The sequence below is a fragment of the Mobula hypostoma genome, chromosome 6 (genome assembly GCF_963921235.1).
Source record: "Mobula hypostoma chromosome 6, sMobHyp1.1, whole genome shotgun sequence".
NCBI classification, from domain to species: domain Eukaryota; kingdom Metazoa; phylum Chordata; class Chondrichthyes; order Myliobatiformes; family Myliobatidae; genus Mobula; species Mobula hypostoma.
Genome location: NC_086102.1, coordinates 189,823,299 through 190,111,656, shown reverse-complemented (window position 1 = coordinate 190,111,656; position 288,358 = coordinate 189,823,299). Strand labels below are relative to the sequence as shown.

The window sequence follows — 288,358 nt, the reverse complement described above, 5'->3', positions numbered from 1 at the left end:
CTTGATAATTATTGCTTATTTATTATTTTTATTTCTTTCTTTTTGTATTTGCACTCTGTTGTCTTTGGCACACAGGTTTGGTTGAACACTCAGTTGGAGTGGTCTTTCATTGATTCTATTATGGATTTATTAAGTATGCCCGCAAGAAAATGAATCTCAGGGTTGTATAGGATGAGAGGCATTGATCGTGTGGATAGTCAGAGGCTTTTCCCCAGGGCTGAAATGGCTAGCATGAGAGGGCACAGTTTTAAGGTGCTTGGAAGTAGGTACAGAGGAGATATCAGGGGTAAGTTTTTTTACTCAGAGTGGTGAGTGTGTGGAATGGGCTGCCGGCAACGGTGGTGGAGGCAGATACGATAGGGTCTTATAAGAGATTCCTGGACAGGTACATGGAGTTGGGAAAATAGAGGGCTATGGGTAATCCTAGGTAATTTCTAAAGTAGATACATGTTCGGTACAGCATTGTAGGCCAAAGGGCCTGTATTGCGCTCTGTGTTTCTGTATGGTGACATTTATGTACTTTGATAATAAGAATACTTCGTACTTTGGTTCATATGCTGAGACTTTGCAGTAAATACACAGTACTTTGATTTATGTAAATTAACGAGAGAATGGATTTTTAATTTAATTATGGATGTGATCCGTAATGACATCTATAATGAAATAAAAATCCATGCATAGTTTACTTATCTACACTTTGTTCAATTAAAACAACTGACCCATTTATCTCCCCTCCTGAACATTTCTGTTTATGTAGTTCCTGTTGTGAAGTCTTGCAGCATCTGCACAATCTCTTCTGTCAAATCATTTGTACTGTTTCTATCACTTGCAATATTGGGAGAAACCACCATTACCTCAAACGTTGTTGTAACGCACATATTGTCATTTTTCCAGTCAGATTTCATTCGTCTCTTTCAATGTTAGCAGTAAGATTCAGTGAATAGTGGAATCATATCAATATATTTTTTGTTCTCCTACTTCAATGAGCATGCCCAAAGCAAATTACATTTATTTCCTGGTGTTCATAAGCTCTTATTTTACCTCTTGCCTTGAGAAAAGTCTTCAAAGCAATTGCTTTTCAAGTGGTATGGGGATTCTTGAAAGATTACGACAAGGTCGATTAATGCAAGTCTTCCTTTTAAGAGTTACAAGTAGAATTAAACCAATAGAAGTCAGATATTCTTGTGTGTTAGTGTGCTGGCAGGTATCAATTTGAACCAGAGTGGATGGAAATATTCAGGCAGGGAGGTCTGTCAGTACTTGATTATGGACCAAAACAGCAGAGAAGATTAATGAGCATCATAAACAGAAAATGTTGCTAGAACTCAAGGGATTGAGTTATGGACAGAGGTTGAGCAAGCTGTGACTTTTTTCATTGGAGTGTAGCAGATTGGGGGATGGTCTTATTGATTGGTTTAAAATCATGAGGGCCATAGAGTGTGGGATTGTCCTCAGCTTTTTCCTAGGGTTGGGAATCAATAGAGGGCATAGATTTTGAAATGAGAGGAGAGGGATTTAATAGGAACCTGAGGGGCAACTTTTTTACCCATGGCAAGGGTTCCCAAACTGGGGTCCATGGACTCTTGGTGATTGGTAACGTCCATGGCATAATAATGACTCAGAACCCCTGACCTAGGGAGAGGTCAGTCTATGGAAAGAGATCCCAAAAGAAATGGTTGAGTCACGTGTATTAACAACAATTAAAAGGTACTTGGACAGGTACGTGAACAGGAAAGCTTCTGCACAGAGATTCCCAACCTTTTTTATGACATGGACCACAGGTTAGGAACCCCTCATTTAGAGGGATATGGGTCAAATGCAGGCAAATGGCACTGCTTAGAAGGAAATCTTGGTAGGCGCAGATCAGTTGGGCTGAAGGAACAGTTTGGAGATTTAGAGATGGTGCCACTGAACCATGGTGATTTTCTGCAGGCTACGCACAAAATTTCCAAATATACCCTCTTTTGAACTACTCTCATTACAACCTGCAGCATGTAATTTCCCTATCAGCAACATACTTCTGAACCAACTTAATGAATTACAGATTTCACGATCTTCTGAAGGAATCGGCAGACTTATCTCTTGAGCAAGCAGGCATGGCACCTTTAGTTGGATGAAGGTTCCTTGTGACAGCTGGAAGTGAGGTGGTGGCAGGGGGGGTCGGTCTCCAAGCCAGACAGAAACGTCGAGTGATTAGACTACCTCTACCTTTATTAGCAGGTGTGCAGTTGCTGGAGAACAAGACTGAAAACCTAAGGGCACGATGGTTGTGTAGTGCTCTGTGTTTTATTGAGACGTGGCTTGCTCTGAGCACTCCAGATAGAGCGATCAGACCCAAAGGCTTCTTGATGCACAGGATGGACCAAACTGCTGATTCAGAAAAGGCAAAAGCTGGAGGTGTGTGTTTCATGACAAACTCTCGGTGGTGTTTTGATGTGGCAGTTTTGCTGTATTTATATTCTCCCGACCTTGAACACATAACATTGAATAAGAACATAAGAAATAGGGGCAGGTGTAGGCCATCTGGCCCATTGAGCCTGCCCCGCCATTCAATAAGATCATGGCTGATCTGTCCGTAAACTCAGCTCCATCTACCTGCCTTTTCCCCATAACCCTTAATTCCCCTACTATGTAAAAAATCTATCTAACTATCTAACATATCTTAAATATATTTAGTGAAGAAGCCTCAACTGCTTCCCTGGGCAGAAAATTCCACAGATTCACTATTCTCTGGGAAAAACAGTTTCTTCTCATCTCCTCCCTAAATTTTCTCCATTGGTAGGTTCTAGTCTCACCTACCAATGGAAACAACGTTCCTACTTCTATCTTATCTATCCCTTTCAAAATTTTCTGTATTTCTATAAGATCCCCTCTCATTCTTCTGAATTCCAGAGAGTATAGCCCCAGGTAACTCAATCTCTCCTCATGTTAACCCCTTCATCTCTGGAATCAACCTGGTGAATCTCCTCTGCGCTGCCTCCAAAGCCAGTATATCCTTCCTCAAGTACAGAGACCAGAACTGCACACAGTACTCCAGGTGCAGCCTCACCAGTACCCTGTATAGTTGCAGCATGACCTCCCTGCTCTTGAATTCAATCCCTCTGGTAATGAAGCCAATATTCCATTTGCCTTCTTAATAATCTGTTGTACCTGCAAGCCAACTTTTTGCGATTCATGAACAAGCACTCCCAAGTCCCTCTGCACAACAGCATGTTGCAATCTTTCATCATTTAAATAATAATCTGCTCTTCTATTAATCCTTCCAAAGTGGATGATCTTGCATTTACCAGTGTTGTATTCCATCTGCCAGACCTTGGCGCACTCACTTAACCTATCTATATCCCTCTGCAGACTCTCCACATCCTCTGCGCAGTTTGCTTTTCCACTCAGTTTAGTGTCATCAGCAAATCTTGCTACGCTACACTCAGTCCCCTCTTCCGTATCATCAATGTAAATGGTAAACATCTGCAGACCCAGCACCGACCCCTGCGGCACCCCACTCACCACTGACTGCCAACCGGAGAAACACCCATTTATACCAACTCTCTGCCTTCTATTGGTTAACCAATCCACTATCCATGCCAATACACTTCCTCCGACTCCATGCATCCGTATCTTATTTATAAGTCTCTTGTGCGGCACCTTATCGAAAGCCTTCTGGAAATCCAAGTATACGACATCCATCTGTACCCCTCTATCCACTGCACTCATTATGTCCTCAAAAAACTCCAGTAAGTTTGTCAAACAGGACCTGCCCTTTCTGAATCCATACTGCGTCTGTCTAGTGGAACCACTCCTTTCTAAATGTTTCACTATTTCTTCCTTAATAACAGCTTCAAGCATTTTCCCGACCAGATGTTAAGCTAACTGGCCTATAGTTGCCCGTCTTTTGCCTACATCCTTTTTAAAAAAGTGGTGTGACATTTGCTGTCTTCCAATCCGCCGGGATCTGCTCAGAGTCCAGAGAATTTTGGTAAATGATTACCAACACGTCTACTATAACCTCCGCCCATTCCCTCAGCACCCTGTGATGCATCCCATCAGGACCAGGGGACTTATCTACCTTCAGGCCCTCTAGTTTGCTCATCACTATCTCTTTAGTGACAGTGATTTTATTGAGGTCTTCACATCCCATTTCATCCATAACATTACTCTTTGGCAAATTAGATGTGTCCTGCACCGTGAAGACCGACACAAAATTGTCGTTCAAGGCCTCAGCCATTTCCTTATCACCCAATATCAATTTCCCCTTCTCGTCTTCCAAGGGACCAATGTTGACTTTAGCCACCCTCTTCTGCTTTATATATTTATAAAAACTTTCGCTATCTGTTTTTATATTTTGTGCTAATTTACTTTCACACTCTATCTTCCCTTTCCTTATATCTTGTTTAGTTGTCCTTTGTTGCTGTCTGTTCTGTTTACCTAAGGAGTTCTGTTTTGTGATCCTGACCGGAGTTTACTTACCACCATTGGCTGACTATAATCACACGCTTGAGCTACTGTGTGATGCCATCATCAAACAAGAAACAGTCCACCCAGGTGCATTTCATATTATAGTCAGGGACTTCTGTCAGGCTTTGAAGAAAATTCTGCCCTATTACCATCAGCATATAACCTGTAGCACCAGAACTCCCAACGCACTAAACCATTGTTATACTAAGATGAGAAATACCTACCATTCCATGCTCAGACTGCATTTTGGTAAATCGGATCACTTGGTCGTCCTTCTCCTACCTGCTTACACAGAGAGGCTAAAGAGAAAGGCACCAGATTTCAGGGCAACAAAGAAGAGATCATGGGAGGCGGAGGAACGGCTATGAGATTGCTTCAAGTTGGTTGAATGGGCCATGTTCAAGTATTCATCAGTGGATCTGAATGAATACACAATTGTCACAAGCTTTATTAAAACAGTTGTAGACAAGTGCGCCCCAGAAAATCATTCAGAGTCTTCCCCAACCATGGTGAAACACATCAACTCCTGCCAGAGAAATAACTTGGATCCGCTCCAATTTACCTACTGGAATGGCAGGTCCACAGCAGATGCCATCTCATTGGCTCTTTACTCCATCCTGGATCATCTGGACAGCAAAGATGCAATCATCAATATGCTTTTTATCGACTACAGCTCAGCATTCAGTTCTATCATCACCTCAAAGCTAATCAATTAGCTTCAGGACCTTGGCCTCAATGCCTCCTTGTACAATTGGATCCTTGATTTCCTCACTTGCAGACCCCAGTCAGTTCAGATTGGCAACAACCTCTCCTTCACGATCTCCAACAGCACAAGTGCTTCACAAGGCTGTGTCCTACAACCCTGCTCTACTCGCTTTAAACTTATGACTGTGTGGCTAGGCACAGCATCAATGCCATATTTCAGTTTGCCGACAATATCACTATCGTAGGACAAATAAAAGGTGGTGATGAATCAGCATACGGGAGGGAGGGGGATTGAAAATCTGGCTGAGTGGTGCCACAACAACCTCTTACTCAAAGTCAGCAAGACCAAGAAGCTGATTATTGACTTCAGGAGGAGGAAAACGGTTGTCCATGAGCCAGTCTTCATCGAAGGATCAGAGGTGGAGAGTGTCAGTAACTATAAATTCCATGGCGTTATCATTTTCCACATATTGACTGGGACTCCCACATTGTGAAAGGGCTAGATGGCTTGGAGTTTGTCAAATGTGTTTAGGAAAGTTTTCTAAATCAATATATTGATTTATCAATATATTTAAAATGTCCTTAGCCATGGGTGCTGAGCCGGAGGATCGGAGGGTAGTTCATGTTGTTCCATTGTTTAAAAAAGGCTCCAAAAGTAAACCAGGTAATTACAGGCCGGTGAGCCTGACATCAGTAGTAGGTAAATTATTGGAAGGTGTTCTGAGAGATAGGATATACAAGTATTTGGACAGCCAAGGATCCTACGAGAGAGGATGCAATACTTGATTTCCTATTAGGGAACCAGACAGGTCAGGTGACAGAAGTATGTGCAGGCAAATATTTTGGGTCCAGTGACCATAATGTCATTAGTTTCAAGTTAATTATGGATAAGGATAGGTCTGGTCCTCGAGTTGAGGTTCTAAATTGGAGAAGGGCCAATTTTGTGGAAATGAGAAAGGATCTAGGAAACATAGAAACATAGAAAATAGGTGCAGGAGTAGGCCATTCGGCCCTTCGAGCCTGCACCGCCATTTATTATGATCATGGCTGATCATCCAACTCAGAACCCAGCCTTCCCTCCATACCCCCTGACCCCTGTAGCCACAAGGGCCATATCTAACTTCCTTTTAAACATAGCTAATGAACTGGCCTCAACAGTTTGCTGTGGCAGAGAATTCCACAGATTCACCACTCTCTGTGTGAAGAAGTTTTTCCTAACCTCGGTCCTAAAAGGCTTCCCCTCTATCCTCAAACTGTGACCCCTCGTTCTAGACCTCCCCAACATCGGGAACAATCTTCCCGCATCTAGCCTGTCCAATCCCTTTAGGATCTTATACGTTTCAATCAGATCCCCCCTCAATCTTCTAAATTCCAACGAGTACAAGCCCAGTTCATCCAGTCTTTCTTCATATGAAAGACCTGCCATCCCAGGAATCAATCTGGTGAACCTTCTTTGTACTCCCTCTATGGCAAAGATGTCTTTCCTCAGATTAGGGGACCAAAACTGCACACAATACTCCAGGTGTGGTCTCACCAAGGCCTTGTACAACTGCAGTAGTACCTCCCTGCTCCTGTACTCGAATCCTCTCGCTATAAATGCCAGCATACCGTTCGCCTTTTTCACCGCCTGCTGTACCTGCATGCCCACTTTCAATGACTGGTGTATAATGACACCCAGGTCTCGTTGCACCTCCCCTTTTCCTAATCGGCCACCATTCAGATAATAATGTTTTCCTATTTTTGCCACCAAAGTGGATAACTTCACATTTATCCACATTAAATTGCATCTGCCATGAGTTTGCCCACTCACCCAACCTATCCAAGTCACCCTGCATCCTCTTAGCATCCTCCTCACTGCTAACACTGCCACCCAGCTTCGTGTCATCCGCAAACTTGGAGATGCTGCATTTAATTCCCTCATCCAAGTCATTAATATATATTGTAAACAACTGGGGTCCCAGCACTGAGCCTTGCGGTACCCCACTAGTCACCGCCTGCCATTCTGAAAAGGTCCCGTTTATTCCCACTCTTTGCTTCCTGTCTGCTAACCAATTCTCCACCCACACCAATACCTTACCCCCAATACCGTGTGCTTTAAGTTTGCACACTAATCTCCTGTGTGGGACCTTGTCAAAAGCCTTTTGAAAATCCAAATATACCACATCCACTGGTTCTCCCCTATCCACTCTACTAGTTACATCCTCAAAAAATTCTATGAGATTCGTCAGACATGATTTTCCTTTCACAAATCCATGCTGACTTTGTCCGATCATTTCACCGCTTTCCAAATGTGCTGTTATCACATCCTTGATAACTGACTCCAGCAGTTTCCCCACCACCGACGTTAGGCTAACCGGCCTATAATTCCCCGGTTTCTCTCTCCCTCCTTTTTTAAAAAGTGGGGTTACATTAGCCACCCTCCAATCCTCAGGAACTAGTCCAGAATCTAACGAGTTTTGAAAAATTATCACTAATGCATCCACTATTTCTTGGGCCACTTCCTTAAGCACTCTGGGATGCAGACCATCTGGCCCTGGGGATTTATCTGCCTTCAATCCCTTCAATTTACCTAACACCACTTCCCTACTAACATGTATTTCGCTCAGTTCCTCCATCTCACTGGACCCTCTGTCCCTTACTATTTCTGGAAGATTATTTATGTCCTCCTTAGTGAAGATAGAACCAAAGTAATTATTCAATTGGTCTGCCATGTCCTTGCTCCCCATTATCAATTCCCCTGTTTCTGTTTGCAGGGGACCTACATTTGTCTTTATCAGTCTTTTCCTTTTTACATATCTATAAAAGCTTTTACAGTCCGTTTTTATGTTCTCTGCCAGTTTTCTCTCATAATCTTTTTTCCCCTTCCTAATTAAGCCCTTTGTCCTCCTCTGCTGAACTCTGAATTTCTCCCAGTCCTCAGGTGAGCCACTTCACTCTTTCCCCTTTCACCCTAAAGCCATGTCCTCTCGTATTTATCTCTCCTAATCTAAGTGGAAAGAGCCTACTCACATTTACTCTGTCTATACCCTCATAATTTTGTAAACCTCTATCAAATCCCCCCTCATTCTTTTACGCTGCGAGGAATAAAGTCCTAACTTGTTCAATCTTTCCTTGTAACTCAACTCCTGAAGACCCGGCAACATCCTAGTAAATCTTCTCTGCACTCCTTCAAACTTATTGATATCCTTCCTAAAGCTAGGTGACCAAAACTGCACACAATACTCCAAATTTGGCCTCACCAATGTCTTGTACAACCTCACCATAACATCCCAACTCCTATACTCAATACTTTGAAAGGGTGAAGAGTGGATTGGGATAAGTTTTCTGCCAAGGATGAGTTCAGAAAGTGGAAGACCTTCAAAGGTGAAGTTTTGAGAGTGCAGAGTTTGCATGTTCCTGCCAGGATTAAAGGCAAAATTAACAGGCATAGGGAAGCTTGGTTTTCAAGGGATATTGGCAATCTGGTTAAGAAAAAGAGAGGGGTATATAGCAGGTATAGGCAACAAAGAACAAATGAGGTACTTGAAGAGATTAGAAAATGTAAGAAAATACTAAAGAAGGAAATCAGGAAGGCAAAAAGAAGACATGAGGTTGCTTTGGCAGATAATATGAAGGTAAACCCAAAGGGTTTCTACAAGTATATTAAGAGCAGAAGGATAGTAAGGGACAAAATTGGTCCCCTAGAACATCAGAGTGGTTGTCTATGTGTGGAGCCTCACGAGGTGGGGGACATCTTAAATAATTTTTTTGCATCAGTATTTACGCAGAAAACCGGCATATTGTATATGGAAGGAAGGGAAACAATCAGTAGTGTCATGAGACATATAGAGATTAAAGAGGAGGAGGTGCTTGCTGCCTTACAGCGAATAAAGGTAGATAAATTCCCCGGGCCTGACATGATATTTCCTCGGACCTTGAGGGAGACTAGTGTAGAAATTGCAGGGGCCCTGGCAGAAATATTTAAAATGTCCTTAGCCGTGGGTATGGTGCCAGAGGATTGGAGGGTAGCTCATGTTGTTCCGTTGTTTAAAAAAGGCTCCAAAAGTAAGCCAGGTAATTTCAGGCCGGTGAGCCTGACATCAGTAGTAGGTAAATTATTAGAAGGTGTTCTGAGAGATCGGATATACAAGTATTTGGACAGCCAAGGGCTTATAAGGATAGTCAGCATGGCTTTGCGTGGTAGATTATGTTTAACGAATCTTGTAGAGTTTTTCAAGGAGGTTACCAAGAAAGCAGATGAAGAAAAAGCTGTGGATGTTGTCTACATGGACTTTAGTAAGGCCTTTGACAAGGTCCCACATGGGAGGTTAGTTCAGAAGGTTCAGACACTACGAATACATGGAGAGGTTGTAAACTGGATTCGAAATTGGCTGTGTGGGAGAAGACAGAGAGTGGTAGTAGATAATTGCTTCTCAGACTGGAGGCCTGTGACAAGTGGTGTGCCTCAGGGATCTGTGCTGGGACCATTGTTGTTTGTTGTCTATATCAATGATCTAGATAATAATGTGGTAAATTGGATCAGCAAGTTTGCTGATGACACTAAGATTGGAGGTGTTGTGGACTGCGAGGAAAGCTTTCAAAGCTTGCAGAGGGATCTGGACCAACTGGAAAAATGGGCCAGAAAATTGCAGATGGAATTTAATGCAGACAAGTGTGAGGTGTTACATTTTGGACAGACAAATCAAGATAGGACATGCACAGTAAATGGTAGGGCACTGAGGAGTGCAGAGGAACAAAAGGATCTGGGAGTTCAGATACATAATTCCCTGAAAGTGGTGTCACAGGTAGAGAGGGTTGTAAAGAAGGCTTTTGGCATCCTGGCATTCATAAATCAAAGTATTGAGTATAGGAGTTGGGATGTTATGGTGAGGTTGTACAAGACATTGGTGAGGCCAAATTTGGAGTATTGTGTGCAGTTTTGGTCACCTAGCTTTAGGAAGGATATCAGTAAGTTTGAAGGAGTGCAGAGAAGATTTACTAGGATGTTGCCGGGTCTTCAGGAGTTGAGTTACAAGGAGAGATTGAACAAGTTAGGACTTTATTCCTCGCAGCGTAAAAGAATGAGAGGGGATTTGATAGAGGTTTACAAAATTATGAGGGTATAGACAGAGTAAATGTGAGTAGGCTCTTTCCACTTAGATTAGGAGAGATAAATACGAGAGGACATGGCTTTAGGGTGAAAGGGGAAAGGTTTAGGGGGATTTTCTTCACTCAGAGTGGTGGGATTGTGGAACGAGCTGCCATCTGACGTAAATGCGGGCTCACTCTTGGGTTTTAAGAATAAATTGGATAGATACATGGATGGGAGAGGTCTGGAGGGTTATGGACTGGGTGCAGGTCAGTGGGACTAGCGGAATAAAGTTTCAGTACAGACTAGAAGGGCCGAATGGCCTGTTTTCTGTTCTCTAGTTCTATGGTTCAGAGGATCTGTTCTGGGTCCAGCACACAAGTACAATTATAAAGAAAGCATGACAGTGCCTCTACTTCTTTAAGAGTTTGCAAAGATTTGATATGACATTTAAAGCTCTGACAAACCTCTGTAGATGTGTAGTAGGGAGTATATTGACTGGATGAGAAAGAAACCAGAGATCCGTAAGCCAGTCCTTGTTGGAGGATCTGAAGTGGAGAGGGTCAGCAACTTTAAATTCCTCAGTGTTATCATTTCAGACCACCTGTCCTGGGCCCAGCACGTAAGTGCAATTACAAAGAAAGCACTGATGCTGCCTGGCCTGCTGAGTTCCTCCAGCATTTTGTGTGTGTTGCAGCTACTTCCTTAGGAGTTTGCAGAGACATCTAAAACTTTGACATTCTTCTATAGGTGACTGGTGGACAGTATATTGACTGGCTGCATCACAACCTGATATGGAAACACCAAAGTCTTTGAAGAGAAAATACTACAAAAAGTAGTGAATGTGGCCCAGTTCATCACAGGTAAAGCCCTCACTACCTCTACTATTGTGATGAGGCCACGCTCAGGTAGGAAGAGCAGCACCTTCTATTTTGTCTGGGTAGCCTCCAACCTGATGACATGAATATCTATTTCTCAAACTTCCGATAATAGCCCCTCCTCTCCTTCACCATTCCCCATTCTCATTTCTCTCCATCACCTCCCTCTGGTGCTCTTCCCCCTTCCCCTTCCTCCATGGCCTTCTGTCCTCTCCTATCAGATTCCTCCTTCTCCAGCCCTGTATCTTTCCCCAATCAACTTCCCAACTGTTTATTTCACCACTCCCCTCTCCCAGTTTCACTTACTACCTAGTTTGTGGAATTTCTTCCTCTCCTCCCTCATCTTCTTACTCTGACTTCTCATCTTTTCTCTCCAGTCTTGATGAAGGGACTCGTCCTGAATGATTTCCATGGATGCTGCCTGGCCTGCTGAGTTCCTCCAGCATTTTGTGTGTGTTGCTCTGGATTTCCAGCATCTGCAGAATCTCTTGTGTTTATTCATTTCCATAGATGCTGTCTGGCCTGCTGAGTTCCTCCAGCATTTTGTGTGTGTTGCTTGGATTTCCAACATCTGCAGATTTTTTTCTTGTTTGTGATTTGCCTCTCGGGTCCCAAAGCTTGTTCCCACTTTGCAGATTTCAGCACATATGATCGAAGCTGATAATCCAATCCAGCACTGAGACTTGATTCAAGCCAGCACTGAGAGCGTGATGCAAAGTTACAAAGTGGAACCAGAGTAGAAACTTAATGAAAATTGCAGTTCAGCTGGTATTTTCCTTGCTTTCAAAGCAGAAAGATATGATGTTGTCATTTTAGAGGGTTTGAATGTGTTATCTGTGCTGACACTTCAGTGCAGCATTGAGGAATTGTTGCAATGAGGTTTTGTCTTTGAGGAGATCTTCAGTCAATTCTTCATCAGCTCTTATTAAAGGATATCAGAGGGTTTATGTCACCATTTCAAAAACTTAATAATTTTCTCCCCAGTGTGCTAGCTAATCTGACAGCTCTCTGGTTAAGTCAGTTTCTCCTGTATCCTGTACTGAATTTTTCAGTGACCATCATGTGATTACAGATCTCGGTTTTGACTTTTAGTACAAGCAGAACATCTTTTTGTTTAGCCTAACAAATATTTTCATAATTTATTCATCAGAACATTCTTCATGAATTCTGTCCTGCTTAAGTCCCATGCCATAAGGTACACTTTATCGTTAAATATTCAGCCTACTCTTTAGAAATTATGGAAAGTTTAGCTGCTTAGATTTCATCATTAATTCTCCTCACAAAAAATTCAAATGTTAAATTTTTAATCAGTTCACATAAAGCACATACGCAGAGCCACTTTCTAATGAACAGCTGCCTTTTCATCAGACTTAAGTACGTTGCACAGATGATGCTGCTTCATTTGAAAAGCCTACGCCCACTGGTATTTGATTAGCAATCTTTGTGAAAGGAAAATTGGGATAGTTGGAGAAAACTACGCAGTTGCTCTGATATTATTGTACATCTTGAACTGAAAATACAATCTCGGTTTGCCAAAGCAAAGAAAGTAGATAATGCACGACAGGCAAGTGCCAGGCTCTCACATTAAAAGCCTGGGTAACAAGTAATCAGAATCAACGTTATGGATCTGAGAATCTGGGAATTCTGGAGTGATACCAAGTCGATAGTGTAACATAACAGAGTGTAACAGAAAAGGTTCTGAGAATTTATTACTTAGCTTTGAAGTTGCTCAGTGACTTCAATAATCCAAGTGAGATGACATATTAAATAGTAAATTACTATTGTAAGATGAATGTTAGATGTACTTGGTTTGTTGCAATCTGCCTGCACATTGAGCCTAATAAATTGCATGATATTGATTTGCTATGAGGTACAATATTGTTGCTATTGGTCATGGGTCTTTTGATGAAACCTTCAGTAGTTTTCACATCTTCTGGCCTTTAAGGTGAACCAGACCTACCTTTAAATGTCATGTCAACATTTTGAAAACATGGTGAACTTTTAACTTTTCAAGATGAGCATCATTGCTGCAGACAAGTAGGAGTTCAACAGGGCATTAAAGACTGCAAATTTATTGTGTTGAGTGACTGGGTAATGTTACTAACTTTGTAGATGTAATGTGAAACTAATTAAAACAGAATTAATATGCGTTAATGCTCAGCTGTTTCACTTAATTGCACTAGACATTAGACATTACAGTCATCAGAGTGAAATGGAAACAGTCGGTGATCAGGAAGTTTCATATTTGATTGAGGTGGGAACAGTCTGTGATCAGGAAGTTTCATGTTTGAATGAAATGTACTCGTTGGAATTTAGAAGATTGAGGGGGGATCTGATTGAAACGTATAAGATCCTAAAGGGATTGGACAGGCTAGATGCAGGAAGGTTGTTCCCAATATTGGGGAAGTCCAGAATGAGGGGCCACAGTTTGAGGATAGAGGGGAAGTCTTTTAGGACCGAGATTAGGAAAAACTTCTTCACATAGAGAGTGGTGAATCTGTGGAATTCTCTGCCACAGGAAACGGTTGAGGCCAGTTCATTAGCTATATTTAAGAGGGAGTTAGATATGGCCCTTGTGGCTACGGGGGTCAGGGGGTATGGAGGGAAGGCTGGGGCGGGGTTCTGAGTTGGATGATCAGCCATGATCATAATAAATGGCGGTGCAGGCTCGAAGGGCCGAATGGCCTACTCCTGCACCTATTTTCTATGTTTCTAAATGGAAACAGTCTGTGATCAGGAAGTTCCATGTTTGATTGAGATGGAAACAGTCCGTGATCAGGAAGTTTCACGTTTGGATGAGATGGGAACAGTCTGTGTTCAGGAAGTTTCAAGTTTCTATCTTGCCTGTGAAATTCTGCACGGTAGAGACTAGTACAATACATTGCTTTCTTGATTTTTCAGTGGCCTTTGACATTATCAACCACAATATAAAAATTCTGCTCCGTTGTCAGGTTAAATAAAATTTATTTTTGCCAAATTCCAGTTTATATATTGCTTTTGTCAATGTGATCAATAGCCCTTTACCAGCGGAATAGAAACTGTCCTAGAGCCTGGTGGTTTGTGCTTTCAGGATTTTGTATCTTCTGTCTGATTGAGTGAGAAAAGGGAGGATATTTGGTGTTAGTGGGGTCTTGGATTATTTTGGTTGCTCTATTGAGGTGTGGAGAAGTGCAGAGGGACTTCATGGAGGGAAAGTTGGTTTCCACCATGTGTTGAGCTGTGTTGACAATTCTGCTGTTCGTTGTGGTCAATGAGCAGGGCAGTCGTCATACAAAACCGTGATGCTTCTGAATAGGGCGATTTCTATGGTGCATTGGAGATGGTCAGGGAAATGTAAAATATTAGTGTTCTGAGGAATTAGAGGTGCTGGTGAGCTTTCCTGTCATGATTTTATATAGTCGGACCAGGACAACCTGCCAGTGATGTTCACTCCTTGCTAGGAACGTAAAGCTCTCAACCCTCCCAGCCTCAGCACTGCCGATGTAAAAACGAGCATGTGCACTGATCCTTACTGAAGCTAATAAGCAAGTCCTTTGTATCGCTGACACTGAGGAAAGATGGTTGTCATGACACCATGTTATTCGTCCCTGTTCTTCAATTCATCATTATTTGAGATATGAACCACGATGGTGGTATTATCTGCAAACTTGTAACAAAACTTATCCACACAAATATGAGTGTACAGCAAGTAGAGTAGGGGTTGAAGATGAAGCCTTGTGGGGCAGCAATGTTGTGGCAGAGTTACTGCTCCCTATCCCATTGACTGTGGCCAGTTAGTCAGGCGTTTCATTATCCAGAAGCTCTAGAGGTGTGTGTAGGACCAGGGAGATGGCATCCACTGTACACTTGTTTGGTGGTAGGGGCACTAGACACTAGAATACTACAGCACAGTACAGGCCCTTCAGCCCGTGATGTTGTGCTGACCCATATATTTCTTTAAAAAAAAGCACTCAACCCACACTACCCTGCAACCCTCTATTTTTCTTTCATCCATGTGCCTGTCCAAGAGGCTCTTAATACCCCTAATGTTTTAGCCTCAACCACCATCCCTGGCAAGCCATTCCAGGCACCCACAACCCTCTGTGTAAAAAAAACTTACCCCTGATGTCTCCCCTAAACTTTCCTCCCTTAACTTTGTACATATGCCCTCTGGTGTTTGCTATTCGTGCCCTGGGAAACAGGTACTGGCTATCCACCCTATCTATGCTTCTCATAATCTTGTGGACCTCTATCAAGTCCCCTCGCATCCTTCTACGCTCCAGAGACAAAAGTCCCAGCTATGCTAACCTTGCCTTATAAGACTTGTTTTCCAATCCAGGCAACATCCTGGTAAATCTCCTCTGCACCCTCTCCATAGCTTCCACATCCTTCCTATAATGAGGTGACCAGAACTGAACACAATACTCTAAGTGTGGTCTCACCAGAGATTTGTAGAGTTGCAACATGACCTCTCCGCTCTTGAACTCAATCGCCCTATTAATGAAGCCTAGCATCCCATAGGCCGCCTTAACTATCCTATCAACCTGTGCAGTGACCTTGAGGGATGGATGGATTTGAAACCCAAGGTCCTTCTGTTCATCCATACTCTTAAGTAACCGACCATTAACCCTGTACTCAGCCTTCTGGTTTGTCCTTTCAAAATGCATCACCTCACATTTATCAGGATTGAACTCCATCTGCCACTTTTCTGCCCAACTCTGCATCCTGTCTATATCCGCTGTAACCTTTGACAACCTATATCTCCATCCACAACTCCTCCAGTCTTCGTGTCATCTACAAACTTACTCACCCATCCTTCCACCTCTTCATCCAGGTCATTTATAGAAATCACAAAGAGCAGGGGTCCGAGAACATTGCAGTCGGTTGAGGTTATCTGCAAGGCTGCATTTAATGCATGCCATGACCAGTGCAATGCATGTACTCTGGTGTCAAACATTTCTACTCCGAAGAAAAGATTCCAATTGTCTACCCTGTCTGTGCCTTGCATGATTTTATAAACTTCCATCAGGTCTCCTCAGCCTTGTTGGTTCTCCGGAGAAAACAATCTATGTTTGTCCAAACTCTCCTTCCTGCTCATATCTCCAGTCCAGCCTACATCCCGGCAAATCTCTTCTGTCCCCCTTCCAATGCTTCCACATTCTTTCTGTGATGAGGGATCAAAATGCAGCCTAACCTACATTTTGTGTTGGTGCAACATGACTTCCTTACTCATTCATACTCTCTGCCACCAAATGAAACTCAGTCCCTCTGCATATCAATGTTGTTAAGCTTCCTTCCACTAATTGTGTGGTTTCCCCTTGCATTCACCTGTCCAAAGTGCACACTTCACATTTGCTCAGATTAAACTCCATCTGCTATTTCTCTACTCATCAGTGTCTAATGTATATCTTGTTGTATCTTTTGAGAATTCTCTTCACTGTCCAATACTTCACCAGTCTTACTGTCATCCACAAACTTACTAACCTATTAATTTACATTTTCATCTAAGTTATTTGTATAACAACACAACAAAGATTCCTGAACTGATCACAGACTTTCAGGCAGAGTAACTCCATCTATCACTACCCTCTGTCATCGATTCCGAAATTGACATTGAACTCTTGGACACTACCTCACTTTTTTAATATACAGTATTTCTGTTTTTGCACATTTAAAAAAATCTATTCAGTATATGTATACTGTAATCAATTTACTTATTTAATATTTTTTTTCACTTCTATATTATGTATTGCATTGAACTTCTGCTGCTAAGTTTACAAGTTTCATGTCACATGCTAGTGATAATAAATCTGATTCTGATAACTCGTAGACCACATTTTTACCACTGTTGGGTGGGCTGTATCATCACAGTCTTTTTACCTTTGCAGTTGCATAACTCTATCCAGAATGTTTCAACACCTTCTGACTCTGTCATCTCTTTCTAATGACGCGACTTCAATTTTTACCAACAGAGCCACACTACTCCCTTTGTCTTTCTGACCATCCGGTAGGTTGTCCTCCCTCAATAGTATCTAAAGTTGTGTAATTATGATTGAGGGGAAGAGCCACAGGTGTAATCTGCACTGGCTGAGCATTTCCTTTCCTCCTCCTGACAGTCACACAGTTACCTGTCTCCTGAAATCTAGGGGTAACTACCTCCCTGCAGCTCTTGTCTATCACCTCCTCATTCTCCCGTATGAATCGAATGTCATCAAGCTGCAGCTCTAGTTTCTTAATGCGTTCTCTCAGGAGCTACAGCTCGGTGCGTCTGTTGCAGATGTGTTTATTAGGGAGACTGGAGGTCTCTCGGACTTCCCACATCCCACAGACAGAACAGAACACTGCCTCTAGAGCCTTTCTCTTTCATCTACCATGCTCTAACAGATGAGGAATGAACAAAAAAGGACAGAGAGAGAGAGAGAGAGACTGAGAGAGACTGACTGTGTGTGTGTGTGAGAGAGAGACAGACTGACTGTGTGTGTGTGTGTGAGAGAGAGACAGACTGACTGTGTGTGTGAGAGAGAGACAGAGACTGACTGTGTGTGTGTGTGTGTGTGTGAGAGAGACAGACTGACTGTGTGTGTGTGTGTGTGTGTGTGAGAGAGAGAGAGACAGACTGACTGTGTGTGTGTGAGAGAGAGACAGAGACTGACTGTGTGTGTGTGAGAGAGAGAGACAGAGACTGACTGTGTGTGTGTGTGTTAGAGAGAGGCTGAGAGACTGACTGTGTGTGTGTGTGAGAGAGAGACAGACAGAGACTGACTGTGTGTGTGTGAGAGACAGAGACTGACTGTGTGTGTGTGTGAGAGAGAGAGAGAGACTGACTCTGTGTGTGTGTGTGAGAGAGAGACAGAGACTGACTGTGTGTGTGTGAGAGAGAGACAGAGACTGACTGTGTGTGTGTGTGAGAGAGGCTGAGAGACTGACTGTGTGTGTGTGTGAGAGAGACAGACAGAGACTGACTGTGTGTGTGTGAGAGAGAGACAGAGACTGACTGTGTGTGTGTGTGTGTGTGTGTGAGTGAGAGACTGACTGTGTGTGTGTGTGAGAGAGAGAGAGAGAGACTGACTGTGTGTGTGTGAGAGAGAGACAGAGACTGACTGTGTGTGTGTGTGTGTGTGTGAGTGAGAGACTGACTGTGTGTGTGTGTGAGAGAGAGAGAGAGAGAGACTGACTGTGTGTGTGTGAGAGAGAGACAGAGACTGACTGTGTGTGTGTGTGAGAGAGACTGAGAGACTGACTGTGTGTGTGTGTGAGAGAGAGAGACAGAGACTGACCGTGTGTGTGTGTGTGTGTGTGTGTGTGTGTGTGAGAGAGAGAGACTGTGAGAAACTACCATGAAGCTCTGCTTCTAAGCCTTGAACTAACCCGGCTCTAAAATCTGCAGACCTATCATTGCAAACCCCATATTGTCAATACCATCCGCACCAGAAACTGGAAAAGGAAATGTGATTATGTACGATCGTGAAAGATACTTAACATGCCAAATGAGGCAGAAGGTGACAATTTGTGCGCAAATTTAACTTGTATGCTACTAGCAAAAGATGTGTGCACTTGCACTCACTTAAAGGGTTATTGACCAGGACCATTGCTCTCCATACCCCTACCATCTATGTCACTCAGGGACTTGAGCCATAATATATTTTTTTTACTTTTGCACTCTCTCACTTCTATCCACCCACTAACTTTGTGTTGTCAGTTTGGTTTTTCAACATTCTGTGTCAATGCAAATGGTAAGAAGAACAAAGCCTTCATCCTCTGTCCTCTTCTCCTGCTCCTGGTTTGCCCATTCAGCCAGCATGAGCTTGGCTCTCTCTATTCCAAGGCAATTTGAATTTCTGTTTCATCTCCTGTCACCTTCCTTCCCTTGTCCTTGTTACAGAGAGAACCATTTATAAATAATACAAAATGTCTCTTGTAGGATGGGTGGTGGAGGGCAGTAACATAATAAGTACATTTTTATTTATGGAGCAACTTCACTGGGTGCTCCACACACTCCAACAAAATACCAATTAAATACGTTGGTCCTGTTATATTCTGTCCCGGGTGTTTGTTGCTTGCTTTCAATCACAACAGAAATGCCCAAAATGTCGACTGTTTATTCTCTTCCATAAATGCTGCCTAAATTGCGAAGTTCCTCCAGCATTTTATGTGTGTTGCTTTAGATATCCTCCAAGAGGTCCACATCCTTGCCATGGGGTTTGTAGGCTTGCGCGCCTCAATGACTTGGAGAGCTCTGCTGGCTGGACTCAGGCTTTCATGCTTTGGCTCTTGGTCAGGTTATCCATACCAAACAGGTCAAAGGGCAGAGGCCGGACTAAAAGTGGTCCTGCAGGTTCAAGGGTTTCAGCTCTGGATCAACAAGCCTGACTGGTAAAGTAAAATTGTTATGAACACAGAATTAAAGAATCTTTCTGCATCTGAGTGTGACAGTATTCCTGAGTCTCCAGCTGGGACTTGCGTGACTGACAGTGGTGAAAACCAAGAGGAAGCTACTGACACGATGAAGGAGGCTCTGATTGCCACCAGAGATGGTGGACCAGGTCAGCAGCATAATGGGTAACAAAGAGAGAGCTCTAATATGATATGATAAAACATGATTTGAGTACAAATTAATACTCAATGTTTTTATCCAACTTCAGCAACGTGAATACAGTACAATGACTTTGTTCTTGTGTGAACTTGTATCTGAGGTGCCCAGATTGTCCCTGTATTCATTGGTGGTGGGGCTCAATGTGCAAAAGCTTAAGACAAAAGTTGAAGCCTTTGCCATCAACTTTAGACAAATATCAAATGATGCAATGTATCTCTGCATCCTCTGGTGTTCCTAGCCATCATGGATGCCAATCTTTAACGAATCGATGTCAAGAAGCAGCTGCGTGCACTTTATAAGGGGGCACAGCTGTTGGACTTGCGCTTTAAAACTAACACCTACTCTGGAATACAACGTCAGTATCTGCACGTCAAGGGCTGTGCCTCATTATCTTCTGTTGCAAAAATGTAAAACAAGTCCAGTCCAAATAAGCACTATCCAATGTGCTTACTTTTCATCATTAGCAATGTGTTTGTGGTGAAATCTACACAGCTGCCAATGTTCAGTTTAGATCTTGCCTGGACCAATAGGTTCCAGTTTTCGTTTTGTTTGTGGTCCAGACATGGACCAAAGAGATCAATTTGAGTTGAATGAGAATTATCAACAGTTGGGAAACCAATGCCAAGGACAGGAAACCCTGGTGAGCCGTCATCCGAGAAGGGACAGCAACTTTCGAAGCCAACAGATTTGCAGAATTAGAAGAAAAGAGAAAAAAATAGAAAGAGAGGCAGCAACAACCAAAGCCTGATCTGCCATCTGGAACTACCTGTCCGAAATGTGGAAGAACCTTCAAAGCCAAGATTGGACTGATAAGCCACTTGAGAGCCCATAAGTAGATCAACAGAACGAAGACCATCATCCTCGACCTCGAGGGGTAGCCACGACGATGACAACCACCTTGACCAGGTGAAACATCAAGGACCCCTGTTAAATCTGAAGTTAATGAACATCATAGTTATGCAGCAAAACATAACTAACGTTCAGGCAAAGGCTGACAAGGAATAAGTTTGAACTGTGCTGTACACATGACAGTCATTGTCCATTTTCAATAGTGGAAAGTCTGATTCTCTACTTTTACATCCAATTGCATTAGCTTGGATTCCCTCACCATTAACATCCTGGGAGCAGCCAGAGCTGGGTACTATTCAGCAGAAACTCTATTGGACCATCCATGTTTATTAGTTATACGAACAGTTTGGAGGCTGGGTATGCAGCTGTATCACCACGTGACATCGTAAAGCAGGGGTTCCCAAGCTGGGTTTGACTGATCCCTTGGTTAACGGTAGGTGTCCATGGCATAAAAAGGTTGGAAACCCCTGCCCTAAGTCCTTTCCTCCCTCTATAAGGTACAAGTCATGATTATGATGGAAAATTTCTCGTGATCTGGAAAAATGCAGTTCCGAGCCTTATGAAGCTCCACAATATCTAGGATAAAGTTAAGTAATTCTATTGATGCTCTCTTCACTCCCCTAAACATTCATTGTTTTCCACCTTCCCAACGATGCTGAGGGAGATCCCTCACCTCCCCACTACCCTAAACATTCATTCGTCCCCACATTCCCAATGACATTGAGGGAGATCCCTCCCTAATAAATAAAACACTTCAATGTAGCGGTTCACAGTCAGTTCCTCAAATAATTAAACACAGATGATAAATTCTGGCCTTGCCAGGGACACCCATATTCTATGAAATTGCTTAAATAAAAGATACTGAAGTGAATTTTTCTACAGAAGTGTTTTTCCATTGTCTTCTGGACAGAGTCTTTACAAGACGGGTGACCCCAGCCAGTATCAATACTCTTCAGAAGTTGTCTGCCTGGTGTCAGTGGTTGCATAACTGGATTTGTGATGTGCACCAGCTGCTCCCGTGGCTTCATGTGACCCTGACTGGTGGGGGGGTGGGGGCGAGGGAGAGGTCAAGCAGCTGTGACACCTTGCCCAAGGGTGACCTGAAGCCTACTGGAGAGAGGAATGTCTTACACCTCCTGTGGTAGAGGCATATCTGCACCCCACCACAAAATTGCTGAAATTAGGATTTCAAATCATACCGGCATCTGGGGAACTTAAACCCAAGAAATTAAATCTGGTTTTAAAAAGAAGTTTTAGAAATTTAATAAAAATGCAGTTTGCTTAAAATCCCATTACTACTGTTCTTCAGGGTTGACTTGAGCACAACATGCAGCCTACAGAAATTGTGGTGACCTCTTATACACTTTGAAATCGCCCAGCCCACCATTTGTTTGTGATGAGCAAAAAATACCACGCCTGATAACCACCATCCATGACTTCGTGAAACACACATACAAAATTATTTAAACATTCCATTGGAGTTATTGCTGTTCTATTTGAAGTCAAATCATTCTAAATTGCATGAAATCAATCACTTCCATTAACACGCAAACACGAGGAAATCTGCAGATGCTGGAATTTCAAGCAACTCTCATAAAGATTGCTGGTGAACACAGCAGGTCAGGTAGCATCTAAAGGAAGAGGTACAGTCAACGATCTCTTACGATCTCTTCTTTCAGTTGGTCCTGATGAAGGGTCTTGGCCTGAAACGTCGACTGTACCTCTTCCTAGAGATGCTGCCTGGCCTGCTGCGTTCACCAGCAACTTTTATGTGTGTTACTTCCATTAACACTATAAATAGAAATAGAAATGTTAAAAATACTCAGCAGCTCAAGCAGGGTTTATAGAGAGAGAGAGAGAACTAGAGCTAACATTTCAGAATCATAATCAGGTTTAATATCTCTGACATATATTGTGAAATTTGTTGCCTTTGTGGCAGGAGTACAATACAATACATAATAATAGAAAAATGTGAATTAGAGTAAGTATATATATTAAGTAAATTTAATAAGTACTACAAAATAGAAATAAAAAAACTTAGTGAGGTAGTGTTCATGAGTTCAATGTCCATTCAGAAGTCAGATGGTAGAGGGGAAGAAGCCGTTTCTGAATTATTGGGTGTGTGCCTTCAGGCTTCTGTACCTCCTTCCTGATGGTAGCAATGAGAACAAGGCATGGCCTGGGTGCTGGGGGTCCTTAATGATGAATGCTGCCTTTTAGAGGCTTTGCTCCTTGAAGACGTTCTGGATACTACGAAGGCTAGTGCCCACGATGGAGTGGACTCCGTTTCTGCAACTCTCTGCAGTTCCTTTTGATTCTGTGCAAATATCCCCCCCCCAGACCAGATAGTGATGCAACAGGTGAGAAGGCTCTGCACAGTACATCTGTAGAAACATGCAAGTGTCTTTGCTGACATACTAAATCTGCTCAAACTCGTAATTAAATACAGCATTATCGTGCCTTCTTTGTAGCATTTCCAATACCTTCTGTCTTCATTTTTTGGGTTAGATTTTCACATTTGAATCTTTGCTTCTCTGTTTTTGAAGACTTCATGGATGGAGTGGTGAAGCATTAATAGCCCAGATCTTCCACTCAAAAACTGACAGCTCCAAGCTTCTGTTTGGCTGCTCTTTCCTTTGAGAGTAGCTGCTCTCTGACATTACAGCTGAGTCTACAGGGAACACAAACTTCCAAGCACTTCCACTGTAGGACAATTCGAATCAGTACCTTGTAATTTCCTGTCTGTTTTATTTAATTGACAATTTGAAAACTTTAAAATTGTATATTATTATCCTTCAGTATTTTAAATTTTAAGATTTTTTAAAACATGCTTATTTTAAAATTTTGAATGTCAGGGATAATCACAAATATTTTTTGTTAGTTATGCCAAGTGCATAATTTAAGCAGCTGCTAAGTTAACTCTGAGGCCAGGGCCTGATGACATTGTTACGTATTGAAATAGTAAAGTCTGTTAATGTAGTCTGACACCTGTCAAGTACGGTGATGATGTCATCAGTCTGAGACAGAACACGTGATGTGAGGGAACATGGAAGCGGGAATGAGAAATAAAGACATGTTCAGAGCTTTGAGTCATGATATATGCAGTAATATAGGTTGCAAATATGTTACAGTGGCTACGCTATAGAGATTTAAAGCAAATTTAACATTAGTTGATGGGAATGGAGGAATCCAGGATCCAACACTTCCAATGTTTTACGGAGCCAGCTACATTAGGTCTGAGATGGACACAGTGGCTCAACTCATTTGAAAGTTATGCTGATGGTAAAGGGCTGATATTGGACGATAATGCAACAGATAATACGAAACAGAGACAGAGAGCACTACTCTTGCACCTTGCAGGACCAGATGTGCAATGACGCATGGCAAAAAGACAGAGGGGAAAAGAAAATCTACTAATACAAATGAAAGGAAATGCTACAGATGTGGAAACACGGATCACCTGGGTAGAGACCCAAAGTGGACAGAAGTGCAGAAAATGCACTGAAAAGGACCACTTTGCAAAAATATGCAGGACAAAGGGTTAAAGACACAAGAAGTGAACAATGTTGGGGATGAACAGAGGAATTTGTATGTGTTGTTAATGAGACAGAGTCATCTGAAAAAATTACTTTTGGTGTAGGGGGTGTAAATCTGTGCATGTTAGTAGGTTCAGGAGCCAGAAGTAATATACTGGGTTAAAATGTGTGGGAAAACTGAAGGCAGAGAAGATAAAGTGCCATTCATATATTCCTAAGCAGAAGAGAAAGCCAAACCCATATTCATCCAGCACATCACTGGGGGCTAGGCGGGGTGTTTGAATGTGAAATGAGTATTGGTAACAGTTGGGCTTGGGCAGTACTCATACAAAAACAAAATGAAGAAACAGTACCTGTCTGCTATGTGAGCGGCAGTCTCATAGACGGTGAATGAAAATACTCACAAACAGAACAAGAAGCATTAGCACTAGTATGGGCCTGTGAAAATTTTCATCCTTATTCGTCTGGAAGAAAATGTGACCTGATCACAGATCACAAACATTTGGAGATGATTTACAGCCCAAGATCTAAACCACGTGCACGCATAGAGTGGTGGGTCTTAATATTGCGACCATATGACTACAGAATCATACACACGCCAGGAAAACAGAACATTGCAGACTCAATATCGAGACTATGGGGGAGACTGCTCAAAAAGAGAGGGACAAGCATGATCCCGAGGAATAGGTCAGCTTCATAGCCTAAGCCCCTGACAACACGAGAGGTGGACAGAGCCTCAGACACAGATCCAGAACTGCAGGAGGTGCCAAAAGCCATCATGAACAGACACTTTGAAGGACACAGTTTGGGAATAGTTGGTACATAAGAACATCTCAGAATCAAGACTCTGTGGCCTGGTATGGATAAAGCAGCTGAGAAACTGCAAAACTTGTTACGGCTATCAAACTGTATCTAGACCCAACCCTCCAGAGCCACTAAAGAACTGTGATAAGACTGCTGAACGGATCCTGACCCAGATCTGGGCCGTACCCTCCAAGTATCCTGACCTGCCTCTCTATTTTTTTGCACTACCTTACTTCCCATTTTTCTATTTTCTATTTATGATTTATAATTTAAGTTTTTAATATTTACTAATTTTAACTATTTTTAATATCTTTAATATTTAATATTTGTAATCCAGGGAGTGGAAAGTGCAGAATCAAATATCGCTGTGATGATTGTACGTTCTAGTACCAATTGTTTGGCGACAATAAAGTATAAAAACTGACACCATTACTGGATCATCCTTGACAGGAGTTGGCCGTTGATTTGCTTGGACCATTAACAACAAACCATCCATTCTAGTAGTAGATTACTACAGCCAATTTTATGAATATGACAGTTTGACCTCTACAACTGCAGAAAGTTGTTGAGTGTCTGAAGAAATTTTCAGTAGACATGGACTGCCTGTATCTATCAAATCAGATAATGGACCTCTATACAGATCCGAACAGTTCAAGGAGTATTGTGAGAGTAATGGAATCAAACACCTGTAAACAACTCCAAAGTGGACTTGGGCAAACGGTGAAGTGGATCACCAAAATGCATCACTGATAAAAAGGATTAGGATTGCTCAAGCAGAAGGACTTGACTGGAAATATGATCTGAGAAGGTATGTGACTGTACAGATGTGTGGAACATGCCACTACAGGGGAAATCCTGCCGAACTTCTCGACAACCACAAAATGAGGGGGAAGTTACCAGACGTCAAGGAGATACACACAGCAGAACTGGGAGTATGAGATCGGGATGCAGAACATAAAGGAAACTACTAGCTGTATGCTGAGGATCAAAGAGCAGCACAAAAGTCTACTGTAAAAGTTGGGGACGCTGCTTATTCATGGAAGAAAAAGTGGACAAATTCACCCCACTTTTCAACACAACACCACACAGGGTGGTAAGGAGAACGGGGAATTAAGTGGTAGCTGAATCTCCAGCAGGAGTGCAGTATTCAAGGAACAGCACACACGTAAAAAAGTTCAATACAAGAGAGCCTTCTGACAAACAGGAGGAAATTCAAGGATTTGACAATGAGGTACGGGGACAGGAGGACAATATGACGGACAGTTATAGAAACCATAGAAACTACAGCACAGAAACAGGCCTTTTGGGCCTTCTTGGCTGTGCCGAACCATTTTCTGCCTAGTCCCACTGACCTGCACATGGACCATATCCCTCCATACACCTCCCATCCATGTATCTGTCCAATTTATTCTTAAATGTTAAAAAAGAACCCGCATTTACCACCTCATCTGGCAGCTCATTCCATACTCCCACCACTCTCTGTGTGAAGAAGCCCCCACTAATGTTCCCTTTAAACTTTTCCCCCCTCACCCTTAACCCATGTCTTCCTTTTTTTCTCCCCTTGCCTCAGTAGAAAAAGCCTGCATGCATTCACTCTATCTATATCCATCATAATTTTATATACTTCTATCAAATCTCCCCTCATTCTTCTACGCTCCAGGGAATAAAGTCCCAACCTATTCAACCTTTCTCTGTAACTGAGTTTCTCAAGTCCTGGCAACATCCTTGTAAACCTTCTCTGCACTCTTTCAACCTTATTTATAACCTTCCTGTAATTTGGTGACCAAAATTGAACACAATACTCCAGATTGGGCCTCACCAATGCCTTATACAACCTCATCATAACATTCCAGCTCTTATACTCAATACTTTGATTAATAAAGGCCAATGTACCAAAAGCTCTCTTTACGACCCTATCTTCCTGTGACGCCACTTTTAGGGAATTTTGTATCTGTATTCCCAGATCCCTCTGTTCCACTGCACTCCTCAGTGCCTTACCGTTAACCCTGTATGTTCTACATTGGTTTGTCCTTCCAACGTGCAATACCTCACACTTGTCAGTATTAAACTCCATCTGCCATTTTTCAGCCCATTTTTCCAGCTGGTCCAAGTCCCTCTGCAGGCTCTGAAAACCTTCCTCACTGTCTACTACACCTCCAATCTTTGTATCATCAGCAAACTTGCTGATCCAATTTACCACATTATCATCTAGATCATTGATATAGATGACAAATAACAATGGACCCAGCACTGATCCCTGTGGCACACCACTAGTCACAGGCCTCCACTCAGAGAAGCAATTCTCTACCACCACTCTCTGACTTCTTCCATCGAGCCAATGTCTAATCCAATTTACCACCTCTCCATGTATACCTAGCGACTGAATTTTCCTCACTAACCTCCCATGCGGGACCTTGTCAAAGGCCTTACTGAAGTCCATGTAGACAATATCCACTGCCTTCCTTTCATCCACTTTCCTAGTAACCTCCTCGAAAAACTCCAACAGATTGTTCAAACATGACCTACCACGTACAAAGCCATGTTGACTCTCTCTAATAAATCCCTGTCTATCCAAATGCTTGTAGATTCTGTCTCTTAGTACTCCCTCCAATAACTTACCTACTACCGACGTTAAACTTACTGGCCTATAATTTCCCGGATTACTTTTCAATCCTTTTTTAAACAACGGAACAACATGAGCCACTCTCCAATCCTCTGGCACCTCACCTGTAGACAGCGATATTTTAAATATTTCAGCCAGGGCCCCTGCAATTTCAACACTAGTCTCCTTCATGGTCCGAGGGAACACCCTGTCAGGTCCCGGGGATTTATCCACTTTAATTTTCCTCGACAGCAAGCACCTCCTCCTTTTCGATCTATACGGTTTCCATGATCTCACTACTTGTTTCCCTGAATTTCATAGACTTCATGCCAGTTTCCTTAGTAAATACAGACGCAAAAAACCTATTTAAGATCTCCCCCATTTCCTTTGGTTCCGCACAAAGCCGACCACTCTGATCTTCAAGAGGACCAATTTTATCCCTTGCAATCCTTTTGCTCTTAATATACCTGTAAAAGTTCTTTGGATTATCCTTCACTTTGACTGCCAAGGCAACCTTATGTCTTTTAGCCCTGTTGATTTCTTTCTTAAGTATTTTCTTGCACTTCTTATACTCAAGCACCTTATTCACTCCCTGCTTCCTATACATGTCATACAACTCCCTCTTCTTCTTTATCAGAGTTGCAATATCCCTAGGGAACCAAGGTTCCTTATTCCTATTCACCTTGCCTTTAATCCTGACAGGAACATACAAATTCTGCACTCTCAAAATTTCTGCTTTGAAGGCTTCCCTCCTACCAATCACACCCATGCCAGAGAACAACCTGTCCCAATCCACGCTTTTTAGAACCTTTCTCATTTCTTCAAATTTGGCCTTCTTCCAGTTAAGAACCTCAACCCTAGGACCCGATCTATCCTTGTCCATGATCAAGTTGAAACTAATGGTGTTATGATCACTGGAACCAAAGTGCTCCCCTACACAGACTTCTGTCACTTGTCCTAACTCGTTTCCTAACAGGAGATCCAATATTGCATCCCCTCTAGTTGGTCCCTCTATATATTGACTTAGAAAACTTTCCTGAACACATTTTACAAACTCTAAACCATCTAGACCCCTAACAGTATGGGAGACCCAATCAATATATGGAAAATTAAAATCCCCTACCACCACAACTTTATGTTTCCTGCAGTTGCCTGCTATCTCTCTGCAGATTTGCATTTCCAATTCTCTTTGACTATTGGGTGGTCTATAATACAATCCCACTAATGTGGCCATACCTTTCCTGTTTCTCAGCTCCACCCATAAGGACTCAGTAGACAAGCCCTCTAATCTGTCCTGCCTGAGCACTGCTGTAATATTTTCCCTAACAAGCAATGCCACTCCCCCACCTTTCATTCCTCTGCCTCGATCACATCTGAAACATCGGAACCCTGGAATATTAAGCTGCCAGTCCTGAAGGTAAGCTGAAGGTTCCCAGTGAGCAAAAGCCATCACCAGACATTGAAAGCAAAGAGAAACCGGTAGAGAGACCTCAAAGGGTTAGAAAACAACTTCTGAAGTTTAAGAAGTTAGTATTGAAGTAGAGCTTTAAGTTGAGGGTTTCAAAACAATGAAAACTATTGTAAATTGAAAATGAGGTTTTCAGTTCCAGACATATCATTAAGTTGATATAGAAAATGTGTTAGCTATAGTCAGAGAATATATGTTGTATTGAAATGGTTAAATCTGTGAGTTAAATGTGTGCTAAAACATTGAAGTTCATTTCTCAGGAAAGGAGTGATGTCCTGTATTGAATCCGTAAGGTCAGTTAATATAGTTTGACACTTGTCTAATTAAGTACCAAGATAGGCTGCTTATGTTCATAAAGGTCTTGCACTGTGGCACAGATCAGCCAGGTGCTGGCTTCCAAGTGGAAGTCAGTACATAGGGACCCATTTCATCTGAAGGCTAAAAGTACTGGGGAAGATTCTTACTGTCTGATAGCACAGAGGAGAAGCAAAGCTATATATTTTCTACAACTGCAAATTATTCACTTTTACAAAAATCAATAAACACAAACTGGTATGATTTCCAAAACAATTAACTAAAATATTAAGATCAGTTAAAAATCAATGCAGTGGGTACGAATATTAGACAGCTCTGGTTCCGCCAAGCCTAATGAGCAAAGAACACCTATTCAAGCCATTGATACTTGACGTTGAATAAACTTTGACAGAGTCATGCAGCACACACAAAATGCTGGTGGAACACAGCAGGCCAGGCAGCACCTATTGGAAGAGGTACAGTCGACGTTTCCGGCTGATAATGAAGGGTCTTGGCCTGAAACATCGACTATACCTCTTCCAATAGATGCTGCCTGGCCTGCTGCATTCACCAGCATTTTGTGTGTGTTGCTTGAATTTCCAGCATCTGCAGATTTCCTCGTGTTTGCGAAACTTTGCAGTGTGACTATTAATCACTAAATCCCGTGAGGCTATAATAATCATAAACACATTAAGTTTCAGGTAAACCTCTGATTAAGGTAAATGCTGAGTAAAAATGTACCTGAAATAAACTGTATCATTACAATTTTTAATGGAGCTATGACAAGCCAATAGGTTGTGTCAATGAAAAACTGCCATTCAGGGAAGATTAAGTACAGTTGAGATAATGAACAGGTGTCCTTCAAGTAATATAATGGTGCTGTTCAAGGCTTACATGTTCTAGTTGCACAATTAAATAAGTTGTCTGAATCTTTGCTTGGGAAGAAACACTTAAGCAGTTTCATAGCTCTATGTCTCTCCAGAGACCTGGGCATATAAGCTAGTGTAGTATTTCAGTGCACTCACGATGGAATGCTTTAGCATTGACAATGATATTGTGTCTCAGACAGGCATACAGGAACACACTCAAAGCCAGTGCACTGTTTCCCCTGTAATATAAACATTTTCATACTTTGAAAATATGCAGATTTATGGCTATCCATCAACTACACTGGGGAAAAACCAGATCATCTGCTACATTTTCACATTACAGAAGCTGGTATCTGGCTTTTGCTGATGATTTTCTGTTGCATAGAAATAATTACACTTTGAAACAGTTCACTCTAAAGTCCTTTGGAAACCTCGGTCCGGAAGGGACTCTACTCTCAGGTCCAGTTTATCTGAATATTAGAAACATAGAGGTAGGAACAGGAGGAGGACTGTCTGGACTTTGGAATCTACTCTGCCATTTATCGTGACCTTAGATGGACTTCTATCTCAGCACCATCTTTCTGCACCATCTCCATATCCAATAATTCATTTAATATACAGAGATCTACTCGTATCTGAATTCAATTAACTCAACAACTGAACTTTTTTACTTACCCTTTTGCACAAAGAATACAAAAGATTCACCTTTCTCTGAGTAAAGGAATTTTGTCACCATTTCCGACAGACAACCTGCCTCTTATTCCAAGACACTGATCTTACTTCTAGATTTTCAGTCAGAGGACAGATTCTCCTTGAATCCAGCCTGTCACAAGCAGTTACATAACACTTTTGTAAATTCCACCTAATGTCCTCTAAATTCCAGAAAATACAGGTTTTATTGCACCATTTCTCTAGGAAACTTCTCATGCCAGCAAATAGGGTTAGTAAATCTTTACTGCATGTTCTTCATGGCAAGTATATCTTCAATAAGAAGACCAAAGCTGTACAAAATATTCCAGGTGTTGTCTTACCCTGGCCACATACAAATGTCGTAAGAATTCCTTTCTCCATTTTAGTTCTTAAATGAAGTGACCAGGACAACTTGGAGATTATTTTTACATGTTTAGAATTAATATCATTGTCGCAGTAGAAGTGATCAAATGAAACATATGTTTAGATTATAAGGATGATGGTTGTTCATCTATCGTTGACGTCACTGAGAACCTCGGCACCAGATGGTGTCGAGACTAGCGCGTGATTTGGACTTAAGTGAGGGAGAGTTGTGCAGCGTCAGCCTCACTCTCTCTTCCCAATTCCCATCTGGATCCAGTGGCAAGACAGAGTCAAGACGGCTGGAGATGGGACTAGGAGCAGTGGATGACCAGGACATCTTCTGTGTCTCGTCCTGCTCTACATGTTCCACGACGCTTGCAGAGACCGCCTTCTTGACCGTTGGACCTTCCATTGGTCTCATCCGCTCAATCCGCCGGAGTTTGTCTTCACATGCTGGGATAGACAACTCCCTATCTCACCGAGGGTTTGAGACCCGTCGGCTACCCTCACCTGGTTTAGCCGGATTGTCGAAGCCGTTGCCCGGGGTGTGGCCGCTGTCGTATGCAAACAGCTACGGGGAGCCACAGGTGAGAGCTGAGTGCCAGGTGGGCACCAAAGGTGGACTAACCGCCCTGAAAAGGACGCAACATGTTCCCCCACCAGAGGTGCTACCCCTCCCTGACACCCCATACATCTCGTAAGGATGATAACAAAGAGGTGTCTCCCAAAATGGTAAACAGTGGGCATGATGGAAACAAACTTTTATTTCTTACAAACTATTGTGTTTTCATCCACATGCTGCTTCCATCTGCCCCTGAGAAGTTTACCTGAATCTTTTTTTCAAAGTTAAACTTATAATCAAAGTTCAAATATGTCACCATACACAAACCAAAGATTCATTTTCTTGAGAGTATTCATAGTAAGTATAAAGAAGACCTAAGTTAATGGAGAAGATCCTGAGAGGCAGGATTTATGAACATTTGGAGAGGTATAATATGATTGGGAATAGTCAGGATGACTTTGTCAAAGGCAGGTCATGCCTGACGAAACTGATTGAATATTTTGAGGACGTGACAAAACTCGTTGATGAAGGTAGAACAGTAGATGAAGTGTATATGGATTTCAGCAAGGCATTTGATAAGGTACCCCATGCCTGGCTTATTGAAAAAGTAAGGAGGCATGAGATCCAAGGGGACCTTGCTTTGTGGATCCAGAACTGGCTTGCTCACAGAAGACAAAGAGTGGTTGTAGAAGGGTCATATTCTGTATGGAGGTCAGTGACCAGTGGTGTGCCTCAGGGATCTGTTCTGGGACACCTACTCTTCATGATTTTTATAAATGACCTGGATGAGGAAGTGGAGGGATGGGTTAGTAAGTTTGCTGATTACACAAAGGCTGGAGGTGTTGTGGATAGTGTGGAAGGCTACCAAAGGTTACAGCGGGACATTGATAGGATGCAAAACTGGGCTGAGAAGTGGCAGATGGAGTTCAACCCAGATAAGTGTGAAGTGGTTCATTCTGGTAGGTCAAATATGATGGCAGAATATAGTATTAATGGTAAGACTCTTGGCAGTGCGGAGGATCAGAGGGATCTTGAGGTCCGAGTCCATAGGACGCTCAAAGCAGCTGTGCAGGTTGACTCTGTAGTTAAGAAGACATAAGGTGCATTGGCCCTCATCAATTGTGGGATTGAGATTAGGAGCGGAGAGGTAATGCTGCAGCTATATAGGACCCTGGTCAGACCCCACTTGGAGTACTGTGCTCAGTTCTGGTCGCCTCACTACAGGAAGGAAAGGGTGCAGAGGAGATTTACAAGGATGTTGCCTGGATTGGGGAGCATGCCTTATGAGAATAGATCAAGTGAACTCTGCCATGAGAATAGGTCCAGTGAACTCAGCCTTTTCTCCTTGAAGTGATGGAGGATGAGAGGTGACCTGATAGAGGTGTATAAGATGATAAGAGGCATTGATCGTGTGGATAGTCAGATGGTTTTTCAGCCCATCAAGTCCGCTCTGCCATTCAATCATGGGCTGATCAAATTCTTCCAGTCATCCCCACTCCCTTACTTTCACCCCATACCCTTTGATTCCCTGGCTAATCAAGAACATAGCTATCTCTTCCCTTAAATGCACCCAATGACTTGGCCTCCACAGCCGCTCGTGGCAACAAATTCCACAGATTTACCACTCTCTGACTAAAGAAATTTCTTTGCATTTCAGTTCTAAAAGGACGTCCTTCAATCCTGAGGTCGTTCCCTCTTGTCCTAGACTCCCCTACCATGGGAAATAACTTTGCCATATCTGATGTGTTCAGGCCTTTTAACATTCAGAATGTTTCAATGAGATCCCCCCTCATTCTCCTGAACTCCAGGGAATACAGCCCAAGAGCTGCCAGACGTTCCTCATACGGTAACCCTTTCATTCCTGGAATCATTCTTGTAAATCTTCTCTGAACCCTCTCCAATAGCAGTACATCCTTTCTAAAATAAGGAGCCCAAAACTGCACACAATACTCCAAGTGTGGTCTCAATAGTGCCTTATAGAGCTTCAACATCCTCAATATCACATTTCTGCTCTTATATTCTACATCTCTAGAAATGAATGCCAACATTGCACCCCAATGCCGCCTTCACAACCAATTCAACCTGGCAGTTAACCTTTAGGGTATCCTGCACAAGGACTCCGAAGTCCCTTTGCATCTCTGCATTTTGAATTCTTTCCCCATTTAAATAATAGTCTGCCCGTTTATTTTTCCACCAAAGTGCATGACCATACACTTTCCAACATTTTATTTCATTTACCACTTCTTTGCCCATTCCTCTAAACTATTTAAGTCTCTCTGCAGGCTCTGTATTTCCTCAACACTGCCTGTTGTCCACCTAACTTTGTATCATTGGCAAATTTAGCCCAAATCCATTAATACCGTAGTTCAAATTTCAAATTGAACTCAGTCATATTGTGATCACTGCCTCCTTTGGGTTGTTTTACCTTAAGCTCCCGAATAATCTCCAGTTCATCTTGTACTGGAAGAATTGGATCACCCCATGACTGAATGGCAGAGCAGACTCGCTGGGCTGAGTGGCTTACTTCTGCTCCTGTGTCTTATGGTCTTATCACATAACACCCAATCCAGTATTGCTGAGCCCCTGGTAGTCTCAACAACAAACTACTCTTTAAAAACAACCCATCTCATATGCATTCAACAAATCACTGCCTGGAGATCCATTTCCAACCTAATCTTCTGAATTGACTTGCATGTTGAAATCTCCCATGACTATCATAACATTGCCCTTTTGACACACCTTTTCTGTTTCCTGTTGTAATCCATCCCAGCTACTGTTGGGAGGCCTGTATATAACTGCCATTAGGGGCCTTTGACTCTTACAGTTTCTTAACTCAACCCACAAGGATTCAACATCTTCTGATCCTATGTCATATTTTTCTACTGATTTGATGCCATTCTTTACCAGCAGAGCCACACCACCCCCTCTGCCTACCTTCCTATCCCTCCGATACAACGTGTAACCTTGGACATTCCTCCTCCTCATTTCTGTTCTAAAAAGGTATCTCTCTATTCTGAGGCCGTGCCCTCTGGTTCTTAATTTACCATTTAGGAACCATCCACTTCACTTCCACTCTGTATAGGCTTTTCAATAATAGAACCATAGAAACTACAGCAGAGAAACAGGCCCTTTGGCCCTTCTTGGCTGTGCCGAACCATTTTTCTGCCTAGTCCCACTGACCTGCACACAGACCATATCCCTCCATACACCTCCCATCTATGTATCTGTCCAATTTATTCTTAAATGTTAAAAAAGAGCCCGCATTTACCACCTCGTCTGGCAGCTCATTCCATACTCCCACCACTCTCTGTGTGAAGAAGCCCCCCCTAATATTCCCTTTAAACATTTCCCCCCTCACCCTTAACCCATGTCCTCTGGTTTTTTTTCTCCCCTTGCCTCAGTGGAAAAAGCCTGCTTGCATTCACTCTATTTATACCCATCATAATTTTATATACCTCTATCAAATCTCCCCTCATTCTTCTACGCTCCAGCGAATAAAGTCCTAACCTATTCAACCTTTCTCTGTAACTGAGTTTCTCAAGTCCCAGCAACATCCTTGTAAACCTTCTCTGCACTCTTTCAACCTTATTTATATCCTTCCTGTAATTTGGTGACCAAAACTGAACGCAATACTCCAGATTCGGCCTCACCAATGCCTTATACAACCTCATGATAACATTCCAGCTCTTATACTCAATACTTTGATTAATAAAGGCCAATGTACCAAAAGCTCTCTTTACAACCCTATCTACCTGTGACGCCACTTTTAGGGAATTTTGTATCTGTATTCCCAGATCCCTCTGTTCCACTGCACTCCTCAGTGCCTTACCATTAACCCTGTATGTTCTATGTTGGTTTGTCCTTCCAACGTGCAATACCTCACACTTGTCAGTATTAAACTCCATCTGCCATTTTTCAGCTCATTTTTCCAGCTGGTCCAAGTCCCTCTGCAGGCTCTGAAAACCTTCCTCACTGTCTACTACACTTCCAATCTTTGTGTCATCAGCAAATTTGCTGATCCAATTTACCACATTATCATCCAGATCATTGATATAGATGACAAATAACAATGGACCCAGCACTGATCCCTGTGGCACACCACTAGTCACAGGCCTCTACTCAAAGAAGCACATCTCTACTACCACTCTTTGGCTTCTTCCATCGAGCCAATGTTTAATCCAATTTACCACCTCTCCATGTATACCTAGCGACTGAATTTTCTTAACTAACCTCCCATGCGGGACCTTGTCAAAGGCCTTGCTGAAGTCCATGTAGACAATATCCGCTGCCTTCCCTTCATCCACTTTCCTGGTAACCTCCTCGAAAAACTCCAATAGATTGGTCAAACATGACCTACCGTGCACAAAGCCATGTTGACTCTCTCTAATAAGTCCCTGTCTATCCATATGCTTGTAGATTCTGTCTCTTAGTACTCCCTCCAATAACTTACCTACTACCGACGTTAAACTTACTGGCCTATAATTTCCAGGATTACTTTTCGATCTTTTTCTAAACAACGGAACAACATGAGCCACTCTCCAATCCTCCGGCACCTCACCTGTAGACAGCGACATTTTAAATATTTCTGCCAGGGCCCCCGCAATTTCAATACTAGTCTCAATGAGATACCCCTTCAGCCTTCTAAATTCCAGAGAGTACAGGCCCAGAGACATCAAAAGCTCCTTTTCATTCCTGGAATCAGTCTGGTGGACCTCCTCTGGACATACTGCAGTTCCAGCACGTCCTTCTTAGATAGGGGCCTAAATGCTTTGAGCTGTTGGTCATGGCTAGAATCAAATCCTGCCTCAGTAAGGATTTGGACCCACTGTAATTTGCCTATCACTGTTATAGGTCTACGGCAGTTGCAATCTTAATGGCTCTTCATGCTCCTTGAGATCACCTGGACAATACAAACACCCATGCCAAGATGCAGTTTATTGACAATGGCTCACCATTTAACACTATCATTCCTACAGTTCAGATCGAGAAGCTACAGAACCTGGGCCTCTGTACTTCCCTCTGCAATTTGATCCTCAATTTCCTGACCAGAAGACTTCAATCTGTGCGAATTGAAAATAAAATCTCCTCCTCACTGACGATCAACATTGGTGCACCTCAGGGATATGTGATTAGCCCACTGCTCTACTCGGCTGGTGAAGCTGCAATGCACCTGGAGGACTGTGTGCAGTTCTGGTCTCCTTACTTGAGGAAGGATTTCCTGGCTTTGGAGGTCGTGCAGAGGAGGTTCACCAGGTTGATTCCAGAGCTGAGGGGGTTAGACTTTGAGGAGAGATTGAGTCTCCTGGGACTGTACTCGCTGGAATTCAGAAGAATGAGAGGAAGTCTTATAGAAACATATAAAATTATGAAAGGGATAAGATGAGTTAGAGGCAGGAAAGTTGTTTCCACTGGTAGGTGAGACTAGAACTAGGGGACATAGGATCAAGATTTAGTGGGGGGGGCGGGGTGTGGATTTAGGACGGAGATGAGGAGGAACTGCTTTTCCCAGAGAGTGGTGAATCTGTGGAATCCTCTGCCCAATGAAGCAATGGAGGCTACCTCAGTAAATATATTTAAGAGAAGGTTGGATAGATTTTTGTATAGCAGGGGAACTAAGGGTTATGGGGAAAAGACAGGTTGGTGGAGATGAGTCGATGGCTAGATCAGCCATGATCTTATTGAATGGCAGAACAGAGCAGACTCGAAGGGCCAGATGAGCTACTCCTTCTCCTATTTCTTTTGTTCTTATGTTCTTATTTCTGGTTTGCACTACTGTTCTTAATTTAACTAATATATATATATATATTGTAATTTATTTATTTATTTTCTATATTCTTCATGTATTGCATTGTACTGCTGCCGCTACATTAACACACTTCACGACATACGCTGGTGATATTAAACCTGATTCTGAACTGCTCACAATACTTCAAGTGTGGTCTGGTCAATGCCTTTATAAAGCCTCAACATTACATCCTTGCTCTTAGATTCTAGTTCGCTTGAAATGGATGCTAACATTGCATTTGCCTTCTTTACCACTGACTCAATCTGCAAGTTAACTTTCAGGGAATCCTACACAAGGACTCCCAAGTCCCTTTGCACCTCAGACTTTCAAATTTTCTCCCCATTTAGAAAATACTCTACACCTTAATTCCTTCTACCAAAATGCATGACCATACCACATACTGTATCCCATTTGCCACTTCTTTGTCCATTCTCCTAATCTGTCTAAGTCTTTCTGTAGCCTTTGTGTTACCTCAAAACTTCCTGCTCCTCTGCCTATTTAGTATTGTCCTCAAACAATTCTGTCATCGAAATCATTAACATATAATGTGAGAAGAAGCGTTCCCTATATGTCCCCTGTGGAACACCACTAGTCACCAGCAGCCAACCAGAATGGGCCACCTTTATTCACACATTTTGCCTCCTGCCAGTCAGACAATCTTCTATCCATGCTAGTATCTTTCCTATAATACCACGGGCACTTATCTTGCTAGGAGGGCTCACACCAACAGTCCTATCACTCTGGTTCATACTCCACTGCTGAATTAGTTTGATGCCAGGGAATTTAAAGTTGCTGTTGCTCTCCACTTCCAATTCCCTGATCAGGACCTGCTCATGGACCTCTGCTTTTCTCCTCCTGAAGTCAGCAATCAGCTCCTATGTCTTGCTGACATTGAGTAAGAGGTGGTTGTGACATCATTCAGTGAGATTTTCAATCTCTGTCCTATATGCTTATTTGTCCTCAGCATTGATTTGGCCAACGGCAAGTGGTGTCATCAGCAAACTTAAATATGGCATTGGAGCTATGCTTAGCCACACAGTCTGTGAGTAGAACATGGGGTTAAGCACACAGCCTTGTGGTGCAGCTGTGATAATGGTGACTATGGAGGAGATGTGCATTGGTTACTTGTGCAGCAATATACCGTATCAAGTTAAACATTCTGTTTTGCAATTTCTTAATTTCACTCCTCCTTCTGACCCTTGAATGTCTAAAACCTCCTCTGGTCTCCACCTGTCCCTTGGGATCTGTCAGTTCTAGTCTTTTGTGCATCCCCAGTTTTAATACCCCGCTTATTGGGTGCCATGGTAGCGTAGTGATTGGTGTGACACAATTACAGCTTAGGCCAATCCACTATTCTGAGTTCAATTCCAGCACCCTTCTGTAAAGACTCTGTACCTCTTCCCCGTGGAATGCTTGGGTATTCTCTGGTTGCTCCAATTTCCTCCCACAGTCCAAGATGTACCCAGTAGGTTAATTAGTCATTGTGAATTGTCCTGTATTAGGGTAGAGTCAGGGGTTGCTGGGGTGTCATAGCTCAAAGGGATAGAAGGGCCTACTCCATACTGTATGAAAGTGCAGATTGTTATTAATGATTATGATATAGTTGGGATCACAGAGACATGGCTCCAGGGTGACCAGGGATGGGAGCTCAACGTTCAGGGATATTCAATATTCAGGAGGGATAGACACGAAGGAAGGGGAGGTGGGGTGGCGTTGCTGGTTAAAAAAGAGATTAACGCAATAGAAAGGAAGGACATAAGCCGGGAAGATGTGGAATCGATATGGGTAGAGCTGCGTAACACTAAGGGGCAGAAGACGCTGGTGGGAGTTGTGTACAGGCCACCTAACAGTAGTAGTGAGGTCGGAGATGGTATTAAACAGGAAATTAGAAATGTGTGCAATAAAGGAACAGCAGTTATAATGGGTGACTTCAATCTACATGTAGACTGGGTGAACCAAATTGGTAAAGGTGCTGAGGAAGAGGATTTCTTGGAATGTATGCGGGATGGTTTTTTGAACCAACATGTCGAGGAACCGACTAGAGAGCAGGCTATTCTGGACTGGGTTTTGAGCAATGAGGAAGGGTTAATTAGCGATCTTGTCGTGAGAGGCCCCTTGGGTAAGAGTGACCATAATATGGTGGAATTCTTCATTAACATGGAGAGTGACGTAGTTAATTCAGAAACAAAGGTTCTGAACTTAAAGAGGGGTAACTTTGAAGGTATGAGACATGAATTAGCTAAGATAGACTGGCAAATGACACTTCAAGGATTGACGGTGGATATGCAATGGCAGGCATTTAAAGGTTGCATGGATGAACTACAACAATTGTTCATCCCAGTTTGGCAAAAGAATAAATCAAGGAAGGTAGTGCACCCGTGGCTGACAAGAGAAATTAGGGATAGTATCAATTCCAAAGAAGTAGCATACAAATTAGCCAGAGAAAGTGGCTCACCTGAGGACTGGGAGAAATTCAGAGTTCAGCAGAGGAGGACAAAGGGCTTAATTAGGAAGGGGAAAAAAGATTATGAGAGAAAACTGGCAGAGAACATAAAAACGGACTGTAAAAGCTTTTATAGATATGTAAAAAGGAAAAGACTGATAAAGACAAATGTAGGTCCCCTGCAAACAGAAACAGGTGAATTGATTATGGGGAGCAAGGACATGGCAGACCAATTGAATAATTACTTTGGTTCTGTCTTCACTAAGGAGGACATAAATAATCTTCCAGAAATAGTAAGGGACAGAGGGTCCAGTGAGATGGAGGAACTGAGCGAAATACATGTTAGTAGGGAAGTGGTGTTAGGTAAATTGAAGGGATTGAAGGCAGATAAATCCCCAGGGCCAGATGGTCTGCATCCCAGAGTGCTTAAGGAAGTGGCCCAAGAAATAGTGGATGCATTAGTGATAATTTTTCAAAACTCGTTAGATTCTGGACTAGTTCCTGAGGATTGGAGGGTGGCTAATGTAACCCCACTTTTTAAAAAAGGAGGGAGAGAGAAACCGGGGAATTATAGGCCGGTTAGCCTAACGTCAGTGGTGGGGAAACTGCTGGAGTCAGTTATCAAGGATGTGATAACAGCACATTTGGAAAGCGGTGAAATGATCGGACAAAGTCAGCATGGATTTGTGAAAGGAAAATCATGTCTGACGAATCTCATAGAATTTTTTGAGGATGTAACTAGTAGAGTGGATAGGGGAGAACCAGTGGATGTGGTATATTTGGATTTTCAAAAGGCTTTTGACAAGGTCCCACATAGGAGATTAGTGTGCAAACTTAAAGCACACGGTATTGGGGGTAAGGTATTGGTGTGGGTGGAGAATTGGTTAGCAGACAGGAAGCAAAGAGTGGGAATAAACGGGACCTTTTCAGAATGGCAGGCGGTGACTAGTGGGGTACCGCAAGGCTCAGTGCTGGGACCCCAGTTGTTTACAATATATATTAATGACTTGGATGAGGGAATTAAATGCAGCATCTCCAAGTTTGCGGATGACACGAAGCTGGGTGGCAGTGTTAGCAGTGAGGAGGATGCTAAGAGGATGCAGGGTGACTTGGATAGGTTGGGTGAGTGGGCAAACTCATGGCAGATGCAATTTAATGTGGATAAATGTGAAGTTATCCACTTTGGTGGCAAAAATAGGAAAACAGATTATTATCTGAATGGTGGCCGATTAGGAAAAGGGGAGGTGCAACGAGACCTGGGTGTCATTATACACCAGTCATTGAAAGTGGGCATGCAGGTACAGCAGGCGGTGAAAAAGGCGAACGGTATGCTGGCATTTATAGCGAGAGGATTCGAGTACAGGAGCAGGGAGGTACTACTGCAGTTGTACAAGGCCTTGGTGAGACCACACCTGGAGTATTGTGTGCAGTTTTGGTCCCCTAATCTGAGGAAAGACATCTTTGCCATAGAGGGAGTACAAAGAAGGTTCACCAGATTGATTCCTGGGATGGCAGGTCTTTCATATGAAGAAAGACTGGATGAACTGGGCTTGTACTCGTTGGAATTTAGAAGATTGAGGGGGGATCTGATTGAAACGTATAAGATCCTAAAGGGATTGGACAGGCTAGATGCAGGAAGATTGTTCCCGATGTTGGGGAGGTCTAGAACGAGGGGTCACAGTTTGAGGATAGAGGGGAAGCCTTGTAGGACCGAGGTTAGGAAAAACTTCTTCACACAGAGAGTGGTGAATCTGTGGAATTCTCTGCCACAGCAAACTGTTGAGGCCAGTTCATTAGCTATGTTTAAAAGGAAGTTAGATATGGCCCTTGTGGCTACAGGGGTCAGGGGGTATGGAGGGAAGGCTGGGTTCTGAGTTGGATGATCAGCCATGATCATAATAAATGGCGGTGCAGGCTCGAAGGGCCGAATGGCCTACTCCTGCACCTATTTTCTATGTTTCTATGTTTCTATGTATCAGTAAATAAAATAAATAAATAAATAATGGACTTAACGTTGCCGTGATTTACCATCTCTAAATCTTTCCCTCTTCCTTTTACGTATTTTTCACCAAACGTTAGGTTATCTATCCCGAAATTTCTTTTAGCTTAGCATTAAGGACTTGTTAAATTACTTTGAGTTATTTCACTATCCTGAAGATTCTGTATAAACATATTAGACAAGATGTAGTTGTAACAGGTTAGTTACGGTAATCTCTCTACTTGTTATTTCCTTCACTCATATCTACTTGGTGCCTCTGAGCTTTGTCTGATCCATTTGTTGCTTTTTTAAAACTATTTTTGGTAGTTCAGTCTCTGCTAAATGATGTACATGAGCTCTATATGACAGTCTTCAAAATTCAAAGTAAATCTATTAACAAAATACATATATGTCACCATATACAACGCTGAGATCCATTTTCTCATAAATCCAATAATCATAATAGAATCATTGAAAGACCACACCAAAGTGTATAACCAATGTGCAAAAGACAACAAACTGCAAATAAAAAAAGAAAGAATAATAGTAAAGAGAGCAACTAAATATGCAATAAATAGTTACCTCACAGGTAGATAGGGTAGTTAAGAAAGCTTATGAGGTGTTAGCTCTCATAAGTCGAGGGATAGAGTTTAAGAGTCGTGATGTAATGATGCAGCTCTATAAAACTCTGGTTAGGCCACACTTGGAGTACTGTGTCCAGTTCTGGTCACCTCACTATAGGAAGGATGTGGAAGCATTGGAAAGGGTACAGAGGAGATTTACCAGGATGCTGCCTGGTTTAGAAAGTGTGCATTATGATCAGAGATTAAGGGAGCTAGGGCTTTACTCTTTGGAGAGAAAGAGGATGAGAGGAGACATGATAGAGGTGTACAAGATAATAAGAGGAATAGATAGAGTGGATAGCCACCGCCTCTTCCCCAGGGCACCACTGCTCAATACAAGAGGACATGGCTCTAAGGTAAGGGGTGGGAAGTTCAAGGGGGATATTAGAGGAAGGTTTTTTACTCAGAGTGGTTGGTGCGTGGAATGCACTGCCTGAGTCAGTGGTGGAGGCAGATACACTAGTGAAGTTTAAGAGACTACTAGACAGGTATATGGAGGAATTTAAGGTGGGGGTTATATGGGAGGCAGGGTTTGTGGGCTGAAGGGCCTGTACTGTGCTGTACTATTCTATATTTCTATATGAAGAACATGAGATAAAGAGTCCTTGAAAGTGAGTCCATTGTTTGTGGGAACAGTTCAGTGATGGAGCAAGTGAAGTTGAGTGAAATTATTCCCTTTAGTTCAAGAGCCTGATGCTGAGGGGTAATAACTGTTCCTGAACCTGGTGGTGTGAGTCCTGAGGCTCCTGTACCACCTTCTTGATGACAGCAGTGAGAAGAGAGCGTGTCCTGTGTGGTGGGGATCCTTGATGATAGATGCTGATTTCCTGTGAAAATGCTCCATGTAGATGCGCTCAATGGTGGGGAGGTCTTTACCCATGATGGACTGGGTCATATCCACTAATTTTGTAGGATTTTCCATTCAGGGGCATTGGTGTTTCCATACCAGGCTGTGATGTAACCAATCAATGTACTCTCCACCACATATGTATCGAAGTCTGTCCAAGTTTTAGTTGTCATGCTGAAACTTGGCAGATTTCTAAGTTAGTAGAGGCACTGCCATGCTGTCTTTGTAATGGCAGTTACATCTGGGCCCAGGACAGGTTCTCTGAAATAATAACACTGAGGAATTTAAAGTTGCTGACCCTCTCCACCTCTGATCCCCTGATGGGGACTGGCTCATGGACCTCTGGTTCCTCCTCCTGAAGTCCTTTATTTGCTTACATTGAGTAAGGTTAACCTCCAGGTTGAGTTGGTGGTGAAGAAGGCGAATGCAATGTTGGCATTCATTTCTAGAGGAATAGAGTGTAGGAGCAGGGATGTGACGTTGAGGCTCTATAAGGCGCTGGTGAGACCTCACTTGGAGTACTGTGGGCAGTTTTGGTCTCCTTATTTAAGAAAGGATGTGCTGATGTTGGAGAGGATACAGAGAAGATTCACTAGAATTATTCCGGGAGTGAGAGGGTTAACATATGAGGAACGTTTGTCCGCTCTTGGACTGTATTCCTTGGAGTTTAGAAGAATGAGAGGAAACCTCATAGAAACATTTCGAATGTTGAGAGGCATGGACAGAGTGGATGTGGCAAAGTTGTTTCCCATGATGGGGGAGTCTAGTACAAGAGGGCATGACTTAAGGATTGAAGGGTGCCCATTCAGAACAGAGTTGCGAAGAAATTTTTTTAGCCAGAGGGTGGTGAATCTATGGAATTTGTTGCCGCGGGCAGCAGTGGAGGCCAAGTCATTGAGTGTATTTAAGGCGGAGTTTGATAGGTATCTGAGTAGTCAGGGCATCAAAGTTTATGGTGAGAAGGTGGGGGAGTGGGACTAAATAGGACATTGGATCAGCTCATGATAAAATGGCGGAGCAGACTCGATGGGCCGAATGGCCGACTTCTGCTCCTTGGTCTTATGGTCTTATTGTGGCTGCACACAACCAGATTGTCATTCTTCCTCCTATATGCTGATTCATCCACGCCTTTGATTTGGCCAGTGATTGTGGTGTTGTCAGCAAACTTAAATACGGCTTTGGAACTGTGCTTGGCCACACAGTCACAAGTGTCAAGTGAGCAGAGTGAGGGGCTAAGCACACATCCTTGTGGTGTACCTGAACTGATGGAGATTGTGGAGGAGATGCTGTTGCCAATCCAAACTATTTGGGGTCTGCAAGTGAGGAAATCAAGGATCCAGTTGCACAAGGAGCTATTGAGGCCAAGGTCTTGAAGTTTATGATTAGTTTTGAGAGGATAATGTGTTGAATGCCAGACTGTAGACGATGAAGAGCAGTATGATGTATGCATCTCTCCATCTGGGGTTGATAAACCAAGGTTGAACGGCGAGCCGCTGAAGGAGCATCTGCTGTCGACATCTTGCTCCAGTAGGCAAATTGGAGCAGAGAAAAGTTGCTTCTCAGACTGGAGTTGATGTGTTTCTTAACCTACCTCTGAAAACACTTCATCACTGCGGATATAAGTACTACTGGATGACAGTCATTGAGGTAAGTTATCATATTCTTCTCAGGCACCGGTATAATTGAAGGTTGCTTAAAGCATGTGGGTAACTCAGACTACTGAAGTAAGATATACATAACATAGCACATAGAAATTTATAGCACATTACAGGCCCTTTGGCCTACAATATTGTGCTGATCATGTAACCTACTCTAGATTGCCTGGAATTTCCCTAGTGCATAACCCTCTATTTTTCTAAGCTCACACACCAATCTAAGAGGCTCTTAAAAGACCTTATTGTATCCGCCTCTACCACCGTTGCTGGCAGTGCATTCCATGCACCCACCTCTCTGTGTGAGAAAAACATACCCCTGACATCCCCTTGGTACCTATTTCCATGTACCTTGTGTTAGCCATTTCAGCCCTGGGAAAAAGCCTCTGACGATCCACACGATCAATGCCTCTCATCATCTTATACACCTCTATCAGGTCACCTCTCATCCTCCGTTGATTCAAGCAGAAAAGGCTGAGTTCACTCAACCTATTCTCATAAGGTACACCCACCAATCTAGGCAACATCCTTGTAAATCTCCTCTGCACCCTTTCTATAGAATCCACATCCTTCCTGTAGTGAGGTGACCAGAACTGAACACAGTACTCCAAGTGGGGTTTGACCAAGGTCTGAAACAGCTGTAACATTACCTCATGGCTCTTGAACTCAATTCCATGGTTGATGAACGCCAACACATCATACACTTTCTTAGTATTACTGGAATCTTTCAACTTCTCAGTATTCAATTCTCTAGTTTACCAACAGTGCCATTGATTATAGGACTTGTTCTCTACTAATTGCTGTTTGATTGTAAGCTCAGTTTGTCCCTGCAGCACTTTTTTTGAAAACTAAGGCAGCATACATGGCAACATATATTCAAAATAAAATCTATATGATGTACCCTATGGTACCCGCCCCATTTAGAACGTTAGATAAACTCCATGTCATAATTAATGAAAATATGATGCATGCCTTAGACCACTTAGCTTTGGAATATTCAAGAGATAAATCTGTCGTCTGATGTACAGCAGCTCCTTGGATTGGTTCCAAAACAACAGTGTAATGTGCACCTTACAGCAATGCCTAGCTGTCGTGATTATAAGGGAGCAGGCAATAATTTCAACTGTTGCAATAATTTCAAGCAGTTCATAGAATCAACAGATTATACCATAGAAGCTGAATATTTTGCCAGTTTGAACTTGGGGCTATGTAGTCTAATTTAATTATCCCCCTAATTCCTACAGCATTTCGAATTATTTTTCAAATCTAAACTGTTGTTTGGCAAAACTGACAGGAGGTTTAGAAGTAAAACTATAAATTACAGAAATAGCATGAGTAAAAGGAAACAGACCTAATGTTTCAGGTCACCAGAACACTGATTCTCCTTCCACAGATGCCGCCTGACCTGCAGAGTATCTCCGGCATTTTCTGTTCGAATTAAACTCAACAAGAGAAAGTCTGCAGATGCTGGAAATCCAGAGTAGCTCACAGAAAATGCTGGAGGATCTCAGCAGGTCAGGCAGCTTCTATGGAAATGAATAAACACAAGATATTCTGCAGATGCTGGAAATCCAGAGTAATACATGCACAATGCAAGAGGAACACAGCAGGACAGGCAGCATCTATGAAAATGAATAAACTGTTGATGTCTTGGACTGAGACCCTTCTTCAGGACCTAAGAAGGGTCTCGGCTTGAAACATCAACTGTTTATTCATTTCCATAGATGCCGCTTGACCTGCAGAATATTTGCAGTATTTTCTGTTTTTATTTAACCTTTTCTTTTTGGCTACCCTCCATCTCGTGCTATTTGTTTGTTATCACCTCAACTATCTAACATTAAAGAGTTCATTAGAGCAAAGGTATGTCATGGAGATCTCACATGTTGTGTTTACATGAGTCACAGAGACATACATAGAGTATGGAATCACTGAGTTCATGTTGACTATTGCGAATCGATTTACACTAATCCCTCCGTTGTTCAAGGTCGACCATGGGTGTTGCGTCCCAGCTCTATATGTGATATGTAAACCAGCAAGCAAGCCGGACCAGTACGAAATGGAGAGCAGGCTGATGCCCATGCAGCTGCCTTTCCCTCTCCTTACAGTTGATGAACCTAAAGGAATGGCAGAGACTGATATTTGGCATCAGTGGCGTTGCAGGAGTTGCCCGCTGGTGTTGAACTTAACGTAGGGACTCCTGCTCTGGATTTTCCCCTGAGGTTTACTCCCGGCCTTCTCCATGAGTGGGTATAGCCACAAGTCAGCACAGGTTTGAGATCAGAGTTTTCCTCCTCCTAGGTGAGCTGCCAACTATGGCTGACAAGCTTCATCTGCCAGGTACGTGGACCTCAGAACAACAGAGGGCTATGGGTAATCCTAGGTAATTTCTAAGGTAAGGACATGTTCATAGAAACATAGAAACATAGAAAATAGGTGCAGGAGTAGGCCATTCGGCCCTTCGAGCCTGCACCGCCATTTATTATGATCATGGCTGATCATCCAACTCAGAACCCAGCCTTCCCTCCATACCCCCTGACCCCTGTAGCCACAAGGGCCATATCTAACTTCCTTTTAAACATAGCTAATGAACTGCCCTCAACAGTTTGCTGTGGCAGAGAATTCCACAGATTCACCACTCTCTGTGTGAAGAAGTTTTTCCTAACCTCGGTCCTAAAAGGCTTCCCCTCTATCCTCAAACTGTGACCCCTCGTTCTAGACCTCCCCAACATCGGGAACAATCTTCCCGCATCTAGCCTGTCCAATCCCTTTAGGATCTTATACGTTTCAATCAGATCCCCCCTCAATCTTCTAAATTCCAACGAGTACAAGCCCAGTTCATCCAGTCTTTCTTCATATGAAAGACCTGCCATCCCAGGAATCAATCTGGTGAACCTTCTTTGTACTCCCTCTATGGCAAGGATGTCTTTCCTCAGATTAGGGGACCAAAACTGCACACAATACTCCAGGTGTGGTCTCACCAAGGCCTTGTACAACTGCAGTAGTACCTCCCTGCTCCTGTACTCGAATCCTCTCGCTATAAATGCCAGCATACCGTTCGCCTTTTTCACCGCCTGCTGTACCTGCATGCCCACTTTCAATGACTGGTGTATAATGACACCCAGGTCTCGTTGCACCTCCCCTTTTCCTAATCGGCCACCATTCAGATAATAATCTGTTTTCCTATTTCGTCAGAGCTTTGTGGGCCAAAGGGCCTGTATTGTACTGTAGGTTTTCTGTTTCTATGTTTCTACGAAAGTGATTGGTTTTAAGGCGACAGTAACCTGCCTTTTCCCCTTCTCCTGTCAGTAGAAACAGTTCAGCTGGGCTCCGTAGCTAAGTCACACGCGAATGCCAGGATGGACTTGGTTGTCAGAGGCTATTTGAGACGCACACCATTGGGAGCATTCAACAGGCAGTGGGAGTTTATCCTCATTACCACCCCCAGCTATACAACTTTTAAAGAATTCATCCCACTTTATTCTCTCCTCATTCTTATCAACCCTGCCCAGATTCTGCTTCTCATTTATGTACCAGGAACCAACCAGCCTCTCAGCCATGTTCCAACAACAATGAGGACCTTTTACACATCAGCAAAGTTCTTGAGTTCCTGCCATGAATGCAATAATAGTGTTTATACGCAGATTTTACCTGGAATATTCATACAGTTAAATTATTCCATGAGTTCCTTTTCAAAATATGACTGATGCTATTATCTGCCTTCATCAGCATCTAGTTTAATATCATTGGTGAATGTCATAAAATTTGTTGTCTTTGCAGCTGTAGTACATTGCAATACATAATAACAGAAAAAACATGAATTACAGTAAATATATATATATAGAATGGTTAAATTAAAAAAAAGTGCAAAATGGGAAATAAAGAGAAGCTGCTCATGAATCATTGAGGTTTCTGTCCCACCTTCCTCATACTGATTGTGATCGTCGTATTTCTGATTGTCATTTTTCTCCATACCAAATCAATGAAGAAATAAGTGTTTTGCAAAGCTTTGAAATATTTGATCTCTTCTGCAGCTCCAAGAGGCCACAGACATGACTTTTATATGGAAGTAAATTCTGTTGATTGCAAATGCCAAAAGAAATGTGATTTGTATTTTTATCATATCACTTCCATTCCATTTCAAAGAACTGACCAAGCGATAAGTAACTGGAGCCTTGGAATCTTCCAGAAATGGTGACAAAAAATCAGCACCAGTGTGGTGGTAAAGTTCTAGGCGAGGCTCTCAAAAATTTCACTATTTACTGTTACACAAAATGTATAGAAGTGTAAACTTAAAAAAAACAATGTTGATCCCAGAAATAAATAGATCATTCAAGGTTAAGGAATAATTTGAATTAACCTCATGATTAGCTTGGCTGTGTATCTCTGTTTAAGAATATAATTAATTAGCTCAAAACAATAAATCTAATTGTTTTAAAACTTCTGAAATTTAGAAATCTTAAACTATTTAAAACCATGTTCTGTACTGCAGCAATAGTTTATAACAATTTGAAATTATTTACTTTCAAAGTAATAATTTCCAAATAATATTTTGATAAGATTGGAGTGAAGAAATTTCACTGTTTTTGCAAAAGTTACACTTCAATTTCTGAATTCCAGCTACAAGTTTCGCAGTTTGAAAATACAGATACATCAATAATTAATAGACTGCTCCTTTGCAGATGTTTCTTAATCCGGTCTGGCAACAGTGGGTGTGGTAGTGGGGATAAGCTCCCACTACTGATTAAATGCTCCCAGTGACGTGTGTCTCAAATAGCCTCTGACAACCAAGTACAGCTTGGTTGTAAGAGAATTCAGGGATCTTCTGGGGGAGGTACGACCTGTACAAAAAGGACAGGTTACACCTGAAGGCAGGTTTAATAGAGCTGTTAGGGAGGGCCTAAACTAATTTGACAGGGGGATTGGAACCAGAGTGATAGGGCTGAGAAAGGGGAAAACAAAAATAAATCTAAGATAGCATGCGACAGAGCTGATAGAAAGGACAGGCAGGAGATGAGGCACAATCACAGCCGGTGGGATGAGTTACAGGGCAATAGAGACATGGTGCAGTTAAAACGGAAAGCAACAAATACTGGACTGAAAGTATTATATTTGAATGCATGCAGCATAAGAAATAAAATGGATGATCTTGAAATTCAGCTACAAGTATGACATTGTGGCCATCTCCGAAACATGGCTAAAGGATGGCTGCCATTGGGAGCTGAATGTCCAAGGATATATGGTGTGTTGGAAAGATAGGTTAGTAGGCAGACGGGCTGGTGTGGCCCTGTGTATAAGAAATAATATCAAATTATTAGAAAGGGATGACATAGGATCGGAGGGTGCAGAGTCTCTATGGGTTAAGTTAAGAAATGGCAAGGGTAAAAGGACCCAGTTGGCAGTTGTATACAAGCCTCCAAACAGCAGCCAGGATGTGGATTACAAATTACAGCAGGAGATAGAAAAGGCGTGTCAGAAGGGCAATGTCATGATAATAGTTGGGATTTTAACATAGAACCACAGAACACTACAGCACAGAAAACAGGCCATTCAGTCCTTCTAGTCTGTGCCAAAACATTATTCTACTAGTCCCATTGACCTGCATCCAGTCCATAACCCTCCAGACCTCTCCCATCCATGTACCTATCCAATTTATTCTTAAAGCTTAAGAGTGAGCCCACATTTACCACATCAGATGGCAGCTCGTTCCACACTCCTACCACTCTCTGAGTGAAGAAGTTCCCTCTAAAATTCTCCCTAAACCTTTCCCCTTTCACCCTAAAACCATGTCCTCTTGTATTTATCTCTCCTAATCTAGGTGGAAAGAGCCTATTCACATTTACTCTGTCTATACGCTCATAATTTTGTAAACCTCTATCCAATCTCCCCTCGTTCTTCTACGTTCCAAGGGATGAAGTCCAAACCTGTTCAATCTTTCCCTGTAACTCAACTCCTGAAGACCCGGCAACATCCTCGTAAATCTTCTCTGTACTCTTTCAATCTTATCCTTCCTGTAGTTAGGTGACCAGAACTGCACACAATACTGCAAATTTGGCCTCACCAATGTCTTATACAACTTCGCTATAATATCCCAGCTCCTATACTCAATACTTTGATTTATGAATGCCAGGATGCCAAAAGCCTTCTTTACAACCCTGTCTACTTGTGACGCCACTTTCAGGGAATTATGTATCTGCACTCCTCAGTGCCCTACCATATACTGTGTATGTCCGACCTTGATGTGTCCTTCCAAAATGCAACACCTCACACTTGTCTGCATTAAGTTCCATCTGCCATTTTCCGACCCACTTTTCCAGTTGGTCCAGATCCCTCGGCAAGCTTTGAAAGCCTTCCTCGCTGTCCACAACACCTCCAATTTTAGTGTCATCAGCAAACTTGCTGACCCAATTTACCACATTATTATCTAGATCATTGATGAAACTCGATTGGAAAAACCAGGCCAGTATGATCGAGTTCACTTTGAAATTTGAGAATGAGAAACTAAATTCCAATGTGTCGGTATTTCAGTGGAATAAAGGAAATTTATGGAAATGGCCAAGATTGACTGGAAAGAAACACTAGCAGGAAGGACAGCAGAGCAGCAATGGCTGGAGTTTCGGCAAAAAATGAGGGAAGTGCAAGACAGATATACTACAAATAAGAAAATTTTGAATGGAAGAAGGACACTACCGTGGCTGACAAGTGAAGTCAGAGCCAGAGCAAAAGCAAAAGAGAGGGCAAACAAGGAAGCTAAAGGTAGTGGCAAGATAGAGGATTGAGAAGCTTTTAAAAACTTGTAGAAGGAAACTAACACAGTCACTAGGAAGGACAAGATGAATTATGAAAGGAAGCTAGCGACTAATATCAAAGAAGATACTAAAAGCTTTTCTAAGTATATAAAGGGTAAAAGAGAGTTGAAGGTAGATATAGGACCAATAGAAAATGATGCTGGAGATATTGTAATGAGAGACGCAGAGATGACAGAGGAACTGAATGCGTATTTGGCGTCAGTCTTCACAGTGAAAGACATTTGCAGTATACCGAACATTCAGGGGTGCCAGGGAAGTGAAGTGAGTGCAGTGAAAATTACGATTGAGAAGGTGCTCAGAAAGCTTAATGGTCTGAGGATGGATAAATCTCCTGGACCTGATGGAATGCACCCTCAGGTTCTGAAGGAAGTAGCTGGAGAGATCGCAGAGGTTTTAACAATGATATTTCGAGAATCGATAGGTTCTGGCACTGTACCAGATGACTGGAAAATTGCAAATGTTACTCCGCTATTTAAGAAGGGTGGGAAGCAGTAGAAAGGAAACTATAGACCTGTTAACCTGACATCAGTGGTTGGAAAGTTGTTGGAATCGATTGTTAGGGATGGGATTATGAAGTACGTGGAGGCACATGACAAAATAGGCCAAAGCCAGCATGGATTGCTTAACAGAAAATCCTGCCTGACAAACCTACTGTAAATTTTTTGAGGGAATTATAAGCAGGGTAGACAAAGGAGATGCAGTAGATGGGCTGTACATGGATTTTCAGAAGGTCTTTGACAAGGTGCCACACATGAGGCTGCTTAGCAGGGTAAGAGCCCATGGAATTACAGGGGAGTTACTAGCATAGGTGGAGCATTGGCTGGTCGGCAGAAAACAGAGAGTGGGAATAAAGGGATCCTATTCTGGCTGGCTGCCGGTTACCAGTGGAGTTCCACAGGGGTCGGTGTTGGGACCGCTGCTTTTTACGATGTATGTCAATGATTTGGACTATGGAATTAATGGATTTGTGGCTAAATTTGCCGATGACATAAAGATAGGTGGAGGAGTGGGTAGTGTTGAGGAACCAGAGAGCCTGCAGAGTGACTTTGATAGTTTAGGGGAATGGGCGAAGAAGTGGCAAATGAAATACAATGTTGGAAAGTGTATGATCATGCACTTTGGTGGAAGAAATAAATGGGCAGACTATTATCTAGATGGGGAGAGAATTCAAAATGCAGAGATGCAAAGGGACTTGGGAGCCCTTGTGCAGGATGCCCTAAAGGTTAACCTCCAAATTGAGTCGGTGGTGAAGAAGGCAAATGCAATGTTGGCATTCATTTCTAGAGGTATAGAATATAAGAGCAGAGTGGTGGTAGAGGGGAACTGTTTTGGTCTTTCCTTCTCCCTGGGCTTTCTGTCCCATGAACCTCTCATACCCCTTTTGCCAATCACCTGTCCAGCTCTTGGCTCCATCCCTCCCCCTCCTGTCTTCTCCTATCATTTTGGATATCCCCCTCCCCCTCCCACTTTCAAATCTCTTACTAGCTCTTTCTTCAGTTAGTCCTGACGAAGGGTCTCGGTCTGAAACGTCGACTGTACCTCTTCCTAGAGATGCTACCTGGCCTGCTGCATTCACCAGCAACTTTGATGTGTGTTGCTTGAATTTCCAGCATCTGCAGAATTCCTCGTGTCATGAGAATGATTCCTGGAATGAAAGTGTTACTGTATGAGAAACGTCTGGCAGCTCTTGGGCTGTATTCCCTGGAGTTCAGGAGAATGAGGGGGAATCTCATAGAAACATTCTGAATGTTAGAAGGCCTGAACAGGTTAGAGTTGGCAAAGTTATTTCCCATGATGGGGGATTCTAGGACAAGAGGGCATGACTTCAGGATTGAAGGACGTCCTTTTAAAATTGAGATGTAGAGAAATTACTTTAGTCAGAGGGTGGTAAATCTCTGGAATTTGTTGCCACGAGTGGCTGTGGAGGCCAAGTCATTGGGTGCATTTAAGGCAGAGATAGATAGGTTCTTGATAAGCCAGGGCATCAAAGGGTGTGGGGTGAAAGCAGGGGAGTGGGGATGACTGGAAGAATTGGATCAGCCCATGATTGAATGGCGGAGCAGACTCGATGGGCTGAATGGCCTACTTCTGATTCTATACCTTATGGTCTTATCATCTTACAGCTACTAGTCCCCATGTCTGGCTTAGCCCAGTGGAACCATTTCTACTGACAGGAGAAGGGGCAAAGACGGTTTACTGGCTCCTTAAAATAAGTCACTTTCAGTAGATGGGGCTCGTTAACCATGGTTATCCACTCATCTTGGAGAAGAAAAACTCTGATCTCAAACCTCCGCTGCATTGGGCCTATACCCACTCATGGAGAAAGCTTCAGGATAAACCCGGAGGGAAAATCCAGAGCTGCAGTACCTAGAGCAGTCCTATGTTGAGTTCAGTGCTGACTGGCAACTCCTGCAACGCTGCTAGTGCCAAACTATATCGGTTTCTGTCATTCCTTTGGATTCATCAGCTGTGTGGAGAGAGAGAACCTGCTACATCGGCAACAGCTGCTCTCCATATCGTACTGCCCAGGTTACATATCATGTAGACTCTCCATATCCTACCGCCCTGGTTACATATCACATAGACTCTCCATATCCTACTTCATTAACAATTGTAATACAAAAGTTATGAAAGTATGTTCTAGCAAAAGCAACAGATTTCATTTGAATATGATTTGGTTTCTCAGTTTCTAGAAAAAAAATCACATCCTTATTTCCATCTGAAATTTTTTAAAATGCATGTATCAGTTTAATATGTATTCATGACATCAAATCCAACAATTCTTACTGTTTTCCGATATTGATCCTTCAAACAGTCCCATGACATAATCTGTATAATTTGTTCTTATTCCTCTATCAAATCAAATAAACAACTCTCCTTTGAATTTCTTGAGCTGATTTTGGAGAAGCAACTTGCTATTCGACAAGATTGCTCACTGAAGATTGGGAATTATTTACATGTAGAATATCTGTTTATTCTATTACATTAGGAAATGCTCATTTTACTGATACTTTCAGGGAAGATTTTCAAGTACAGTTCCACTTTCAGAGCCTACTGACTCTCACAGCTATCTGGACTATTCCTCTTCTCACCCTGTCTCTTGCAAAAATGCCATCCCCTTCTTGCAATTCCTCTGTCTCCGCCACATCTGCTCTCAGGATAAGGCTTTTCATTCCAGGACGAGGGAGATGTCCTTTTTTAAAGAAAGGAGCTTCCTTTCCTCCACCATCAACTCTGCTCTCAAATGCATCTCCCCCATTTCACGCACATCTGCTCTCACGCCATCCTCCCGCCACCCCACTAGGAATAGGGTTCCCCTGGTCCTCACCTACCACCCCATCAGCCTCCGGGTCCAACATATTATTCTCCGTAACTTCCGCCACCTCCAACAGGATCCCACACTAAGCATATCTTTCCCTCCCCCCCGCCTGCTTTCCACAGAGATCGCTCCCTACGTGACTCCCTTGTCCATTCGTCCCCCCCCCCATCCCTCCCCACTGATCTCCCTCCTGGCACTTATCCTTGTAAGTGGAACAAGTGCTACACATGCCCTTACACTTCCTCCCTTACCACCATTCAGGGCCCCAAACAGTCCTTCCAGGTGAGGCAACACTTCACCTGTGAGTCGGTTGGGGTGATATACTGCGTCCGGTGTTCCCGATGTGGCCTTTTATATATTGGCGAGACCCGACGTAGACTGGGAGACCGCTTTGCTGAACACCTACGCTCTGTCCGCCTTATATTCCATCTGGGTAGCCTCCAACCTGATGGCATGAACATCGACTTCTCTAACTAATGCCCTACCTCCCTCTCATACCCCATCCATTATTTATTTATATACACACATTCTTTCTCTCACTCTCCTTTTTCTCCCTCTGTCCCTCTGAATATACCCCTTGCCCATCTTCTGGGTTCCCCCCCCCCTTGTCTTTCTCCCCGGAACTCCTGTCCCATGATCCTCTCGTACCCCCTTTGCGAATCACCTGTCCAGCTCTTGGCTCCATCCCTCCCCCTCCTGTCTTCTCCTATCATTTTGGATCTCCCCCTCCCCCTCCCACTTTTAAATCTCTTACTAGCTCTTCCTTCAGTTAGTCCTGATGAAGGGTCTCAGCCTGAAACATCGACTGTACCTCTTCCTAGAGATGCTGCCTGGCCTGCTGCGTTCACCAGCAACTTTTATGTGTGTTGCTTGAATTTCCAGCATCTGCAGAATTCCTGTTGTTTCCACTTTCAGTGACAGATTTTGGTGTAAATATTTAATTTCATTGGGCCTTTGCCCCACTATACTGAGATGTAAAGCTCACTTTGTATGACGTAGACAATCAAAACTCACAGTACATTTATTATCAAACTATACTGATGTTATATGACCTTGAGATCCATCTCCTTATGGGCAGCCAAAAGACAAAGAAACCCAAAAGGACCCATTTTAAAAAAAAAGCCCATCAAACATTCTATGTGCTGAGAGGAAAAAAAAGAACAAATTGTGCAAACAATAAAAGTAAGCAAGCAGCATTCAGAATAAAAGTGATCCTTAGAGATGAAGTCTGGAGCAGGCCACAGCCTGCGCCTCAGCCTCAGTTCAGCGTTGCTCCCAGTAAATGTCACAGTGCCCTCAGACACGGAGCCAGGAGCAGTCCATAGCCTCAAACCTCAGATCAGCGTAGAACTGAGTAAATGTCGTGGAGCAGCAGGCAGCGGTCATGATCATTCTTGGAAAATTTTACTATAGAAGTGGTTTGCTATTATCTTCTGAGTGTGTCTTTACAAGATTGGTGACCCTAGCCATTATCGATACTCATAGGAGATTGTCTGCCTGGTATCAGTGGTCACATAACCAGGGATTGTGATGTGCACCAGCTGCTCATATGACCATCCATCACCTGCTCCTATGACTTCACATGACTCTGATTGGGAGGCTACACCTTGGCCAAGGGTGACCTGCAGGTTAGTGGAGGGAAGGAGCGCCTTACGCCTCCTTCGGTAGAGATGTACCTCCACCCCACCACCCTTTCACATGATGCCTGCAATGATACTGCAGGAGTATTTGTAAACAAAGGGATATGACTCACAATGCAGGTCAAGAAGGGGAAAGACTTCTGCTAGAATCTGCTATAAATGTGGAAATAAAGCAGTGTGAATCCTGTCTGAAAAGGCATTGAAGAGAAGTTGGTGGGGCTGCAGAAGATGAGTTAAAGTGCATATTTTTGCCTTGAACAGGGACTTAGTTGGTTAGGTATTGTGAATCATCTGGAATATTTTGCTTATTAATACATATCCGAGCACTAGACATAGATACTACTAGATATAGATAACCCAATGAGTGTTCATTTCTCTGCAGTGTTTAATGGTGGAAAAAGAATGTGAGGAGGAGGAAAAAGGTACCATTATTTTTTTCTCTAGGTGTGTTGTGCACTCGTGTATTTGGTGTCTAAGAAAGAAACGATGTTGAAACTGGCCTTAATACTTCTGAAAGGAGAGAGACAAGACCTTCAATGTTTTTAATGAGCCATTTTCCAGAATGCAAGTGAAATCTTTATATTTGGCATTTTAGATCTTCTAATATGGAGAAGAGATGGTTGTTTATAAATGTGGATTGTTGGAAACAGTGCCTCAGTTTGTATTTCAGTTCTGCCTTCGATGTCAACATAAATATACAGATGCTTTGAAGGCACAATTAGAGTTAGTTTTATAATCCACCGGAAGCAAAAGAAGCAGTGGGATTAGAAGTAATTAGCATGAACAACCTTGCCTGATTTTTGGGCTGCTTTCATTAAAAAGAGATTAAGAAGTGATTTAATAACAGCATTTAAATTTATGAAGAGAAATGACAAGAGATAGTGTTTGCACTTATTGGTCAAACACAGTTATACTTTGCAAAGGATGCTAAAGCCAAAGGAGATGTTCTAGTATGGATCCCCAAAGATAAAATCTGCTGTGCAGAATGAACAAAAATAATTAAAACTGAAACAAAAAGTGGGGATTGAGAGTGTATTGGTAGAAAGGTTTAAAATTAGAAAGGGAGGTAACAGATATTTAATGACGTTCTCCCAAGGGTCATTGTGTGGATTTACACAGAAAGAGATTTTCACACAAGAGGGGAACACTTACAATATACTTTCAGGGGTGAAAACAGAAAATGTCTCTAGGATTGTTTCTCTGGTAGAGAGGTCGAAGGACATGTGCATTCTAACAATGACTACCACCACTACCTAAACTCACACCATGATAGCTGTCTGTATTCAGATTCTGGTTAGACAACCAGCTGAAAGAAAAGGGTTCAGAGCACTGAGGTAGAGAAAGGGAAGTTCAAGCAAGGACTGTTTGGGTTCTCCGACCTGTTTCTGCATCGTAATTTATGTCTCATTCTGCAAACTTCTCTGCAGCTTCTGCTTTGACTAACAACAAAATCCAAATCGTATTTAGATTAGATTATGAGGACACTCAGTCCTCGTTTATTGTCATTTAGAAATGCATACATTAAGAAATGATACAATGTTCCTCCAGAGTGATATCACAAAAAAAAGGACCAAGCCACAGACTAACACTGATAAGACCACATAATTATAACATATAGTTACAGCATTGCAAAACAATACCATAATTTGATAAAGAGCAGACCATGGGCACGGTAAAAAAAAAGGTCTCAAAGTTCCGATCGACTTCCGATAGTCCCCGATAACAGGCGGCAAAAGAGAGAAACTCTCCCTGCCATAAACCTCCAGGCACCGACAACTGTCAATACATTGGAAGCACCTGACCACAGCCGACTCTGAGTCCATCCGAAAACTTCGAGCCTCCGACAAGCCCCTCCGATACAGCCTCCCAAGCACCATCCTCTGCTGAGCGCTTCAACCCTGCCCCGGCCGCCGAGTAACAAGCAAAGCCGAGGACTCGGGGCCTTCCCCTCCGGAGATTCTGGATCACACAGTAGCAGTGGAAACAAAGAAGGCATTTCAGAAGTTTCTCCAGATGTAGAGGCTGAGGAAGAGCTTCACTCCAAGTGAGGTAAGGTTGGGTAAGTTCCTTTAATAAATCTAATTACCTTAGGAGTAGGTAATGGAGGCAGCAGTTAGGGCAGTCGAGTGCTCCGTTTGCAGTATGTGGGAAGTCAGGGCGAGCACAATCATCCCTGCTAACTACATCTGCAAAAGGTGCATCCAGCTGCAACTCCTGACAAACCGAGTTAGGGAACTGGAGCTGGATGAACTTCGGATCATTCGTGAGGCAGAAATAAACAGGAGTTACAGGGAGATAATCACCCCTAAAAGTCATGAGGCAGGTAGCTGGGTGACTGTCAGGAGAGGGAAGGGGAATAGACAGAAAGAGCAGAGCACCCCTGTGGCCCTTCCCATCAATAATAAGTATACTGTTTTGGATACTGTTGATGGGGACGACCTACCAGGGACAAGTTGCAGTGGTCACGTCTCTGGCACCGAGCTGGGACCCTCAGCTCAGAAGGGAAGGAGGGAAAAGAGGAGAGCAGTAGTGATAGGGGATTCGATAGTTAGGGGGCCAGATAAGAGGTTCTGTGGAAGAGATCGAGAATCCCGGATGGTCTGTTGCCTCCCTGAATCCCGGATGGTCTGTTGCCTCCCTGGGGCCAAGGTCTGCGATATCTCGGATCAAGTTCTCGGTGTTCTCAAAAGGGAGGGTGAGCAGCCGGATGTCGTGGTCCATGTAGGGACCAATGACGTGGGTAGGAAGAGTGAGGAGGTCCTGAAAGGTGAGTTCAGGGAGTTAGGCATCAAGTTAAAGGACAGGACCTCCAGGATAGTAATCTCAGAATTGCTACCAGTGCCACTTGCAGGCGGGTTTAGAAATAGTAAGATAGCGCAGATCAACACGTGGCTGAAGACATGGTGCAGGAGGGAGGGCTTCATATTTATAGATAATTGGGCAGTTTTCCAGGGAAGGTGGGACCTGTTCCGGCGGGGCGGTTTACATCTGAACTGGAGGGGGACAAATATTCTTGCAGGTAGGTTTGCTAGAGAGGGTCCGGTGGATTTAAACAAGATACAAGGGGGGAGGGGAACCAAAATGTAGGAACAGATGTAGGGGAGAAGGAATAAAAAGAAAATAGTAAATTTGTTTGCACCTTCAGTGATAAACAGAGAGTAAGAGGTGGAAAATTTCTTAAATGCATTTATCTTAATGCTAGGACCATTGTAAGAAAGGTGGATGAGCTTAAAGCATGGATTGGTACCTGGAAGTATGATGTGGTAGCTATTAGTGAAACATGGTTACAGAAGGAGTGTGATTGTCAACTAAATATCCCAGGATTTTATTGCATCAGGTGTGATAGAATCAGAGGGACAAGAGGGGGAGGTGTTGCATTGCTTGTTAGAGAAAATATTACAGCGGTGCTCTGGCAGGATAGATTAGAGGGCTCATCTAGGGAGGCTATTTGGGTGGATTTCAGGAATGGGAAAGGGGTAGTAACACTTCTGGGGGTGTATTATAGACCACCAAATGGGGAGCAAGAATTGGAGGAGCAAATTTGTAAGGAGATGACAGAAATTTGTAGTAAGCACAAGGTTGTGATTTTGGGAGGTTTTAATTTTCCACACATAGACTGGGAGCGCATACTGTAAAAGGGCTGGATGGTTTGGAGTTTGTAAAATGTGTGCAGGATAGTTTTTTGCAGCAATACACAGAGGTATCAACAAGAGAAGGGGCAGTGTTGCATCTCCTGTTAGGGAATCAGATAGGGCAGGTGACGGAGGTATGTGTTGGAGAGCACTTCGGGTCCAGTGATCACAATACCATTAGTTTCAATATAATCATGGAGAAGGATAGGTCTGGACCCAGGGTTAAGATTTTTGATTAGAGAAAGGCTAACTTTGAGGAGATGCGCAAGGATTTAGAAGGAATGGATTGGGACAATTTGTTTTATGGGAAGAATGTAATAGAGAAATGGAGGTCATTTAAAGGTGAAATTTTGAGGGTACAGAATCTTTATGTTCCTGTTAGGTTGAAAGGAAAGTTAAAAGTTTGAGAGAGCCATGGTTTTCAAGGGATATTGGAAACTTGGTTCGGAAAAAGAGAGATATCTACAATAAATATAGACAGCATGGAGTGAATGAGGTGCTCGAGGAATATAAAGAATGTAAAAAGAATCTTAAGAAAGAAATTCAAAAAGCTAAAAGAAGATATGAGATTCCTTTGGCAAGTAAGGTGAAAATAAATCCCAAGGGTTTCTACAGTTATACTAATAGCAAAAGGATAGTGAGGGATAAAATTGGTCCCTTAGAGGATCAGAGTGGACAGCTATGTGTTGAGCCAAAAGAGAAGGGGGAGACTCTGAACAATTTCTTTTCTTCGGTATTCACTAAGGAGAAGGATATTGAATTGTGTAAGATAAGGGAAACAGCGAGGGAAGTTATGGAAACTATGATGATTAAAGAGGAAGTACTGGAACTTTTAAGGAATATAACCGTATAACCATATAACCATATAACAATTACAGCATGGAAGCAGGCCATCTCGGCCCTTCTAGTCCATGCCGAACTCTTACTCTCACCTAGTCCCACTGACCTGCACTCAGCCCATAACCCTCCAATCCCTTCCTGTCCATATAGCTATCCAATTTAACTTTAAACGACAACATCGAACCTGCCTCAACCACTTCTGCTGGAAGCTCATTCCACACAGCTACCACTCTCTGAGTAAAGAAGTTCCCCCTCATGTTAACCCTAAACTTTTGCCCTTTAACTCTCAACTCATGTCCTCTTGTTCGAATCTCTCCCATTCTCAATGGAAAAAGCCTATCCACATCAACTCTATCAATCCCCCTCATAATTTTAAACGCCTCTATCAAGTCCCCCGCAACCTTCTATGCTCGAAAGAATAAAGTCTTAACTTGTTCAACCTTTCTCTGTAACTTAGGAAATGAAACCCAGGCAACATTCTAGTAAATCTTCTCTGTACTCTCTCTGTTTTGTTGACATCTTTCATATAATTCGGTGACCAGAACTATACACAATACTCCAAATTTGGCCTTACCAATGCCTTATACAATTTCAACATTACATCCCAACTCCTATACTCAACGCTCTGATTTATAAAGGCCAGCATACCAAAAGCTTTCTTCACCACCCTATGCACATGAGATTCCACCTTCAGGGAACTATGCACCATTATTCCTAGATCCCTCTGTTCTACAGCATTCTTCAATGCCCTACCATTTACCATGCATGTCCTGTTTTGATTAGTCCTACCAAAATGTAGCACCTCACATTTTTCAACATTCAATTCCATCTGCCATCTTTCAGCCACTCTTCTAACTGGCCTAAATCTCTCTGCAGGCTTTGAAAACCTACTTCATTATCCACAACTCCATCTATCTTAGTATCATCTGCATACTTACTAATCTAAATTACCACCCCATATCCAGATCATTAATATATATGACAAACAACATTGGACCCAGTACAGATCCCTGAGGCACACCACTACACACCGTCCTCCAATCTGACACACAGTTATCCACCACCACTCTCTGGCGTCTCCCATCCAGCCACTGCTGAATCCATTTTACTACTTCAATATTAATGCCTAACGATTGAACCTTCCTAACTAACCTTCCATGCGGAACCTTGTCAAAGGCCTTATTGAAGTCTATATAGGCAACATCCACTGCTTTACCCTCATCAACTTTCCTAATAACATCTTGAAAAAAATTCAATAACGTTTGTCAAACATGACCTTCCACGCACAAGTCCACGTTGACTGTTCCTAATCAGACCCTGTCTATCCAGATAATTATATATACCATCTCTAAGAATACTTCCCATCAATTTACCCACCACTGATGTCAAACTCACAGGCCGATAATTGCTAGGTATACTCTTAGAACCCTTTTTAAACAATAGAACCACATGAGCAATACGCCAATCCTCCGGCACCATCCCCGTTTCTAATGACATTTGAAATATTTCTGTCAGAGCCCCTGTTATTTCCACACTAACTTCCCTCAAGGTCCTAGGGAATATCTTGTCCGGACCCGGAGACTTATCCACTTTTATATTCCTTAAAAGCACCAGTACTACTTCTTCTTTAATCGTCATACTTTCCATAACTACCCTTCTTGTTTCCTTTACCTTACACAATTCAATATCCTTCTCCTTAGTGAATACCGAAGAAAAGAAATTGTTCAAAATCTCCCCCACCTCTTGGCTTCGCACATAGCTGTCCACTCTGATTCTCTAAGGGACCAATTTTATCCCTCGCTATCCTTTTGCTGTTAATGTAACTGTAGAAAGCCTTTGGATTTATTTTCACCTTACTTGCTAAAGCTGCCTCGTATCTTCTTTTAGCTTTTCTAATTTCTTTCTTAGGATTCTTTTCACATTCTTCATATTCCTCGAGCACCTCATTAACTCCAAGCTGCCTATATTTATTGTAGATCCCTCTCTTTTTCCGAACCAAGTTTCCTATATCCCTTGAAAACCATGGCTCTCTCAAACTTTTAACCTTTCCTTTCAACCTAACAGGAACATAAAGATCTTGTACCCTCAAAACTTCACCTTTAAATGACCTCCATTTCTCTATTACATCCTTCCCATAAAACAAATTGTCCCAATTGTCCCAATCCACTCTTTCTAAATCCTCTCGCATCTCCTCAAGGTTAGCCTTTCTCTAATCAAAAATCTCAACCCTGTGTCCAGTCCTCTCCTTTTCCATAATTATATAGAAACTAATGGTATTGTGATCACTGGACCCGAAGTGCTCCCCAACACGTACCTCCGTCACCTGCCCTATCTCATTCCCTAACAGGAGATCCAACACTGCCCTTTCTCTAGTTGTTATCTCTATGTATTGCTACAAAAAACTACCTTGCACACATTTGACAAACTCCAAACCATCCAGCCCTTTTACAGAATGTGTGTAACGGCGTGCCTCAGGGATCAATGTTGTTTGTCATATATATTAATGATCTGGATGATGGGGTGGTAAATTGGATTAGTACGTATGCAGATGATACTAAAATGGGTGGCATTGTGAATAATGAAGTAGCTCTTTTACCCCTTTAAAAGTGGATAAGTCTCCAGGTCCTGACAGGATATTCCCTAGGACCCTGAGGGAAGTTAGTGTGGAAATAGCAGGGGATATGACAGAAATATTTCAAATGTCATTAGAAACGGGGATGGTGCCGGAGGATTGGCGTATTGCTCATGTTGTTCCATTGTTTAAAAAGGGTTCTAGGAGTATACCTAGCAATTATCGGCCTGTGAGTTTGACGTCAGTGGTGGGTAAATTGATGGAAAGTATTGTTAGGGATGGTATATATAATTATCTGGATAGACAGGGTCTGATTAGGAACAGTCAACATGGATTTGTGCGTGGAAGGTCATGTTTGACAAATCTTATTGAATTTTTTGAAGAGGTTACGAGGAAAGTTGACGAGGGTAAAGTGGTGGATGTTGTCCATATGGACTTCAGTAAGGCCGTTGACAAAGTTCCACATGGAAGGTTAGTTAGGAAGGTTCAATTGTTAGGCATTAATATCGAAGTAGTAAAATGGATTCAGCAGTGGCTGGATGGGAGATGCCAGAGAGTAGTGGTGGATAACTGTTTGTCAGATTGGAGGCCGGTGACTAGTAGTGTGCCTCAGGGATCTGTACTGGGTCCAATGTTGTTTGTCATTTACATTAATGATCTGGATGACGGGGTGGTAAATTGGATGAGTAGGTATGCAGATGATACTAAGATAGGTGGAGTTGTGGATAATGAAGTGATTTTCAAAGCTTGCAGAGAGATTTAGGCCTGTTAGAAGAGTGGGCTGAAAGATGGCAGATGGAGTTGAATGCTGATAAATGTGAGGTGCTACATTTTGGTAGGACTAATCAAAATAGGACATACATGGTAAGTGGTAGGGCATTGAAGAATGCAGTAGAACAGAGGGATCTAGGAATAATGGTGCATAGTTCCCTGAAGGTGGAATCTCATCTGGATAGGGTGGTGAAGAAAGCTTTTGGTATGCTGGCCTTTATAAATCAGAGCATTGAGTATAGGAGTTGGGATGTAATGTTGAAATTGTACAAGGCATTGGTGAGGCCAAATTTGGAGTATTGTGTACAGTTTTGGTCACCGAATTATAGGAAAGATGTCAACAAAATAGAGAGAGTACAGAGAAGATTTACTAGAATGTTACCTGGGTTTCATCACCTAAGTTACAGAGAAAGGTTGAACAAGTTGGGTCTTTATTCTTTGGCACGTAGAAGGTTGAGTGGGGACTTGATACAGGCTTTTAAAATTATGAGGGGGATAGATAGAGTTAACGTGGATAGGCTTTTTCCATTGAGAGTGGGGGAGATTCAGACAAGAGGACATGAGTTGAGAGTTAAAGGGCAAAAGTTTAGGGGTAACATGAGGGGGAACTTCTTTACTCAGAGAATGGTAGCTGTGTGGAATGAGCTTCCAGCAGAAGTGGTTGAGGCAGGTTCGATGTTGTTGTTTAAAGTTAAATTGAATAGATATATGGACAGGAAAGGAATGGAGGGTTATGGGCTGAGTGCAGGTCGGTGGGATTAGGTGAGAGTAAGAGTTCGGCATGGACTAGAAGGGCCGAGATGGCCTGTTTCTGTGCTGTAATTGTTATATGGTTATATGTTTCTCCGTGCTCTCACGTCTGTCTCCATCGAATCAGGATTGTGCACGGCACCCTACTTGACAGATAACAGATATCAATTCACCAGAGTGGCCGCTGCACGTTGCGTCGTGCTGCCATCGTCGTCTCCTCCTCCTGTTATTTTGGTTAATAACAGCATAATGATATACTTATTATTTACTTAATTACAGATTATAGTATCAATTCCAAAGAAGAAGCATACAAATTAGCCAGAGAAAGTGGCTCACCTGAGGACTGGGAGAAATTCAGAGTTCAGCAGAGGAGGACAAAGGGCTTAATTAGGAAGGGGAAAAAAAGATTATGAGAGAAAACTGGCAGGGAACATAAAAACGGACTGGAAAAGCTTTTATAGATATGTAAAAAGGAAAAGACTGGTAAAGACAAATGTAGGTCCCCTACAGACAGAAACAGGTGAATTGATTATGGGGAGCAAGGACATGGCAGACCAATTGAATAATTACTTTGGTTCTGTCTGCACAAAGAGGACATAAATAATCTTCCAGAAATAGTAAGGGACAGAGGGTCCAGTGAGATGGAGGAACTGAGCGAAATACATGTTAGTAGGGAAGTGGCGTTAGGTAAATTGAAGGGATTGAAGGCAGATAAATCCCCAGGGCCAGATGGTCTGCATCCTAGAGTGCTTAAGGAAGTAGCCCAAGAAATAGTGGATGCATTAGTGATAATTTTTCAAAACTCGTTAGATTCTGGACTAGTTCCTGAGGATTGGAGGGTGGCTAATGTAACCCCACTTTTTAAAAAAGGAGGGAGAGAAACTGGGGAATTATAGACCGGTTAGCCTAACGTCGGTGGTGGGGAAACTGCTGGAGTCAGTTATCAAGGATGTGATAACAGCACATTTGGAAAGCGGTGAAATGATCGGACAAAGTCAGCATGGATTTGTGAAAGGAAAATCATGTCTGACGAATCTCATAGAATTTTTTGAGGATGTAACTAGTAGAGTGGATAGGGGAGAACCAGTGGATGCAGTATATTTGGATTTTCAAAAGGCTTTTGACAAGGTCCCACACAGGAGATTAGTGTGCAAACTTAAAGCACACGGTATTGGGGGTAAGGTATTGGTGTGGGTGGAGAATTGGTTAGCAGACAGGAAGCAAAGAGTGGGAATAAACGGGACCTTTTCAGAATGGCAGGCAGTGACTAGTGGGGTACCGCAAGGCTCAGTGCTGGGACCCCAGTTGTTTACAATATATATTAATGACTTGGATGAGGGAATTAAATGCAGCATCTCCAAGTTTGCGGATAACACGAAGCTGGGTGGCAGTGTTTGCAGTGAGGAGGATGCTAAGAGGATGCAGGTTGACTTGGATAGGTTGGGTGAGTGGGCAAATTCATGGCAGATGCAATTTAATGTGGATAAATGTGAAGTTATCCACTTTGGTGGCAAAAATAGGAAAACAGATTATTATCTGAATGGTGGCCGATTAGGAAAAGGGGAGGTGCAACGAGACCTAGGTGTCATTATACACCAGTCATTGAAAGTGGGCATGCAGGTACAGCAGGCGGTGAAAAAGGCGAATGGTATGTTGGCATACATAGCAAGAGGATTCGAGTACAGGAGCAGGGAGGTACTACTGCAGTTGTACAAGGCCTTGGTGAGACCACACCTGGAGTATTGTGTGCGGTTTTGGTCCCCTAATCTGAGGAAAGACATCTTTGCCATAGAGGGAGTACAAAGAAGGTTCACCAGATTGATTCCTGGGATGGCAGGACTTTCATATGAAGAAAGACTGGATGAACTGGGCTTGTACTCATTGGAATTTAGAAGATTGAGGGGGGATCTGATTGAAACGTATAAGATCCTAAAGGGATTGGACAGGCTAGATGCAGGAAGATTGTTCCCGATGTTGGGGAAGTCCAGAACGAGGGGCCACAGTTTGAGGATAGAGGGGAAGCCTTTTAGGACCGAGATTAGGAAAAACTTCTTCACACAGAGAGTGGTGAATCTGTGGAATTCTCTGCCACAGGAAACGGTTGAGGCCAGTTCATTGGCTATATTTAAGAGGGAGTTAGATATGGCCCTTGTGGCTACGGGGGTCAGGGGGTATGGAGGGAAGGCTGGTGCAGGGTTCTGAGTTGGATGATCAGCCATGATCATAATAAATGGCGGTGCAGGCTTGAAGGGCCGAATGGCCTACTCCTGCACCTATTTTCTATGTTTCTATGTTTCTATATGGAGAAGCATGGTAGTGCAAGGCACATGCTTTACAGTACCAGCACCCCAGTTCAATTCCCATCGCTGTCTGTAAGGAGTTTGTTCGTTCTCCCCGTGATTGCTGGGCTTCCTCCCACAGTCCAAAGATGTACCGCTGGGTTGGTTAATTGGTCATTATAAATTGTGCCATGATTAGGCTGAGGTTAAATCAAATATTACTGGGTGGTGCCACCTGTGAGGGCCTATTCTGTGCTGTATCTCAATAAATAAATAAATAAAAAGCTTTAGTAAATATTTTCTGATATAAATACTGAAATTACTGGTAATTTAATGTTACATTTGTGATCACAGATTTGAAGTGATGTAAATATTTGCATTGAAGTCAAGACGTTTATATCTTTAACTGTTCCACTTTGAACTTTTTTCCTACCGCCCCTGAGCTATCTACTACAGTTCATTGAGGCTTGAAATAGCTTACTACAGTGAGTATATAACTTAAGTACTATGCCTGATGCATTATGCAACTCCACTGCCCTCTAGTAACAATAGGATGAATTTCTTTTCTAGAATCTTTCTACATTCAGCATTTGTTCCTACATGTTCAAACCTTTCTCAAAAACCCTTGGGGGAAAAGGAAGTGGTACTCAATGATTGAGTATTAACAATGGGAGTGCTGAAAGAAACATCAATCAATGGAATAATGCTGATTGGTAGAGCAGAGGACTGTAATTGCTGTCATTGTGAAAGGATATACATGCAACAAACTAATACTGCTGTTTGAAGAAGAAACTGTAATTGGAGAAACAGTAAGTGGTTGACAATATCCAAATTCTATTCTCATTCATACCAGATCCATAGTATTCAGTCTCTAGATCACCTCCAATTGTTGATGTGCTGTTTGTGCCTAGACTGGTGGGAAGGAATTGTTTTTCTGTTCACCAGAGTTACACGATCATTCTGTCTCCTTCGTCATCTTAGTGCTGGCCCTTCATTGACCTGACTGCTTCCTTGGTGTTTCTCCACCAGACTGCCTGTTTGTTGGCCTGCCCACTTCCTCCATCAGCCATACTCTATTCATAGCACAGTTGGCCAAGTTTATGCATTGTCTTCATTACACTCTGAGTCTGCCCCTTTGTCAGGCCAGCTGCACCCTCTGAAATGTCAGTTATTACTGATTACCAGTTGGTACTGATAATAGCATGCCAGATCACCAGTAGCCTGTTCTAGTCCAACTACATAGATGCTACAGTTAGGCAAACTCATCATGGCCTCTACTTCCTCGGAAAGATAAAGAAATATGCCACATTTTGTCAACCCTTATCAAATTTTATGGATGTACCATATAAATGCTCTGTGCATGACTGACCATAACCATAAGACATAGTTACAGAATTAGGCCATTATGCCCATTGAGTCTGTTCCACAATTCAATCATGGCTGATCTTTCTTCCCCTCCTCAGCCCCACTCCCCAGCCTTCTCAACCTTTGAGGTAGTGGCCAGCCAAGACCATACAACATGAGCAGAATTAGGCCATCTGGCCCATTGAGTCTGCTCCACCATTCAATCATGGCTGATCCTTTTTCTCCTCCTTCTCAACCCCAGTTCCCGGCCTTCTCCCCCATAACCCATGATGTCATGTCCAATCAAGAAACTATCAATCTCTGCCTTAAACACACCCAACAACCTGGCCTCTACAGCTGCATGTGGCAACAAATTCCACAAATTCACCACCCTTTGGTAAAAGAAATTTCTCCGCACATCTGGTTTGAAAGGGCGCCCCTCTATCCTGAGGCTGTGTCCTCTTGTCCTAGACTTCCCCACCATGGGAAAGATCCTTTCCACATCTACTCTATCTCGGCCTTTCAACATTCGAAAAGTTTCAATCCTTCTGAATTCTGAATACAGACCTAGAGCCATCAAACATTCCTTGTATGATAAACCTTTCATTCCTGGAATCATCCTTGTAAACCTCCTATGGACACTTTCCAATGCCAGCACATCTTTTCCTAGATGAGGAGCCCAAAATTGTTCACAATACTCAAGATGGGGCCTCATCCGTGTTTATAAAGCCTCAGCATCACATCACTGCTCTTGTATTCTAGACCTCTTGAAATGAATGCTAACATGGCATTTGCCTTCCTCACCACTGACTCGACCTGCAAATTAACCTTCAGGGTGTTCTGCACAAGGACTCCTAAGTCCCCCTCCATCACAGATTCCTGGATTTTCTCCCCATTTAGAAGATAGTCTGGACATTTATTTTTGCTATCCATGCATTTTCCAATATTGTTTTTCATTTGCCACTTTCTTGCCCATTTTCCTAATCTGTCTAAGTCCTTTTGCATTCTGTTTCCTCAACACTACCTGCCCCTCCACCAATATTCGTATCATCTGAAAACTTGGCAACAAAGCCACCTATTCCATCATTGAAATCATTTATATACAGCATAAGAAGTTGTTGTCCCAACACCGACCCCTGCGGAACACCAATATTCATTGGCAGCCAACCAGAAAAGGATCCTTTTTATTCTCACTCACTGCCTCCCACCAATCAGCCAATGCTCTAACCATGTTAGTAACTTTCCTGTAATATTATGGGCTCTTAACTTGGTAAGCAGCCTCATGTATGGTATCTTGTCAAAGGCCTTCTGAAAGTCCAAATATACAACATCCACTGCAACCTCTTTATCTATCCTAATTCCACAGGTTCACCAGGCAAGATTATCCCTGAAGGAAACCATGCTGACTTTGTACTATCTTGTTCTGTGTCAACAAGTACTCCATCACCTCATCCTTAACAATTGACTCTAACATCTTCCCAACCACTGAGGTCAGGCTAACTGGTCTATAGTTTCCTTTCTGCTGCCTTCCTCCTTTATATCAAGAACCTATCAATCTCCACATTACATATGCTCAACGACTTGGCCTTCTCAGCTCCCTGTGGTAATAAGTTCCACAAATTCACCACCCTCTGGCTAAAGAAATTTCTTTGCATCCTTGTTTTAAATGGATACATCTCTATCCTGAGGCTGTGCCCTCTTGTCCTAGACTCCCCTACCATGGGAACCATCCTTTCCATATCTACTCAAGGCCTTTCAATATTCAAAAGGTTTCAGTGAGATCCTCACTCACCCTTCTAAATTCTAGTGAGTATAGGCCCACAGCTATCAAATGTTCCTCATGTGATAACCCTTTAATTCCCAGAATCATACTTGGGAACCTCCTCTCCAATGCCTACACATCTTTTCTTAGGTAAGCAGTCCAGAACTGTTTACAATACTCAAGGTGAGGCCTCACCAGTGCCTTATAAAGCCTCAGCATCACATCCCTGCTCTTATATTCTAGACCTCTTGTAATGAATGCTAACATGGCATTTGCCTTCCTCACCACCACTCTACCTGAAGGTTAACCTTTAGGGTGATTTGCAGATGGATTCCCAAGGCCTTTACATCTCAGACTTTTGGATTTTCTTCCCACTTAGGAAATAGTCCGCACATTTATTTCTACCACCAAAGTGCATGACATGCATTTTCCAACATCGCATTTCATTTGCCACTTTCTTGCTCATTCTCCTAATCTGCCGAAGTCCTTCGTTTCCTTCTTGTTTTCTCTACACTACCTATCCCTCCACCAATCTTTGTGTTATCTGCAAACTTGGCAACAAATTCATCTATTCCATCATCTAAATCATTGATGTACAGTATAAAAAGAAGTGGTCCCAATTCCAACCCTTGCAGAACACCACCCTGTCACTGGCAGCCAACCAGAAAAGGATCCTTTTATTGCCACTTGCTGCTTCCTACCAATCAGGCAATGCTCTAACCTTGTCAGTAACTTTCCTGTAATACCAAGGGTTCTTAACTTGGCGAGCAGCCTCATGTGTGGCACCTCATCAAAAGCCTTCTGAAAATCCAAATATACAACATCCACTGCATCTCCTTTATCGATCCTACTTGTAATCTCCTCAAAGAATTCTATTAGGACCGCTAGAAACTGCAGAGAGTTGAGGACACAGCTCAGCACTTCAAGGAAACTAACCTCTCCTCAATGGATTCTGTCTAATTTTTGCTGCCTCAATAAAGCAGCCAACATAATCAGAGACACCTCACACCCAGGATATTCTCTCACTTTCCCTCTCCCATGGAGTTGTAGATACAAGCATGTAATACTAGGCTCCAGCTGTATCATTGCTCCGTTGTTAGAAGAGTTTTGAATAGTACCCTAGTATTCCTGGGTTTGCAAAATAGTTCTTCCAAATAATTAATTCCTGAGTGTAGCTGCTGCAGTTAGCAAAGCAGGTTGGCAGTATATTTTTCATACGATAATTTTTAGGGATGGCTAATAGATGAATGTTGCTTTACACATCAGGCAAAAGTCCTGAAGAAGAGTCCAAATGAAGTGCCTTAGCCTGAAAATTTGACTATAGTATCTATAGGTACTGCCTGACTTGGTGATTTCCTCCATCATTGTGTGTGATTTACTCTGAGTTTTCAGCATATGCTGAGTCTCTTGTGCCTAGGAAAACTCTCTGCTACTTCAGAGCATTACAGCTGCATTATCAGTTGGGATCTCAATCCAATTATGGTGTCTGATATTGCAACATTTTCATTGTGCTGTATTATGTTCACAGCCTGGATTACATGCCTGAATCTTAGAGAAAGGGGTTAAACTCACAAATGACTAATGTATATTTGCCCAAAACTTAACATCAAAGGCATTAGAGGGCTTGTCTACTGAGTCCTTATGGGTGGAGCTGAGAAACAGGAAAGGTATGGCCACATTAGTGGGATTGTATTACAGACCACCCAATAGTCAACGAGACTTGGAAGAGCAAATCTGCAGAGAGATAGCAGGCAACTGCAGGAAACATAAAGTTGTGGTGGTAGGGGATTTTAATTTTCCATACGTTGATTGGGACTCCCATACCGTTAGGGGTCTAGATGGTTTAGAGTTTGTAAAATGTGTTCAGGAAAGTTTTCTAAATCAATATATAGAGGGACCAACTAGAGGGGATGCAATATTGGATCTCCTGTTAGGAAACGAATTAGGACAAGTGACAGAAGTCTGTGTAGGGGAGCACTTTGGTTCCAGTGATCATAACACCATTAGTTTCAATTTGATCATGGACAAGGATAGATCTGGTCCTAGGGCTGAGGTTCTGAACTGGAAGAAGGCCAGATTTGAAGAAATGAGAAAGGATCTAAAAAGTGTGGATTGGGACAGGTTGTTCTCTGGCAAAGATGTGATTGGTAGGTGGGAAGCCTTCAAAGGGGAAATTTTGAGAGCGCAGAGTTTGTATGTTCCTGTCAGGATTAAAGGCAAATTGAATAGGAATAAGGAACCTTGGTTCTCAAGGGATATTGCAACTCTGATAAAGAAGAAGAGGGAGTTGTATGAAATGTATAGGAAACAGGGGGTAAATCAGGTGCTTGAGGAGTATAAGAAGTGCAAGAAAATACTTAAGAAAGAAATCAGGAGGGCTAAAAGAAGACATGAGGTTGCCTTGGCAGTCAAAGTGAAGGATAATCCAAAGAGCTTTTACAAGTATATTAAGAGCAAAAGGATTGTAAGGGATAAAATTGGTCCTCTTGAAGATCAGAGTGGTCGGCTTTGTGCGGAACCAAAGGAAATGGGGGAGATCTTAAATAGGTTTTTTGCGTCTGTATTTACTAAGGAAGCTGGCATGAAATCTATGGAATTGAGGGAATCAAGTAGTGAGACCATGGAAACTGTACAAATTGAAAAGGAGGAGGTGCTTGCTGTCTTGAGGAAAATTAAAATGGATAAATCCCCGGGACCTGACAGAGTGTTCCCTCGGACCTTGAAGGAGACTAGTGTTGAAATTGCGGGGGCCCTGGCAGAAATATTTAAAATGTCGCTGTCTACGGGTGAAGTGCCGGAGGATAGAGAGTGGCTCATGTTGTTCCATTGTTTAAAAAAGGATCGAAAAGTAATCCGGGAAATTATAGGCCGGTGAATTTAACGTCAGTAGTAGGTAAGTTATTGGAGGGAATACTAAGAGACAGAATCTACAAGCATTTGGATAGACAGGGGCTTATTAGGGAGAGTCAACATGGCTTTGTGCGTGGTAGGTCATGTTTGACCAATCTGTTGGAGTTTTTCGAGGAGGTTACCAGGAAAGTGGATGAAGGGAAGGCAGTGGATATTGTCTACATGGACTTCAGTAAGGCCTTTGACAAGGTCCCGCATGGGAGGTTAGTTAGGAAAATTCATTCGCTAGGTATACATGGAGAGGTGGTAAATTGGATTAGACATTGGCTCGATGGAAGAAGCCAGAGAGTGGTGGTAGAGAATTGCTTCTCTGAGTGGAGGCCTGTGACTAGTGGTATGCCACAGGGATCAGTGCTGGGTCCATTGTTATTTGTCATCTAAATCAATGATCTGGATGATAATGTGGTAAATTGGATCAGCAAGTTTGCTGATGATACAAAGATTGGAGGTGTAGTAGACAGTGAGGAAGGTTTTCAGAGCCTGCAGAAGGACTTGGACCAGCTGGAAAAATGGGCTGAAAAATGGCAGATGGAGTTTAATACTGACATGTGTGAGGTATTGCACGTTGGAAAGACAAACCAAGGTAGAACATACAGGGTTAATGGTAAGGCACTGAGGAGTGCAGTGGAACAGAGGGATCTGGGAATACAGATACAAAATTCCCTAAAAGTGTCGTCACAGGTAGATAGGGTCGTAAAGAGAGCTTTTGGTACATTGGCCTTTATTAATCGAAGTATTGAGTATAAGAGCTGGAATGTTATCATGAGATTGTATAAGGCATTGGTGAGGCCGAATCTGGAGTATTGTGTTCAGTTTTGGTCACCAAATTACAGGAAGGATATAAATAAGGTTGAAAGAGTGCAGAGAAGGTTTACAAGGATGTTGCCGGGACTTGAGAAACTCAGTTACAGAGAAAGGTTGAATAGGTTAGGACTTTATTCCCTGGAGCGTAGAAGAATGAGGGGAGATTTGATAGAGGTATATAAAATTATGATGGGTATAGATAGAGTGAATGCAAGCAGGCTTTTTCCACTGAGGCAAAGGGAGAAAAAAACCAGAGGACATGGGTTAAGGGTGAGGGGGGTAAAGTTTAACAGGAATATTAGTGGGGGCTTCTTCACACAGAGAGTGGTGGGAGTATGGAATGAGCTGCCAGACGAGGTGGTAAATGCGGGTTCTTTTTTAACATTTAAGAATAAATTGGACAGATACATGGATGGGAGGTGTATGGAGGGATATGGTCCGTGTGCAGGTCAGTGGGACTAGGCAGAAAATGGTTCGGCACAGCCAAGAAAGGCCAAAGGGCCTGTTTCTGTGCTGTAGTTTCTATGGTTCTATGCATCTATCTATCACTCTCCCATTGTCTGTACTGAGAAAGGAAATATGCCCATGTACAAATATTTCTGATTTTACGTGGTATTATGATTACATATTGGTAAATTTCCCACTTTCCACAATGGAAAATACTGGAAATTATTTTATTATCTTTGATGTCCTGTTTCATAATGGGAGATCAAATCTCCAGGGATTTGCTTTTGTGCTGCATCATTAACGTAACACAATGAGTTTTCCACTTTTATCATTTGTGATGCATTATTACCATTTATATTAAAAATATCAATAATGTGCTCAAGCTTTGAAAACATATCGGCTGGTTCAAGAAAGCAGCTCATCACCACCTTCTCAAGGGCAACTAGGGGTGGGCAATAAATGCTGGCTTAGCTGGTAATGCCCACATCCCATAATTGAATAAATAAAAAAACGAAATGGGTGTGTGTAAATTTTAGGACAATTGCCCACAGCCTATGGTGAGGCTGAAGGTACCTTCAATTTTGTCTCATGAAAAAGGAAACATAAAACGAGAAGAATCTAGGAGTGAAGGGATAATATAGTGGGCATTGTGCATATGGGGTTTGGCCAGGACCAGGAGTCAGGGGTCAATTCTGGGACACAAAGAAGTCACAGGAGATACGGTGGAGGAAAATTGGACTGGAAAGAGTTGGTCAAAATAAGGGATTAAGAATCTTTGAAAATCATTCAACATAAGCCTTGTGAATGGCAAATCTTCAGTGTTTTGTGTTTTCACTTGTTGTTTATTCATAGTTGAGTTGAACAGATCCCTCCAAGTGGATGGATCGGGGAAAATGGAGGGCAGGCGGAAAGTTGCTCAGCCTAAGATCACACATGTTCTTGTTGAAAGAGCAGATTTCCGAAGTTGTATAGCCAACTTTTGCTCTTCGTGTCTCTTTAAAAGTGTAAATTCAGTTACATGCAACATTTAAGTCCAGAATTCTACTGCTCAGAGAAAAAGAGTAATGGAGGCCTATAAATCAGTTTAGTTTATTCTGGAACCAATTAAGCATGTAACTTGGAGGCAAAGGAAGGCTGAGGAAGCTCATTGTGACTACTAAAAATACAAAATGGATGGTTGTTCTGCAGAACACATCAAAATAACATCACTTACCATAACAAGTAAATAACATAGTTTTATAACTAACACAAATAAATCGTGTTATTTACCAAAAGTTCAATGAATGCAAAGAAAACATCTCTTCCTGTTATTCTGAGTCTTGACCAACACTGGGGCTCACTGATTCTTTTGTAAGTAACAACCAGCAGTTTGCTTTGCTCACCTTTGACATGAGACTCTGAGATTTCATGGGGTCCGGAGTCAATGGTGAGGGCGCCCAGGTCTCTCTTTTTGTGGAAAATCGATGGAAATCGATTTCCTGGAGTTCTTTGAAAAATAATGTCTATTAAAGGGGAAATATCTGGCTATGTCACACTTTGACTTTCAGAGGCATTTCAAGTTGCAGAAAATAAAAAGCTCACAATGTAGCAGGTAATAGACTGATATGAACAGAGAGTGATTGGCTAAGACAAAAGGCCAGTAAAAATGTAAATCACAAACACGAGACAGTCTGCAGATACTGGAAATTCAAAGCAGCTCAGTAAAGATGCTGGAGGAACACACAGAAAGTGAGTTAGCATCTATGGAAAAGAGTAAATGGTTGACGTTTCCGGTTGAGTTCCTTCTTCAGGACTGAGAAGGAAGAGAAAGATGCCTGACCTGCTTATTGCTTCCCCATGAGTCCCACTCTACTCTCCTATCAGTCTTTAACCTTTCCCCACCCTCCTGGCTTTACCTATCACCTTCCAGTTCGCCTTTTTTCCCTTCCCCCACCTTCTGATTCAGGCATCTTCCCTTCCTTCTCAATCTCAAAGGGTCTCAGCTCAAAATGTCAAATGATTACTCATTGAGTTGTGTGGGTTGCAATAAAAAACGTAGATAGATTGATGAAGGAACTGACAAATGGAACATTATGTAGAAAAAATGTGAACTAGACCATTATGGCAGGAAAAAAAAGTAGGTATCTAAATGATGAGAAATTGAAGAACTCTTCGTGCAACTTCTTTGATAACGATGCAGCACACGCAGCATTCAATGTGACTATGGCAAAATTTAGGTTTGGGACTGGCATGATATGAATGTTGCATTTAAGTGTCAATTTCAGCCATCTCCGAGACTAGGTCAAATCATCTCCCATTAATGAACATCAATCATATCATCAATAAAAGTCACCAATATCCAAAAAATTCTGATCTGAAAACTAAAAAAAATCTAAACCAGTTAACTTGGCATTCCTGTTCTGGCCACTTGAAAGATGTTCTCAGTCATTGATTCTTGATTTTGATCCCTAATCCTCAAGTTTTTCCATTCTCAAGTAGCTGCACAACACTTTATTTATGGATTTCCAGGAAGTCTTCCAGATGTTAACAAATCTTCTTTCTTCTGTCAATGGACTTTTAATTGCAACTACTCCACCCACAGACCCCACTCCTAACATTCTCAGTCTTCTTCTCCATGGAAAGTGTCTGAAATTTTCCCATCTTCCATGCACCCTTTCAAAAGCATACGTATTTTTACTGAAGGGCTATGTCCAGAGCTTTCCACGATGCTGTTATTCAAAAGAGATTACTATGGCTTCATTTCTCTCCAAAGAAATAAAAGAACATTTATATCTATCTCTTTACTGAGAAAATCTATACAATAAATAACATGCCCACAAATTGAAAACATTTTACATTCAGATTACACTGAAAGTTACAAGAAACTAGTACTATAAACTATTTTTCCTAAATAGTGTGCTAGCAGAATTATACATGATATTTTACGTTGGATGACAACCAGCAATCATTTCAATTTGTACTTTAATTCTGATTTTTAGGTAAAGTCTTAATATTGAAACTTGAATTTGCAAAGTAGCATTTAATCAAGTAAAACCATATTTCTACAATTTTCTACACAAAATTATTAAAATTTAGCACATTTAACTGATTGCTTTATTAGTGCAGGCTTTATAAACCTGCAAAATAGACTTTCTAGCATTTAAGTACAACACTTCAACCAGAAATAACAGGACTGCAGATAATTCTTTGAAAACAGCCACACTGTACATCAATAAATTTTCTTGATTTTGGTAGAGAAATGGAACTGCAGATTTGTCTGCAATAATTTCCTGAGAATCACATAATACAGGTGTAGGTAAGCATTGAAGCACCATGATAAAAAGATATGGAAATGTCAATGACTAATTCAAGAAGGGTGCAGCTGCAATCTTTATGAAACAACAAAATGCTGGTTCTGGAATTAAACATCATGGAAAATTCTTATTTATTCCAAGTCAACTTAACAGATACTTTTAACAGTGATCAGAGATATATTCACTTTGAAACTTCAGAGTACTAAAAGTACAGAAAGCCGAACCAGTCTTTAAAAGGCAACAGCCTATGTAGTGTATCCACTGTTTAATCAGATACTTCAAACTATTGTAGCAATACTGTTCTTTGAACTGCATTTGATGTTTTTTTTTGTTGAATTTTCCTTGAATACTCATCGATTTTACTCCTTTTTAGGTTAAATGCATACACAAGACCAAAATGGGTCTGAATACCTTTCAAAATGATTTTCCCTTTGCTTCTAGTGTCAGCATTACTTATTGAATATGCTCTACTGTAGTGACAGTTCTTAAGTCCTGACATAGAAAAGTGACCGAAGAAGCTATAAACAGAGTTATTGTTCAGAGACAAGTTTATCCTTGGATTCACAAAATTAAGTTCAATTGTCAAGTTGCATCTGAAGACTCGATACATTCAGTAAGGCAGACAGACTGTATTGATAGGTGAGTTTTCCCACAATATTCTTTAGTGATAAAAAACCGATTCTGCATTTTTTTAAAAATTCAGATGTTTCCAACATATGATGCATTTGAATGTAGAGCCTTCGATGATTTGAAACTTTGTGGCTGAGACATTTGAGGAGGCACCAACAAAAATCAGATTCGTCAGAACTTCAGAAGATTGAGCACAAAAGCACTCTGTCAATTTATCTTCAGCTGGGGACAGAAATAAAAAAGAAATTCTCATCAGTTGAATTTATTTTCTTTAACTTTCCTTCCAATTTCTCATCCAATTTCATATTGTATCAATAAATTTCATGCCACTTTGAAGAACCAAATATTTTACAATTGAAGATGTTCAATCATCAGCTCAAACGTGCATTTTCAGCTTATGGTCAATCATAAGCAAGAAGACCCTTTGAAATGATCCTTGGACAAAATAATCAGCATAGTCAGCTGTGTAAGTATTAATTAGATCAGTATAAATTACAAATAAGAACTGTTTTGTATTGATGGGCTGTTGTGTATTGATGGCAGGGCCATTTTGTAAAGACGATGGTTTGCTACTGCATGTGCAGCAGCATGTGACAGATTTGCGAGCCTGGACTCATCACTGAGCTCTCTAACCTACCGAGTAGGGGACCAAAAACATCTGGAATCTCACAATGTCCAACAAAGGTGAATGCTTAATCTCACAATTAGAACATCATGGCTCATGCACTTTATTTGTCTCCCTGCACCGCACTTTCTCTGTAACTGGAATATTATCTTCTGCATTCTTTGTTTTTACCACCTCATTGAACTTACGGATTGGATATGCATGTTTGCAGAAAAACAGTATCAAGCATCAGAGATCCCACCACCCAGGATATGCTCACTTCTCGCTCTTGGCATCAGTAAGAAAGGTACAGGAGCCTCAGGACTCACACCACCCGGTTCAGGAATAGTTATTACCCTCAAAAATCAGGCTCTTGAACCAATGGGGATGATTTCACTCAACTTCCCTTGCCCCATCATTGAAGCATTCCCACAACCAATGGACTCACTTTCAAAGACTCCTCATCTCATGTTCTTGATATTTATTGCTTATTTGTTCATAATAATAATTCTTCTTTTGCACACGGGCTGATGCCCAACTTGGTGCGGTCGTTCATTGATTCTGTTATGGGTATTATCCTATTATGGATTTACTGAGCATAAGACATAGGAGCAGAATTAGGCCATTCAGCCCATTGAGTCTGCCCTGCTATTTCATCATGGCTGATCCTGGATTCCACTCAACCTCATATATCTGCCTTCTTGCCATATCCGTTGATGCCCTGACTGATCAGGAAACTATCAATTTCCGCCTTAAATATTCTCACGGACTTGGCCTCTACCGCAGCCTGTGGCAGAGTATTCCACAGATTCACCAATCTCTGGCTAAAAAAAAACCTCTTACCTCTGTTCTAAAGGGTCGTCCCTCAATTCTGAAGCTAAGCCCTCATAGGAAACATCCTCTCCACATCCACCACACCTAGCCCTTTCAAAATTCGATAGGTTTCAACGAGATCCCCCACATTGTTCTAAATTCCAGTGAGTACAGGCCCAAAGTTGCCAAATGCTCATGTTAACCTGTTCATTTCCAGAATCATCGTTGTGAACCTCCTCTGGACTCTCTCCAGTAACAATACATCCTTTCTGAGATAAGGGGCCCAGAGACAATACTCCAAGTGCGGCCTGACTAGTGTATTATAAAGCCTCTGCATTATCTCCTTGCTTCTATGTTTTATTCCCCTTGAAATAAATGTCAACATTGCATTTGCTTTCTTTACCACAGACTCAATCTATACATTATACTAACCTTCTCGGAGAATTGCACAAGGACTCCCAAGTCTGATGTTTGAACCTTCTCACCATTTAGATAATAATCTGCACTTATTGTTCCTCCTAACAAAAGGCATTAACATACATTTCCCAACACTATATTCCATCTGCCCTTTCTTCCAATTTGTCTAAGTCCTGCTGCAATCGCATTGCTACCTCAGTACCTCCACCTATCTTCATATCATCCGCAAACTTTGCCACAAAGCCATCAATTCCATTATCCAATTCATTGAAAAACAATGTGAAAAGTAGCAGTCTGAATATTGACCCCTGCGGTACACCACTAGACACTGGCAGCCAACCCGAAAAGGTCACTTGCTGCCTCCTGCCTGTCAGCCATTCCTCTATCCATGCCAGTATCTTTCCTGTAATGCCACAGGGTTTTATCTTGTTAAGTAGCCTCATGTGTGGCACCGGATCATATGCTTTCAGAAAATCCAAGTAAATGACATCCACTACCTCACCCTGCTTGTTACTTCCTTGAAGAGCTCTTAACAGATTTGTCAGGCAAGATTTCCCTTTTCAGAAACCACGCTGAATTCGACTTACTTTATCATTAGTCTCCAAGTACCTCAAAACCTCATCCTTAATAATAGACTCCAACACATTCACAACTACTGAGGTTAGGCATACTGGTCTATAATTTTCTTACTTTTTCCTTCCTCCCTTCAAGAGTGTAGTGACATTTGGAATCTTCCAGATCTTCGGGACCATGCCAGTATCAAGTGATTCTTGAAAGATCATGACCAATGCATCTGTTATCTCTTCAACATCTTCTTTCAGTACTCTGAGATGTAGTCCATTTGGTCCAGGAGACTTATCCACCTTAAGACCTTTGAGTTTGCCCAGCACTTTTTCCTTTGTAATAGCAATGGCACTCACTCCTGCTCCCTGACACTCGCGACCTCTGGCACACTGTAGGTACAGAGGGGACGCTAGGGGTAAGTTTTTTTTTTACGCAGAGAGTGGTGAGTGCGTGGAATGGGCTGCCGACGACAGTGGTGGAGGCGGACACAATAGGAGTCTCTTAAGAGACTCCTGGATAGGTACATAGAGCTTGGAAAAATAGAGCGCTATAAGTAACCCTAGGTAATTTCTAAAGTAAGTACATGTTTGGCACAGCATTGCGGGCCCGTTTTGTGCTGTAGGTTTTCTATTTCTATGTTTCTACAAGGTATATCCTTTGACTTTAAGCTGCCAATTATGGCCCTCTATCAGCCACGACTCAGTGATGCCCACAATGTCATACCAACCAATCACTAATTGTACAAGTTTGCCCACCTTATTCTGAATGCTATGCGCATTTAAATACAGCACCTTCAGTTCTGCACTCTTCATCCTTTTGAATTTTGCTCTTTGCTCTGTCTGCATTTGTACACAATCATTAGCTTGTCCTTCCTTACATTTGTGTTACACTCATCATCTACTTGTAAACCTGCTGGCTCATCCTCAGCTCTATCATCCTGGTTCCCATTTCCCTTCCATATTATGCCCACATGAAAATGAATCTGAGGGTTATATAGGGTGACGTATCTGAACATTGATAATAAATTTACTTTGAATGATTTGTTAAGAATAGATGCTACATGAACAGAAGTTTTTCCACTGAATCTTGGTACCTTGGTACATGTGACGATAACAATCCTACTGTCAATTTATTGCAGATGGAGCTTCAACTTAAGAGCGATTCCCATTCACTTCAATGGGATCAGTGATCCACTTTAAAAGATAAGCACTTCGATTATATTGTTTTCAGTCTCCCTATTTATCCTTTTAACAGTACTTTTTCATTATTAATACTGTTATTCTTTAAACATTTGTATATTTATTTTAATTCATTTAATGGTTTATAAATGTCTCTTTCTTCTCCATGGATTGTCACCTTGTCGTGGTGGAGAAGCTTGTGTGGTCCTGTGATCCCGAGAGTGATGCCGTATGGAGCTATGCTCCTGGTAGGGTCACCCATGGCGGTAAGGTCGAGGGTGAGGTCCCTGACAAAGAACAATCCAACCAAGACCTCAACGGTGGAATAGGTAGACGAAGTTACTTCGAACTCAACGGCTGTGAAGGCGGATGAAGGCTGCAACAAATCTATCAGCTCCAATCGTCGTGGTTTCCATGCCATTGGAATGAGTTGGTTGATTTGTGAAGTATCGTGTGCTTCTTGGAGTGCAACATCAAGTACACGTTAAACAAATACATGCACAGCCGTCTTCACTCTGTGGGTCACTTCTTCAGAACGAAGACCATCATCCTCGACCTCGAGGGATAGGCACGACGAAATGTCTCTTTATCACACACCTTGGAGCCACTACCTCAGTTATTTTTGAACCACACAGCTACAGGAGCAAAGGGTAAGTTAAATGAAATACAACTGGTCTTAAAATCTGACAAGTTCTATTTTGCAGTTCTTGTGATCAATTTGAGTACCTCAATCCCACGGATTGCAACAATGTCAAAATGATTGTGCCATCAATACAGTACAAACAATAACCTTAAAAAATGTTTCCAATAAACCAAGGTGCAGACCCAAGTCCAAGGACCACACTGTCGAGTATTAGCAGGGTCAAAAAAATAGAAGAGACAACAGGGAAAATCAAAATATAAATAAGGTATGTGAGGCTCAGCTGGTAATATAGTAATTCCAACTCTGATTCCAACTCTGGTATCCTCAAGGAGACAAAACTGAAAATTTGATTCTGACAGTGAAAATACTGGAGAGAGTTACGGTGGGCAGGATAAGTGTACTATGTCAATAAACTAGTTTGGATTGTTTTGATTCGTTATTTATCTGTCTTGTTGGGTGCAATATTTCACTGAATCTATTATGGTTCTTGGATTAAATAAGTATGCCTACAAGAAAACAAATCTCAGGGTTGTATATAGTTTCATATACAGCATGTACTTTAATAATACACTTTGAAATTTGATTTATGTGGAGAAGGCCAAAAGAGTAAGTAAAAGGCATCATCTACAAAGACTGTTACCCTTTCGTGTCAGGTTGTTTAGGTCTGTGATGTTGATAGCATCCACAGCATTTTGGAGCAGGAGGGACAGCAGCCAGATGTCTTGGTTCGTATTGGTACCAATGACACAGGAAGGAAAAGCAAAGAGGTCCTGAAAAAAGAATTTTGAGAGCCAGGCAGAAAGCAGAAAAGCAGGACTGCTCAGGTAGTAACTTCTGGACTGCTGCTGTGCCACACGCCAGTGAGGATAGAAACAGGATGATTTGGCAGACTAATGTGTGGCTGAGAAACTGTTGGAGGGGGCAGTACTTTAGGTTCTTGGATCACTGTGATCTCTTCTGATGGGAGGTATAACCTGTTCAAAAGTGACGGGTTGCTTCTGAACCCTAGGGGGACCAATATTCTCGCAGGCAGGTTTGTTACAGCTGTTGAGGAGGTTTTAAACTAATTTGGCAGGGAGGTGGGAACACCTAGATACAAGGGGAAGGGAACCAGAGTGTAGGAACAGATGTAGGGGAAAAGGAAGAAAAAGAAAACAGTAAAGTTGTTTGCACCGTTAGTGATAAACGGAGATTAAGAGGTGGAAAATTTCTTAAATGCATTTATCTTAATGCTAGGACCATTGTAAGAAAGGTGGATGAGCTTAAAGCATGGATTGATACCTGGAAGTATGCTATTAGTGAAACATGGTTGCAGGAGGGGTGTGATTGGAAACCAAATATTCCTGGATTTCGTTGCTTCAGGTGTGATAGAATTGGAGGGACAAGAGGGGGAGGTGTTGCTTGCTTGTCAGAGAAAATATTACAGTGGTGCTTTGGCAGGATAGATTCGAGGGCATATCTAGGGAGGCTATTTGGGTGGAATTGAGGAATGGGAAAGGTGTAGTAACACTTATAGGAGTGTATTATAGACCACCTAATCGGGAGCGAGAATTGGAGGAGCAAATTTGTAAGGAGATAGCAGATATTTGTAGTAAGCACAATGTTGTGATTGTGGGAGATATTAATTTTCCACACATAGACTGGAAAGCCCATTCTGTAAAAGGACTGGATGGATTGGAGTTTGTAAAATATGTGCAGGATAGTTTTTTGCAGCAATACATTGAGGTACCAACTAAAGAAGGGGCAGTGTTGGATCTCCTGTTAGGGAATGAGATAGGTCAGGTGATGGAGGTACGTGTTGGGGGGCACTTCGGGTCCAGTGATCACAATGCCATTAGATTCAATATAATTTTGGAGAAGGATAGGTCTGGGCCCAAGGTTGAGATTTTTGATTGGAGAAAGGCTAACTTTGAGGAGATGCGAAAGGATTTAGAAGGAGTGAATTGGGACAATTTGTTTTATGGGAAGGATGTAATAGAGAAATGGAGGTCATTTAAAGGTGAAAATTTGAGCGTACAGAATCTTTATGTTCCTGTTAGGTTGAAAGGAAAGGTTAAAAGTTTGAGGAAGCCATGGTTTTCAAGGCATATTGGAAACTTGGTTTGGAAAAAGCGAGATATCTACCATAATTATAGGCAGCATGGAGTAAATAAGATGCTCGAGGAATATAAAGAATGTAAAAAGAATCTTAAAGAAATTAGAAAAGCTAAAAGAAGATACGAGGTTGCTATGGCAAGTAAGGTGAAAATAAATCCAAAGGGTTTCTGCAGTTATATTAATAGCAAAAGGATAGTGAAGGATAAAATTGGTCCCTTAGAGAATCAGAGTGGACAGTTATGTGTGGAACCAAAAGAGATGGGGGAGATTTTGAACAATTTCTTTTTTTCGGTATTTGGTAAGGAGAAGGATATTGAATTGTATAAGGTAAGGGAAACAGGTAGGGAAGTTATGGAAACTATGATTAAAGAAGAGGAAGTACTAGCACTTTTAAGGAATATAAAAGTGGATAAGTCTCTGGGTCCTGACAGGATATTCCCTAGGACATTGAGGGAAGTTAGTGTAGAAATAGCAGGGGCTCCGACAGAAATATTTCAAATGTCATTTGAAATGGGGATGGTGCCGGAGGATTGGCGTATTACTCATGTTGTTCCATTATTTAAAAAGGGTTCTAAGAGTATACCTAGCAATTATCGGCCTGTGAGTTTGACGTCAGTGGTGGGCAAATTGATGGAAAGTATTCTTAGAGATGGTACATATAATTATCTGGATAGACAGGGTCTGATTAGGAACAGTCAACATGGATTTGTGCGTGGAAGGTCACGTTTGACAAATCTTATTGAATTTTTTGAAGAGGTTACTAGGAAAGTTGATGAGGGTAAAGCGGTGGATGTTGTCTATATGGACTTCAGTAAGGCCTTTGACAAGGTTCCACATGGAAGGTTAGTTAGGAAGGTTCAATCGTTAGGTATTAATATCGAAGTAGTAAAATGGATTCAGCAGTGGCTGGATGGGAGACACCAGAGAGTAGTGGTGGATAACTGTTTGTAAGGTTGGAGGCTGGTGACTAATGTTGTGCCTCAGGGATCTGTACTGGGTCCAATGTTGTTTGTCATATACATTAATGATCTGGACGATGGGGTGGTAAATTGGATTAGTAAGTATGCAGATGATACTAAGATAGGTGGCGTTGTGGATAATGAAGTAAGTTTTCAAAGCTTGCAGAGAGATTTAGGCCAGTTAGAAGAGTGGGCTGAAAGATGGCAGATGGAGTTTAATGCTGATAAATGTGAGGTGCTACATTTTGGTAGGACTAATCAAAATAGGACATACATGGTAAGTGGAAGGCCTTGAAGAATGCAGTAGAACAGAGGGATCTAGGAATAATGGTGCATATTTCCCTGAAGGTGGAACCTCATGTGGATAGGGTGGTGAAGAAAGCTTTTGGTATGCTGGCCTTTATTAATCAGAACATTGAGTATAGGAGTTGGGATGTAATGTTAAAATTGTACAAGGCATTTGTAAGGCCAAATTTGGAGTATTGTGTACGTTCTGGTCACCAAATTATAGGAAAGATGTCAACAAAATAGAGAGAGTACAGAGAAGATTTACAAGAATGTTACCTGGGTTTCAGCACCTAAGTTACAGAGAAATGTTGAACAAGTTGGGTCTTTATTCTTTGGAGTGTAGAAGGTTGAGAAGGGACTTGGTAGAGTTATTTAAGATTATGAAGGAGGTAGACAGAGTTGAGGTGGATAGGCTTTTTCCATTGAGAGTGGGGGAGATTCAAATAAGAGGACACGAGTTGAGAGTTAGGGGGCAAAAGTTTAGGGGTAACATGAGGGGGAACTTCTTTACTCAGAAGGTGGTAGCTGTGTGGAACGAGCTTCCAGCAGAAATGGTAGAGGCAGGTTCGATATTGTCATTTAAAGTAAAATTGGATAGCTATATGGACAGGAAAGGAATGGAGGGTTATGGGCTGAGTGCAGGTAGGTGGGACTAGGTGAGAGTATGCGTTTGGCAGGGATTAGAAGGGCCGAGATGGCCTGGTTCCGTGCCGTAATTGTTATATGGTTATAAGGAGTGAAGAGAATCACTATAGGACGGATGGTAAATAGGCAAAGATAGCAAGCAGTCAGACTGTCAGGAAGATCAGGCAGATAATAGGACAAAATTGCAACCAGCAGGTTGAGTACCAGTACATTAGGGATGCAGAATCAAAAGGGTTAGCAAATACAGTACTCAAAGTGTTATATCTCAATGCATGGAGTATAAGAAATAAGGTGGATGATCTCGTTGCACTATTACAGATGGTCAGTTATTATGTTGAGACCATCACTGAATTGTGGCTGAAGTTGTAGTTGTGAGCTGAATGTCAAAGACTACATGATATATCGGAGGGATAGGAAGGTAGGCAGAGGGGGTGGCGTGGCTCTGTTGGTAAGGAATAGCTTCAAATCAGTAGAAAGGTGTGACATAGGATCAGAAGATCTTGAATCCTTGTGGGATGAGTTAAGAAACTACAGGGGTAAAAGGACCCTGATGGCAGTTACATACAGGCCAATAGTAGCTGGGATGTGGACTACAGATTACAATGGGAATTAGAAAAGGTTTGTCAAAAGGGCAAAGTTATGATAGTCATGGGAAATTTCAACATGCAGGTTGATTGGGGAAATCTTGTTGGTAATGGAACTCAAGACAGTGAGTTTGTTGAATGCCCACGAGATGGCTTTTTAGAGCAGTTTATTGTTGAGCCTACTAGGGTAAACGCTATACTGGATTGGGTGTTATGTTATGAACTGGAGGTAATTGAGGAGCTCATGGCAAAAGAACCCTTAGGAGACAGTGATCACAATATGATTGAGTTCAATTTGAAATTTGATTGGGAGAAAGTAAAGTCTGATACAGCAATATTTCAATGGAGTGAGGGAAATTATAGTGGTCTAAGAGAGGAGTTGGCCAAAGTAAATTGGAACGAGATGCTGGCAGGGATGTCAGCAGAGCAGCAAAGGTGTGAGTTTCTGGGAAAATTCAGGAAGGTGCAGAATAGATGTATTGTATTCCAAAAAAAAAATACTCAAATGGCAAAATAGTACAACCATGGCTGAAGGGAAGTCAAAGTTAAGAGCAAAAGGAGAGGGCGTACAACAAAGCAAAAATTAGCAAGAAGATAGAGGACTGGGAAGCTTTTAAAAACCTACAGACAGCAACTAAAACAATCATTAGGAGGGAAAAGATGAAATATGAAAGCAAGCTGGCAAATATTATGAAGTGAATAGCAAGAGCTTTTTAAAATATGTAGATGAGATTGGATATAGGAACACTAGAAAATGAGGCTGGAGAAATAATAGCAGGGGACAAGGAGATGGCAGATGAACTGAATGAGTATTTTGCATCAGTCTTCACTGTAGAATACATTAGCACTGTGCTAGATGTTGAAGGGTGTAAGGGAAGAAGAGAAGTGAGTGCAGTTACTACTACAAATCAGAAGGTGCTCAAAAGCTGAAAGACCTATAGGTACTTAAGTCAGCTGGACAAGATGAACTGCACACTAGGATTCTGAAAAGGAAGAAGGCAGCAGAAAGGAAATTATGGACCAGTTAGCCTGACCTCAGTGAAGATGGGAAGATGTTGAAGTCAATTGTTAAGGATGAGGTTATGGAGTAATTGGTGACAAGGCGAGATAGGACAAAGTCAGCATGGTTTCATAGAAACACAGAAAACCTACAATGCTGTGCCGAACATGTACTTACCTTAGAAATTACCTAGGGTTACCCACAGCCCTCAATTTTTCAAAGCTCCATGCACCTATACAGGAGTCTCTTAGAAGACCCTATCATATCCACCTCCACCACCGTCGCTGGCAGCCCATTCCACGCACTCACTACTCTCTGCGTAAAAAACTTACCCTTGTCTTTTCCTCTGATCCTACTTTCACGCACCTTAAAACTATGTCCTCTCATGTTAGACATTTCAGCCCTGGGAAAAAGCCTCTAACTATCCGCACGATCAATGCCTCTCATCATCTTATACACCTCTATCAGGTCACCTCTCATCCTCCGTCACTCTAAGGAGAAAAGGCCTAGTTCACTCAACCTATTGTCAAAAGGCATGCTCCCCAATCCAGACAACATCCTTGAATATCTCCTCTGCACCCTCTCTATGCTTTCCACATCCTTCCTGTAGTGAGGTGATCAGAAATGAGCACAGTACTCCAAGTGGGGTCTGACCAGGGTCCTATATAGCTGTAATATTACCTCTTGGCTCTTAAACTCAATCCCACGGTTGGTGAAGGCCAATGCACCGTATGCTTTCTTAACCACAGAGTCAACCTGCACAGCAGCTTTGAGTGTCCTACGGACTCGAACACCAAGATCCCCCTGATCCATTACACTGCTAAGAGTCTTACTATTAATATGATATTCTGCCATCATATTTGACCGACCAAAATGAACCACCTCACACTTATCTGGGTTGTACTCCATCTGCCACTTCTCAGCCCAGTTTTGCATCCTATCGATGTCCTGCTGTAATCTCTGGTAGCCCTCCACACTATCCATAACACCCCTAACCATTGTGTCATCAGCAAATCTACTAACCCATCCCTCCACTTCCTCGTCCAGGTCATTCATGAAAATCACGAAGAGTAGGGGTCCCAGAACAGATCCCTGAGGCACACCACTCGTCACCAATCTCCATACAGAGTATGATCCGTCTACAACCACCTTTGCCTTCTGTGGGCAGGCCAATTCTGGATCCACAAAGCAAGGTCCCCATGGATCTCATGCCTCCTTACTTTCTCAATAAGCCTTGTATGGGGTACTTTATCAAAAGCCTTGCTGAAATCCATATACACTACATCTACTGCCCTAACTTCATCAACGTGTTTAGTCACATCCTCAAAAAATTCAGTCAGGCTCGTAAGGCATGACCTGCCTTTGACAAAGCCATGCTGACTATTCCTAATCATATTATACCTCTCCAAATTTTCGTAAGTCCTGCCTCTCAAGAGCTTTTCCATCAATTTACCAACCACTGAACTAAGACACACTGGTCTATAATTTTCTGGGCTACCTCCTCTCCCTTTCTTTAATAAGGCTGGAGAATGGGATTGAGAGGGAAATTGGATCAGCCATGATGAAATGGTGGAGCAGACAAGATGGGCTGAATGGTCTACCTTATTTTCTTTTGTTTTGTGCTTTACATCACTATTAGCCTACTTTCTTCCTTTTCCTTTGCTGTTTATTTGTGAAATATTGAATTGACTGTCATTCAATTTCATGTTACATTGTAATAACAGTTATGGAAATGACAAATAGAATAAAAACTGAAACCAAAACTTTTAAGATTTATTTCCAGTATATATCAGCAAAAGTATAAGTTAAATTCAATTAACTGAAAGGTGCAGTGGTTGTAACCTGCAAGGTCCTATTCAGTCATTTAGTTTGGGATTCAATTTAAATTTTGGGATCTAATTAAATTCCAATGCTCTTGAATGGAAAATCCTACAAAAAATAGTGGATATAGCCCCGTCTATCACAGGTAAAGCTCTCCTCGCCACTAAGAACATTTACACCAAGTGTTGTTGCAGGAAAACAGCATCTATCATCAGGCACCTCCACCACCCATCTCAGTGTCCCTCCTCACTGCTGCCATCAGGAGTCTCCGGTCCCAAACCACCAAGTTCAGGAACAGTTCTTCACTCAACTTCACTTATTGAAATGCTCCCACAACCTATGGACTCACTCTGAAAGGACTCTTCATCTCATATTCTCAATATTCTTTATTTATTATTACTCTTTTTCTATTCGCACAATTTGTTGTCTTTCATACTTTGGTTGAATGCCCAATTTGGTGCAGTTTTTCACTGATTCTGTTATGGTTATTATTTTATTATGAATTTATTCTGCAAGAAAATGAATCTCAGGGTTGTACATGGTGGCATATATGTACTGTGATAATAAATTTACTTTTAACTTTTAAATTCATATTAGCTAAGATTCAATGCTTAGGGAGATAGATGGGGTTGCTTTGCTGCTTTGTCCTAGACAGTGTTTAGCTTCTTAATTGCTGTTGGACCTTTGGATAAGTGGCAAGTATTCCATTACATTCCTGACATGGCTTTGGGAATATCTGGAGATGAGCCACTGACTGATTTCACGGTTAATGGTAAGGGTCCAAGGCATAAAAAAGGTTGGAACCCCAGGGCTAGGTGAATGTATGGCTGAAGAGCTGGTGCAGGCGGCAGGGATTCAAGTGTTTGGATCATTATGATTTCTTCTGGGTAGAGGTGACCTGTACAATGGGGACGGGCCAAAAGTGAACCAGAGGGAGACCAATATCCAGAGCAAAGTCAGTGAAACAACTGGCACGAAGCAGTGTGTGAGTCAACCAATCAGAAGAGCCATGTTTATATAGCACAAGGGCAGAAAGGAGCACTGCTTCAAACTGTATCTGTTTCAAAGTATGTAACTTAATAGGTAAGGTGTACGAAATGATGGTGTGGGTTGCCTCTAGGGACTGGAATATTGTGGCTGTTAAAGAACCGTGTCTTTAGGTGTGGCAGAGGAACAGACAAGAGCAAAGGGGGTGCTTTTGTTAAGTATGGACATGATAGCAGTCCCTTGAGGGGAATAGTCAGCACGGTTTGCGTGTAGGAGCTGAATCTTTTGGAGTTACTTGAAGAGGTAATGAAGAGGATAGATAAAAGCGAGCAGTGGATGTTGTCTATATGGATTTTAGTAATGCTTTTGACAAAGTCCGACACCGCAGGCTAATTTGGAAGATTAGGTCTCATGGGATTCAGGGGCAGCTAGTAGGATGAATTCAGAATTGGTTCAATGATTGGAAGCATAGGATGTTGGATGAAGGTCGATTCTTGGCGCCAGTTAGGGAGAAAGGTTGAGGAATGGCAAATGGATTTCAACTTACAGTGGCTAAGTGTGAGGACACACATTCTGGATCATCAACCCACAGTAGAACAAATACCGTTAACGGCAGATCACCGAGTCTAACAGAGGGACTGGGATTACAAGCGCACAGTTCACTGAAAGTGGCCACACAACTAGACAGGGTGGTGAAGAAGGCATTTAGCACGCTGGCCTTCATTGTCAGGGCATCATGTTTAAAAGAAGGCTCATTTTGCTGCCATTATATATCATTGGTGAGGCTGTACTTAGAGTATTGGCACAGTTTTGGTCACTCTGTTACAGGAAAGGCATCGTGGAACTGGAGAGGGTGCAGAAGATGTTTCTGAGAATACTGCCTAGGCTGCAGGTCCTGAGCTGTTGGGATAAGTGAGCCTTGCTGGACCTTTATTCATTGAAGTTTGAGAGACGTTCTCAAAGAAGTTTATAAAATCTGAGGGCTATGGATTTGGTGGACAGTTATTATCTTTTCCCTAGGCTTGGAGAATCCAAAAGGAGGGGGCATGGTGGCATAATGGTTAGCACAACATTTTATAGTTCAGGCAACCCAGGTTCAATGCCCACTGCTGTCTGTAAGAAATCTGTATGTTTTCCCTGGAGCCATGTGGGTTTCCTCTGGCCATCCAAAGATGTACCATTGGTAGGTTAGTTGTAAATTGTCGCATGATTAGTCTGGGATTAAATCAGGGCGGTGTAGCTCAAAGGCCTATTCCACATTGTATCTCAATCAATAAACAAATAGATAGATACTAAATAAAGAGAGGAGAGATTTAAGGGGCACCTGAGAGGTAACCTCTTTACAGAGAGGGTAGCGAGGACCTGGGATGAGCTGCCAGAAGAAGTGGTTGATGCGAAGATAATTCAAGCATTTAAGAGGCATTTGAGTGGGTACACGGAGAGGAAGTGCTTCGAGTTGTGGGCCGAATGGGATTAGCTAGGAGGGTGCTGTGGTTACCGTGAATCCATTGGGTCAATGGCCCGTCTCTATGCTATTTTGTTCCATCACTCTATAAAGATTTATTAAACTCTGTGATTTCCAAGTCAAAGGTGGATGAGACTAATCTACCCTGCACATCCTTCATGGTTATACAATGCTAGTGTTTGATTTTAATAAATTGATCTAATTACAAATCTTACAAATAGTAAATTCAGACGGTACAATTTTATAGCTATACCTCAGGAACAACAATTAGTTCCTTCCTCTTGAGAAACACCATGCATAGGAATCAAACTCTCACACTGTTCATTATCTTCTGGAGTTCTGAAAAGAAATTACAATTATTACTTATTTCCTGTGACATAGTCTGAGAAATGATATAAATCATGTTTGTTGAAAATATTACTGAAAAAAATTTCTCTTGTACGTTACAACAAAAAAGTGTTGAAATGCAAATGTTTGGTTCAGTTATGCACAGAGAAAATAAATTCAAGCTTTAATTTCAATGACATATCAAATATTAAATACCATTGTAAATATTTGTATGGTTTTAATTAAAATGAATTCTGGAAATGGCAGGTAATCCTTGATCTAATACATGAATTAATTATCGCATCTCTTTTCACAGTTGCAGTCTGTCCCGCTGAATGTCCCCAGCATCTGCAAAACGCAGTTTTCCCTGCCTGGTGTTAAGGTTAATGATGAATATTCATTTACGAAGATGATTCAAGAAATATTATTAGATGAAATAATTAAGAATATATATTCTATTAAACACCCTCAGAATGTCTAAATAACATAAGGGAAAACAAGATATTTATTAGAATCTTCTAATTAACCTATTAGACTTGTTTAGAGATAATATCTCTCTATTTGGTTTTAACAGACTTTGTTTTTGTGATATACTCATTAAGAAGAGGTTGTCTAAAATTTTGTGGCTGACCCTTCACTATGTTGCCTGTGATCAAGAGAACTGAGGCAACTCAACAACATATTTCAGTTTCGCTTTTTAATGATTACAATTGTTGCCAATTCCCTCTCTGTTCAGCGTTGAACAATTGCTGATGTAGGCTTCCAATGCACTTGGAGTGTTCTAACATTTTTTATGCCCCAGTCTTGTGAGTGTCAATAAACTATTTGATTACAGAGTACAACCGCCAAACCCATTTACTCAACATAACACAAGCATATGCTGTTTAAATGTCACCGTACAGCAACTGAAAATAAGAAGCCATTGGTGGCCAGCTAGTACTCTCTATTTCAGGTCAATTGCAGTTGTGGCTTCAGATTAATCATTTAGGGTTGCCAACTCTTATTGGATTTATTCCTAGAGTTTAACCCATTTATCTGCCTTCCTGCATCAACTCTGACACAGTTGCATCATTCCTAATTGTTAAATGAGAATTAAGTGGATAAATAAAGTCAAAATGAAATGAAAGATTTTTGTTAGCTTGGAATGTTTGCAATATTGGTTCAGAGTCGGATATTCAATAGCTCCAGGACATTCCAAGAAAGTTGGCAACAAGGAATGAAATCTGAGGCTTTAGGTGTTTGCGGAATTGTGCTACACGCGATGATCTTAAACATGTTGAGGAGCTGGATAAATATTGTTTTAATTCTTTAATGCTTTAATCTAAATATAATCACATTGTAAAAACCACTTTGTCATCCTTCCAAGAACTTGTTGAAAGAGAAACTAACATTTCCAGGAGGGATTTTGTTTTAAAGTATGGTCAAAATCATACTGGAAGTCATCCAGATGTATTTGCTCAGGTGGTAAAGTGATGTAGCTAAGGTAGCTGCTGTACCTCAGTGTTCAGAGACCTGGGTTCAAACCCAGCCTTCGATACTCTTTGGTGTTTCATGTTCTCCCTGTGACAACATGAGTTTCCTCTGGCTGCTCCAGTTTCTTCCTATGTCCAAAGAAGTCCAGATGGGTAAATTAACTTACAATTGTAAATTATTGATTGTGTGGAGGAACATTGTAGGGTCTGGACGGAATTGATGAGAAGGTGGACAGAATAAAAAATGGGAATAATGTAGAGTAGGAAAAAAGTAATGATGGAAATAATGTAAATACATTGTTGAGTGTCAGCTTGGACTGGAGTGTGAGCTTGAAGGGTCTTTGTACATAAAACTGCAAAAGATACAGCCTTCAAATACTCCGGCAAGCCTTAAAATAATTGCTGTGGTCTCTTTTGTGATAGGAGAAGGTCTCCATTTAACGTGGGTTGGTATTAGAGTGGCTGAGCCTTCCATTGCCCCCTGTGTTGTTGTCATCTGCCTGCCTGGACTACTTACTGTACTTTTGACCATACAATCATTTGACAGAACGAACTTACCTACTTACTTCAAGTGCCCTAAAAAAATGAGCTCAAGTTATCACAATCAAATGCAACTGATCATTAATTATTGTCTAGGTTCGTGTTTGACTGCGTTTAAAAGCAAGTAATCAGAGCTGACACAAAGTTTTCAAAAAGTCCATACAGTTAACTTCACTGGCCCTCCTACGTGTCGAGGCAATTATGAATTACTACAGTGTCCCATCATTTCCATTGTATCATAACTTCCCCTACTGAACATGTAACACAGTCAGCCTCACCATTTTGTACAGCACAGCATGTCAAATTCTAAAGGTATAAGAGTAAAAACATTTCTCCAACCTTCTTGCTCTCCTCTAGGGTTAATATAAATTTCAAGTTATTTAAGTGTCCCCAAATTCTTGTAAAAGCTTTGTCTTTAATCATGTTTACTAAAAGCTTATTCAATATTTAAATCATTAATGGTATAAAAAAAAATGTCTGAACAGAAAAGGTGATTCAACTGCACAACCTGACACTTCTGGCTCAACATTGCTGGAAGCAAGATCAAATTTTAAATTGGTACCAGCTGTACACATAATCATCAAAGCAGACGATACCTCTGAATCCAATGTTTCCTGCATATAAATGCAAATATCCGCCTAAGGCCAACCATTACTGGATCCCAGTTATTATAATGGCATAAAAGTGTTGCAATGAAAAAAGAGAGGAACACTGGAATGGACCCTGCGAATAATAACCATGAAAATTCCATCTGGAAATTAAAAATAAAAATTAGAATTAATAAAAGATGGCAATTATTTATCCAAGTTTAATTTATACAACCAAAATAATAACTTATGAAATAATGCATTTTTTTCATCATCTATTAACTCTTAAGTTGACTTGTTTTTCACAAAGATTTCTTTTAAATGGAATATTAGCTGCATGTACATACTTTAATTTATGTAAAGTTATCTATATAAATGCCATAAGATTGAGACTTGGCTGCATGTATGCAGGAATGTGGAAGTCCCAAACTTGCTGATATCTCTGCTGCTGTCCAGCAGAATAAGCATACACTTGCTGACATTGCGCTGGCGAATCTACTTATTGTTTCTGCAAAAGAATAGCCCCAGGGTAGCACGGCAGCATAGTGGTTAGGCAATGCTTTACAGTAACTGTTGCTGCTCGTAAGGAGTTTGTACTTTTTTACCGTGAACACATGGGTTTCCTCCGGGTGCTCCAGTTTCCTCTGACAGGCCAAAGGTGTACCGGTTGGTAGGTTAATTGATCATTATAAAATGTCCCATGATCAGGTTGGCATTAAATTGGGAGAATGATGGGCAGTGTGGTTTGAAGGGCTGGAAGGGCCTATTCCACGCTGGATCTCAATGAATAAATCGCTGTTTCCATACCGGATGCAGCGATTCACATACACAGTCAGGATAGATCTGTAGCGTCTCTCAAAAGCAGAGGTGGAGGAGTATGCCTCATGATCAACTCTTCTTGGTGCACAAATATATCAGTGCTGTCCCAGTTCTGCTCACCAGACCTGGAATATCTAGCAGTTAAGTGCCATTCCTTTTACCTACCACGGGAGTTCTCTGGACATTTCACCTCAGGCCAATGTCAATCAGGCTTTAGATGATCTGAGCAATGGGATCAACATGCATGAAACAGCGCACCCTAACGCCTTCACCATCGTTTTGGGAATTTTAAACAGGCCAGGCTGGAAAAAAATCACTAAGCAATTACCATCAACAGATCACTTGCAATACTAGAGGAAACAACACACTAGACCATTGCCACACCACCATCAAGAATGCCTACTATGTTCCCAAAGTGTTCCCTCACTTCGGGAAGTCTGATCACCTGGCTGTACTTCTACTCCCTGAGTATAAGCAGAGACTGAACACTGAAGCACCAGTAGTGAGGACCAAGAAGGTGTGGACAAGGGAAGCACAGGAGCACTTACAGGACTGCTTTGAATCAGTGGACTGGACAGTATTCAGGGATTCATCTTCGAACCTGGATGATGCTGTAATTGTTACCGACTTCATTTAAACCTGTGCTGATGTGTGTGTGTGTGCCTCCAAAGACTTACTGTACATTCCCAAACAACAAGCCATGGATGAACCAGGAGGTACATCGTCTGCTGAAGGCTAGATTTGTGGCATTCAAGTCTGGCGACCCAGGCCTGAACCAAAAAACCAGGTATGATTTACAGAGGAGACAATTTTGAACGAGGTTGGAGGCGACATCGGATGCACAACAACTCTGGCAGGGCTTGCAAGACATTACTTCCTACAAAGCGAAACCCAATAGCATGAATGGCAGCGATGCTTCACTACCAGATGAACAATGCCTTCTATGTATGCTTTGAAAGGGAGAATATAACTACAGCTGTGAAGATCCCTGCTGCACCTGATGACCCTGTGATCTCTGTCTCAGAGGCCGATGGTAGGCTGTCTTTAAAGACAGTGAACCCTCGCAAAGCGGAAGGTCCTGATGGAGTACCTGGTAAGGCTCTGAAAACCTATGCCAACCAACTGGCAGGAGTATTCAAGGACATTTTCAACCTCTCACTGTAATGGGTGGAAGTTCCCATTTGCTTCAAAAAGGAAAAAATTATCCCAGTGCCTAAGAAGAATAACGTGGGCTGCATTAACGACTATCACCCGGTAGCACTCACATCAACAGTGAGGAAATGCTTTGAGAGGTTGGTCATGACTAAACTGAACTCCTGCATCAGTAAGGACCTGGACCCAATGCAATTTGCCTTTTGCCACAATAGGTCAACAGCAGATGCAATCCCAATGGCTCTTCACACAGCCTTAAACCACCTGAACAACACAAACACCTATTTCAAGATGCTGTTCATCGTCTACAGCTCAGCATTTACTACCATCATTCCCACAATTCTGATCGAGAAGTTACAGAACCTGGGCCTCCGTACCTCCCTCTGCAATTGGATCATTGACTTCCTAACCTGAAGACCACAATCTGTGCGGATTGGTGATAACATATCCTCTTCGCTGATGATCAACACTGGCGCACCTCAAAGTTGTGTGCTTAGCCCACTGCTCTACTCTCTATATACCCATGACTATGTGGCTAGGCATAGCTCAAATGCATCTATAAATTTGCTGGTGATACAACCATTGTTGGTGGAATCTCAGGTGGTGATGAGAGGGTGTACAGGAGCGAGATATGCCAACTAGTGGAGTGGTGCCACAGCAACAACCTGGCACTCAATGTCAGGAAGACAAAAGAGCTGATTGTGGACTTCAGGAAGGGTAAGACGAAGGAACACTTACCAATCCTCAGATGGATCAAAAGTGGAGAGAGTGAGCAGTTTCAAGTTCCTGGGTGTCAAGATCTCTGAGGATCTAACCTGGTCCCAACATATCAATGCAGTTATAAAGAAGCAAGACAGTGGTTATACTTCTTTAGGAGTTTGAAGAGATTTGGTATGTCAACAAGTACATTCAAAAACTTCTACATATGTACCATGGAGAGCATTCTGACAGGCTGCATCATTATGACTTTAAACTAGAATGGTTGGGGGGTGGGAATCAAATTAAAGCGGCTAGGTGTGAGGAGGTTAGTTCACAACAGAGGGATGGGAACCAGTGCAGAGAGACAGAGGGGTGTAAAGTGAGCGTAGAAGCAAAAAGTACAAAGGGGAAAAGTAAAAGTGGCAGGCCGACAAATCCAGGGCAAGCATTAAAAAGGGCTAAGAGAGTTGTAAAAGAGTGCCTGAAGGCTTTATGTGTCAATGCAAGGAGCATTCGTAATAAGGTGGATGAATTGAAAGTGCAGATTGTTATTAATGATTATGATATAGTTGGGATCACAGAGACATGGCTCCAGGGTGACCAGGGATGGGAGCTCAACGTTCAGGGATATTCAATATTCAGGAGGGATAGACACGAAGGAAGGGGAGGTGGGGTGGCGTTGCTGGTTAAAAAAGAGATTAACGCAATAGAAAGGAAGGACATAAGCCGGGAAGATGTGGAATCGATATGGGTAGAGCTGCGTAACACTAAGGGGCAGAAGACGCTGGTGGGAGTTGTGTACAGGCCACCTAACAGTAGTAGTGAGGTCGGAGATGGTATTAAACAGGAAATTAGAAATGTGTGCAATAAAGGAACAGCAGTTATAATGGGTGACTTCAATCTACATGTAGACTGGGTGAACCAAATTGGTAAAGGTGCTGAGGAAGAGGATTTCTTGGAATGTATGCGGGATGGTTTTTTGAACCAACATGTCGAGGAACCGACTAGAGAGCAGGCTATTCTGGACTGGGTTTTGAGCAATGAGGAAGGGTTAATTAGCGATCTTGTCGTGAGAGGCCCCTTGGGTAAGAGTGACCATAATATGGTGGAATTCTTCATTAACATGGAGAGTGACGTAGTTAATTCAGAAACAAAGGTTCTGAACTTAAAGAGGGGTAACTTTGAAGGTATGAGACATGAATTAGCTAAGATAGACTGGCAAATGACACTTCAAGGATTGACGGTGGATATGCAATGGCAGGCATTTAAAGGTTGCATGGATGAACTACAACAATTGTTCATCCCAGTTTGGCAAAAGAATAAATCAAGGAAGGTAGTGCACCCGTGGCTGACAAGAGAAATTAGGGATAGTATCAATTCCAAAGAAGTAGCATACAAATTAGCCAGAGAAAGTGGCTCACCTGAGGACTGGGAGAAATTCAGAGTTCAGCAGAGGAGGACAAAGGGCTTAATTAGGAAGGGGAAAAAAGATTATGAGAGAAAACTGGCAGAGAACATAAAAACGGACTGTAAAAGCTTTTATAGATATGTAAAAAGGAAAAGACTGATAAAGACAAATGTAGGTCCCCTGCAAACAGAAACAGGTGAATTGATTATGGGGAGCAAGGACATGGCAGACCAATTGAATAATTACTTTGGTTCTGTCTTCACTAAGGAGGACATAAATAATCTTCCAGAAATAGTAAGGGACAGAGGGTCCAGTGAGATGGAGGAACTGAGCGAAATACATGTTAGTAGGGAAGTGGTGTTAGGTAAATTGAAGGGATTGAAGGCAGATAAATCCCCAGGGCCAGATGGTCTGCATCCCAGAGTGCTTAAGGAAGTGGCCCAAGAAATAGTGGATGCATTAGTGATAATTTTTCAAAACTCGTTAGATTCTGGACTAGTTCCTGAGGATTGGAGGGTGGCTAATGTAACCCCACTTTTTAAAAAAGGAGGGAGAGAGAAACCGGGGAATTATAGGCCGGTTAGCCTAACGTCAGTGGTGGGGAAACTGCTGGAGTCAGTTATCAAGGATGTGATAACAGCACATTTGGAAAGCGGTGAAATGATCGGACAAAGTCAGCATGGATTTGTGAAAGGAAAATCATGTCTGACGAATCTCATAGAATTTTTTGAGGATGTAACTAGTAGAGTGGATAGGGGAGAACCAGTGGATGTGGTATATTTGGATTTTCAAAAGGCTTTTGACAAGGTCCCACATAGGAGATTAGTGTGCAAACTTAAAGCACACGGTATTGGGGGTAAGGTATTGGTGTGGGTGGAGAATTGGTTAGCAGACAGGAAGCAAAGAGTGGGAATAAACGGGACCTTTTCAGAATGGCAGGCGGTGACTAGTGGGGTACCGCAAGGCTCAGTGCTGGGACCCCAGTTGTTTACAATATATATTAATGACTTGGATGAGGGAATTAAATGCAGCATCTCCAAGTTTGCGGATGACACGAAGCTGGGTGGCAGTGTTAGCAGTGAGGAGGATGCTAAGAGGATGCAGGGTGACTTGGATAGGTTGGGTGAGTGGGCAAACTCATGGCAGATGCAATTTAATGTGGATAAATGTGAAGTTATCCACTTTGGTGGCAAAAATAGGAAAACAGATTATTATCTGAATGGTGGCCGATTAGGAAAAGGGGAGGTGCAACGAGACCTGGGTGTCATTATACACCAGTCATTGAAAGTGGGCATGCAGGTACAGCAGGCGGTGAAAAAGGCGAACGGTATGCTGGCATTTATAGCGAGAGGATTCGAGTACAGGAGCAGGGAGGTACTACTGCAGTTGTACAAGGCCTTGGTGAGACCACACCTGGAGTATTGTGTGCAGTTTTGGTCCCCTAATCTGAGGAAAGACATCTTTGCCATAGAGGGAGTACAAAGAAGGTTCACCAGATTGATTCCTGGGATGGCAGGTCTTTCATATGAAGAAAGACTGGATGAACTGGGCTTGTACTCGTTGGAATTTAGAAGATTGAGGGGGGATCTGATTGAAACGTATAAGATCCTAAAGGGATTGGACAGGCTAGATGCAGGAAGATTGTTCCCGATGTTGGGGAGGTCTAGAACGAGGGGTCACAGTTTGAGGATAGAGGGGAAGCCTTTTAGGACCGAGGTTAGGAAAAACTTCTTCACACAGAGAGTGGTGAATCTGTGGAATTCTCTGCCACAGCAAACTGTTGAGGCCAGTTCATTAGCTATGTTTAAAAGGAAGTTAGATATGGCCCTTGTGGCTACAGGGGTCAGGGGGTATGGAGGGAAGGCTGGGTTCTGAGTTGGATGATCAGCCATGATCATAATAAATGGCGGTGCAGGCTCGAAGGGCCGAATGGCCTACTCCTGCACCTATTTTCTATGTTTCTATGTTTCTATATTATCTGGTATGGGGGTGGGGGCTACTGCACAGGACCGAAAGAAGCTGCAGAGGGTTGTAAATTTAGTCAGCTCCATCTCTTGGGAACTAGCCTACAAAGTACCCAGGATATCTTCAACGAGTGGTATCTCAGAAAGGCAGCGTCCATTATTAAAGACCTCCAGCACCCAGGGCAAGCCCTTTTCTCACTGTTACCATCAGGTAGGAGGTACAGAAGCCTGAAGACACACACTCAGTGATTCAGGAACAGCTTCTTCCCCTCTGCCATCCAGTTCCTAAATGGACATTGAACCCTTGGACACTACCTCACTTTCTTAAAATACATAGCATTTCTGTTTTCTGGCATGACTTTTTAATCTATTTAATATACGTATACTGTATAAAGTGTACTGACTGAATAAGATTTACTTATTTATTATTACTTTTTCTTCTATATTACGTATTGCATTGAACTGTTTTTGCTAAGTTAACAAATTTCATGTCATATGCTGGTGATAATAAACACAGTTCTGATTGATTCTGAAATAAAAATCTGCAAGAATCTTTATTTCAATGGATGTTGAATAAGGTGTGTTAATTACATTCAATTATTTGAGTTTGCAGTAATACTTGAATCATTTTAAAGTGCTTTAATTTCAGGTTACTTTTATTCTAAAATGATGTTTTTAATAGTTGTAAAACTTTAGTAACTATTTATTTTCTTTAAATTTCCTTCTGAAAATCTGACCATTAGGAGGGTGGTGGTGGTGATGGGGGGGGGGGTGGTGTGGGGAGAAGCATTTCCAAGTGGTTAAGATTTACTTAACAATTTCCTAGAAACTCCCTTTCCTGATCCCTAAAAAAATCTGATTCTGTTGGGCTTTGCAACATCTCACAGATTGGGTGCAGGACACTTTTAGACCATAAGACACAGGAGCAGAATTAGGCCATCTGGCCCACAGAGTCTGCTCTGCCATTCAATCATGGCTGATCATTTTCTTCCATCTCCTCAACCCCAGTTCACGACCTTCTCCCAGTAACCTTTGATGCCGTATCCAGTCAAGACCTATCAATCTTTGCCTTAAATACATACAATGACTTGGCCTCCCCAGCTGGATGTGGCAACAGATTCCACAAATGCACCACCCTTTGGCTAAAGAAATTCCTCCGCATCTCTGTTTTGAACAGACACCCTCTATCCTGAGGCCGTGACCTCTTGTCCTAGACTTTCCCACCATGGGAAACATCCTTTCCACATCTACTCTGCTAGGCCTTTCAACATTCAAAAGGTTTCAATGAGATTCCCCCCATTCTTCAGAATTCCAGCAAGTACAAGCCAGGAGTCATCAAACGTTCCTCGTATGACAACCCTTTCAGTCCTGGAATCATCCTTGTGAACCTCCTCTGGACTCTCTCCAATGCCAGCACATCTTTTCTAAGATGAGGGGCCCAAAACTGTTCACAATACTCAAGATGAGGCCTCATTAGTGCCTCATAAAGCCTCAGCATCACATCCCTGCTCTTGTATTCTAGATCTCTTGAAATGAATGCTAACATGGCATTTGCCTTCGTCACCACCAATTCAATCTGCAAGTTAACCTTCAGGGTGTTCTACACAAGGACTCCCAAGTCCCTCTGCATCTCAGATTCCTGGATTTTCTCCCCACTTAGAAAATAGTCTGCACATTTATTTCTACTATCAAAGTATATGACCATGCATTTTCCAACACTATATTTCATTTGCCACTTTCTTGCCCGTTCTCCTAATCTGTCTAAGACCTTCTGCATCCTACCTGTTTCCTCAATACTACCTGCCCCTCCACCAATCTTAGTATCATCTGCAAACCTGGCAACAAAGCCATCTATTCCATCATCAAAATCATTTATATACAGCATAAAAAGTGGTCCCAACACTGACCCCTGCGGAACAGAAAGTCACTAGCAGCCAACCGAAAAAGGCCAATGCTCTAACCATGTTAGTAACTTTCTTGTAATACCATGGGCTCGTAACTTGGTAAGCAGCTTCATGTGTGGCAGCTTGTCAAAGGCCTTCTGAAAGTCCAAATATACAACATCCACTGCATCTCCTGTATCTATCCTACTTGTAATCTCCTCAAAGAATTCCAACAGGTTCATCAGGTAGGATTTTGCCTGAAAGAAACCATGTTGACTTCTTGTCCTGTGTCAACAAGTACTCCATCACCTCATCCTTAACAATTGACTCTAACACCTTCCCAGCCAATGAGGTCAGGCTAACTGGTCTATAATTTCCTTTCTGCTATCTTCCTCCTTTCTTAAAGAGTGAAATTTTTTCAGTCCTCTGGTGCCATGCCAGAGTCCAATGATTTTTTGAAAGATCATTTCTAATCCTACTACAATCTCTAATGCTACCTCTTTCAGAACCCTAGGGTGCAGTTCTGGTCTGGGTGATTTATGTACCTTCAGGTCTTTCAGCTTTTTCAGCACCTTCTCTCTCTCATGATGGCGCCGGTAACTGGCGACTCTGCACATGCTCTCACGAGCAAACTGCCCTCTACACTATCCTATACCCGAGAAACCCTTCTAAACCTCCAATCTGCGACATCTAGCAAGATCAACAAAACCCTGGCAAAGCTACTTCCCAGCTGGGGACTAAAGCGCCAGAATTGCTTCTTAAACTCTGGACTGCACCTGGACCTGACCAGTGAGGCCTGGTCCGAGGCCCACCACATTCCCGGAGACCCGAGGCCTGCTACCATGCCGGAGAGCTTGAAGACAAGGCCCATTCCGACCAGCACCTCTCCGGAGCAGACGACCACACAGAAGTGACGACGGAGACCTCAAGGTGCCCCAGACGCTTCCACGGAGCGACCACCGTAAAGCCCCATTGGTGGCCATCCACAGCTGCCGGAAGTGAGGCCTCCGCCGCCCACATCAGAAATCGAGCCCGAGGCTTGGCTGGAGCGGAGGCTTCCACAACTGTGACTCAGCTCACGGACTTGTTTCAGCCAGGAGCCCGGCCCTCCAGGATTAAGTGTTGACTTTGGGGCCCGACCCAATTGACAGCCCGGGCCTCCGGCAGCTGTAAGTGGCAGTGGAGCCTCCCCCATTACTCTGCCCGACCGGAGTGCCTGACGATGCGACCCGCCGCTCGATACCCGCGGGACGCGTCCACCAACCTCAAAGAGCTGACAACAACACACTGCATCGATGGAGACCTGGAAAGATGCACTATTTACTGAGGAAGTGTGGGAAAAGAGCTGGGCTGCTGGTCAGATTGAAGCTGAGGGGCTTCAGGGTCCCTATGCCCACCATCCTACTAGCTAATGTGCAAGCCATAGAGAACAAGGTGGATGATCTTAAAGGGAGACTCACCTACTGCAGGGAGATGCAGAACTGCTGTGCATTCTGTTTCACCGAGACCTGGCTCTCCTCTGCCACCCCCGACTGTGCCATCCGACCAGAGGGATTTTCGATCCATCGGATGGACCACACGGCGTCTTCGGGCAAGACGAGGGGAGGTGGTGTCTGCCTACTGATCAACACTGGGTGGTGCTCGGACACAGTGGCACTGACAAGCTCCTGCAGCCCGGACCTGGAACACCTGTCGGTGAAGTGTCGTCCCTACTATCTGCTACGGGAATTCACCTCGGTCATACTGACAGCGGTCTACATTCCCCCCAGGCGGACGTGGAGTGTGCTCTGAACATACTGTATGCCAACATCAGTGAACTTGAGACCAGGTATCCGGAGGCTTTGCTCATTGCAGCCAGGGACTTTAACCAGGCCAACTTTAGAAAGGCACTGCCAAAGTTATACCAACATGTCTCCTGCCCCACTAGAGGCCCAAATATACTTGACCACTGCTACACAGCAGTCAAGGATGCCTACCATTCCGTCCCACGACCTCACTTCGGAAAATTGGACCATCAGGCCGTACTCCTCCCCCCGGCTTACAAACAGAAACTGAAGCGGGAGGTCACGGTGTCAAAAGTAGTGTCGCGTTGGACAGAGGAAACGGATGAGGTCCTCCGTGACTGCTTTGAATCGGTGGACTGGTTAGTATTCAAGGATTCGGCAGCTAACTTCGATGAGTATGCCTCAGCTGTCACGGACTTTATTTGGAAATGCACAGAGGACTGTGTGTCTCGCAAGACGATCCGGGTATTCCCTAACCAGAAACCTTGGATGAATTGTGAGGTCAAATCCCTTTTAAAGGCGAGAGCTGCAGCTTTTAGGTCCGGGGATACCAGTCGCTACATGGAATCCAGGCGTGAACTCTGGAACACACATCAAAGTTGCTGGTGAACGCAGCAGGCCAGGCAGCATCTCTAGGAAGAGGTACAGCTGACGTTTCAGGCCAAGACCCTTCGTCAAGTCCTGACAAAGGGTCTCGGCCTGAAACGTCGACTGTACCTCTTTGCTAGAGATGCTGCCTGGCCTGCTGCATTCACCAGCAACTTTGATGTGTGTTGCTTGAATTTCCAGCATCTGAAGAATTCCTGTAGTGAACTCTGGAAAGCCATTAAGGGCGCCAAGAGGCAATATCGAGCCAAATTGGAAGCCCAGGCTAACCAGAGGGATGCCAGTAGACTATGGCAGGGTCTAAATGAGATCACTGGGAGCAAAGAAAAGGCTGGGAATATCAATAACTGTGGCGCTTCTCTTCCTGATGAGCTTAACGTATTCTACGCAAGATTCGAACAGAAGAGGAGCGTCCCGCTCCCTCCGGATGAACCAGACCTGGTGGCATCGAGATTCACCGTCACCGAGGAGGACGTTAGAAGGGCCTTCCTGAAGATAAATCCAAGGAAGGTGACGGGCCCAGATGGCGTCCCGGGATGGGTTCTCCAGGCCTGTGTAAGCGAGCTAGCTGGAGTGTTTGCTGACATCTCCAACTGCTCCTTGCTTCAGTCTAAGATCCCCTCGTGGGTTTTAAGAAGGCAACGATAATCCCAGTGCCGCCAAAGGGCAAGGTGGCATGCCTGAATGACTATCGACCTGTGGCTCTGACATCAATTGCTATGAAGTGCTTCGAGCGATTGGTTACGGCACAGATCAACCACAGCCTACTGGTCAACCTCGGCGCTTTGCAATTCGCTACTGGAGCAACAGGTCAACGGCAGGTGCCATCTCTCTGGCCCTACATTCCTCCTTAGAACACCTGGAGAATAAAAATGCATACGTAAGGTTCCTTTTCATTGACTACAGCTCTGCCGTTAATACCATCATTCCAAACAAACTGATTCCTAAGCTCCGGAACCTGGGCCTTAGCACTCAGATCTGCAGCTGGATCTTCAACTTCCTCACAGACAGGACCCAGGCAGTAAAAATAGGGGACAAGCTCTCCTCTACAATCACTCTGAGCACCGGTGCCCCACAAGGCTGTGTACTCAGCCCTCTGCTGTACTCACTGTACACCCATGATTGTGTAGCCAAGTTTCTATCGAACTCAATATATGCGTTTGCTGATGATACAATTGTAGGCCGTATCTCGGGTGATGATGAGTTTGAGTACAGAGAGGAAATTAAGAACCTGGTGGCATGGTGCCAATAACCTAGCCCTCAACGTCAACAAGACGAAGGAATTGGTAGTTGACTTCAGAAGGAGTAGCGAACCACATGACCCAATTTACATCAGTGGTGCGCAAGTGGAACAGGTCAAAAGCTTTAAGTTCCTTGGGGTCAATATCACAAATGACCTGACTTGGTCCAACCAAGCAGAGTACACTGCCAAGAAGGCCCACCAGCGCCTTTACTTCCTGAGAAAGCTAAAGAAATTTGGCCTGTCCCCTAAAACCCTCACTAATTTTTATAGATGCACCGTAGAAAGCATTCTTCTAGGGTGCATCACAACCTGGTATGGAAGTTGTCCTGTCCAAGACCAGAAAAAGCTGCAGAAGATCGTGAACACGGCGCAGCACATCACACAAACCAATCTTCTGTCCTTGGACTCACTTTACACTGCATGCTGCCAGGGTATTCAAGGACACGACCCACCCAGCCAACACACTTTTCGTCCCTCTTCCCTCCGGGAGAAGGTTCAGAAGCTTGAAGAGTTGTACGGCCAGATTTGGGAACAGCTTCTTTCCAACTGTGATAAGACTGCTGAATGGATCCTGACCCGGATCTGGGCCGTACCCTCCAAATATCTGGACCTGCCTCTCGGTTTTTTTGCACTACCTTACTTTCCATTTTTCTATTTTCTATTTATGATTTATAATTTAAATTTTTAATATTTACTATCAATTTGTAATCCAGGGAGCAGGAAGCGCAGAATCAAATATCACTGTGATGATTGTATGTTCTAGTATCAATTGTTTGGCGACAATAAAGTAAAGTAACAGTAACTGCACCCACTTCTCTTCCTTCACACAGTACAACATCAGGCATACTGCTAGTGTCTTCCACAGTAAAGACTGACACAAAATACTCATTTAGTTCATCAGCCATCTCCTTGTCCCTTGTTATTTTTCCTCTTGCCTCATTTTCTAGCAGTCCTATATCCACTCTCATTTCGCTATCCTTTCTGACTCTGCATCTCTAATGATTTGATATTCAGCCTGTTGGCTGCAGCTAAGTTCCATCACCTGCCTGCCCTTCCTGACAATCCGACTGCACACTATCTTTACTTTTTTACCATCCGTCTTTTCCTGAGACCCTTTTAGACAGCAAGAAGAGTCGCTGGGTAAATGTGATACAACTAGGCACCCAGTGTTATGGAGCAGTATCTGAAACTGCTTTGTTGAATTTGTAGGGCTTGGTTTAGAAAGATGAGTTATTTCTCAGAACTATCAAATTCTAACGATTAATTACTTCCAAGTATTTAAATTCAATTTTGTCTTTAAAAAAATGGTAGAACATAGAACAGCACAATACAGTAACAGGACCTTTGATCCACAATGTTGTGCTGAACTAATTAATCTGGTAATCAAATGGCCAACTAATCTAATTTCCTCTGCCTACACAATGCTTATATCCTTCCATTTTCCTTACATCCATGTGCCTATCTAACCTTCTCTTAAAATTCCGATGTATCTACCTCTACCACCATCCCAGACAGCAGATTCCACGCACCCAACACTCTATGTAAAGAAAAACAACTATCCCTTCACACCTCTTTTGAAATTTCCCCTCCCCCACACATTAAATGTACGCCCTCTAGAATAAGATACCGTCTGCTCTAGCTATGCCTCTCATAATCTTATAAACCTCTATCAGATCTCCTCTCAGCCTCCTCTGCTCCAGAGAAAACAACCAAGCTTGTTCAAGTGACGAAGGGTCTCGGCCTGAAACGTCGACTGCACCTCTTCCTACAGATGCTGCTTGGCCTGCTGCGTTCACCAGCAACTTTGATGTGTGTTGCTTGAATTTCCAGCATCTGCAGAATTCCTGTTGTTCAAGCTTGTTCAACTTTTCTTTATAGCGCATTACCTCTAATTCAAGTAGCATCCTGATAAATATCTTCTGCATCCTCTCTATTGCCTCAGCATCCTTTCTATCATTATAGGGGTGACCAGAACTGTATGCACTACTTCAGATGCAGCTTTTATTAAGCTACAACAGAACCTCCTGTCATTTGAACTCAGTGCCTGGATAATAAAGCCAAGCATGCCATAAGCCTTCCTAACCACTGTATCGACCTGTGTAGCCACTCTCACTTGGACCCCAAGCTCATCAACATTAAGGGTCTTGCCATTTTCATTTCATTCTTTTTGTTTCAATGTTTATAGTTTTAATTCAGAGAATGAATGCTTGGCATTAAGACAGAATGGAAACTAAAACTTCTCCTTCCTAAAGTTTAAAGAGAGGACACTCCTGCTCACCCAATAATGAAAAACAAAACAATACCTATTTACTGATAAACGGAGAATGGTGATGTGCAGGCTACGTCTGATCAACATACTATATGGAAACTAGTTCTATTCTTTTGGAAGGTGAGTGTCTGCGTGTCGATGAAAAGTGGGAGAAAAAGCAGAAGGTACTAGTACAAGGAGAAGAGAAGCTATTCCAATCGAAGCTTTGGCTATGGAACCAGGTAAGTACGGTCTCATTCAGTTGAACAATATCACTAAATTAAGTCTGGCCATTACCTGACTTCCTTCATTATTTATTTGTTATTATTTTTTGATTCCTTCATGAACTGATACTTCTCCATAGTTTAATATTACCACTGGAAAACCAAACTGAACGTGCTCCAGTAGAGCAGTCTACTAGTTAGAAACATTATATTTGATATTTCCTTTATAATTTATATTGCTTAAAAGAATTTTTTTGAATTGAAATGTACTTACTTTATTTAGAGATGCAATAGGCTTTTCCAGCCCAGCGAGCCACACTACCCAGCAACCGACTGATTTAACCCTAGCCCAGTCACTTGACAGTTTATAATGACCAATTAACCTACTAATCGGTACATCGTAAACACGAGAGGTTCTGCAGATGGCTGGAAATCCAGAGCAACACACACAAAATGCTGAAGCAACTCAGCAGGTCAGGAAATAAACGGTCAACGTTTTGGGCAGAGACCCTTCTGCAGAACTGGAAAGGAAGTTACGCCAGCATAACTGGTAAGTTATTGGACTGTGCAAACCAATCAAAGCACCTGGGGGATGCTGGAATTAAACTCCAAACTCCACTGCCCAGAGCTATAAAAGTGTTGCACTGACTGCTATGCTACAGTGGCAGCCCTATTCTTTAACCTCTTCTACAAAGTGACAAGCATTCCTTTAAAAAATAATATAACCGCTTATCTTTCTTGCCTTACCTAAACATGCTATTTATAACATGTCAATTAGGACCATCAATACTCATGGGTTACAGGAACTCCTGAAACTTCACTGGTCATGTTTATCCAAATTGGAACTGAACTGTTTAGAACTAATAATTTAATAGGCATCCGTTAGTCTCATGAGACCATGGATTTGCGCCTTGGAAGGTTTCCAGGGCGCAGGCCTGGACCAGGTTGTATGGAAGACCAGCAGTTGCCCATGCTGCAAATCTCCCCCCTCCACCGATGTTGTCCAAGGGAAGGGCATTAGGACCCACGCAGCTTGGCACCGGTGTCGTCGCAGAGCAATGTGTGGTTAAGTGCCTTGCTCTAATAGTTTAGAACCATTGGGCCATTTATCTCAATGGATAGTAATCCAATTTCCACTTTAATGTTAGATCAGAAGAGATTTTACAGTGTTATAAATCTCCTACAAAGGATCTTAACAAGACTGCAACTCTGATGATTCTATCAGAACTCTGTGTTAAAATGAAGCTGTCCTTGCTGCAAATTTATAAAGAAATCTTTTCCAGAAACAAAAGTTGGGAATAAGGAGATGCTCAGCCAGCAGCAGACCAGCTTCAAGTTCATTCTCTTTTCTCAGTCCATTTGCCTCCGCCGCATCTGTATCTGTTCCCAGGATATGGCTTTCCCTCAGAGAGGTCCTCTTTTTCCAAAGAACAGGCTTTCCCAAGCTCCATCACTGACAATGCCCTCAGCCTCTTCTCCATTTCCCAGATACCTGTGCTCGCCCCATCGTTCCACTGCCTTAACAGGGAAAGAGTTCCTCTTGACTTCACCTACCACTCCATGAGCCTCTGCATCCTACACATCATTCTCCACAAATTCCACCGTTTTCACTCAGATCCTACCACCAAATACATCTTTACCTTACCCCTCTGCTTTCCAACAGACAATGCTCCTTTCATGATTCCCTTGTCTATTCATCCCTCTGCACTAAACTCCCTCCGGGCACCTCCTCGCTCACATCCCAAACAGACCTTTCAGGTGAAACAACACTTCCCCACTGGGGCTCCACAGGGGACTGTCTTGTCTCCCTTTCTCTTCACCATTTACACCTCCGACTTCAACTTCTGCACAGAGTCTTGTCACCTTCAGAAGTTTTCGGATGACTCTGCCATAGTTGGATGCATCAGCAAGGGAGATGAGGTTGAGTACAGGGCTACGAGGAAACTTTGTCACATGGTGTGAGCAGAATTATCTGCAGCTTAATGTGAAAAAGACTAAGGAGCTGGTGGTAGACCTGAGGAGAGCCAAGGTACCGGTGACCCCTGTTTCCATCCAGGGGGTCAGTGTGGACATAGTGGAGGATTACAAATACCTGGGAATACGAATTGACAATAAACTGGACTGGTCAAAGAACACTGAGGCTGTCTACAAGAAGGGTCAGAGCCGTCTCTATTTCCTGAGGAGACTGAGGTCCTTTAACATCTGCTCTGAGTTACACAGATCTGTGCCCCAAATGAACAAACTACCAAGAAGTGAGCAATTTCTTTACAACAAATATTTGCTGATATCCAGCATCAAACATAGCCTAACAACAATTCAGCAGATTATGAAAATATACATGATGACTTGTTTTCTAGCCACTGTACTGTAAATGTTTTGATAGGATTCTGGTATTGATCATGCATTGAAAACAGAATGAATTACCTTTCTCATATAGATGTCTGCTATCATGGAAAGTGGTATTGTGAGGCTTAGTGCAAGTGTACCAATTAGCGATGATGTAAGAAAACAGCCCCTGAAAAATAAAATTCATTTTAAATATAAAAATTATAAATTTGCACAGGTTAAATTATATTCTTGTTTAACCCTAAAAGTCAGAATTACACTTTAACTTACAATGCTCCCTGACCTCCATATAATAAAATACTTATTCTAAAGTTATGGTGTACATAGATTTAACAACACATAATGAAATTAGATGACAAATCAATTGGTTTGTATTTGTCTGGCATTTCATAAGATATTAATGTTGGCAAAGACATCATTTTCATTTAAAATATTGTTAACAGAAGTTTATACACTAGAACATTGGGTTTTAATTTAGTGTTTTGAATAAAGTGATTTACAACAATGTAGCATGCCCAAAGTACTGTACTGAAGTATTAGTCATATTATGTGTATGTTGGCTTGACCTTACAAATTATTACACCTCAACTATCAGACTCTTGAACCAAAGGGGATAGCTTCACAACCTATGGACTCACTTTCCAGGACACTTGGTCTCATGTTTTTGATACTTACAGCTTATTTATTCATTATTATTATTATTATTATTTCTTTCTTTTTGTATTGACACAGTTTGTTGCCTTTTGCATCTGGTTGAACACTCACGTTGGTGTGGTCTTTCATTGACTCTATTATGGTTATTATTCTATTATAGATTTATTGAGGATGCCCACAAGAAAATGATTCTCAGGGTTGTATATGGTGACATATATGTACTTTGATAATAAATTTACTCTGAAGTTTGAAATGTCTCCTGAAGCAAGAGTACTATCCATTTAACCAGACCAACAGGATAATGATCAGCAGATATCACAGAGAGCTGGTTTCCGAAAGGCACAAAGCTTCACTTCAAGTTGCCATTACATCAGTGGTTTCTTTCCATGCCTTTTAAGCCCATAAGACATAGGAAGAGAATCTGCTCTGCCATTCCATCATGGCTGATCCTGGATCCCACTCACCTCATAGACCTGCCTTCTCACCATATCCTTTGATGCCCTGACCAAACAGGAAACAATCAACTTCCGCCTTAAATATACACATGGACTCGGCCTCCACCGCAGTGTGTGGCAGAGCATTCCACAGATTTACTACTCTCAGGCTAAAGGAAAACTTCTTCTTTCCTCTATTCTAAAGGGTTGCCCCTCACCTTGTGGCACATTGGGCAGCAACCTTGTTTTTTTTTCAGAATTTGTCTGTTTTTTTATGAAGCCAAATTGCTAGCTCAATGCTCAACCCTCAACCCAGAAGAGCTGGAAAGGATGCAAGAAGCCGGCCAGATTCGAACCCAGGACCATTTGCCTCAAATTCCAGTGCAGGTGCTACTACACCACCGGCTGGCTACCATTACAGAAGCTGAAGAAGGTGTTTATGAGGAATTGAGAAGGGTTGGGAAAATCTTGTAGCAGAGAGTAAGTCCAGAAATAAATCTGGCTGTAGCTTTTTCTTTGTGAATTTTTGGATGATGAGGCACTGAGTATAATTTAGGCTGAGATAGGTAGACTTTTGGATCACAGAGGAACCAAAAAGTATGGGGAACAGGTAGAAGATGGAATTGAAACCGCGGATCTTATCAATCATGATCTGTTGAATGGCAAAACTTCTTCAGTCTTTTCAGTAAACAAATAATTTCCAGGTTTTCTATTAATTAGGTTAAAAGGGTGAAGCAGCAACATGCAAGAATTCATTAGAACTTTAGTGTTTAAGGGACATTGCAAACATGACATATAATACTAATGAATACTAGTATATAATACTAATGATAGGCCATGTACAATGGACAAATGCCCTCGAAGCTCCCTTTTTAAATAACCACCGCTGACCTGCGAGAAATCCCTCTTGGTAAAGCTCTGTTGATGCCGCTGATAGGCCACGTATTATCAGTAAGACGAAAGAGCTGATTGTGGACTTCATAAGGGTAAGATAAAGGAACACATACCAATCCTCATAGAGGGATCAGAAGTGGAGAGAGTGAGCAGTTTCAAGTTCCTGGGTGTCAAGATCTCTGAGGATCTAACCTACTCCCAACATATCGATACAGTTAAAAAGAAGGCAAGACAGCGGCTATACTTCATTAGGAGTTTGAAGAGATTTGGTATGTAACAAATACACTTAAAAACTTCTATAGACGTACCTTGAAGACCATTCTGACAGGCTGCATCATTGACTGGTATGGGGGTGGGGGTTACTGCACAGAACTAAAAGAAGCTGCAGAGGGTTATAAATTTAGTCAGCTCCATCTTGGGTACTAGCCTACAAAGTACCCAGGACATCTTTAGGGAGCGGTGTCTCAGAAAGGCAGCGTCCATTATTAAAGACCTCCAGCACCCAGGGCCTGCCCTTTTCTCACTGTTACCATCAGGTAGGAGATACAGAAGCCTGAAGGCACACACTCAGTGATTCAGGAACAGCTTCTTCCCCTCTGCCATCTGATTCCTAAATGGACATTGAATCCTTGAACACTACTTCACCTTTTTAATATATATATATATTATTTCTGTTTTTTGCACAATTTTTAAACTATTCAATATATATATATATATATATATATACTGTAATTGATTTACTTATTATTATTTTATATTTTTTCTTCTTTATTATATATTGCATTGAAATGCTGCTGCCAAGTTAACATTTCATGACACATGCCAATGTGTCAATGATTTAGACTATGGGATTAATGGATTTGTGGCTAAATTTGCCGATGATAAAAAGATATGTGCTGGAGTAGGTAGTGTTGAGGAAACTTGAGAGCCTGCAGAGAGACTTAGATAGTTTAGGAGAATGAGCAAAAGAGTGGCAAATAAAATACAATGTTGGAAAGTGTATAGTTATGCACTTTGGTGGAAGAAATAAACAGGCAGGCTATTATTTGGATGGGGAGAAAGTTCAAAATGCAGAGAAGCAAGGGGACTTGGGAGTCTTGTGCGGGATACACTGAAGGTTAACCTCCAGGTCGAATTGGTGGTGAAGAAGGCAAATGCAATGTTGGCATTCATTACTAGAGGTATAGAGTATAACAGCAGGATTATGATGTTGAGGCTCTATAAGGCAATCGTGAGATCACACTTGGAGTATTGTGTGCGGTTTTGGGCTCCTTATTTTAGAAAGGATATGCTGACATTGGAGAGGGTTCAGAAAAGATTCACTAGAATGATTCCAGGAATGAAAGGGTTACCGTATGAGGAACGTCTGGCAGCTCTTGGGCTGTATTCCCTGGAGTTCAGTATAATGAGGGGGGATCTCATAGAAATATTCTGAATGTTATAAGGCCAGAACAGATTAGATATGGCAAAATTATTTCCCATGGTAGGGGAATCCAGGACAAAAGGGCACAACTTCAGGATTGTAGGACGTCCATTTAGAACAGATATGTGGAGAAATTATTTTAGTCAGAGGGTGGTAAATCTGTGGAATTTGTTGCCACGAGCGGCTGTGGAGGTCAAGTCACTGGTTGCATTTAAGGCAGAGAAAGATAGGTTCCTGATTAGCCAGGGTATCAAAGGGTATGGGGGGAAGGCAAGGGAGTGGGGATGACTAGAAGAATTGGATCAACCCATGACTCAATGGTGGAGCAGACTTGATTGGCCGAATGGCCTACTCCTGCTCCTATATTTTTATGGTCTTTATGGTCTAATGTATAAGATGACGAGAGGCATTGATCGTGTAGATAGCCATTTCAGACCCATGAAAAAGCCTCTGGCTAGCACGAGAGGGCACAGTTTTTAAGGTGCTTGGACGTAGCTACAGAGGAGATGTCAGGGGTAATTTTTTTTTAACGCAGAGAGTGGAGAGTACGTGGAATGTTTGGTACAGCTTTGTGGGCCAAAGGGCCTGTATTGTGCTGTAGGTTTTCTATGTTTCTATCTCTATAATGGATTCTGGAGTTAGAAGAAAGGAAAATAGCAAGAATAGTGCTATGCTCCTGTATTCAATACTGAACACAGATTAATGATAATAATCATCACAGCAAAGATGTATGCAGTAACACATCCATCCACCTTGATGGGTGTATTAAACCAGTCCTTCAACCACACTCCAGCATACATACCAATTTAATTTGCAGATATACGCATTTGTCTTTTCTGTGCAATTCCTCATAGCCCTATTTGTTAATTCACCAATAACAATTAAACTTATCTTAATGCCTCTTTTTCAGTCACTTTCAACAACAGCTTACTATCCTTCTATTCACTATTTGTCAATATGTTCATTCATGGATGTTGTCTATCTTTCTCCTTGCAAGGAAAGAAAATAAAGAACAGAAGAGAATGGCAGATAACCGGATGTGGTTCTCCAACTATCACACATTTGACGTGCAGAAGAGGGAAGCTGCAAATATACAAGGTTTTGTGGTGCTCAGTCACAGGAGGTGGCAGCCTGAATGCAAGGCTTTTTCAACCATCAAGCACTTCATTTGGACTGCTAAGGCAGGCTGGATTTTCTCCTAGTAACTCTTACACAAAGTGAGCACAGTCGGTTTGGGAAAAACATTTAAAAGTTTAACTCAGAAGGTCTTGGACTCTCCCAAAGTCAACTCTATATAGGTTCTAAATCTTTGCTCCTGATAATAAACAGGGCCATTGTGAAGAGTATGGTATGTATTCCCAAGTGTCTTGCTACACTGTGTTGCTGGTAGAGAAACTGACGGGAGTCTGCCAAACATGTACTTACTTCAGAAATTACCTAGGGTTACCCATTGCCCTCTATTTTTCTAAGCTCCATGTACCTATCCAGGAGTCTCTTAAAAGACCCTATCGTATCCGCCTCCATCACCATTGCCGGTAGCCTATTCCACGTACTCACCTCTCTGCATAAAAAAAACTTAACCCTGACATCTCCTCTGTACCTACTTCCAAACACCTTAAAACTGTGCCTCCTTGTGTAAGCCATTTCAGCCCTGGGAAAAAGCCTCTGACTATCCACACGATCAATGCCTCTCATAATCTTATATACCTCTATCAGGTCACCTCTCAACCTCCGCTGCTCCAAGGAGAAAAGGTTGAGTTCACTCAACCTATTCTCATAAGGCATGCCCCCAATCCAGGCAATATCTTTGTAAATCTCCTCTACACCCTTTCTATAGTTTCCACATCCCTCCTGTAGTGAGGTAACCAGAACTGAGCACAGTACTCCAAGTGTGGTCTGACCAGGGTCCTATATTGCTGCAACATTACCTCTCGGCTCCTAAACTCAATCCCACAGTTGATGAAGGCCAATGGACTGAATGCCTTCTTAACCACACAGTCGACCTATGCAGCAGCTTTGAGTGTCCTATGGACTCGGACCCCAAGATCCCTCTGATCCTCCACACTGTCAAGAGTCTTACCATTAATACTATATTCTGCCATCCTATTTAACCTACCAAAATGAACCACCTCACAGTTTTCTGGGTTGAACTCCATCTGCCACTTCTCAGCCCAGTTGCTAAGATTCTCCTTTAAGAATTTCAAAAAAATAATCTACTTGGAAAGGGTCTAAACTATTGATCATCTACCCTAATAAGCCCTTGTGTATTAATTTTATTTACTTGACAGAGCTCCTGTGAAGCATCAAAATACACTCAGTGACCACTTTGTTTGGCACCACCTATATGTAATAAAGTGGCTACTGAGACTATCTTCATGGTCTTCTGCTACTGTAGCCCATCCACTTCAAGGTTCAACATGTTATGCATTCGCAGATGCTCTGTTGCACAACATTATTGTAATGCATGGTTACTTGAGTTACTGTCATCTCCCTGTCAGCATCAGCCAGTCTAGCCAATCTCCTCCAACCTCTCTCATAACAAGGTGTTTTTGCCCACAGAACTGCTGCTCCAGATATTTTTTTCCTTTTGCACCATTCTCTGTAAATTCCAGCGACCGATGTGCATGAAAATCCCAAAAGATCAGCAGTTTCTGCAATACTGAAACCACCACATTTGGTACTAACAATCATTCCACGGTCAAAGTGACTACATCACATTTCTTCCCTGTTCTGATGTTTGGTCTAAACAGCAACTGAATTCCTTGACCATGTCTGCATGTTTTTATGCATTGAGTTACTACTACGTCGACTCAGGCCTAGGGGGCCGGTGGACTCTCCACTTCTCCCTCTCCTTCATCAGTGTGTTCAGTTCATCTACATTAGCCACGCCGCTGTCTTCTAGGAGCGTGTTGACCATAGTCTTGGGAGGGCGCCCAGAGTTCATTCTCCCGTGCTTGGGCTCCCATATGATGACTAGGCTGGCAGGTAGCTCGGGGTGGCGTAGACAGTGCCCCGCTAGTTGCAGTCTTCCCGCCTCAATTGTAGTGGTCAGCATCGGTAGGTTGTTATAGAGCTCAAAGTTCGTCATGTCCTGTTGCCAACTCACGTCAAGAGGCATCTGGAGCATTCGTGTATAGCAACCATCTAGAGACTTTCGCATCGTCTTGATGAGTATCCACGTCTCGGGTCCGTACGTGAGAATGGACTTTCTGATTGCTATGAAAATCCTCTTTTTAAGCCCTCTGGTCAGGTTCGACTTCCAGATTTCCTTCATGTCATTCATAGCCCTCCACGCCAGCGCCTTCCGTATCTTTATGTCCTTCTCCAAACTCATCATTCTTGACCCGAGGTACTTGTAGTCAAAGACTTTCTTAATGGTATCATTCTTTATGGTCCTGAGAGTACCTTCGTCGCAGTTAAACACCATGTACTTTGTCTTTTTAGCGTTTAGGTGAAGTCCAACTTTATTGCACTCAATTTCCACCTTTGTCAGTAGCTGCTGTGCTTCCTCCATCTGGTCAGAGAGCAGGACTATGTCATCTGCAAAATCGAGATCTGTGAGTGTAACTGGTCTGACCCTTTTGGTTTGTCCTGGTTTTATGGTAAAACCAAGCTTGTCATGATCTTTGGGAGCTTGACGGAGCATAATCAAGGACGATTATAAAGATGTAGGGTGCCAGAGTGTCTCCTTGCAGCACACCAGCCAGGAGCTCGAACACTGCTGTTTCTCCATCTGGTGATACAACTTTCGCCATGGTTTTGGTATAGCTGGACTCTGTTGCTCTCAGTAGATGGTCTGGCACTCCGTAAGCTTTCAGGATCTTCAGCATTTTACCTTGGTGAATGGAGTCAAAAGCTTTGCGAAAATCGATGTAAGTAAGCACGGCTGGTAGGTTGTACTTCTTGACTTCCTCAATGATCCTACAGAGACCAAGTATTTGCACTACTGTTGTGAGCTTCTGCCGAAAACCATTCTGATTGAATCTTAGCTTATGGTCAATGGTGGTGCGAATCCTGTTCAAGATCATCCGATTGTATAACTTTGCTAAGATGCAGGTCAAGCTGATACCGTGGTAGTTACCTGTCTTTGTGAGGGATCCAGACTTGGGGACTGGGATAATGTTTGAGAGTGACCACTGTTCTGGTTTGTCGCCTTTCATCAGTGCCGTATTACATATGTTCAGCAAGATGTCATCCAGGTCGCAGTTCTTCAGGACACCTGGCGATATCCCATCTGGTCCAGTGCTCCTGCCCTGTTTGAGTGCATATTTGGCCGCCTTCAGTTCCTCAATGGTGAATGGGCCGTCATCAATGTCAACTTGCGTTAGTATCGTGGGTATGTCCTCTTCTTCTTCCGTGATCGTTGTAGGGCTTCCCAGCAGGTTCTTAAAGTGGGTAAACCATGTCAGGACATGGTCCTCTGCTGTTTTACCGCTTATTTGACCTGATGGGGACTTCTTCCGACTACTGATCTCATTGACTAGGCGCCATGCTTCTCCATGCTGCTTGTCTTCATTAGCAGCCTCTATCTCTCTAATCCTCTCAGCTAGTTCCTCTTCCTTCAGTTAGTCGTAGGTGGCAAAGAGATTCTTCTTTGCTGTCTTGAACTTGTCTCTTCCACACTTCTTGCTGCAACAACGTCAGAATGTTTCGAGATCTGACTCTTCTTGATTCGCTTCACAGTAGGCAAGCTCTTTGTTGCATCTGTGTGCGTCTATGAGCCATTGATAAAGGTTGGTGGCAGTCTCTTCCTCCCCCCCTTTCCATTGGGCCGAAGTGATTTCTCACCTCCACTGTGTACTGGGCTTGAAGAATAGGTTGTGAAGAGAATGCCTTCCAGCCTGCCTTCTCCTTGGGACCTGTGGCTTTGGGTTGCCGCAGGCTCAGTCTCACTTGCATTGACACTACTCTGTGATCAGAACTGATCAAGTTGAAGGTGCCGTAGGCTTCTGTGTTGATCACACAATTACGCCATTTTGTTCTTACAAGGATGTAATCGAGCTGTTTCCTGTAGTTGGAGGCTCTGTTTTCATATGTCCACAGTTTACCAGCTCGCTTCTTGAATTGTGTGTTGGCGGCAATGAGACTGTGTTCCTTGAGTTGCTGCTGCATAATTAGCTGATTAGAAATTTCCATAGATGAACAGGTATACAGTTGTATCTAATGAAGTGGCCAGCGAAATGTTGCTCTAATTATTCCTAAATACACAGATAAGGAAGAGAAGAAAGGAATGGGAGCAGCATCACTACTACTGGAGAGAGCAGACGTTTTGTAATAATCTAGGTCTAATTATACTGCTTAGAATTAAGAAACAAAGGTGATTTTATCCTTAAACTGATAACTAATGGGAAGGATTCTGAGCAGCAAATTTCCAGGGACTTTATAAAACTACAGATTGGCTTCTTTGCAGATAAAATTAACATTATAGCCTGCTTTGGTAAGTAAGCAGCCATTTGGCTTTTGTGGCTGGCTGGCTGCAAGACTGAACAATTAATGAAGCCTGTACTTTATCCTTGCCTGTACTCTACGGGTGAAGAGTTTAGCATCTTGTGATTTGCAACCCTTTGGTGATTCCTGATCTCCAGTGGAACTGCATCTTTACGTTGTTGTTTATCATAGACCTCAGCTAAAAGAAACACAATATCACTGACACATTGGGTAATCCGATTAGATAAAGAGCTCTAAATCTGTGGTATCTATAGAATTTTCAAACTAATCTATTATGTTTACACCTTACAACATGACACACATGATGTTTTTAAAAGCCATCCTGGAAGCCGCTGTGAGGTTGAGACATCTGTGCCAGATGTCCTTGTCAATGTTCCAGACCTTCATCTTGTATTTCAAATTCATACTAAAAAGCTCTAACTGATCAACTAAAATTGATATCTACCTCTCTGATGATACTGATTACACACGGACTAAAACACCAGTCGAGATATGGAAATTCCTAGGGTAGAGCTTCCAGATGCACTGTCACTTTCTCAAACTTGTAAACCCATGTAGCAGCTATTTAAAATTCAGGTCAGGACTTCTGAGAGAGAAGAAAAAGCTATAAAATAAAGAACAAAGATAAAGTTCCTGAAGTAATAGCATACTTTGAAGCTTTACCTGAACAGCTCAATTACCACTCGTTAACTAGAGGAATGCCATAGAGATTTGGGTAGTTGCACAAAGACTCAGGCCACATAGAAGAAGCTAGAGTTTATGATGAGACGCTGGGAGGCAAAATGGAAAAATGGAATGATAATGAAGCTGATCAATTAAAATGCTAAACAGTTGATTGCTACAGCCATTGCATTGCCGAGACATTTATGCAAGTGCAAATCGTAGAGCTTTAGCAGAACAACCAAGACTCCATAATGAGAATTACTTTAACCTCTTGCTATATACATTTACCTGCCAGTAATACAATAATATCTTTGCTGACCTATCTGGAATACTGAATGCTCACCAGATGTAATCTGTTGAAATGGTAGAGAGAATTGCTTGTAGCAGCACTGCCAGCACAGCCTTATCTTGGAAACCAAATAGATCTCATTTATGTTTCATCAACACTGCTGACCTGTACCACTGGTGGCAGCTGTGTAACAGGGAAAGGGGATATAATCTTAAATGTGCTGTCCAGAGGGATAGTCTGATGCATATGAAGGCAAACACAATTTGGAGACCAACAAGCAAGGTTCCACATGCCTGTGATCAAATTAAAGTACTTTGGATCTGTCTTCACTAGGGAAGATACAAGCAATCTCCCAGATGTATGGATGGGCCAAGGACATAGGGTAACAGAGGAACTGAAACAGATTGACATTAGGAAGGAAACGGTGATGAGTAGACTGATGGGACTGAAGGCTAACAGATCCCCAGGTCCAGATGGTCTGCATCCTAGGGTATTAAAGGAGGTGGCTCTGGAAATTGCAGATGCATTGGTGATCATTTTCCAATGTTCCTTAGATTCAGGATCAGTTCCTGAGGATTGGTGAATGGCTAATGTTATCCCACTTTTTAAGAAAGGAGGGAGGGAGAAAACAGAGAACTATCGCCCTGTCAGCCTAACATCAGTAGTGGGGAAGATGATGTTTAATAATGATGTCCATTATTAAAGATGAAATAGCGGCATATCTTGATAGCAGTGATAGGATTGGGCCGAGCCAGCATGGATTTACCAAGGGCAAATCATGCTTGACTAATCTATTGGAGTTTTTCGAGGATGTAACCAGGAAGGTAGATGCGGGAGATCCAGTGGATGTGGTGTACCTTGACTTTCAGAAGGCATTTGATAAGGTACCACATAGGAGATTGGTGGGTAAAATCAGAGCTCATGGCATTGGGGGTAGGGTATTGACATGGATAGAAAACTGGTTGGCAGATAGAAAGCAAAGGGTAGCAGTGAATGGGTGTTTCTCGGAATGGCAGGTGGTGACTAGTGGGGTGCCACAGGGCTCGGTATTGGGACCACAGCTGTTTATGATTTATGTCAATGAGGAAGACATTGTGAATAACATCAGCAAGTTTGCTGATGATACTAAGCTGGGTGGCAGTGTGACATGTGATGAGGATGTTAGGAGAATTCAAGGTGACTTGGATAGGCTGGGTGAGTGGGCAGAAACTTGGCAGATGGCGTTTAATGTGAATAAGTGTGAGGTGTGCTCACTTTGGGAGCAAGAACAGGAAGGCAGATTATTATCTGAACGGTGTAGAGTTAGGTAAGGGAGAAATACAAAGAGATCTAGGAGTACTTGTTCATCAGTCTCTGAAGGTGAATGAGCAAGTGCAGCAGGCAGTGAAGAAGGCTAATGGAATGTTGGCCTTTATTACAAAGGGAATGGAGTAGAAGAGCAAGGAAATCCTTTTGCATTTGTACAGGGCCCTGGTGAGACCACACCTGGAGTATTGTGTGCAGTTTTGGTCTCCAGGGTTAAGGAAGGACATCCTGGCTGTGGAGGAGGTGCAGCGTAGATTCACTAGGTTAATTCCTGGGATGTCCGGACTGTCCTACGCAGAGAGGTTAAGGAGACTGGGCTTGTACACTCTGGAATTAAGGAGATTGACGGGAGGATCTGATTGAGACATATAAGATTATTAAGGGATTGGACAAGATAGAGGCAAGAAATATGTTCCAGATGCTGGGAGAGTCCAGTACCAGAGGGCATGGTTTAAGAATAAGGGGTAGGTCATTTAGGACAGAGTTGAGGAGGAACTTCTTCTCCCAGAGAGTTGTGGAGGTGTGGAACGCTCTGCCTCAGAAGGCAGTGGAGGCCAATTCTCCGGATGCTTTCAAGAAGGAGCTAGATAGGTATCTTATGGATAGGGGAATCAAGGGTTATGGGGACAAGGCAGGAACCGGGTATTGATAGTAGATGATCAGCCATGATCTCAGAATGGTAGTGCAGGCTCGAAGGGCCGAATGATCTACTTCTGCACCTATTGTCTATTGTCTATAAAGATCTCTCTGACATATCGTTGCAATGAATTACAGGATTATGGTAGAGATATCACCAGATACATGTAGCTAAACATTAATTGCTGACTTTCCATACAAAAGTAATTGTAATTCCCAAATTTTGAAAGTGACTAAAAACTTCAAAAAAATTATGTCCATTATTACCAACTGCATTATAAATAATAACCATCTTTGGAAATAAAGAATTATAAAACTATTGTACGGGTTTACTTCATTCATATTTATTGAATTAAGGGTGAAAGGCAAAAGGGGAACATGTGGAGAAACTTCTTCACTCAGAGAGTCGTGTGAGTATGGAACAAGCTGCCAGCGCAAGTGGTGCATGCGAGCTCGCTTTCAACATTTAGGAGAAGTTTAGATAGGCAATGGATGATAGGGCTATGGAGGGCTATAGAACCGGTGCGGGTTAATGGGAATGGGCACTTAAATGGTTTCGCTGGATTCAATGGGCAGAATGGCCTGATTCTGTGCTCGATTCTATGACTGTGATGTGGAATACTAGGAAACACTTGATAACGTTAATAGAATTTCCTTATCATTTTCCTTCAAGTGAACATGTCTTAACAATTCAAAAATAAGCTGTAACAAAAATCATACCATAACCAGAGAAATTCTGACAAAACTGTTCCTATAAGGCCATTAATAAGGATGTACATCCATACAGTTCTGGTTGGAAATTCAAATGCCTCAAATCCTGTATAATGAAGAAGGAAAAACCCAGGCCACAGTAGCAGGAGATTGAAGAGTCCAACAAACCCTGTATAGAAAAAAGGCAGAATAAAGAAAAAGTTAAATTCAGAACAACTATTTCTAGGTTAGAAACATTAACAAATGCTAAAGTCTGAAGATACTTATTCTTTTTCTTACCTACGATTTTATATATCTAGCTTTAAATTAAGTAATCCCAGATTTTCAGCAATGAGCTGCATCCAAAGGTTCAAATTTAGCAAAACAGATCAAAGATAATTTTGATTCTGCCTTGATTTAAAAAAAAGTTTTCAAAAGAGCAAGAAAATTAGGGTGATGTATGAAATTATGATGTTAGCCTTGTTACATTTTCTATTCAAGCATGGCACCATAATGGATACCTGAGTTCACCAATTTTAATACCATAACTCATTTACAGGTCTCCCCCGCCATCCGAAGGTAGAGCGTTCCTATCAAATGGTTCATAAGCCAGAATATCATAAAGTGAAGAAGCAATTACCATTTATTTATATGGGAAAATTTTGTGAGCTTTCGCAGGCCCAAAAAATAACCTAAAAAATCATGCCAAATAACACATAAAACCTAAAATAACAGTAACATATAGTAAAAGCAGGAATGATATGATAAATACACAGCCCATATAAAGTAGAAATACTTTTCCACAATCATTACTGAACTGTTCTCCGGAGCGAAAATGTCACGCAAGCGCCTTCGGCAAAAACACGGAGATTGGTCAGTACGACAATGTGGTCATCACTGAATCATAGTTGAAAGAAGGCCATATTTAGGAGCTTAACATCAAGGGATATACTTTCCATCAAAAGGAAAGGCACGAAGGCATAGAAAGGGGTGACATTGGTTCACAGAATGCTGAATCTTTGTGGGTGAAGTTAAGAAACTGCAAGGGTAAAAAAATCATTATGGGAAACATATCTAGGCCTCCAAATAGTAGCCAAGATGTGGGGTTGAGTTTGCAAAGGGAGCTGGAAAGGGCATGTAATAAAGGTAATGTCACAATTGTAATGGGGGACTTCAATATACAGGGGAATTGGGAAAATCAGGTTGGTGTCGGATTGCAGGAGAGGGAATTTGTTAAGTGCCTACAAGATGGCTTTTTACAGCAGATTGTGCTTGCACCAACTAGGGAAAAGGCCATCTTAGATTGGGTGCTGTGTAATAACACAGATCTTATTAGGGAGTAAAGGAGCACTTTGGGGGCAGTGATCATAATTGATTGAATTCGTACTGCAATTTGTGAGGGAAAGGGACAAGTCACATGTATCAGTTCTGCAAAGGAATAAAGGGAATTACAGAGGCATGAGAGAGGAGCTTGCCCAGGTGGATTGAAGGAGGATACTGGTGAGGACGACGGCACAGCAGAGATGGCTGAAGTTTCTAGGAATAGTTCACAAGGCGCAGGATAGGTATGTCCCACAGAAGAAGCTGTTCTCGAATGGCAGGGGTAGGCAATCGTGGCTGACAAAGGAAGTTAGGGAGCGCATAAAAGGAAGGAAAGGGCATATAAGGTAGCTCTTTTCCTAGAAGCTGTATGGCCTGCTGAGTTCCTCCAGCATTTTTTTGTGTGTTGCTTGGATTTCTAGCATCTGCAGATTTTCTCTTGTTTGGGATGAACTTAATGAGTCCTTTGCATCAGCCTTCCATAAGCAGTATGCCAGAGGTCTGTAAATGTCAGGGAGCAGGAGTGAGTGACATTTCTATTACAAAAGAAAAAGTGCTAGGCAAACTCAAAGGTCTTAAGGTGGATAAGACACCTGGACCACATGGATTACATCCTAGAGTCCTGAGAGAGGTTACTGAAGAGATAATGGATGCATTGGTTATGATCTTTCAAGAATCACTTGGATCTGGCATGGTCCCGGAAGGCTGGAAAATTGCAAATATCACTCCACTCTTTAAGAAGCGAGGAAGGCAAAAGAAAGATAATTATAGGCTAGTTAGCCTGACCTCAGTGGTTGGGAAAGTGTTGGAGTCCTTTATAAAGGATGAGGTTCTGGGATACTTAGACACTAATGATAAAATAAGTCAAAGTCAACATGGTTTCTGTGAAGGGAAATCCTGTTTGACAAATCTGTTAGAGTTCTTCGACGAAGTAACAAGCAGGGTGGACAAAGGAGAGGAAGAGGATGTCACTTACTTGGATTTTCTGAAGGCAATTGATAAGGTGCCACATGAGGCTGCTTAACAAGATAACGTCCTATAGCATTACAGGAAAGATACTGGCATACTGGCATGGAGAGAGGAATGGCTGACAGCCAGGAGGCAGCGAGTGGGAATAATGGAGGCCTTTTCTGGCTGGCTGCCAGTGACTAGTGGTGTTCCTCAGGGGTTAGCACTGGGACTGCAACTTTTCACATTGTTTGTCAATGATTTAGATAATAGAATTGATGGCTCTGTGGCAAAGTTTGCAGATGATACGAAGATAAGTGGAGGGGTAGGTAGTGCTGCAGAAGAAATGCAATTGCAGCAGGACGGTCAAATTGGAAGAATGGGCATAAAAAGTGGCAGATGGAATACAGTGTTGGGAAATGTATGATAATGGATTTTGGTAAAAAGAACAATAGTGTAAACTATTATCTAAATGGGGAGAAAATTCAAATATCAGAGAAGCAGAGGGACTTGGGAGTCCTCTTGCAAGACTCCCAGAAAATTTACAGGTTGTGTCTGAGGTAAAGAAGGCAAATGCAATATTGGCATTATTCCAAGGGGAATAGAATATAAAAGCAAGGAGATAACACTTCATAAGACACTAAGACACTAGTCAGGCCATACCTGGGGTATTGTCAACAGTTTTGGGCCCCATTTCTCAGAAAGGATGTGTTGTCATTGGAGAGAGTCCAGAGGAAGTTGAGAAGGATGATTCTGGGAATTTAAGAGACTACTAGACAGGTATATGGAGGAATTTAAGGTGGGGGGTTATATGGGAGGCAGGGTTTGAGGGTCGGCACAACATTGTGGGCTGAAGGGCCTGTAATGTGCTGTACTATTCTATGTTCTAATGAAGGGGTTAACATATGAGAAGTGTTTGGCAGCTTTGGAACTATACTCACTGGAATTTAGAAGAATGCGGGGGGGGTGGGGGGTGGGGGAGTCTCATTGAAAGCTACCAAATAGAACATAGAACATAACCTAGAACATAGAATAGTATAGCACAGTACAGGCACCTTCGGCCCACATTTGCCTCCACCATTGATCCAGGCAGTGTATTCCACGCACCAACCACTCTCTGAGTAAAAAACCTCCCTCTAATATCCCCCTTGAACTTTCCACCCCTTACCTTAAAGCCATGTCCCCTTGTATTGAGCAGTGGTGCCCTGGGGAAGAGGTGCTGGCTACCCACTCTATCTATTACTCTTAATATCTTGTATACCTCTATCATGTCTCCTCTCATCCTCCTTCTCTCCAAAGAGTAAAGCCCTAGCTCCCTTAATCTCTGATCATAATCCATACTCTCTAAACCAGGCAGCATCCTGGTAAATCTCCTCTGTACCCTTTCCAATGCTTCCACATCCTTCCTACGGTGAGGCGACCAGAACTGGATACAGTACTCCAAGTAGCCTAACCAGAGTTTTATAGAGCTGCATCATTACCTCACGACTCTTAAACTCTATCCCTCGACTTATGAAAGCTAACACCCCATAAGCTTTCTTAACTACCCTTAACTAAATGTTTAAAGGACTAATACGGTGAATTTGGAGAGGATGTTTTCTATGCTGGGGGTATCCAGATTGGGGTGTATGGGGTGTCAGGGAGGGGTAGCACCTCTGGTGGGGGAACATGTCATGTCCTTTTCAGGGCGGTTAGTCCACCTTTGGTCCCCACCTGGCACTCAGCTCTCACCTGTGGCTCCCCGTAGCTGTTTGCATACGACAGCAGCCACACCCCGGGCAACAGCTTCGACAAGTCAGCTAAACCAGGTGAGGGTAGCCGACGGGTCTCAAACCCTCGGTGAGATGGGGAGTTGTCTATCCCAGCATGTGAAGACAGAATCCGGCGGATTGAGCGGATGAGACCAATGGTAGGTCCAACGGTCAAGAAGGTGGTCTCTGCAAACGTCGTGGAATGTGTAGAGCAGGACGAGACACAGAAGATGTCCTGGTCATCCACTGCTCCTAGTCCCATCTCCAGCCGTCTTGACTCTGTCTTGCCACTGGATCCAGATGGGAATTGGGAAGAGAGAGTGAGGCTGACGCTGTGCAACTCTCCCTCACTTAAATCCAAATCACGCGCTAGTCTCGACACCATCTGGTGCCGAGGTTCTCATTGACGTCGACGATGGACAAACAACAATCCAGATCTAGACAACATTGCCTCAAGAATGAGGGGCAACCTTTTAGAACAGTGGTAAGGAGGAATTTTTTTTTGGCCAGAGAGTAGTGAATTTGTGGAATGCTCTACCACAGACTCCAGCGATGATAGAATAACAGAACAGACTCAATGGGCCGAATAGCCTAATTCTTCTCTTATGTCCTAAGGTCGAATACTACGTTGATATGCAAACAATACACTCATGGATCTTATTGCCAAACTGGTGATCAGAGAACTGTTTCAAATTAACTTCTGTTAAATCGTAGCAACTTCACAGAATGTAACTTTATACAAAAATGTCACGATAGTGATAATAATCAAAGTTTGCAGAAAATTAGTGAAACATGGAAGATAAAATAAGTTTCAAATAAATATCTAAATACAAATATCAATCCAAATGCAAAAGATAAAGTCTAAACAGCACACACAAAATGTTGGAGGAACTCAGCAGGCCGGGCAGCATCAATGAAAAAGAGTAAACAGTTGACATTTTGGGATGAGACCCTTCATCACGACTGGGAAAAAGAGATGAGAAGTCTAAGGAGGAGGTACACGGTTGCAGGTGATAGGTGAAACCGGCAGAGGGGGAGGAATATAGTGAAGAGCTGGGAAGTTGATGGGTGGAAGAGATAAAGGGCTGGAGAAGGGGGAATCTGATAGGACAGTGTAGAAGACCATGGAAGAAAGGGAAGGGGGAGGAGCACCAGAGGGAGGTGATAGGCAGAAATAATGTGAGAAAGTCTAATATAGTCTAAAGCTGATTACTGGTTGTGTCAAAAGAAAAAGCATTTCATTCAAATTCATATGTAGCCAGTATTGGAAAATCAATGTTGATACAAACTTGCATGAAAAGATTCAGTGAAGCATGTTATTGCTTTTACTGTCAAAACTTCATATATAACAAGAAAATATCACTGAAAATACTAGTTTAATGCGTTTTAGATTAAGACAAAAATGTACATTGGGGAAATAAGGTGCTGGGAAAAAGTTATCTAACTGGCTTTGATAAAATTCTTTCATTTGCAAGTACCACATAGTAAACGGACTTGTCCCAACAAAGAAATTTAATTTTGTACACACAAACGCCAGAGAGATAATTTTGGTCAAATAAAGCAAGTGATTTATATTTGAAATCAAAGTATTTGAAATTGCTGGTATAGAAGTGGTATCCTTATAAACAACGTGAAGGAGGCCTTGCATATTTTGAGAGAGATTTCCACTGCTTTTCTACTGAATAGGAAGCAAAATTATGCAAATTTAAAATGAATACGCACAGGTACTTCAATCACACTTCACTTCATTGTATTCAGCGCACAAGGCTGACAAGTAACAGATAACCCAACCAAATTTGTCTACAGATATATCCAAGTTAAAATTTAATCTCTTAATGTTGCTAATTGTTTAATTTTATCTGTTCTACTAGGCATTTATTCATGTCAAATATGTAATTTGGAATTCCAATTTAAGAGAATGTGATTTTTGGCCTGATTTATTATAGAGTAAAACAAGAACTTTTATTATTCTATAATTGATACTACTCTGAGTATCTCTCAGTTGGTGATACTACATTAATTATCCCAAAAATTACAATGAAACCATAACAGTTTTATTTTCCACTACAGTCTAACATATAATAAGCATTCAAGACATTTGACAATTCAGACTACCAATAAACAGCAATAACACTATTCAGAAAAGCATCAGATTCAAACAATTTAGTATTTTTAATAACACTTCAGTTAACGTCTTAAGACATACAAGGAACAATTTCTATTAAGAAAACAAACTACAGAAAACTCCAACAGCACTAACAAAAAATACAACAAGACAATATTAAAATGGTGACTTTAATCTCCTCCTATTCATTTTAATCCCAAGAATGACTTTACGATTTCCCCTGCGAGTTTAAAGTTCAGAGTACACTTATTATTAGATTAGATTCAACTTTATTGTCATTGTGCCGAGTACAGATACAAAGCCAATGAAATGCAATTAGCATCTGACCAGCACAGTGGCGTAGTGATTAGCAGAATGCTTTACACTACCAGCAACCTGAGTTCAATTCCCACCGTTGTCTGTAAGGAGTTTGTACGTTCTCTCCATGACTGCGTGAGTTTCCTCCAGGTGCTCTGTTGTTCTCCCACTGTCCAAAGGTGTACCAGTTAGTTAAGTGGTTGTTGTAAGTTGTCCAGTGCATTATTAGGCTAGGTTAAATCAGTGGTTGCTCAGTGATGCAGCTGAAAGGGCGGTAAAGGTCCGTTTCATGCAGTATTTCAAATAAATAAATAAAATCTGTCCTCATCTCAGCCAAGAATGACTGACCCGTTGCTTTGAGACCGTGACCCCTAAATTGAGCTACACTACCATGGGATCTGTCATCCCTGCATCTATTCTGTCCCAAAAGAAACCCACATTTTTCAAAAAGATTAACTTGCCTTTTTTTAAAACTCCAGATTATGGGCCTGGTCTTCCTAACCTTTTGTCATATGACAATCTTCCCATATCAGAAATCAAACTGGTTAACTTCTGTTGCACATCCTTGATGGCAACAATTTTGTTCCTGTGTAACAAAGTGTTTCGCGGGGCTTGGTGCATTAGTGGCGACCAATGGATTCGCAGAGAGAGAGCGCTTCTCACAGCACAGAGAGAAGAGTTTAAAAAAGCAGCGTTTTGCGGGTCTCAGTGCATCAGCAGCGGACCATTCCATTTACAATTCATTAGCAGGAACGAGTAAAATTAAAGCAGGGTCAAATCAGAGTGGCCATTGTGTGAGTGGACCAATGTAGGAGTGGGAACTTGAGGCTTTGGCTCAAGGGGCTTTGGCAAGGAGGCACAGGGCAGTAGCAAGATTTTGTAGTGGTTGAATAAGAAGTCATTAAATTACCATTATTAAATAAGTAGGGATGATTCAGGATCAGGTGATGTGCTGTAGCTGCATGAGGAATTCAGACTCAAAGTTGATGACCTGGAATCTGAGCTTCAAACACTGCAGCATATCAGAGAGGGGGAGAGTTACCTGGATTCCCTGTTTCAGGAGGGAGTCACACCCATTAGATTAGCTGCCTCAAATTCGGCCTGTGGTCAGGGACAAGAGGGTGTGACTGCGAGTGAGGCAGGTAGTGGGAGCCAAGAGACAGTGCTGGAGGAGCCTCAGCCCTTGAGCTCGTCCAACAGGTCTGAGATTCTTGTTCCCTGTGTGGATGAGAGTGGGGCCTATAAGAAGGATGAGCAACCTAACTGTGGCACTGTAGTTCAGGGAGCCATTCAAGACGGGGGAAAGAAGAGAAATGTAGTGGTAATTCAGCATAATATAGTCGGGGGAATAGACAGAGTTCTCTGTCGCGAGGATAGAGCGTACCAAAGGCTGTGTTGCCTGCCTGGTGCCCGGGTTCGGGATATCTTATCTGACCTGCAGAGGAATTTGCAGTGAAAGATCCAGTTGTCATGGTGCATGTGGGTACCCATTACATGGGTAGAACGAGGAAAGAGGTTCTGCTGAAGGAATTTCAGCAACTGGGGACTAAATAAAAAAGCAGAACCAAAAAGGTGGTAATGTCTGGATTAATAACCGAGCCACGTGCAATTTGGCATAGGGTCAAGATTAGAGAGTTAAATGCGTAGCTCAAGGATTGGTGTGGGAGAAGTGGGTTTGAATTCTTGGGAAACTGGCACCAGTATTGGGGAAGGAGGGAGCTGTACCAATGTGACGGGCTCCACCTGAACCGTGATGGGACCTGGATCTGAGCGAATTGCATAATTAGGGCTTCGGATAGGGCTTTAAACTAAATAGTAGAAGGGTGAGTTCAACAGATTGGAGAAGTATGGATAAAGTAAAAGAGAAAAGTGTGGATAAAGAAAAAGTTAAAGCATAAGATAAAAAAGAGAAAAGTAAGAGTGGAGTGAAGAAAAGTCAAGTGCAAAAGAGAAAAATATTACAAGATTTTAAAAACACAATGAATTTAAGGGCACTTTATCTGAATGCCCGTAGCATTTGAAACAAGGTCAGTGAACTTGTGGCACAAATCAGTACAAAGGGGTTTGATTTAGTGCCCATTACAGAGATGTGGTTGCAGGATGGAGGGGATTGGGAATTAAACATCCAAGCTTATCAGGCATTAAGGAAAGGCAGGAAAGTAAGGGTAGGGTAAAGATGAGATCAGGGCGATAATGAAAGATGATATAAGATCTAAGGAGCAGAATGTTGAATCCATCTGGGTAGAGATTAGGAATAGTAACGGGAAAACAAGAGCCCCTCAGGGCTGTGTACTAAATCCCCTCCTTTACTCCCTGTATGTCAATGACTGTGTTGCCACTCACAGCTCTAATCTGCTAATTAAATTTGCTGACGACTTTACACTGATTGGCCTCATCTCAAATAATAACGAGGTGGCCTACAGGTTCATCTCTCTGACGCAGTGGTGTCAAGAAAACAACCTCTCCCTCAATGTCGCAAAAACAAAGGAGCTGGTTGTGGTTTACAGGAGACGGGCTAACCCCATTTGGCATCAATAAATCTGGGGTTGAGAGGGTAAACAGCTTTAAGTTCCTGGGCATCCACATCACCGAGGACCTCACGTGGTCTGTACACACCAGCTGTGCGGTGAAAAAGGAACAACAGCGCCTCGTTCGCCTCAGACGGTTGAGGAAGTTTGGTTTGAGCCCCCAAGTCCTAAGAACTTGCGGCAGGGGCACAATTGAGAGCATCCTGACTGGCCAGCAACCCCTGATTTACCCTTAGTCTAATCATGGGACAATTTACAATGACCAATTAACCTACTAACTGGTACGTCTTTTGACTGTGGGAGGAAACTGGAGCACCTGGAGAAAAACTCACATGTTCACAGAGAGAATGTACAAACTCCTTACAGGCAAACGCAGGAACCGAACCCAGGTTGCTGGTTCTGTGTGAAGTGTTGTGCTGACCACAATATTACCATGCTGCCACATGTGATAAATAAATGAATCTGAATCTGACTGTACCTAGAGACTTGAACTCTGGGGATTAAAAACAAATGAAGCCAATTTTGCTGCAGCTGCAGCATTAACACTTCAGTGTAGTGACGAGTGATGAATTTCTACACAAACTATCGTTGCCTTGCGTAAGCACAAATGTAAAAAATAAATAGACCAAAGAGCTAAACTGTGGCCCAGGGAGTAAAAGCACTAAATTATGTTGAAGTAATTAGTGACTTAAAATAATAATTCAGTAAATAGTACTTCAGTTACTCACCACTGCAACAGTATGGTCAATATTTTAAATACATAATGAAGCTATTACAATAAATTGATCACACTGAATCTGAATGTTTTTCAAGAAACACAGTCTAATGCTAGGGCAGGTTAAATCTTCATTCACATACTGACTTGTGATTTGAAATGGTACAAAATATCACAATGCACGTTAATTAAATAGTTATTTTAATCCCCTAAAGAATTGAATTATTCAAACTATTTCAGTAGACCAAAAGACCATAAGATATAGGAGCAGATATAGGCCTTTCGGCCCATTGAGTCTGCTATGCCATTCAATCACGTGCTGATCCAATTCTTCAAGTCATCCCCGTTCCCCTGCCTTCTCCTCATACCCTCTGATGCCCTGGAATCTATCTCTGCCTTAAATGCACCCAACAACTTGGCCTCCACAGCCAATCGTGGCAACAAATTCCACAGAGTGACCCCCTCTAACTAAAGTAATTTCTCCGCATCTCTGTTCTAAATGGACGTCCTTCAATCCTGAAGTTGTGCCTTCTTGTCCTAGAATCCCCTACCATGGGAAATAACTTTGCCATATCTAATCTGTTCAAGCCTTTTAACATTCAGAATGTTTCTATGAGATTCCCCCACATTCTCCTGAACTCCAGGGAATACAGCCCAAGAGCTGCCAGACGTTCCTCATATGGTAACCCTTTCATTCCTGGAATCATTCTTGTGAATCTTTTTTGAACCATCTCCAATGTCAGTATATCCTTTCTAAAATAAGGAGCCCAAAACTGCACACAATACTCCAAGTGTGATCTCACAAATGCCTTATGAGACATCACATCTCTGCTTTTATATTCTATACCTCTAGAAATGAATGCCAACACTGCATTTGCCTTCTCCACCACCGACTCAACCTGGAGGTTAACCAAGTCCCTTCGCATCTCTGCATTTTGAGTTCTCGCCCCATCTAAATAATAGTCTGCCTGTTTATTTCTTCTACCAATGTGCAAACACTTTCCAACACTGTATTTAATTTGCCTCTTCTTTGCCCATTCCCCTAAACTCTCTAAGTCTCTCTGTTTCCTCAACACCTCAACACTACCCACTCCTCAACCTATCTTTGTATCACCGGCAAATTTAGCCACAAATCCATTAATCCCATAGTCCAAATCATTGACATACATTGTAAAAAGCAGCGGCCCCAACACCGACCACTGTGGAACTCCACTGGTAACCGGCAGCCAGTCAGAATAGGATCCCTTTATTCCCACTCTTTGTTTTCTGCCGACCAGCCAATGCTCTACCTATGGTAGTAACTCCCCTGTAATTCCATGGGAACTTATCTTGCTAAGCAGCTTCATGTGCGGCACCTTGTCAAAAGCCTTCTGAAAATCCAAGTACACCACATCTACTGCATCTCCTTTGTCTACCCTGCTTGTAATTTCCTCAAAAAATTGCAGCAGGTTAGTCAGGCAGGATTTTGCTTTCAGGAACTCATGCTGGTTTTGGCCGATCTTGTCAAGTGCCTCCAGGTACTCAGTAATCTCATCCCTAACAATTGATTCCAACAACTTCCCAACCACTGATGTCAGGGTAACAGGCCTATAGTTTCCTTTCTCCTGCCTCCCACCCTTCTTAAATAGCGAAGTAACATTTGCAATTTTCCAGTCATCCGGTACAATGCCAGAACTATCGATTTTTGGAAGATCATTGTTAATGCTTCCACAATCTCTCCAACTTCCTTCAGAACCCGAGGGTGTATCCATCAACTCCAGGAGATTTATCCACCCTCAGACCATTAAGCTTCCTGAGCACCTTCTCAGTCATATTTTTCACTGCACAAACTTCACTTCCCTGACACTCTTGAATGTCCGGTATACTGCAGATGTCTTTCACTGTGAAGACTGATGCAAAATATGCATTCAGTTCCCCTGCCAGCTCTGTGTCTCTCACTACAATATCTCCAGCATCATTTGCTTTTGGTCCTATATTTACCTTCAACTCTCTTTTACCCTTTATATACTAAAAACAAGCTTTTATATTTTTTTATATTAGTCACCAGTTTCCTTTCGTAATTCATCTTTTCCTTCCTAATGACCTTTTTAGTTTCCTTCTGCAAGTTTTTAAAAGCTTCCCTATCTTCCCACTAGCTTTGGCTTCCTTGTATGCCCTCTCTTTTGATTTTACCTTGGCTCTAACTTCACTTGTCAGCCACGGTAGTGTCCTTCTTCCATTTGAAAATTTCCTCTTATTTGGAATATATCTGTCTTGCACTTCCCTCATTTTTCGCAGAAACTCCAGCCATTGCTGCTCTGCTGTCCTTCTTGCTAGTGTCTCTTTCAAGTCAATCTTGGCCAATTCCCCTCTTACGCCACTAATTTCCTTTACACTGAAATACCGACACATTGGAATTTAATTTCCCCTTCTCAAATTTCAAAGTGAACTCGATCATATTGTGATCACTGTTCCCTAAGGATTCCTTAACCTTAAGCTTTTTTTATCACCTCTGGATCATTGCACAACACCCAATCCAGTACAGCCGATTCCCTAGTGGGCTCAACAACAAGCTGCTCTAAAAAGCCATCTCTTAGACATTCTACAAATTCTCCCTTTTGAGGTCCAGTGCTGACCTGGTTTTCCCAATCCATTTTCCTGTTAAAATCCCCAACAATTATCATGACATTGCCCTTTTGACACCCCTTTTCTATCTCCTGCTGTAATTTGTAATCTACATCCTGGCTGCTGTTTGGATGCCTGTATACAACTGCCATTAGGGTCCTTTTACCCTTGTCATTTCTTAACTCAACCCATAGAGACTCTACACCTTCTGATCCTATGTCATCCCTTTCTAATGATTTAATATTATTTTTCATACACAGGGCCACACCACCCCCTTTGCCTACTAACCTATCTTTCCAATACACCGTATATCCTTGGACATTCAGCTCCCAATGGCAGCCATCCTTTAGCCAAGTTTCAGAGATGGCTACAACGTCACACTTGCCAATCTGTAGCTTAAGTTCAAGATCGTCCATTTTATTTCTTATGCTGCATGCATTCAAGTAACATTTTCAGTCCAGTATTTGTTGCTTTCTGTTTTAACTGCACCATACCTCTATTGCCCTGTAACTCATCCCACTGGCTGTGATTATGCCTCATCTCCTGGCTGTCCTTTCTATCATCTCTGTTGCACGCTACCTTTCGATTTATTTCTGTTTTTCCCTTCCTCAGCCCTATCACCCTCGTTCCCATCCCCCCCGCCAAATTAGTTTAAGCCCTCCTGAATAACTCTATTAAACCTGCCTGCTAGGATATTGGACCCCTTTGGGCTCAGGTGTAAGCTGTCCATTTTGTACAGGTTGTAAACCACCCCGCCCCCCATAAAAGGCCACAATGACTCATGAACCCTACACTGGTCTCTCAGCCACGCATTAACATGCCTAATCATGCTATTCTTCCGCTTGTCGGCAATAGCATAGGCAGCAATCTTCAGATTACTACCCTGGAGGTCCTGCTTTTCAGCTTCCTACCCAACTCACTGAATTCTCTCCTTAGGACCTCCTCCCTTTTTCTACGTGTACCAAGACTTCTGGCTGTTCACCCTCTCCCTTCAAAATACCCTGTATGTTATAAATTTTTGGTTTATTAAGTTTGCCATTAGAAAATCTAATTCAAATGGGTAAACACAGATTGTACTAACCAGCAATAAATTAAATCACTTAAGAAACAACCATAGTTGATCTTATTATTTAAGAGAATTATACAGTAAGCTGTTTGATTCTCAGCCTTACCAAAAAACATTGGAATGTCGAGTTTGTCTTCTCGATCAACTTTTCTTTTAATCATGACAATATAGACGGCATATAGCACTGCTCCTGTTAATGACCACAATGAGCCTGTAATAAAATAAGATGTAAATATTATAGAGAATAATAGACAAAATTTGAGTTTTAAACAGAAACTCTTCATTCTAGTCATGTTTACTTTGTACATAATTTTGTTATTAACTGTATTCTCATATCAGAGACCACTTTCCTACCAACTCTCAGTGTGATAATATATCCCTATCCTCCAACCTTTTTTCTGGCCAATTGAATTTTAGATTATTGTTGACACTGAGGGCTTGTGATAACTGACAGTCTGGATGGGTCAGAGTTGAGAATGGATTGGGGGCAGTGGGGGTGGCGGGAGCGAAATTCTGGTTTTAAGATTAGTTTGAATGGGATTGGTGATAATTAAGATTCTCCACGTTTTATTTTTAAATCATCCTTCACTCATTTCTCAAACTCCCCAAACTTCAAACCCACTACTAGCACGGCAATCCTCAAAATCACACACCATTTGTTTAGAGCAGTGCTTTGCAACCTGGGGTCCACAGACCCCTTGTTCAATGATATTGGTCCAAGACCTGGAGAAGGTTGGGAACCCCAGTTTAGAGTCTTTACTTTTCTATGGGAAATATTGTTATTGAGAATTTTATCTTCTACTGGCCTTCATACTCTTGCAGTTGCCTTTATTTCCATCTAAAACACGAGTTTCATTTTTTCTCTTATACTTCTGTATCCAATTTAAAAATGTTATTAAAATCACTCTTGCCCTGAGGAAAACTTACCATAAAATTACTAATTAATCCTACCTCACTGTACATAACCAAATCTAATATAGTTTGTTCCAGGTTTACTATTCTGACATACTGTATTCCGAATGTGCTCCATGAATTCGTGCTCAAGACTGGTTTAATCAGTTTAGTTGATAAAAAAAAAACATAAAATTAAGTTACAAAGATTGAAGTCCCTTTTGTGCAAGCTCCCATTATTTCTTCATTTGTACTCTGTCCTATAGTGTAGCTGTTGACAGGATATCGATTGACACTCGTGTGCTCTTTTTCTTGGCTGTTTTCATCTCCACCCAAACTGATTCTCACTATTGATCTTCTGAGGAAATATGATTTCTCACTTCTGTACTAATCTAACTCACCATTAACACCCTTTTTCCTTCAGGTTATTCCTCAAAAATAGCCTAGAATATTCAGTACCTAACCCAAGTCACATTTCAAATACCCTCTTTAACAGCAATCAGATCACCCCCGTTTACTTCTACATCTTCTTAAATATGTATCCTATGGACAAATACTTAATGAACTTTAAGTGACACATACAAAACACAAGCATATGAAACCAAGCAAAATTATTCTTTAACTAAGTCAGCACAGCTACTATATATCCAATTGAATTGCTGTTTTTGCCCTGCATTAACAGTTTCTTAATACTGTAAAGCTGGAAATGTTGAGCAATCACTATGCAGGCTTGGATTCAGCCAACAGCAACCTACATGAAGACATTAATAACATCCATCTTTGGGCTGAGAAAAATATCTGGTCATATTTCTGACGAGTTGGGTAAGGAACACCCTGCTTTACTGGAAGGTCCAACTGCTTCTCTGCTACCTCAATACATTATGAGTGCCAAGTACCACACTATCAAAATGACTGGGTCACTACTGACTAAGATCTAGCATCAACTATCTTATCAAAAAGATGGCAGAGGCAAGGGGCCCTGTGACAAAGAATTCATAGTTAACTCCTGAGTCTTTATTCTTGAGTCCAATTCTAGTCAGGTTAATGAAGTACTCACAATGTGCCTGGATAGCTCCAGATACAACCATACCCAATAAGCAAGGCAAGTGCACGTCACCCATCTGGTAAGCACGGCTTCCTTCAGACTCTATACAGTTTCTACTATTACCAGTGTACCACAGGGAATCTTAAATACACTGCTGCATAAACATTCTGGTAATGTTCACCAAGTCCTATCATTTCTACTTCCAAAAGGGAGAGAGCAGCAGTTATTACTACAGAGATTCCCTATAAGATCTGAAATGGGTACACATTAATTATCTTACTGAGTTAATATCTGGAAGCCTCTAACCAAAACCACTGTGCCTCTTCCATCAGCACATGATGTACATCAACTGAAAGAGAAATTCTTTACCTCTGTCAAAGCAGATAGGAAACAGTAGAAATGAATACTGCCTTGTATTTTGAGAATAAGCTTTTTGTTTAATAAAAACTAAATTCTCTCAGTGAATAATGCATCATTTTCTGTGGGACTATTACTCAATATCTAAGTGCTATGCATCAGAGGTTCAAGAGTAATTCATATTTATACAGCACCCTTAGGGAGCAAAACTGTCGCAAGCTATTTCACAGGAGTAATAGTGAACAAAGATTTCCAACTGTGGATGCCAGGAAAGTTGGCCAAAAGCATCAGAGCAGCAAATTTTATTAAGAGTCTAAAAGGGGCTTAACAAAACAAAGAAGTTTAGACTGGGGTTAGAAAACAAGTCAGAATCAGAATCAGGCTTATTATCACTGACTTAAATGATGTAAAATTTGTTCTCTTTGGCAGCAGTGTTGTGAAAAGACAAGTTTTAAAACGTTTAAAAATGACATAAGACCATAACAATAGGAGAAGTAGGCCATTCGGCCCATCGAGTCTGCTCTGCCATTCAATCATGGGCTGATCCAATTCTTCCAGTCATCTCCACTCCCCTGCCTTCTCCCCATACCCTTTGATGTCCTGGAATCTATCTCTGCCTTAAATGCACCCAATGACTTGGCCTCCACAGCTGCTCATTGCAACAAATTCCACAGATTTACCACACTCTGACTAAAGTAATTTCTCCGCATATCTGTTCTAATGGACGTCCTTCAATCATGAAGTCATGCCCTCTTGTCCTGGACTCCCCTACCATGGGAAATAACCTTGCCATATCTAATCTGTTCAGGCCTTTTAACATTGGAATGTTTCTATGGGATCCGCCCTCATTCTCCTGAATTCCAGGGAATACAGCCCAAGAGCTGCCAGATGTTCCTCATATGGTAACCCTTTCATTCCTGGAATCAGTCTTGTGTCGCTTCTCTGAACTCTCTTCAATGTCAGTATACCCCTTCTAAAATAGGGAGCCCAAAACTGCACACAATACTCCAAGTGTGATCTCACTAGCGCCTTATAGAGTCTCAACATCATATCCCTGATCTTATATTCTATACCTCTAGAAATGAATGCCAACATTGCATTTGCCTTCTTCACCACCGACTCAATTTGGAGGTTAACCTTTAGGGTATCCTGCACAAGGACTCCCAAGTCCCTTTGCATCTCTGCATTTTGAATTCTCTCCCCATCTAAATAATAGTCTTCCCATTTATTTCTTCCACCAAAGTACATGATCATACACTTTCCAACATTGTATTTCATTTGCCACTTCTTTGCTTATTCCCCTAAACTATCTAAGTCTCTCTGCAGGCTCTCTGTTTCCTCAACACTACCCGCTCCTCCACCTATCTTTGTATCATCGGCAAATTTAGCCACAAATCCCTTAAGACCGTAGTCCAAATCATTGACATACATCGTGAAAAGCAGCATGTTCCTAAACCAGGAGCCAATACAAGTCAGCTAGTATGAAACTTGGAATGAGACAGCACATAGATAACAGAGGTTTGAATGACATCAAGCTTATGGAGAGCAGAGCGAGGGTGTTGGGCAGAAATGTTTAGAACAGGGGCTCCCAACCTTTTTTATGCCATGGACCCATACCATTAAGCAAGGGCTCCGTGGACCCCAGGTTGGGAACCCCTGGTTTAGAATAATCAAGTTTATAGCTGAAAAGCATAAGTGACAATGTCAGCAGCAGCTGAGTCTAAGCAGTGAAGAATCAGACAATGCTTTGAAAGGTGAAATAGGCAGATATAGCAAAGGCTGATATAAGTACTCACCTGAGGTGAAATATCTTAAAAAGATTGCCAACTTCAGATGTTTGCAAGAATCAGAAGGTTGCATAGGAGCAGAATTATTGTCTGGGGAGTAGAGGTGATAGGTGTTGGAAAAAATAGCACTGGCCTTCCTTGTATAAATTGGAAGAAACTTCTGTGTACTTGTCACTAAATGTCAGTCAAGTGTAACATTTTAGGCACAGTGACATATTCAAAATAGGGAAGTGGTAAAGTAGAGAAAGGTGTCATTACACATTGTTACTGAGTGATAAAATTCATTGAAAGTGGTGTCACAGATAGATAGGGTTGCAAAGGATGCTTTTGGCACATTGGCCTTCTTAAATCGAATTATTGAGTACAGTTTTGTTTAAGTTGTATAAGATATTGGTGAGGTCTAATTTATTGTGTGCAGTTTTGGTCACCTAGCTACAGTAAAGATGTAAATAAGGTTGAAAGAGCACAGAGAAAATTTACAAGGATGTTGCTGGGTCTAGAAGGCCTGAGTTATAAGGAGAGATCGAATAGGTTAGGACTTGATTCCTTAGAGTGTAGAAAATTGAGAAGAGATTTGATATACAAAATTATGAGGGGTATAGATAGGGTGAAAGGAAGCAGGATTTTTCCACTGAGATTGGGTGGGATTACAACTAGAAATCAAGGGTTTAGGCTAAAAGGTGAAAAGTTTAAGGAGAACATAAGGGGGAAACCTCTTCATTCAGAGGGTTGTGAGAGTGTGAAATGAGTTGCCAACGCAAGTGGTGTATGTGAGTTTGATTTCAACGTTTAAGAGAAGTTTGGATAGGTACGTGGATGGTAAGGATATGGAAGGCAGGCCGAAGGGAGTAAGCAGTTTAAATGGTTTCAACTCAGACTAGATGGCCCAGAGGTCTGTTTCTGTGCTGTACTTTTCTGTGACTGACTCTAAATGTGTGCAGCAGTGTGGTGGCAATGCACAAGAATAAATCCTAGATGGGGGGCCAGAGGCAATGGTTCTGGCATCTAAAACTATAGATCAGAACCGTTAACTGACAAACTATCATTAGATATGCCCAAGGTTAGGTTGTAAAATCTTTTAGAACTTTGTACCAAACCTGAAGTGAAACTACTTAATTTTAGAAATAACAAACCATTAAGTGTTCTGACTCAAGCAAATGTTAAATTACCTTTATGGGTAGATTTGTAATTTTACAAATTGACACAGGCAGAGATATTGTAAATTGAACAAACAAATTCTATTATAGATATACAATTTAATTTTACATTTAAAACTATATTTTTACAGCTAATAACCAAACTAAACATGCACATTCTAAAACATCTTGAGGTTGAAAGAGCTAACAAATAAAAATTGTCTATGCACAGCAGCTTCTATTTTCCATTATTTAAAACAAACAGTATACTAGCTTTTAAACTTGAGAATCAGAATTCAATAATGCTGTTATCCAATGACTGACAGAAACCCTTCGATTGAACAGTATGCGATGTTTCTGATTAAACAGTCTATAAAAGAAGATCTAGAAAAGATGGTTAGAAAGTACAGTAAGAGAGCAAAGTTAAAGATTAAAAAATCTCATTATCCTTGTATTTGGACAGGATTTTTGTCATTTTAATGACTGAATGTGTTTCAGATTTTGTGTATTTTTAGACAAAAATTCTGCCAGCTCCTCTGATGATAGCTTCAGCAAATGTACTTTTTCGAGAAAAGAAACAAATGGATAAAATAAATCTGGTCATTTTTAGAGTCAGAGTTTTACTGCAGGAAAATAGGCCGTTCGGCACAACTTGACTATACACACCCAATATTTATAACTGACTTGAGAGCTGTGCAATTCTACTTTTAATACCTCCTCCTTGATTTAGTTAACTTGTTTATAACTTATTTCCTTGTACGTTTTTATTCTTAATGACTCATTGTGCCAATCCACCATTCCATTTGCCTTCTTCTTCAGATGTTTTTTTAAAAAACTATTTTAAAAAATCTTAATTATCAGTGGAAGGAAAATTAGCAGCAGGACAATTAAGTAAAAAACAACTGACTATTCTAAATTATGTATAATAGTTTTGATGAAATAGAAATGAAAATATAGCAGGTAAATAATATTCATTATTTGAAGAGCATTTCTACACAATAGCCTGAGATCATGTTCCTACATAGAAAAAGATAAAGATCAGAAAAATCCGGTAATGGTAAAATATTTTACAGCTTCAAAGTAAGAAATGGACACTTATGCAGATTTATGGTGCCACAGAGAGGAAGTTTTCATAAATCAAAGTTTCGAATACAGGAGTTGGGATGTCACGTTAAATTTGTTTAAGAGATTAGTGAAATCTAATTTGGAGTATTGTGTGCAGTTTAGGTCACCTACCTATAGGAACTATATCAATAAGATTAAGAGTACAGAGAAAATTTACAAGGATGTTGCCAGGACTCGAGGTCCTAAGTTATAGGGAAAGGTTCAATAGATTAGGACTTTACTCCCTGGAGAGTTGGAGAATTGATAGAAGTACACAAAATTATGAGGGGCATAGATAGGGCAAATTCAAGCAGGCTTTTCCTCTGAGGTTCCGTGAGAGTAGAATTAGGGGTCATGGTTTAAGGTGAAAGGTGAAATGTTTAAGGGGAATACGAGGAGGAACTTCCTCATTCAGAGGATGGTGTGAGTATGGAACAAGACTCCAGGGCAAGTGATGGATGCAGATTCAATTTCAGCGTTTAAGTTTGGACATGTACATGAATGGGGTGGGCAGGGGGCAGCTATTATCCAGATGCAGATCGATGGGAATAAGGAGGATAAAAGTTTGACACAGACTAGAATGGCCAAAGACCCTGGTTCTGTGCTGTAGTGCTCTATGATTGTACGTCTCTGTGTATCTTATTGTCGTACTTTCATCTTATACAATCTGACCTCCAGCATTAGAAGCAGGTACGAATAGGTCAGTTGATCTGATCAATTTGAAAGGTTGGATATTCCTTGATCCGCATTAGCAGGCAGCATGCAGAGTCAGCAAGTCCTAACGCACATACTATGTTGTATTAGCACAGATGATCAGGAACACCAAATAATATTTAGGCAGAACAGGAAACAGGTCTGAAGAGCTCTGGACTTGTGTATCTTTTGAGTCATGGAGAAACTCCATATTTTATTAATCTTTTGCCTTGAGATAATGATAGTGTTGAACTGATCCTGCAAACTTACCTAGGGATGTAATACACTCTCCTAGGATGGATGAAGTTATGTCCCACCTTGCTGTCATGTGGGCATTAAGGAAAGAAGAACCATGTTGTTAGAAATGTGACAAATACTGTTGCAAGGTGGTATTATTATGGACCAACATCTTGAGGAAGCAGCTCCTTCATGCAAAGTATCACTAAAGTTAAGTGAAATCACTTGATTCTGTCATTATCACACTGAATTTATTGATCAGTGCCTTTACAAGCACACTACAAACATAAAATATTCAAGCTTTAGGCATTCTGTTGAAACGCAGACTGCAGCTTCAAATAACCTGAGTCAACAAGGCTAAATATTATTCAGTATCAACCTACATTCATAAAAATGAAAGGGCAAAAATATAGAAACAACATGTACAAAAGGAGAATTCTCTGATGAAGCATCTACTGCAGAAATTAAGTTTTATAGCTGATTACAATCAAGTAGTTACAGGCTTAATTTATAGTTGGTCTAATCATATTTTGGCATATTCATGATGAAATCATACAATTAGTGCCAATCATTTCTTGATTAGCAAAAGAACAGTTCGGATGCACTAGCATACAAATTCAGTAATACTGTATCTAGGTGAGCTACCATAACCTTGAAAATTTAAAACATTAAATCGTTTCCACTAGACCACTGAGCATTCCAGGCAGTGTACAAGTGATTCGGACATTTATGACGCTAAGTATAACATAAATTGAAATTACTGGTAGTCATTGCACACCAAAAAGATATTGCAATTGTGAATTAAGATTGTAAAGAACAACAATGTAGCCATGATGCGACTGATAATTTCAAAAATATGCCATCTTGAAAGTGCAAATATACTTTGTGCCATTAAACACAAAAAAGACAGAAAATCTGGTGACAAGCATGATCTTAAAACTGGGATGCAGTAAGCATGAATGGGACCCTGTATGACCTAAGGGGCAGTGTTGGGCAGGAATGGGACATTGCACGTCCGAAAGGTCTGGGTTAGGCATGAATGAGACACTGCATGTCTGAAAGGACTGGAATAGGCATGAATGGGACCCTGCATGTCCGAAAGGACTGGGTTAGGCATGAATGGGACACTGAATGTCTGAAAGCACTGGGTTAGGCATGAATTGGACACTGAATGTCTGAAAGGACAGTGTTGGGCATGAATGGGACCCTGCATGTCTGAAAGGACTGGGTTAGGCATGAATGGGACTTTGCACGCCTTAAAGATCTGGGTTAGGCATGAATCCTATGGCCATTGTGAATACAATATTCTGCCACCGCCATTTCTCTGGGTAACCCTAATAATATACACCTATGCTCATTGATATGGGTTTCAACCATGAGTCCCACTTGGCTGACATACACTACTCCATGTGCACAGGGAGTCCTGGAAGCATTAGCTGACCTGAGACCCAGATCCTCTGATCTGCATAAGTTGTGATTTGAGCTTCCTTACAGGTTTGTGAATGGTATTAATTCAGCGATCCTTCCAGAAACTATGGTAATATAGGGAAGACAGGTGGTAGTGATGGGTTCCTCCTTGTTGTTAGATTTCCTGGTTTTTCCATTTGGGTTACCCAGAAAAATTGGTGGCACCATAACATTGCATTATATGCCCATAGGATTGACTTCTTCGGCACAAGACTACTATGCTGTGCCAACGGCTTTTGGGACTGCCTGATAGAGGAAGCCATTGAAATAAAACCAGAGGAAAAGAATTTTAACAAGGTCAAAGGTCTCGCTCTAAGTAAGAACTGGACTTCGATTGTAAGCAGAGTGGGAGGGCAGAAACCTGATTGGATGAAGACTACCCAATCAGGAGGGATGGGCTACAGGAATATAGATACCACCAGGCTAGACATGCCTAGAAATGATCCCTGATGAAGATGGCAGAGTTTATCATTGAAATGTTGGTTATAATCGATACCTGTACCCGGCTGGAAGCCAGAGAAGAGTTTATTCAAAAAGGAAGGGTTAGACATGAATGGGACACTGCATGACAGAAAAAATAAGGTTACGCAGAATGTTTGGTGTTACATTTCAATGAGCTGACAAGCAATTTCATTTTTAGTGGCTGCCAGTTACCACAGGGTTCAATTCTCTCTCACCTTCTAACCCTGTCTGCCCATATACAATTGTATGAGACATGTAATTAGTCACCATCATTATGTGCTATGTTGTATGACATGGGCGTTCATGGTCTTCCATCCGTCCCTAATCTGTGGTGGATCACTGCTTCTGGGGACGACAGCTCCGCCCACAGTGCTGCTCCCATTCCTGTCTTTATCCATGACCATGATTACTCTTCGCAATTTTTTCTACAGAAGTGATCTGCGATTGCCTTCTTCTGAGCAGTGTCTTTACAAGATGGGTGATCCCAGCCATCAACAGTCTTCAGAGCTTGTTTGCCTGGCATCAATGGTCACACGATCAGGACTTGTGATATCCACCAGCTGCTCATATGACCATCCACACAGGTTCCCACAGGTTCCTGTGACTCTGACTGGGGGGTTAAGCAGGTGCTACACCTTGCCCAATGGTGACCTGCAGGCGAGTGTAGGGAAAGAGCTCCTTACATCTCCTTTGGTAAAGGTGCATCTCTAAACTGCCACTCAAAAATTAATAATTGATATAAATGTATTTCAATCACATTAATTTGTAAATAGATAAAAATTGGAGGTATTATCTAACAAGTCTAACACTTTCAATAACTGACATTAGCTGTGGCAAAAACACTTTCACCAGCTGTTTAGAGCAAAATAATTCTGACAACTAATCAGATAATTTCAATATTCTCTATCAGTGTTCAAATAAGTCCTGATTAGATAACTTACAAGTTTCAAAATGATGTACACAAAGTATTTTTATAGCTCATAAAATGCAGCTTGTTTAATTAACTTAATTGCAGTTTTGTATGTCTGATTTGATTATAACAGCTTTGGCTTGATTATTTTACATCAGTGGAAGCTGATTATTTGCAAAAGAGTGAGAGGTGAGAGTTCTTTTCTACACACAAGTAAAAATGAAAATGGCAGCATACTCAACACAACAAATCAAGGGTAGAAGGAGATGACTTCTCCAATTTTAGTTATACTGTTAAAGAATCAAAGCAAATTAAGAAAACTCTCAAAACAAAGTGGATTTTATAGCAAGATGCAAGAATAAAATTTATGATGGAGTAAGCACCTCTTTTGTAGTGAACGATGAGAAAATACAGAACAGTAAAATAATTGGAGTTTTTTGTCCATTGCCTTATTTTTGCTTTGAAGACTCAGCACATCTTTAGCAGAAAAGATCTTAACGCTTTGCAAGGAGTCCCAAACTAACAGTGTGTTACCTAAGACATGCCCTCTTCTCATTGCTATCATCAGATTTCTGAATGGACATTTAACCCATGAACACTGTCTCAATAGTTTTATATATATACATACCTGCACATATACACATACAGTATATACTTACTGTAATGTACAGTTTTTATTAGGTATTGCAATGCACTGCTGCCGTATAACGGCAAATTTCTGTTATGATTCTGATTCCATAGGAAGAACTACGACATTTAGGCTGGGGGATCATTAAATAGTCAAGATGAGAAATGTACTCAAAGTGACTAACAGAATGCTGACTTTTTCCCTAAGGATTAGTACACGAATATAGAAAAATTTTGCTGGAGTCATGCCAAGTTCTAGGTAGACCACATCCAGAGCACTTGAGAAAATCTGACTGTCATACATCTGAGGCCCCCATCCAGAGCACCTTGAGCAAACTTGAGCCCCATACATTGTGGAAGGGTATTATTTTCTGGAAATTAGTTTCGTATTGATTTGGTTTTTATGTAATAAATTATGACTGGTTAGACAAGCTAGAATTTATCTCATGGAAATTTACAAGTCAAGGTAATACATTTTATTATCAAATATTAATGACTGCCAATGGGCAAACTACTTCTGCTGGATGGAAAGTCTAGGATCAGGAGGTAAAGGCTAATAACTGCTCCAAAACAATCAGAAATAAAGACAGGAATCAATCCCATGCACAATGGGAAACAGAAATTTTGATCACTAATCTGGAAGTTTATACCTGGTCATTTGTTAATTTAAAGATTGAAACGACTCTTTAAAAAAATATCTGTATTAGTAAGTTAGTGTTGGCGCGTGGCCAAGTGGTTAAGGCATTCGTCTAGTGATTTGAAGGTCGCTAGTTTGAGCCTTGGCTGAGGAAGCGTGCGTGTCCTTAAGCAAGGCACCTAACCACACATTGCTCTGCGATGATACCGGTGCCAAGCTGTATGGGTCCTAATGCCCTTCCCTTGGACAACATCGGTGGCGTGGAGAGGGGAGACTTGCAGCATGGGCAAGCTGGTCTTCCATATAACCTTGCCCAGGCCTGTGCCCTGGAAACTTTTCAAGGCGCAAGTCCATGGTCTCATGAGACTAACGGATGCCTAAGAAGATTAGTAAGTTAAGTACAGAAGTTAGCATATGGAGCTAGATCAAAGATTAGCCATGATCTCAATGAAGATACTTGAGGGACTTAATAGTCTTCCTGCTCTAGTTGTCAGCTTAGATCAAATGTGCAGTCACTAAGTTCTAAATGAGACCTAAAATGCATTAGAACCCAAATTGTTTTGGATTTGAACATTGGTGAAGATATTATTCAATAGATTATGGTTATGTTGACAGAAATACAAGTCAGTTTCCATACTTCATCTTTCCAACTGGGCTTTCACCAAAGATCTATTGCTAATAACTCACACATATTATTATGTCAGGTCAACAGGACACATTCAAAGTGCTGTGAATAACCAAGGGAACTTTCGTTCAACTTACTTTTGTTTCATTAATTTGCAATTTATGTCACGGTAGTTCAAGACATAGAACCGAAAATTCATTTTCAACTGAGTGATTTGCCTGACCATCAGCTGCTTCAACATTTCCACAATTCCAAGACAAACTTGCAGAACTTGACAACCTACAAAATCAGAGGCCTTCACTCCTAAAATCCGTTAAATCTTGAAAAACCATCCACCAAGAGTAGAAATTTGTAAACAGAATTGAAATGGAATTGAAATAGCTCATAGCTCTTAGAGTTCAGGATTAGTTAGTTTTCATGTTAGTCTCATTTTCCCCATATAATCGTGAAAATAGTCCACTGGAACAGGCTACACACATAAAACTTGCTGGTGAACACAGCAGGCCAGGCAGCATCTGTAGGAAGAGGTGCAGTCGACTTTTCAGGCCGAGACCCTTTGTCAGGACTAACTGAAGGAAGAGTGAGTAAGGGATTTGAAAGCTGGAGGGGGAGGGGGAGATCCAAAATGATAGGAGAAGACAGGAAGGGGAGGGACAGAGCCAAGAGCTGGACAGGTGATAGGCAAAAGGGGATACGAGAGGATCATGGGACAGGAGGTCCGGGAAGAAAGACAAAGGAGGGGGGGACCCAGAGGATGGGCAAGAGGTATATTAAAAGGGACAGAGGGAGAAAAAGGAGAGTGAGAGAAAGAATGTGTGTATAAAAATAAGTAACAGATGGGGTACGAGGGGGAGGTGGGGCATTAGCGGAAGTTAGAGAATTCGATGTTCATGTCATCAGGTTGGAGGCTACCCAGACGGAATATAAGGTGTTGTTCCTCCAACCTGAGTGTGGCTTCATTTTTACAGTAGACGAGGCCGTGGATAGACATGTCAGAATGGGAATGGGATGTGGAATTAAAATTTGTGGCCACTGGGAGATCCTGCTTTCACTGGCAGACAGAGCGTAGATGTTCAGCAAAGCGGTCTCCCAGTCTGCGTCGGGTCTCACCATTATATAAAAGGCCACATCGGGAGCACCGGACGCAGTATATCACCCCAGTCGACTCACAGGTGAAGTGTTGCCTCACCTGGAAGGACTGTTTGGGGCCCTGAATGGTGGTAAGGGAGGAAGTGTAAGGGCATGTGTAGCACTTGTTCCGCTTACACGGATAAGTGCCAGGAGGGAGATCAGTGGGGAGGGATGGGGGGGACGAATGGACAAGGGAGTTGCGTAGGGAGCGATCCCTGCGGAATGCAGAGAGAGAGAGGGGGAGGGAAAGATGTGCTTAGTGGTGGGATCCCGTTGGAGGTGGCAGAAGTTACGGAGAATAACATGTTGGACCCGGAGGCTGGTGGGGTGGTAGGTGAGGACCAGGGGAACCCTATTCCTAGTGGGGTGGCGGGAGGATGGAGTGAGAGCAGATGTGCGTGAAATGGGGGAGATGCGTTTAAGAGCAGAGTTGATAGTGGAGGAAGGGAAGCCCCTTTCTTTAAAAAAGGAAGACATCTCCCTTGTCCTAGAATGAAAAGCCTCATCCTGAGAGCAGATGCGGCGGAGACGGAGGAATTGCGAGAAGGGGATGGCGTTTTTGCAAGAGACAGGGTGAGAAGAGGAATAGTCCAGATAGCTGTGAGAGTCAGTAGGATTATAGTAGACATCAGTGGATAAGCTGTCTCCAGAGACAGAGACAGAAAGATCTAGAAAGGGGAGGGAGGTGTCGGAAATGGACCAGGTAAACTTGAGGGCAGGGTGAAAGTTGGAGGCAAAGTCAACGAGTTCTGCATGCGTGCAGGAAGCAGCGCCAATGCAGTCGTCGATGTAGCGAAGGAAAAGTGGGGGACAGATACCAGAATAGGCACGGAACATAGATTGTTCCACAAACCCAACAAAAAGGCAGGCATAGCTAGGACCCATACGGGTGCCCATAGCTACACCTATAGTTTGGAGGAAGTGGGAGGAGCCAAAGGAGAAATTATTAAGAGTAAGGACTAATTTCGCTAGACGGAGCAGAGTGGTGGTAGAGGGGAACTGATTAGGTCTGGAATCCAAAAAGAAGCGTAGAGCTTTGAGACCATCCTGATGGGGGAATGGAAGTATATAGGGACTGGAACAGGCTGTTACTTTTAAGATTTTGGTTATAGATACAGATGACCTAAGTGACAGCACATTTAAAAAAGTATATATTAATGAAAAGTTCCCTCATGGTCCACTTACCCCGCACAGCTTGCTTGTATCTCCAACCCAAGATCCACAGACCGGATGTCCAGGTAGGCCTATTGTCTCTGCCTGCTCCTGCCCTACTGAACTCGTGTCTTTATATCTCGATTCCGTTCCATCCCCTTGGCTCAGTCCCTTCCCACCTACATCCGTGACACTTCTCATGCCCTCAATTCCCTCAGTAACTTTCAATTCCCTGACCACCTCACCTTCACCGTGGATCTTCAGTACCTAGACACTTCCATCCCACATCAGGAAGACCTCAAAGTTCTCCACTTCTTGCTTGACAAAAGACCCAACAAGTTCCCCACCAGCACCACCCTCCACCATCTGGCATAAGTGGTCATCACCCTGGAGCAATTTTTCCTTTGGCTCCTTCCAAACCCGAGCGGTAGCCATGGGCCCTTAAATTCACAAGATCCATCTCTGACACATCTCTCTCCTTTCTCAATCTCTCTGTCCCCATCTCTTGGGACAAGCTGTCAACCAACATTTATTTTTTTTTCCACAAATGTACTGATTTTCATGGTTCTCTTGACTATATCTCTTCCCACCCTATCTCCTGTAAAAACACTATTCCCTTTAATCAGTTTATTTGCCTCCACTGCATCTGTTCCCAGGACATGGCTTTCCATTCCAGGACATCAGAGATGTCCTCCTTCTACTATTGATGCTGTCCTCAGCCACATCTCCTCCATTTTCCATACATCCCTGCTCACTCCATCTTCCCACCGCCTTAAAAGTGATAGAGTCCCTCATCCTTACCCACCACCCTGTTGGCCTCCACATCCAACACATTATCCTCCGCAACTTCAGCCTCTTTCAAATGGCTCCTACCACTAAACATATCTCTACCTCCCCTCCCCTCCACTTTCAGCAGAGATAATTCCCTTGGTAATTCCCTTCTCCATTTGTCCCTCTGTACTAATCTCCCTCCAAACACTTACCCTTGCAAGTGGCTACACTTCACTCATACCCCTGCTCCCTCACCTCCATCCAGGACCCAAACAATCCTTCCAATTGAGGCAACACTTCATCTGAGAATCTGCTGGGGTTGTCTGTTGTGTTCAGTGCTCCCGATGCAGTCTTCTCAACATTGATGAGACCTCATTGTAAATTGTAGGACTGCTTCGAAGAGCACCTTCGCACCGTCCACCACAAGCGGGACTTCCCAGTGGCCAAACAGCTTAATTCTGATTCGCATTCCGATGTGTCAGTCCTTGGCATCCCCTTGTGCCAAGATGGAGGCCTTGGGGTGAAGGAGCAACACCTTATATTCCGTCTGGGTACCCACTAACCTGATGATATGAACATCGATTTCTCCTTCTGGTAACTCAAATCCCCCCCCCAGCCCCTCTATTCACCACTCTGACCTTTTACCTTTACTCACCTGCCTATTGCTTCTTCCTGGGTCGGGTTCCTTCCTCCTATGGTCCACTCTTCTCTCCTAACAGATTCTTTCTTCTCCAGCCCTTGACCTTTCCCACCCACCTGGCTTCACCTATCACCTTCCAGCTAGCCCCTTTCCTCCTCTCCTGCCTTTTTATTCTGGCATCTTCCTCCTTCCGTTTCAGTCCTCTAGGCCTGAAACGTTGACTGTTTATTAATTCCCATTGATGCTGCCTGACCTGCTGAGCTCCTCCAGATTTCTAGCACCTGCAGATTTTCTCATGTTTGTTACTGGGAAGAAAGCATCACGTTTAATTTGCTGTCACAATTAGCTCTTGAAATTCAAAATTGCTATGAATATCAAGCATGGGGTTTGCAGTTTTAAACTGATAATTCTGAAATTCATTTTCTTCCTCAATAGCTCCCAGAAATCAGTTAACCAGGTTTCACAGATAAGTGTCCTCAAGATTGCAACTCTTGCTTTACAAACATCTGAAGCTTCTTGACACTGACAAAAATAACTTTGTAAAATATACTGAAGACATTATCTTTAGAAATAGATTGCTGCATTTCTGTTGAACTTTCTCCAGAGGAAAGTTTATGTCCGAAGTTTCTACAATGTGTTTCTAATCAAAATCTTTTCACATATTATTAACTGCAATCAATTAACACACTAAAGCAAACATCTGATGCTGAAAATCAGATAAACAGAATGTCTTTAAACTAAGTAAGTGAGACACATACATAAGTCTTATTTTGCTATTTAATATTTTACTGCTAACAGGTCAATACAGTATATATTAAAGATATTCTCTGAGTTTCTGCTCAGGCAACATATTTGACTCAGTCCATTAGTATTGCTGAGCTAAGTGGCGGGGAGGTGTAGGGGGTAGTTAGATGCGTGTTGTCATTGGTAGAGGCATCATTTATAAAGCCAGCAATTATTGTCCATTTCCTGTTTCCTTTCAGAAAGGTCTGGTGAGTTGCTTTCTCTAACTACTTACTTGTATTTTCATGGGCATTTATGGAAAAACATTCTCTTGTCTGGAAGGGAAGCTTGAATCCTTTTCAGCTAAACTTTACCGCGATCTGAACCTTATAAGACCAAAGATAAGGATGCTCTTACATATAAATGGGTTCATGGTCACTTAGCATGTCAAATATCCTATATCACCTGTTAACTGTAAAAGAAGTTTCTGACATGAAACTGCCTATGATCATTCACAAGAAGCCTATGATAATTCTGCAGCCTTGAAGCACTGAGTGAAGTAGAAACCAAACTGAAAAAGTATGAAGTGCAATGACCTATGAAAGATAGGATAGCACATCAAAAACTTTGGAAGTGAAGGACAAGCTGGAGATAATGATGGCATTTGGATAGCCATTACAATCTTGAAAGGTGATAGTACAGAGCTAAAAGTCATTGACAAATCTAAAGGACTATTCAGGACATCAGTCCTTTATAAATGTTTATTTTAACTGTTCAGGTAAGATATGGTGCACTTGCAACTCAGAGTCTGCAGATATGTAATTTTGCTCAATTACAAGACATAGAAAAGAACAAATTCCTCAACAGCAAAGCCAATAATAAGGGAATTTAGACTCGTGGAAGAATTGGAAGAAATTTGAACATATTTTTCATCCAGAGAGTGCTCGGGACCTGTAGTTTATTCCCTGAAAAACATAAGCTATTAAACATAGGCTATTCAACCCCATCCAGTCTGCTCCGCCATTCCATCATGGTTGATCTATCATCCCTCTCATCCTCATTCTCCTGCCTTCTCTCTGTAAACTTCGATGCCCTGATTAATCAAGAACCTATTAACTGCTGCCTTAAATATACCCAATGACTTGGCCTGCACAATCATCTGTGGCAATAAATTCCATGATGAATTCACCACCCTCTGGCTAAAGCAATATTTTCTCATCTCTGTTCTAAATGGACATTTGCTCTATCCAGACCGTTCAATATTTGATAGGTTTCAATGAGATTCCCCCTTATTCTTCTATACTCCAGCAGAATGACAAAAGAAATGACATCTTAAAAAAAATCATAAGCATTTGAAGTACCGTTACACACAAGGTTATGAACCAAAAGCTGAAAAGCAGGATTAAATGGGATAGAACTTAATTAATTTGTATGGTTTCATTCTGGTTTTAAATAAGAGAAATTCAGAAAAATCACTTGTGACCGTACAAACCACACCCTTACTATCCTTATATTCCATCTGGGTAGCCTCCAGCCTGATGGCATGAACATTGACTTCTCTAACTTCCATTAATGCCCCACCTCCCCTTCATACCCCATCCCTTATTTATCTATTTATTTATTTATTCCCCCCCGCTTTTTTTCTCCCTTCGTCCCTCTCACTATAACTCCCTGCCCATTCTCTGGGCTCCCCCCTCCCCCTTACTTTCTCCCTAGGCATCCCGTCCCATGATCTCTCCCTTCTCCAGCCTCGTATCCCTTTTGCCAATCAACTTTCCAGCTCTTAGCTCCATCCCTCCCCCTCCAGTCTTCTCCTATCATTTCGGATCTCCCCCTCCCCCTCTCAAATCTCTTACTATCTTTTCTTTCAGTTAGTCCTGATGAAGGGTCTCGGCCCGAAACGTCGACTGCACCTCTTCCTATAGATGCTGCCTGGCCTGCTGCATTCACCAGCACTTTTTGTGTGTGTCCCTTACTATCCTGTCAACATTGACAAATCAAGGAGCATTAAAAAAAATTTGTTTCTACTAGATGAATAACTATTACCAGGTTTTATTTTTCTGCCACTCTTGTGCATTGGCAGGATGCCAGTGGCAAAACACTTCAAAGAGATTTTGCATCAAATTCTCATTTCCAATCATTTCAAAGATGAAAGGGTCAATTTTCTGCCCTAACAATAAATGTCTTTTTCTGAAGGCAACATATAAGCCTGGGTACAATCACAATCAGCTACAACTTTTTACACCCTTCACTTAACTGATAATGAATTCAATTAGAGTCTGACTTCCGACAACACAGAAAATTTTGCATTGACCACCTCTCATTTGGCATCTTTGCCGATACAGTTTTAAAGATTTTCAATGGCAATTAATTCCTTAATGATCCAAGGTGATAATGTTAACTCGACAAAGAACAGAAAACAATTAAGCCCGGAATCTTTAAAGCCGGAGTGGTATTTTTAACCATATTGCCCTACTAGGAGCAATAGTTAACAAATTAATAGGTTTTCCAGGATAAGCAATTACTAACAAAACAAAAGCTATTGTGAGCTTTGAATTTTTAATTTATATTTTGAATTGCTACACAATACTCTGATAGTATCCTTAACATCAATATTGCATTTCTTGTACCTTTGTCTTTCACACAACCACATTGTTCTTTACCTATTCCAGCTTGTATCTTACTTTTAGCTCTTGTCATCATAATTCTTAGAAGTGTCTTGGTGATATGACTCATTAAACTTATGGTCCTAAGTAATTCACATTCTATTCCTCCAGCTTTCTTAGGAAGAGTGATAAATACTGATGTTTTCATCTCTTCTGGTATTATTCAAGTTTCATAAATGTCATTGATTAAATCAACACATTATTAAGAACAAATTATTGAGCTGAATAGAAACTTGTTAGGAATAGGAGGAAGATAGGGTATATATTCACATTAGAAAGATTGGCTGGTAATGGCATTTGAAAATTCACTTTATTAAATAATACAAGCAGCCAAAAATAATGAGATTGTATAGTGGACAATGATTAGGGGCGTGGTAAACAGTGTACACAGAAGAACAAATTATATTAACAGGCAGCAGTACAGCAATGGACATGCCATTTGGCCTATGGTATTGTATCTATGGTATCTTGATGTCAATGCTCTCCTCTTGTGTATCCCTTCATATGTCAATCTAAAAGTCTCAAACTCCAACAGTCTGACTGCTTCCACTACTACCTCGGTAACCTATTCCAATCACCTACCCTTCTTAAAGGACATTGTTAAGATTAAAAAAGTGGACAAAAGTGTAACTAACTGATGTATCTGAAGACATTAAGTCATACACTGTGAATTTAAAAACTTCCATCATATTCTGTATTTGGAGGGATACAATATTGAGGCACTCCGTTAGTCGGGATTAACTTGGATGTTGTGTCATAGTTCTCTACATGATATGTAAGCCAAGATAGTATGATACGCAAAGCAAGCTGTTGCCCAGGCAGCAGGCTCCCCCTCTCCATGCATCTGTTGAACCCAAAGGGACGGCAAAGACTGATACAGTTTGGCATCAGTGGCATCACAGGAATTGCCAGTCTGCATTGAACTCAGTGTAGGACTGCCTTAGGGTCTCCAGCTCCAGATATTTCCTCAGGGTTTACTCCCAACGCCTTCCCCATGAGTGGGGATAGCTGAAAGACAGTGGAGATGTGAGATCAGAGTTTTCCTTCTCCTAGATGAGCTGCCAACCACAGTGAACAAGCTCCATCTGCCCGAAGTGACTAGTTTTAACCTGCCTTTGTCCCTTCTCCTCAAAGTAGTAACCTAGTAGCTAAGCAACACAGCAGCTACTCTTGTTGTGGCTACTTGAGACACACGCCATTGGGAGCATTTAACAGGTAGTGGGAGCTTATCCTCACGACCACCCCGGCTGTAACAACCTTAAGGAACCAGGGATACAATAAAAAAGGAAAGTTTGGCTACATTATCTGTAGCTGATTAGACTACATCAAAACAGCTGTGTACAATTCCACAGACTATCCTTTAGGAAAAATTACATTGAGCCAGGAACAGGGAGTGAGCAAATGCAGGAGAATGTTCATACAATCACAAAATTTAAAGTGCAAAAGATAGTTCATTTAGGTTACAGTGTGTCCATTGCTGCCTCCGAGCTTTCAGTACCCAAATGGAATAGGTATAGGTATGGCTTCAAGTATTCAATAGGTATCTTTGAAATGCATAGAGAGTTTCAAACCCACACTGACTTCTGGGTGAAAAAGCATTTATTTAATTCCCTAACATTGGTAGTGGTTCATTTCCCCAGTTTGAATTCCACAGTTTTAGCTTCATTACCTTTCACTTTTTTTCTTGCCTTCTTTATTTTCATGTTGCTTCCTTTCTATACAAAAGAAAGGTATGTCGCAGCCGGAGTTTCGACGCTGACGCCACTATGCCATTCCTTCTAAATCTCCTTCAGAAACAGGAGTTGCATCACACTCTTTCAGCGGGCAACACCCTCACTTGTGCCTATCAGCTTCTCCTGGTCCACACCACATCACAGACTTTCCCTTAATCTTCTCAACCCCTCTTCCAGATAACCAATATGTTTAATTTTTAACTGTTTGCAGTTCTGGTGAAAGGTCATCAAAATTAAACATTAACCCCGTTTCCATCAGACTGATCTGCTGAGTATTACCGGCACTCTTGGTTGTTATTTCAATTTCTACCAGCTGATTTTCCTCACTTTCCAATTAAAGTCTCTCTTCAGTCTCCTTTGATCCAAAATTAACCATGCTCAACCTCGACCGTGTCTCCTGACAACTATAATTTTCATTGTATATTGTCTCCATGTCCTCACAACTGTTACCAAGTTATATTTGCATAGTGGGGATTAGAATTGTACAGTCTTCAAGTTGTAGCCAAGCTAACCACTTATGCAGATCTAGCATAAGATAACTCCTTTTATATTCTATGCCTCAGCTATTCAAGGCCAATTATCCCATATTCTATAAAATCACAAGACATAAGAACAGAATTAGGCCATTTGGCTCCACCATCCCATCATGGCTGATTTATCAGCCCTCTCAACCCCACTCTCCTGCTTTCTCTGATAACCACTGACTCCAATCAACAACCTGATTTTGAGATTAACTCCAGTTTTAGATTTTAAATGGTTTTACATATGAAAGCAAGGCACATTCACAAATTATTGGAATTCAATGAGCTTGTAAAAGAACAAAATGTCTTCCCAGCAGCCAGAAAAATGACTAGAGTTCTCTGCCACAATTCTCAAGTCTCACAGTCATATCGGCAGATATTAAGTAGTGAAGGTATATTAAGGTTGCATGAGATGGGATTTCTGCAATGAAAGTGACCAATAATAAATGGCTTGAAAAAAATATACAGCATTAACACAAAACTAGCTTGTTCTGAAAAAGCCTGCCTTGCTGATTTCCAAGGAATTTTTAAGAAACACTATTTGCTGAGCTCCTATATTCATGAATCATCATGCAAGCCAAACCTCTCTTTCAATCATTCTTTTAAAATTCTTCAACTGAAGTTGGTTAATAATTCAAAGTAAACTTATTATCAAAGTACGTATATATCACCATAAACAGCCCTAAGATTCATTGCCTTGCGGGCATTCATAGTAAATACAAAGAAATGACAAAATAAACAAAATAATGATAGTAAATAAATACTGAGAACAGGAGAATGAACAGTCCTTGAAAGTGAGTCCAATTGTCTGTCTAAAGCCAGCCAGAAGTTTAATTGAAACATAGGGAATGTTTCATGAAAATAAATTCTACTACTGAAACAACTGTATTTTCCAAGATAACAGTGTGGCTAAATAATCTATATGTTACCCAGTGTTTTGAATTAGAAGCCTTAACTGAGTCACATCAATGAAGAGAACATTTATTACATTAAGAGAAATATATAATTCACATTATCATGCAAACTCTATCACTAAAGTTTTAGTGAAAATGCATCATAAACACTGGAATTTATTTTGTGTGTCAATAATTGTATAGTGTTTGAATTGTATATGCTGGATTAATTATCTTGCACTATATTTTGCAATGGCTATGCTATAAACAAAAACAACAAAAAATCAGTATGTGAAGTTAAACAAAACTACAAATTGGTTATTACTTTTTTCAAGTGTTACAAAAGAAGTAAAATCCTTTACCTACGGTGCCTTTTCCCCCTGTCTCATTACTTGATAGACTTACAAGTGTAACACCACCAATGCTAAAAAAGCAAAAGCAAATATTGTTAATTTTAGATTGCAGATTAGTCCTACAGAGATGAAAAATTGGAGAAATATGTTCAATGTGTAAAAGGCAAATACAATTGATGGGTGTAATTGAATAAAAATGATAAGGTTAAAATTTTATTGATAAGTCAATACATACCTTAAAATTACTGCTAATAATTTGGATAACGTAAATCTGTCTCCACTGTTGCTAGGGAACATAGCAGCCAGAAGAAGAGTGAAAAGGCCTGTAGAAATAAAATATTCAAACAACCAGCAAATTAACTTTGAAATGTAAAAAGATAGAATTAAGCACAAGGATTTTTTAGGAATATATTTTGCAACAATTAGTAGATTAGGAAGCTGAAACACATCAAAATCTTATTTGAGAGGAATAAAATTCATATCTTTTTAAATAAAGGTCAATATATTAAATACGATTACAACTAATAACACAATTAATAGTCTTGTAGTAGTTGTGGTTTGAGGACAGATTAAGCGGGTAGGAGCCTGAATGATGGGAGTAAATGGGATTAGGCAGTTAGAGTTGCAGCATTATTGTAGACCAAGCTATTTTAAGGAGAATATGTCATATTTCAAAAGACATATCTAGATAAAGTAACAATTATACTATAAAAAGGAATTATTCTGTTTTCCCAAAATAGAATTTCAACTAAATTACATCTGTTATTGGACTGTATTGTTAGCAGTCTTTTATCATTTCTAAATTAATATATACTACTTTCAACTTCTAATAAACTTTTGAACTATTTAGGTCTCCATGAAACTTCCGTGGTCACTAAACTTGTTCATGGAGTTAAAGAGTTAAGCAGCAAAGAAACAGGCCCCTTAGCCAACTCGTCTATTCTGACCAAGATATATATCCCAGCTGGACCCATTTGCTTGCATTTGAGCCAAATACTTCTAAAACTATTCTATCCATGTATTTGTCCAAATGTCCTTAAAGCATTGTAATTGTACTCACTTCTCCCACTTCCTCTGGCAGTTCAGGTAGAAATAATTGAAAAACACTAGATGGCACTGTTGCAAGTGTTTTTTTTTGGCATTTAATACTGATTAATCATCAAAAGAATAGTTTATTTGACAAGACATTTCCATATGATTAAGGAATTGTTGCCCCATGCTAGCTGCACCCTTATGGCCCCTCTCAAGCAGACAATTACATTTTGTTACTCTAACATGGTAATTAACTGGCTCGGAGAGTCATGAATAATTATTTTTCAAAAAAACGTCAAATAGCGGTTTAGTGGGATGAGCAACTCTGGTAAAGTTTGATTACAAATTAAACACAAAATTCGTTAAATCATTAGGAATAATTATAGTCAAATAAGAATAAAATGTGTTGGTAGTAATACAAGAAATCCATTCGCATCTGAAAAGAGGAAAAAAGTGGTTAACGTTTTTATTCATCAACTGAAAATGAAGGAACTGAGATCTTCGTACAGTACTGTACAAACGTTTTAGGCACATATATATAACTAGGCTGCCTAAGACTTTTGCACAGTACTGTAGCAGTTTTATGTATTGCACTGTACTGCTGCCACAAAAAAAAATTTCATTACATATGTGAGTAACAATAAACCTGATTCTGATATGGGTCTCTATCGTGGACAGAGTGGGAAAAGGGAAGGGAGAGGAGAATCATGGTTAGAATAGAGGACAGGAGAGGGAAGGAAACAGGAACCACCAGAGACATTCTTTAATGTTCAACAAACCAATTGTTTGGCATCAAATGATCTTGTCTGGTGTTTCAGGACTGGATGTGTCTACACCTGTGCCGCCCCCTGCCCCGGCACATCTTCTCTGCCACCTGTCCCACACAACTCCCGTGGCACTCCACCCTTGCCATACCCAACATCCTTTGTTTCTGCCAGATTTACAAACTTGATCTCCGCTCCACATTGACAAATACAGTACTGTATAAAAGTCTTATGCACTCTAGTTTTTTAAAAATATACATATATTGTTTTATTATAAACTATATATTTATATATATATATATATATACATACACACACACACACACACACACACGTATTTTAAAGACTTTTCCACAGTACCGTAGAGAAAAGGGACAATAATTAATGGCCAACAGTCATTTTCATATTTAAAAATTTTTAAGTTCTTTTTTGGATTCACAGTATATTTGCTGCCAAGGAAGCCAATGTGTTTCGAGGCAAGCTTAGACCAATATTCTATGATAATGAAGAGATGAATAGAAATTAGGCATAAGATTTTATCTTTTTTTGGGTACTTAACAGAATTACTAATACTTATGATATTACACAAGGTGCAAAACAATTAACTAAATGCACAATGTCGTCTCTAAGTATACTTAGAGCATCACTGAGAATGTCTGCTGATGAATGTAAATGCAAGACTATAGAGGACATTAAGGGAATGACAGATGTAAATTAAATCCAAATGTTATCTGATTTTGTAGCAGAAGAAATAGATAAATTACCAAAGGTTGTGGAGAATCTATTGTGGAAGGAAACATATGGATTTAATTTAGGTTTCAATATTATGTGCCGTGCCATATGACGTGGGCATTCATTGTCTTTGACCATGATTGTTCTTGGCAAATTTTTCTACACAAGTGGTTTGTGATTGCCTTCATCAGGGCAGTGTCCTTACAAGGCGGGTGACCCCAGCCATTATCAATACACTGCAGAGATTGTTTGCCTAGCATCAGTGGTTGCAAAACGGAGGATTGGGAAATGCACCAGCTACTCACATGGCCATTCACCACCTGCTCCCATGGCTTTACATGACCCTGATCCGGGGGTGGGGGGAGGAGGAGGAGTGGGCGATGGATTAGCAGCTGCAACATTTTCCCCGAGTGTGGCCTGCTGGCTAGCGGAGGGAAGGAGCACCTTATACCTCCTTTGGTAGAGACATATCTCCACTCTGCCACCCATTAAAATGACATAACAAGGAAAAAAGAATACCAGCTTTAAACTTGATAAATCACCAGAATCAGCTGGCTTCAATAAACATATTAGAAATGCCAAAAAAAATGTTCCGGAATAAAGCCTTTGGATTGAGAAATTAGAAACGACATTCCAGTACTTAAGAAGCTGACAGAAGGCAAACAGGATGCTTCAGATATATGTAACTGAGATTTAAAAGAGACCGCATCATTCAGCAGGAGTTCAGTAACAGGATGCTTATGGTACTGTCTCTATAGGTAGAAAAAGAATTTGCCAATATTCCAGGCTATTGATATTAGTAATATTGAGAGAACTAGTGGTAGCTTTAGGTGTGTAAAATGACCATGTAGACAGAAAGCAATTGCATAGCTAAAATAACATTGAAAAACATTGTTGACCATAATTTTCATTCAGTATGTAGTTTGGTATTGTTCCGATACATTAAAGTGCTTAAAAATAAAGACAGGATACATAAATTTGATTTTTTTATACACATCAGAAGTTTTGGAAGTTGAAGATGATCTCCATTTTTAAGGTAGCAAACAGTTTTGGTAGGTAAGCTTCCTATGGTGGGGTGACCCAGAAAAAGATGCATTCTAAATCTTTTAAGTAATTGCTACGCATACATTATGGACATTGGGTCATCTAAAATATTCAGTTTTCTTTTGTTAGGTAATGGTACTGAAAGAAACTAATGTTCAAAATGCTAAATATAGCTGAGGTGCAAATGAGCAATAAGTGGTAAATCAGGATTGAGGGTTTGATTAAACCTTTTACAAAAATCTACTTTAACATTAATTACACTGAGTTTTGATTATACAGCAATATGTAATTTTGATAATAAGCCAAAATTTTTATTTTAAAACACAAATTTAACAAATCCTAACACTTAATTTTTCTAAACTAATTTTCCATACAGTTCAAAGGACAGAGCACACAACTTACCAGAAGTAGAGGACAAAATATTAACAATTGCCACCTGGGTATCAGACAATGCCTCCTGGTAGGAAAAGTTTGCCAGAAACCACTGTAACATTAATAGTACAGTTTAAGTCAAAATGTACAGTTAATAACATATATATAGTGCTTTAATATTTCCGTTCAATCATTTTAATTGCAAAACATAAATGATAAATATTTTAACAGTAAGAACTATTTATAAATGTATAATTCCAACACAATGTCAAATGTCATTGATAAGACTAATGAATGCATATTAGCTACTTCTATGATGTTAAGTCAATTGCAGTGTATATTTTCCAGTATCCAATTCATTGAAAGGCAATACTTAATGTGGTGAAGAATATATCCTTATGCAATTTTCCAAAGAAGAAATTTAGCCATTTATACTGTTTATATAGAAACTCCACATCACCTTTAGAAAGACATTGGTTTACTCTCTATATGTTCGTTGTTTGCTTGCACTAGTCATACGAATAGACCACAAGATACAGGAGAATTAGGCCATTTGGCCCATCAAGTCTGCTCCGTCATTTCATCATGGTTGATCCACTTCCCTCTCAGCCCCAGTCTCCTGCATTCTCCCCATATCCCTTCATGCGCTGACCAGTCAAGAATCTATCAACCTCTGCTTTGAATATATCCAATGACTTGGTCCCCACAGCCACCTGTGGCAACGAATTCCACAGATTCACCACTAGTCATAACTATTTTTACACAGAGGGTAATGCCCTGCCAAGGGTAGTGGTAGAGGCAGACGCATTAGATACATTTAAAAAACACTTAGATAGGCACATGGATGATAGGAAAATGGAGGGCAATGTATGTGGGAAGGGTTACATTGATCATAGAATAGGTTAAAAAGTTGACACAGCATTTTGTGCCAAAGGACCTGTTCTGTGCTGTGGTGTTCTATTAATTAATAATGTAGGAAGAGGTACTAACCACAAAGCAGAAGAAAAAGCTGATCTTTGCTACTTGTGATATTGTCAGTTTGCCAGCAGATTTTAATGCTGCTTCATGATCCTTTGCTGCTGGATAGGACATCCTAGAAAGCTTTGCTTCAAATGCGTGATGAGCTGGAAGCTGCCGCACCTCCATAATATTACTGAATCGAACACGCGTCTTTTTCACAGCTATAAGTAAAACAAAATTCATACAAAACTTTTAGCATTTTAATGAAGCATTTATTTTCTTTAATAATGAAAAGATCGAGTGCCAGAACCACTCAGCAGGTCAGGCTGCATCCATAGAAAAACTGTTCCATTTCCGATCCGAAGATTTCTTCAGAACTATGATGCTGAATATTTCCACCATTTTTATTTTAGAGCTCAAGCATTTATGTTCTTTAATGAAACATTCCTCCCCATTAATCATTCTTCTTAGATTTCGACTTTGAATGGATAAACACGATACGTCAGAATCAAAATCAGGTTTATTATCACCGGCATGTGACATGAAATTTGTTAATTTAGCAGCAGCAGTTCAATGTAATACATAATCTAGCAGGGAAAATGAAATAATAATAATAAATAAAATTAAAAATAATAAATGCAAAAACAGAAATACTGTATATTTTTTAAAAAGTGAGGTAGTGACCAAAGATTCAATGTCCATTTAGGAATCGGATGGCAGAGGGGAAGAAGCTGTTCCTGAATCACTGAGTGTGTGCCTTCAGGCTTCTGTATCTCCTACCTGATGGTAACAGTGAGAAAAGGGCATGCCCTGGGTAGTGGAGATCCTTAATAATGGATGCTGCCTTTCTGAGACACCGCTCCCTGAAGATATCCTGGGTACTTTGTAGGCTAGTACCCAAGATGGAGCTGACTAGATTTACAACCTTCTGCAGCTTCTTTCGGTCCTGTGCAGTAGCCCCTCCATACTAGACAGTGATGGAGCCTGTCAGAATGCTCTCCATGGTACATCTATAGAAGTTTTTGAGTGTATTTGTTGACATACCAAATCTCTTCAAATCCTAATAAAGTATAGCTGCTGTCTTGCCTTCTTTATAACTACATCAATATGTTGGGACCAGGTTAGATCCTCAGATCTTGACACCCAGGAACTTGAAGCTGCTCACTCTCTCCACTTCTGATCCCTCTATGAGGATTGGTATGTGTTCCTTCGTTTTACCTTTCCCGAAGTCCACATCAGCTCTTTCATCTTACTGACGTTGAGTGCCAGGTTGTTGCTGTGACACCACTCCACTAGTTGGCATATCTCACTCCTGTACACCCTCTCGTCACCACCTGAGATTCTACCAACAATGGTTGTATCATCAGCAAATTTATAGATGGTATTTGAGCTATGGCTAGCCACACAGTCATGTGTATACAGAGAGTAGAGCAGTGGGCTGAGCACACACACCTGAAGTGCGCCAGTGAGGAGGATATGTTATCACCAATCTGCACAGATTGTGGTCTTCCAGTTAGGAAGTCAAGGATCCAATTAAAGAGGGAGGGACAGAGACCCAGGTACTGCAACTTCTGAATCAGAATTGTGGGAATGATGGAATATAATGCTGAGCTATAGTCGATGAACAGAATCTTGACATAGGTATTTGTGTTGTCCAGGTGATCTAAAGCCCTGTGGGGAGCCATTGAGATTGCGCCTGCCATTGACCTACTTTAGATTGTGATGCAAGTTATTAAACAATTTAGTAATTTACCAAAATAATTCAAGGAAATAGCACCAGACAATATTATGCCTTTAGGAAAGGAAGATCAAGGATAAACAGCTCAAAAAGGATGAATCTGACAAGAAAAAAATTAATTTACATCCCCTCTATATTCCCATGGCTGAGGTAATGAATTAAACATACTATGAAGGTCTCAGATTCACCTTATTCGCTGCTAGGCTTACAACTTGAGGTAGTAGCGGCAGGACTGAAAGAAACATTTAAGTTGTCCATAGTATCTCTGGGTCAACAAAGGTAAAGAGGTTAAAAACGTCTCTCAATCAAGTAACTTCCTGCTTAAAAGTTTGAACATTCAGATATCAATAAAATTGGTTGGTCTGGCAATGACAGCCGTCACTGAATGTCCTTTAACAAGGTCTCTTTAAAGATCAAGTTGTAGTAAAATCATACTGAGATATTCACAGCAATGTCTGTCACTGCTAAATGTCCTTGGACAAAGTCACTTTGAAGAATAAGTTGTAGTAAAGTCACATTGAGACATTTCAAATTAGTTTTATTTCATGACACTATGTATATTGAAAGACAAAGTTCCTGTTTTATTTCTCTTTACAAATCACTTTCTATATTACGTTTCCCTCTCAAAATCACTATTTCTAGAACAATATAATCCAACATGTTTCTGCATTTTTTACTTTAATGCTTTTAAGATCAGTATTTTATTACAGTAACCATGGGGTGGTGGAGTGGAGATAGATCTCTACCAAAGGATGTATAAGGTGTTCCTTCCCCCCCCCACCCCACCAACCTGCAGGCCACCCTTGGGTGAAGCACCTGCTTAGACCCTGAGCAGGGTCACATGAAGTCATGGAAGCAGGTAGTGGATGGTTGTACAAGCAGCTGGTGCATATCACTTCCTGGTTTTGCGATTGCTGATGTCAGGTAGACAATCTCTGAAGAGTATTGATAACAGCTGGCATCACCCATCTTGTAAAGACACTGCCCAGAAGAAGGCAATGTCAAACCACTTCTGTAGAAAAATTTGCCAAGAACAATCACACTCATGGCAAGACCCTGATCGTGAATGCTATACGACATGGCACATAATGAACAAATAGATTTTTATTACATAGTTCCAAAGACACAGAGTTATGCCTCCATCAAGGCCTTGATTTTCTTTGGAGGTGTTGTGGTAGACAAACACATACCTAATTTTTTAAAACAATTTTCACTGTTAACATTGTGATCACAGCGTTTACTTGTTGAAGTCTTTGGCATTCCCTGTTGGATGATACTACTCTGGCTGGAGATCTTGCACCAGTCTGTGCCATCTTACCCCCCACCCTGTCCATCTTATTAATTCCCAAATAACCAGGCTTCTCACTCTCAATGGAAATAGAAATATTACAAATATATGATTTAGGAGCAAGAGTAATGTACTCGAGTATTCTCTGCTACACAATAACACCAAGGCTAATCTGATTGAAGCCCGAATCCTGAAGCTTGATAAACAGACGAATGTTATTTTGATCTAGGTGCAATAAACTATGCTTTTTCCCTTTCCCTTGGTGGCATACAGAAGTTCTCTGACTAATGTGCTGAAACCGGACAACAGTTTCCGTTTGGAAATCTCATGTCTCACAGAACATAGAAGGAGGTCATTCAGTCTACAGTTACGAGGGATATTATTACATATGGGGTATTATATTTGCAGATCAGTCCTGTGGCACATCCGCCATGTCCCAAGAAGATTGTGTTCTCTTCATTTCTCCTTACTCTTAGCAAGCTGGGAGTAGAGAAACTAAATGTACTTTAATGTTGTTAATATGCAGGTGATTAATGTGTTGAACAACCTCTCCAATGTTTCTATTTTATTCTGTTTATTACAAATACTCTATTATATACCATCTCCAATACTTCATGGTCTTCATAACATTATTAGATACTTTATACTTTATCAACCATTGCAACCATTAATCAATTACATTTATTTTGATTTTGAACTCAATAATTCTTCCATTGTATTTATTAATTTAGTTATTTAGTAATACAGGACAAAGAAAGCCCTTCTGGCCCTACGAGCTGCATTGCCCCACAACCCCCCCCACTAACAACCTTGATTTAACTCTAACCTAATCACAGGACTTTTCACTGTGACCAATTAACCTACCCAGTATGTCTTGGGACGGTGGGAGGAAACCGAAGCATCTGGGGAAAATCCACGCATTCCACAGGGAGGACATAGACTCTTTACAGATGTCAGTGGAATTGACCTTCGAACTCCAGGGCCCTGAGTTGTAATAGCGTAGCGCTAACTGCTACGCTACTGTAGCGTTTTAATCCGTTTAAATGTCATCTGAAACTTCATCTAACTAAATTATTGTTGTTTAAGATGAACGAATTTTCAATGTAACCATTAATGTTGATGCTGCAGTGACCCAGGATCCTGTGTTTTATCCTGACCTTGGCTATCGTCTGTGTGACTACATGGGTACAGGCCAGTTCTCAGAGCATTCTCCTACTTATTTCTCTGTAACCTCTTCTCACATACCCATCAACCTACCCCGTCCCACCACCAATTCTCCTGCCATGTCCTTACACTCAGGGTAATTTACAGTAACCAACCAGTATGTCTTCACAATGTGGAGGGGAAACCAGAGCTCCCAGAGAAAACTCATGTGGTCAGACAAGTAACAGCCAAGGTCAGGATGAAACCCAGGATCCTGGGTCTCTGCAGCATCAGCACTAATTGCTACATTAAGAATTCACTAACGTTAAACAACAATAGTAATTTAGATAGATGAAGTCTCACATGACATTTAGAACAAATTTAAATAACCACAACACAATGTAAGAATTATTAGGTACAAAATCAAAATGTAATTGATTAATGGCTCTATCTGACAGTGTGATGAATACCATGGAGTATGTGAGATGGTACAGAGTATTGTAATAAGCAGGCAGAAAATGGAACAAAATAGAAACTTTGAAGAGGTTGTGGAACACATAATCACTGCATACTAAAAGTACATTGAGTTTGTCAGATCCCAGCTTGCTAAGAGGAAGGAGGAGTGAAGACAACATAATCTACCTGGGACATGGGGTGGGGGGGTGGGGTACGTACCACAAGATTGGAGCAACAAATAAAATACCTTGTTAAGTAATATCTCTTGTAAGTATAGACTGGTCAACTTAGGATGTGGCAGGTAAAATTTTGGAAACAACAGTCAGAGGAAAAAGAGTTAGAAAATACTTGGAGAGGATTCAGTAGTTAAGGAGAACCAGTATGGACTTGTATAACTAAGCCATGTTTTACTAATTTTAACTGGATTTTCTTGGTGAAATAGCAGAGAAGGCGGATGAAGGAAATGCAATGTATGCTGCTCAGAGATTTTTAGACAAAATTTCACATAAATAGCTAATGTATAAAATTACAGTTCCTGGAATATCAGTCTGCACAACTAATTAAAACATTGATCTGAATATACTGTAGATTTAAAATTTTAAATTAATATTTCCTACATCCCCAAAGCTGCACAATCACTGATCTAAGATACAAGATCAGATTCCCTACTATGACTGCTGGTAAATTCTAGCATGCTCCTGATCCTATGTGGAATTCAGCTGGAGAGCAAGTTGGTAAATTGTCACTGAAGTTTTTTTTCAATAAGAACATGAATTATGCATTCACAAAAGCCTCCCAAACTTGGTAGTACTTATTTGGGGAATGCCAGGTATTCAAGGTATAATGACAAACTTGATCCAGGCCAAGATTCTTACAAATCTGAACATGACATACTCCTCTGCTAAGCTAGGCAAAGTAAGTGCCTAAAGCTAAACCTACCTGGAATGTTGTCATTATTAGCTTTATCATTGGCAGAATCATGAAACTTCACTGGGATGTACAGAGGTTCACTCTGCAAAATAAGGAGAAACAAGCTCGCAACTAGATAAACAGAATATTTAAAAACTTTACACAATATATGAAAACATACTCATTTTTAATAGTTGTTATTAGGATATAATTTTGAAAATATATTTCTATATCTTAATCATTGAGTCTACCTTTCCCTTTTTCTTTCATTTGTAGTTGCCAAATTTACCACAATGCCTTCATTTGTGATATTTAAAGTGGTTTCCAGGAAGCTATTCTCCATTCAGAAACATTTGCTCTTCATTGACAACACGTTAGTTGATAATCTCTGCATTGGCAACAATAAAGTTGGTACGAAGGTGGCACATACTGTCTGCACCTTTCTATGAAGTTCACTTCATGTTATTTTAATTATCGGTTTTTGATACTGAAAAAAAGTGTTGGGGACAGTGAGTGGGAGGAAGAGATTAGTGCATGAAACCTAAGTAGGGTCTACTTGGGCTTATACAATACAATATGTACTTTGAGAATAAATTTACTTTGAACTTTGAAGGAGAATCACTTCTGCTGCTCTTTACCCACATGAAACCATTTCAGTTTCAATGATTCAGGTTTTAATATTTATGCATTTTTGGAATAAGTGCCCTTTTTCTTAACATCTTCAGATTAAGAAATAGAGGAACACACACAGAAATATAGGTACATTGTTTGGATCAAAATGTTAATCAAGATACAAATCACTCTGTTTTTCTGAAGGTAAGACAAGGGTCAAGTTCTAGTCTGAAAATTCAAGTCAATAACATCCATTGACTCTCCCTTCTCTATCCTGCCTGTTATTTGCTCAAATAATTCCAACAGATTTCTCAGGCAAGATTTCCTCTGCTGGAAACAATGCTGACTTTGGCCTATTTTATCATGCATGCTCAAGTATCCCGAAACCTCATACCTAATAATGGACTCCATCATATTCCCAACTACCGAAGTCAGGCTAACAAGCCTAAAATGATAACTTTGTCCTTATCACATGCCTTTCTATTTTCCATTGTAATTCACATCCCACATCCTAGCTATTGTTCAGAGGCCTGTATATAATTCCCATCAAGGTTTTTTTAACCATGCCATTTCTTAACTCTGCCCACAAATATTCTACATGTTCCAATCTTATGTCACCTCTTTCTATGGATTTGGTTTCATTTTTTACCAATACAGCCACCCCATCCCCTCTGCCTAACTGCCTGTCCTTTTGATACAAAGTGTATCGTTGGATATTGAACTTCCAATTACCATCTTTTTTCAGCTCACAATGTCATACCTGCCAATCTCTAACTGTGTTACAAAATCATCTACCTTATTCCATATACTGCGTGCATTCAAATATAACATCTTCAGTCCTATATTTATCACTCTTTTTAATTTTGCCCCCATGTTACACCTCAGCTCATCCCACTGACTGCAATTTTGCCCTGTCGACTGCCTGAGATCCTTATGGTCTCACTTTTCAATGCATCAATTTGTATACCACTTTGGTTCCACCCCTCTGCCAAATTAGTGCTTAAACCAACCCTCCCCAAGAGCTCTAGCAAACCTGCCCATGAAGATATTGGTCCCGCTTGGCTTCAGGTGTCAGCCATCCTTTCTGCACAGGTCATAATATCTTCACTGGAAGAGGTCCCAATGATGCAGAAATCTGAAACCCTGCCCTTTCCACCATGCCCCCAACCACTCATTTGTCTGTACTACCATCCTATTTCTGCCCTGACTAGAACATGGCAATTGTGGTGAAGAAGGCAAATGTAGTGTTGTCATTTATTTCAAGGGGAATAGAATATAAAAGCAAGGAGATAAAAGCAAGCTGAGCCTTTATAAAACACTGGTCAGGCCGCACTTGGAGTACTGTCAACAGTCTTGGGCCCCATATCTCTGGAAGGATGTGTTGTTATTGGAGAGAGTCCAGAGGAGGTTCATGAGGATGATTCCAGGAATGAAAGGGTTAACATATGAGGAACCTTTGGCAGCTTTGGGCCTGTACTCACTGGAATTTAGAAGAATGTGGGGCTATCTCATTGAAACCTACCAAATGTTGAAAGGACTAGATAGGATGGATGTGGAGAGGATGTTCCCTATGGTAGTGGTATCCAAAACTAGAGGGAACAGCATCAAAATTGAGGGGCAACCTTTTAGAACAGAGGTAAGGAGGAACTTTCTGAGCCAGAGTAGTAAACCTGTGGAATTCTCTGCCACAGACTGCAGCGGAGGCCAAGTCAGTGGGTATATTTAAGGCAGAGGTTGGTCATTTCAGAGCATCAAAGGACATGATGAGAAGGCAGGTGTATGGGGTTGAATGGGCTCCGGGATCAGCCATAATGGAATGGTGGAGCAGATCCATGGGCTAGATGGCCTAATTCTGCTCCTATGGCTTATGGACTGCTGAGCGAAACACGTCCTACAGGAATGCACCCTTAGTAACAACATGAGCATCTTGGTTCAGCCTTATGGAAATTCACCTTATGGATGGTTTTCTAGCAATATAAACCCTTCATAACATGAGGACAAAATTGTTTGCAACACTGCATACTCACCAAGGAATTATTTACACTAGTGTTGGTAGTACAAGTTGCAAGATAACTTTCAGCATCTGCAAACTTAAAAAAAGGAATAGTTTACTAAGCTGGCACCTGAAGCAGCATATTAATATGAGAAAACTGATCTTGGTACATCTGCTAAGATTGAATAACAATTAATTGGAAGTATTTCTGTGCGGGTATGTTTTTGACTAAACATTTACTGTAACCATAAATCAGAGAATTACATCTTAAAGTAAAGCTAGTAAACCTTTCACAGGGTCTCTCGTGAGTCAATAAGTCACAGAAAAATACATCACAGAAACAGGCCCTTTGACCCATCTAGTTCGTGCCTATTCCCATCGACCTGTACCAGGACCACAGCCCTCAGTGAAACTGAGCTCACACGCACCACTTGCACTGGCAGCTCATACCACACTCTCACCACCCTCTTTGTGAAGAAGTCATGTTCCCTTTAAATTTTCCATCTTTCACCATTAACCCATGATCTCTAGTTGTAGTCCCCCCTAAGTTCAGTGGAAAAAAAACTGCTTACATTTACCCAATCTACTGTATACCCTTCATAATTTTGCAGACCTCTATCAATCTCAAACTTCTAAGTTCCAAGGAATAAGGTCATGGTTGGCTGATTCAGAAGATTAAGGTACTTGCGATCTGCGGAGACTTGGTAGATTAGATTCAAAATTGACTTGGTCATAGAAGGCACAGGGTAGTGGAAGGGTGTTATTCTGATATTATAGACTGAAGGGTCTGTTCCAGTGTTCTACAGTTTATGGTCCTAAACTTACACCACAAGTTATTTTCATTTATTAAAATTATTAAGAAAATGTACATTGAGGGCTTAGCTCAGTGACACAGTATTTCTGTACAGTTGGAAAAGTTACTCACCAATGTAACATGCCTTCCATTGGTACATTGCTCCCTCCATGGCTTCCACACAAGGAATCCAATTAAGTAAAGAACAAACATGGATGTTTTGGCAAATGTACTAAAAAAGGGTTTCTCATACTTTTTAAATATATACTGGAAAAAAGAAGAAGAAAAAAAGTGTGGTTAAAATTTTTTTAAAGACCTACTATGCCAGTTAATCTCCATGTACCACAACACATTAAGGATTTCATCTGCTCTCTGAACTTTTGTACTCCCCCTAAAACAACACAATCTGTAAAAATGTTGAACTTACAATCACCACTTATGCAAAGCACATTTCCAGGTATGCACACATGCAACGTTGTGCAGTGCCTTGTAGAAGTATTCAGTCCCTAACCCTTTGTTCACATAAATGAGTACAGGTTTCCCCCGCTATCCGAAGGTAGAGCATTCTTATCAAACGGTTCGTAAGCCAGAATGTCGTAAAGCGAAGAAGCAATTACATTTATTTATATGGGAAAATTTTGAGAGCGTTCGCAGACCCAAAAATAACCTACCATATCATGCCAAGTAACACTTAAAACCTAAAATAACAGTAACATACAGTAAAAGCAGGAATGATATGATAAATATACAGCCTATATAAAGTAGAAATACTTTTCCACAATCATTGCCGGCACTGTTCTCTGTATCCAAAATTGCACGCAAGCACTCTCAACAGAAAATCTCACACAAGCGCTGTTGGCAAAAACACCTTCTCCAGTAACCTTTAAGCTACGAAGCTGCCAAATCATACCAAATAACACGTAAAAATACACAGCCGCAACAAAGTAGAAATAATGTATGTACAGTGTAGTATCACGGGAATCCGGAAGACAGCGAGCACACTGATGATGGTGTGTTAGGCTGAGTTGTCGGAGTTTGGGTGGTGCAGTGGCCCCCACCCTCCAGGCAGCGAACCAATACCAATCCGCGAAGCAAGCGGGGTACAGCGGTAGCCAGGAGGCATACAGCACATCCTTAAGAAAAAAGCCAAAATAAACAAGCTAATTAATTAGGTGCTGCCCAGCACGTAAATGTCAGCCCAGATCAGAGGCAACGCAATCGGCAATCGTCTCTGATCTGGGCCGACAATTATGTGCTGGGCTGCACCTAATTAATTCACATGTTTATTTCGGCTTTTTTCTTAAAGATGTGCTGGATGCCACCCGGCTACCGCTTCATTCTCCGCGAATCGGTATCTGTCCGCAGCTTGGAGGTTGGGATGGTAGGACACTGGGGTGTCGTCTGTCTCCATTAGGGCAGGCAGCTCATCTTCTCCTATGACTGCCCGCCTCGCAGTTCCGAATCCGGGGGAGAGTGGCTGCTCGGGGCGCGCACTGATTTTTTAATCGCATGCTGATTTTTTTCGCATGCTGATTTTTTTCGCATGCTGCTTTTTTCGCGCGCTGCCTTTCTTCGTAACAGTGAAAACACCTTCTGTTAGCGAAAACAGGGAACTAATGTAGGTCTTTCGTAACAGTGAGGTTTTGTAAAGCGAACGTTCGAAAAGTGGGGGACACCTGTATTACCATCAGGGATTTTGATCAATTTAACAGATTTTTTTTTCAATTTGCTAATCATATGCTCCTTTTTCACTGTAGAGCCCAAAAAACTGGGAAGATTGTAAAGCATGAGAAACTAAACATTCAGATACTGAGATGTCAGTAGTTCAATATTATTCACCCCCCCCCCCCTTTGCTCAGTACCTGGTTGAACCATATCTCGAAGCTATTACAGATAGTAGTCTTTTTGGTAAGCCTCTATTAGCTTTGCACAATGTGATGGAGCAAAATTTGTTCATTCCTCCTTGCAAAATTGCTTAAGCTGTGCCAGTTTAGTTGGGGAGTAGCAGAGGACAACAATGTTGAAATCTTGCCAGAGATGTTCAATTGGGTTAAGGTCAGAAGTCTGACTGGGCCACTGAAAGTCATCAATTTTCTTCATTTGAAGCCACTCCATGGCTGCTCTGGCAGTGTGCTTTGGGTCGTCGTCCTGAAAGACAAACTTCCACTCCAGCTTAAGCTTTCTAGCAGAGGCTACCAGGTTTCATCCAGGACCTCTCTGTTTTTAACAGCATTCATCTTCCATTGTTCCCTGTTTGAAGCAAAGAGGGAGACTGAAACACTGAGTTGAATGCTGACAATGAGCGTCAGCTTCCTGACTTTTGATCACTGGCAGGAACACTGTACTACCGGAAATGGAAGCCTGCCTTTTGATCACTGGTGGGATCACTCTGCTGTCAGAGAGAGGAGACTGCCTTTTGATCACTGGTGGGATCACTCTGCTGTCAGAGAGAGGAGACTGCCTTTTGATCACTGGTGGGATCACTCTGCTGTCAGAGAGAGGAGACTGCCTTTTGATCACTGGTGGGATCACTCTGCTGTCAGAGAGAGGAGACTGCCTTTTGATCACTGGTGGGATCACTCTGCTGTCAGAGAGAGGAGCCTGCCTTTTGATCACTGGTGGGATCACTCTGCTGTCAGAGAGAGGAGACTGCCTTTTGATCACTGGTGGGATCACTCTGCTGTCAGAGAGAGGAGCCTGCCTTTTGATCACTGGTGGGATCACTCTGCTGTCAGAGAGAGGAGACTGCCTTTTGATCACTGGTGGGATCACTCTGCTGTCAGAGAGAGGAGACTGCCTTTTGATCACTGGTGGGATCACTCTGCTGTCAGAGAGAGGAGACTGCCTTTTGATCACTGGTGGGATCACTCTGCTGTCAGAGAGAGGAGACTGCCTTTTGATCACTGGTGGGATCACTCTGCTGTCAGAGAGAGGAGACTGCCTTTTGATCACTGGTGGGATCATTCTGCTTCTGGAGAGGAGAGAGGATGCCATGTTACTGTTACAGTGATTTTTGGGTTTAGGTTATTTACATTTAACAAATGGCTTTGGCTACCGGTCTCCTGTTCCTTGAAAACGTATTGTGGATTTAGTTCGGAACAATGCATTCCTAAAAGCTGTGAATCCCAGTCCACAGATGATCCAAGCCAGCCCTTGACAATGATTACGACCATTCATAAGCCCTTCAGCTCCGGGGAGAAACAGAGCATTTTGTCAGAGTTGCCTTCACTTAAAGTCGCATGTGGGAATTTGGAATTCTGGCGTAAGCTTGAGGAAATGGCTGAAATTCACCAGAACCGCCCTAAAGATATACACGTGTCGCTAAAAGCGATGTGCCCGAGGAATATGTGGGACAGGATGGGCCAGGGAGTGTGGGATGGTACCTGGGCAACTACCGGGAACGCCAGCAATGAAGAAAGATATCGCTTTTCTAAAGGGGAAGTGAGGCAGCGACTGGGAGGAGGTGAGAGCATCTGGGGAACGATAACGGCAGCGATTCAAAAGGCTGATGAGATGGTCATGGATTACGCAGAACATATATATCGGGGGACACTCTTGGAGGCGCTAGATGGAGGAGGTCGCATTTTGGCTTCGTTCCGTTCATTTTTCAATTCCCTTACCATCCTTTTACTATCTATATTAAAGTGTTTATAACACCTTTATATGCTTGAATTCTGAATTTTAATCGACAGAAATGACTACCAGAGGATGAAAGGCATTAGCCGAAGGCAAGGAAACAGGTAATGGAAATGGAAAGAAAGAAGGTGTCTTTGAATAGCCGAAACAGTCTTAACTTACTTTGGAGGCTATCTCGAATCTCTTGGATGAAATACTCGATAAAAGGTTTGCTGCTTTGGAACTATTATTAAAGGAGAACAAAGGTAGATTGGCAGCGCTTGAAAAAGAGAATGAAAAACAGCAGCGGCAAATTTCAGAGCTTACTGAAGCTGGGAAACAGAGAGATCGCAGACTGAATTCTCTGGAAAAGAAATTAACTTTGACCACTCATACATTGGAGCAGTATAAAGTCAAGATTATTGATTTGTACGTAGTCATAGACAGAATTTGCCAATAATAGGACTCAGTGAAGTCGCTGAGAGTGGGGATCTTACTAAGTTTTTTTCTCAATTCTTAATGGAGGTCTTCAGCTCCGAAGATTTTTCTTCTCCTCCTGTACTCAACCGTGCACATCGGGCGTTTTGACCCAAACCATCAAAAGAGTTAAAACCGCACCCTGTGATTCTTCGATTTCACTATGTGAATACTAAGGAGCACTTAATTCGAATTGCTCGTCAGGAAGGAATTATTGAGCATCAAAATCTTAAGTTTCGTCTGGTTGAAGATTATTGTCCTGAGGTAATGCAAAAAAAGATTGCGTTTTAAATCAGTGATGTCGGAATTATATGAAAGGAATTCCCGACTAGCTTTGCTATATCCTGCTCATCTAAGGGTTGTTCTGCCGGATAAATTGTTCAAATGGTTTAAATCTGTGGATGACACACAACAATTTCTTGAGGACCATTGTTTGACCTCGGATCTCTAATAAATTTACCATTCCTTTATGTTTTAAACATCTGGTTTATTAGTTAATACCCAGCTTATAGACTTGGACATTTTAAGTTTGTAGAACTTTGCCCTTGGGCTGATTTTACTCGTACTTTGTTTTGGCGTACGGATGTTTATTATGCTTCTATGTTAAAGTTCCTTTCTTTTCCCTTTATTATTTAACTTTTTTATTTTTAATTGTTCGCCCTTGAAAATTATTAAGATTCTGACTTGGTGATTATTTGTTTTTTCTTGAAATATTATTAAGATTGTATTCTGCTTCATTTTTTAAGACCTTGTCTTTTAAAATGGTCTGTAAATGGCTGTTTTTTTTTCCTTAACATGTGTTTGGCATTCCTTTCGCAATGTTTTGATTATGGGTGTTTTTTCTTAATTTTTTTTAAAATTTGGAGACTTGCCCTCAAGAGAGATGGGGGTAGAGATATTCTTAGATAGTTTTCTGGTTGTCTATTGGCCAGGGTTCGGGTCTTTGTGGGTGGGGGGGGGTGGAGCTATTTTTAGTTTAGGATTTTTCATTTGGGCTGATTTGAAACTACAAAAATGTCTGTATTGTCGTAACTTTCGGTTCCTCTTTAAACTTTTTTCCCTCTTCCTGATTCATGAGTTTCCTATGCAATATGGTTATCCCTTTACATACTATATGGTTTATTTAAGGAAAATGGATAATAGTATTAACTTTGTTTCATGGGACACGAATGATTTGAATCATCCAATTAAATGAAAGAAGACTTTTAAAGTTTTTCATAGATTGAATGCTCAGATTATTGTTGCACAGGAGACTCGTGTGAGGAAGGAGGATAATCTGCATTTTTTTAGGTTTTGGAAAGGACAAAAATTTCATTCTAACTCATCGATTAAGGTGCAAGGTGTTTCTATTTTTATAGACTCATCGATCTCTGCCGCCAACCTCGGAAATCGAGCCCGAGGCTCGGCTGGAGTGGAGGCCTCCGCAACTGTGAATCAGTTCACGGACTTGTTTCAGCCAGGAGCCTGGCCCTCCGGGATTAAGTGTCGGCTTCGGGGCCGACCCAATCGACAGCCTGGGCCCCCGGCAGCTGGAAGTGGCAGCGGAGCCTCCCCGTCACTCGATGCAACCCGCTGATCGATCCCCGTGGGATGCGTCCACCAACCTCGAAGAGCTGACAACACACTGCACTGATGGAGACCTGGAAAGATGCACTATTTACCAAGGAAGTGTGGGAAAAGAGCTGGGCTGCTGGTCAGATTGAAGCTGAGGGGCTTCAGGGTCCCTATGCCCACCATCCTACTAGCTAATGTGCAAGCCATAGAGAACAAGGTGGATGATCTTAAAGGGAGACTCACCTACTGCAGGGAGATGCAGAACTGCTGTGTATTCTGTTTCACCGAGACCTGGCTCTCCCCTGCCACTCCCGACTGTGCCATCCGACCAGAGAGATTTTCGAGCAAGACGAGGGGAGGTGATTTCTGCCTACTGATCAACACTGGGTGGTGCTCAGAAACAGTGGCACTGACCAGCTCCTGCAGCCCGGACCTGGAACACCTGTCGGTGAAGTGTCGTCCCTACTATCTGCCACGGGAATTCACCTCGGTCATACTGACAGCGGTCTACATTCCCCCCAGGTGGACGTGGAGTGTGCTCTGAACATACTGTATACCAACATTAGTGAACTTGAGACCAGGTATCCGGAGGCTTTGCTCATTACAGCCGGGGACTTTAACCTGGCCAACCTCAGAAAGGCACTGCCAAAGTTATACCAACATGTCTCCTGCCCCACTAGAGGCCCGAATATACTTGACCACTGCTACAGAGCAGTCAAGGATGCCTACCGTTCCATTCCACAACCTCACTTCGGAAAACCGCACTTTCAGGCTGTACTTCTCCTCCCGGCTTACAAACAGAAACTGAAGCGGGAGGTCACGGTGTCAAAAGTAGTGTCGCGTTGGACGGAGGAAAGGGATGAGGTCCTCCGTGACCGCTTTGAATCAGTGGACTGGTTAGTATTCAAGGACTTGGCAGCTAACCTCGATGAGTACGCCTCAGCTGTCATGGACTTTATTTGAAAATGCATGGAGGACTGTGCGTCTTGCAAGACAATCCGGGTATTCCCTAAACGGAAACCTTGGATGAATTATGAGGTCAAGCCCCTTTTGAAGGCTAGAGCTGCGGCTTTTAGGTCCAGGGATACCAGTCGCTACACGGAATCCAGGCGTGAACTCCAGAAAGCCATTAAGGGCGCCAAAAGGCAATATCGAGCCAAGTTGGAAGCCCAGGCTAACCAGAGGGATGCCAGTAGACTATGGCAGGGTCTAAGCGAGATCACTGGGCGCAAAGAAAAGGCTGGGAATATCAATAACTGTGGCGCTTCTCTTCCTGATGAACTTAACGTATTCTACGCAAGATTCGAACAGAAGAGGAGCGTCCCGCTCCCTCTGGATGAACCGAACCTGGTGGCATCGAGATTCATCGTTACCGAGGAGGACGTTAGAAGGACTTTCCTGAAGATAAATCCAAGGCAGGCGACGGACCTAGATGGCGTCCCCGGAAGGGTTCTCCGGGCCTGTGCAAGCGAGCTAGCTGGAGTGTTTGCTGACATCTTCAATTGTTCCTTGCTTCAGTCTAAGATCCCCTCGTGTTTTAAGAAGGCAACGACAATCCCGGTGCCGAAGAACAGCAAGGTGGCATGCCTGAATGACTATCGACCTGTGGCTCTGACATCAATTGCTATGAAGTGCTTCGAGCAATTGGTTATGGCACACATCAACCACAGCCTACTGGTCAACCTTGACGCTTTGCAATTCACCTACCGGAGCAAGAGGTCAACAGCAGATGCCACCTCTCTGGCCCTACATTCCTCCTTAGAACACCTGGAGAATAAAGACATATACGTAAGGCTCCTTTTCATTGATTACAGCTCTGCCTTTAATACCATCATTCCAAATAAACTGATTCCTAAGCTCCAGAACCTGGGCCCTAGCACTCAGATCTGCAGCTGGATCTTCAACTTCCTCACAGACAGGACCCAGGCTGTAAAAATAGGGGACAAGCTCTCCTCTACAATCACTCTGAGCACCGGTGCCCCACAAGGCTGTGTACTCAGCCCCCTGCTGTACTCACTGTACACCCATAATTGTGTAGCCAAGTTTCCATCGAACCCAATATATAAGTTTGCTGATGACACCACAATTGTAGGCCGTATCTCGGGTAATGATGAGTTTGAGCACAGAGAGAAAATTAAGAACCTGGTGGCATGGTGCAAAGACAATAACCTATCTCTCAACGTCAGCAAAACGAAGGAAATGGTTGTTGACTTCAGAAGAAGTAGCGGACTGCACGACCCAATTTACATCGGTGGTGCGCAAGTGGAACAGGTCAAAAGCTTTAAGTTCCTCGGGGTCAATATCACAAATGACCTGACTTGGACCAACCAAGCAGGGTCCACTGCCAGGAAGGCCCACCAGCGCCTTTACTTCCTGAGAAAACTAAACAAATTTGAGCTGTCCCCTAAAACCCTCACTAATTTTTATAGAGACACCGTAGAAAGCATTCTTCTAGGATGCATCACAACCTGGTATGGAAGTTGTCCTGTCCATGACCGGAAGAAGCTGCAGAAGATCGTGAACGCGGCGCAGCACATCACACAAACCAATCTTCCGTCCGTGGATTCACTTTACACCGCACGCTGTCGGGGCAGTGCTGCCAGGATAATCAAGGACACGACCCACCCAGCCAACACACTTTTCGTCCCTCTTCCCCCTGGGAGAAGGCTCAGGAGCTTGAAGACTCGTATGGCCAGATTTGGGAACAGCTTCATTCCAACTGTGATAAGACTGCTGAACGGATCCTGACCCGGATCTGGGCTGTACCCTCCAAATATCCGGACCTGCCTCTCAGTTTTTTTGCACTACCTTACTTTCCATTTTCTGTTTTCTATTTATGATTTATAATTTAAATTTTTAATATTTACTAATGATTTATACTCCAGGGGAGCGGTAAGTGCAGAATCAAATATTGCTGTGATGATTGTATGTTCTAGTATCAATTGTTTGGCGACAATAAAGTATAAAGTATAAAAAGTATAGGTATAATTCTAAGCTACCATAAAACTAACCTGTTAGTTAAATGTGTATGTTAATGATAACTGAATATGCATATGTTTTATGAGGGCATTTCGAAAAAGAGGTGAAATATTTAATTACATCTATGTTTCTAAAGCATATAACACATCCCTTAAGACAGTAAGACAGAGGAGCAGAATTAGGCCATTCAGTCCATCAACTCTGCACCGGCATTCCATCACGGCTGATTTATTATCTCTCTCTCAATACCATTCCTCAGCCTTCTTCTCGTCACCTTTGACACTCTGACTAATCAATACCTATCAACTTCCACTTTAAATATATCCAGTGACTTGACCTCCACAGCTGTCTGTGGCAATGAATTCCTCAGATTCACCACCTTCTAGCTGAAGAAATTGCTCTTCATCTCTGTTCTAAAGGGACGTCCTTGTGTTCTGAGGCTGTGCCCTCTGGTCCGAGACTCCACCTTATATCTTTATGCTTGCTTTTATGTTTGTACAGTTAGTTTTATTTTCTGCTTGACAGTCTTTTTTTTAAATAGGTTCTTTTGTGTTTGTTTTGTGGCTGCCTGTAAGAAGACGAATTTCTAGGTAGTATTATGTATACTTACTTTCATAACAAATGGGCTTTGAACATCTCTTGATACATTAACTACAATAATTAAAAGTGTTACATGCCTAAAATAACAAGTCTCTTTCCACTCACTTGAGCCTGAATTCCTGCACTCCCTACCCACTCACAACAACCCAGATTCCCACACTTCACTGCCACTTACTCAGGCCTCGGATGTTACATAGTATATGATATGTGCTGGTCCGGTGCTGCAAAAGTGCGAAGTGTGTTGGATTACCAGTGTGTTGCAGGAAAGCTTACTCTGTGGCAATGAACTACACTCTGATCAACAGCCTTCAAATGGAATACCCAGAGGCTCCTGAATTCATCAATGCTGGTGACTTCAACTGGGCCAACTTGAAGCATGTGTTAGCACAACACTAGCATCACGCCGCCTGTCCCACCAGGGGCAGAAACACCCTCAACTATTGCTATACAACCATCAAACATGCACGTGGAGCTCTTAACAACAGACCACTGGGATGTGCTGCTTCTCCCTGCATGTAGACTGAAGCTGAAAGAGCACAGTCCAGTACAGAACGTCGTACAGTACTGGTCAGAGGAAACCGATGAGATTCTACGTGACTGCTTTGAGTCAGTAGTCCAGTTCGTTTTCAAAGAGCAGCCTAGATGAGTACGTCACTGTCATCACGGACTTTACCACAAGTGTGCTGTGGACTGTGCACCAACAAGGACAACCTGAATGAGAAACCATGGATGAAGCAGGAGCTACAACCCCTATTAAAGTCTAAGTCTGCAGCATTCAAATCAGGTGACCTTGAACTTTGAAATAAATCAAATAAGAACTCACATACCACACAGGTTACAAAACAAAGTCAGGCCGCATTGGCAACAATAGATGGGTGCGATTTTCAGAATGTGACTGCAATATTAAGGATGAGTTACTATAAATATGACATGAAACGACTAAAAATCTGCAAACTAGAATGAATGTAAGGGAACATTCTGTCAAAGCAGGTAATACAACAAGACCACTGCACTTACTGAAGTAAGTTCAGACGATGCAACCCAGATAACATCGACGATCAACAGAATGATTATTCCGAGGACCATCCGTCGCCTCGGGGGGAAACTGCTCTGTGAGCTCATTCGATTCATGATAAACACCCACACCATTTGTAACCTGTCAAACACAAATATCAGAGCAGTCAATGCAAATAAGCATATGAAATTATCGGCATTTTCTATCATTAATATACTAAGCTCATTCATTCGTATGCAGCCTTTGTCCATTCAGACTGTTTATCTATTATGAGAAACAATGTTTCCATCAAGTACCTGACATTGATCCCTCCAATGTTATCTTCTTCCATATCTCTCTCTCTCACACTCACTCACTCACATTTCTTTCACGTTTCCATCTTTTGGCATCCCATTCACAATTATTCTTTTTCAGGGGACCATCCTGGACCCAGCACACAAATGCAATTGTGAAGAAAGCATAGATATGTAATGGAAAGTTTATTGACTGGCTGCATCACGACCTGATATGGAAACACCAATGCTTTTGCATGGAAAACCCTAACAAAAGATAGTGGATTCGGCCAGTATATCATGGGTAAAGCCCTCCCAACCATTGAGCACATCTACATGAAACACTGTCGTAGGAAAGCAGTAAAGCAATGTTAGCATTCATTTCTAGAGGAATAGAGTATAGCAGCAGGGATGTGATGTTGAGGCTCTATAAGGGGCTGGTGAGACCTCACTTGCAGTACTGTGGGCAGTTTTGGTCTCCTTATTTAAGAAAGGATATGCTGACATTGGAGAGGGTACAGAGAAGATTCACTAGAATGATTCCGGGAATGAGAGGGTTAACATATGAGGAACGTTTGTCCGCTCTTGGACTGTATTCCTTGGAGTTTAGAAGAATGAGGGGAGACCTCATAGAAACATTTCGAATGTTGAAAGGCATGGACAGAGTGGATGTGGCAAAGTTGTTTCCCATGATGGGGGAGTCTAGTACGAGAGGGCATGACTTAAAGATTGAAGGACGCCCATTCAGAACAGAAATGCGAAGAAACTTTTTTAGCCAGAGGGTGGTGAATCCATGGAATTTGTTGCCACGGGCAGCAGTGGAGGCCAAGTCATTGGGTGTATTTAAGGCAGAGATTGATAGGTATCTGAGTAGCCAGGGCATCAAAGGTTATGGTGAGAAGGCGGGGGAGTGGGACTAAATGGGAGAATGGATCAGCTCATGATAAAATGGGGGAGCAGACTCGATGGGCCGAATGGTCGACTTCTGCTCCTTTGTCTTATGCTCTTATCCATCATCAGAGATCCCCACCACCCAGGTCATGCTCTCTTCTCTCTGCTGTCATCACAAGAGCCTCAGGACTCACACCACCAGACCAGCACATATCATATACCATATAACATCTGAGGCCTGAGTAAGTGGTAGTGAAGTGTGGGAATCTGGGTCGTTGTGGGTGGGTAGGGAGTGCAGGAATTCAGGCTCAAGTGAGTGGAAAAGGACTTTTTATTTTAGGCATGTAACACTTTTAATTATTGTACCCTTTTGAAAGGGTACCCCTCAACCAACTGGCTGTTGAATAAAAGGGGATAACTATGTTCACTTGCCCCATTATTGAGATGTTTCCCATAACCTATGATCTCCCTTTAAGGATTCTTTATCTCATTCTTGTTATTTATTGCTATTTATTTATATTTGCATTTATACATTTTGGTGTCTTCTGCACTCTGGTTGATCTTTCATTGATCCTGTTTTAGTTGTTATTCTCAAGATTTATTGAGTCTGCCTGCAGGAAAATTAATTTCAGCGTTGTATATGGTGACGTATACGTACTTTGATAACAAAATAGTCTTTGAACTTTGAATGTTTTTTCCTTCAGTCCCTTTCCTGGTGGTCTCACACTTCTCTCCTTTTACATTTGATTTCCCTCTCTCACTGTCTTTTCTCTGATTTGTCTCTATTTTTCTCTATGCCCCTTTTCATAACCTCCAACACCTCCAGGTACCTTTTTAATGACAGTTTGTTCGTTCATTGTGTCCTTTTGACATAGGTGATCATGGTCTAGAGACACATTTCCACTCTGCCACACTTGAGTTTGTAAAGAACTGTTTATTGGTACTGATAGATAGTTATTGCTCTTCACCATTATGAACTTTTACTTCATGCTACAAATACAATGCTGTTTTTGAGAGTGGGCACATGAAAGCACAGCCAATACACTATGGAACAGCATTCAAGATAACCTAGTTCATTACAGAAGATCCGATAAGCTGGCTATTTTATTACAGTGGCTCCCCAGGTCAAAGGTAACCCGACTAATGCAGACCCAACTTTATGGAAATTCTCACATACATTTTTAAAGCAGTTTCAATGTAGCTACAATATTAGTAATAAAAAACGTTTCATGGTATTCGTTAAAAACTGAAAACAGTACAGTTCCATTAATTCAATGTATAATACATTTAATATAATTATAAGACCGTAAGACATAGGAGCAGAATTAGGCCATCTGGCCCATCAAGTCTGCTCCACCATTCAATCATGGCTGATCCTTTTTTTTTTCTCTCTTCCTCAACCCCAGTTCCTGGCCTACTCCCCATAACCTTGGATGTCATGTCCAATCAAGAACTGATCAATTTCTCCCTTAAATACACCCAACGACCTGGCTTCCACAGCTGTATGTGGCAACAACTTCAACACCCTTTGGCTGAAGAAATTTCTCTGCATCTCTGCTTTGAAAGAGTGCCCTTCTATCCTGAGGCTGTGACCTCCTGTCCTGGACACTCCCACCATGGGAAACATCCTTTAAACATCTACTCTTTTTTGGCCTTACAACATTCGAAAGCTTTCAATGAGATCCCCCCTCATCCTTCTGAATTCCAGTGAGTACCGACCCAGAGCCATCAAAAGTTCCTCATATATAGCCCCTTCATTCTTGGAATCATCCTTGTGAACCTCCTCGGACCCTCTGCAATGCCAGCACATATTTTCTAAAATGAGGGTCCCAAAACTATTCACAATATTCAAGGTGAGACTTCACCAGTGCGCTATAAAGCTTCAGCATCACATCCTTGTTCTTGTATTCTAGACCTCTTGAAATGAATGCTAACATGGCATTTGCCTTCCTCACCACCCAATCTAACTGCAAGTTAACCTTCAGGGTATTCTTCCCAAGGACTCCCAAGTCCTTCTGCCTCTCAGAATTTTGGATTTTCCTTCCTGTTTAGAAAATTGTCCACACATTTATTTCTATTACATAAGTGCATGAACATGCATTTTCCAACATTGTATTTCATTTGCCACTTTCTTCTCATTCTCTTAATCTGTCCAAGTCCTTCTGATTCCTACCTGTTTCCTCAACACTACCTGCCCCTCCACCAATCTTCATATCATCTGCAAACTTGACAACAAAGCCATCTATTCCATCATCTAAATCATTTATATACAGTATAAAAAGAAGTGGTCCCAACACCAACCCCTGTGGAACACCACCAGTCACTGGCAGCCAACCGGAAAAGGATCCTATTATTCCCACTCACTGCCTCCTCCCAATCAGCCAATGCTCTAACCATGTTAGTAACTTTCCTGTTACTCTTAACTTGGGCTCTTAACTTGGTAAGCAGTCTCTTGTGTGGCAGTCTGAAAGTCCAAATATCCAACATCCACTGGATCCCCTTTATCTATCTTACTTGTAATCTCCTCAAAGAATTCCAACAGGTTCGTCAGGCAGGATTTTCCCTGAAGGAAACCATGCTGACTTTGTACTATCTTGTCCTGTGTCACCAAGTACTCCATCACCTCATCCTTAACAATTAACTCCAACATCTTCCCAACCACTGAGGTCAGACTAACTGGTCTATAATTTCCTTTCTGCTGCCTTCCTCCTTTCCTAAAGAGTGAAGTGACATTTGCAATTTTCCAGTCCTCTGGCACCATGCCAGAGTCCAATAATTTCTGAAAAATTATTTCTAATGCCACTACAATCTCTAATGCTACCTCTTTCAGAACCCTAGGATGCAGTTCCTCTAGTCCGGGTGACTTGTGTATCTTTAGGTCTTTCCCAGTCCTCTATCTTCCCAGTAATTTTTGCTTCATTTTATGCCCTTTCTTTTGCTCTTACAATGGCTTTGACTTCCCTTGTCAGCCACGGTTGTACTATTTTACCATTTGAGTATTTCTTCATTTTTGGAATAAATGTGTACTGCTCCTTTCTCATTTTTGCCAGAAACACACACCATTGTTGTTCTGCTGACATCCCTGCCAGCAGCTCCTTCCAATTTACTTTGGCCAACTCTTCTCTCATACCACCTTTACCTTAAGCTCCCTAATTGCCTCTGGTTCATTACATAACACCCAACCCACTATAGCTGATCCCCGAGTAGGCTCAATGACAAGCTGCTCTAAAAAGCTATCTCTTAGGCATTCAACAACGTCTTTTCTATTTCCTGTTGTAACCTGTGGTCCACCTCCCAGCCACTGTTGGGAGGCCTGTATATAACTGCCATCAACAAACATTACATGTATTTTATTCTTTTATATTATATATAACAAAACTACAACTTTTTATCTGTGGTACATATAATTTTCAAAGGACAAATATATATATGTATAACATTCACAAAGACAACTAATCTTATGCCAATAGAAAATTACTAACCTTTTTTGTTTCCTGTGTTAAAACCCAGCTATAATTATTCAATATGCATGTCTTTGAACAATCCCTGAAAAATAATGCATCAGCACCACCAATCTACATTCATGTTCATTAATCAGTTTCTGATCCAACAAAAATTTTGAAAGGAGTGTGTACTTCAGATGGAATAAACTGAAGGGAAATAATTTGCAGATCTCTGGGGCAGAACTGCAATGTGTAACTAATTATTAGAATTTCAAACTTCCAGCTTTCAAAATCTTTCAGCATACAGTATTAGGTTTCTTGAATTGCAGTTGAGATATTACGTTCTACAATCTTATAATTACTGATAGGGAGTTACGTGAATATAGTAGATATTAATTCAAACAAGAACCAGTCTTCATAAAAAACAGAAACATCATGGGCTTAACTGTAAAGAAGGGAAAACTCACAGAACATATCCTCCATAAACTTGAGGAGGTTAACAGAGAATGAACAAAGTCGGGTGGGTTAAGATCTGGAGCCCAGAGAAACATTGGCAGTGGTGGAAAAGCCATTCAGAGGAATGGTGATAACACAGTAGTCATTTTATGTCATGTGCACAGGTGAGGGGAAACGAAGTGTCTGGACTCACATGACGTACAAATAGTAGTGCTACAGAGGAAAGGGATGAATGCAGAGAGCAGCGAGACAGTGTACAAGTAGAGCTGGACAGATGGAAAGAACAGTTGCAGCACTTACAAGGAGAGAGAGACATGGGTGAAGAACAGGCTGAACAACTGGAAAAGTATTAGAATGAATTAGTCAGGTATCTGGGGAGACTGTGAGGTAAATGGCATAATGCCCAGCAGGTGGGTTTTTGCTGGGCTGCAGCCATGGGAATAAGCCCTGAGGAAGGTGATGAGGCAACTTGGGAAGTGCTGGGCCAGGGAGATGACAAGTGGGAAAATACCCACAAATAGGAGACGTTGGAGCCAATACTGCCTGTTGGAACGGCACCTATAGAAACCAGGTAACCAGAGGCTCAAAATCCTGATGATTCCAGCCAGTCACTCAGTCTCATCACCACCATCTCATAGGTCCTCCAACCCAGGTAAACAGCAATGCATTCTATCTGAATTACCCTCACTTAGCGTTGTGTGTGGTAATGCAGAAATTTGGTGCGAGTTAGAAGAAATGATCGAAGTCCCCCAGATGCACCCCAAAGACATACACATATATGTTAAAGATGCTGATATCTCTGAAGATCTACCTGGATCCAACATATGGCTAGCATGACAGGGCACAGTTTTAAGGTGCTTGGAAGTAGGTACAGAGGAGAGACATTGGGGTAAGTTTTTTTTACACAGAGGGTGGTGAGTGCGTGGAATGGGCTGCCAGCGACGGTGTTGGAGGAGGATACGATAGGGTCCTTTAAGAGATTCCTGGACAGGTATATGGAGCTCAGAAAAATAAGAGGGCTATGGGTAACCCTAGGTAACTTATAAAGTAAGTACATGTTCGACACAGTATTGTGGGCCAAAGGCCCTGTTCTATGTTCTATATTGATACAATTACAAAGAAGGCACAACAACGGCTATATTTCATTAGGAGTCTGAGGAGACTTGGTATGTCACCAAAGACTCATGCAAGTTTCCACAGATGTCCTGTGAAGAGCAGTCTAACTGGTTGCAACACCATCTAATATGGGGGGAGGGGGCACTGCCTAGGATCAGAAAAAGCTGCAGAAAGTTGAGAACTCAGCCGGCTCCATTATGGGCACTAGTCTTCCCAGCACCAAGGACACCTTCAAAAGGCAATGCCTCAAAAAGGTGACAATTGTCATTAAGGATATCCATCACCCAGGACATGCCCCCTCCTTATTGCTATCATCGAGGAAGAGGGACAGGTGCCTGAAGACACACACTCAGAGTTTCAGGTGCAACCCTCTCCATTTGGCAAAGATAGGTATATGATTAAAGTGCAGTGGGCCAGCAGAGAAGGAGGCAACAAGCACATGAATGACAAAGACTGATTGAAATCATGAAGACAAATGTGTCCAAGAACAGGACTGTGATCAAACCTTTGGATCTTTTATTGCCATTTCTGCTCAGTCTTGTAGATAGCCAATTAAGCAGGATAGGTAGTGTATATGTAGGTACACATAGGGGCAGTTATTGGCGAAGGGATCTGAAGTGAAGGGCATTTTTAATGCCCGACTTAATTAGATCCTTCTTAAAGTTTGGCCTTCCTGGGACAGATCTTTGTTCAGAGGCGTATGTTCCAGAGCATTCTGGAGTTATGTGAATATAGCATTTGGTAATTCAAAGAAGAACCAGTCGTCTTGATTGTAAACTGCAAGCAGTAAATAGAAGTTAAAGCATACTTTGAACTGTTTGTAGAGGACAAACTGGCTCACAGGCCAAGAGCTATGGTTTGTAAAATGGTGACCATGAGATGTTTGCATATGCAAAAGCCAAACAATTGGGTTGTGGTAATTGGCCTGCACCAAACTAGACAACATGGGCTAAGTTATTTGCATTATTGTAAATTGAGTTCAATCTGGCAGACCAGACAGATAAGGTCACTTAGCATATCAAAATGTGGTCTCATGTCTAGACAATCAATAGTGTTTGTATATTTATGATATTTGTGTACTCAGAGACAGCCCCGACAACATTAATTTTGGCTAGTTGGGATTTCTGTCCCCAGAAGCTTGCAGACTATTTGTGTGAGTTACTTTGTGACAAAGGTATTTGAACACTCAGATGCATCACTGTAGATATGTAATTCAAAGAAACTATCGGTTAACCCAAAATATTGAAGTAAACTATGTCACTGTAACTATTGAGTTGTATTGAATCACCGGCTGTTATCTTTAATCTTGAGGATATAAGAATGTGGTGTACCTTTGGGCTTGTGAAACTCTTTCAAGAGGGTTCAAAAAGAATGTTTGTCACCTTGAATAAAAACTTTCATATCCACAACTTCTCCAATTTCTCCAGTGACCTAGTCACAGTCACAAAAATGGCTAGCTTAAAATCATACAATACAAGCATAGGGGTACAGTATATGGTACTAAACGTGTTACAAAACAGGTACATGGAATTTAAAGCTCTTTATAACTGCTCTCTGATTACCATAATCATAAAGATGTTAAATGCGGCAGCCTAATGAAAGGACAAAGCAGATTCGACAAAACCAGGATCAATACTGAACTATTGCTTAATTTCTATTACTTTATTAATAAGCTGCAAGAACTCACAAACAAAATTAGTAAATATACAGTAGTTTCCTATTATAGTGAGCAATCAAAAAAATTAAAGAATTAAGCAAGTGTACATAGAGTGATACAAAATGAAAATGGATGTTTCTGACTTTTGGAGATATGAGTTTTCACAGTTCTCAGGAATGAAACACTTTCTTAAACAGAGAACTGCCGATACTGGCCAAAAGTAACTGATTAGATGAATAAAAACAAAGCAATTTCATTCATGAGTTCAGTAAAAGGCATGGAACTGAGGGTTCAGGAAATGAAAGATAGCATACTTCTGGAAGTGCAGCAGACTTACATAAGAAAGCTGAAGAAACTAGTCCCTAGCATATGTTGACACACTACCTGGATCCCACAATTTCTCTCATCACCTTCCATTAGATGTGAAGGAAGCTTATTTTTGTTTTGTTGTGTGGATCTCCCCAGCTCTCTCTGTGGTATCATGCTCAGAGATCAACATCTCTCCAATTTTCTCTGTGGTATTATGCCAATATGCAGTTCCTCATACAGTGCCTCTGTTGTTCCCTATACACAAAGTCATGCAGAAATGAGATCACCATGGTACTGTAGCAAAAGTGTCATAAGAGAGCAAAGATTAGTTCCTAGTTCTCACATTGCTGTGCAGTCCAAAGCAAACCCTTTCTCACAGGAGGCTTCATTCTTAGCAGTGCTTGGACACCAGTTCAAGAGTATGACAATGAAAGGGGACACGAAGAAGAGTCTCACTGTAACATTTGAATCATGGATTGCCAGGAAGCATGTCACTCTTAGATTGGTGCTGAATTGAAATGACAGTACATTGCAACAACAGCTATACAACAATAGCTGCATATGTTGCTCGTGAACTTCTTCCCTTTTGGGCTTTCAGGAAGAACACTCAATTTCTCTGACAACTCATAATGTTGGTTTTGTAGCATACTCAACTAAACTGGACATCCTGCTTCATATTCACTCACCCTGCCTTCTCTCATGTTGAATATAACCCTTTTCAAACCAAATACCAATTAATTACAAAAAAGTTGATGAGTTTTCCAGGTCTCTAACAATAAAGAATTTTCATTTCTTAAAAAGTACTGTACAAAATCTTAGGCAGGGGGTGTCCATAATTAAGGACCTCCGGCACCCAGGGCACGTCCTTTTCTCACTGTTACCATCAGGCAGGCGGTACAGAAGCTTGAAGGCACACACTCAGCGATTCAGGAACAGCTTCTTCCCCTCTGCCCTTCGATTCCTAAGTGGACATTGAACCCTTGGACACTACCCCATTTTTTAAAAAATATATAGCATTTTTGTTTTTTGCATGATTTTAATCTATTCAATATATGTATACTGTAATTGATTTATTATTATTTTATTTTGTTTTCTTCCTTCCGTATTATGTATTGCATAGAACTGCTGCTGCTAAGTTAACAAATTTCACATCACATGCTGGTGATAATAAACCTGATTCTGATTCTGTACATCATGTACTAATAGAATTTAAATTCAGTATCTGTGAAAAAGTTCAATCAAGTTTCTTTTAAAAAAACTGCATTAAGACTGTAAAACATAGGAGCAGAATTAGGCAATTTGCCCCATCATGGGTCTCAACCACATTCCCCTGCTTTCACTGCCTAACCTTTGATACCCTAATCCAGAAACTATCGACGTCCAATGCCTTGAACTCCATAGCCATTTGTGACATCAAATTCTACAGATTCACCACTCTCTGACTAAAGAAATTCCTCCTCATCTTTGTTCTAAAGGGACATCTGTTCTGAGGCTGTGCCCTCTGGTCCTAGACATCCGAGAACATAGAACATAAAAAACCTACAGCACAATACAGGCCCTTCCGCCCACAAAGCTTTGTCGAACATGTCATTAACTTAGAAATTACCTAGAGTTATCCATAGCCCTCTTATTTTTCTGAGCTCCATGTACCTTTCCAGGAATCTCTTAAAAAAAACCCTATCGTATCCGCCTCCACCACCATCACTAGCAGCCCATTCCATGTACTCGCCACTCTCGGCGTAAAAAACTTACCCTGACATCTTCACTGCACCTACGTCCAAGCACCTTAAAACAGTGTCCTCTCTTGCTAGCTATTTCAGACCTGGGTAAAAGCCTCTGACTATCCACACGATCAATGCCTCTCATCATCTTGTACACCTCTATCTGGTCACCTCTCATCCTGTCGCTCCAAGGAAAAAAGGCTGAGTTCACTCAACCTATTCTCATAAGGCATGCTCTCAAATCCAGACAACATCCTTGTAAATCTCCTCTGCACTCTTTCTATGGTTTCCACATCCTTCCTGTAGTGAGGTGACCAGAACTGAGCACAATACTCCAAGTGGGGTCTGACCAGGGTCCTATATAGCTGCAACATTACCTCTCGGCTCCTAAATTCAATCCCATGATTGATGAAGGCCAATGCACCGTATGCTTTCTTAACCACAGAGTCAACCTGCACAGCAGCTTTGAGTGTCCTATGGCCTCAGACCCCAAGATCCCTCTGATCCTCCATACTGCCAAGAGTCTTACCATTAATACTATATTCTCCCATCATACTTGAGCTACCAAAATGAACCAACTCACACTTATCTGGGTTGAACTCCATCTGCCACTTCTCAGCCCAGTTTTGTATGCTATCAATGTCCCGCTGTAACCTTTGACAACCCTCCAAACTATCCACAATTCCTCCAACCTTTATGTCATCAGCAAATTTACTAACCCATCCCTTCACTTCTTCATCCAGATCATTTATAAAAATCATGCAGAGTAGGGGTTCCAGAACAGATCCATGAGGCACACCACTGGTGACCGACCTCCATGCAGAATATGACCCATCTATAACCGCTCTTTGCCTTCTGTGGGCAAGCCAGTTCTGGATCCACAAAGCTATGTCCCCTTGGATCCCATTCCTCCTTACTTTCTCAATAAGCCATGCATGGGGTACCTTGTCAAATGCCTTGCTGAAATCCATATGCACTACATCTACTACTCTACCTTCATCAATGTGTTTAGTTACATCCTCAAAAAATTTAATCAGGCTCATAACGCACGCCCTGCCTTTCACAAAGCCATGCTGACTATTCCTAATCATATTAAGCCTCTCCAAATGTTTATAAATCCTACCTCTCAGGATCTTCTCCACCAACTTACCAACCACTGAAGTAAGACTCACTGGTCTATAATTTCCTGGGCTATCTGTACTCCATTTCTTGAATAATGGAACAACATCCGCAACCCTCCAATCCTCTGGAACCTCTCCCGTCCCTATTGATGATGCAAAGATTATCGCCACAGGCTCAGCAATCTCCTCCCTCGCCTCCCACAGTAGCTTGGGTTACATCTCGTCTGGTCCGGGTGACTTATCCAACTTGATGCTTTCTAAAAGCTCCAGCTCATCCTCTTTCTTAATATCTACATGCTCAAGCTTTTCAGTCTGCTGTAAGTCACCCCTACAATCGCTAAGATCCTTTTCTGTAGTGAATACTGAAGCAAAGTACTTATTAAGTACCTCTGCTATCTCCTCTGGTTCCATACACACTTTTCCTCTGTCACACTTGATTGGTCCTATTCTCTCATGTTTTATCCTCTTGCTCTTCACATACTTGGAGAATGCCTTGGGGTTTTCCTTAATCCTGTCTGCGAAGGCCTTCTCATAGCCCCTTCTGGCTCTCCTAATTTCTTTCTTAAACTCTTTCCTTCTAGCCTTATAATCTTCTAGATCTCTATCATTACCTAGTTTTTAGAACCTTTCGTAAGCTCTTCTTTTCTTCTTGACTAGACTTTCAACAGCCTTTGTAACCTTCCATCCGTTCCCTGTCTCATTGTAACATACCTATGCAAAACTCCACGCAAACAGGTATCCATTAGTCTCGTGAGACCATAGATTTGCACCTTGGAAGGTTTCCAAGCGCAGGCCTGGGCAAGGTTGTATGGAAGATCAACAGTTGCCCATGCTGCAAGTCTCCCCTCTCCATGCCACCGATGTTGTCCAAGGGAAGGGCACTAGGGCCGATACAGCTTGGCACCGGTGTCATCGCAGAGCAATGTGTGGTTAAGTGTCTTGCTCAAGGACACAACACGCTGCCTCAGCTGAGGCTCGAACCAGCGACCTTCAGACCACTATACCGACGCCTTAACCACTTGGCCACGCGCCAACACTCCATGCAAATATCCCCTGAACATTTGCCACATTTCTTCTGTACATTTCCCTGAGTACAGCTGTTCCCTATTTATGCTTCCTAGCTCCTGCCTGATAGCCTCATAATTCCCCTTAATCCAATTAAACACTTTCCTAACTTGTTTGTTCCTATCCCTCTCCAATGCTATGGGGAAAGAGATAGAATTGTGATCACTATCTCCAAAATGCTCCTCCACTGAGAGATCTGACACCTGACCAGGTTCATTTCCTAATACCAGATCAAGTACAGCTTCTCTTCTTGTAGGCTTATCTACACATTGTGTAAAGAAACCTTCCTGAACACATCTAATAAACTCCACCCCATCTAAACCCCTCGCTCTAGGGACATGCCAATCGATATTTGGGAAATTAAAATCTCCCACCATGACAACCCTATTATTATTATTACACCTTTCCAGAACTTGTCTCCCTTTCTGCTGCTCGATGTCACTGTTACTATTGGGTGGTCTATAAAAAGCACCCAGTAGAGTTATTGACCCCTTCCTGTTCCTAACTTCCACCCACAGAGACTCCGTAAACAATCCCTCCATGTCTTGCATCTGAGTTGCGCTTTTGTACTGCTGGACATTGCCTGTACTGCCTGGTTACTTGATTTTATTTATCGTTTATTTGTTTTATTTGTTGTTTTATAGCACTGAGTATGAGAGTTGCAAACTCATTTTTGCTGTATTCATGCATGACAAATTGTACTATGCATTGACAATAAAGATATTTCATTTCACTTCCTCCTTTTCTGGAGCCGTGACACTATCTCTGATTAGCAGTGCCACACCCACACCTCTTCTGCCTCCCTTCCTGTCCTTTCTGGAACATCTAAAACCCGGCACTCGAAGTAACCATTCCTGCCCCTGAGCCATCCAAGCCTCACCACATCCATTCTGTCTAGGCCTTTCAATATTCAATAAGTTTGAATGAGAATTCCCCTCCCCCCCACAAACATTCTTCTAAAATCCAGCGAGTACACTATAGGTCTAGAGCCATCAAACGCTCCTCATACATTAACCGTTTCATTCCCATAATTATTCTTGTGAACTTCCTCTGGACCTTCTCCAAAGCCAGCACTTCTTTTCTTATGCAAGGGGCCCAAAACCACTCTCAATACTCCAGGTGCAATCTGGCCAATGCCTTATGAAGCTTCAGCATTACAACCATGCTCTTATGCTCCAGTCATTTTGAAATGAATTACAACATTGCACTTGCCATCCTCACCAGCCTGCAGGTTAACCTTCAAGGAATCCTGCACAAGGGCTCGCAAGTCCCTTTGCATTTCTGATTTCTCAATTTTCTCCCAGTTAGAAAATAGTCCATGCCTTGATTCTTTCTACCAAAGTCCATGACCACTAGTTCCCTACACTATGACTTTTTACCCATTCTCATAATTTCCTAAATCCTTCTGCAAACTCCCTCATTTTTCAACACTACCTGCTCCTCCATCCATCTGCAAATTTGACCACAAAGTCATCAATTACATCATCAAATTTATTTGTGTATTATATGAAAAGAAGTGGTCGTACTACCGGCCCCTGCAGAACACAGCTAGTCACCAGCAGAGCGGCCAACCAGAATAGGCCGTCATATTCCATTTCTTTGCCTCCTGCCAGTCAGCCAATCCTCTATCCATGCTAGTATCTTCCCTGTAGTACCATGGATTCTTATCTTGTTAAGCAACCTCATGAGTGGCACCTTATTGGATTCTGAATATCCAATAAACAGTATCCACTGACTCATCTTTGTCTATTCAGTCTGCTATTTCCTCAAAGAATTCCAGCAGATTTGTCAGGCAAGATTTCCCCTTCGAGGAAATCATGCTGATTTCGGCATATTGTATCAAGTGCCTCAGAGTTTCCCAAAACCTTATCCTTAATAATTGACTCCAACATCTACCCAACCACTGATGTCAGACTAACTGGCTGATAATTTATTTTCTTTTGTCTCCATCCTTTCTTAAAAGGCCAGATGAAAATTGGAAGAAAATTCATTGTAATTTGTTGCCACCAGTCTTTGCTTCAACTTAAATTCTAGACTTATCCAAGAAGACTAAATATGGAACCAGAAGGAGTAACCAATCTAACTGGCAAGTAAGTCATCTTGTAAGTTTTGTACCATCACACAACAGAACTGCTTAGCAAATGGAGAAATGCATTTTCATCGTTGGCAAGAAGGACATGCGGAGTATAGTGAAGCTGTGACACAAAGTTCCAGGCTGGATAATGTAGTTACAGAAGAAAAAAAATCCCATAGGCAGAATTGTGCATAAACATAATGATTTTGAAATTGACAGTTAATGCAAGAAACAAGCAAGACTGTTGGGTAAGATTTTCCATAGGATAAAAGAGGGCAGAAGGTTTCTGGATTTGTTGGTATTTACGGGAAAAAAAAGGGAAACAAGCACATCATTGACAAAGCTGAGGTGGAGTATTCACCATTCTTACAGTTTTGGAGATAACACAGGGACAAAGAATGGCAAGTTATGGGATATGAAAATAAAACAATATCTAGAAAAGCACTATCAGGGACCACAGAATAACTTCTGGTAGAAAATGAATACCCTGACTCACTGATATTGAAGTTTAAAAAGTCTCAAAATTAAAGTTATTGGCAGAGGATAAATCTAATTATTGTAACATACAAATGAAAATAAGGCTTATGTTTAAATTCTAAATCTATGAGAAGTAGGATATTTAAATAGGAAATCGGGGAGAGCCAAGATGAATTCTAGAGATACAACTGAGGCCATTGTGTAACTATGGCAGGATAAGTGATTACCAGAGGCATGGTGAGTGAAGGGAACTAGGAAGAAAAATATTGCACTAGGCTAGAGAGATAATGAGTCTATCCACACCAATAACATTCAGAGAAATCAAGAAAAAGCGAAGAATAGCAAGCAGAAATAGTGAACTGTAGTCACAGTAATTCGATTTTTAATGTTAATGCTTGGTCGGCAAGCTAAAAGCCAGATTCAGTAGATTGTCAGTGTTGGATGACTATATCGTATTCCGAATTTTTAACAGAAAACAATAGGATGGACATGACTGATTAGGATAGGGATGAGGATATAGCTAGCTTTAAAGTGATTACAGGATAATTACAGAAGCTCAGATAAAGAAAACAGGGACTGAGGAAAAGCATCAGTTAACATTGGGCTGAGGGAGATGAGCCTGCAATAGTTTATCACTGTTTATAGAATCTCACAATGGGCATTTACTGGCTTTCAAACATCACTAATTCTGCTTTAATGTTTCAGGATCTGCCATGTGCTAGTCAGAGTAGAAATAGGAGGATATTTCAGATGAATACGTGGCTTGAAAAATGGTGCAAGAGGGAGGGATTCAAATTTCTGGGGCATTGGAACCAGTTTTGGAGGAGGTGGGACCGGTACAAACAGGACGGTCTACACCTAGGCTGGACTGGAACCAACGTCCTATAGGGGAAGCGTTTGCTACTGTTGTTCAGGAGGATTTAAACTAATGTGGCAGGGGGAATGGGAACAAGTGCAGAGAGATAGAGGGGTGTAAAATGAGGGTAGAAGCAAAAAGTAGTAAGGTGAAAAGTAAAAGTGGCAGGCAGGCAAATCCAGGGCAAAAATCAAAAAGGGCCACTTTTCAACATAATTGTATAAGGGCTAAGAGTGTTGTAAAAACAAGCCTGAAGGCTTTGTGTGTCAATGCAAGGAACATTCATAACAAGGTGGATGAATTGAATGTGCAAATAGTTATTAATGAATATGATATAGTTGGTATCACAGAGACATGGCTCCAGGGTGACCAAGGATGGGAGCTCAACATTCAGGGATATTCAATATTCAGGAGGGATAGACAGGAAAGAAAAGGAGGTGGGGTAGCGTTGCTGGTTAGAGAGGAAATTAAAGCAATAGAAAGGAAGGACATTAGCCTGGAGGATGTGGAATCGATATGGGTAGAGCTGCATAACACTAAGGGGCAGAAAACGTGGGCATGCAGGTACAGCAGGGGGTGAAAAAGGCAAATGGTATGTTGGCATACATAGCAAGAGGATTTGAGTACAGGAGCAGGGAGGTACTACTACAGTTGTACAAGGCCTTGGTGAGACCACACCTGGAGTATTGTGTGCAGTTTTGGTCCCCTAATCTGAGGAAAGACATTCTTGTCATAGAGGGAGTACAAAGAGGGTTCACCAGATTGATTCCTGGGATGGCAGGACTTTCATATGAAGAAAGACTGGATTGACTAGGCTTATACTCGCTGGAATTTAGAAACACTGAGGGGGGATCTTATTGAAACGTATAAAATTCTAAAGGGATTGGACAGGCTAGATGCAGGAAGTTTGTTCCCCATGTTGGGGAAGTCCAGAACGAGGGGTCACAGTTTGAGGATAAAGGGGAAGCCTTTCAGGACCAAGATGAGGAAAAACTTCTTCACACAGCGAGTGGTGAATCTGTGGAATTCTCTGCCACAGGAAACAGTTGAGGCCAGTTCGTTGGCTATATTTAAGAGGGAGTTAGATATGGCCCTTGTGACTAAAGGGATCAGGGGGTATGGAGAGAAAGCTGGTACAGGGTTCTGAGTTGGACGATCAGCCATGATCATACTGAATGGTGGTGCAGGCTCGAAGGGCTGAATGGCCTACTCCTGCACCTATTTTTTATGTTTCTATGATCTATAAAACATATTAAATTAATTTTGTTTTATAAACCATATCCAGATGTACAATATAAATAGTGCCTGGTACAATCACATGTCAATGAGTCAACAGGAGGAAGGAGATGGGACAAATGATTATTACAACTTTAAAACAAGTGACATGAGTTACTAAATGAAGTTCAATACTATTTCACCACCAGACAGAATAGTCGAAAACGCTTGCCACTCAAATCTTTTGACATCTGTCAAGTGAAGAAGCATTTTTCGCAATTTTATTTTGTTTTACCTCAGTATGAACTGATTAAGTGCAAATAATTTTCACAGATTTAAAATGTACAGCTCTTTCATCAAACCTACAAAATAGTTTCTTCAATTTACCAAATGACAGAACTATGACATATAATGTTTTTGCACACCTTATATCTGTGGTGCATTTCATTTTCAAACTGGTCAAAATATATTCATAACAGTCATAGTCACAAATAAGCATATTCCAAGAGCAAAATATGGATCTTTTCCTGTGTAAACACCGAGATACAATTATTCTATTTCCATGCCCTTCAACAATGACTGAAAGATAATGCAACAGCACCACCAACCTTAGCTCACGTTCACTGATCAGTTTCTGTTCGAAATTCTGAAAGGAATACATATTTCAGTTTGAATAAACCGACTGGACAAATGGTTACACCATTTCTGAAGGGAAATGATTTATAGGGCTGTGGCGAAGGACTGCAGTGTGAGACTAATTATTAGAATTTCAAAATTCCAACTTTGAAAAGGATCTAGCATACAGAATTAGGCACCTTGAACTGAAGTTGAGATATGCTCCATGATCCTATGATGGCATGCTTAAAATTTGGCAATAAAATCATATTACTAAGCAAGTATATGGAATTCATATACACATCTATAGAAGTTTGTCAAAGTTTTAGATGTCATGTGAAATCTTCAAACTCTTAAGGAAGTAGAGGTGTTGCCGTGCTTTCTTTGTAATTACCCTTACATACTGGGCCCAGGACAGACCCTCTGAATTGGTAACACCATGGAATTTAAAAGTGAAGAATTATATGCAGAATGAAAAGGGCTAAAACCTAACTAACTTATTTGCAACTTGGCTAATAACGTTGCAAAGATAACTGATGAACAAAGGAGTGCTTGTTGCATGGGAAGGCTGCTTTGTGTAACGAAAGGATGCCTAGCAACAATCAGAATACATATGTGATAACGAATATTTAAGAAGCAGCCTCAGACAGTACTCCGGGCTTACTTGATTGCAGATTTTCCCAGGCTCTGTAGTTCAGCTGAGGGGATGCAAGTTTGCTAATAAACAGTATGTAATTTTAAGTAAACTGTATTTGACAATTACTCTCTGGGTCTGAACCTAAAGTCCTCTGGTAGAGAGGCAGACCAACAGAAGTTGCTGAAACTCTCCACCTCCAGTCCCCCGATGAGACTGGCTCGTGGGCATCCAGTTTCCTCCTTCTGAAGTCAATAATCAGCTAGCTCCTTGGTCTTTCTGCCATTACCAGGTTGTTACAGCTCCATTGAGCCATATTTTCAATTGCCCGCCTATATGCTGATTTGTCATCATGTTTGATTCGGCCTATGAGAGTGATGTCATCAGCAAACCTGAATATGGCATTGGAGTTGTGCTTAACCATACAATTGAAAGTGTAAGGTGAGTAGAGCAGAGGGCTAAGCACATAGCCTTGTGGTGTACCATTGTTGATGGAGATTGTGGAGGAGATGTTGCCAATCAAAACTGGAGTCTGCAAGTGAGGAAATCAAAGATCCAAATGCACAAAGATGCATTGAGGCCAAAGATTTGAAGCTTGTAGATTAGTTTTGAGGGGATGATCGTATTGAATGCAGAGCTGTAGTCAATAAAGAACATCCTAATGCAGGCATCTTTGCTGTCCAGATGTTTGCGGGGTGACTGAAGAGCTAATGAGATGGCATTTGCTGTGGACCTGTTGCTCCACTATGCAAATTGGAGCAGATCCAAGCCACTTCTTAGGCAGGAGTTGATGTGTTTCATCATCAACCTCTCAAAACACTTCATCACTATGGATGATAGTCATTGAGGCAAGTTGCCAAGTTGTTCTTAGGCACGGGTACAATTGAAACCTGTTTGAAGCAGATGGGTACCTCAGACTGCAGAAGCAAGAGGTTAAAGGTCTCAGTAAACATTCCAGATCAGCACAGGTCCCCAGTACTTGGCTTGGTATCCCATCTGGCTGGATGTTTATCGTGGGTTCACCCTCCTGAAGTCTGCCCCCCACGTCAGCCTTAGAGACTGAAATCACAGGATCACTGGGGCTATAAGAGTTTGTGATAGTTCCTCCAAAGCCTTGTTGTCACCTATGTTGCTTGATTTAACTTTATAAGAGGTGATAATATTCAAGCCCTGCCACAGCTGTCAAGCATCCTTCATTGATTCAAGTTGCAAAGAATTTGAGTTAAGAACTATCTTTGTTAAAATAGCAAAAATAAAATCCACATAACAGGAAAAATATCAATTGAAGTTGCAGGCCATTTGGCTCCACATTTCCTATGTATTTACTCGTACTTACAGCGTTCCTAATACAACCCTGGAACATCCAGACAGCAAAGATGCATACATCAGGATGCCCTTTATCAATTACAGCTCAGCATTTAATACCATCACTCCCTTGAAATTGATCAGTAAATTCTAAGGCCTGAGCCTCAACATCCCCTTGTGCAATTGGATACTGGTTTTCCTCACTTGGAGACCCTAGTCAGTTCAGATTAGCAAAAACATCTCTTCCACAATCTCCAGCAGCACGGGTGCACAACAGGGATGTGTGCTTAGCCCCCTGTTCTACTCGCTTTACACTTATGACTGTGTGGCTACATACAGCTCCAACACCACATACAAGTTACTGATGACACCACTGTTGTGGGCCATATCAAAGGTGGTGATCGATCAGCATACAGGAGGGAGATGGAAAATTTGGCTGGGTGGTCTCACAACAACAATCTCTCACTCAGTGTCAGCAAGACCAAGGAACTTATTGTAGACTTCTGGAGAGCGAAACAAGACGTCCATGAGCTAGTCCTTATTGGAGGATCAGAAGTGGAGGAAGTCATTAACTTCAAATTCCTGAATGTCACTATTTCTGATGACCTGTCCTGGACCCATCATATAAATGTAATTGCAAAGTAAGCACGACAGCACCTCTACTTCCTTAGAGGGCTGTACAGATTCAGCATGACATCAAAAACCTTGATAAACTTCTATTGCTGTGTAGTGGAAAGTGTATTGACTAACTGCATTACAGCCTGGTATGGGAACACCAATGCCTTTGAATGGAAAATCCTACAAAAGTTAGTGGATTTGGCCCAGTATATAATGGTTAAAGCTCTCCCAACCATTGAGCACATCTACATGAAATATTATCATAGCAAAGCAGCATCCCTCATCAAAATCAAATCAAGTTTAATGATCATTCAAGCTATACATTGATACTGCTGAATGAGACAGCATCCCTCTGGGGCCAAGGTGCAAAACATTCAAAAATAGCAAGCAAACATTCAAAACGGTAACAATTTCAAAAAAGCATAGTCACTTGAGGAAAAACATATATAGTCCAAGACCCTGGGCAACAATGTCCAGCAATCGATGGTACGGTCTCTCAACAGTGTACAGATGCCACGATCTAGACTGTCATTGCACCGCTCAAACATGGGAGGACAGCACCGACGAACAACACCACGTCCCAGCTAAGCTCAACCACACTGCAGCACTTCAGCATTGATCACCTGGTCTGCAGCAGCAGGCAAGCCTGAGGTTTGTGGCCTAGTTCTCATTACAACCAAAGCTACACAGCTCCCATTTCGACTGTCCCTCCACCAGACAAGGGTAACAGGTCTGTGGCAACCTACATTATCATTGCCCAACAGATTGCAAGTGAATGTCCGAGACAACCTCCAATGGTTATACTGCACCAATTTCGATGCTTCCGAGTAGAAGGCAGCAACAAGTTCTGCAGGCCCCTCCGTCCCCAAACCAGCTCCTCCGGTATCCTGATCAGTGCCTTCTCCACCACTCTGGCCCCTTCGATACCTTGGCCAGCTCTGCCGCGGACACCAGTCCGGGTACTCTCATCAACCAGCAGTTCACTGATGGAGTGACCCTACTGTACCCGATATTCTTAGAGTAAAATTGTCTTTGGATCATAAAAAACATATTCTATGAATAAAGCACTTTTGGTTGGCCCTGAGAGGCATTCGCGCATGCCATCATCTTTCCAGAAGTCAAAGATCCTCAGCATCCAGGCCATGCTCTTTTCTTGCTGCTGCATCAGGCAGAAGGTACAAGTGCCCCAGGTTCAACAACAGTTACTCCCCCTCAACCTTCAGGCTTTTGACCATAGGAGGAAAACTACACTCATCTATTGAGTTGTTTCCACAATTAATAATCTCATTCCACCGAGATGCAACACAGAGCGTCATAGGAAGTCATTCCTGCTTGTGGCCATCAAACTTTACAACTCCTCCCTTGGTGGGTATAACTTACATATTATTATTTAATTATTTATGGTTTTCTATTGCTGTCTTTATACTCTATTCTTGGTTGGTGCAATTGTAACGAAACCCAATTTCCCTCGGGATCAATAAAGTATGTCTATCTATCCATCTATTTTTAAGGACTCTTTAACTTGTTATTTCATTCTCTCGTTACTCATTACTATTTATTTAGAGTTACATTTCAACAGTTTGTTGTCTTCTATGCTCTTGCTCTTTCATTAATCCTGTTGGACAGGGCCAACGAACTTGTTCTTTAACAGATTTGACATTGTGACCCCTGCCCATCCCCCACGTGAGCCATCTGTTGTCGGCCCCCAACCAACACATATTCCACTCTCCCCTCCTACCCCTCCTCACAGTCCCCCACTCTGCTCTCATGACTATACACCTCCCCCACATGAAACCACCACAGTGGGCTTCACGGCTGAACAGGTGAGAAGACAGCTGAAACATCACAACCCAAGCAAGGCTGCAGGACCGGATGGTGTCAGTACCAGGGTGCTCAAAGTCTGTGCCCCTCAGCTATGTGGAGTACTTCGCCATGTCTTCAACCTGAGCCTGAGGCTCCGGAGGGTTCCTGTGCTGTGGAAGACATCCTGCCTCATCCCTGTGCCGAAGACGCCGCGCCCCAGCGGCCTCAATGACTACAGACCAGTGGCATTGACCTCCCACATCATGAAGACCCTGGAGAGACTTGTTCTGGAGCTGCTCCGGCCTATGGTCAGGCCACACTTAGATCCCCTCCAGTTCGCCTACCAGCCCCAACTAGGAATTGAGGATGCCATCGTCTACCTGCTGAACCGTGTCTACGCCCACCTGGACAAGCCAGCGAGCACTGTGAGGGTCATGTTTTTTGACTTCTCCAGTGTGTTCAACACCATCCGCCCTGCTCTGCTGGGGGAGAAGCTGACAGCGATGCAGGTGGATGCTTCCCTGGTATCATGAATTCTTGATTACCTGACTGGCAGACCACAGTACGTGTGCTTGCAACACTGTGTGTCCGACAGAGTGATCAGCAGCACTGCGGCTCCACAGGGGACTGTCTTGTCTCCTTTTCTCTTCACCATTTACATCTCGAACTTCAACTACTGCACAGAGTCTTGTCATCTTCAGAAGTTGACTCTGCCATAGTTGGATGCATCAGCAAGGGAGATGAGGTTGAGTACAGGGCTACGGTAGGAAACTTTGTCACATGGTGTGAGCAGAATTATCTGCAGCTTAATGTGAAAAAGACTAAGGAGCTGGTGGTAGACCTGAGGAGAGCTAAGGTACCGGTGACCCCTGTTTCCATCCAGTGGCCAGTGCCATCATGTTTGCTGTTGTGTGCTGGGGCAGCAGGCTGAGGGTAGCAGACACCAACAGAATCAACAAACTCATTCACAAGGCCAGTGATGTTGTGGGGATGGAACTGGACTCTCTCACGGCAGTGTCTGAAAAAAGGATGCTAAGTTGCAAGCCATCTTGGACAATGTCTCCCATCCACTACAAAATGTACTGGGTGGGCACAGAAGTACATTCAGCCAGAGACTCATTCCACCGAGATGCAACACAGAGCGTCATAGGAAGTCATTCCTGCCTGTGGCCATCAAACTTCACAACTCCTCCCTTGGAGGGTCAGACACCCTGAGCCGATAGGCTGGTCCTGGACTTATTTCATAATTTACAGGCATAATTTACATATTACTATTTAACTATTTATTACTATTTTCTATTACTATTCTATTACTAGTTATTATTTCTATGACTATTACTATTTACTAATAGTAATATTACTATTACTATTTCTACTACTATTTATTATTTATGGTGCAACTGTAACGAAAAGCAATTTCCCCCGGGATCAATAAAGCATGACTATGACTACAACTTTACAGTTAGAGTTCTATAGATTTATTGAGTATGCCCACAGGAAAAGGAATCTCGGGGTTGTGTGTGGTGGCGTGTCTATACTCTGATATTACATTTTACTTTGAACTTTGAAATTTGATTTCTGGAAAGTCAGAGGTGACCCAAGGGCATGAGTACATTGTTCTTCAACAATTTATTGCAATTGTGGGCTTTATAACAAAACAGGACATAGAAGGAACTTGCCATGAAGAATTTTTGCACAGGAATTGCCTCACCTCTTTATGGGGTGGCCACAGACCTACCCACAGGTACATCCTGCTTCAAGCTCAGTTCACTAACATTTAGAATGTAACACCCTGGTTATGATTTTACCGCTGGGTATTTCATTTAATGGTTTTCTGTAGAAGCAGTGTGTTCTCCTGGTAGTGTTTGGACTACCGATAAAGATAAGGGGTTGTGACGTTCGTGGTTAGGAATGTCGTGTCATCTAATCAGGATGGTGGAATTGGAAGAAGGTTCTAGAGAATGCTGGGCAGAGAGGTTTTGATCCAACCTCTGATGTGAGGTGGATTGAGGACCTTTTTTTTTGGCTCAGAAGAACCAGCCGTAGGATTTCATCCCATGGGAATGCATGATCGGATGGAGTTCAAGAGGGGTAATCCTACCAGTGATCGGTGAATAGGAATTGATGCCATGAGTACATAGGACATATCTGCTTTTGGAAGATTTGAGCTCCACCTTGCACACGTTTGACTGTTTTAAGTATGTGTTGCCTTATGTTTTTTTCTTCTTTAATAATGGGTTTGGTTAATATTCATGAGTGTACTTTCTTTATAACTGTATGCAGTGTCTGTCATTTCTTGCTGATGGGCAGTTGCATGGGGGCAGTAATTACACAATATTCACAGATTGGGGTTCGGGTAGGCAAGACATCCCAACTTCCTAGCTTTGGTGGGACCGAAGTCATACCGACTTTAGACGTATGGAGTTTTTGAAAGGCAGTCTTCTCACCACTGAGTCTGGTGGCTGTTAGCAAGGGGCTAACGAGCCGCATCTTTAGAGATGCTGGCTAAAACGGGGTTTCAAGAATACTTAGTTAAACTAACTAAAATAGAAAATTCTGCCTAGATTACCATCTTAAACATAACACCTTGAATATGGATGATATATAAAATTCCTAGCTGCAAGTCAGGGAGTTGAATCTTTAATACAAATGAAATGATTTAAAGCCAAGTACAGACAGTGAAAGCCTTCTTGAAACAAAACTTCAATATCTAAGTCTTGAATAAAAATCTTTCTAAATCAAGTACGATTAAAAAAAAAGCATGGAGTTGATTTTCAATTCACTATTCTTTTAAATACATAATTATCACTATATAAACTTTTGGAATCAAGTTAATCTCTATTCCAACTAACTTTAAAATTAATGGAATAGTTACTATTCCATTAATTTAACAAATAGTTAACTATTCCATCAAAATTTTTGGAAAATTGTGCAGCCACGTATGAGGAGACAAAATATGTAAACCAAATGTGTGCTGCCTTCTTGAAATTTATGAAGTAATGAGATATTTGTTTTTGAGATGTAGCTTGACATAGATAAAGGTTAATCAGAGTGTAACATAAAACAATCTCAAGTAATCTCAGTTCAGTTTGTAGTGGAGTTGGAACCTCAGTGTAAGCTGGCTTTAGCTCAGCAGTTATTAATATGTTCATTCAGAGAGGCCATGGGATGTGAAAATGGAGAGGTTGCACATGGATGTAATTAGAGTTGGCTCTTCTGAGATTGTAGTTGAGCTACATAGTTGGGTCAGAATACAGAAAACATTTTTTTCCTGTATCCAGTTGTTCTGCAGCTGATCAGGGAATATGTTCCTGATCGTAAATGGAAAATATTCCACTTATTCCTCACCTTTATACACCCCAAATTTTGTTTAGTAATTAATATTTATGGGACAATGTATTTTTCAGGTATGAAAATATTGCAGTAAACATAATAATTTTAAATGTTTCTTCTTCAACAAGTGCCCCATAAAGATACCAAGTAGATTTAAAAAACTTCTTCCAGAAGGTCTGCAAAGTATTTTCTTTAATGCACTCATCTAGCTCTCTTTGAATGCTACAAATAAATCTGTTCCCAATATTATCTCCCTCAGTGCATTCCAGATCCTAATTGCTTACTGTTTAAACATGTTTACCTCATGTCACTTCTGGTTCTCCTGTCAATCATCTTCATTCTTTGTCCCCACCCTTTTCCAGATGTTCCCTTTCGCCTCTTTGCAATTTAATATTTATTTGCTTTCTTATTGTTCCATTTATATTGAAGGGTCATTGACCTGAAACGTTACCTCTATTTCTCTTTTCATAAATCTCTATTACTTGTCAGGTATTTCAAGTAAATTATCATTATCCATCTAGGCATTTCATGATTTTAAAATTATATCACAGCTTCTGCAGCTTTTCCACACAGAGTACTCGTCCCTGGAATGACTCCTCGCTTCCCGCTGCTCCGGTAAGGAACTTCAGGATTCATACCACCAAGTTACTACCCTCAACCATCAGGATCTTGAACCAGAAAGGATCACTTCACTCACTTCACTTGCCCTGTTAGAGCATACTCTGGAGTTTGGGTGTACAGCAAATATTAATTTCAACAGCAGCCATTCTTCATTACAGAGTACAGTTACTGTTACACTTTAACATGTTATTCACACTCCCTCAAGTGTCCTCTGCCTTTGCGTTTGGTGAGGTCGGAACTGATACAGCTGGCTGGTGTTCATCACTTAGGTTCTCTGAAATGACACTGTTACTGGGTACATTTGATCTCTTACTTTACTGGGAATGCCAGCAATGAAGCGTGATATCACTTTGTTAAGGGGGAAGTGAGGCAGCGACTGGGGTGAGGTGAGAGTAACTGGGGTACGATAATGCCAGTGGTTCAGAAAAGTGATGGATTAAGTATCAAGCATATGAGTACTCAGTAATAGATAATCCAGGGTGGATGACCCAGTCTTCCTGCAAATGCCAGAGCTTAGCCCTCCAGGATCTAGAAGATTTGGGGATAGCAGAGGGGTTGACCTACACCACAACAGTATCATGGGCCAGTGAGATACACCAGAGGAGGGGGTAGAGAACTTGTAAAGTGGTTAAGTGAACGTAGCTGCTGTGACATCATAAAGAACTTGCTTTGTGTGCCAGCACCAGGGCACTTAGCAAGGAACTGCTGAAATAGACATGGGAAGGTAAAGTAAATGAGTTGTTACAGCTGTAGCCTCTCAGGCCATGGTTGAAAAGAGAGAAGGGTGTGAGAATCACTCACCAAAGCAGGCAGAATCCACGGCAGCGCTCTCCCTTTCTGATCTGAGTACAGACCTGATTGTAGAGCTGGTGAGGTCAGACAACTGGCTGCTGGCTGCATCTATTGCCAATGGTGGTCATTCCCAGATGCACACAAGGTGTCTATTGTGGGCTGGCAATGTGAAATGTTAGTGGACATAGGATCGCCAGTATCAATAACTGACCCAGGACTGGAGAGGCAATTTACATTACCAGTGCAGGATATGAAACAATGAGGGAAGAGAGAAGTCAGCCCCAGGTACAAGACTGAGGGAGTACAGCTTCCTGTGGTTTTTTTTGGATGTGTCTAACCAATGAAGGTACTATTTTGAGAATAGACACATTGACTAAGACGGGTATAATCATAGATTCAGGAAAAGGAGAAGTAACATGGACAAGACAACAGCAGCGAACATGTGTGGCCCACAGACAGACAGCAACCCCAAGCAAAGAGGAGAGGCAGGGCGATGTGTGGAAATCATGTCAGGAGTTAGGGGCCAAACGCAGTCAGGAGCTGTTAGAAGTGGTGTAGCTGCCTCGAGTGGTAGCAGTGATTACAGGAAAGGTTAGGAAGGAGCCGCAAGAGAATGAGTGCGAGGAGGGCAGCGAAAGAACAAGAAGCAACAGAAATTTCACAAGTACAGAAAGAAACTACAACTGCCAATTTAGTAAGATTACATGGAGATGTTAAGGACCACTGCAACCAGGGTAACACATTGAGGGATCGAGCAAAGCAGCAGTGGCATACTGCAGATCCAAGAGAGGCAGAGGGAGAAAAGATAATCCTCCCACAGCTAGGTAACCAAGTTATGGTAAGGGAGCTGGCTGAAAAGACAGGTTTTGCTCCCAGGTGGATAAAATCACAGGCGATGCTCCCAACGAATGACACCTGTGTTGGTGTGCAGTCCTGGTAAAGCAGCCCGGGAAAACACTAGACTCAGGTTATACCGTATCATCCAGCTTCTTGTCACTCCCACAGACAGATCAAGAGATCAAGAGTACCACATAAGAGTATCATTGCAGAGAACCTATGTGATGAACATCAGCCGGCTGCATCAGTTCTAACCGTACCTGATGGAAGCAGGCCCACAGCAAACACAAAGGCACAGGACACCGAGACAGCATGATAGCAAGACGTGAATGACATGTTAAAGTACAATGGTAACTGTACTCTGAAATGGAAATGACTGTGGTTGAAATCAATATTTGCTATATACCCGAAATCCAGAATACGCCCTTACATTGAAATGGTTCCATAACCAATGGACACTTTCGAGGACTCTATCTCATGTTCTTGATATTAATTTCTTATTTCTTTATTATTATTTCTTTCTTTTTGTATTTCCAAAGTTTGTTGTCTTCTGCATTCCGGCTGAACATCCTACTTGCACAGTCTTTCATTGATTCTGCTATAGTTATTATTCTAAAAGTCAAAATCAAAAAACACAGGATAAGATGTTAATATCCCTCATGCCAGCGGGTCACGAGCACTTGCTCGAGACCGCCTTGATGTTGGGAGTAGCACAGGGTTGACACACAGGGGTCTTTAAGTGGGCACCCTCCTTCCTCGATGTTTCATTGACTAGCCCACTACATCTCTGGAGGGCTTGACGGCGACTTCCAGTGTCCCAGAATCATCCCCCATTGTGTCTTCCCACTCTCTTAATGCTATCTTGGACCCCTGATCTCTTCTCGCTTGATCCAAAGCCACTGACTGCTTCTCACCGCTGCCTCCGATGTGGCTCTATTGACCATCAAATCCTTCACTTCTTCAGCAATTTAATGGTGGATATGGTTATAAATCCCCTTCAACCCACTTCCACAGCACAAACTTTGGTTTTCCAGCCCCATCACTGCACTTCAGCTGCTAGATGGGAGATGCCAGAGTGGTGGATAACTGTGTGTCAGATTGGAGGCCAGTGACTAGTCGTGTGCCTCAGGGATCTGTACTGGGTCCAATGTTGTTTATCATATACATTAATGATCTGGATGATGGGGTGGTAAATTGGATTAGTAAGTATGTAGATGATACTAAGATAGGTGGTGTTGTGGATAATGAAGTAGGCTTTCAAAGCTTGCAGAGAGATTTAGGCCGGTTAGAAGAGTGGGCTGAAAGATGGCAGATGGAGTTTAATGCTGATAAGTATGAGGTGCTACATTTTGGTAGGACTAATCAAAATAGGACATACATGGTAAATGGTAGGGCATTGAAGAATGCAGTGGAACAGAGGGATCTAGGAATAATGGTGCATAGTTCCCTGAAGGTGGAATCTCATGTGGATAGGGTGGTGAAGAAAGCTTTTGGTATGCTGGCCTTTATAAATCAGAGCATTGAGTATAGGAGTTGGGATGTAATGTTGAAATTATACAAGGCATTGGTGAGGCCAAATTTGGAGTATTGTGTACAGTTTTGGTCACCGAATTATAGGAAAGATGTCAACAAAATAGAGAGAGTACAGAGAAGATTTACTAGAATGATACCTGGGTTTCATCACCTAAGTTGCAGAGAAAGGTTGAACAAGTTGGGTTTTTATTCTTTGGAGTGTAGAAGGTTGAGGTGGGACTTGATAGAGGTATTTAAAATTATGAGGAGGATAGATAGAGTTGACGTGGATAGGCTTTTTCCATTGAGAGTAGGGGAGATTCAAGCAAGAGGACATGAGTTGAGAGTTAGGGGGCAAAAGTTTAGGGATAACACGAAGGGGAACTTCTTCACTCAGAGAGTGGTAGCTGTGTGGAACGAGCTTCCAGTAGAAGCAGGCTCGATATTGTCATTTAAAGTAAAATTGGGTAGCTAAATGGACAGGAAAGGAATGGAGGGTTATGGGCTGAGTGCAGGTCGGTGGGACTATGTGAGAGTAAGCGTTCGGCACGGACTAGAAGGGCTGAGATGGCCTGTTTCCGTACTGTAATTGTTATATGGTTATGGATCAACACAGTGTATCCTCTTGCATTCATGCTACAGCCACTGAATCCTGCCACAGGACCCTGAGTTCCACGATGTCGTCAATCTGTAAAACCAAGTCTGGCCTGAGGTTGGTGGTAGCAATTTTGGGTGGAAATGTGAGTTTTCTATAAACATCCCCCAGCATTTTCCATTCATCTGTCCTGTTTTTTAGATGGGCATTCTTTTCAAACAGAGATGAGGAGGAATTTCTTTAACCAGAGAGCGGTGAATCTGTGGAATTCTTTGCCACAGGCAGCTGTGGAGGCCAAGGCTTTATGTATCTTTATGTACGAGGAGAAGGCAGAAGGAAAATTAGATCTATCTATCTTCCTTTGTTGCCTTTTCATAGCTGCTAACGGGTGTCTCCAACATGCTGAAATTGCATTGAGGACTGCTGCCATGCACTGCTAGCCCACTGCGGTCTATTCCCTCCTGTCAGTTGTCTTTCCCTTGTCGTCAGCTGCCCTTTCACAGCAGTCACTGGACAAGTGCAGTTAATCCAAATCAAAAAAACACAGGACAAGATGTTAATATCCCTCCTGCCAAGGGGTCACGAGCACTTGCTCGAGACTGCCTTGATGTTGGGAGCGACACAGGGTTGACAAGTGGGCACCTCCTTCCTCAATCTTTCATCGATTAGCCCACTACGTCTTTGAAGGGCTCGATGATTACTTCTGGCACCCCAGGGTCACCTCCCCATTGTGCTTTACCTCTCTCTTGACGTTATCTTGGAGCCCAGGAGACCTCTTTTTGCTTGATCCAAAGCCATCGACTGCTTCTTTCCACTGCTTCTGATGGTTTGCAATAAAGTCTGACCATCGATCCCTCACTCCTTCAGCAATTTGATGGTGGATATGGTTATAAATCCCCTACAACCCACCTCCACATTATAAACTTTGGTTTTCCAGCCCCGCCACTGAACTTCAGCTGCTCAATCTGCATAGTGTATCCTCCTGCACTCATAGGCTTCAGCGAGTGAATCTTCCCACAGGACCGTGAGTTCCACGATGTAGATGATCTGTAATGAATTGGACCAGAGAACCAAGTCTGGCCTAAGGTTGGTGGTAGTCATTTCTAGTGGAAAGTTGAGATGTTTATTGACATCCACCAGTATTTTCCAGTCACAGGTCATGTTCATCTATAGATTTATTGAGTATGCCTGTAAGAAAATAAATCTCAGGGTTGTATATGGTGACATATATGTACTTTGATAATTAACTTGTTTTGAACTTTAATTTCAGCATCAAATGCCTCTAAATTTTCCTGAAGTATGTCCTCATGGTCCACGGGAATGGTACCGGAGGACTAGAGGGAGGCAAATGTTGTCCCCTTGTTCAAAAAACGTAGTAAGGATAGTCCAAGTAATTATAGACCAGTGAGCCTTACGTCTGTGGTGGGAAAACTGTTGGAAAAGATTCTTAGAGATGGGATCTATGGGCATTTAGAGAATCATGGTCTGATCAGGGACAGTCAGCATGGCTTCGTGAAGGGCAGATCGTGTCTAACAAATTCTTTGAGGAGGTGACCAGGCATATAGATGAGGGTAGTGCAGTGGATGTGATCTATATGGATTTTAGTAAGGCATTTGACAAGGTTCCACACGGTAGGCTTATTCAGAAAGGCAGAAGGCATGGGATCCAGGGAAGTTTGGCCAGGTGGATTCAGAATTGGCTTGCCTGCAGAAGGCAGAGGGTTGTGGTGGAGAGAGTACATTCGGATTGGAGGGTTGTAACTAGTGGTGTCCCACAAGGATCTGTTCTGGGACCTTTACTTTTTGTGATTTTTATTAGCGACCTGGATGTGGGGGTAGAAGGCTGGGTTGGCAAGTTTGCAGATGACACAAATGTTGGTGGTGTTGTAGATAGTGTAGAGGATTATCGAAGATTGCAGAGAGACATTGATAGGGTGCAGAAGTGGGCTGAGAAGTGGCAGATGGAGTTCAACCCAGAGAAGTGTGAGGTGGTACACTTTGGAAGGGCAAACTCCAAGGAAGAGTACAAAGTAAATGGCAGGATACTTGGTAGTGTGGAGGAGCAGAGGGATCTGGGGGTACATGTCCACAGATCCCTGAAAGTTGCCTCACAGGTAGATAGGGTAGTTAAGAAAGCTCATGGGGTGTTAGCTTTTATAAGTCAAGGGATAGAATTTAAGAGTCGCGAGGTAATGATGCAGCTCCATAAAACTCTGGTGAGGCCACACATGGAGTACTGTGTCCAGTTCTGGTTGCCTCACTATAGGAAGGCTGTGGAAGCATTGGAAAGGGTCCAGAGGAGATTTACCAGGATGCTACCTGGTTTAGAGAGTATGCATTATGATCAGAGATTAAGGGAGCTAGGGCTTTACTCTTTGGAGAGAAGGAGGATGAGTGGAGACATGATAGAGGTGTACAAGATAATAAGAGGAATAGGTGAGTGGATAGCCAGCGCCTCTTCCCCAGGGCACCACTGCTCAATACAAGAGGACATGGCTTTCAGGTAAGGGGTGGAAAGTTCAAGGGGGATATTAAAGGAAGGTTTTTTTACTCAGAGAGTGGTTGCTGCGTGGAATGCACTGTCTGAGTCAGTGGTGGAGGCAGATACACTAGTGAAGTTTAAGAGACTACTAGACAGGTATATGGAGGAATTTAAAGTGAGGGGTCATATGGGAGGCAGGGTTTGAGGGTCGGCACAACATTGTGGGCCGAAGGGCCTGTACTGTGCTGTACTATTCTATCTTCTATCTATCTATGAATACTCCAGTTGTGGTCAAATCACCATTTTATAATAGTTCAGCATGATTTGTATGATCTTGTATTCTAGATGTCTATTCGGAAAGGCCAGAATGCCTTTTTTAGCTACTTTTTCAACCTGCATTGTTTTTTACAACAAAGTATGAACAATACCTCCAGATATCTGCCTTTATACTCCTTTTAGAATTGTGCTCACTAGTTTATATTAACACTTTGAAAACTTTGCACTAAAATGGCCTCTTTTGTTCTAATTGTGTCTCTGTAAAAATTGTGCTTTCTGTTTAATTTATGCTTCTCTTGTGAATGCTGCTTGTATGATACTGTGTACCCATAACACTCCTGCAAGTAAGGTTATCATTGCACCTGTGTGCATGTGTATTTGTGCATATAACAATAAAATCCATTTGGTGACTTCTACTACCAAAATGTACCACTTAGCAATTTTTTGTATTAAACTTCATCTGCAAATATTTCTCTATTTCATCAGCATGTCCATTTCTCTTTCCTCTGTGAACATTTGTGTAAATTTGGAACGTGTGGCCTGTACACTGAAGTCCAAATCAACAATAAATACAAAGGAAAGCAGCAATACTGATACACCCCACTAGGATAGCTCTCTCTTGTCGAAAAATAACGATTACATTATATTTCCTCTTACCTAGCCAATTTTCTATCCATGTTGTCACAGCCTCTTTTACATGGTCTTCCATCCGGTGACAAGTTTATTATGATGCACTTTAACAAAAACTTTTATGGAAATGATATACACTATATCAAATGCAGTTCCCTCATCACCTTCAACACTACTCTCCCTTTACACTTAGCAAGTAGGTTGCACAAAACATGCCTTCAAAAACCCATTCTGACTTTCTCTAATCAATTTCTCTAAGCTATTTCTCTCCACAATTATTGTTTCCATAACTTTTTCCTACTACTAAACCAGTTAGTGTTACTCAATTTACCCCTGTACTGTTTTTATTTTGTACAAGGGTGTAACATCTGCATTTTTTTCCTGTGGAAATCCAGCAACATCATCTTCATTGATGTAGAGCCATTATTGTACATATTGACAGATCGACAGATGACGCAATAGCCACAGCTCTACACACCGTCCTTACACATCTGGAGAAGAGGAACACTTATGCGAGAACGCTGTTCTTGGACTACAGTTTAGCATTCAACACCATAATTCCCTCCGGGCTCGACAAGAAGCTCTGAGATCTCAGCCTTCACTCTGCCTTGTGTAGCTGGATCCTGGACTTCCTGTCCGATCGCCGGCAGTTGGTAAGTGTGGGCTCCCTCACCTCCATCCCTCTGACCCTCAACACAGGTGCCACTCTGGGTTGTGTATTAAACTTCTTCCTTTACTCTCTATATACTCATGACTGTGTAACTACCCACGGCTCCAATCTGTTAATTAAATTTACTGATGACACTACGATTGCCCTCATCTGAAATAATAATGAGGCAACCTACAGAGACTATAGGTTAGCATTTAATGCTATCATTCCCACGATCCTGATTGAGAAGTTACAGAGCCTGGGCCTCTGTACCTCCTTTTGCAATTGGATCCTTGACTTCCTAGCTGGAAGACCACAATCTGTGCGGAGTGGTGATAACATCTCCTCCTCTCTGATGATCAATACTGGTGCACCTCAGGGGTGTGTGCTTAGCCCACAGCTCTACTCTCTACATACATACCCATGACTGTGGCTAGGCATAGCTCAAATACCATCTCCATATTTGCTGATGATACAACCATTGTTGGTGGAATCTCAGATGGTGATGAGAGGGCACACAGGAGTGAAATATGCCAACTAGTGGTGTGGTGTCACAGCAACAACCTGGCACTCAACGTCAGTAAGAAGAAAGAGCCAGTTGTGGACTTCAGGAAGGGTAAGACAAAGGAACGCATATCAGTCCTCATAGACGGATCAGAAGTGGACAGAGAGAGCAGTTTCAAGTTCCTGGGTGTCAAGATCTCTGAGGACCTAACCTGGTCCCAACACATCAATTCAGTTATAAAGGCGGCAAGACAATGACTATACTTTATTAGGAGTTTGAAGAGATTTGGTATGTCAACAAATACACTCAAAAACTTCTACAGTTGCACCCTTCTGACAGGCTGCATCACTGTTTGGGCGGGGCGGGGGGGGAGCTACTGCACAGGACTGAAAGAAGCTGCAGAGGGTTGTAAATTTAGTTGGCTCCATCTTGGGGTACTAGCTAACAAAGTACCCAGAACATCTTCAAGGAGCGGTATCTCAGAAAGGCAGCTTCCATTAAGGACCTCCAGCACCCAGGGCATGCCCTTTTCTCACTGTTACCATCAGGTAGGAGATACAGAAGCCTGAAGGCACACACTCAGTGATTCAGGAACAGCTTCTTCCCCTCTGCCATCCAATTCCTAAATGGACATTGAACCCTTGAATACTAACTCACTTATTAAAATATATATTATTTGTTTATTGCACAAATTTTAATCTATTCAATACACGTATACTGTAACTGAATTACTTAATTATTTTTTTTTCTTCTTCTTCTTCTTCTATGTTATGTATTCTATTGAACTGCTGCTGATAATTTAACAAATTTCACAACACATGCCGGTGACAATAAACCTGATTCGGATTCTGAGAAGTCACCACCCTGACACTATGGTGGTAAGAAAACAACCTCTTCCTCAATGTCACAAAAACAAAGGAGTGGTTGTGGACTACAGGAGCAATGGAGAAAGGCTAACCCCTATTGACATCAATGGATCTGGGGTTGAGAGGGTGAACAGCTTTAAATTCCTCGGCATAAACATCACCGAGGATCTCACGTGGTCTGTACATACTGGCTGTGTGGTGAAAAAGGCACAACCACGCCTCTTTCACCTCAGACGGTTGAATAAGTTTGGTGTGGGCCCCCAAATCCTAAGAAATTTATATCGGGGCACAATTGAGAGTATCCTGAGTGCCCCACTGTATATCACGTATATCACCCCAACCGCAATCTATTCGAGCTGCTAGCATCTGGGAAGCAGTATAGCAGCATAAAAGTCAGGACCAACAGGCTGTAGGACAGTTTCTTCCACCAGACCATCAGATTGGTTAACTCATGCTGACACAACTGTATTGCTATGTTATATTGACTATCCCATTGTACATACTATTTATTATAAATTACTATAAATTGCACATTGCACATTTAGATGGAGATGTAACATAAAGATTTTTACTCCTCATGTATGCGAAGGATGTAAGTAATAAAGTCAATTCAATTGTCCCTGCCCATCCTCTTGCAATAATTTTCCTGTTCACAAGCCTATACCATTGGATCCAGTTTTATGTTTGTTTTCAGTCTTTCACATTCTTTCCATTCCCCCTCTTTGTTCCCTTTACTTACTCATGAACTTCCCATATCCAACTTGTTCTAACAATTTGGTATCTGAAATTTGCTCCCTAGTATACATTTCTTGTTGTGCCACAAATAATCTCTTCTACTCTTTTTCACATCTTTTTCCCCCTTATTATTAAGTCTCGTTCCAAAGTTAGCTTAAATCTCCTATAGTGCACTATAAAATATACTATAAGACATCTGTTGAATGTTTTTATAAAGCAGATAATACAGCAATCGTAAAACAAATTTATATCAAGTAAAGTTCATATTATAGGCCAGTTAGTCTGAGCTCAGTGGTTGGGAAGATGTTGGAGTCAATTATTAAGGATGAGGTCTTAGGGTATTTGGAGGCACATGTTAAAAGAGGCATGGTTTCCTCAAGGGAAAAACTTGCCTGACAAATCTGTTAGATTCTTTGAAGAAATAACAAGCATCAGTTGGTATTGTGTACTTGGATTTTCAGGCCTTTGATAAGGTGCCACTCAGGAGGCTGCTTAACCGGCTGCATGCCCATAGTATTACAGGAAAGACTCTAGCATGGATAATGCAGTGGCTGATTGGCAGGAGGCAAAGAATGGGAATAAAAGGAGCCTTTTCCGGTTAGCTGTCAGTGACTGGTGGTGTCCTACAGGGGTCTGTTTTGGGACTGATTCTTTTTACATGATAGGTCGATGGTTTGGATGACGGAATTGATGGCTTTGTTACAAAGTCTGCAGACGATATGAAGATAGGAAGTAGGTGCCGCAGGTAGTTTTGAGGAAGTAGGTCCACTACAGAAGAATTTAGACAGTTTAGGAAAATGAACAAAGAATTGGCATATGGAATATACTGTCAGGAAGTGTATGGTCATGCACATTGGTAGAAGAAATAAAAAGGTTGACTATTTTCTAAATGGAGAGTCGGACTGTGGTTGGGTGCTTCCAGGATGCTGCATCGGCAAGTTTGCGGCGCTGGAAGCTCATGGCAGGGAGAGTTTCTCCCTTCTACCGTCTGCGTGAGATGCTGGGGCTATCGGGACTTTGAGACTTTTTTTTACCGTGCCCATGATCTCCTCTTATCAAATTACAGTATTGCTTTGCACTGTTGTAACCATATGTTATAATTATGTGGTTTTTGTCAGTTTTAGTCTTGGTCTGTCTTGTGTTTCTGTGATATCACTGTATCATTTTTTAATGCCTGCATTTCTAAATGACAATAAAAGAGGACTGAGTGTCCCCATAATCTAATGCAATCTAAATACAAAAAACTGAAACACAAAGGGACTAGGTAATCCTTGTGCAGTATTCTCCAAAGGTTAATTTGCAGGCTGAGATTTTAGTAAGGAAGCCAAGTACAATAGTAGCATTTGTTTAAGGATATAATGCTGAAACTTTATGAAGCACTGGTGAGGCCTCACTTGGAGTATTGTGTGCAGGTTTGAGCCCCTTATTTTAGAAAGGACATGCTGAAACAGGAGAGTGTTCAAAGGAGGCTCACAAAAATGGCTTGTCATATGAAGAGTGTTTGATGGCTCTGGGCCTGTATTCACTAGAATTTGGATGAATGACGGTGACCTCACTGAAACCGATCGAATGGTGAAAGGTCTTGATAGACTGGATGTGGAAGGATGCCTCCTGTGATGGAAGAGTCTAAACCCAGAGGACACAGCTTCAGATTAGAGGGGTATCCTTTCAGAACAAGACGAGAAGGAATTTCTCTAGCCAGAGGGTCTTTGCCACAGGTAACTGAAGAGGCCAAGTCTTTACATATATTTAAGGCAGTTTGATAGATTTTTGATTGGTCAGAGTATGAAGGGATGCGGGGAGAAGGCAGGAGATTAGGGCTGAGAGGAAAAAATCCATCTGCCATGATGAAATGGCAGAGAAAAGTCGATGGACCAAATGGCTTAATTCTGCTCCTATATCTTATGTTCTTATGGATTTTTTTGTGCGGAAGGAGGAATTTGTGGGGGGGGGGCGATGTACCTGCTCTGTTTTTCTTCGTTTTTTTGTGTGGGGAGGTAGGATTTGAGGGTTCATGATCGTGCTTTCTTGCTCCTCTTTCTTCTTTCCACGGCTATGCGGAGAAGAGGAATTTCAGGTTGTTTACAATGATAATAAATGAGCCTTTGAACAACAGGATTTTATTTATTTAATGCATCCTGTATTAACTGTTTCTGAATTTATCTTACATTTTTCAAGTTATCGCATCCACAACATTTTGGAGGGAGGAGGAGCAGCCAGATGTCTTGGTAGATATTGGTACCAATGACATAGGAAGGAAAAGCAATGAGGTCCTGAAAAGAAAACTTAAGACAGCCAGGTAGGAAGCTGAGAAGCAGGACCTCCCGAGTAGTAATTTCCAGATTGCTGTCTGTGCCACGTGCCAGTGAGGGTAGAAACAGGATGATCTGGTAAATTAATACATGGCTGAGAAGCTGGTGCAGGGGGCAGCGCCTCAGGTTCTTGGATTATTGGGATCTCTTCTGGGGGAGGTATGACCTGTTCAAAAGTGAAGGCTTACACCTGAACCCAAGGGGAACCCATATTCTTGCAGGCAGGTTTGTTAGAGCTGTTGGAGAGGGTTTAAACTAATTTGGCGGGGAGGAAGGGTGGGAACTGGAATGAAGGGACTCAGGATAGGACGGATGGTAAAAAAGCAAAGGTAGCATACAGTCAAACTGTCAGGAAGGGTGGCCAGATGATAGGACATAATTGCAGCCAGTAGGGTGAGTATCAGTGCATTACAGATGCAGAATCAAAAATAGTAACAAATACAGTACTCAAAGCGTTATATCTCAGTGCATGGAATATAAGAAATAAGGTGGATGATCTTATTGCATTATTACAGATTGTCAGGCATGACATTGTGGCCATTATTGAATCGTGGCTGAAGGATGGTTGCAGTTGGGAGCTGAAGGTCCAGGGTTACACGTTGTATCAGAGGGATAGAAAGGTAGGCAGAGGGAGCGTGTGGCTCTGCTGGTAAAGAATGGCATCATATCAGTAGAAAGATGTGACATAGGATCAGAAAATGTTGAATTCTTGTGGATTGAGTTAAGAAACTGCAAGGGTGAAAGGACCCTGATGGCAGTTATATACAGGCCTCCCAATACCGGCTGGGAGGTGGACCACAAGTTACAACAGAAAATAGAAAAGGTGAGTCAAATTTTATGAATCAATTTTATGGTAGTCATGGGAGATTTTAACAAGCAGGTCGAATGGGAAAATCAAGTTGGTAATGGATCTCAAGAAAGTGAGTTTGTTGAATGCTTAAGAGGTAGCTTTTTAGAACAGTTTGTCGTTGAGCCTACTAGGGGATCAGCTATCCTGGATTGGGTGTTACGTAATGAACCAGAGGTGATTAGGCAGCTTAAGATATAAGAGCCCTTAGAAAGCCGTGATCACAATATGATTGTACTCAACTTGAAATTTGATAGGGAGAAAGTAAAGTCCGACATAGCAATATTTCAGTGGAGTAAAGGGAATCACTGTGGTGTGAGAGAGGACGGGCCAAAGTAAATTGGAAGGAGATACTGGCAGGGATGACAGCAGAGCAGCAATGGTGTGAGTTCTGGGACAAATGAAAAAGGTGCAGGATAGATGTATTCCAAAAACAAAGATAAAGGGCATGTAGTGGATGTTGTATAATTGGACTTTCAGAAGGCCTTTAACAAGGTGCCACACATGAGGCTGCTTACCAAGTTCAGAGCCCATGGCATTACAGGAAAGTTACTGGCATGGTTACAACATTGGCTGATTGGTAGGAGGCAGAGGGACTTAGAAGTCCTTGTGCAGAAGGACTATCTTGCAGGTAGAATCATGGTGAGGAAGGCAAATGCAATGTTAGGATTCATTTCAAGAGGTCTAGAATGTAAGACCAGGGATCTGATGATGAAGCTTTATAAGGCATTGGTGAAGCCTCACCTTGAGTACTGTGAACAGTTTTGGGCTCCTCATCCAAGAAAAGATGTGCTTTGGAGAGGGTTCATATGAGGTTCACTATGATGATTCTGGGAATCAAAGGATTATATGAGAAATGCTTGAGTCTGTACAGACTGGAATTCAGAGGGATGAGGGGAGAACTGACTGAACCCTTTTGAATGTTAAAAGGCCTAAGCAGTGATGTGGAAAGAATTTTTCCCATGCTGGGGGAGTGTCGGGCAAGAGCGCACAGCCTCTAGGTGGACGGGCCTTCACTTAAAACAGGGATGCGGAGAAATTTCTTAAGCCAGAAAGTGGTGAATTTGTGGACTTTATTCCCACAGGCAGCTGCAGACGTCAGAAACATAGAAGAAACCATTACAAACTGAATTTCTGACTCATTTCTGTACCCCTTCTTTCACTCTGATTGGTAACAAAATCATCAAATGTCTTAATCCTGCATTTTTGATCTAATACTGAAACATTCTAGCTTTCAATCTCCTTCCTATTTACTTCTTATATCTCTTCAAAAGTAACTTGGAGCTTCAAGTTGTAAGCTGTTAATAAAGACATTGATTGATTAACTTTTTAGAATCAAGGTATTATCTATGTCTATGACATTATACTGAACTGGGAAGTCAAACATCAATTAGCCTTTTTACACTCATATCGTATTATGATAAGAGTGAAATGCAAATATTAGTTAAATTTTACTAACAGTAAATTCCATATTTTACATCCAAATGTACTTGTGGGTAATATAGAAAATTCATCACCAAAGTGTACGCAGCGGAGTCCTACATACAGCAAGTGACCAGATCATGCTACTAGGTGTTATTTGAGAGATAAATGTTAGCCTGGAAACCAGAGGAACCCATCTAAGCTTCTTCTAATAATGCATTCCCCCTCTCTTCTTCTTCTATTCCCCACTCTCGTCTCATAACTCTTCTCACCTGCCTGTCACCTCCCCCGAGTCTCCTTCTCTTCTCCTATCAGATTCCTTCCACTCCATCCCTTGACCTTTCCCACCCACCTGTCTTCACCTATCACCTTCTAGCTATTCTCCTTACCCCCCCCCCAATGTTTTTATACTGGTGTCTTCCCCTTTCTTTTCCAGTCCTGAAGAAGGGCCTCAGCCTGAAGTGTCGACTGTTTATTAATTTCCATGGATGCTGCCTGGCCTGCTGAGTTCATCCAGCATTTTGTGTGTGTGTTGCAATGGATATAGGATTTCGGTTTTATTTAAGAGCACAGACTTAACTGTGTAATCTGAAGGAGAGTACCTCTGATAATGTGACACTGTCTCAGTAATCTGCTTCAGTGAAATAGCGAATCAGAATAAATATGTACAGAAAATCAAGATGGAATGTGGGGGGGGGGTCTATATTCAATCTGGCATCGATAACTAGTGGTGCATACAGGTCATTGCTGAGATGTCAACTACCAACTCTCTTTGTCGACGATTTGGACAAAGCCAGCAGGTGTGCTCCAGCAACCTTGCTGATAACACAAAGGTACAGTGGATGGGTTTGCAAATTGTGAGGATATCATAAGCCCAGGGAAGAATATAGTTGCTTAAGGGAATAAATAAGAAGTTGGGTAGTAGAGAACATTGTGGGAAAATTAAAAGGCAGGCTTTGTTTTTACTAAATTAAAGTAAAATTATAAAATGTTGTGGTAAGAACTGGTACAAGTTCACATGCAGGTTCAGTAAGTCATTCGGAAGTTAAGAATGTTAATCTTTATTCCAAAGGAAATGGAGTATAAATTAGGGACATTTTGATGCAGTTTTGCAGAAACAAAATCTGGACTTTCCCATGATTTATCAATCGCCATAAGGAATGACTGGAAGCAGTGAGAAGTTTCACTTGATTGATTCCTGAGATGCAGAGGTTGATGCATGAAGACCAATTCTATATTGTAAAACACCAACAGCAAAAAAAAATCTGCAGAACAGCTAGCTCCATCAAGGCCACTAGCCTCCCCACCATTGAGGATATCTCCAAAAAGCAATGTCTCAAAAAGATGGCATCATTAGGGACCACTTCTCATTTCTACCATCTAGATTTAATAGATATTTATTTTAATATACAGCATATTTGAAGTATTGCACTATACTGCTACCGCAAAACAACAAATTTCACGACAAATGTCAGTAAAATAAACTTCATTCTGGTTCTAAACTACAGGATGCTGAAAGGTGATCAAATGATATAAGATTCTGAACGCGACCAACAGAGAGCATGTTGAGAGAATATTTTTCATCGTGCAGTATCCAGAGTTGGTCATAACTTCAAATAAAGGGTCGTCCACCTAAGACACCTCACTCAGGAGACGTTAATCTTTGGAATTCTGTACCTGAAGCAGATGTGGAGGCAAAGCCATTGCATATATTCAAGGCAGAGAATTACAGATATTTAAATCACAAAAAGTCCGAAGGTGTGAAAAGGGAGCGTAAAAAAGTCTTGAAGCCAAGATGTGGATCAGTCATGCTCTTACTGGATAGCGAAGCACGCTGGAGAGGGGCCGACTGGCCTATTCCTGCCCCTGTTCCTAGGGGACTTGTGTAAAGACCGCAACTAATGCCAGCAACACGTGTCACCGTGCCCTTTAACCGCGGGCTGGACCCAAATGCCCATCCGACCTCTCCCTCCCGCGCCTCCGCAGGCACATTCACAAACACAAATCCACCCATAACAACCATTGAACGAAGTCTTGAGAAGCGCAACAAACGGCGCCACATTGCAACTTACGCAGAAAAGTGAACGAGGACATTACATCTTGACGGTGACAAGCTGGAGACGAAACGTTGTAAACAGAACAGCCCCTTCGGTGTCACTGGCCAGATGCCCGTCTCTGACTGAAACGTGCACGCACGGTATTCTGGAGCTTGTAGTTCCTCTGAATAGGAATACGCCTGAATTTTCTACTAAGAAACTACAGCACCCAGCATGCAGTGCAACAAGCCCTCTTGGATTCACGTGAGCAAGTCTAATTTACAAGGTATAGAGTCCCAGCGGCAGCAAATATTCCATGACGTAATGTCGATGGACAGCAGCGGCGGCCACTCAGGTGGTAAGCTGACTCATCTATGGTTGGTAGAAAATGGCTGCCGGCTGTTTGGCTTATTAGCCAATCAGAGTTTGCGAAGCCGGGAGATAGAGGCGGGTCTGCGGTCTGGACGCCCGGAGCCGGCAGCCATTTTGGCGCTAGTGCGGAAGTTGGAGTTGTGTCCTCGGAGCCCGAGCCGGAGCGGCCGACCGACCCTTCCCTCCTTTCATGCTCAGGTAGCGCCGGGCGCATCGGCTCCTGTTCTTCCTTGTTGTCAGCTTCGCGAAGAAACCTACCCGAAAAGATGGCGGGCAGATTACCGGCTTGTGTGGTGGATTGTGGCACTGGGTAAGTACTGAGGTGCGATGTGAAGTTGGAGAGGCGGCTGGCTGTCGGTCGGTTCCGGGGCCGGTGTGGGTGTGGGCCGCCCGTCTCTCTGATCCGATTCACTGACTGGGCAGGGCTGCGGAGGGTACCGCGTCCATTAACCAGCAAGGTAAATGGCCGGGGAGAGGTGAAATGCTGATTAAAAGGCGGTGTTCATCTCTCCGCGGAAATCAAATAGCATAGCTCCAGGGGAAGGTGTGATTCTGGCGGCAGGAACAGCGGACCACGGTCGCTAACCGCCCTCCATTCAGAATCAACTGTAACGGCGCAGGTTTCCTCCCTTCCGCCAGCATCGTTGCACCTTTTAGCACCAGGTGAACTGGTACAACTCATTCCTCCCGCGTCGGGAGTGGCGGCCTTTTACACTGTCTTTTTTTGCCCTGAAGTAATTCTTGCTGAAAAACTGTGGGTAAAAAGGCCGCGAGCAGACAAGCGCGAATGAACTTCCGAGTTGTCAAAGCTCCTTCCTCCTTTCGTGCATAATTTCCTTATTAGGCTGTTTCTTTGTTAATGTTTAGTAGCTGATCGTGGAGACTTAAACTATTTCCTTTTTGGTGTTTTTTTTCAGACCTAGTATGTTTCAAACTGTTATATTTCAAATATGACAAAAGAGGCACTCGTTGATAATGGAAATGTTCACGTTACACTTTAGTAAAACAAATCCTAATATGTGAGCTATCTCATTGTGAATTTTGCTGTGTTGACAAGTGCCTGCGACCTTATGGTCTGTAAGCATATTTGCATGTTTCTCTTGGCACAGAGGCTGCACGTTTCGGCAAAATACACCACTAGTGAAGTTTATCGGATTCCTTGCTGTCTTTGGTACTGCAAAGTAGAGTTAAGCATCAGTTGTTTTTGTTTAACCCTATATGGTAAACCTATTTTTAAAATCAGTTGCATGGATGTTTTTTTTTAAAGTGGGAACAGATCTCCCAAGGTCTTTACTTGAAATGAGTATTACATTTAAAATGTTGAATAAAAGTATACAATGGGTTGAATATTATGGGGCGTAACTTTGTGGAGAATTAATGTCATTCTCTTGAGATGGTTCTTTAAAAATGTCTTTCTTGTCCTGTCTAGTGTGAATCGCCTGCACTAGCTTGCAGGAGGAATTTTGGAATTTATCATTGCTGCTTTCTGTTGCCTCAATTTCCCCCAATCGTAAGTCACTGATACTGACAACTTGTTGAGATTGGTGCTCATTTTGTTCTGGCATCCTGAATCCTGTCCTCGATTTTCATTATTTTAATCCTGGTTCCAAATTCTGGAATTCACTCCCAGACCACTCAGCATTTAATTCACTTCTAAATGTCACTTTCTGAGAGCCTTTAAAGTTTCGCTTGGTGACTGTCTAATTATCTTAACAACTTGTACTTTAAATATTCTATCACATTAACATACATTTGATCAAGCATTCAACATTGATATTTAAACAAAATCTATTCACGATGCATAAACTTCTAAAGTGAAAGGATCAGCTTGAAGTGATGAATGAGATAATTTAAATATTAGAATAAGTATGTCTACTCTGCCCATTGAAGTAAATTCTGCAAGGATGAAATACAGATATTGAATTATTTTGGTATCACAGCCATCAGAAACTGCTCTGACGGGTTAGTTATTTTGACATGATCCAGACAAGTTTATTCCGTTATCTACGGGAAGGAACTTGATTTCTTTATATCCCTGTTAACTAAGCACTTCATTACTGATATGTTGTCTTAAATGTACCTTTATAGAGTCATAGAAAAGTGCAGTACAGAAATAGGCCCTTCGGCCCATCTAGTCCATGCCAAAAGCATTTAAGCTGCCTACTCCCATCAATCTGCACAGAGATCATAGCCCTCCGCATCCCTACCATCCATGTTCCTATCCAAACTTAAATGTTGAAATTGAGCTCGCATCCACCACTTGTGTTGGCAGCTCGTCCCACACCCTCTCAACCCTCTGAAGTTTCTCCTCATGTTCCCCTTAAAATTTTCACTTTTCAACCTTAACCTATGACCTCTGGTTATAGCCTACCTAACCTTGGTGGAAAATCTTAATCTCTAGACAGTTTCTCAGGAGTGTTAATTATTTTGCTGATTAACCTAGAATAGGAACAAAGGTGACGCCTCACTGCTAAAGAATATTTAAGTGTTTTTTTTAAAAGTGAGCAGTTTATGGAATGATGCTATACTTGTATTCCTGGTGTAAAATATTTGCAAATGTGACTCTTCAAAGGTTGTCTCTAACTTTCAATTCGAAGATAAATAGCAGCTACAAATGAAATTACATTTGGAATTGGAAATTTTCCAAGTGCATGCATCAGTCAGAATATGTACTGGTCATGGCAGTTTGCATGTCTGTCTTAATTATTTTGAATTGCCATTTGAAGTCATGAGTAGTTTGGTTTCATTTTTCATCTACAAATCTTAAAAAGCATAGATTACATACCTAAAAACCTTACTTCTTTACACCAAAATATGGTTTGGAATAATGTCAAGTAATTGCTTTTTTTTTGGCATTTTTAAGTTAGTCTGTCCCGAGCCTTGTGGCCCATCATTAAGCATGTAGAATTTGTCTTGTCCTGAGAACTCTGTCCCTCTGTTTTTCATAGCTTAAAAGAAGCTGTAAATCTCAGTTTCTCTTCTGTTAATCTGTATCTCTATTATCAACCCCAGTTCAATGAAGATTAGAAGGTGTGCCAAAAAATGAGATGCCAGTTTGAAGCTGCAAAACAGGGTGATATGCATGCTAGACAGCTGAGTGTTCTTGTAACCAACAGTTCCAATCAAAAGTTAGTAGTCCAGTAATATTTAGTTGGGAATGCTGGTGCAACTAACCAGAAGAGAAACTTCAAGAGCATCTTACTCGATAGTGATAAGTGCCGAAGTTGATGCCAGGTTGTGCCTTGACATCTTCAGATAGAAGTGCAGAGTAAATGATCCATCTCTGTCCCCTTAGAGAGTGAGACTTCAGTCAATTTAGTTCACTTCATGTACCAAGAAATGGTTTATCACCAAATATTCCGAAGGTAAGAGGACCACGCAGCATTATGGCTGTGGTTCAGTAGAGCTGTGCTTCCACTTGAAATGATTCCATATGGTTACAACTCTGGCAGTGTAGACAATTGTCTGTCTGTTACTTTTAGGAAACATACCGAATGCAAACTGGCTAATAGATGCCCAATCAGTCTGTTCTCAGTCACGGAAGATCATATCGTCACAGCTATCAAGTGGCATTCTCTTTTTGACAATCTACTTACCATTATTTAATTAGTGTTTTTTTTACATCTGTCCTTATCACAGCCATGGGTTTAATCAACCAAAGAGCTGACTTCTAGAGATGATGAGAGTGACTGCCCTTATCGTCAGGGCAACAGGTTAGGGACAATGATGATTAAAATACATACTGTCATTGTCAGTGCAAGTCCCCAAAGCATAACATTTAGGGGGGAAGTAAGCTTCTCCAGTGCAGTGTGCTCAGCTTCCTTGACCTGCTCTCTACTCCAAGGTATAATTGAAAATCTTTGATTGGAAAAATGTGTAGTCATATCTGTAATGTTATCTCCAGCAGACAAGTGTAAATTGTTACTCCAAATCCGATGCAGCACAAAAAACGCAGAGAAACAACGCAATTAAAACCGCATATATAAGATAACTTGTTAACATAGATTATATATGCACACAATTACTTTAGCTTTAGGAGTGTCAGTGAATAAGTTGACGCTGACTAAAGTAGTGCGGATAGAGGTTCTGGTGGGCTAGGTTACTGGATGGAGGTGTTGATCAGCCTTGCTGCTTGGGGGAAAGTAAGTTTTTGAATCTGGTCGTGCTGGCGAGGATGCTACGTAGCCTTGTACCTGATGGGAGTGGGTCAAGCAATCCATGAGCAGAGTGGTGGGATCCTTCATGGTATTGCTGGCTCTTTTCTGGCAGCTGTCTGTATATATGTCCTTAATGTTGGATAGGCTGCTGTCAGTGATGGGTTTGACCATCCATTGTAACTCCTTCGTGTCTGCTGCTGTGCAGTTTCCATACCATGTAGTAATGCAGCATGTTAGGATGCCCTCTACTGTGCATCTGTAGAATCACGTGAGTATAGATGTGCGTTGTCCAGGTCTCTTCGGCCTCCTCGGGAAGTTAAGGCGTTGGTCAGCTTTCTTGCTTGTGCAGGATGTGCTCTGGGTCCATGAGGTATTGTGTGAGATGTCCACTCCCCAGTTTGAAACAGCTCACTGTTTCCACTGCTGTGATGCTGATGTAAAGAGGGCTGTGAGTAGTGTGAGTTTTCCTGAAGTCGATAGCCACCTCTTTGTCTTGTTGAAGTTGAGGAAGAGGTTACTTGCCTGATACCGGGCCTCGAGCTCTTCCACCTCCTCTGTCGGCCCTTTCATCGTTGTTGGTGATGAGTCCCACCACTGTCATTTCATTGGCTAACTTGACAATGTGATTACTTGGGTGCCTGGCAGTGTGAGCAGAGTGTACTGCAATGACACAGGACACAAACGTGCAGGGCATTTGTGTTAAGAAGTGGATGAGGAGGGGCGAGTTAGTAAGTTTGCAGATGACATGAACGTTAGTGGAATTGTGGACAGTGCAGAATGTTGTTGGAGGCCATTGATAGGATGTAGAACTGGGCTGGGAAGTGAAGTTCAATCTAGAGAAGTGTGAAGTGATTCACTTTGGAGGGTCGAATTTGAGGCCAGAACAGATGGTTAATGCATGATTCATGGCACTGTGGACAAACAGGGATATTGTCTTCAGTTTTGTTTGACCTATTATAGGAAGGATGTGGAAGCTTTAGAGCAGGGGTTCCAACCTTTTTATGCCGTGGATCAATACCATTAAGCAAGGAGTCTGTGGACCACGTTGGGATCCCCTGCTTTAGAGGGTGCAGAGAAAATTTACCAGAATGCTTGCTAATCCAAGCAGCCTGTCTTATGAGGACAGATTGAGCGAGCTAAGGATTTTATCTTGGGAGGATGAGAGGTGACTGGATAGTGGTGTAAAAGTTGATAATAGGTTTAGATCAAGTGGTTAGCCAGACTTTTTCCCAGGGATAAATGGATAATATGAGGGTGCATAATTTTCAGATGATTGGAGGGGTGTCAGAGGTAAGTTTTCCACACAGTGGCAGTGATGGAGGGGGGTGGGGTGTTAGCTGCAGTATAGGTGATAGAAAAATGGAGAGTATGTAAGCAGGAAGGGTTAAATTAATCATAGTGGGTTGAAAGTTCAGCACAGTGTAACGGACCGAAGGGCCTGTACTGTGCTGTAGTGTTTTTATGTTTAAATAAGGGAATTGGGTTTAATAGCACTGGCATATGGCGAGGAAGAACCTGTTATATCTGGGGGAAGGAGGGTGTCTGGAATCTAGCACGTACTGAGTCGTGGCACTGTCCCACCTAAGTATCTGGACAAAAGCTTGAATCACAGAGATATCAAAGACTGGTAAATTAGATCAATGTAGGTGGTATTTGATGGTCAGTGTGGATAGGGTGGGGCTGGTGTCTGTTTTGTTTCATGACTGACTCCCATTGGATATATGAAAAACTGATACTTGTGCATCGAGGTCTGTCAAGTTTGTCCTTTTGAGGGAATATGAATGAGCAAAATAAATGTTAACTTTTTACTTTATTGGAAGTTCTACGTCCTATACTTAAATTTCAGTACATTAAAAAGCATTGTTGCTTCCCTCCACCAAACTCTTGTATGTTGGGTTGTATTAAAATTGTCTCAACTAAATCTGTTAAGTGGAGTCATTCAAGCATGCCTTTTCTACATATATATGAGGATGTTGGTCCCTCAGAAACTTGTGAATCACATTGTGCCTGTAAGGGAGCAAAATGGAAAACTGAAATTTGTGCAACTGGGATTGTAGTTGCCAAGGAAACACATTTGAGAATATTTATAACTTGCATTAGAAGATGAGCAGGGATGACTTGATTTCAGTTATAGGACAAAGGCGTCATTAATTTTACAAGAATGGTTTCTGAAGCAAGCAATTCTTTTCATTTTGCAGCTACACCAAGCTTGGCTATGCTGGGAATACAGAGCCGCAGTTCATCATTCCATCATGTAAGTATGGTATTTCAGTGTTAGCAATAAATAGATACAAAATTAAACTTACTGACTGAGATTTTAAGATGGATCTTCAAATTAATTTCAATTTTCTAGTCCTACTATTAAGCAGAAGTAATTTGACAGCATTTAATTTGAATGAAAATAAAATGCACTCTATGGGCAATGGGTAAGCAGTGTAAATTGTCTCCATAGAATATTTACTTTCACATAAAATTAAAGGGTTATTTACAAATGTTGTAATATCTTTAGAGGCAATATAGACTTTGGATGCAAAACTATGCATTATAATCATAAACAACAGGAATTCTGCAGATGCTGGAAATTCAAGCAACACACATCAAAGTTGCTGGTGAACGCAGCAGGCCAAGCAGCATCTATAGGAAGAGGTGCAGTCACCTGACAAAGGGACTCGGCCTGAAACGTTGACTGCACCTCTTCCTATAGATGCTGCTTGGCCTGCTGCGTTCACCAGCAACTTTGATGTGTGTTGCATTATAATCATGTTCTGTTTGCTGTACTATAGTCACGGCTTAAATTCAAGTGTTTATGCAAGGAATACAATAAGATTTTCAATGAAAAGAGACAACATTGCATGTCTTCTGTGACTTTTACATGTTGTAAAGATCAGATTTAACTAATCTAGAATTTGGAACGCCAATTAATGAAGTGACCCTGGTGAATATTGAGATTGAATTACACCTTTTTATAGAAAGTCTTCCTGGTTTCAAATTTCAAAAAGATATTGGAGACATTTTAAATATTGAATACCTGCTTATGGTCTATATTGCCATACTAACTTATTTTAACAAATATTAATACATTGACTCTTAAGAATTTCTAAGGACAATGTCTTGTTTTACAAGGCACTTAAAATAGAAAGAACAAAACATCATTGATCCAGGCAGCAGCAAAGCGAAAAAAAGACCTGAGAATGCTTGGGTCAAGCTGCATTTATGGTGAGAGGAAGCTAATAGAACTGAAGTTTTGATCTCCACAGAAGCTGTCTGTATGCCAACTTTGAACATAATGACTAATTCTAATGTCTTCAAATTGACTCCTTTAAAAGGGGAATGTTTACATAAAGCTGCCTGGATTTTATGCAAATACAGTAAATGTCTTGACCTTCATCTGAGCACCAATTTGATCAATGTGCTAGTTTGTTGTGGGAAATTGGATATCTATCAAAAATCAATAATTTTTAAGCATGATTTTTGCAGGAGCTGTATGATATGTAATTTCAATTACTGACAGGAGATGGGCAGATTACTATTTGAATCTTAATAAATATTCTAAAATTTAATTTCTTGACCTTATTGAAAATGAGCCTGTGAAAATGAGAAGCTACCACCTGTCTGCTACACACAAGCTGTGACAAGGTTGTAGATATGATAGAACTACCAGAGAATCTGAATTATGACACTGAGGGAGAATGAAATAAGTTTTGGAATGTATTTACTGAAGAGACCTCCTGTCCAATAAAGTGTTTTGGTAGGCATTCTCAGAAAATATACGGATTTTTGTTTTGTTGAGCTTGTGCATTGTTCAGTTAACTGAGATTGAGGATTTTTACTTTGGTAAAGATCTAAAGTGGCTGCTCATATTGGGTTTACCTACAGAGCTATTTTAGCATAAAGGTTAAATGGCAGGGGATAGCAACAACTGCACATAACTATATATCCATCATTCCATTTACATTGAAGTGTAGATATGTTGAGGATATTTTGTGCATCTTTCCAGGTATTGTATCTCTGATTTTGAAACACCATGCTTACTATGAAAGGAAATGAGGTGCTGGACAGGAGAGAAGGAGGGAGAGAGATATCCCAAGGTTTAATTCATTATTTAAATCATGGAATATTAACAGCTGTTGGGCGTAGATTTTGTTAATCCTAGTGAAAATAGGGTTGTAGTAAGTTTTTTGATGTTAAAGTGTAAACCCTTCATTAATTCTTCAAATACATCTTTTCAATTATTCAGTACAGGTTTAAGTTAATAAATGTGCACATTTTATTTAGGTCTGCACATGCAAAAGAAAGTTTAACAGAATAAATTAATCCCATAATTTTGTGCTGTATTGTATGTTTCAAATTCTGAATCAAAATTATATCTATCTGTGGTAAGGTATGTTAATCAGGTTTAATATCACTGCCATATGTCATGAAATTTGTTATGCTGCAGTGGTACAATGAATACATAAACTCAGTTACAGTAAGTATATTTTTAAAAAGTGAAATAGTGCAAAAAGAGGGGGGATTAAAATAATGAGCAATACCCACAGCAGGTCAGGCAGCATCTATGGAAAAGAGAAAGTCGATGGTTTGGGCTGAAACCCTTTATGTGTTCTGATGAAGGGTCTTGGCCTGAAATGTTGACTGTTCTCCAGAATTTTGAATGTGTTGCATCTGCAAATTTTCTCTGTTTGTGGGGGAAAAGATGTTGTGTTCATTGGTTCAATGTCCTTTCAGAAATCAGATGGCAGAAGCTGTTCCTTGAATCATTGAATGTGTGTCTTCAGGCTCCTATACCACCTCCCTAATTGAAGGTAGCCATGAGAAGAGGGCATGGCCTGGGTGATAGTCAAGTCACTTTTTATTGCCATTTTGACCATAACTGCTGGTACAGTACACAGTAAAAATGAGACAACATTTTTCAGGACCATGGTACTACATGAAACAATACAGAAACTACACTAGGCTACAGACCTACCCAGGACTGCATAAAGTGCACAAAACAGTGCAGGCATTACAATAAATAATAAACAAGACAAAAGCACAGTGGAGGGCAGTAGGTTGGTGTCAGTCCAGGCTTTGGGTATTGAGGAGTCTGATGGCTTAGGGGAAGAAGCTGTTACATAGTCTGGTTGTGAGAGCCCGAATGCTTCGGTGCCTTTTGCCAGATGGCAGGAAGGAGAAGAGTTTGTTTGAAGAATGCGTAGGGTCCTTCATAATGCTGTTTGCTTTGCGGATGCAGAGTGTGGTGTAAATGTTTGTAATGGCGGGAAGAGAGACCCCAATGATCTTCTCAGCTGACCTCACTATCTGCTGCAGGGTCTTGTGATCTGAGATGGTGCAACTTCTGAACCAGGCAGTGATGCAGCTGCTCAGGATGCTCTCAATACATCCTCTGTAGAATGTGGTGAGGATGGGGGGTGGGAGATGGACTTTTCTCAGCCTTTGCAGAAAGTAGATACGCTGCTGGGCTTTCTTTTCTATGGAGCTGGTGTTGAGGGACCAGGTGAGATTCTCCGCCAGGTGAACACCAAGAAATTTGGTGCTCTTAACGATCTGTATGGAGGAGTCGTCGGATGTTCAGCGGAGAGTGGTCACTCCGTGTCCTCCTAAAGTCAACAACAATCTGTTTTATTTTGTTCACATTCAGAGACAGGTTGTTGGCTCTGCACCAGTCCGTTAGCTCCTACACCTCTTCTCTGTATGCTGACTCGTCGTTCTTGCTGATGACACCCACCACGGTCGTGTCATTGGCAAACTTGATGATGTGGTTCGAGTTGTGTATTGTAGCACAGTTGTGGGTCACATAGGGGTCCTTCATGATGAATAACACCTTTTTGAGGCATCATTCCTTGAAAATGTACTGATGCTGGGGAGGTCAGTGCCCATGATGATATAGCCGAAGTTCACAAACTTCTGCAGTTGCTTTTAATCCTGTGCAGTGCCACCCCCATCCATACCAAGCAGTGATGCAGCCAGGTAGAATGCTCACCACAATACATCTGCAGCAATTTGCAAGTAGAAATTCAAGGTACGGTATTGCTGCCAAATAGGATGAGTTTAGCCTGGAATGTTGAGCCCAAAATTAATATTTGATTACAAAACTATGATATGTGGTTTAGCTATTAAGAGATGGGAAATGAGGATCTTTTAGTAAAACTTTGTATTCCTTGTACAAGAACATCAGAATTTTGCAATCATTTGGCTTAGGAATAATGTCTGATGATTTTACTAATATTGGGAGCATTTGCACCCACTCCCCCTCTGTGTATATGTACACACGTATGAACGTGCACAACTTTTAAAATCCCTTCTTTCTGATTGAGATGATTGACCTGAAATGTTAAATCTTTCAGATCTTTTGAGTATTTACGAATTTATTTCAAATTTTTACTATAGACAGTTACTTTTTAACAGGAAATGGAACTGCATTTGGGGAGAGCAGGATATGAAAACGAAAATGTTGCGAACTGATAACATTTGAAATCAGGAAGGAACATAACGTAGGGTAATAAAAGCCTACCGTAACATTTGATCATGTGTTTGAGCTGAAGCATGGTTTTTAAAACAAAATCACATTTTCTTTATGGCAAGCAAGTCGTTACTTTCTATGAAGCAGTTTGATGCATCTCTGTGAGCATTTCCAAATAGGCCACAGACTTATTCTCTCATTGATTTGAACATCACAGTAACAGCATTTCCTTTCTGCTGTAGCTTTTTCGGGTGAAGAAAATTATTTCCTGTGCATTGGATATTTCAGCTTCGGAGTAGTGCTTGAGCTTCATGTGATCTCTAATTTTGCAATTTTTGCCATCTGGGAAGGAAGTGGCTAAGAATTATGTCCTAAAAGATTGCCGATGTCTGAATTAGAAAATATTCCAAGAAATACATACAGTTCATTGAGTCCTGACGAAGGGTCTTGGCCTGAAACGTCGACTGTACCTCTTCCTAGAGATGCTGCCTAGCCTGCTGCGTTCACCAGCAATGTTGATGTGTGTTGCAGTTCAGTGAAGTTTAAAGAACCGTTACCTACTTATTGAGATAGAAAAGGCAGATTTATTTTCCTTTCATAATCACTTTACTCATCTTCATATAGTTTAAGTTATTTCATATTTCATGTTCTTTATTAATGCTGCTCACAACTGAACATTTGATATTGCTGGAGATGAAGTAGTTCATGTAAATAGGGACATTAACACTTTCTTTTGCAAAGATCATGTTTCCATACGTCAAACTGAGACATTCAGAGATGCATGCCTTAAATGTTCCAATGATTGTTGTAAATAGATTAATGCTTTTACTCTGGAATTCGTCATGGACAAAGAATCCATCAGCCTAAATAAAATCAATATACAATGAAAATAGTAAATGACTTTAAATCATTTTTTCTGACTTTTTACAGCATTAATATTGTATGCATTTCTAAGAACCTTTGAAGTATTGTTTATGACATGTTTTGCCAACTTTCTCAAAAATTCACGATTGACACTATAATTGCAATTATGTTGTAGTTGAGAATGCTATTTGGAGTCTGGAGCTGTGGATGTAATAGGTCTTTATTCATCATAAGTAACCATGCTGGTGGTAGAATCTCCCAAATTCAAACTTGCATCCTAGTTTTTGAAGACAAAATCAGATGAACAAATAGAATTTCAAACGTTTCCATTTATTCTTTACCTTTATTTTGTGTGAACACTAAGTCATAGAATTTACATGAGTCATGGAGACCATAGCCCTCCAAATCCCTCCCACCCATCTATTTATCCATACTTGTGTGTATTTGTTAATAATATATCAGCATTAAATAATTAAAGCACTTTTGATATAGCGTAATTACATTAATATCTTCAGAAGCTTTGAGAATAAAACCCAGACATCTAAACTAGTATTGAGATGGCTGTCTGGATCCAGAAACATTCCAGGTATTCACTGACAGAGCAAAAAATTGCTGACCATTCTTGACAAGCTGTGTGCTGTAATAATGTTGACACCCTCCCCTTCACTTCATCCAGTTGGAGAGAAACTTGCCCTGGGTTGGAGAGACGCGCTGCTTCATTTACTGTATCTGCAGGAGCTCAAAATATCTGCTTGTTTCTAATGTCCGGACTTTAATCTATAATTTCTTAATATTAATGGATATTGCACCTCCCTCTTGTAGTTATAGTTGCAGTTTCTATGCAGTCTAAGTAACATAACTGTTGTCTTTTTGACTGTATTTGACCAGCGTATTCAAGAATGTGTCATGGCCATATAATGTTTGCTTTGTCCCCATGTTTACCATGCCTTTATGTACATGTATAGTGAAAGTTGAAGTCTTATCGATTTGCAAAGCATATCTCCAGTTACCTCCCTCTGAGCCATGGCTTGCTTCCTTTGCAAATAAATGTCTGTTTATGCATCGCCACTTCAAAACCAAGAATACATGTAAGTTAGTATGGAAGTAGTTTAAAAGGTGCCTCTTGTACTATATAGTCTATTCTAACTATGACTATTCCATTTATCAGCTTAATGTCTTTCTCAAACATATTCATTTCACACATTGACATCTGCTTTGCCTATGTGAATATCATTGAACACATTTTTTTCACTTTGCAATCCAAATGAAGTACCATTTCCTGTGAGGTTTCCTCTGAATTCCAAGTACTGTTGATATATCTGGGTTAGGGGTTCCGAACAATTTTTATTACCATTAACGGAGGGGTCCATGAACCTCTGGTTGGGAGCCCCTGCTGAAAGTCATCTGGATTAAGGCAAATGCTATCAGAAAGCTATATCTGTAGAAGATGGCAGTGCTTTTAAAACAAAACAAACTTAGTACTGTGACTGTCCTTGTGTATATAGAACAGGCCCCTTGATCCATGATATGCCAATGTATATAAACTAAACGTGAGAGGCTTCAATTCCAAAGCAACACAGACCAAAATAAATGCTAGAGGAACTTAGCAGGTCAACCAGCATCTAAGGGAATGGATAAACAGTCGCTGTTGCTGGCCAAGACCCTTCATCATGACTGGAAAGGAAGGGGAAAGATGCCAGAATAAAAAGGTTCAAAGGTTAATTTTATTAAGTATGTATATACAATACAACTCATATTAATCTTCTCCAGATGGCCATGAAATACAGGAAAAAATAGAAAAATTGCCATCACTCCTACATGAAAAATAAACTAAAACTCTCAAAATCCAAAATTGCCTACCCCCTCCCTCACACTAAAACTAACAGATCGTCCAAACCCCTTCCTCACAAAAATTAGCAATGATAACACCAAATCCCTAGCCCCCTCCCTCACAGAAAAAGCAGTGACAATAGCATCAAAACCCTACCCCCCCAACAGATATGTCCACACTGAAAAACACCAACAAGTGCCAACATCACACCCCAAATCCCTACCTTGCATCAGCCACTCCCAATTGGCAACAAGAAAGAAAACACCAAAAACAGAAGGAAAACATAATCCAGTAATCACAACTCTCAGAATATCTTAGGTATGTGAAGAGGAAAAAATTAGTTAAGACCAAAGTTAGGCCCTTGAAGACAGAAACGGGTGAAATTATTATGGGGAATAAGGAAATGGCAGATGAGCTGAACAGGTACTTTGGATCTCTCTTCACTAGGGAAGATACAAACAATCTCTCGGATGTAGTAGTGACCAGAGGAACTGAAGGAAATTCGCATTAGGCAGAAAATGGTGTTGAGTAAACTGATGGGACTGAAGGGTGATAAATCCCCAGGGCCTGAATGCCTGCATCCCAGGGTACTTAAGGAGGTGGCTCTAGATATTGTGGACACATTGGTAATCATTTTCCAATGTTCTATAGATTCAGGATCAGTTCCTGCGGATTGGAGGGTAGGTAATGTTATCCCACTTTTTAAGAAAGGAGGGAGAGAGAAAACAGGCAATTATAGACCAGTTAGTCTGACATCAGTGGTGGGGAAGATGCTGGAATCAATTATAAAAGATGAAATAGCGGCACATTTGAATAGCAATAACAGGATCAGTCCGAGTCAGCATGGATTTACGAAGGGGAAATCATGCTTGACTAATCTGGAATTTTTTGAGAATGTAACTATGAAAATGGACATGGGAAAGCCAGTGGATGTAGTGTACCTGGACTTTCAGAAAGCCTTTGATAAGGTCTCACATAGGAGGTTAGTGTGCAAAATTATAGTACATGGTATTGGGGGCAGAGTACTAACATGGATAGAAAATTGGTTGGCAGACAGGAAACAAAGAGTAGGGATTAATGGGTCCCTTTCAGAATGGCAGGAGGTGACTAGTGTGGTACCGCAAGGCTTGGTGCTGGGACTGCAGCTGTTTACAATATACATTAGTGATTTAGATGAAGGGATTAAAAGTAACATTAGCAAATTTGCTGATGACACAAAGCTGGGTGACAGAGTGAAATGTGAGGAGGATGTTATGAGAATGCAGGGTGACCTGGACAGGTTGGGTGAGTGGGCAGATGCAGTTTAATGTGGATAAATGTGAGGTTATCCACTTTGGTGGCAAGAACAGGAAGGCAGATTACTATCTGAATGGTGTCAAGTTAGGAAAGGGGGAAGTACAGCAAGATCTAGGTGTCCTTGTTCATCAGTCACTGAAAGTAAACATGCAGCTACAACAGGTAGTGAAGAAAGCTAATGGCATGCTGGCCTTCATAACAAGGGGAATTGAGTATAGGAGCAAAGAGGTCCTTCTGCAGTTTTACAGGGCCCTGGTGAGACCACACCTGGAATATTGTGTACAGTTTTGGTCTCCAAATTTGAGGAAGGACATTCTAGCTATTGAGGGAGTGCAGCGTAGGTTCACGAGGTTAATTCCTGGGATGGCGGGACTGTCATATGTTGAAAGGTTGGAGCGACTGGGCTTGTATACACTGGAATTTAGAAGGATGAGAGGGGATCTGATTGAAACTTGAGATTATTAAGGGATTGGACACGCTACAGGCAGGAAACATGTTCCCGATGTTGGGGGAGTCCAGAACCAGAGGCCACAGTTTAAGAATAAGGGGTAGACAATTTAAAACGGAGTTGAGGAAAAACTTTTTCACACAGTGGGTTGTGGTTCTGTGGAATGCTCTGCCTGAGTAGGCAGTGGACGCCAATTCTTTGGATTCTTTCAAAAAAGAGTTAGATAGAGCTCTTAAAGATAGCGGAGTGAAGGAATATGGAGAGAAGGCAAGAAAAGAGTGCTGATTGTGGATGATCAGCCATGATCACAGTGAATGGTGGTGCTGGCTCGAAGGGCTGAATGGCCTACTCCTGCACTTATTGTCTATAATATCAAAAAAATCCTTCCATCAGCTTTCGAAAAGAGCAGCTGCAAGAACAAAGTCCTTCCGTGAAGAGCAGCTACCACTCCCAGTTTGAATGCAAATGCCTCCATTGAGAGAGGCTGCTGACCACCACTGCATTTACCTGGATGCTTCAGACTTCCTCACGGCTTCGAGATGGAGTCATTCATAACTCCACACCCTGTCTCTGGTCTTTCCATGAGGCAGCTCATATTCTTGGTGCACCTGGACACAGCAGAGAATAAGATCATCTATCAAATATCAACCTGTTCATCACAGGCTCTGACAATTTCCATAACACAATCAAGACTAGCAGAAAAGTCTGTTATTCATTACAAATTTGGCCTTCATCAACCGTGGGACTGAGTTCAAGAGCCGAGAGGTAATGTTACAGCTGTATAGGACACTGGTCAGACCCCACTGGAAGTACAATGCTCAGTTCTGGTCACCTCACTACAAGAAGGATGTGGTACTATAGAAAGGGTGTAGAGGGGATTTACGAGGATGTTGCTTGGATTGGGGAGCATGCCTTAAGAGAATAGGTTGAGTGAACTTGGCCTTTTCTCCTTGGAGTGATGGAGGATGAGAGGTGACCTGATAGAGGTGTATAAGATAATGAGAGGCATTGATCGTGTGGATAATCAGAGGCTTTTTCCCAGGGCTAATACAAGAGGGCACGGTTTTAAGGTGCTCGGAAGAAGGTACAGAGGGGATGTCAGGGGTAAGTTTTTTTTTACACAGAGTGGTGAGTGCGTGGAATGTCTGCCGGCGACTGTGGTAGAGGTAGATACGATAGGGTCTTTTAAGAGGCTCCTGGATAGGTACATGGAGCTGAGAAAAATAGAGGGCTCTGAGTAACCCTAGGTAATTTTGAAAATAAGTACATGTTTGGCACAGCATTGTGGGCTGAAGGGCCTGTATTGTGGTGTAGGTTTTCTGTTTCTAAAAGGCAGAAGTGGTATAGAAAGTTAAATAATTGAAGAGATTGGTTACCTGGAAGATGTCGCCCAAGGAATCATTGTTTGCAGTTGCCATCTTGCATACAAATAAATACTAAAGGTGGGGGGAGGGGGAAGTGAAGGAGGATGGCTAGAAGGAAATAGGTGAAGCCAAATGGGTGGGAAAGGTAAATTGTTGGAGGAGAAGGAACCTAATGAGAGGTGAATGGACCATAGGAGAAGGAGAAGGAGGCGGGGCACTGGGGGAGGTGATAGGCAGGTGAGATAAAGAGGTAAGAGACCAGAATGGGGAGTAAAGGAAGAGCGAAGACCAGAGGAGCAGAAATAAGCCATTCAGCCCACCGAATCCACTCCCCAATACTATCATGGGTGATCTTGGATTCCACTCAACCTCATACACCCAACATTTCGCCATATCCTTTGCCCTGACCAATCAGCAGCCTGTGGCAGAGAAAAATCCACAGATTCACTACTCTCTGGCTTAAAAAAATCCTCCTTGCCTTTGTTCTAAAAGGTTGCCCCTCAATTTTGAGGCTGTGCTGTCTAGTTCTAGATACCCCACCAGAGGAAACATCCTCCCCACATCCACCCTATAAAGTCCTTTCAACATTCGGAAGGTTTCAGTGAGATCCCCTGCATTCTTCTGCATTCCATTGAGCACAGGCCCAAAGCTGCCAGATGCTCCTCATTTGTTAACCCCTTAATTCCCAGAATCATCCTCATGAACCCCCTGTGGACTCTCCAATGGTAACACATCCTTTCTGATACAAAGGGCCCAAAAATGTTGACAAGTGCAGCCTGACTAGTGTCTTATGAAGCCTCGGCATTATCTCCTTGCTTTTATATTCTATTCCTTTTGAAATAAATGCCAATATTGCATTTGCTGCCTTTACCACAGACTCCACCAGTAAATTACCCTTCTTGCATGAGGACTCCCAAGTCCCTCTGTCCCTCAGATGTTTGAACCTTCTTACCATTTACATAATAGTCCGCACTATTGTCACCTCTTTCTAAAGATGTAATTCCATCACTTAGCAACAGAGCCACACCACCACCTATGCCTTTCTGCCTGTCCTTTTGATACAAAGTGTACCCTTTGGTGTTATGTTCCCAGTTATGGCCTTCTTTCAGCCATAACTCTGCTCCCTACAATGTCATACCAACCAATCTCTAATTGCGCCACAATTTGTCCCATCTTATTCCGAATACTATGTGCATTCACCTTCAGTTCTGCATACTTTGTCTATCTGAATTTTGCCTCTGTGGTACAATTTCACTCTTTGCTCTGTCTGTATTTATTACCTGGAGTGAGCGGGTGCCTCACACTGAAATACTTGTAAAGACCAACTGCAGAATTATTGAGGCCATGATCACCCAGCCTCAGCTGCAGTGGCTGGGGCACGTGATAAGATGCCCCCATGTCGGCTACCCCGTAGAGTGTTATACGGCCAGCTACATCATGGTTGACGCTCAGCTGGAAGGCCGAAGAAGCGCCATAAGGATCAGATAAAGAATGCTTTAAGGAAGTGCAAGATCAGACCTGAGAACCTGGATGAGATTGCTCCTGACCGTACCACTTGGGGACAGCTGCGTAGGGACGGGGTTCGTATTCTGGAGATCGGAAGAACAACTAGAAGACAGCAGAAGAGAGCCAGGAGAAATGCAGCCATGGTTGCCACCACTACTACTTGTGGGTCCAGGATAGGACTGTATAGTCATCAATGATCTCCCCATTAAAAGAGTGGACGTCGTCATCGGACTTCGATGGACAACTGAAGAGAAGAAGAGATTTGTACCCAATCTTTGGAAGGGGGAGGGGGAAAGAATAGAAAAAAAATTACAGGAAGGAGAAATCAATGTTCATGCCTTAGGTTGGGGGGTATGCAGTCGGAACATGAGATGTTACTCCTCCACTCTTAAATTTCCTCGTCACGGCAGTAGAGGAAGCCATGGACCGACATATCAAAATGGGAATGGGGATTGGAATTAAAATGGTCATTTGGAAATCCGCTTTTAGCAGATGGAACGGAGATGCTCGACAAAGCAGTCGCCTAGTTTATGTCAGGTGTCACCAAAGTAGAGGAGGCCGCATTGGGAGCAACTCCCAACAGATTCGCAGATGATGTGTTGCCTTACCTGGAAGGACTGTTTGGGGCCCTGAATGAAGGTGAGGGAGGAGGGCAACAGGCAGGTGCAGAGTATCTGTCACTTACTAGGATATGTGCCAAGAGGGAGATTAGTGGGGAAGGATGAATTGACAAGTGAATCATAGAGTGAATATTCCCTACAGAAAGCAGAGTTAGGGAAAATAAAGATGTGTTTCGTGGTAGGATCCCGTGGAAGTTGTGGAGAATGATGTGTTGGATATAAAGGCTCATGATGTAGTTAGGGACAAGAGGAACACCATCACTTTTAAGTGGTAGGAAGAAGGGATAAGTGGGGTTTTCCGTGAAATGGAGGAGATACAGGTGAGGGCATTGTCAAAGGTGGAGGAAGGAAACCCCGTTCTTTGAAGAAGGAGCACTTCTTTGTTTTGGAATGAAAAGCTGTGTCCTAGGAACAGATGCAGCAGAGGAGAAGGAACTGAGAAAGGGGAATAGCATTTTTACAGGAGATGGGGTGGGAAGTGGTATAGTCAAGATAGCCATGGGAATTGGTAGGCTTATAAAAGCTGTTGATAGACAAGCGGCCTCCAGAGATGGCAAAAGAGAAAGAGGTGTCAGGAATAGACCAAGTAAATTCAAGGGCAGGGTGTAAGTTGAAGGCAGAGTCGATAGAATTGGTAAGCTGAGAATGGGTGCATGAAGCAGCACCAATGCAGTTACAAGTGAAATGCAGAAAGAGTTTGTGAGCATTACCAGAAAAGGTTTGGAACATCAGCTGTTCCACATAGCCAGTGAAAAGGCAGGCATAGCTGGAATCCATGGCTACTATAGTGGGTATTTGAAAACAAACCAAAACCGGAGAGGACTGAGCGAGGGACTTGACACTGTATGACGTGCTTCCAAATAACTGAATTCCAAGTTGGAAAAAAAAGTATGTTTGATCCTTTATTACAAAGCTTGCAAAGATGGATGATCTTTACAAGATTTTAAAACTAACTAAATTAGCAATATAGCAAAATAAGAATAATTAGCATAATTAAGCAAAAATCATTAAATAAATCTCCCCAGGCTCACTCTTTCTCAACTTATCTAAACTGAGACGAAGGGTGAACGCATAACTGTACTCATTTGCTTCTTCAATGTCCCAATCACGTGACAAATTACCCATAATAACACATAGCACAAAATACAATACAGAAAATAGATACATTGCTCTACATCCCACACCCTAATTATTCTAGTCTTCCAGTCAAGTCATGTACCAGTTATCTAGGCCAGAGATTGCCAGCACTTAGCCCAGTACAGTGCCCTTTACCACCATTCTCTGTCAAGTCAGTAAGTCAAGACAAAGTCATGAAGCTTCTAGAGTTTTAACTAAGATCTGTCCTCTACAAGAGGCAAATGCCTGTCAAGAAAGCTGGTCTTGGTTTTAATGCTTACCTGCCACACAAATTCTCTTCAGTCTGGAAAGACTTGAATGACTCTTCTTGTGATCCATGAGTTTTGAGATGTTGTGTCATCACAATGTCACTTGGGAGGAAATTACATTTTATATCTGCCCGTTTCTGACGTTCTTGTAACTGTTGTAAGTACTTCTTGATCCACCATTTCCAAAATAAGTTTGACATGTGTTGGTCCTGCTTTCATCAACGACGAGCATAAATGTCTTTATAACTCTGCTGGTGGTAAGGATGTTGAGATCTTCAGAAGCAGTAGATGGTTGGATGTTAGTGCTTTCAAATCATTTGGTTCAGAGGATACCTCAGTAACTGGATGGCCATTGATAGTCGCCTCTACTTCGTAAAGGACTGTGTGAGAACCCTTGTCAAGATTCTGCACATTCCATGGTGGAATTGAGGACCTTTTTCTCTGATCTGGTCACTCTCTCCTATGTTCCTTCAGCTGAGGAGTTAAAAATTCACTTAATTCCTTTCTGAAGAACATCACTGATCTGTGAATGATTTCACTTCTCAATGACTTCTCACAATTCACACTCAGCTAAAACAAAGTTTGTTGCATTATCAGAGCACAGTTCATGAACCTGTCCTTGTCTTGCTATAAAGTGTCGAAGTACATTAACAAAGGAATCTTTGTCTAAAGAAGATGCAACTTCAATATGAGCAGCTCATATAGCTAAAATAGTAAATATAACTCCATACCTTTTCACTCTATCCCTTCTGCTCTTCACCTCAAACAGTCCAAAGTAATACAAGTATAAACGGAGGTTCATCAGAAGAGACCCTGTCCAGATGTAGATCTGCTATGTGTTGGCATCCTGGAGCTGTGTGCAACCTTCAATAAACAACACACCCAGACAGGATTCTAATAAGCTGTACTAGCGCTGGTAATCCAGTACTTTTAGTGCAACCTGGATAATATGGTTTACCGCTTTCCCTTTATATACATCAAAGACAGCAGAGGTCCTAGTACAGATCCCTGTGGAACACCACTAATTACCAAACTCCAGCTTGAATAAATCCCTTCAACTACCACCCTCTGTTTTATGCGCTAGCTGGTTTGGAATCCAAACAGCCAATTTGCTGCTGACCCCATGCATCTTAATCTTTTGGATTAGCCTCCCATGAGGGACTTCGTTAAACGCCTTCCAAAAATCCACTGCCCTAACTTCATCAATCCCTCTCAACACCTTGTCATACCTTCCCCAGAAGAGATCCCGATGATCCGCAAATATGAAATCTTGCCTGCTGCACTAACTTGTCATCTGCCATATCCTAATTTACCCTTAGTGGCATGTGGCACAGGCAGAAATCAAGAAATTGCTACCTTTCAAATCCTACATTTTATGCTTCCTTGCAGTTTCTTGTCAGTGTAGTCCAATCTTATGAAAAGCATCAAGCCTTCCATTGACCCTTCACTTCCCACTACCTTGGGAAAGGACCTTTCACTCCCTCTTCTCCGTCCTTTCTAGTGGACAGACGATACAAAAGCTTTAGCACATGTATAGCATTCTCATGGACAGCTTCTACCCTGCTGTTATAAAACACTTGTGCAATCAAGATGAACTCCTGATCCCCCAATCTGTTTGGTTGTGGCCTGTGAACCTTATTGTTTAGCTACTCTGCTGTTTCTCTGTAACTGTAACACTGTATTCTGCATTCTCTCTCTTTTTTATGCTATCTTATATGAAATGGTATGTCTGCATAGCATAGTACCAAAAGCTAGGCACTTAAGACAATAATCACCCAATTACCAACTACCTTTCCTATCCATGTACATCCCTAGGTAATGATAGGGTTCCATAACTGAAATTGTTAATAACCGGAATGGTCTGTATTTTTGGAAGTGAATTTCAACAGAAGAAACTCTCAAACAGCTGTGATGGGAGATCAGATAGGTGTGGGAAGAATGGGTGTCTGCGACCTGACTGACCCAGTATGTGAGCAAGTGAGTGTGCTCAACTCTTCCAGCTCTGCTTAGCCCCTTGATTGTTGTGGCTCTGCAGGGATTAGGAAGAGAAGGACCCTGGAAATGCCCAATTTCTACCCAGCCTGTAGCTCCACAGTAGCTGATAAATCCATCCCCATTTGTCCCACTGGTCTCAAATATTTGTTTGAATACATGATCATAACCTGGAGAGGAGCATACTTGTACTGTGCAAACATTTCTGAAATATCTGCTCTTTTCACCTGCCTCTTCCACCACCTCTGGCAGTTTGTACCACACTGTGGGAGAAAAATGAGCTCTTAAAATCTCCTGTAAATGTTCCCCATGTCACCTTAAATCTATGTCTTCTAGTTTTGAATTATCTTCCACATGAGAAAAAGACTGTGACTGCCTGCCCAGTGTGTCCTTTATATTACAGAGTAAATCTTCAAGGTCACTCCTCGGGGTCCTTTACTCCAGGGAAAACAGTTCCAGTCTGCCCAATCTCTTCTAACTCAAATCGTCAAGTCTTGGCAACATCGTTGTGTATCTTCCATGCACTCTTGACTGAGTAATGTAATACAGCTTAGTGAATGACACACATTGCTACTCTCCAGCCCTGTCTCAATAACTGTAATAATTGTACTAGTAATTGCAAAGTGAAGTGTGACATCACCACAATATAACCTTAATGATAGTTGATCTTGTAGCAAAATTACACAGCATGGAAATAGGCCCTACAGCCCATCTAGTCTCTGCAGATCAAAATGCCCAACTAAGCTTGGTCCATATCCCTCAGCCTTTCCTATGTATTTGGCCAAGTCTACAAACTTGGCACTTTTGCCAATTCTTGCTTTTACTCGTTGAGTTGGCTTCCTGAAGTTGCCTTCATTTGTGTGGTGTTCGTCTATTCAGCCTAAAAGCAGATTTACCAATGGTACCTATAAATGTGTTGTTTAGTGAGGTCTATAAAGTCTCTTGCTAAAAATTGAGGCTTGTTTTATTGATATTTTAACCAGTTAATGTCACTAAATATGTGCAAATAGTGTAACTATAGTATCATTGTCCAAGAAGATATTTGAAACAAAAACTCTGGATTCTATTCTAATAGCAGAACTGTACTACTTAATAGCATTCTACTGTTCTGTTGTTTCTATAACTGTTCTATTGTTTGTGCCTATAATTTTGTATACATTTCATTCGTGTTATTGAATATTGCAATAATTATAACACTTAAGAATATGAGAGCATTTTGTAAATATTTTGCTGTAGATTGCGTTTTTGATAAACTTCCAATTTCTCTATCAAATTAATATAAATAGCAGCACATTCTAGGGTGTATAAGATGATGAGAGGCATTGATCGTGTGGATAGTCAGAGGCTTTTTCCCAGGGCTGAAATGGCTAGCATGAGAGGGCACAGTTTTAAGTTGCTTGAAAGCAGGTACAGAAGAGATGTCAGGGGTAAGTTTTTTACGTGGAGAGTGGTGAGTCTGGGGAATGGACTGCCGGCAACGGTGTTGGAGGCAGATACGATAGGGTCTTTTAAAAGACTCCTGGATAGGTATATGGAGCTCAGAAAAATAGAGGGCTATGAGTAACCCCGGGTAATTTCTAAGGTAAGGACATGTTCGCCATAGTTTTGTGGGCCGAAGGGCTTGTATTATGCTGTAGATTTTCTATGTTTCTAATCTATCTCAATTCATGTTGAACTAGAGTTCATAAATTGTGTCGATTATTTAGTCGAGAGGATGACATTGTGGAAATATTTAGAATTAGTTTGGTGTATCAGATTACGAAAGTTGGAATTGAAAGGGATAATTAACAGGATGGTCCTGTACTACTTGGCAATGTTAAATTCCTTGATACAAGCCTACATTTTCTTTAAATAATTTAAAAGTTGTAAATGCTACAACTTTCCCACTATATTGAACTACAAATGAAAATAAAATGCAAGAATAGGTGTAATTTTCTCATATCTGCAGTGTTTTAATTTCAATAATTGATCTTGGAAAAAATAAGTCATTGATGTTTTCCATCAGTTAAAATCTTACTTGCATTTACATATTTTAATGTTCTATATGTGCTAGTTATTTTCTACATTATACCCAAAAGCAGTCTTTTTTTTAAATTTGTATTGTAAATTTAAGGTGGGGGGTTATATGGGAGGCAGAGTTTGAGGGTCAGCACAATGTTGTGGGCTGAAGGGCCTGTACTGTGCTGTACTATTCTATGTTCTATGTTCTAACATCTTTAAACAAAACTACAGTGTAATCCTCAATGGCATCTGAGGTAGTACTATATATATTTGATTTATCTTCAGCTGAATTTATATTTAGGCTTTGATCTTTTGAAAATACTTAGATACGACACAGTTTAAAGTACAAAGTGTTTGAAAGTGTTCCTCATGGGCCAGAAGATGTATTTGATGAGGGCTTTGAAGAAAATTGTTCATCTGTGCAAAGTTCTATTTCCTTCTGCAAATCTGAAACAATGCTGGAGAAAGGTTAGGCAGCATTTGTGAATGAAAATCAAATTAACTAAAAACCGCAAATGATGGAAACATATTATCCGAGTTGGGTTTTACCAGTATCCTCTGTTCTAACTTCTGGCTTCCATTGTTTTGTATATTACATTATTATGTTTTAAATTTAAATTTCATTGTTTGCCTCTCTGAAATGGACAAATCATTTCCTCTTTAAGTGTGTACTTATCTTCTTGTGCATGAACTATTTGTTGACTAAACTTTTTTTTCTCTACCTATTGTAAGGTATTGCAATCAAGGAATCCGCGAAGGTTGGTGACCAGGCGCAAAGGAGGGTGATGAAAGGAGTTGATGATTTGGATTTCTTTATAGGGGATGAAGCAATAGACAAACCTACTTATGCAACAAAGGTAAGTTCATGAAGCATCTGATAAAAATTGTTCAATATTAAAATGTTTGTAAATGTAACAAGAAATCTGCAGAAATGAGAATAAATTTGACTCGTAGTTTGCTGTATCATTTACACTTGGCTGTGAATGGATTGAGTTTGGTAAATGGTCACTTTACAAATATGTGTTTGTATACTGGCATTAAGTTAGTATTTAATACCAGTAAGTGGAAGTGTTGGAAGTGGAACAATTAATGCAGAAGTATGTGATTTGTATCTTTGCCCTAATAGGAAATTTGGTAAATGATTGTATGAGTCCTATTTAGGACATTAACTTGCTTTCTTATTACTTGTTAAATTTTAAAGGTCTATCTGATAGGTGTACAATATTTTATTTATTACTCAGTTTGAAAGTTTCTTAATTACAAAATTAAAATTTGACGTCTGTTTTACCTCCTGCAACAGTGGCCTATTCGTCATGGCATTGTTGAAGACTGGGATCTGATGGAGAGATTTATGGAACAGGTTATTTTTAAATACCTTAGGGCAGAACCAGAAGACCATTATTTTCTTTTGGTAAGTACAGCTGTTACTTTATGCTAATTCTGTAATTGGAGGTTTTTAATTAAAAATCACAATAACATTAATATATTTTTTTAAAGGTTTAGAAATGGAATTTTAATCACTAAGTAGCAGTGAACTTTTACTTAGAATTTATGCCTGGAGCCACAACGAGGTACAATACTAAACAAGAACTTCGTATTGGTATTTATGAAATAGAAAGACAGGGAAGATGGTGAGTTCATGGAGGCATATGCTGATATTCTAAGGAATGCTGGTATCGAGAGGAGATGGTTGTGTTGGGCCCCTTGGGTCTTGTCAACATAATTTGCATAAGTCCCCAGGTTATTGAGAGAGACAAGAAGATGTTGACAGATCTTTGGGATCTTACCTGTAGATGAGAAGGATGCAGGCAGCTGAAGAATATCCACTGTAACTTTTAAGATCAATGGGGATAATCCAACAGATTTTCGTGCAATAGAGATTATTGGACAAGATTCTTGGGCATAGATTCTACTTGCACCTGAAATAGCATGTCTTTATTCTGGATAGTCAGCCTGGCTAAGTTCATGTTATAAACTTGAGTTTTTTGAGGTGATGAAGATAGTGGAGGTAGGGCAGTAATTGTTATATATATATATATATATGAATTTTAAAGCTGTCAACAAGGTAGATACATTGTGACTTGGTGGATTGGTTCAAATTGTCTTTGCTATAGAAAGCAGGGTAGTTGTGGAAGCATTATTCTTGCTGGAGATCTGTAACAAGTGGTGTTTCACAGACCTTTGAGCTGGGACATCTGTTTATAATGTATGTGGATGAATTGGTTTAAGTGTACAGTAGATGGGCTGATTGGTTAATTTCAAGATTCAAAGATTCAAAAAACTTTATTGTCATTCTAACCGTACATCAGCTCTGCAGGGCAGAATGAGAGAGCGTTTCTCAGGGGCAGTGCAATCATAACATAACAAACGCAACACTAAATAATAAACATAACAATAAATAGTAAAACACAACAGCCACATGTCAGTTAAATCAGTTATAAGTGTCCAGTGCAAGTTAAAAGTGTCCAAAGCAGAGTCAGGTGGAGCAGCTATTTAGCAGTCTGACTGCCTGTGGGAGGAACTTATAACTGATTTTAACTGACATGTGGCTGTTGGGTTTTACTATTTATTGTTATGTTTATTATTTAGTGTTGCATTTGTTATGTTATGATTGCACTGCTCCTGGGAAACGCTGTCTCATTCTGCCCTGCAGAGCTGATGTACGGTTAGAATGACAATAAAGTTTTTTGAATCTTGAATCTTTTCTGTGGAGAGTCACAGGCTGCTGACCTATTGGAGGTATATAAAATTGACAGGATACTCTGTCTTCCAGATGAAAATGTCAAATACTAGGAGGTGTATATTCTAAGGAGAGAGGGGGAAAATTTAAAGGAGGTGTATAAGGCAGGGTTTTTATTTTGTACACAGAATGATGTGCCTGGAAGTACTGCCAGGGGAGGTGGCAAAGAAGGTAGCAACTTTAAGAGATATTTAAATAAGGAATGTGGGGTTGTAAACCATGTGTTGACAAATAAGATTACTTTAAATTGCTGTTATCGTTGATACAAACATGTCAAGCAGAATGCTTATTCCTGTGCTCTTCTATTCTATAATTCTCTTCTGTAGAAGCTGAAGTAAATTATAGTATGCATTCTGAATTATGAGCAAGTAAAACAGATAACTAGAATATGTCTGCTCCCATTTATGAAGAGGCTTATTGTGTCTTCAACAGACTGAGCCACCATTAAATACACCTGAAAATAGAGAATATACTGCAGAGATTATGTTTGAATCTTTCAACGTGCCAGGTCTTTACATTGCTGTCCAGGTGAGGTAACATTTTGTTGCTTTTGTATAACTGTATTAGTAAATTAAGTAGTTATATATGTTATTTCTATAATCTTGTATACTGATGCTGCACAAGAAGTATTCTGACCTTTTATCAACTTTTTTATACTCTTATTATGCCTTACCCTGAAGTATACTAGATGTTCTCAAAACTTCACAAGTTATTCTTCCCTCATGGTTACAAAATGCTACAAGATTATCACTTGGTTTCCTTAACTTCAAATACAAGAGGAAATTAAATACCTTGTCCCCAATGATATGCAAATGACCTTTTTAGTGAATTGTTCAAATTATAAGCATGGAATTTCTCCTCTACCAACATGAGCATGACAAATGTTTTTAAATATGTAAACAACAGGAATTCTGCAGATGCTGGAAATTCAAACAACACACATCAAACTTGCTGGTGAACGCAGCAGGCCAGGCAGCATCTCTAGGAAGAGGTACAGTCGACGTTTCAGGCCGAGACTCTTCATCAGGACTAACTGAAGGAAGAGTTAGTAAGAGATTTGAACGTGGGAGGGGGAGATCCAAAATGATAGGAGAAGACAGGAGGGGGAGGGATGGAGCCAAGAGCTGGACAGGTGATTGGCAAAGGGGATATGAGAGGATCATGGGACAAGAGGCCCAGGGAGAAAGACAAAGGGGGGGGGAAGAACCAGAGGATGGACAAGGGGTATAATCAGAGGGACAGAGGGAGAAAAAGGAGAGTGAGAGAAAGAATGTGCGTTTAAAAATAAATAACGGATGGGGTACGAGGGGGAGGTGGGGCATTAGCGGAAGTTAGAGAAGTCGATGTTCATGCCATCAGGTTGGAGGCTACCCAGACGGAATATAAGGTGTTGTTCCTCCAACCTGAGTGTGGCTTCATTTTTACAGTAGAGGAGGCCGTGGATAGACATATCAGAATGGGAATGGGATGTGGAATTAAAATGTGTGGCCACTGGGAGATCCTGCTTTCTCTGGCGGACAGAGCGTAGGTGTTCAGCAAAGCGGTCTCCCACGCAGACTGGGAGACCGCTTTGCTGAACACCTACACTCTGTCCGCCAGAGAAAGCAGGATCTCCCAGTGGCCACACATTTTAATTCCACATCCCATTTCCATTCTGACATGTCTATCCACGGCCTCCTCTACTGTAAAAATGAAGCCACACTCAGGTTGGAGGAACAACACCTTATATTCCGTCTGGGTAGCCTCCAACCTGATGGCATGAACATCGACTTCTCTAACTTCCGCTAATGCCCCACCTCCCCCTCGTACCCCATCCGTTATTTATTTTTAAACGCACATTCTTTCTCTCACTCTCCTTTTTCTCCCTCTGTCCCTCTGATTATACCCCTTGCCCATCCTCTGGTTCTTCCCCCCCCCTTTGTCTTTCTCCCTGGGCCTCTTGTCCCATGATCCTCTCATATCCCCTTTGCCAATCACCTGTCCAGCTCTTGGCTCCATCCCTCCCCCTCCTGTCTTCTCCTATCATTTTGGATCTCCCCCTCCCCCTCCCACTTTCAAATCTCTTACTAACTCTTCCTTCAGTTAGTCCTGATGAAGGATCTCGGCCTGAAACGTCGACTGTACCTCTTCCTAGAGATGCTGCCTGGCCTGCTGCGTTCACCAGCAACTTTGATGTGTGTTGTTTTTTAAATATGTTGTAGTTTATTTCAAGATTGTTACTCCTAAATAGAGTATAATTTGTTCAAAAGATCTTCAGCTTTGGATTGAAAAATAACTAGCTATGTTTGACTTCAGGCTGTCCTTGCCTTAGCTGCCTCATGGACGTCTCGACAAGTTGGTGAGCGAACGTTGACTGGAACGGTTATTGATAGTGGGGATGGTGTCACTCATGTTATTCCAGTGGTAAGTATATTTTCAAACTGTTCTGTGACCTATCCCAATGACTTTCAAACTGAAGTTGAACCTGATTGATCTGCTTTAATTGAAGTGTTCCTAATAGATGTTTGTCCACTTATTCCTCCCTGGTCCTAGCACTTTCCCGAGGTGCAGCCACTGTCCCTGTGCTCATTCCCTCCCAATTATTCAGAGACATAGACTCATTCCATGTGGCATACTACTCCTCCAAACTAAATTTTATGCTGTTGATGTGGCATCCTCTATGTTGGCGAGACCAACCACAGAGTAGTTGACTGCTTTGCGGAGCATCTTCACTCTGTTCACAGTATCCATTGTGAGCTTCTTGGTGCATGTCATCTTCCCCTCTATAGTCACACCAACCTATCTGTCCCGTACCTCTCCACTGCCATGTTGAGACCAAATGTGTTCTAGAAGAACAGCATCCCATATTCCACATGGGTACCTTATGGCCCAGTAGCGTCCTGTTCTCCCTCTGCCCATCTACATGGGTTCTTTGTCCCTTTGTTCACCATGCCAGTCCTGTTATCTAGATCCTTTCTTCTAGTAGCTCCATCTGCTCATTATGCACCACCTCACCTGATCCACTTTGCATTCTAACCCCTATCTCAATTCATCCTTTCATTGCTTTATGCTGGCTCTCTTCCTTCTACACTCTGCCCTGTTGCAGAGTCTTGACCTAAAATTTCAACCAGCCTCATGCCTACAGAAATGCTCCTTGATCTACTGAGTTCATCCAGCAGTTTTGTCATGACCGTAAAGGCTTGGACCCAGAGATTTCTACCACCTGGATAACTAAGAGGATAGGGTGTTAGAAAATAGACGCTTTCACCTTTCCCTCTCATGTGGCCTCTTGAATCGGAAATATATTGCTGATCTGTTTTTGTTGCTGAGTCGAAATCCTGGAACTTTCTATGCAAAGCCTTGATGTGCTTTCAGTCCACTGAGTAGGGAGTGTTTAAGAATGTATCTTACTACCATAATTATGGCATTTGTAGATGGGTTGGTTGTCCCAAGTGATCAGTGGTCCCATGATTTCTTAAAGGCTAAAATCGGCGTCAAATGTGTGATGCAAAATGAAGTGGAATGAAAAGAAATCTGTAATTTATAATTAAATAGTTGTATAAAATATTTCTTGCCTACTTGATCCTCTTTAATCATGATAAGGCCTTGATGTCTATTAATTGAAATGCTGTATTTTGATGCAGATCCATAGTTTGTGGTGATATTTCAATAATTTGCTCCAAGTATAGTTAAGTGTCACAGATAACAGTCAGTATTAACCTGATTTTCCCTGGCTGTTCCCATTTTCATATCCCCCCCCACCCCCATATCTTGAAAAGCTAGATGCCTGTTGGCCCCTTTGATCATGAGTGTAAAAATCTTACATGTAGAGATCATGATTCTAACTGTAAAGGAGGCAATTTGGAATGGGAAAAAGGACTATGAGCCAAAATGGTTGAAGACAAGCAAATTACTGCAATTCGATAAGCATGGGCCTGAATTACTTTGGGTCTTTTTGCTTTATGTTAAACAGTTATCCTGCACTTCCTAATATTGAAGACTAAAAAGTGCTTGTGTACAAATGCAGGTCAGAAATCGTCCTCTTGAATTTCTCGGCCATTGTTTTATTTCTCAAATCTAGTTTTATTCCCACATGACCAGCTGAGTTTTTTTTCTTGCAATAGAACACACTTTTCTTTTTCTATTCTTTGCAAATCTGATTACATTGTTGTCAAAAGCACATCCTTTCTTTCTCAGCGCTGAATAATAATAGTTCCCTATTAGTGGTGATTTAAAAATGTTGCAATTCCAAGAACTAGTGTGCGTTTCGTTTCTGATGGGACTGATGCAATTTCCTGTGGTTTGAAGGCTAGTTGACCTCAGACTCATCCAACAACTGCATTGGGTACATTTTGCTGTTCATGATCAACTTGGTCTGCTAAAATACATCTTGCAATTTTTACTACCACTAAACCTGTTTGAGACAAATAAGGGGCTGAATTTATGATCCACCTTTACCAAAATTTTTTTAGGCAGGGGTTCCTGTATTTAGTCCCATAAGTGCAGTTTATTATTGTGTGTACTTGTATGACTGACAAGGTTGGTATTTTCCCATCAAGCAAATGTTTTGCCAATAACTTTGCTCATAAAGGAAATTTTTACTTTATTTGTAATTTTTTTGTAAGCTGACCCCAACCTATTTCAGAAAGCAGGCTAGCTACTTATATCAGTTAAGGAGAAGTGTAAAATCTCGTGTTTAAGCTGTTTGTGATAGGATCATTCTCTCATTGCAAGAATCAGTTGCTTGAGTCTCTCTTGGTCTGCCTCCAGTGCTAGTGTACCCCTTCATCAATAATGAGATCAAAACTCTGTACAGTCCTCCAGGTGTGACCTTGCCAGTATTCCATATGACTTTGATACAGGTGTTCCCAAACTGAGGTCCATAGACCCCTTGGTTATTGGTAGGGGTCCGTGGCATTAAAAAGGTTGGAAACCCCTGCTTTAATAAAATGTACCTATTTATGGTTAGAGAAGTCATTTTACAGTGTCAGTGATCACTGATTCAGGTTCAATTTGCTTTTGCATCCCTAAGGTGATTGTATGTTCTCCCTGTGACAGAGTGGGTTTTCTCCGAGTGCTCTAGTTTCTTCCCACGTTTTTAGGGATTATGATTAGGGTTAGTGAGTTGTGGGTGTGCTATGTTATTGCCAGAAGCAAGGCAACACTTATGGGTTAACCCAGCACAATCCTCAGACTCGGTTGGTCATTGATGCAAAAGACACGATTTATTATATTTTGATGTACGTGACAAATCAAAACTTTACTCTTCTTTAATCTTTTTTGCAACTAAGGTTAATATGGCATTTGCCACTTGCCACACCTGCCTGCTAACTTTAATGCAATTCATTAAAGGAGAACCTGGTTTCTCTTGCTAAGTTTTTGCCTATTCTGGCAACCTGTTGCACTGCCAAAATATTCTTCAGATCGTTAATATAAATCTCAAACAACTGAGGGCCTGAAACGGAGTTGCACCCTTCCCTCCTGATTAACAATCTGTTTCTGACTGTCTTCTGTGCAATAAACACATTCCATAATACCAGGCTCATATCTTGTACAATGCCCTTAAGCAATACTTATCAAATACCATCTGAAAGTTCATATACTTTCGTATGGTATTTGACATCAATGAAATTTGTTGATCTGTAACTTCAGCTGTTAAGTCGTACATTGAATGTTTTCAAGGGTGATGAACAAGGAGAAAAACGGAGACAATGACAAGATCTTACTAAATGGAAGAGCATGTTTGAGGAGCCTCATGGCATGTCATCATGTTTGTTAATATTTCTGTGGACAGTACAGACCAGTAACTACTTTGCAATTGGATTTTCTAGAATTCATAGTGAAGGCACCTGAGCCATATTTGTATTGGGGTATTACTTCCTGCCTGTAATGCTGCTGGCTTTTAGGGCAGCTGGAGGTCCTCCATCTTTGCCGGTGTTCAAGGCTTCCTTCATCGTCTCAGTAGCTTCCCCTCAGTTTTCACTACTGTCAGTCAGTAATCTATTTTAACCTTCTTTCTTTTAAAGGCTGAAGGTTATGTGATTGGTAGCTGCATTAAACACATTCCCATTGCTGGTCGAGATATTACATACTTCATCCAGCAACTTCTGAGAGATCGAGAAGTGGGCATACCCCCGGAACAGTCCCTGGAAACTGCAAAGGCTGTAAAGGTACAGTTTTTTTCGAAAAGCAAAACAATGTAGTGCCCCTAATGTGAAATAATTTCTCATTGACTCAAGAAAGTATGAGTGATGGGAGCGTTTAGAATAATATCTGAAGATTTGTTCAGAGATTACTGTTGAGTTTGTTATAGTAAATGTAATATAAATGTCAAGGTAAGCATTTTTAATACACTTGCTCTTGAATAAGTAGGTTATTTAGCCACTAAAGATCAGCATCAGTATTTGATGGGAATGAGGGGAGAGTAAAATAGGTCAATGTGGGAATATTGTCAATGGCTGCTTGGTCAGCTTGGATTCAGTGGACTGCATAACTGGGTTCCATGTTGTTTGTATTTAGCAAACAGTAGCGCTAACTTTCATATAAATTAGAGTATTTTTTATAAATTGTTGGCTATTGCATTTAAATTTGGTATGTTTAAGGTAGTATGTTTGTTGGTGTGTGGCCAAGTAGTTAAGGCGCCGGTCTAGTGATCTGAAGGTCGCTAGTTCGAGCCTCAGCTGAGGCAGCGTGTTGTGTCCTTGAGCAAGGCACTTAACCATATATTGCTGTGCGACAATACCGGTGCCAAGCTGTATCGGCCCTAGTGCCCTTCCCTTGGACAACATCGGTGGCGTGGAGAGGGGAGACTTGCAGCATGGGCAGCTGCTGGTCTTCCATACAACCTTGCCCAGGCCTGCGCCCTAGAAACCTTCCAAGGCGCAAATTCATGGTCTTACGAGACTAATGGATGCCTATAAGGTAGTTTGTTTAAACTTGTACAATAAAGATTAAAAATAACGATTTTGGTGTCATGTTGTAAGAATTTGATTTTGTACCTGCTTTTGTTTAAACTTTATTTTACTAAATTAAAGGAACGCTTCAGTTATGTCTGCCCAGACTTGGTGAAAGAGTTCAGCAAATATGACACGGATGGTACCAAATGGATCAAACAATATACTGGAGTCAATGCCATCTCTAAGAAAGAATTCACCATTGATGTAGGCTATGAGCGATTTTTGGGCCCTGAAATTTTCTTTCACCCAGAGGTAACTTTTTAATTGTGCTTAACAAATTTGCATTGCTACTTTTCAACAATTTACTGTGTATGTGTTATTCTCATTAATCATTAGTGATGGACAGTGTTCTCCTTCTCTCTAGTTTGCAAATCCTGATTTCACGCAGCCCATTTCAGAAGTAGTTGATGAAGTTATTCAGAACTGCCCTATCGATGTTAGACGTCCACTGTATAAAGTAAGTGTTCCAATTGTGCAGCATTTCAGCGTGGTTCTTTTGAACATTTACTTAGATGTATTGAGATAATATGCAAACTTTCTGACTGAACACTCAATTATGCCCAAGATACTCAATTAATTTGTGATCATTAATTTTTAAAAAATGTTGCTTTTAGTATCTGATTGCTCGTTCTTGTTTTTTTTTCCTAAATTGAGCAAACCTTGTCAGTCCTTCAGAGTGCAATGATATCTAGCTTTACACTGTTATTTAGAGCATGGCTCCAGGTTAAAGCTATTTCGTGTGGCTGCCTTTGCATAATAGTTCATGAAGCAAGCTATGTGGTTACCAGCTCAGAGGATTATCCCACTTTATATTGTCTTGTTTTTCCACTTTGAATTAAGCTTGCAAAGTCTTTTATAATGCTGCTTAAATAGGTAGCATTACCAATAAGACAAGTAGGATGAGTCCTCAACCCTGATGTAATGAAGTTTCATTAGTGTCCTGAAAAGTTACAGAGCTTCCTCATTTTCGTATTCCATACCCCTTGCAATAATGGACAATATTCTGTCATCCTGACTAATTACTTGGAGTATCTGCATGACAACTGTGTTTCATTTACCAAAACATCAAGATCCTTTTATACTGCAAAATTATGCAGTCTTACACAATTTAATGGACCTTTTCACTTTTCCTTCCAAAGTACAAAACTTGCATTTTCTTTCATTGTAGGTTTTGTACACTACTTGTTTGTTCATTTAATCAAACCTATCTTTCTACTGGTTGTTTGTGCTATTTGTTTTGGATTTAAGTTTCTCCCCTTCAAACTGAATGTGAAATCCTGATGCAGGGTCTCAGCCCAAATATCAACTATTTATTCTTTTCCTTAGATGCTGGCCTGGCCTGCTGAGTTCCTCTGACAATTGATGGTGTTTTCGCCATGCTGTTTACTCTTCTAGCAATTTTGGTTCTTTTGATCATGAAAGCAGAATTTTAGTCTTAATTAGTTTGCAATTTCAATACAAATCTGTTCTGAGGTGGATACCATGTGTCCATGGGAACTTGGTGTTTTTTAATCATTTTAAGCCTGACACATCAAAACAAAATGAATCAAGTTTAATTGTCACTCTAACCATACATGGATGCAGCTGAACGAGATAGTGTTCCTCTGGGGCCAAGGTGCACAACATTCAAAATATTAAGCAAACATTCAAAAATAGTGAGTAACATAATTCAAAATATCGAGCAAAGAAGCTCATTCCCTCAAAAAAAACCAAATATAGTGCAAGACTCTGAGTGACAATGTCCAGCAATCAATGATACAGGGTGCACACAATCCAACCTGTCATTTCACCACTTGAACACGGTAGGGCAGCCTTGATGGGTGAGGCCAGACCCCAGCCAAGCTCAGCCACGCTCTAGCACTTTCACATTGCTCACCCTGGTCTGCAGCAACAGGCAAGCCCTCCAACAGGGTCTTGCGATTACAAGTAAAATGTCCAAGACAATTTCCCATGGTTGTACTGCATCAACTTCGATGTTTCTGAATAGTGGGCAACAGCACATTCACTATTCCAAACCCAAACTGACAGGATACCAATCCAGCTACTCCCGTCAATGAGTAGCTCTCTGATGGAGTAGCCCTGCAGTACCCAATGTCCTTGATGTAAAATTGTCTTTGGACCGTAAGCAACAAACTTTACAAACAAAAATCCACCTTTGGTTGGCCCACTACAGGCCGCTGGGTTGGCAAGCACTGCCATCTTAATGGAAGATCATCCATGTCACCTTTCAGGCCAGGCTGCTGCTTTCCATTCGCAATTAAATGGCGTGTTACTGGAGTAGAGCTGTCAGGGTTCTGAATCTAGTTTGTCGACAGTACCTTATACATTAACATGTTCATTCATGTCTGATAGTTTAGAGAGCTATCCCAATATATTATCCTGTATTTTTAGATGTTGGTCATTTGGTTCTTTGCAAATCTGTAATTTCTTTGCACTTGCAGCCAAATTTCCAGGATTTGGCTGATGCTGACCATTTCAACCTTTTGCATTTTCATCCTTTTTTAAAAGAAATTTATACAGCAAGGTTTGAAAATTCATGCATTCTATTTCTTTTCTCTCGAAGGTTAGGGTAGAATCACCCAGTGGTAAATCAGGCTACTTCAGAATCTTAATGTAATTTTTGTATTTATTTTTATCCAGATGATTCATAAGATGACCAAAGCCCTGCAGATTAAATGTATAATATGTGTTGTTTTACAGAATGTTGTCCTCTCTGGTGGCTCAACCATGTTTAGAGATTTTGGACGCCGTTTACAACGGGACCTAAAGCGGACAGTAGATGCCAGGCTCAAACTTAGTGAAGAATTGAGTGGTGGAAAACTAAAGGTTTGTACTTTTTGATAAATTGTCAGACATATCTAAGAAATTCTAGAACTACATTTTTTAACTTGCCATATTGTTATATTTTGATTTGCTTTTGAAATTATTTTAAGAATTTGTTTGCTTTTCCTGTTGCTTATTTTTGCAGTCCAGTTAAGTTCAGTTCAATAAAAAGTTACAATTGAAACATGTTATTCTCATTGGCAGAATGCTCTTCTAGATTGGCAGTTTGATTTCAAGCTGCATTTCAATACTGCTCTAAATCAAGTTGAAATATTCCGAGGATTTGTAAAAAAGAATTTTGTTTCCAGACCAGAAAGTCTTAATCAACAACTCTTCTGTCAAAGTTTTTCAAAATAGCTTTTGAAATATGGAAATATGGATGGTATAGGTTGTTTCCTTGTTATAGCTGTAGTATAAGAACTTGGATTTACAATCAGAAAGGAAGTGTAGGTCTATTGTGCAAACCTTACTTAACAATATATCATTGCAACACACACAAAATGCTGGTGGAACGCAGCAGGCCAGACAGCATCCATAGGAAGAAGCACAGTCGACATTTCGGGCCAAGACCCTTCATCAGGACTAACTGAAAGAAGAGATAGTAAGAGATTTGAAAATGGGAGGGGGGAGGGAGATCCGAAATGATAGGAGAAGACAGGAGGGGGAGGGATAGAGCTAAGAGCTGTAAAGTTGATTGGCAAAAGGGATACGAGGCTGGAGAAGGGAGAAGATCATGGGACAGGAGGCCTAGGGAGAAAGAAAGAGGGAGGAGAGTGCCAGAGGAAGATGGAGAGCAGGCAAGGAGTTATTGTGAGAGGGACAGAGAGAGGGAGAAAAATAAAAAAATAATAAATACGTAAGTAAGGGATGGGGTAAGAACGGGAGGAGGGGCATTAACAGAAGTTAGGGAAGTCAATGTTCATGCCACCAAGTTGGAGGCTACCCAGACGGAATATAAGGTGTTGTTCCTCCAACCAGAGTGTGGCTTCATCTTGACAGTAGAGACGGCCATGGATAGACATGTCCATAGGTTAGGTGAGTGGGCAAATTCATGGCAGATGCAATTTAATGTGGATAAATGTGAGGTTATCCACTTTGGTGGCCGGTTAGGAAAAGGGAGAGGTGCAATGAGACCTGGGTGTCATTGTAAACCAGTCATTGAAAGTGGGCATGCAGGTACAGCAGGCAGTGAAAAAGGCAAATGGTATGCTGGCATTCATAGCAAGAGGATTTGAGTACAGGAGCAGGGAGGTTCTACTGCAGTTGTACAAGGCTTGGTGAGACCACATCTGGAGTATTGTGTGCAGTTTTGCTCCCCTAATCTGAGAAAGGACATTCTTGCCATAGAGGGAGTACAAAGAAGGTTCAGCAGATTGATAACCTGGGATGGCTGGACTTTCATATGAAGAAAGACTGGATCGACTAGGCTTATACTCGCTGGAATTTAGAAGATTGAGGGGGGATCTTATTGAAACGTATAAAATTCTAAAGGAATTGGACAGGCTAGATGCAGGAAGATTGTTCCCGATGTTGGGGAAGTCCAGAACGAGGGGTCACAGTTTAAGGATAAAGGGGAAGCCTTTTAGGACCGAGATGAGGAAAAACTACTTCACACAGAGAGTGGTGAATCTGTGGAATTCTTTGCCACAGAAAACAGTTGAGGCCAGTTCATTGGCTATATTTAAGAGGGAGTTAGATATGGTCCTTGTGGTTAAAGGGATCAGGGGGTATGAAGAAAAGGCAGGTACAGGGTTCTGAGTTGGATGATCAGCCATGATCATACTGAATGGTGGTGCAGGCTCAAGGGGCCGAATGCCTACTCCTACACCTATTTTCTATGTTTCTATCTCCCCCACCCCCTCCCACTTTCATATCTCTTACTATCTCTTCTTTCAGTTAGTCCTGACGAAGGGTCTCGGCCCGAAACATCGACTGTGCTTCTTCCTGTGGATGCTGTCTGGCCTGCTGCATTCCACCAGCATTTTATGTATGTTGCTTGAATTTCCAGCATCTGCAGATTTCCTTGTGTTTGCGTTTTACAATATATTATTTCTCAGTTACTGGTAATTAGCTAGTACACCCATCAGAAGTTTTTCTTTTTTGGAGAGTTGGACTGCAGATGCTGGACCCACAGAGAATGTTTGGATTTATACTGTATGTACCCATTACACTTCTCATGTTCAAAGTAAATTAATTATCAAAATACATATCTGCATATACAAATTCATTTTCTTGCAGGCTTACTCAATATATCTATACAATAATAACCATAACAATCAATGAAAGGCTACCCAACTCAGGTGTTTAACCAGAGTGCGGAAGGCATCAAACTGTGCAAATACAAAAATAGGAAATAATAAATATTGAGAACTTGAGATCGAGTCCTTTCAAGTGAGTCCATTGGTTGTGGGAACATTTCAAAAATGGGGCAAGTGAAGTGAAGTTGATTGAAGTTATCCCCTCTGGTTCAAGAGCCTGATGGTTAAGGGGTTATAACTGTTCCTCTACCTGGTGGTGAGAGTCCTGGGGCTCCTGCATCACCTTACTGATGACAACAGCAGCAAGAAGAGAGCATGTCCTGGGTGATGGGGTCCTTGATGATCAATGCTAGTTTCCTGTGACAGCATTTCATATAGATGTGCTCAGTGATAGGGAGATCTTTACCCATGATGGACTGGGCTGTATCCACTCTTTTTTTCAGGAGTTTCTGTTCAAGGGAGTTGGTGTTTACATACCAGGCTGAGATGTAGCCAGTCAATATACACATAACTACACATTTATAGAAATTTATCAAAGTTGTATTTCTGATTGTTTTGCTTGAAATGAGTTGTATTCAACTATGATTTCACATGAATACAACCAAATGACATTAGGAATGTTTGCTGTTTCTTGTTTCCCAATTGTTTGTGCAAGCATTGGGGGTTATGATTGATCTTGTCTAGGATATGGTTGGATTCCTGTTCATTGGGCCATCAGTTTATCGAGGCAGCCACTTATTTGGGATAACTCTTAAACAACCAAAACAAATTGAGAAAATAGCTGGGGTTCCCTTCATTTATTGGGGACACTATGCCACTTAATTGGAGACTTACCGAACATTTTCTAACTAGAGTCAGTCACGTGCATGTCATGTAGACACTATATCGTGCTGAGGCAAACAGTTTTGAAATGGCATCAATTGTGTTTTTGTTCAAAAAACAGTGATTTTTGTCACTGACAGTTGGTGAGTAATAAACAGCAAGACAATTCAGAACTGTTTTGTTCACGGCAATTTCAAGCATTCAAGGTTTGAGGTGCCAGAAACAGCCAGGAGTGAAAATGAAACAATTTCACTATTTCAAGTTAGTAACTGTGAAGAATTTGAAAGTATCAACAATCATCTTGAAAGTGATTTAATTGAAATGAAGATTTGGAGGATGTAATCATTGAAAGCACTGTTTGAAGATGGTCCACTATCTGCACTGATTTTCATTTACAGTCAATCAAAAGAACACATCAGCGTACACTGAATGAATTCCTCTGATAACTATCAGGAATTAGTACACAACTTTATAGTACTGAGGTAGTTTTGGTAGTGTTCTAATTTGTTCTGTATTTCATTTCAATACATAATTTGTTCCTCTGTTAAACAATAGTTTGTCTATTTTTATACCTTTTTAATTATTTCCATGCAACTTCAGTTAATTAGGGCAGCCGCTTAATTGGACCAAAATGTACTGATCCTGAGGTGTCCTAATTGACCAGAATCCATTGTACTTCATGATGTGCTATTCACCAGTTTCCTTACAATACTTCGGGCACAATTAGCTAGAGGAAACTAATCAAATATCTTAATGGCTGAGGGATACCTGGCATAAACGAGTACTGTTCATGCTGAGCATGCTTATTGCAATAAAATGCAATCTTTGTTTTACTTTGATTGATTTTCTTCAAAATCTGAATAATTTTCTTCCAAGGGTTCTGACCTTTTTTTATGTCATGAACCAATACCATTAAGCAAGGGGCCTGTGGACCCCAGGTTGAGAACCCCTGTTCTAGATCAATAGGCCGAGTAATTCTCCCGAGTAGCAAAACTAGAAATCTCAATTTAGCTTCCTTAAAATAGTTAGTTTGTTTTCAAGAATAACATAACAGGGATGTGTTTCATTTTGTAGCCTAAACCAATTGATGTTCAAGTGATCACGCACCACATGCAGCGATATGCAGTTTGGTTTGGAGGGTCCATGCTAGCATCCACTGTGAGTAAACATTTTGGTAAAATTTGTCTGTTTCACATCTATAAGACTTGGACATTCAGTTTTTTAGTCTTTGAATAATTGCCAGAATTATGATGTTGAAACAAAATTTCCCTTGCACTCAGTTTGTTTCAACTAAGACTTCTGTGGCTTATTTTTAACACGAATGCTATATTTTGCTGCATTTTAATCAAATACGGAATTAAGTACAGAAATTTGTTCACACTGCAGGAATTGCAAGCCTAATACGTGCTGTTTTCTAGCATCCAATAGCAATGTAACGATTACCACTGTGCAAAGTGTTCATTATTTACAGGGTATGGGGATGGAGACTTCCCACACATAACATAAAAACAGTGAAAACTGTAAAGTCCTTGGCAATGATATTTCAGAGTGTAGTGACATTCAGTGGGTCTACCTCGGTGTGGGTATAACTACTTCGAAGGAATGTTACATTTATCTATACACAGTAACACCAGCTTGCCTCATGGTTTGTGGATCTGCAGCTGATTGAGTTAACTGATAATGTACTTGCATATAACCAAAGGTAATACTTTTCCATGCTGAAAACTTTGGACATACCCTATGCTAGGCACAATACTTGGGTCTCAATGTGCTGCTTTGAAAACCCAATTTTATCTTTGCCTGATATGGCACAGTAGTTAGTGCAACTCCAACACAGCTCAAGCAACCTGGGTTCAATCCTGATTTCAAGTGTTGTGTTCTCCCTGTGATTACGTAAAGCCTCTGGGGAAATCCTATATAACCATATAACAATTACAGCACGGAAACGGGCCATCTCGTCCCTTCTAGTCCGTGCCGAACGCTTACTCTCACCTAGTCCCACTGACCTGCACTCAGCCCATAACCCCCCATTCCTTTCCTGTCCACGTAGCTATCCAATTTAACTTTAAATGACAACATCGAACCTGCCTCAACCACTTCTGCTGGAAGCTCATTCCACACAGCTACCACTCTCTGAGTAAAGAAGTTCCCCCTTGTGTTACCCCTAAACTTTTGCCCTTTAACTCTCTACTCATGTCTTCTTGTTTCAGTCTCCCCTACTCTCAATGGAAAAAGCCTATCCACGTCAACTCTATCTATCCCCTTCATAATTTTAAATACCTATATCGAGTCCCCCCTCTACCTTCTACGCTCCAAAGAATAAAGACCCAACTTGTTCAACCTTTCTCTGTATCCTAGGTGATGAAACCCAGGTAACATTCTAGTAAATCTTCTTTGTACCTTCTCTATTTTGTTGACATCTTTCCTATAATTTGGTGACCAGAACTGTACATAATACTCCAAATTTGGCCTTACCGATGCCTTGTACAATTTTAACATTACATCCCAACTCCTATACTCAATGCTCTGATTTATAAAGGCCAGTGTATCAAAAGCTTGCTTCACCACCCTATCCACATGAGATTCCACCTTCAGGGAAATATGCACCATTATTCCTAGACCCCTCTGTTCTACTGCATTCTTCAATGCCCTACCATTTACCATGTATGTACTATTTTGATTAGTCCTACCAAAATGTAGCACCTCACATTTATCAGCATTAAACTCCATCTGCCATCTTTCAGCCCACTCTTCTAACTGGCCTAAATCTCCCTGCAAGCTTTGAAAGCCTACTTCATTATCCACAACACCACCTATCTTAGTATCATCTGCATACTTACTAATCCAATTTACCACCCCATCATCCAGATCATTAATGCATATGACAAACAACATTGGACCCAGTACAGATCACTGAGGCACACCACTAGTCACCGTCCTCTAATCTGACAAACAGTTATCCACCACTACTCTGGCGTCTCCCATCCAGCCACTGCTGAATCCATTTTACTACTTCAATATTAATACCTAACGATTGAACCTTCCTAACCAACCTTCCATGTGGAACCTTGTCAAAGGCTTTACTGAAGTCCATATAGACAAAATCCACCGCTTTACCCTTGTCAACTTTCCTAGCAACCTCTTCAAAAAATTCAATAAGATTTGTCAAACGTGACCTTCCACGCACAAATCCATGTTGACTATTCCTAATCAGACATCCAGATAATTATATATACCATCTCTAAGAATACTTTCCATCAATTTACCCACCACTGATGTCAAACTCACAGGCCGATAATTGCTAGGTTTACTCTTAGAACCCTTTTTAAACAGTGGAACAACATGAGCAATACACCAATCTTCCGGCACCATCCCCATTTCTAATGACATTTGAAATATTTCTGTCAGAGCCTCTGCTATTTCCACACTAACTTCCCTCAAGGTCCTAGGGAATATCTTGTCAGGACCCAGAGACTTATCCACTTTTATATTCCTTAAAAGTGCCAGTACTTCCTCCTCTTTAATCATCATAGTTTCCATAACTTCCCTACCTGTTTCCCTTACCTAACACAATTCAATACCTTCTCCTTAGTGAATACTGAAGAAAAGGAATTGTTCGGAATCTCCCCCATCTCTTTTGGCTCCACACATAGCCGTCCACTCTGATTCGCTGAGGGACCAGTTTTATCCCTCACTATCCTTTTGCTATTAATATAACTGTAGAAACCCTTTGGATTTATTTTCACCTTACTTACCAAAGCAACCGCATATCTTCTTTTAGCTTTTCTCATTTCTTTCTTAAGATTCTTTTTACATTCTTTATATTCCTCGAGCACCTCATTTACTCCATGCTGCCTATTTTTATTGTAGATATCTCTCTTTTTCCAAACCAAGTTTCCAATATCCCGTGAAAACCATGGCTCTCTCAAACTTTTAACCTTTCCTTTCAACCTAACGGGAACATAAAGATTCTGTACCCTCAAAATTTCACCTTTAAATGACCTCCATTTCTCTATTACATCCTTCCCATAAAACAAATTGTCCCAATTCTGTTTCCTTGTGTCCTGAAAACACACTGGTTTTCTGAAGCTTCAATCTGAATTTGTTTTTTTGTTTTGCAGCCGGAGTTCTACCAGGTTTGCCACACCAAAAAAGATTACGAGGAGATCGGCCCCAGCATTTGTCGCCATAACCCTGTCTTTGGAGTCATGTCTTAAGGCTGAGCTCAATATTCTAAGGGCTGAGGGGAAGCCTTGCTTTTGGGGGCCTGTTGGGTCTGGATTGACTGGTGTTGTGTTACTAAACTGGCTTAACTTTTAAAACAGATGACCAAACAGTATGTGGTTGGCAAACTTAACAATTGAGTGTCTTAAAATGGGCTAAATTGTGTTAAGCCAAAATATGAACAATCTTTCTTTATATTAAACATTTTGGACTAATTTGTAAGAAAATTCTATAGTGGTTTTTGATCAGATTATGCCCTAAGATGATGCATTTGATGGGAACTCCAAGACTTGTAGGATTTGAATGAGACTGGAAGGTCAGCTCTACCACACTTGAATTGTACCCAGTGTGTACAATACAAGAGCTTGTTTATATTTCGTACTGATTTTTTTTATACATCAGATGGGGAAAATTAGAACATTAGGTATTCTATAAAGTGAAATAAAGACAAGACGATTAATACTTGGAAAAGAGTATGTAAAGGTACTGATCAATAGGAGTTGCACAAATAATCAAATATCTAGCATAAAGTAAAACAAAAAATTAATTTCTGACAACTGAACCGGAAGTATACATATCCTTATTGTAAGAACCTTTCCTTTGCCTAGGATGAAATGTTATGACTATTTGTGTAGCTTGTTGAAGTCTGTATATGCGGTGGGTATAATTAACATCCCAACATCCATCAAGCACTGCAGACTGAACCTTTCCTGACACGAATCCAAGCACTAACTATTGAAAGGAATAAGTTACTTTTTTTTTCATTTCCCCTCATTTTTAAGTTGACGTTTCATTTACTTGCAGTTATGGTTTATCTGTCCTCTTCTAACTGGAGAAACTTCTCAAAAGCCTAAAACATATATCCTCATCCAATAGGCTCGCAAATGGTTTGAAGTCATGCTACTTTGGTTATTTGTGACTCCAGTCTGTTCCCAAAAGAATAATGAATTGTATTTCCCATAACAAACATGGCTAACTCCGCAAGTGCTTTGGGAACTATTTCTTACTCAAACTAACAGATGCCTGCTAGTGCTTTCTGAATATTGAATGCATTTTTGTTTATTGCTGCAAAAAAAGACTGTTGGACCAGTATTGTAGTTCTAGAGCCTCATTTTGATTTAAACCAAATAATCTAATCAGTGGTGTATTTAAAACCTTGCACCATTCCAATAAAGGCGCAAAATTCTTTTTAAATGTTATGGCTGTGATTTTGTTATTTAAAACTGGAAATTTGATGCATGCACGACTTCAGCCAGGAAAAATGATGCATGAGGATCGTTAACTTGTAGGTGGACATGCAGGTAAATATTGATCAGAGTAAAGTTCAAGTGTCTGAGGGACAAAGATGTTTTAATAACTATATAAGCCTTATGAAAATGTCCTGCAACCTGGGTTTAAGTTCCTTCATGATTTTTCTGATTAGCACATTGCCAATTTTGTCATCAAAATTTTAGTAAGACTATCATCTGTATCACAGATCGAATCAGCAAGCTGGCAGTTGCTTCCAAATCAAAGTGTGTATATTTTATTGGGATTGTGAATGAAACTTCACTGATAGCTGGAAAGCTTTGGGAATGTTTGAGCTTATACTTTGATCAAGCGTAGAACTAGCATTTTGATACTTTTTGGTCTGATTTGACTCTGGTAATATTGGAAGGAAGAAAATAACACGTTCTTCCCAAATGACTGAATCAGAAAAAGGTTTATTATGACTAATGCATTGCTTTTGCAGCAGCAAGGCAATACAAACACATGAAATTACTCTAAATTACAAAGTATTCATGGGTTCATGAACCTTTGAGAAATCTGACGTCTACTTGGATGCAATATTAAATCATTTACTTCCATAAGTAGTTGAGATGAAAATAATGTTAATTACTAAATTCTTGCTCTGCCCCCCCCATCCCTTCCTTTCCAATCATATTGGAGGGTCTTGGCCCGGCTATTATTCCCCTCGATAGTTGCTACCTGACTTGCTGAATTCCTCCAGTATTTTGTGTGTTGCTCAACATTTCCTGGATCTGCGGAATCTGTTGTGGTTATGTAACTGTCTTTAATGTTTATTGTCTTGTCTTGCAAATTAACCCTTTGGTGGTGCAATGATTTTGGCATAACATTGTATTCGTGACAACAGTTTAAACTGTGCCTCGAGTAAGCAGGCATACTGGGATACAAAACTTTGTAGTAACCACTTACAATTTGAATAGGCATTGCAATTCTCATCTTACCACCTGCTGATTTGTGGTCTCTGCAGAATCCATCAGAATGACTCTTTGATCTCTGCTGCATTTTTAACCTCAGAAGTAACTATTAAATGGTCCAGACTTTCCTCTGAAATCTTCAGTTTGCTGAGCTACTAAGTAAGATAAGTAAGTAAAATGCTGGAAAGTCATATTAAATGGTAATAGAACACTGCGTAAATAATAAAATTGACCTGGATTTACGATGAAAAAGAGCAAACCTGTTGTGTATCTGGACTTTCAGAAGGCTTTTTATAAAATGCCATGCAAATTTATTTTCAGAGGGGGGGAGGGACAACATTAGTGGTTACATGGTACAAACTGAATAACAAAATGGGGTAGTGAAAAACACTTAACTTTTCTCTTGGGATAGTGTGATCAGTAGGGGTACTGCAGGGTTCAGTACTGGGATCTCTGCTTTTCTGAGCTTTTGTCAGTGATTTTGATGAGAGGATCAAACAGGCACCATGGTAGTAGAGCGGTTAGTGTGACGCTGTTACAGCTTGGGGCGATAGAGTACAGAGTGCAGTTCTAGTGCAGTCTGTAGGGAGTTTGTACTTTCACCACGATTGCATGAGATTTCTCCGGGTGCTCTGGTTTCCTCCCACAGTCCAAGGAAATACCAGGTGGTAGGTTAATTGGTCATTGTAAATTGTCCTGTGATTCATTCGTTCGTTATGTGCCATGTTGTATAAGGGGGTGATCATTGTCTTTCCATGACCATGACTATTCTTGGCAAATTTTTCTACAAGTGTGTTTAGGAAAATTTCCTTCATCAGTGCGTAGAAGTCCCAATGAGAGAGCATGCGATACCTGATCTGCTATGAAGGAATAAGACAGGGCAGGTGATACAAGTTCGTGTAGGGGAACACTTTACATCTAGTGACCATAATGCCATTAGTTTCAAAGTTAATATGCAAAAAGATAGGTCTGGTCCACGGGTTCAATTCTAAATTGGAGAAAGGCCAATTTTGATGGTATCAGAAATGTTCTGGCAATTGTGGATTGGGACAGCTGTTTTCTGGCAAAGGTGTATTTGGAAAGTGGGAGGCCTTCAAGAACAAAATTTTGAGAGTACAAAGTGTGTATGTGCCTGCCAGAGTAAAACGTAAAGGAAACAAGTGTAGGGTCAAGCAATATTGAGGCCCTAGATAAGAGAAAAAAAGTATGGGCATAGCAGGTCGAGGCAAATAGAAATCACAAGGTGCTTCTGGAGTACAGAAATGCAAGACAATACTTAAGAAAGAAATCAGTGGGGCTAAAAGAAGGCATGAAGTTATTCCTGCAGACAAGGTGAAGAATCCCAAGGGATTCTACAGATATATCAAGACCAAAAGTATTACAAGGGACAAAACTGGTCCTCTGGAAGACCAGAATGGTAATCCGTGTGACGAGCGCAAACAAATGGGGGAGATCTTAAATGCATTCTTTGCATCTGTATTTACTCGGAAGACGGATACAGAGTCTACAGAAGTGAGGCAAAGCGGCATCAACTTCATGGACCCTGTACAGATTACAGAGGAGGAAGTGTTTGCTACCCAAAGGCAAATCACGGTGAATAAATACCTAGGGCCCGACAAGGTATTCTATTGGACCCTATAGGAGTCAAGTTCAGAAATTGCCGGGGCCCTAGCAGAGAGATTTACTGGTACTAGAGGATCGGGGGATAGCCAATGTTGTTCTGCTGTTTTTTTAAAGTTCTAAACAGGAAACTATAGGCCAGTAAGTCTGACATCAGGTGTGGGAAAGATACTGGAAGGTATTCTAAGGGACCGGGTATATAAGTATTTGGATAGAACTGGACTGATTAAGAATTGTAAACATGGTTTCGTGCGTGATATGTCATGTCTAACTAATCTTACAGTTTTGAAGTTAGCAGAAAAGTGAATGAAGGTAAGGCAGTGGATGTGGTCTACATAGACTTTAGCAAGGCATTTGACAAGGTTCAGCATGGGAGGTTGGTCGAGATGGCTCAGCATTCAGGATGAGGTAGTAAGTTGGATTAGGTATTGGCTTTGGGAGAAGCCAGAGAGTGGTAGTAGAGTGTTGCCACTCTGACTGGAGGACAGTGACGAGTGTGCTGCAGCAATGGTTGATGGGTCCTTTGGTGTTTGCCATCTATGTCAATTCTATGGATGATAATGTGGTTAACTGGATAAGCAAATTTATGGATGACACCAAGATTGGGGGCATACTGGACAGTGAGGAAGGCTATCATGGCTTGCAGAAGGATCTGCATCAGCTGGAAAAATGTAATGAATAATGGCAGATGGAATTTAATGTAAACAAGTGAGGTTCTGCACTTTGGTAGGACCAACCAGGATATGTCTGGCACAGTGAACAGTAAGATACAAGTGTGGTGGAACAAAGGGATCTGGGGATACAGGTATAACATCTGTTGAAAGTAGTGTCACAGGTTGATCAGGTCATAAAGAAAGCTTTTGGGACATTGGCCTTCATAAATCAATGTGTTGAGTACAGAAGATGGGATGTTATGAAGTTGTACAAGATGTTGGTAAGGCCTAATTTGGAATATTGTGTGCAGTTCTGGTCACCTATCTACAGGAAGGATGTAAGTAAGGTTGAAAGAGTGCAGAGAAAATTTACAAGGATGTTACTGGTTATGGAGAACCTGAGTTACAAGGAAAGATTGAATTGGTTAGGACTGCATTCCTTGGAATACAGAAGCAGGAATAGAGATTTGAGAGGTATGCAAAAATATGAGGGGTGTAGGTAGAGTAAATGCAAGCAGATTTTCTCCACTGTGATTTGGTGGGACTACAACCAAAGGTCATGGGTTAAGGGTGAAAGGTGAAAAGTTTTCAAGGAGTAGATAGGGAGACAGATTCTGGAAAGGTGTAATAATAATGGGGTTGTCATGGTGGGAGATTTAATTTCCAAAATATTGATTGGCATCTCCCTAGAGCAAGGGGGTTAGATGGGGTGGAGTTTGTTAGGTGTGTTTCCTGACACAGTATGTAGGTAAGCCTACAAGAGAAGAGGCTGTACTTGATCTAGTATTGGGAAATGAACCTGGTTAGGTGTCAGGTCTCCCAGTGGGAGAGCATTTTGGAGATAGTGATCACAATTCTACCTCCTTTACCATAGCATTGGAGAGGGATAGGAACAGACACATTAGGGAAACGTTTAATTGGAGTAAGGGGAAACATGAGGCTATCAGGCAGGAACTTGGAAGCCTAAGTTGGGAACAGATGTTCTCAGGGAAACGTATGGCAGAAATATTCAGGGGATATTTGCATGGGGTTCTGCATAGGTACATTCCAATGAGACAAGGAAAGAATGGTAGGGTACAGGAACATAGAAAACATAGAAAATAGGTGCAGGAGTAGGCTATTCGGCCCTTCGAGCCTGCACCGCCATTTATTATGATCATGGCTGATCGTCCAACTCAGAACCCTGCACCAGCCTTCCCTCCATACCCTCTGATCCCCCTAGCCACAAGGGCCATATCTAACTCCCTCTCAAATATAGCCAATGAACTGCCTCAACTGTTTCCTGTGGCAGAGAATTCCACAGATTCACCACTCTCTGTGTGAAGAAGTTTTTCCTAACCTCAGTCCTAAAAGGCTTCGCCTTTATCCTCAAACTGTGACCCCTCGTTCTGGACTTCCCCAACATCGGAAACAAACTTCCTGCATCTAGCCTGTCCAATCCCTTTAGGATTTTATACGTTTCAATCAGATCCCCCCTCAATCTTCTAAATTCCAACGAGTACAAGCCTAGTTCATCCAGTCTTTCTTCATATGAAAGTCCTGCCATCCCAGGAATCAATCTGGTGAACCTTCTTTGTACTCCCTCTATGGCAAAGATGTCTTTCCTCAGATTAGGGGACCAAAACTGCACACAATACTCCAGGTGTGGTCTCACCAAGGCCTTGTACAACTGCAGTAGTACCTCCCTGCTCCTGTACTCGAATCCTCTTGCTATAAATGCCAGCATACCATTCGCCTTTTTCACCGCCTGCTGTACCTGCATGCCCACTTTCAATGACTGATGTATAATGACACCCAGGTCTCGTTGCACCTCCCCTTTTCCTAATCGGCCACCATTCAGATAATAATCTGTTTTCCTATTTTTGCCACCAAAGTGGATAACTTCACATTTATCCACATTAAATTGCATCTGCCATGAATTTGCCCACTCACTCAACCTATCCAAGTCACCCTGCGTTCTCTTAGCATCCTCCTCACAGCTAACACTGCCGCCCAGCTTCGTGTCATCCGCAAACTTGGAGATGCTGCATTTAATTCCCTCATCCAAGTCATTAATATATATTGTAAACAACTGGGGTCCCAGCACTGAGCCTTGCGGTACCCCACTAGTCACTGCCTGCCATTCTGAAAAGGTCCCGTTTATTCCCACTCTTTGCTTCCTGTCTGCTAACCAATTCTCTATCCACATCACTACCTTACCCCCAATACCGTGTGCTTTAAGTTTGCACACTAATCTCCTGTGTCAAAAGCCTTCTGAAAATCCAAATATACCACATCCACTGGTTCTCCCCTATCTACTCTACTAGTTACATCCTCAAAAAATGCTACGAGTTTCGTCAGACATGATTTTCTTTTCACAAATCCATGCTGACTGTCTGATGATTTCACCGCTTTCCAAATATGCTGTTATCACATCTTTGATAACTGACTCCAGCAGTTTCCCCACCACCGATGTTAGGCTAACCGGTCTATAATTTCCCGGTTTCTCTCTCCCTCCTTTTTTAAAAAGTAGGGTTACATTAGCCACCCTCCAATCCTCAGGAACTAGTCCAGAATCTAACGAGTTTTGAAAAATTATCGCTAATGCATCCTCTATTTCTTGGCGTACAAAGGCTGTTGAAAATCTAGTCAAGAAGAAAAAGCTTATGAAAAGTTCAAAAAATTAGGTAATGATAGAGATCTAGAAAATTATAAAGCTAGCAGGAAGGAGCTTAAGAATGAAATTAGGGGAGACAGAAGGGGCCATGATAAGGCCTTGGTGAGCAGGATTAAGGAAAACCCCAAAGCATTCTACAAGTATGTGAAGAGCAGGAGGATAAGACGTGAGAGAACAGGACCAATCAAGGGTGACAGTGGAAAAGTGTGTATGGAACTGGAGGAGACAGCAGAGGTACTTAATGAATACTTTGCTTCAGTATTCACTACAGAAAAGGATCTTGGCAATTGTAGGGGTGACTTACAGCAGACTGAAAAGCTTGAGCATGTAGACATTAAGAAAGAGGATGTGCTGGAGCTTTTAGAAAGCATCAAATTGAATAAGTTGCCAGGACCGGATGAGATGTAACCCAGACTACTGTAGGAGGCGAGGGAGGAGATTGCTGAGCTTCTGACAATGATCTTTGCATCATCAATGGGGATGGGAGAGGTTCCGGAGGATTGGAGGGTTGCAGATGTTGTTCCCTTATTCAAGAAAGGGAGTAGAGCTAGCCCAGGAAATTATAGACCAGTGAGTCTTTCTTCAGTGGTTGGTAAGTTGATGGAGATGATCCTGAGAGACAAGATTTATGAACATTGGGAGAGGCATAATATGATTAGGAATAGTCAGCATGACTTTGTCAAAGGCAGGTCGTGCCTTACGAGCCTGATTGATTTTTTGAGGATGTGACTAAACACTTCATAGATGTAGTGTATATGGATTACAGCAAGGCATTTGACAAGGTACCCCTTGCAAGGCTTATTGAGAAAGTAAGGAGGCATGGGATCCAAGGGGATTGCTTTGTGGATCCAGAATTGGCTTGCCTACAGAAGGCAAAGAGTGATTCTTTTTACAATGAAAATCGATGCTTTAAATTATGGATTAAATGGTTTTGTGGCTAAGTTTGCAGATGACACCAAGATAGATGGAGGAGCAGGAAGTGTTGAAGAAATGGAAAGGTTGCAGAGAGACTTGGTCAGTTTTGGAGAGTGGGCAAAGAAATGGCAGATGAGATACAATGTTGAGAAATGTACGGTGGTACATTTTGGAAGAAGAAATCAGGCAGATTATTATTTAGATGGGGAGAAAATTCAAAAATCGTAAGTGCAAAGGGACTTGGGGGTCCTCGTGCAGGATACCCGAAAGGTTGGATCGGCAGTAAGGAAAGTGAATGCTATGTTGACATTCATTTCAAGAGGAGTAGTGCATAAGAGTAAGGAGGTGTTGATGAGGCTCTATGGGGCACTGGTGAGACCTCATTTGGAATACTGTGTGCAGTTTTGGGCCCCCTATCTTAGAAGGGATGTACTAATGTTGGAGAGTGTTCAGAGAAGATTTTCAAGGATGATTCCTGGAATGCAGGGCTAACGTATGAGGAGCGTTTGTCAGCTCTTGGACTGTATTCGTTAGAGTATAGAAGAATGAGAGGGGATCTCATAGAAACATTTCGAATGTTGAAAGGGTTGGACAGAATAGATGTGGAAAGGCTGTTTCCCTTGGTGGGTGAGTCCAGGACAAGAGGCCACAGTCTTAGACTTAGAGGGTACCCATTTAAAACAGATGAGAGATTTTTTTTGCCAGAAGGTCGTGGATTTATGGAATTCGTTGCCACATACAGCTGTGGAGGCCCGATCATTGAGGGTGTTTAAGGAGGAGATTGAAAGGTATCTAATTAGTCAGGTTATCAAGAGATATGGGGAAAAAGCCGGAAATTGGAACTAGATGGGAGAATAGTTTAGTTCGTGGTGGAATGGCGGAGCAGACTCAATGGGCCGAATGGCCTACTTCTGCTCCTTTGTCTTGTGATATTCTGCCTGGAGGTTGTTGACCAGTGGTGTGCCTTAGGGATCTGTTCTGGGACCCCTTCTCTTCGTGATTTTTGTAAATGACCAGGATGAAGAAGTTGAGGGATGGGTTAGTAAGTTTGCTGATGACACAAAGGTTAGGGTGTTGTGGTTAGTGTGGAGAGCTGTCAGAGGTTACAGCGTGACATCGAAGGATGCAAAACTAGGCTGAGAAATGGCAGATAGAGTTCAACCCAGATAAGTGTGAGGTGGTTCATTTTGGTAGGTCAAATATGATGGGAGAATATAGTATTAATGGTAAGACTCTTGGCAGTGTGGAGGATCAGAGGGATCTTGGGATCCGGGTCCACAGGACACTCAAAGTTGCTGCGCAGGTTGACTGTGTGGTTAAGAAGACATACGGTGCATTGGCCTTCATCAACCGTGGGTTTGAGTTTAAGAGCTGAGAAGTAATGTTACAGCTGTTTTGGACCCTGGTCAGACCCCACCTGGAGTATGTGCTCAGTTTTGGTCACCTCGCTACAGGAAGGATGTGGAAACCATAGAGAGGGTGCAGAGGAGATTTACGAGGATGTTGCCTGGATTAGGGAGCATACCCTATAAGAATAGGTTGAGTGAACTTGGCCTTTTCTTCTTGGAGTGATGGAGGATGAGAGGTGACCTGATCGAGGTGTATAAGATGATGAAAGGCATTGATCATGTGGATAGTCAGAGGCTTTTTCCCAGAGCTGAAATGGCTAACACAAGAGGGCACAGTTTTAAGGTGCTTGGAAGTAGGTACAGAGGGGTTGTCGGGGTAAGTTTTTTACGCAGAGAGTAGTGAGTGTGTGGAATGGGCTGCCGGTGATGGTGGTGGATGTGGATATGATATGGTCTTTTAAGAGACTCCTAGATAGGTACATTGAGCTTAGAAAAATAGTGGGCTATGGGTAACCCAAGGTAATTTCTGAAGTAAGTATATGTTTGGCACAGCATTGTGGGCCAAAAGACCTGTATTGTGCTGTAGGTTTTCTATGTTTCTAAGTTTAAGGGGAAAATGAGGGAAAACTTCTTCACTCAGAGGGTTGTGAGAGTGTGGAATAAGCTGCCAGCATAAGTGGTCTATGCGAGCTGGATTTCAACATTTAAGGGAAGTTTGGATAGGTACAAGGATGGTGGGAGTACAGAGGGCTATGGTCCCAATACAGATTGATGGGAGTAGGCAGTGTAAACGGTTTCAGCATGGACTAGTGGGCCAACGGGCCAGTTTCTTTGCTGTACTTTTCTATGACTCTAATTGAAAGTTGGTGTTCAGAGGGGACAGCGTATTCCTGTACACAAATCACTGAATAGTTGACGTGCAGGTTGAGAGGTCAAGTGTTAAAATAGCTATAACAAATATAGAACTTGTGAAAGCATCAGGTCAACCAGAAAAGTGAAGGTTGGAGCTAAGACACATGGAACCTTCCATCAAACTGGAAAAGTGAAAAAAACAAGTTTGCAAAGGTGGGAATGGTGGAGGAAATTAAAATGAAATGTTCTTAATGAGGTGTAGATCAAATGGTTCATTTAAAAAAAACAACCCTGAGGGCCAAGACATGCTCAGATGGCAAGAGTCCCAGTCCTTGTGTGTGTACTGAATACTTTGTGCAGAGATTCGCTGGCCTCTGTTAGAGTTTGAATACAATGTAAGAAGCATCTTAGTCCAACTATATCAAACCTCAATGTGAACACATCTTGTCTCCTCCCCCTCCCCCACCTCCTTTCTCTACGTACACATTTAAAAAAAAATTGTACTATGCAGCAAAGACTTATCAAATTAATGCTTAGAATGAGTTCTACATGGACAAATTAAATGGAGATTGGGGCCCATGTTCTTGAGCTTAGATGAGCGAGAGGTGATCTCATCGAAACAAGTCTTGAGCAACTTATCGGGGGAGATGAATGGGCAGTCAAACTTCTGGTAACAGGCTGAAGATAAGAGGTCTCCCAATTAGAACTAACACCACTTCACTCAAAGGGTTGTGCATCTGCTGGAAAGGAATCTGGAGGTTTGATCATAGTATATGTTGAAGGTTAAAATGATAATTAGTGATGAAGGGATTTGAGTATGTGAAAATAGTGTTACTTTTCCTCACTTGGGTAAGATACCACCCGTAATTTTTAATGAATGCTAGAACTCAACATGAGGTGTTGAATTACGTATCATTTGGATCTTGCAGATCCTTCTGGCCGCTACCTTAATGCAAAGTTTATTTATTCTTGTCAAAGGATCATTGTGTGTTTGCAGCCTGATACATATCTCTGAAAATGAACATAAGGCAACTCCTTTTGCTGTTGGGCTGTTAGTCAAAGAAATTGACATTACATGTGAAGGCATGTCTACTGAGATGTGGAACCCTTGCTGTTTAATGATTCATATGATCACACCTCATGGTGAAGGAACAACCCTCCCTCTTATTTCAAAATACAAATTGTGCGTGGTTCCCATGCAATGCAGTAGTACTCCGGAAATCTGAAGCAATTTCAATGTCTTCAAATCCTACCTGGGAGCTGGTGATTTCAAAGAATGTTAGTTCTAGGTTTTGATTTTTTAAGTACACAGTATTAAGTGATCTCTAGTTCCGTTTATGTTGCCAGGTTGCCTGTGCTGTACTTAACAATTGTTTAGAGTAATGGATAGTATTCAAAGTTGTTATCTCTTGTACATATTTCTATCACATTTTCTTACCACTTCTGCATTTTCTCTGGTACAATTCCCTGAGGGTCTTTAGTTCTGCTAGGCAAATGACACAGGTTAGGGTATGTGGGCCCTTTTCAAGTTGGAGCAGAAGGCCTCTATATGTCCCAGAATGTAATGTACAACACTATGCACAATAATATGCCTGATGAGTGAAATCAAATGTGGCCTAACTTAACACACAAATATTAACTGGAGAGTTCAGGCTTGCTTCAGTAATAGTTGAACAACCGAGACTTTTCCAGAACCTGAAACGTCAACTGTTTATTCATTCCCATAGATGCTGCCTGACTTTGAGTTCCTCCAGTGTCTTGTGTGTGTTGCTTGGGACCTTTATAGTCTGCTGCCAGAGGCTGAGGCATCTCCTTTCATCCAGATCAATGCTTAACTTCTTGTCACTACTGACAGCTCCTAACCAGTGCTTACCTCAGTTGTCAGCTTCGATCCTATGGCCACACCGCAAAGCCTTCGTTCTAGATCCTGTACCTTGGATATACTCCATGTGATGAAGGCCCGTCACTAACTACGGACAGCAGATGGTGCGCATCCTTTGCAAACTGCAATGGCAGAACAATCAAGCCAAGAATTACTGTGGACCATTGCATGGCATCTGGACCATGTTTTAGCCTAAATTATTAGACGGATAATAAAAATGAATCAATAAATCACCAAGTCTTTAAACTTGTTCCATCAGGGCTAACATGATCATAGCCTCCACTCTACATTTCCATCTAGTTAGCTAACTTTCTAATCCTCAAAATACCTATTGCTTCAGCCTTGTTCTGCCAATACCTGTCCTCGAGTACTGAAAAGGAACACTGAACAGCACAGGACCTTTGGCCAAGATGTTGCCAACCTTTTGCCCACTCCAAGATCAGTGCTGCCTCCTCCCATTGCCCTCATTTTTCATCCATCTTTGTGTCACCACCCCTGCCAGCACATTCTATGACCATCCTACTGTTTAAAAACTAAACTTCCGACAATACAAGAGGACATGGCTTTAAGGTAAGGGGTGGGAAGTTCAAGGGGGATATTAGAAGAAGGTTTTTTTACATGGAGAGTGGTTGGTGCATGGAATGCACTGCCTGAGTCAGTGGTGGAGGCAGATACACTAGTGAAGTTTAAGAGACTACTAGACAGGTATATGGAGGAATTTAAAGTGGGGGCTTATATGGGAGGCAGGGTTTGAAGGTTGGCACAACATTGTGGGCTGAAGGGCCTGTACTGTGCTGTACTATTCTATGTTCTAAACCCCTCCCCTCTCCATACTTTGCTCCAATGACATTAAGATTATGCTGTCTTCTATTAACTATTTCTACTCTGGTAGAAAGGTACTAGTTGTCCATTCTCTTTTACAATTATGCATTTATCAAGTCACCTCTCACCATCCTTTACTCCAAAGCAAAAAGCCCCAGCTCGCTCAACCTTTCCTCATAAGACCTGCTCTCTAATCCAGACAGCATCCTGGTAACTTTCCTCTACACCTTCTAAGTCTTCTAATTCCTTCCTATAATGAGACAATCAAAACTCCAAGTACGATATACCCAGAGATTTATAGATCTGCAACATTACCTTGGGGCTCTTGAACTCAATCCTCTGACTAATGAAAGCTAACCCGCTATCAGCCTTCTATGAACTTGTGCTGAAACTATGAGCAATTTATGGACATAGACCTTCAGATCCCTCTGTTTCTTCACACTGCCAAGAATCCTGTCATTATCCTTGTATTCAGCCTTCAAATTTAATTTCCAAACTGAACCTTTTCATACTTATCTGGTTTGAACTCCATTTGCCACTTCTCAGGCCAGCTCTGCACTCAGTCTATGGCCAGTTGAAGCCTTCTACCTTATCCACAATACCACCATCCTTCCTAGTGTGTTGCACCAGACAGTCAGCCATTCTTGCTTGGCGCGTAGTGTGAGGATTGGTCTCCTTTTGGATTAACCGGGTCACGATATGAACGTTCCCGACTCGACCCTTGTTTTTTTACGAGGCTGAGTGGGTAGCTCGATGCTCAACCTGGCACAGATGGAAAGTGTGCTTGGGGGGTGGCCTGACTTGGATTCGAACTCAGGAGCCTTCGCTCCGAAGTCTGGCGCTGATGCCACTGCGCCGCCAGCTGGCCTATACCACCAGCTTTTGTGTCATCTACAAGAATGCCTCTCCTTCCTCATCTGAGTCATTTATAAAAATCACAAAGACCAGGGTCCAAGAAGAGATCGCCATGTTAAACACTCCTGGTCACCAACCTGCAGGCTGCATAGCATGAATTCTGAATCCACACAGCCAAGTTTCCCTGGATACCAGACCTGCTGAATTTCTGAATGAGCCGGCTATAGGGAACCTTGTGAAACAACTTAAGAAAATCCATATACATCACATCCACAACTCTACTTTTATTATCAGACAGTTTAAAGATCTGCCAATCTTCAAAATCTGGGCTGCAGATTACCCAGTAGCCAGTGCAGTTTCTCTTTAATGAAATATGGCCGTTGGGCTGAGTTGTGATAAAAGTGAAACATAGGGCCCTGAGGCCCCATTCCCTAACATCTTCTGGTCTCTGAAAAATAAAATTGAAAATGTCAGAACAAGATTGCAGTGCCAGAGTGACATTGGCATCTGCAACGTACTTTTCTTCACAGAGGTATTGTTCAACCACAGCACTCTGGACACTCTTTGAAAGGATGAATAAAATTGTCTGTGAATCCTTGAAGCAGCTGGTGACCCTGAGATCTGTTGGTTGGCAAAGGTTTTCGGAGCCCCACCAGGTACACCAAGTGGCAGGAGAACTCGAGGACATCTTCAATCCCTCACTGCTGCGGTCGAGGTTCCCTCGTGCTTCAAAAGGACATCAATCATACCGTTACCCAACAAGGGCAGGACGAGCGGCCTCAACAGCTACCACCAGTAACACTCATGAAGGGATTAAATGCTTCGAGATTGGTCACAGCTAATATTATCTCTTGCTGAAGCAAGAGGCTGGACTTGCTGCGATATGCCCATCATCACAATAGATCTACAGCAGATGGTTCTCCACTCTGCCTTGGATCACATGGTCAACAGCATTACTTATGTGAAGCTACTGTTCATTGATTACAGTTCGGCATCAGCACCATCATCTCGTCAGTACTCACCAACAAGCTTTAAAACCTGGACCTCTGTATGTTCCTCTGCAACTGGATCCTTGACTTCCTCACTGGGAGAGTACAGTCTGTGCAGATCAAATATAGTATCTCCTCACTGACAATCAATCTTGATTGTATCTTGATGGAACCCAAGTAACACCTACAAAATGCTGGAGGAACTCAGCAGGCCAGGCAGCATCTATGGGGAAAAAATTGAGTCGAAGTTTTGGGCCGAGACCCTTTGGCACGACTTGAGAAAAACAAAGATGAGGAGTAGATTTAAAAGGTGGGGGAGGAGAAAGAGAAAAACACAAGATGAAGGTGAAACCTGGAGGAGGAGGGATGAATTAACTAACTGGGAAGTTCACTGGTGAAAGAGATACAGGGCTGGAGAAGGGAGAATCTGATAGAGGATAGAAGGCCATGGAAGAAAGAAAAGGAGGGAAGAGAGCCGGAGGAAGGCAATGGGCAGGCAAGGAGACAAGGAGCAATCCGATGTTCATGCCATCAGGTTGGAGGCTACTGTAACACCCTGGGAAAGGGTTCACTGCGAATGTAATGGTCTTTCTGTAGAAGCAGCATTTAGGTTATGGTTAGAGATAACAGGTGCTTTGGAATGTGAGCTGTCCAATGTGTGTTTTCATGTTGTGTGCCTGACACCGGGGTGAGTGGGGTCTTTTGTTCAGTGGGAGATGAAGACAGAAGACCCAAGAGAGAAGAGGTCGTAGGACTCAACCCAGAGCAGGTCCATGATCTGACAAGGCCCAGGGAGATCGAAAGAGGATCAACAAAGGGGAAACCATGAGCTCCGACTTGTGCACGTTAGGCTGTTTCATTAAAATGGGCCCTTTCCTTTTTTCTTTTCGCATTTTCTTTACTAACCCTTTAGTCAAATTAAGAACTAGAAAGTTAAATCGTTTAATTGTATGTGATGTACTGTCTGTTATTTCGTGGTACTGATTTGTAACAGGGGAACGAATCACACAGCATCCACACAAACAGGGGGATTCGGGTGGGCTCGCACCTCAATCTCACCCGTTTGCGGGGCCAGAGATCGTCTTCCCTAGACTTGCGCATCCCACGGAACCGGAGTGTTTCACTGCCCTGACAGAATATAAGGTGTTCTTCCTCAAAGAGATACTCGAATGGCATAGTACAACCATGGCTGACAAGGGAAGTCGAAGCTGATGTAAAAGCAAGAGAGGGCATACAACAAAGTAAAAATCAGCTGGAAGATGAAAGGATTGGGAAGCTTTTAAAAGCCTACAAAAATAATCATTAGTAGGGAACAGATGAAATGTGAAAGCAAGCCAGCAAATGATATCAAAGTGGATTGCAAGAGCTTTTTTTAAAAAAAATAAAAGAGAGATGAGAATGGATATAGGACCACTAGTAAATGAGACCAGAGAAATAATATGTCAAAGTGAAAACAAGTTTCTACAAATTGAGCTAAATTTAATACAATTGTTAAATACAAAATAATTTATTGCATGATTACTCACACTTCAAGTCAGTATTTAGTAGATGCACCTTTGGCAGCAATCACAGCCTTGAGTCCGTGTGGATAGGTCTCTATCAGCTTTTCAAATCCATCCACAAATTCCCAATTGGATTGAGGTCTGCACTCTAACTTGGCTGCTCCAAGACACTAACTTTGTTGTTTTTAAGTCATTTCTTAATGGCTTTATGATTATGAGGACACGCAGTCCCCTTTTATTGTCATTTAGTAATGCATGCATCAAGAAATGATAAAAATGTTTTTCCGGAATAATATCACGAAAACGCATGACAAACTGACTTAAAAACTAACAAAAAACACATAATTATAACATATAGTTACAACAGTGCAAAGCAATACTGTAATTTGATAAGAACAGACCATGGCACAGTAAAAATCTCACAGTCTCTCGAAAGTCCCATCATCTCACGCAGATGGTAAACCCCCAGCGCCGCCAACTTGCCGATGCAGCATCCTGGAAGCATCCGACCACAGTCCGACTCCGAGTCTGTCCGAAAAACTCTGAGCCTCCAACCACCTATTCGACACCGAGCACCATCTCTGCCGAGCATTTTGACCCCAGCCCCGGCAACAGGCGATACGCAAAGCTGAGGATTTGGGGCCTTTGTCTCCGGAGATTCTCAATCGCACAGTAGCAGTGGCAGCAAAGCAGGCATTTCAGAAGTTAAAAATGCAAACAACAGGAATTCTGCAGATGCTGGAAATTCAAGCAACACACATCAAAGTTGCTGGTGAACGCAGCAGGCCAGGCAGCATCTCTAGGTACAGTCGACATTTCAGGCCGAGACTCTTCGTCATTTCAGAAGTTAATCCAGATGTTCCTCTGCGCTTTCACGGCTGTCCCCATCACATCTGGATTGATGCATGGCACCCCCTAGTTACACATATCGATATTCATTCATAACGGCTGCGCGTGCTGCAGCGTGCCGCCATCTTCTCCTCCCTCCATCTCCATTTAAGAACTCGATATAGCCACTCAGCCTCATAAAAAACAAGGCTCCAGTTCATATTGTTTTGGCTTTATGTTTGGGGTCATTGTCTTGCAAGAAAACAGATCTTCTCCCAAGCTGCAGTTTTCTTGAAGACTGCATCAGGTTTTCCTCCAGGATTTCCCTGTATTTTACTGCATTCATTTGACTCTCTACCTTCACAACCCTTCCAGGGCCTGCTGCAGTGAAGCATCCCCACAGCA

The 288,358-nt window shown here is 41.6% G+C and overlaps 2 protein-coding genes across 2 annotated transcripts; one reads left to right on the top strand and one right to left on the bottom strand.

Annotated features, from left to right (window-relative positions):
- Positions 1 to 77,684: 77,684 nt before the first annotated feature.
- Positions 77,685 to 227,082, bottom strand: LOC134348693 (solute carrier family 35 member F5-like). Its single transcript, XM_063052479.1, has 15 exons — positions 226,768 to 227,082; positions 184,636 to 184,774; positions 174,526 to 174,660; positions 173,635 to 173,697; positions 171,026 to 171,098; positions 165,492 to 165,682; positions 164,532 to 164,613; positions 160,793 to 160,880; positions 160,567 to 160,628; positions 138,103 to 138,207; positions 124,673 to 124,832; positions 112,285 to 112,375; positions 95,840 to 95,994; positions 93,158 to 93,243; positions 77,685 to 79,061 (listed from the first exon to the last, which is right to left on the bottom strand). Exons 2-14 carry the CDS (start codon positions 184,765 to 184,767, stop codon positions 93,159 to 93,161), a joined length of 1,422 nt encoding a protein of 473 aa, XP_062908549.1. The 5' UTR covers positions 184,768 to 184,774; positions 226,768 to 227,082; the 3' UTR covers positions 77,685 to 79,061; position 93,158.
- Positions 227,083 to 227,182: 100 nt separating this feature from the next.
- Positions 227,183 to 272,023, top strand: actr3 (actin related protein 3). The gene is made up of 12 exons (XM_063052478.1): positions 227,183 to 227,413; positions 233,459 to 233,514; positions 251,760 to 251,884; positions 252,328 to 252,438; positions 254,200 to 254,295; positions 256,063 to 256,170; positions 259,773 to 259,916; positions 260,781 to 260,954; positions 261,067 to 261,159; positions 263,403 to 263,528; positions 267,680 to 267,763; positions 270,727 to 272,023. The coding sequence occupies exons 1-12, from the start codon at positions 227,370 to 227,372 to the stop codon at positions 270,820 to 270,822; spliced, it is 1,257 nt and encodes a 418-aa protein (XP_062908548.1). The 5' UTR covers positions 227,183 to 227,369; the 3' UTR covers positions 270,823 to 272,023.
- The last annotated feature ends 16,335 nt before the right edge of the window (positions 272,024 to 288,358 follow it).

What these genes read in the sequence shown, in the direction of transcription:
- LOC134348693 (XM_063052479.1), bottom strand. Translation starts at nt 184,767, where the DNA reads ATGGTGTGGGTGTTTATCATGAATCGAATGAGCTCACAGAGCAGTTTC. An exon ending in TATTTTGTCCTCTACTTCTG is followed by an intron (nt 160,881 to 164,531) that starts GTAAGTTGTGTG and finishes TTATTTCTACAG; the next exon opens with GCCTTTTCACTCTTCTTCTG. An exon ending in AGGGGGAAAAGGCACCGTAG is followed by an intron (nt 138,208 to 160,566) that starts GTAAAGGATTTT and finishes ATTTTATTACAG; the next exon opens with GCTCATTGTGGTCATTAACA.
- actr3 (XM_063052478.1), top strand. Translation starts at nt 227,370, where the DNA reads ATGGCGGGCAGATTACCGGCTTGTGTGGTGGATTGTGGCACTGG. An exon ending in GCAGTTCATCATTCCATCAT is followed by an intron (nt 233,515 to 251,759) that starts GTAAGTATGGTA and finishes ACCTATTGTAAG; the next exon opens with GTATTGCAATCAAGGAATCC. An exon ending in GGTCCATGCTAGCATCCACT is followed by an intron (nt 267,764 to 270,726) that starts GTGAGTAAACAT and finishes TTTGTTTTGCAG; the next exon opens with CCGGAGTTCTACCAGGTTTG.